At 30.0% G+C, this 288,358-nt stretch overlaps 26 protein-coding genes, 1 long non-coding RNA gene and 2 pseudogenes across 35 annotated transcripts; 14 read left to right on the forward strand and 15 right to left on the reverse strand.

Moving 5' to 3' along the window:
* The first annotated feature begins 1,163 nt into the window (after positions 1-1,163).
* Positions 1,164-7,209, forward strand: LOC124930955 (uncharacterized metal-dependent hydrolase YabD). 3 transcript variants are annotated; one of them, XM_047471334.1, is made up of 3 exons: positions 1,164-1,232; positions 1,500-1,514; positions 6,229-7,209. In XM_047471334.1, exon 3 carries the CDS (start codon positions 6,287-6,289, stop codon positions 7,148-7,150), a length of 864 nt encoding a protein of 287 aa, XP_047327290.1. In that variant the 5' UTR covers positions 1,164-1,232; positions 1,500-1,514; positions 6,229-6,286; the 3' UTR covers positions 7,151-7,209. The 3 variants fall into 3 exon arrangements, with proteins under 3 accessions (XP_047327290.1, XP_047327289.1, XP_047327288.1); XM_047471333.1 differs by lacking the exon at positions 1,164-1,232 and adding an exon at positions 1,250-1,366; XM_047471332.1 differs by lacking the exon at positions 1,164-1,232 and adding an exon at positions 1,256-1,371.
* Positions 7,210-7,279: 70 nt separating this feature from the next.
* LOC124930954 (quinone oxidoreductase PIG3-like) lies at positions 7,280-8,791 on the reverse strand. The gene is made up of 3 exons (XM_047471331.1): positions 8,261-8,791; positions 8,009-8,198; positions 7,280-7,918 (listed from the first exon to the last, which is right to left on the reverse strand). The coding sequence occupies exons 1-3, from the start codon at positions 8,780-8,782 to the stop codon at positions 7,749-7,751; spliced, it is 882 nt and encodes a 293-aa protein (XP_047327287.1). The 5' UTR covers positions 8,783-8,791; the 3' UTR covers positions 7,280-7,748.
* A 5,758-nt stretch (positions 8,792-14,549) lies between these two features.
* On the reverse strand, positions 14,550-18,382 carry LOC124931798. Its single transcript, XM_047472356.1, has 5 exons — positions 18,105-18,382; positions 17,475-17,524; positions 16,937-17,014; positions 15,415-15,955; positions 14,550-15,311 (listed from the first exon to the last, which is right to left on the reverse strand). Exons 1-5 carry the CDS (start codon positions 18,261-18,263, stop codon positions 14,754-14,756), a joined length of 1,386 nt encoding a protein of 461 aa, XP_047328312.1. The 5' UTR covers positions 18,264-18,382; the 3' UTR covers positions 14,550-14,753.
* A 2,416-nt stretch (positions 18,383-20,798) lies between these two features.
* On the reverse strand, positions 20,799-27,206 carry LOC124931948 (katanin p80 WD40 repeat-containing subunit B1 homolog KTN80.4-like). 2 transcript variants are annotated; one of them, XM_047472536.1, is made up of 17 exons: positions 26,888-27,206; positions 26,478-26,608; positions 25,775-25,892; positions 25,274-25,500; positions 25,094-25,196; positions 24,881-24,951; positions 24,697-24,771; positions 24,469-24,612; positions 24,194-24,371; positions 23,430-23,942; positions 23,097-23,221; positions 22,698-23,009; positions 22,021-22,095; positions 21,826-21,938; positions 21,514-21,630; positions 21,295-21,363; positions 20,799-21,204 (listed from the first exon to the last, which is right to left on the reverse strand). In XM_047472536.1, exons 1-17 carry the CDS (start codon positions 26,922-26,924, stop codon positions 21,144-21,146), a joined length of 2,469 nt encoding a protein of 822 aa, XP_047328492.1. In that variant the 5' UTR covers positions 26,925-27,206; the 3' UTR covers positions 20,799-21,143. The 2 variants fall into 2 exon arrangements, with proteins under 2 accessions (XP_047328492.1, XP_047328491.1); XM_047472535.1 differs by having other exon boundaries at positions 26,478-26,611.
* A 12,030-nt stretch (positions 27,207-39,236) lies between these two features.
* LOC124932016 (serine/arginine repetitive matrix protein 1-like) lies at positions 39,237-40,366 on the forward strand. Its single transcript, XM_047472612.1, has 2 exons — positions 39,237-39,902; positions 39,986-40,366. Exons 1-2 carry the CDS (start codon positions 39,455-39,457, stop codon positions 40,357-40,359), a joined length of 822 nt encoding a protein of 273 aa, XP_047328568.1. The 5' UTR covers positions 39,237-39,454; the 3' UTR covers positions 40,360-40,366.
* Positions 40,367-50,603: 10,237 nt separating this feature from the next.
* LOC124930686 (protein GID8 homolog) lies at positions 50,604-55,009 on the reverse strand. Of its 2 annotated transcripts, none has more exons than XM_047471022.1 (6): positions 54,873-55,009; positions 53,759-53,918; positions 53,512-53,618; positions 52,484-52,615; positions 51,862-52,018; positions 50,604-50,925 (listed from the first exon to the last, which is right to left on the reverse strand). In XM_047471022.1, exons 1-6 carry the CDS (start codon positions 54,921-54,923, stop codon positions 50,804-50,806), a joined length of 729 nt encoding a protein of 242 aa, XP_047326978.1. In that variant the 5' UTR covers positions 54,924-55,009; the 3' UTR covers positions 50,604-50,803. The 2 variants fall into 2 exon arrangements, with proteins under 2 accessions (XP_047326978.1, XP_047326977.1); XM_047471021.1 differs by having other exon boundaries at positions 53,759-53,921.
* A 2,243-nt stretch (positions 55,010-57,252) lies between these two features.
* LOC124932001 lies at positions 57,253-60,924 on the forward strand. 2 transcript variants are annotated; one of them, XR_007098724.1, is made up of 7 exons: positions 57,253-57,457; positions 58,200-58,290; positions 58,412-59,226; positions 59,579-59,717; positions 59,846-59,929; positions 60,048-60,720; positions 60,808-60,924. XR_007098724.1 is itself a non-coding variant. In XM_047472595.1 (6 exons), exons 1-6 carry the CDS (start codon positions 57,323-57,325, stop codon positions 60,620-60,622), a joined length of 1,839 nt encoding a protein of 612 aa, XP_047328551.1. In that variant the 5' UTR covers positions 57,253-57,322; the 3' UTR covers positions 60,623-60,781. The 2 variants fall into 2 exon arrangements, 1 of the variants encoding a protein (XP_047328551.1); XM_047472595.1 differs by lacking the exon at positions 60,808-60,924 and having other exon boundaries at positions 60,048-60,781.
* A 3,511-nt stretch (positions 60,925-64,435) lies between these two features.
* LOC124929879 lies at positions 64,436-65,134 on the forward strand. The gene is made up of 3 exons (XM_047470262.1): positions 64,436-64,618; positions 64,702-64,903; positions 65,100-65,134. The coding sequence occupies exons 1-3, from the start codon at positions 64,502-64,504 to the stop codon at positions 65,132-65,134; spliced, it is 354 nt and encodes a 117-aa protein (XP_047326218.1). The 5' UTR covers positions 64,436-64,501.
* Positions 65,135-76,072: 10,938 nt separating this feature from the next.
* LOC124932002 lies at positions 76,073-77,060 on the forward strand. The gene is made up of 3 exons (XR_007098725.1): positions 76,073-76,306; positions 76,389-76,894; positions 76,999-77,060. It is a non-coding gene; the product is annotated as an uncharacterized LOC124932002 (long non-coding RNA).
* Positions 77,061-88,850: 11,790 nt separating this feature from the next.
* Positions 88,851-97,411, forward strand: LOC124932000 (helicase-like transcription factor CHR28). Its single transcript, XM_047472594.1, has 12 exons — positions 88,851-88,944; positions 89,066-89,173; positions 89,510-89,713; positions 89,807-90,750; positions 91,604-91,675; positions 91,781-91,858; positions 92,553-93,426; positions 94,110-94,240; positions 94,343-94,564; positions 95,972-96,517; positions 96,604-96,813; positions 97,024-97,411. Exons 1-12 carry the CDS (start codon positions 88,881-88,883, stop codon positions 97,126-97,128), a joined length of 3,558 nt encoding a protein of 1,185 aa, XP_047328550.1. The 5' UTR covers positions 88,851-88,880; the 3' UTR covers positions 97,129-97,411.
* An 8,130-nt stretch (positions 97,412-105,541) lies between these two features.
* On the reverse strand, positions 105,542-106,407 carry LOC124929880 (annotated as a pseudogene).
* A 5,814-nt stretch (positions 106,408-112,221) lies between these two features.
* On the reverse strand, positions 112,222-122,896 carry LOC124929882 (TIR-only protein-like). Its single transcript, XM_047470263.1, has 3 exons — positions 122,731-122,896; positions 122,162-122,529; positions 112,222-112,443 (listed from the first exon to the last, which is right to left on the reverse strand). The coding sequence occupies exons 1-3, from the start codon at positions 122,894-122,896 to the stop codon at positions 112,222-112,224; spliced, it is 756 nt and encodes a 251-aa protein (XP_047326219.1).
* A 4,896-nt stretch (positions 122,897-127,792) lies between these two features.
* On the reverse strand, positions 127,793-128,476 carry LOC124929883 (ABC transporter G family member 34-like). Its single transcript, XM_047470264.1, has 3 exons — positions 128,358-128,476; positions 128,119-128,290; positions 127,793-128,035 (listed from the first exon to the last, which is right to left on the reverse strand). The coding sequence occupies exons 1-3, from the start codon at positions 128,474-128,476 to the stop codon at positions 127,793-127,795; spliced, it is 534 nt and encodes a 177-aa protein (XP_047326220.1).
* Positions 128,477-147,478: 19,002 nt separating this feature from the next.
* Positions 147,479-148,398, reverse strand: LOC124929884 (TIR-only protein-like). The gene is made up of 3 exons (XM_047470265.1): positions 148,266-148,398; positions 147,697-148,060; positions 147,479-147,605 (listed from the first exon to the last, which is right to left on the reverse strand). The coding sequence occupies exons 1-3, from the start codon at positions 148,396-148,398 to the stop codon at positions 147,479-147,481; spliced, it is 624 nt and encodes a 207-aa protein (XP_047326221.1).
* Positions 148,399-157,496: 9,098 nt separating this feature from the next.
* On the forward strand, positions 157,497-159,495 carry LOC124930972. The gene is made up of 4 exons (XM_047471349.1): positions 157,497-157,600; positions 157,680-157,782; positions 158,807-159,027; positions 159,104-159,495. The coding sequence occupies exons 2-4, from the start codon at positions 157,693-157,695 to the stop codon at positions 159,351-159,353; spliced, it is 561 nt and encodes a 186-aa protein (XP_047327305.1). The 5' UTR covers positions 157,497-157,600; positions 157,680-157,692; the 3' UTR covers positions 159,354-159,495.
* A 2,182-nt stretch (positions 159,496-161,677) lies between these two features.
* Positions 161,678-162,983, forward strand: LOC124930973 (annotated as a pseudogene).
* A 294-nt stretch (positions 162,984-163,277) lies between these two features.
* Positions 163,278-167,328, reverse strand: LOC124932619 (protein RTE1-HOMOLOG-like). Of its 2 annotated transcripts, none has more exons than XM_047473278.1 (3): positions 167,158-167,328; positions 164,110-164,389; positions 163,278-163,835 (listed from the first exon to the last, which is right to left on the reverse strand). In XM_047473278.1, exons 2-3 carry the CDS (start codon positions 164,377-164,379, stop codon positions 163,410-163,412), a joined length of 696 nt encoding a protein of 231 aa, XP_047329234.1. In that variant the 5' UTR covers positions 164,380-164,389; positions 167,158-167,328; the 3' UTR covers positions 163,278-163,409. The 2 variants fall into 2 exon arrangements, with proteins under 2 accessions (XP_047329234.1, XP_047329233.1); XM_047473277.1 differs by having other exon boundaries at positions 164,110-164,381; positions 167,158-167,327.
* Positions 167,329-169,664: 2,336 nt separating this feature from the next.
* Positions 169,665-170,843, reverse strand: LOC124929885. Its single transcript, XM_047470267.1, has one exon. It carries the CDS (start codon positions 170,841-170,843, stop codon positions 169,665-169,667), a length of 1,179 nt encoding a protein of 392 aa, XP_047326223.1.
* A 4,823-nt stretch (positions 170,844-175,666) lies between these two features.
* LOC124929886 (B3 domain-containing protein REM20-like) lies at positions 175,667-176,619 on the forward strand. The gene is made up of 3 exons (XM_047470268.1): positions 175,667-175,753; positions 175,836-176,225; positions 176,323-176,619. The coding sequence occupies exons 1-3, from the start codon at positions 175,667-175,669 to the stop codon at positions 176,617-176,619; spliced, it is 774 nt and encodes a 257-aa protein (XP_047326224.1).
* Positions 176,620-192,491: 15,872 nt separating this feature from the next.
* Positions 192,492-194,410, forward strand: LOC124931967 (probable polyol transporter 4). Its single transcript, XM_047472559.1, has 2 exons — positions 192,492-192,828; positions 192,908-194,410. The coding sequence occupies exons 1-2, from the start codon at positions 192,654-192,656 to the stop codon at positions 194,242-194,244; spliced, it is 1,512 nt and encodes a 503-aa protein (XP_047328515.1). The 5' UTR covers positions 192,492-192,653; the 3' UTR covers positions 194,245-194,410.
* LOC124931966 (wings apart-like protein 2) lies at positions 194,267-198,099 on the reverse strand. The gene is made up of 13 exons (XM_047472558.1): positions 197,494-198,099; positions 197,313-197,412; positions 196,918-197,221; positions 196,725-196,837; positions 196,518-196,646; positions 196,309-196,402; positions 196,131-196,229; positions 195,623-196,047; positions 195,256-195,524; positions 195,022-195,184; positions 194,851-194,948; positions 194,683-194,764; positions 194,267-194,600 (listed from the first exon to the last, which is right to left on the reverse strand). Exons 1-13 carry the CDS (start codon positions 197,832-197,834, stop codon positions 194,520-194,522), a joined length of 2,298 nt encoding a protein of 765 aa, XP_047328514.1. The 5' UTR covers positions 197,835-198,099; the 3' UTR covers positions 194,267-194,519.
* A 5,518-nt stretch (positions 198,100-203,617) lies between these two features.
* LOC124931969 (CBS domain-containing protein CBSX5-like) lies at positions 203,618-205,552 on the forward strand. Its single transcript, XM_047472560.1, has 3 exons — positions 203,618-203,726; positions 203,804-204,161; positions 204,544-205,552. The coding sequence occupies exons 2-3, from the start codon at positions 203,821-203,823 to the stop codon at positions 205,358-205,360; spliced, it is 1,158 nt and encodes a 385-aa protein (XP_047328516.1). The 5' UTR covers positions 203,618-203,726; positions 203,804-203,820; the 3' UTR covers positions 205,361-205,552.
* A 1,512-nt stretch (positions 205,553-207,064) lies between these two features.
* LOC124933032 lies at positions 207,065-209,322 on the forward strand. Its single transcript, XM_047473754.1, has 8 exons — positions 207,065-207,197; positions 207,324-207,413; positions 208,221-208,280; positions 208,364-208,403; positions 208,494-208,587; positions 208,743-208,802; positions 208,910-209,001; positions 209,107-209,322. The coding sequence occupies exons 1-8, from the start codon at positions 207,076-207,078 to the stop codon at positions 209,191-209,193; spliced, it is 645 nt and encodes a 214-aa protein (XP_047329710.1). The 5' UTR covers positions 207,065-207,075; the 3' UTR covers positions 209,194-209,322.
* Positions 209,323-210,109: 787 nt separating this feature from the next.
* LOC124932823 (DNA-directed RNA polymerase II subunit RPB2) lies at positions 210,110-217,817 on the reverse strand. Its single transcript, XM_047473502.1, has 25 exons — positions 217,485-217,817; positions 216,596-216,817; positions 216,216-216,506; positions 215,889-216,086; positions 215,716-215,780; positions 215,545-215,631; positions 215,070-215,190; positions 214,941-214,985; positions 214,714-214,851; positions 214,509-214,581; positions 214,082-214,158; positions 213,891-213,998; positions 213,692-213,808; positions 213,448-213,603; positions 213,251-213,355; positions 213,048-213,173; positions 212,704-212,781; positions 212,528-212,623; positions 212,328-212,443; positions 212,186-212,255; positions 212,056-212,109; positions 211,711-211,854; positions 211,326-211,625; positions 210,838-211,260; positions 210,110-210,748 (listed from the first exon to the last, which is right to left on the reverse strand). Exons 1-25 carry the CDS (start codon positions 217,728-217,730, stop codon positions 210,626-210,628), a joined length of 3,579 nt encoding a protein of 1,192 aa, XP_047329458.1. The 5' UTR covers positions 217,731-217,817; the 3' UTR covers positions 210,110-210,625.
* Positions 217,818-223,209: 5,392 nt separating this feature from the next.
* On the reverse strand, positions 223,210-226,082 carry LOC124931135. The gene has a single exon (XM_047471529.1). It carries the CDS (start codon positions 225,872-225,874, stop codon positions 223,292-223,294), a length of 2,583 nt encoding a protein of 860 aa, XP_047327485.1. The 5' UTR covers positions 225,875-226,082; the 3' UTR covers positions 223,210-223,291.
* A 216-nt stretch (positions 226,083-226,298) lies between these two features.
* LOC124929361 (probable ubiquitin-conjugating enzyme E2 24) lies at positions 226,299-231,446 on the reverse strand. Its single transcript, XM_047469705.1, has 8 exons — positions 231,187-231,446; positions 229,466-231,116; positions 229,248-229,385; positions 228,296-228,628; positions 228,139-228,202; positions 227,349-227,488; positions 226,945-227,256; positions 226,299-226,832 (listed from the first exon to the last, which is right to left on the reverse strand). The coding sequence occupies exons 2-8, from the start codon at positions 230,702-230,704 to the stop codon at positions 226,614-226,616; spliced, it is 2,445 nt and encodes an 814-aa protein (XP_047325661.1). The 5' UTR covers positions 230,705-231,116; positions 231,187-231,446; the 3' UTR covers positions 226,299-226,613.
* A 5,354-nt stretch (positions 231,447-236,800) lies between these two features.
* Positions 236,801-239,567, reverse strand: LOC124930927 (50S ribosomal protein L21, mitochondrial). Its single transcript, XM_047471302.1, has 5 exons — positions 239,001-239,567; positions 238,818-238,898; positions 238,398-238,499; positions 237,303-237,377; positions 236,801-237,183 (listed from the first exon to the last, which is right to left on the reverse strand). The coding sequence occupies exons 1-5, from the start codon at positions 239,469-239,471 to the stop codon at positions 237,064-237,066; spliced, it is 849 nt and encodes a 282-aa protein (XP_047327258.1). The 5' UTR covers positions 239,472-239,567; the 3' UTR covers positions 236,801-237,063.
* Positions 239,568-263,540: 23,973 nt separating this feature from the next.
* Positions 263,541-265,779, forward strand: LOC124930688 (serine/threonine/tyrosine-protein kinase HT1-like). Of its 3 annotated transcripts, none has more exons than XM_047471023.1 (3): positions 263,541-263,721; positions 263,816-264,647; positions 264,867-265,779. In XM_047471023.1, the coding sequence occupies exons 2-3, from the start codon at positions 263,922-263,924 to the stop codon at positions 265,590-265,592; spliced, it is 1,452 nt and encodes a 483-aa protein (XP_047326979.1). In that variant the 5' UTR covers positions 263,541-263,721; positions 263,816-263,921; the 3' UTR covers positions 265,593-265,779. The 3 variants fall into 3 exon arrangements, with proteins under 3 accessions (XP_047326979.1, XP_047326980.1, XP_047326981.1); XM_047471024.1 differs by having other exon boundaries at positions 263,918-264,647; XM_047471025.1 differs by lacking the exon at positions 263,541-263,721 and having other exon boundaries at positions 263,737-264,647.
* A 12,446-nt stretch (positions 265,780-278,225) lies between these two features.
* LOC124930930 (VQ motif-containing protein 4-like) lies at positions 278,226-279,309 on the forward strand. Its single transcript, XM_047471306.1, has one exon. It carries the CDS (start codon positions 278,321-278,323, stop codon positions 279,014-279,016), a length of 696 nt encoding a protein of 231 aa, XP_047327262.1. The 5' UTR covers positions 278,226-278,320; the 3' UTR covers positions 279,017-279,309.
* The last annotated feature ends 9,049 nt before the right edge of the window (positions 279,310-288,358 follow it).

Genomic DNA, 288,358 nt, shown 5'->3' on the forward strand with positions numbered 1-288,358 from the left:
TGATGAATGCTCGTATATATAAAATAAAATTAAAATAATTATTCATAAATACTCATATAAAAATAATAAAAAATTATAAAAAAGATAAAAATAGAGGGTAATAAATGAAATAATAAATGAAAAAGAAAAAGAGAAAATATATTAATATTTAATTAATAAATATATAAATTTAAAAATAAAAGTTAACTATGGTTACTAAAATAAGCTAAATGAGCCAATTTTTGATAGTACGTTTAAATGACTTTTTATTAGTACATACGTTTAAGTAAACTAACTGTACAAGTACATACGTCTAAGTAATGATAGGGGAGCGAAATATTTGCAGCAAATGTGCATTAAACCTATGTGGAAGGCTGATTAGGCATGATGATTCAACATTTCAAATTTTATTTACCTCTTTTCGGGTCATTAATAATTTCTCTATCTTTTCTTTATTAATATAATATATTCGATAGAGAAAATATAAATTTATATATTTAAATTAATATAAATTATTTATTTTATTTAAGATTATGACTTATTATATATTTATAAACTTTATTTGTAAATAAAGAAAAATATAACATATGAATATTAAATGAATAATAAGAGAGGTCATAAATATAATATGAATGAATATATAAAAGAGAAGAGATAGAATAATAAAAAAGAAAAAGATAATAATATATATATATATAAATAAAAAAAATAAATGAATAAAAAAATATTTATTATTTTTTTAACTAGATAAAATAAATAAATAAATATAATATAATAAAATAAGAAGAAGAGGGAGAATTTTTGTCTATACTAAATTATGATTTATAAAAATTTTTATATTTATTTTAAATTTATAAGATTTATATTTTTTTATTTTTTATTTAATGAACATTTAGCTTATTAGATTACTAAAAATTGTTAATTTAAAATTTAAAAATTATTTGTTTAAATTTTTTATTTTTTATATGAAAATATAAATAATAATTTAAAATAAATAATTTAAATTATAAAAAAAAGTAAAAAACATCTTCTAATATTATTAAATTTAAAACTTTTATAAAACAAATATCAAATTTCAATACTTAAATTTATTATTTTTAATCTTATATTTTTTATTCTCATGAAACTGGATTATTTGAAAAAATAATACAAACCCATATTATGATCTTCTTCCAACTGTGTGACCCGAATAAAAGGATAATATGAAGTAGACAAACCTCCTTCCATGGCTACTCCTTATCCCACAAATAAAGGTAGACTCTTTTTCTCTCTCTCTCTCTATATATATCAATCTGTGGTAAAGCTTACGGGGATCAGAAAAGAAAATTAGGGCAGGAGTTAGATTTCAACGCTCAAACCGCCCTTTATAATGCCCGAGGCGTTTCTAGTTAGGTTTATACCACTTCTCTAGGGTAGACCGAATAAAATGCTCTATTCGTTGGAAAAATCCTGTCTTTTCAATTCACATATCTGTCATATGAAGTTTATTCATGAACTTACTTTCTGGGTGTTATTTATAGGTAGATCTATCAGAGATGTTGTTAGAATCTAAACCACAATAAACAAGGATAAAAACTGATAAAGAAGAACGAACACCAAGATTACGTGGAAAACCCTTTACGGGTGAAAAACCACGGGCAGAAGAGAAGATTTCACTATAACGAAGATTGTACAGAATTTTGGTGGACAACGTAAAAACTGTTCGAAAGAGAAAAGACGGCCGCAATCTCTATATATTGTCTAACCCTAGAATATGATATAAATTAAAAGGGGGCAAACCCATTAAGACTACAGGTCCATATAGTGCGGGCAAAGCCCGCTGACCCAACAAGAATTCGGGCCACAAACTCTAACAATCTCCACCTTGAAACGAATTCCAATCTTTGATAGCATAACCACAAAATCAAACCTCTTCCACCAAAGCCCCTAAGGGCATAACTCAGCAATGAAGACCAACCAGGTTCAAGCAATGCTCAAACTTGGTAATAGGAAGTGACTTGGTCATCATATCTGCAGGATTATTGTGTGTACTCACCTTGCTCACAACAATATCACCACGAGCAATCACATCACGCACAAAATGATACCGTACATCAATGTGCTTAGTCCTCTCGTGAAACATCTGATCCTTTGTCAGAAAAATAGCACTCTGGCTATCACAAAATATTGTAGAAATCTGCAAATCATTACTAAGTTCGCCAAACAAGCCTTTCATCCAAATTGCTTCTTTGCAAGCTTCTGTAATCGCCATGTACTCTGCCTCTGTAGTAGACAAAGCAACTGTAGCCTGCAACATAGCCTTCCAACTAATAGCGCAACCACCAACACAAAAAATATAACCAGACAATGATCTTCTCTTATCAAGATCTCCAGCGTAATCTGAATCAACGTAACCGACAACTCCATCTCTACTTTTCCCAAACTGTAAACAAACATCAGTAGAACCACATAAGTATCTGAGAATCCACTGAACTGCTTTCCAATGTTCCTTACCAGGGTTTGCCATATATCTACTAACAACACTAACTGCATATGCTAAGTCAGGTCGTGAACAAACCATAGCATACATAAGGGAGCCAACAGCACTAGAGTATGGCACTCGCGACATATAATCATCATCACTATCTGACTGTGGTGACAAAGAAGACGAAAGTCTAAAATGAGCAGCTAATGGAGTACTTACCGGCTTGGCACTTTGCATGTTAAACCTACTAAGGACTTTCTCGATGTACCTCTTTTGACTTATGTACAATTTACCAGCCGGTCGATCTCTAAGAATCTCCATTCCAAGCATCTTCTTTGCTGCACCTAAATCTTTCATCTCAAACTCGCTACTCAACTGTGCTTTCACCTTTCTGACCTCTCTCTGATCTTTAGCGGCAATTAGCATATCGTCAACATACAACAACAGGTAAACGAACGACCCATCATCACATACTTTAAAGTAGACACAACTATCGTAATTGCTCCTCCTGAAATCATGAGTGGTCATAAATGTATCAAATCTCTTGTACCATTGCCTCGGTGACTGTTTCAAACCATAAAGAGACTTTTTCAGCTGACATACATAGTCCTCCTTTCCTAAGGCTACGAATCCTTCTGGTTGCTGCATGTAGATGTCTTCCTCAAGTTCTCCGTGTAAGAATGCAGTTTTTACATCTAACTGCTCAAGCTCAAGATCGTGGAATGCCACAATACCTAGTAAAGCCCGAATAGAACTATGTTTCACAACTGGAGAAAATACATCAGTAAAATCAACACCTGGAGTTTGACTATATCCTTTTGCAACAAGTCTGGCTTTATACCTGGCTTCTTCAACTCCCAGTGTACCTTCCTTTCTCTTATACACCCATTTGCAGCGAACAGCCTTCTTGCTCTTTGGTAACTTCACTAGATCCCATGTAGCGTTCTTGTGAAGCGATTCTATCTCTTCCTGCATAGCGATCATCCACATACCAGAGTTTTCGCAGGTAATCGCCTCTGAATATGTCGCAGGTTCTTCTTCTGAATCAATCTCTTCAGCCACATTTAATGCATACGCAACTAAATCAGCCTCTGCATATCTCTGAGGGCGTCTAATTTCTCTACGAGGCCTATTTTTAGCAATTGAATATTGTGGAGGTGCTTCTGAGGAGCTAGCATCATCCATTAAAACTGGAATAGGCTCTAGAGTTTGCTCTGGTGTAGGTTTCAACCCAATCTCAAGCTCCACCTCAATACTTGACTTCTGTTGATTTCCATTGGAGGGAGTTGAAGATGGAGACCCCTGAAGCATGCTAGTCTCATCAAAAACAACATCTCTACTGATGACGACTTTACTAGTCTCAGGACACCATAACTTGTATCCCTTCACACCTTGCTTGAACCCTATGAACACACACTTCACCGAACGAGGCTCTAACTTCCCATTATCCACATGAGCATACGCAGGACATCCGAAAATTTTTAAATCAGAATAACTAGCAGGAGAACCAGTCCATACCTCTTGTGGAGTTTTCTTATCAATAGCAGTCGAAGGAGAGCGATTAACGAGATGACATGCATACGCAGCGGTCTCAGCCCAAAACGACATCGGTAGCCCAGCATTAAGGCGCATACAACGCACCTTCTCCATCAAAGTCCTATTCATCCTCTCTGCAACTCCATTCTGTTGAGGATTATGTCGAACTGTATGATGCCTCACAATACCTTCAGTTCTACATAAAGTATTAAACTCATTAGAACAAAACTCCAAACCGTTATCAGTTCGGAGATGCTTCACTTGCCTCCCTGTCTGCTTCTCAATCATTAACTTCCACTCTTTAAAGGTAGAAAACACGTCACTCTTTTGTTTCAAAAAGAATGTCCAAACCTTCCTGGAGAAATCATCTATAATAGTCAACATATAGAACGCACCACCTTTAGATGGTACTCTAGAAGGCCCCCACAAATCAGAATGAATGTAGTCTAGTGTCCCCTTCGTATTATGAATACCTGCCGAGAACCTAACTCTTTTCTGCTTACCAAAAACGCAGTGTTCACAAAACTTCAGCTTCGTAATACCCTGCACATCAAGAAGCCCTCTCTTGTTCAATTCGACCATGCCATTCTCACTCATGTGACCTAGACGCATGTGCCATAATCTTGTTGCATCAGAATCAGACAAAGACGAACTAGCAACAGCAACATCACCTGTAATCGTAGAGCCTTGCAGAACATATAAATTGGCAGTTTTCTTGAGTCCCTTCATCACAACAAGAGACCCCTTACTGACCTTCACAACTCCACCTTCACCAGTGTATTTGTACCCTTTAGAATCAAGAATACTCAATGAGATCAGATTTCTCTTCATGTCAGGAACGTGCCTTACATCACCAAGTGTTCGAATAGTGCCATCAAACATCTTAACTCTAACCGTACCAATACCAGCAATTCTGCAAGATGCATTATTACCCATCACAACGATACCTCTAGAGACCACTTCATATGTAGAGAACCAGTCCCGATTAGGACACATATGAAACGTGCATCCAGAATCAAGAATCCATTCGTCGCTCTGTTTCGAATCAATATCAGACGTAACAAGAAGTTCTCCATCATTGTACTTTTCAGCAACATCAGCTTCGCCATATTTCTCTGGTTGATTGCTCTTATGATCCTCACCAGCCCTCTTATTTTTATTCTGTAACTTATAACACTCAACAACAATATGACCTTTCTTCTTGCAGTACCTACACGTCTTATCTCTGTTCTTGGATTTTGACCTGCCACGGTTATTGCTGCTAGAATACCTCTCCTGCTGTCTGCCTCGTGCAACAAGGCCTTCAGCCATATTATCTGAACCAACAAGTTTATGCATCTTCTCTTTCGAGAAGAGTGCATCATAAACCTCATCCAGAGTCAAAGTCTCACGACTATAGAGAATGGTATCTCTAAAATTAGCATACGAAGGAGGTAGTGAACACAATAATATGAGCCCTAAATCTTCTTCATCGTACTTAACCTCCATAGATTCCAAATCAGAGACTATTTCTTTAAAAACAGTTAAGTGATTTTCTAAAGACGTACCGTCAGACATACGTTGGGAATACAAGCGTTGCTTCAAGTGTAGCTTGTTAGTCAGCGTTTTCGTCATGCATAATTGCTCCAATCTTAGCCAGAGTGCAGCAGCTGTTTTTTCCTTCAAACAGTCTTGAAGAATTTGATTCGACAGATGCAGATAAATCTGCGATAGAGCCTTACGATCTGCTCGTTGCTTCTCTTCATCAGTCCACGAAGACGGCATCTTGTCAGCGCCATATAGCGCATCTTCCAGATCCATCTGTGCCAAAATAGCTCGCATCTTCACTTGCCATAACGCAAATCTGGTGTTACGATCCAGCAGCGGAATGTCGTATTTCATCGTGGTCATGACCAAAAAATAAAACAAACAAATTTGGCTCTGATACCAATTTGTTAGAATCTAAACCACAATAAACAAGGATAAAAACTGATAAAGAAGAACGAACACCAAGATTACGTGGAAAACCCTTTACGGGTGAAAAACCACGGGCAGAAGAGAAGATTTCACTATAACGAAGATTGTACAGAATTTTGGTGGACAACGTAAAAACTGTTCGAAAGAGAAAAGACGGCCGCAATCTCTATATATTGTCTAACCCTAGAATATGATATAAATTAAAAGGGGGCAAACCCATTAAGACTACAGGTCCATATAGTGCGGGCAAAGCCCGCTGACCCAACAAGAATTCGGGCCACAAACTCTAACAGATGTTGAATTGTGATTTCTAGAAGAAGGCGAAAGAAAAACCATTCAGAATCAACAACCATGATGAAGCTATTTGATGCTCACTGTCACCTTCAAGACCCAATGATACTAACCAAAGCTCCCCAGCTTATAAGAACTGCTCTTGACAATGGCGTCCTTCATTTTGCAGTCAATGGAACATGTGAAAACGACTGGCACTTAGTAAAGCAGTTAAGTGACAACAATCCCAGTATAATTCCTTGCTTTGGTATCCACCCTTGGTTCATCCTAGATCGAACTCCTAATTGGATGAATACATTAAAGGAATTTTTGGATAGAAATCCTTGTGCTGCAATTGGAGAGATTGGAATTGATAAAGGCTCACAGGGAAAGAAGATAGATTTCAGTCAACAGATTGAAGTTTGCACTAAACAGCTTGAGTTAGCTAAAGAGCTTAAGAAACCAGCGTCCATTCACTGCGTTCGAGCGTTTAACGATCTTCTTCAGATAATGAAATCCGTTGGACCTTTTCCAAATGGGGTTATCCTTCATTCCTATTTGGGTTCGGCTGAAATGGTTCCTATGTTTGCTGAATTGGGTGGTTACTTTTCATTTTCTGGATTTCTGATGTCTCTTAAAGAAAGCAAGGCAAGAAGAATTGTGAAGTCTGTTCCTGCTGAGAGGTTATTACTGGAAACTGATGCACCTGATGCTTTACCAAAAATGTCGGATAAGTCTTTTCCTTTGTTTATGGTTGAAACAGATCATGTGGGCGATAATGAAACGCTGAATCATCCTGCTAATATAGTTACTGTGCTGGATTATGTTGCTTCCCTTCTTGATATGAGTAGAGAAGAAATCGCGGATTTGAGTTATAGAAACGCTGTGCGTTTGTTCTCTTATGAAGGTTCTAAAGTGTTGTTGGAACAAGGTAATACCTGTTGAGCTTTCTTTGTTCTATGAGAATGTATGACTTTTCTTTGTTTATTAAGGGAATTACATAAGCTAGCTGAATGTAGTGCATTTGTCACGAAATGGGCTTCTAATAATAAGAACACAAGTTCATTCATAAAGTCAACCACGCATATATATTGGATGAAAAAAGAGAATTACATGCTATATATAATACAAGTAGATGGATGTTCGAAAACAAGAATATCACATGAAATTCGATATTGTTGAGACCAGATACAAACTTTCTATGCAAAAAAAATGACAAAATCTTCCTTTATTGTGTCCAAACCCCAAAAGTTTACACTTGCATATGACAATTGGTCTATGGAAAAAGGAGAATTTTACCCATATGTTTGCTGCTTTCCATGACCTTATGAGCCTCCGAAGCTTCAGATAATGGAAAAGATTTGTACACAATTGGCTTCACCTTACCAGCACAAATTGCTGGCCACACGTTTTTCTCCACTTCCCTTATTATTTCACGTTTGTTTTCTTTGCTTCTACTGCGCAATCCACCCGCTGCATTTCACCAAAATACCCCCATAAATTTTGTTGAGAAGTCGACCAAATACACAGACAAACAAAAAAGTTACAACTTACATTGTACGGTGAGGCGTTTAGCGAACAAACTAGTTATATTGAGTTCTGTCACTGTCCCACCCATAAAGCCAATGATAAAGAGTCTTCCATTGAAGTTTAAACAATTAATGTTTTGCTGGAAGTATGCTGCACCAATGTTATCTAGTATAACATCAACACCTATTGATGTTATGTGATAATCGGTTATTAGTGTACAAATTTGACGAATTCTCAAAATGGGTGAGATATCATACATCGAATAAAGAATACCTTTCCCTTGTGTTTCTTCCTTCACACGAGCAACGAAATCTTCAGTCTTGTAGTTGATGCATATGTCAGCACCGATGCCCTTACAGAAAGCCAGTTTTTCCTCGCTCCCTGCAGTCACAAAGACCTTGATTCCATAATACTTGGCTATTTGGATGGCAAATGTACCAATTCCACTGGACCCTCCATGGATCTACACAAAAGAACAAACCAAATAAGAAGAAACTCGGATGAGTGTCACGGATGATGATTTACCAGAAATGTTTCCCCAGCCGATAATTTGCTTGTCATAAAGACAGTAGACCAGACAGTACAAGCAACCTCAGGGAAACAAGATGCATCTTTAACTGAAATATTAGCTGGAATTGGGAGAACTTGTCCAGCAGGTACAACCACTTTCTCAGCATAACCTCCCCCACTAAGAAGAGCACATACCTGAAACAACAACATAAACTCCAACATTGATTCCAACAAATAACAAATGGAAACCCACAGACAAAATGAGAATTTGAATGTGATCACCTGATCGCCAATTCTCCACCTGGAAACATTCTTACCAACGGCTTGAATTGTTCCAGAACATTCGAGACCAAGGTAAGGACTTGCGCCATTAGGAGCAGGGTAAATACCTTTGCGCTGTTCAGTATCAGCTCCATTGAGGGCAGTGGCCTCGACCTTGATCAATACTTCGTCGTCTTGAATTAGAAGAAGATCATCTACATCTTGCAGCTGCAATACCTCAGGGCCGCCATGGGATGTAATAACCACCGCCTTCATATCTTCTACTTCCTGGAAATGGAAAGGCTTAGGCACCAATAATAGATTATTATTATAGATCAGAGACAAGTATTCAGCAAGAGTGTGCTATCATCCGAATTATTAAGAGAGAGAAAAATTGATTTCTTGGCTCAAAAGTCAAAACTAGACAACTACAATGGCAATGATCATAGGATAAAAATGTTGGTTATTTGTGATTTTTGAAAGATGATTTAGTTAAAAACTCGTTAATGTAATAAAAGTTTTTTTGAAAAATATTTAAGAAGCAAACAAAAATCCAAGATCAAACTTAACTCTAGTTGATTTAGAAGCTTACTTATCGATTCTAAAAGCTGTTTATCATGAAAATGTTGATAAATTAGTTTAAACAACTAATGAGTTATTCAAAGGTGTTATCTAATTGCAAGAGTGTTTATTTACTTTTATTGGCTAAATTAATTTGAGGTCTAATCAAAGACCTGCTGTAGAGTTGAAAATGTAAGTTCTTCTCTTGTAGCAACGATTATTTTAATTATTGAGATATAATTTATTATATAATCATGTTTCACTATTTAGATTTTATTTGAAAGAAGAGTTATTGGTTAGGTTTTCTCCTATAATTTATTTTTATTATATATAAAATTAAAAAGTCATTTTTTATTTCTCTTAAATACCTTTTTTAGCATTTGAAGATTGTCTATTTTTTTTTCATCACTCAGATTTGAGTTAATGTTATTTTGAGTTAATGTTATGTTTTGTTCGGTGTGTCATCTTGTTTAGTCGAATCAAACTTTCATCTTTAATTTTTATAGGTAGGTCGTTTATTGTTCATACTCTCATTTATCGAGTCTATATTCGCCCATTTCTTAATAGCAAGAGAGATGAAATTATCGAATTTAGAATTGTTTTTATTTTTTCAAACAACAGTAGTTAAAATCAATTTTTTAGTTGGAGGTTCCCTTACCGTTATCCTTCAATTTTTTATGGGCTTAACAATTTTTATGTTTCGTGCTTGCTTAACAAGTTTTGGACAATGGCAATTTTAGTGCAGTCAACCTAAAGAAATTACAATTGGCTTAAATTTTTTTATTTAAAATTTTAATTATTGTAAATTTGTCATATTATTTTTTATTTTGTTTATGTTATTTTGTATTTTAATTTTGTATATGTAACTTATTATTTTAATTAGTGATAATTTTTTTAAAAATAATAAGAAGATTTGTTTGAATTTAACTCTTTATACAATCATTAATTAAAATAATTATCTTACTTTATTTTATATAAAATTAAAATAAGAAAGTTGTTTCATTTAAATAAAAAAAATTTTATCAAGTATTGTTCAATATTAATTATTTAGATAACTAATAAGCTAGTACAAAATAATTTAGTGTTATATATATATATATATATTCATTAAGCTCCTTGTCCGGTTTGAGGTATTTAAATAACTCAAACAAATCAAATATCATTTCATTCTCTTTTAAACATCACGTTACTCAATTTATTAACTAAAATATTAAAATACTTTATATTTTAAAATATTCTTTTAATTTTATTTATATATATCAATCCTATTTTAAATTCTTTTACCAAAAAAAAATCATTACATACTTAAAATCATCCCATTATTAAATTTTCTTTCTCTAACAAGTCTTACCGTAATAGTTTGAAGCAATTAGTATGAACGTTTAATAAACTACATAAAATAGTATAACATAAAAATCTCAAATTATATACACTAAAATTAATGTTGATCTATCTAGAGTTGACGATGACTATAATGACATAATCTTAATTAGCTAATAAAATCCTTAGCAATATTAATACCTGAAAATAGAAGGGATGGTGTTTGAAAGACAAATATCTTAATTGGCGATGACTACTTGTTTTTAATAATCATTTATTCACACTCTCGTTGTAATAAGCCAAATTGTTTTATTCGATTCACTAAAATATTAAAATACTCTCATTTAAATTTCAATAACGGGATATGGATGCACCGATTCAACTAAAGTTGGAACATTTCAAATAAACGGTTAATTAAAATGAGAATAACTTCTGTTTGGAGGAGAAGATCGAGGCCAAAGAATGAGCTACGCCGGAGATTATCGCCGCCTTCACTTGTCCTCTTCTCGGTAATGCCCGGCCAGAAGTACGCCGGAGATTATCGCCCTTCGTTTCTCTTTTTACTCCTGCCATTGACCGATGTCTCCTTTTTCTTCTTCTTCTACTAGTTAGTATTGATAATGAAATTTCATAGAAACATCCTTAATTATATATAGAGAGAATCTTACCAAATTTACCCTCGGTTTTATTCTTTTAACAATAATAATAATAATATTTATAAAAGAAAAAGAAATTCAATGCTCATAGTTTGACTGTCTGTTGACTCTTTACTGACATTTCCGTGTTCACACTTGGATTCTTTTATAGTGGTAGATTATCGAGTAGTACTACCTTCACCATATTTATTGTGTTATCCAACCTTGTTCAAATTAATATTCTTTTTTCTTAGATAAAACAAATTAATTTCATTCATCCATTAATAATTGGGAAGTTCAAAATCATTAATATAGTGAAAACTCATATCAAAACAATTTAGTATAAGTTACCAAAGTTATTTAGATTAATATTACAAAAATTTAAGTTAAAAAACGACAATATTTTGATTAGAAAAATAGACAAGTGATTTCTAGAAATATGTAGATTAATTAAAGACAATCTAAATATGCAGAGTTAATTTGATTCAAACTTATTTTTACTAATTAATCATTTAAATACGTTTTTTTCATTAATTATTTAAAATATATCGAATATGAACTATTAGATGTATAAGTCTGGACATGTATATAGTTATGACACTCACTAGATATTTGATGTATATAATTTGTCTAATGTATAGTATAGTCGAATACATGGTCTTGAATCTTGATTAACCGATATAGCAATATAATATAATCTAATTTAAATTGATCAAAATCTTATACTATTCACTTCAATCTTTTTATGTATACAAAAATAATATTAAAATAAAAGTTAGTATCATTTTTATTAAAAGAAACAAAAGGAAAATAGTTAGTGGGAGATCATAATTAAAAAAGCAAAACAAGAAAAATAGCTTTATCATGATTCACATGAGACAGTTTGTTTTCCAGTTTTAAAGCTGATTGTTTTCTTCTTAAAAAGTGGAAATTGATTCTGTTAATATATATATAAATATATTATAGTTATTTGTTAGATAGGTTAAGATTATTATCATTTATAAGATTAGTAAGAAGATTAAATATTGTGATAATATTATAATTACCTTATTATTATTATTAGTCACTTTTTATATATATACATAATTTAATGTTGATTGAGGAGACAAAACTTATGTAATAGAGGGACACTCAATTTAATATTTTATTCACAATATTGTGTTTGTCATGGTAGGAGTTTTAATAATCTAATAAATTTTGTTATCTTTTATTCATAAAATAAATTATAGTCATTTTATTGCACATTATGTTGCAAATTATGTTTGATCTTTTTCTTTTTAATTTATTATAGTATCAAATTTTTATTTGAGTTATTGTCTTTTTTTTCTTGTTAGTTACTCATGTACCTTATTTAGTCAAAAAAAATAATTATTTTTTCATTTGATTAAAAAATATCGATATATTATCTTATAAATTTCAATTGTCAAATTATTTACCATCATGAGATTTAGGGATTTAATATATATAGCTATTTATTATTTAGGGATTTAATATGTATAGTATTATTATAAATGATAAATATTGTGATATTATAATAGTTATAATCTATAAAAAAAAAGGCATAAATTATAAATGAAATATAGGACACTGAATACACTATATCTTTTTCTTTTTTGTAATTTTAATTGAAAAATAAATAATTAATAGATAAATTTGTTATGAAAATAAAATAATTTAATAAAAAAATAGAAAATCATATAATAAAGCTAGTGTGAATGAGAATCACGTGCTATTTTAAAGGGAAGAATTCAAACTTTCTCTCTTCAAAAAGAAAAATAAAAAATAAAAGAAGAAAGAAAGGGGGGATTCAATGGATCTTAGGAGGAGCTTCCTTCATGTTTAAGAGTTAAACCTTGTTATTAAGCAAATTTAAATGTTAATTCAATCATTACTTCTTCTTTTTAATATTTATTATTTATTATTTAGCCCTAGTGGGTAATTAATTATAAAGTTCATTATTAGCTAGCAAGTGGCATATATATTTAATGAATCACATGAGGGTCACACTAAGTTAAAAAAAAAAAATTAAAACATTATTAGACTTAAAATCGACCCCTCTTAGATTCTCCTTGTCTCATAATCTCTCTTTTACTTTTCTCTTCCTTTTTTATTTTCTAGAACGATGCGCAATTAAAAAAAAAAAGGGGTTCATTTTCACTTTTGAAGTAAGAATCCAAACGATTTGATTTAGCTTATTTACTATAGTATTTTTTAAGTTAGAATATACAATATAATATCAGTCATAAATCAAACATTCTATCTATCTATGTATGTATATTTGATAGTACCAAACTTGTTCACTTATTGTTCTCCTCTTATAGAGAAAAAGAAGGAAATGAGAAAAATTGTGAGGGTTGTATGACTATGATTAACCTTAATTGCAATGGATTATTCCATGACCTATTGATTTTGCTCTTTCATACATAGTTTCATTTTCTTTTGGTCCTATACATGTTAGCCCGGGTGGCCAAACCTATCTATCCGATTCGGTATTTCAGATCGGATATCCGCCTCTATTTTTTTTAAATTGCGATACGTATCCGACCCGGTATCCGACCACTATCCGATCCGAAAACACCAGATCGGATCGACCAGTCGAATATCCGCCGATCCGATTTTTTTAATATTTCTAATTGTTTTGATATGCTTCGACCTCCAAAACTCCAATGATTAATGACTATTTAAGTTCTAAAATTAGGTCTCCATTTAAAGAGAACATATTCACAAACAAATCTAAAGGAAAACAGAAAAAAAAAAAAATAGATATTTTTGTTTGGATTTTTAAAGGAAAATCGAAGAAAACAAAGTGAATAGATAGATTTTTCTTTGGGTTTGTAATTATTTAATAATATTTTTGTTTGAGTTTGTAAAGGGAAACGGGAAAGAAATCAAAAGAAGAGGGAAATTTTTATTTGGGTTTGTAATTATTATAAATATGTTATTTTATTTTTAAATTTTAAAAATCATCGGATCGATTTCGGATATTTAAATATTTTTTGCCCGATCTGTATCCGATCCGAATATCCGGTAAAAATATCGGATCGGATCGATATCCGAATCCAATCCATCATTTCAAATTTTTTGCATCGTGTATACTGTATTCTAAAAAAACAAATATATATAGTTCATTTTTATTAGTGTTTGTCTTGGAGTGGGTGACACAAATATCATCCCGCTCCCATTCTGAATCAACTATCGATACCAAAAAATTTCATCCCCATATAATTTAGATCGGTAACCGCATGGGTACTCTTGTAAAGGATTTTTTAATCATATTCTTCCACATACACAATTACCTTATTCATAAGTAGTTAATGTAGAGATTTGTCCCCATAAAAACTATTTTCTAAGTTGAACTATTATTGACAGGAGATGCAGCATGAATGACATTTACATATCAAAACTCTAAAGCATATATCAGTCTAACTTATATTGTTATATTTTAATAAATTTATTATAGTTGAATATTTCATTTATTAGATTATATATATTCTAAATTATTTTAGCTAAAACAGTTTTTGTAATAATAAAAAGCAAACACCTTGCATTTCTATTTTAATCAATGTGAAGCTTTACTCACCTTCACAAGAGCATATTTGGTTCTTATGTCAACCCACCAAAAGATGGAAAGCTTATCTACAACCCTAATTATTTGTCAATACATGTAATTAACTAACAAAACTGGACACAAAATTAATATAAGACAAAAACGAAAACCTGCCTCGTAGTCGTCACATTTTCCGAACCCTCTTTTTCCCCTTCATAGGGTTTGTGACTTGACGCCTTTCATCAGATCTCGGGCCATCCTGCTTCTTCGTCGAAACTCGATTAGCATGGTTAACCTTTCTACAGTTTTGGCCAACAATCTTTCTTTTAGGATTTTTCTCAACAATCTCAGTATTATTACCCTTTTCCTGTTCTTGAGATGCCAACCCTAATAAATTATGGAAATTCGACGGTTGGTTGAGCGACCTTGGATTACGCGGACGAGAACTGCGAGGTTTCACGGGCGGGTTGTATATTGGTGACAGAAGGAAATCGAATGAGGATAAAATGTTGCTTGTTTTATTGAAATGCTGTTCGTAAGCTTCGGCTAGCATTTTTCTTAGCAATACTGCACTAGTGTATTCAGGCATCTTTCCTGAATAGAAAGACAAGGCATTGGTTGTTACCAATAGCATGTCCCTGAAGAGTTTTCGCATTGATCGGATTGATGAGCTGGTGATTCTCGATTTTATCGTGTCGAAATCCATGTGCTGACTTATAACCCTTCTGTATTTCGCTGTTTTCTGTCAAAATGATGATTTAATTCTGCTGGTTAGACTTTCGTGTAAAAGCAAATTGATGCAAATTGATGAAGCAATATGTAATAAATGTTCTACTACCACATACTTGGTTGTCGAGACGGTGCTGGAAGACGAGGGCGTGTTTGTTTTGGGCAATGGAGTCGAAAAGTGCTAGTAAGTCGTTGTTTCGTGTAGTCTGATCGCAGTCACTGATTGAGGACGATGCAACTGTGGTTGAGCCCAAATTTTCACTCTCTGTATTTTCACTTTTTACTGGCCTTTCTTTACAGTTGGGATTCTTACTATTTTTACTTTGAGAAATTTGTTGGATGTTCCCCTTGCTGTCTTTCCTTTTCCTCTTTTGGACAGTTTTATCTTTTTCGACCAATTTCTCAACTGTAGGAGATGCTTTTTGCTCGGAAGATTTCGAAACATGCTTTATCTCTGGCTCTGCAGCTGTCTTTATGACCTGACTGATACTGCTAGCCGATATCACTTCATTAGATGCCTCTTTGCAAGATGATTCCATGTGCTCTGGTTTCAGTAAAGGTGCGGGTGAATTAGTTTCACAAGAACCGTGGTGAACTTGGCTATGGTTGGAATCTCCTTTCTCAGATTTCAGACTTTTAAGCTTCAATTCAAGGGATCTGACATGATGAAATACAGGCAAACTAGTTATAAAGAGGGACTCAGCTGATAGATTATAGACAATAAGGCTCCAACTACCTAATTGTCTCACAAAACACAATTGAAGAAAAATAATTGAGAACCGTGAGTATATTGCAGAGTGAAATATTCAACCAGTATGATTATATAACAAAAAAAGTAGAGCAGCATATTATTCCTTTGTTCAATTCTCGTGCAAGAAATGTAATGTGACCATGTAACAAGTAGAAGGAGATGGGATAACAGATACAAGAAGAGATGAGAATAGAATGGTCTAATCCCTTAGATGAGAAGTTTGGAAACTTCCATAGCTGATATGAAATTAGATGAGAGATAAGTTTTGCTTTTCAGCTACAATTTCAATGTGATAATCTAACACTACTCTTTACTCCTTATACTGCTCTCATATCTAAGTGGGCATAAACTAACATGAAATGGCCCATGCCCTTCGGGAATATAAATAACCCGTGACAGATCATCAAGGTTTAGTGTTAGTTAACAACTTATCACTTAATCTAAATGATAAGTGATTATCTGAATTCAAAACTATTATTTAAAATCAATTCATTATATAGATTCAGCTCAAATTAAGCTTAAAAATCAGGCTTAAATTGGTCATATAATGAGAGAGTTCAAATTATACTATTAAAAGGGCAAAATAATAGCTATTAAGTATGTCTTAACATTAGTAACACATTTCATCAAAATGACTTACATATATCAAGTACTTAAAATTTAGAAATTTTCATTAGGTTTATTCAACATTTATTTTTATAGACTTAACTAATTCGACACTAAAAATTTAGTCTTCAGCATAGGGCACTTGATTTTCAGTCTAATGCACCCTAATTCATACATCTACTAATTTATCTAGCACTCAATTTTCATATAAGAGATCTTCAAGGAAAGGCTTTATGGCATGCAACACTAATTTGAATAGTGTAAAGTAATGATTAACTTACCCAATATTGTTATCTGCTTTCTCCAATTCTTCCTTCAACTGTTCCACTCTTCTCTTTCTTAGTTCTTCAAACAAAGCTCTGCAATATGAAAATAAAGTCAATGAGAACAGACATATAAATAAGGACATGCCCGGACAATATTTAAGTTGCTAATAAGAAACTCAATTCATATCAAATCTTTTGTCTTTAGGATTTTGTTTGGATGACATAAAATCTGGTAGAGCGGACATAAGGCATTTTTCTAAGCCAAGCTTATCAAAGCTTTAAGATAGCAAATAGTTTTGAAAGATCACAGCTAATTATGAGTTCTCAAGTTTATTAAACACCAAATAAACTATAGCTTTTTGAGATCAAAATTGCTGCTTCCTCATTCAACCAGCTCGCAATCATGGCATGTTTTCTTTAATAATGTGAAGAATAAAGCTAAGCCTTGTCAAATAGAATAAAGAATGGAGACTTTGAACAATTTAAAGGCTGTGGATGCAACCAATTTTTCCTTCCAAAATGACCAATACAATGATCGATTAAGCATACTCACGTGCATCCAGTGTACTGTTTTTGCAAGTCGTCGTACTTGTCCTTACAAGCCTGCAATCATACAAATATAAGATTTATATCGAAACTCAATGACGCGAAAAGGAGAAACCCTAAGCTAATTCAAATAAGTTTTTACATCAATCATTAATTATACTTCAAGATCTAAAAGGAACTATTTACTGAAAAAATTGCTGCTGATGCCAAATCAAAACAGTAACATTATTATAGTGATGATTGATGGAAGTAAATTGAAATCAATATCTCATACATAAGAAAAGATAATTCTACAAAAATGCTGAATAGACAAGAAAATTCCCTCCATTCAAGTAAGAGCTATATTCAGCAAGTCAAATTAATGATCAACATCCTAAGTAGGAACAACCGTCTTCTTGCCTTAAAAAACTCAAGTTTATATGCAAGAATAATACACATGAAATTGAACTGTAACTGAAGCTAGTGCACTAGTTCATTGATTTTACTAACTAATGCAATAAACAAGTTTACTTAATAAGAAGAACATTAGATTAACCTAACGGCCTTAAATTCAGCATGAAGTGTGATAGTGTTACTCCAAAATACAATGGACAATGTTTTCAACTAAGTGATGAAGATACACATTAAGCTTACTGACCTCAGGAGTAAAGCTACAGGGAGAAACGGTTCGCGCCCGGAGCTCGGCTGAAACGACATCCCAGGCTTGAGGGCCGTAGCGAAGAACAGCGCCTCCAAGGACAAGCTCTTCCCATGTGCCCCAAACATTCCTAACAGCGACTATTGTTGTCGTCGCCATGATAATCTCCGCCTTCGCCGGAGAGGATAGATAGATAGATAAGTGAGGAAAAATAGGCGGTATTCAGAGCGGTTTGGGAATTAGGTATTTAGGTCGTATGGGATTTCGCCATTTTTGTTGCAACTTATTTTCTTATAATCTTCTTTACAACGTTTACTTCTCGCCTTTTATTTCCATTTATTTGTATCCATTTTACAAAAATATATATATTTCATGTATAGTAATAATAAAAAGTTTTAATTAATATTATTGTTTTATTCTATTTTTTTCCTCTAATTTTTGAAAGCAAATATTTACTAAATTGGTTGACATTATAAAATTTACTTTAAAAATATTACGCTTAATTTCTCTCTCTTCACAATTTTTTTTTTAAATTTCTTTCCTTAATTTTAAAATATATATAAATATAAATGTATTTTATATTATTATTTTTAAAATTAATAATAATAAAGAAAAATAATCAAATTAACTAATTTTTAATTACAAATATATAGATATATATATTTAAATATAGGGCACAAATGAGTTTATATTATAAAATTTAATTTATAAAGATTACGCTTTTACATTTTCTCTATTTATAGATATATATTTTTTTTACGGTTTTACCTTCATCTCTCTTTTTAATTTTTTTTATTAATTTTAATATATATAAATATAAATGTATTTTGTATTATATTTAATTTATTTATCTATTATATGAATAATAATAGAGAAAATTAATAAAATTAACAATTTTTAATTATATATATATATTTATATTTGATAAATGTACATATATATATATATATATATATATATATATATATATATATATATATATATATATATATATATATATCAAATTATAAATTATAAAAAAATAGTTGCAAATATATTTCAGGAATTATTGTTTATTATTAAATTATATTATTTTTATTTTAAGTTAAATTTTGAATGGTAATGTATGACTATAAAAATTAATATAAAAAATGATTAAATGATGATTAAGAGCAACTTACAATGATATTGTTTGATTATGTAAGATGATATGTTTAGATAATTATAAATTTATACATTTTGAACCACGCTTTGATATATATATATATATATATATATATATATATATATATATATATATATATATATATATATATATATATATATTAACAAAATATATTAAGTCAATAAGTTATTATATTTTTTTATTAAAAAAATTAGTTTAAGATAGTAATAATTTTGTCTTTAATTTAAAACATTTTAAATAAGAATTGAAGTAATCAAATTTTTATCTTTTAGTCAAGTGGTATATTTTACTAAAAATATAACATAATTAATTACTTTTTATTTTAACCTGAATTATTAAAAGTCACAATTTTTATATTAGAATACATTATAGAATAAGTTAGTACAGAGAAATATAGAAAAAAACAATTAATAATTTATATGTATATATAAATAATCTTTAAAATTAATTATAAAAAGTTATATATAATATTTAAAATATATTTAAGTTGGTTATATATATATATATTATATTGAATTGAATTATATATATTTATAATTAAAAGATTAAAATATTTTAATAATAATCAATTGAATAGAGAATAAAAGTTTGTAATTTTTAATTAAAATATTTTAAAAAATAATAATAAAAATTATTATCCGCAATTCACATGCATATTTCTCTTTTTATATCATTATTCGTTTTTTTCATATGCTCAAAATAATTTAGTCAATTATATTATATTTAACATAAATTCTCACATATATATTATTAATATTCAATCTTAAATTGCATTAAGAATTAAAGTTTTAATTGTCACTTTCAAATACTTAAAAAAACCTCCATTTTACTATAAATCAAAAAGAAAAAATAACTTTGATTCAACTAGATAATGTCAAGATTAGACATGGAATTTGGAATCAATGGATAATTAGTTGGAGGGTAAAAACAGCCAAAATTAAAAATGACTTTTTTTTTCTTTCGGACCCAGTGATGTCTAATCATGCCGTTTTGAATAGCATCAAAGCTAAGCTTATAATTTTTTATTAAAAAAATATTGATTTGAGTTATAAAAGAAAACTCTTTATAGATTTTCATGTTATTTTGTATTTGTTCAAAGAGATTTATTTGTAAATAAATAATGTTGTAGGCAGTACACATGTTTCATGTTTCTGACTTTGGACGTTTTCGAGACATTTGAATATTCTATCAATGAGTTAAACTAATATAATATATGACTAAAGGTCATAAGGATAACATGGATTTTTTAAATATACAATAAAATATTTATTAAGCATCATATCAATAAATAATCTATTTGAACATTAAACAGCAAACAAATATTAATATTTAGTTAGGACTATTTCCAAAAGTTGTCAACAAAATATTTAGATAAGTAATGTTATTGAACTAATTTTGAAGCAAAATAACACATAATTTAATAAATTTGAGAATAAAAAGTATAAGTAAGTAAGAAGAAGAAGAAGAGAGCATAAGAAGAAAACAAAATATTCATCAATATTGTTTCAAGATGAAAAATAAACTCAAAATGACTGATTAATTCACAATCTATACTGAATTCAATTTGTTGATAATGTTAACTAAAATTGAACAAAATGGATTCACCATGTTATCATGCTATCACTATAATAATAATAATAATAACAACAAACATTAAGTTATATGGTACCTGAAGAAGAACAGCTAGAACAACATGACCCATGTCTGGTCAACAGCAACGCAATTTGTAGTTATATATCTTAGTATTATCACCCATTAAGCATTCAAACTATTCATCTGTAGTAATTCACCAACCAAAATCGACCGGTTTTGTTATGGTTATATGTCAATTGTCTTTTTTACCAGCTTTCTCCAAGGCTAAAGACCAGAAATCGTTAGCTTTGTTGCATAACTAGACTAAGTTCCATAGCACCTTTACCCAACAAACCACCTCTCCTAAAACATAGATAGATAGATCCCAAAATCAGAAAACAAATTTCAGATATTACACAATTCATGTTCATACAATACAATTCATGTTCATACCTGATAAAATCTGGAAGAACTTTTTGGATTTTCTGAAGCTGGACATTGCACTGCTTGCAGCATTCAATTCTGTGTTTGAACAAGCATATTATTTGTTAGAACTAGTCCAAGGGACTTGTTTGATGTGATTTTATTTGGATCATCAATCATTTAATTGGTTTATTATCCTTACTTTCAAAAAATAAAAACACTAGATCAAACAAGCATCAACGACAATACCTTTCCTCTGCGTGAAGATTAACTCCAACAGCTGGACGTGTAGAAATAGCTGTTCTGACTACTGGCCCAAACACAGCAACAAGCTTCAACAACATCTCAAGGGAAATAATGACATGCCTGTGTATAATCAAAGTACCCTTTATAAATAAATATACAATAATGCTTCAACCTTTAAAGTTCTAATACAGATTTCCCACACATTGAAGCATTCCAAATCAGTTATCAGCCAAAATAAATAAATATTGGTTCTCTTAAGGGAACTATATTAACAATCTGATTACTCGTATATACAATACTTATTGGAAAGTTTACCTTTCTGTTTTGCTGTCCAGCAAACCTAAAAGCAATGGTAACAAGGATTGAAATGTATCCAATGTTAGAATGTTCATCTTCTCCACAAGGACACTCAACACGTCTGCTAGTACCTGCATTGTTATGGAGGATACAGAACTATTTATAAGAACCAAAAATCCATTCCATAAATAAAATTCAATTATCGGTACTCACAGAATGATCAGGCAACTTCCTCATGGCATCTATTGTACCCTTGATGTCATTTCGCTCCCAAAAATGCCTAAGCACCTGCAAATTCATGTTCTTTAACTCTCAGCTCCTTAAAGAAACAGTACAATGGGATATAGTATTGAAGAGGTTAGAATAATAATTTTATTTATTTTTTGTGTGTAGATCTGTTTCCAAATACAGAAAATAATCAAATCTATCTCTACTAAATTTAGTTTCCAAATGCTTTTGTATTTTGGAAGCGTGTTCATATGCATAAACATAAACAATTAGTGTTTCGAAATATGGCCACATTTGGAATCACTTATAATTTATGCTTTTGTTGTGGATCTGGGTCCAAATGAGAAACAACCAAATTTATAAATCTGTCTAGCTAAGTTTAGTTCACAAACAGATTTGATCCAGATACAAAACATAAGAAAAAAAAAAAAAAAAAAAGAAGAAGAAAATCTGTGTTTTCAAATATTCTGGACAATTTAAATATTCTGAAAACATTTAACAGAAGTCTGAACAGGGAGCATGCACCTGTACTAACTTATCCCTTTATTCATTTAATATTAAAAGAATGCATGTAAATACGAAAGAATGAATCTCGTTAGTCAAAAAGGAAGGTAGCATCCAATCTGCAAAAAAAATCCCTTAAAAAAACCTTCCAAACCAACCTGCAGTTTGGTCAGGCGACCACGTAGGGTGCTTAAGAACATATCATGATTCTGCATCAATTCTTCAGTACTATTATCCACACTGGCAAATTTAGGTTCATTCTTGGTAATTTGTGGCTGCTTGCTTAAGAACATGTCATGATTCTGCATCAATTCTTCGGTACTATTATCCACACTGGCAAATTTAGGTTCATTCTTGGTAATTTGTGGCTGCTTGCTTAAGAACATATCATGATTCTGCATCAATTCTTCGGTACTATTATCCACACTGGCAAATTTAGGTTCATTCTTGGTAATTTGTGGCTGCTTACCCTGTAGTTTCCAATTACTGATAAGAATATCTGGGGAAATACAAGAAAACATCTGAGAAACCTCATAAGTGAAATCGGTCTTAATTACCAGCATGAAGGTTGATTGAGTTGTCTTAGGAGATACAACAGACACGGGGATTTTATCAGACTTTAATGTGTCACTTCTTTCAAACCTTTCAACCAGATTGCGTGTACGCCCTCGTATAACAGCCACTGTACAAAAAGAGTATAATATTGAATCAAGTTCAGCTGAATTTAACCACCTAAGCAAATGAGTACCATTGATGTCAAACCTCCATTTACATATCTAAATGTGTACAACAGCCACTGTACAAAATGAGTAAAAATCATTCTCAGTGAAAAATAAGTGGCGTTGGACACACCAGTTATGAGGTATAAACTTAAGAAACTGGGAACGCACCAGTTTCATGATGAGATGGCGTTGGATGTAATGATGTATTTTGTAACTTGTCTAACACATTCTTGACATCCAAATGCTTTTCTCCAATGGTTTCTTTAGCTTCATCATTTGTCAGAGATCTTCCACTGAAAGTTGAATTCACTGCCCTTTTATAATGACTTACTTTCTCCATAGCTTCAGATTCAACAACCACTGACGGTGTCTCTGTGTCAAATATTGTAGTTGAAAATGAGCGCTCATAGAGAGATTTAGCTGGTCCAGTAGGTCCATTCCTAGTATTTGAGATAAATTCTTTTCTTGGTGTGGTTTTGACTCTTCCATTAGGACTGTCCCTAGGCACAATGGTTGGTACAATAAAAGATTTGGTATTTGTTTGCACAAATGTTTTCTGTGCACCAGCTGTAGGACCTTGCCTAGGTTTTGAAATATTACTGCTTTCCTTTGAATCAGATGAAACTGAACTCTTAGTAGAGTTTATCCGACCAATTCTTTTCGAAGAGATTGGCTTTTCACCTGTAGAGTTGTAAGGTGGAAACTGCAGCAGGTTAGACAGCGGTTCAACTTGCATTCCATAAAATTCCAGCATGGACTATATACATAAAAATAGAATAAAAGGTTTCCAAATTTGAACAGCCAACACCAGTAGTTTTATATAAAGTCTTTGCACTAAATTGTAGTAAGAAATACTATATCAAACTTTTGTCCACATACCTATATAACATTTACATTTGTAAGTTCTAAGCATCATCTAAAACAACACTTACAGTCTACATAGATGGTTTTTATTTCTTTTGACTCATAATCCGGGGAGGTGCTTCGCAGTGTTGAGCCTACTCTCCTCTCATTTCCAGCATTTTCTTTTGAACTTTGTTGGACATCATGCTTTTGTTCACTGCAATTATTCTCCTCACTCATAACACCAACTGTGTATGGTTCAATTAACTGAAAAAATAAGTTGGATGGGCAATTATTAGAAATACAAGGTTCAAAAATGATGTTTGAAAAATGAGTTAGGGAAAACAACTTCAAGAATAAGTACCGAAATATCTGATGCCCACACACCAACTGAATTCTGAAAGAACGAGCAACCCAAGAGCTTTCCATCATGGATGCTGAGATCACTAAGCTTTGACCACCCAATATCCAATGCATCGTGACATATTACAGGTTCCCATGAATAAATCTGCAATTAATCAAGAAAATGAAAACTTGTTATTTTGTCCTCCAGACCACATCATTAGAAAGACCAAATGTAAAAGAATATAACCTTTAGGCTCTCCTCTAACCCACAGAAGAGAGTTCGGCCATCTGGGTGAAAGGCTATGTTGCACACACTGCTAACCTGGAATACAAAGAAAATGAAACAAATAAAAATAGTAAAGGTTACAATAAGTTGCAATTTCAGAATTACAAATATTGTTCAATATACTTGAATCACTCAATTTAGGTACCTCTGGTCTTGTAGAACCAATAAGTTCAAAACTTTCCAAATCCCAAAATTTTACTGTTTTGTCTGCTGAACCTGGGAAATATAACATATTAATTAAACATAGTCCTGCTAGTATCCAAAAACTGAGAGCATAAATAAATGAAAAGACAAGAAAAAGACAAATATTTTTTGAAGAAATGTCATAAAGAGAACTCCTTAATGATCCAAAACCAACCTGTTGCCAACAAGAACTCCAGTGGATGAAAATCTATGGAGCTTATATGTCCTTCATGGTACTTGAAGTCTTGGATAAGTTTTCCCGCAGTAAGGTCCCATATCTTTCCAAATGAATAATTATAAATCAAGTACAAATGTATTAGTTCAAAATGTGTTGATGATAGTTAAAGTGACTCACCTTCACGATGTTGTCAAAACCTCCAGAAACTACCCAACGACCATCAGGACTAAACTTAATTGTGCTAATTCCCCGACTATGGCCTGTATATGTGTGAATGCATTCTTTCTTTCTAATATCCCATATCTTCAGATTAGCATCCAGAGCACCGGATGCAAAAAAATCACCAAAAGGATGGAATTCAACAGTTGAGCAATTGGATTTGTGTCCAGTTAGAGTGCGAACCACTATACTTCAAGAGCAATTAGAGTAGCATATTAGGGCTTGTTATAAAAATTCAGTATAATATTATGCCTACAATTTCAATATTATTCATTAAATGCCAGGCAATCAATAAGTCCTCAATTAATCATGTTCAACTCGTGATCCATAAACGACAAAAATGATGAATTTATGTCATAAAAGGTGTTTAAGAAACCATTTAATGTTTTAGCTATTCTGCATCTTGGAAGGAATAAAAGGCCCATGTAATTGGACTCAACCCAAAGCAAAGCAACCTACTTTTTGTTTCTTCCAAATCCCAGAGTTTAATTGAGCCTGCGGATGCTCCAGCAAGCACTAACACCTCAGACGAGTTAAATGCAACAGATTCAACTGGGCTTGTATGACCACTCAGGCTCTGCATAAAGTAAGAAGGAATTCAAACCAACGATAAGTTTGATGCAATTGGCAATCTATCCATACATTTAAATCCAAATCACAACATCATCTATCAATATGAACAAACATTAGGAAGAATGAAGTAATGCTAATAACGGTAACTGTTTGCGCTAATTCCACTCGTGTTTCAACTGTTCGCGCTAATTCTACTCGTGTTTCAACTGTTCGCGCTAATTCTACTATTATGTTTCAACTGTTCACGCTAATTCTACTATTGTGTTTCAGCTGTTCACGCTAATTCTACTATTGTGTTTCAGATGTTCACGCTAATTCTACTATTGTGTTTCAGCTGTTCGCGCTAATTCTACTATTGTGTTTCAGCTGTTCGCGCGTTAATTCTACTATTGTGTTTCAGCTGTTCGCGCTAATTCTATTATTGTGTTTCAGCTGTTCGCGCGTTAATTCTACTATTGTGTTTCAGCTCTCAGTGCTATTAGAATACCTATGTTTGTCTAACAGACTGTGAACATTAACCTTATTTTAATATTGAATGTAAATATGATCTTTTCCCAATGTGCACCCCTGAAACCAAAATTCAACTTACCATTAAAGCTGTGGGCTTTCCTGTTGACCAAAGATTCACTTTGTGATCATCCCCCCCTGTAAGAAAGAGCCGACAATTCTTCTTCCCAATAGTCAAACAATTTACATTCCCAGAATGAGCTGGAAACTCCTCTAGTTTCAATTCAAGTCAAGAAAGCAAACAGATCAAGTATAAACTCGAATTCAACTAGATCAAGTATATCCTTATTCATTTTCAGTAGTTATAAATTATAATCAACTTATCTCCATAAATCAGCTAAACACAACAAATACTCATATCTCTAAACTAAAATTTCTTAGCAAACGATATGTATAGTATCCAACATTGCAATCAGAAACAAGCTGAGATCAACTATAAGGCACAAAAATGTCAGAAATGAACGCGGAATTCGAGTAAATCGTAAAGGATACGCAATTTATATACGCGCTTCGTCATTCTTTCTTCCATCCTTCCTTCCGATAAGCTTGTAATGCCTGAGTTTACTCGATGAACTCGACGATTAACGCCGATGATTGTTCAGGATGACGATAAGTTGATTGTTGAACACACCGAGAAAACCGCAAACACTCAATGACATGTATGCATTAACAAACACAGAAGCGGAAATCCAGATAGAAAGATGAAGAATTAGATTCACTGGTACTGAAATTCAGAAATCAAAAGGGAAAGAAGCAATCAACTTTTCACTTTTCTTTCTTTTGAGAAGAGCGCCCACTCGGTTCCTTCCCTTCTGCTGTTCTTCTTCTATCATATACACGGAAGAGAGAATAATATAATTTCCCGTTCTCTCCCAATTGACCAATTTACCCTTGATTAACTGTCTCATCCATTATCAGTCGGCGATTGCTCAAATTACCAAATTACCAAATTGCCCCCCATTTTTTCAAATTTTGTATATATGTATATATATATTAAAGTTAAATTATAGGTACTAAATTAGTCCAAAAACTGTTGTTAATATTTTTTACTTTAAATAGTAAATTATAATGATATACCTATTCTCATTATTAACTATTATAAATATTACTATTTTAGTTTGTGATATAATTAATTGTAAGGGAAGTTAAAATATTAATAATAAATATATATATATTTATTTCATATCAACAATTGTTATCTTTTATTATTATTAAAATTATATTGTATTAAATTATTATGATATTAGTATCGTGTTTACTTTAAATAGATAAGGATGTATTTATTATCATTATAAATATTACCATTTATATTGTTATACAATTAATTGTAGTATAACTATTACATGCCAATTTATAAAAACATTAAGAAATTACTGGTTAAGAAAATTATAATTATATTTCTAATTAATATATATATATATATATTAATTCTATTTTTAAAACAACCAGGAAATATATAAAATAGTAATATTATATAAATTTTATTAACAAATGTTATATTTTTATGATTAGTTAAATTATTTTATGTAACATAATTTTATTTTAATTCATAATTAATATTATATTAGTATTGTGTTATTACTATAGTGGTTTTTTTTTAACTTTAAATAGTATAATATATAATGATATATTTATTCATTACAAATATTACTGTTTTTTGTTATGTACTTAATTATAATATATTATTACATACTGATTTATAAAACATTAAGAACATATATAATAGTTAATCAAATAATGTTAAATTAGTAATCTCATATATAATTAAAAGGATATTAAAATTTTAATAAATATATTAATTTCATATTTCAAAAAATAATCAAAATGCGTATACTAAATATATGTTTATCAACAAATGTATCCGATTGAGGTTTGATGGGTTGTTTGGTCATTAAACATTAACTAATTCAAACTTTACAAGCTAAGATAATTTTTATTAGAATTCAAACCTAAAATAATTTATATTGTTAGACAATATCAGTAATTATTTTTATAAATCCTTAAAAAAAAAAGTCCTGGAAGAATTAAAGAAATCAGTTTTATTTTTTATTTTATTTTGTACTCGTTATTGATTATGAAAATTATTAGCAGGTTATTTAATTGTGTGACATTAACTCATGGTACTTACCCGATTTAATAGAATTGCCCAAATTTAGTTTTGGATTAGAACCTCTTAAATTCAATATATATCTAATTAATTCTTGAGTTATGAAAAAACAATGGGTTATAATTATTATTATTTTTATTTTAGAAAGGACCATGTAATCATATCTAATTTCAATTTAAAGTGTTATTATTAAGAATCAACATTAGAAATTTGTTTTTTTAAAACCAAAATTTGGTAATTAAGCTATTTGGTGAAATTTAAAACATAATTACAAAATGTGATAATTAATTTCTCTCTTTTTCTTAATATATGTTAAATTATATATTTATTTATTCTATTTTGTTATAAATATTAATGTTATCAATTTATTTTTTATTTTTTTATACTCGAGTTTATTAGATGCTTAGCATGACCCAAGTCATAATTCTATTTAAATTATAGGTTGTTTTTTAAGAATTGAAAAAATGTAACTCTTAATTTTTTAGTTTTTAGTTTAAATATATGAAATTAGCCCTCACCATTCATATTAATAACTTTCAATTCAATTATATGAGAATTCAAATCATAACTTTTGCTTTCTTCATCATTCTTACCACTTGAATTAAAACTCTTCCCATTTGTTATTATATTAAATTTTAAATAGTTAATAAAAATATCAATTTACTAATTATTCATCGTAGGAACAAAAATAGATAAATAGGTCACACAACAAATTATTATTAATAGATTCTCGAGAACGGCGATTAACTTTTCGACCGATTTTATCGACTTTCCTCAATAAATTTAAAAAAACGTCGTAATAATAATAATATTATGAATAATATACTTTTTGAACAAATTGATTCATAATGTCCACTAATTTCTTTTCCATGTTCATCATATAATAAGTCATCTCAATATAAACTACTTAATAATTAAAACATCCCTCATCTTAGTCATATTTCAAAATAGACTTCAAATATAAAATATACATTTATATATTAACTATTTAAAAATAACATTTTATCATAATCATACTAAAAAGTAGAATTATAAAATTATGATTGAAATTTTGTAGGTAAAATGTACAAATTTATAAAAAGAATTATAACACTAATGTATTTTGATTTTTTTTTTTAAATTTATATTATATTTTACATATAAATAGTAAGTGTCGGTGATGTTTCTTTATACCCGCAAGAAATTACCAAAAAGGACAAAGGTATCCAATGTGTTGCAACTTCAAATTTGTAGGATTTCAAAAAAGAAAAAAAAAAAACACATTTCGTTTAAATATTTTTATATTTAATTTGATCCTTAATTTATATGGTACTATTTCAGATAGAAAATTGTTAGGCATACCTATGTACCCTGTTTAAATCATATATTAAATTATTAACTATTTGTTCAAACTATTAAAAATTTATTCAAATAATTTATAAACAAAACCATAACATATTTTTATTCAAATAAAACTGGTATCCCTGAATCCCCTCCCAAAATCTGAACTGGTGAAACAGTATTACTGTTACTGATTTGACTAGGCATGCATGCATTTCCCAGTTTTTCAATCATTTGTAATTAACACATGAAGATTATAAAAAATAAAACACTATGCTAGTTTAGTATTTAATTAAATAATTTACACTTGTTGGGTAGGAAATCATTTAAATAGTTTATTATTCTTTTACCTAAACATTCGTTAATCAAATCAATACATTTATCAATTAAAATAGTTTTTTTAATTATTAAATGTTAGTATTTTTTACATTTTTCGCTAAATAATATATTTTTTCATAATCTAAAACCAAACAAGAATATTTTATTTAAATAAGTATTTTTTTTAAAATAATTTTCAGATTGTCGACAGAAAAGTGAAATATAATGTTTTATCATTATTCAAAGAGGAGCGACAGAAAAGTGAAATTTGGGAGAGAATGAGGAGTAAATAACGTGTAATTACATTATTGACTGAAAAACGGAAAAAAAAATATAAAGAAAGAGTATAAACAAGTTTTTTAATCATTCCATCACCTATTTTCTCTTTCAAATTATCTCTCCCAATCATTTCTTTTATTCATATTTGACATATTTTAAATTAATTTTAAATATCAATATAATAATAATTTTAAACAAAATTCCTTATAATTAAACAAAATCGTAAAAATGAAGTAATATATTTGTTAAATTTATTCGTTAATATTAATTAATATATTTTAAATTCTTTGATTCAAATTTGGTTGGGTGTAACAGACTAACAGTTGAACTATAATCACATAAAGGATTTTTTGGCATCATTTTATTGTTCATAGAGAACTTTATCCCTCATTATTTTTTATTGGGGATAAATCCTTTAGTCATTGTTGGTGCATAGAGTCTTACATCACTGAACCTAATTTTAATTTTGTTTCATCTCCTCCTTTAGTCAAGCAGCAAAAACATGTAAATATCATAGTCCGTCTCCTTGATGTCCTAAATTCTAGATTCGAGCGTGTTATGCGGTAAGTCTGGTTGAAGTGGTTGAGTGCATTTGCAGACTATATAGGGATTAGCCGCACTTAAACAAAGTCAAGCTCTTTTGTTTTAAACCCGCGACTAATCCGAATAATGATCATAACTAGCGTTCTCAATAAAAAAAATAACAAAAAAAAATCTAATTTGGTTTATATAATGATCCTATTAATTCAAGCTCATTTTTTAATGTAAGTTTTTTTTTGTTGTTGTAAACCAAGACTTTGTATATTGACTATTATTGTATCCATTGTTTTATCAATAAAATTCCTAACTTTATAAAAGAAAATGTTTATATCATTTTGTTATGCGGTTCTCATGGAACAAAATAAGCTACCAAAGGTCCAAAACCAACTCATTAAAAGGGCTATATGTATTAGGCCCAATGTTTAAAATCCACATAAGTTTTTATAATAAAAAAAATAATATTTTTGACACATAGAATTACAATAGAAATAATGAGGGTGAAATAGAAAAATGATAATTAACCTGATAATTTAAACTACATGCATGCGTCGGGTATAATTCTTACAAACACCTTAATTGAATTATGATAATAATTCTCTTTTTACCTAGTGCCAATAAAAATTGAATATTTTTCATTTTTCTTAAGGTTTTATGTTCAAGTCTGTTAAGTGCGTGTTTGTGAATTATGTGCTTAGTTCAATGAATAAACTGGCACAAAACTAATTATTAAACAAGAAAATGAATAAGTTAAATGCTATAAAATATATTATACATATTAATTATTAGAAATAAGGAAACTGATCCTAAAAAGTATTGCAAGTATATGATTGTGTGATTTTTATTATCCAATAATTTTTCGTTTCATTATTAGGCTAGTACTGCAACCCGGCTACTATCTTAAATTGACGTAACATGGGACCCATAAGAAATAAAAAAAAAAAGACAGAATAGCCGTTGGATCGAGTCAAGGCAATCATGAGTTGGCGCGAGATATCAGTGGATGATACCGGGCATAATCTCACATGTGTTCGGCCCATTTCCGTGTCCATGGGGTTTGTTTGGATTCAAAACTTATTTAACAAATATATATATTTTTTTAATTTAAAGCGAACATTTTGTTTTACATATCTTTTGTTTGGATTCGAAAGTTTTAAAGCATTATAGTGAGATCAAATATTTTAACGAATTTTTTTTCTAATAATTATATCCTCATTTTAGTCTTACATGTAGATGATTCATCATCTAGCTTGACATGGATATTTTTTAAACATTTCATCTTCTTTGTTGTGAATAAGGGGAAACATATTATAGACTTGATCAGCCTAATAATTGTGTTGCTCCAAATATATTAACTTTTTTTTTTATCTAATTTAATAAATGTTTTATATCAATAAATTGGTTTCCACTTCACTTAATAGATATAAATTGTTTTTTATTTGTAAATAATTGAATTCTTATAAATCACAACTTTTAATTTTTTTTTTCTATTTTGTTGACTTTGAACCCCATACAACTAAAATGTCGTGCACCAAACAAAACGCAATTATAGTGTTAGGACTTAAATTTGTAATTGGGGTTAAGAGTTCTTAATCTCAAGAACCAAGACTAAATCTATTATTTAAAGGGCGTGAGAAGAGAATAATGTTAGTATGCCTAACAGTCCGAAAATTGAAAACGACAAGGAAAATCAAAATACAGTAAGCTAAAATTTTCGCAATCTTATTCATATATGCAATTAGAGTGAATTCAACTTATATATAAGCCAAACCCACAAAAATATTCAGTTACAATTGTTCAAAGAGAGAAAGAGATTTAACGAGATATGATTTGCAAATAACAGAAATTGAAACAGACATAACAAATTCTAACTGTCCAGAATTGTAGCATTTCTCCCCCTTCAAATATTTGTCGTCGAGGACGAAGAGACCTTGGCCTGGTTAGCCTCTAATGTCATTCCTCCAATCTTAAAGATAACTCTTTTCTCTTGTTGTTCTGCAACTATTTATTGCGGTTCTGAGATATTTTCAGAAAGGCCATAAGGGGCCGGGCTATGGAACCGCAATTCTTGATAAACATTCGATAACATCCTTTCAGTTGTTTTACTAATTATAAAACTGACCATTTCCTCATTGTTTTTAGCTTTTCTGGGTCAGTAGCCACTCCATTTTCATTCAATATATGGCCAAGGAAAAAAGTTCATTTAAACGTATATCTTTGTACAACTAACTCACTTAGATGTATGTACTAATAAAAAATTATTTAAATTTTATTTATATATTTATTAATTAATATATTAATATATTTTCTCGCTCATTCTTTTTCATTAATTAAACCAATTAAATTAAATTTATTTTATTTTTAATTTATTATTATTTTTATATTAGTTTCTCTTTTTTATTTTATATTTATTTATTTTATCATAATTCTTAAATTTTCATTTTTTTTTAAATAATAATTTATTTATGAATTTTATGTTTTACTGTAATATTCTTTTTAAGAATTTTTATCATATTTAATTTAATATAAATAAAAATATAATTAATAATTTTTTATTTATTTTTGATTAATGACTTATAGTAGTAAAGAACATTGTTTTATCTAATATTTGATTATTATTCTTTTGTTGTTTGATGAATGAGTTGCTATTATTATATAATTTTTTATTATTAATTAATTTATTTTTGTGTTGAAAATGTTTTATTGTTGAAAGAATAAATCATTGTTATATCTAACATTTATACTAAATAATTTTAAAATAATTAACAATCAATATTAATATAAGAAGAAAATATAAAAAAAAAAGAAGAAATATAAAGTTAAAATAATGAAGTATGAATGCTCGTGTATATATATATATATAATTAAATTAAAATAATTAATAATAAATACTTATATAAAAATAATAATTTTTTATGAAAAAATAAAATAAAAAATTCATTAATTAATGAAAAAGAAGGAGAGAGAAAATATATTAATATTTAATTAATAAATATAAAAATTAAAAAAATAAAATTAACTATAGTTTATTAAAATAGGCTAAATGAGCCAATTTTTGATAATACGTATGTTTAAATGAACTTTTATTGGTACATACATCTGAATGAGCTAATTGTACAATTACATACGTTTAAGTGAGATGCATAAAATTTGTTTGCACCCTAAGCTACATTTTCTTTTGTTGAAGAATAACATTTGTTGTTGCAATGTTGTTACGACTTGGTATAAATATAAAAAAACTTCTTCTAGCTCTGATTATACACTAGGTGCCATCTAAAATCCAGGACATGAAGTCCTTCCGGACTAGTACCACAGGGGAAACAAAAGAGCCATGGATTCTAATTACTCCCCTATCCACTCAATTTTTGTCTTTCGCAGGGTATGATACCAGTATGAGCACATGCACACAACTTGCATGTCTTCTTTTAATGAGATACAGTGATGTTGTTCCCTGACTGGTGATAGGTCTTCAGGTTTTTGTAATAGAGTGTTGAAGTCTTCGAGCAGTCGATAGAGATCCTCAGGAATCTCTTTTAATGTAATTGTGATAAGTGAAACAAATTGGCATTCACGCTTACTCCTTATTTTCACCATAGCAACAACACTACATTTCTTTAATGACTTCTCCAGTTTGATTTGTGCATGAGATATACCCTGCAAGATAGTGGTTCTGCATTGTTTTTTCATAAGAGGGGGTAACTTTTCAAAATTCCAAGATGAAGGGCCTAAAGTAATCAGTCACTCAATACTTAGCACAATATCGTACCCTACCATAGTAAGCATCTTCATATCTGTTTGGTAATCATTTCCATCCATTGATCATCTCAAGTCTTAGAAAATGTTGGAGCATAATATATTGGATCCATCTGCCACTCAAACTGACAACACTTGGGTGGGCATGGTATCGTGGCTTATTTTTTTTCATAATCTTGTTATTTATGAAATTATGGGTATTGCTTGTATCAATCAGGATCACCACCGACAATTTTCCAATCTTGCCGAGAATCTAGAGTGTTTGGAAGTTATTAAAATCGGTCCATGCATGCAAGAAAATGGCAGGCTCTTCCACTACATCAGGCTGCAAATGAGGATCATAAAAAACCGGCTCTAGAGTGGGTTTTTAGAAATATAGTAAGTATTTTTGGTCATTAGCCGAGATTATGAATAACTTTGATTTACACCCATGGTTGGGTTCCCACTTTTTATTGCAAGTGTAACATATGCATTTCCTCCTCTTTTCATTCATTACAGTCGGGTTTATTTGCTTCATGTAGCACTGGTTTATGCTAGAAGAAGATGCACGAGAAGAATGCTTGAGGTCGGTAGTCTAGTTGGTGCTTGGCCATGCCGTGTTAAGATTGAATGGCTTGGGCAGCATCAGTAATTCAACGTTATACAAGTGACTGTTGCTCAACAGGGACATGTATGTCACTTCTTGGACCTTGGCCATCGACATGACTTCATTTAAGGATCCGAGAAATCGTAGCTGGATACAATTTACGATTTCCTCCCTCAACCCAAACATGTAGTAATCTATAACATACTCCCTCGAGATACTATATAGTTTTGGGGAAATTGACATGTATTGGATATTATATATTCTTGAACAGAACTGATCTATTTCAGGTTCATCAATTGTCTCATGGGATATAATGTGTGGAAGGCCCGAACTATAGTAAGAAGTCTCTCTTGAACACCTCCCACGTTATGGATTCTCTATCAATGCGTTGATGAAGATATGACCCATACCACATTCTTGCTTCACCAATAAAGTGAATGGAAGCAATGTCAAGTTTAGTTACATCATTAGTCATGTTCACCCTAAAAAACTACTCAACATATATAAGACAACCCTCCACATCGGTCCTATCGAACCGAGGGAAATCAACTTTGGTGAGTTGGGTTGGAGAACATATTGTTGGTTAGGATGGAAGAGCCTATTTGGGGGAGAGCCATGATAAGAAACATCATCATAAGCCCTGGAGCGGGGTTCTTGACCAAGAACAGACCCTCCTTCTATGGATGTCAATCTGTCTTCTATGGCATTGAACCTTTTGTCCATATTATTATTACTCAATTCAGTCATGTTCTGATGTAAGGCAGTTTTCATAGAAACTAATTGGTGGGTCAGACCTTCGATTAGGGCTTTAAGAGCATCCATCTCATCTTATTGTAGGGTTTCTATCATCCCAAAACTGTCTGGCTTTGATACCAAGTTGTTACGACTTAAATCTATAACTAAGATTAAGAGTTCCATATCTCAAGAACCAAGACTAAATATCTTATTAAAATGGCAGTAAAAGAGTTAGGAGAACAAGAGATTAAGTGGTCTAGAAAAAAAAGATGAAACAGTAATGAGAAGAGAATAATGTTAGTATGCCTAATAGTCCGAGAATTGAAGACGACGAGGGAAATTTCAGTTACTACTCAAAGATGATTTTTTTTAACAAAATGTGGTTTGCAAATAACAGAAAATGAAGCAGATATATAACAAACCTATCAGTCCAGAATTGTAGCACATAGCCTATCAATTTTTATCTTGAATCACTATGTACAACATTTTATGTTTAAAAAACAATACATTTTTAATTAAATATCTTAATTTTTTAGTAAATTGGCTGCCCTGGAGAGTGAGTTGCCTTAGCTTGAGGCTTACTAGGTTTACTCAGGATCGACCCTATAGAGGGCAAACAAAAGATTGTGTTGATTTCTCAATGATATTGCTGGTTAGTTCGATGCTACATGTACGGGTAGTGTAGGTATCCATTAAGAAAGTGTCACATGTACAAAGAGAAAAAAAATTAACAAATGAGAGAGGTGATACTTACTTTTGTGTATATGTGTCACTTTATGAGTGAGATACAGGTAGTGCATGTACATGTAGCATCGAATTAACCGATATTGCTAGAGTTGATCTTCGACTAAGGCCTTGTTCTCTATAGGTTATTTTAAAACCTAAATAAAATCAATTTTCCAATCAATCACTTCTCACCAATCACATCATTCAGTTCATTAACCAAAATACAAAAATACCATCTATTTTAAATTATTATTTTTTATTTTATTTATATATATCAATACCCTTTAAGTTTTTTTAACCAAAAATAATCATTATTTTCTCAAAATCATCACCCATCATGTAAGTTTCTCTCTCTTAAATTAAAAATAAAAAAACTACAACCGAAGAAGGCCTAACCCATTAGGATATACATAATTTATCAACTAACCACTAAATCATTAATAAAACAATTATTACTATTTTTAAAAGATAAAAACACATACAAGTTTGGTAAGAAGTAATATTTTGTTTTGGGCTTATGCCCAATATATCCCCTATATAAATTTGTCTATGGTCTCCACAGCTACATTATCAATGGTGTTGCAATGAAATTTCTTAAAGTCTGAAAGAAGCTAAAAAAAAAAGGGTTACTACTTACTACACATAAAACTGTGAGAGGAGACAAAATACCAAAGTATTATTGGATAAGAATAAAAACTTAAAAAGGACCCTAAGAAGGTGTTTGATAAATTGATTATAAATACTCATCTATTAATATTAATACTTTTTTTCTATTTAGTTAAAAGAAAAATTAGAATGACACCACATAATTATGATCCCGTTTAAACTCAAAGTACATATATTAATCCTAATCCTAATACATAAATTAAATTAATTGCTTACAAAAATTTCTTTCAGGACTAGGTAAACAATAAAATAACTTTATTGCAGCGGGAGTTATACACTTTTATTTATTTATTTATTTCCCAAGTCAGTAATATTTCAAATTATTATATAATTTCTTTTGATGATAGAACTCAACTCACAAATATTGAAGTGTTTGGTTGCACTCCAAATATGTGCAAAAAAGTTAAGTTGATGGAGATATTCTACTTAACTTAACATAATCTCAAGTATATATATATTGATAAATAAATTTAAATATATTAAAGTCTAATTCAAATTAATTATATTTCTATAAATTGTGACTAAAGAGCAAGTTGGATGAGGTTAGGTTGAACAGTTGAATTCCCTCCTTGCTTTGGACCCTTATTAAATCTCTAAATCGGTTAAGTTTGATTAAGCTTAATTATATGTTCAACTTAAATATTATTCTTTATATTTGTAATAATATTTAATAATTAATATTATATATAATAATTTTTTTATTAACTTAATTTTAAATATTAATAAATTACTTAAATTAAAAAATATTTTATTTTAAAATAAACTATATGAATATATTATTTTGTTAATATATCATTTTAAAACTTAAATAAAATAAGTAAATAAAAAAATTCTTATTAAAGAAAAATTACATCTAAAAGTTTGCAGTATTTTTGTTTGAAATTTTATTTAATAATATGAACATGTTATTTATATTTATATTTGGTTTTATTATTAAAATAATTTTTATTATTTAAAATTTAAATTTAATAAATTAATATTTAATTTGATAAATTAAATAATTTAATGGTTAAAATTATAATAATATTAAATTTTTTTTTTTAAAAAAAATCATTCCCATATGAATCATTTTTAAACATTATAAACTATAAAAAAAATGTATAATATTATTAATCCCTTTATTCTCAATAAAATTAAGGTTGTAAAATCTTTAATACATACATTTTATTTTGTTAATGATGTGTTTTTTAATTTTTTTTTTATAATTAATCATTTTTAAAAATAATATAATATTATTTTAATTAATAAATAAAATAAGATAAAAAGATATATACATTTAAATTTATCCTATGATCATTCATATCTTTATATATAAAAAAAGAAAAAGACATATATATTCAAATTTAAATTTTTGTTATTATTATAATTTTATATATAATTAATTTAATAAATATATAAAATTATTTGATGATTGAATAAAATTATATAAAGAAATTAAAAAGATAAAGAAATAATAGAAAGAGAAAAAGATAAGATCAAAATTTGAGAAAAAATGAGTTTAAATGTAAAATATATTTATTTTTAATTTTTTTTAATTAATTTATTAATTAAAATTATTATGATAGATTATTAAGTGCCTAACAACCCAAAAAAAAAAAAGTAAGTTTACATTAGTGATTCATTTTATATGACTTTCAAATATTCATTATGATTTTGTGAATTTTACAATTATATATATACATATATAATTCTTGAAAAAATATTATTTTATATTATTTATAAATTAATTTTTATTTAAATTAAAGTGAATTACAAAAATATTTATAATTATAAATAGTATATAAATAATTTAAAGAAGCAAACCAAACCAAACTTTCTTGCTCTCTCTCTCTAGCCCAAATTCCCAATGAATACAAGACTACGCATTCCCCACCCGTCCCTCTAACCCTCCTTTATTTCCATCTCTATCAAATTTATTTCATCAATAAATTCGCCGGAAACCACCACTCACCGCCGTTACCGCCGCCAATGTAAAAAAAACAAAAAAAACTTTATATATACTTCATTCCTATTCCATTACAATTATCCTCAAATGGGTTCTTGTTTTAGCACCGAAGCTAACTCATCTCTCAAGAATCACAAAAAACTCCGTTCCAATTTGCTCGTCCCGCCGCCGCCAACGCCGCCGCCGCCAGAGGAAGAGACCGTTAAAGAAGTTCTATCCGAGACTCCCAAATCGAAGCCTCAAATCCCGAAGCTTGAACGCGAATGGAGCAAACGGGTAACCCGACCCGATATGGTTAAGACCCGAGAACAGCCAATCGCAGAGGACGAAGTTTCTGACATGTCCGGTATCAGCCAGGTCTCTTCCACTGTAACGGCGGCCACAACTGAAAAAGGCGGCGAGGTCCTTCGCAGGTCGACGTCGTCAAAGTCGCGAAGAAGTGAATTTAACGGCGAGATTAAGTCGCCGCCGCCGCCCCAGCAGAAGTTCAGAAACAATTCATTTTCCGACGTCGTAAAAGATAGGAACATGACTGGTTAGTATGATTCTTATCAAAACAATTTTAATTTACTAATTTAAACAGTTGTTAAAAGAAAGTTTTCATTTTTATCAAAATAGTTCATAAATCTCCGAGTCGGAGATACGACCCATCGCCGCCGGTGAGGAGATCCGATCCATCACCTGGTCGAGTCAGGCAGAATCTTGGACAGAGGAAAGACCCAGGAGAAATATCTGGTGGTCGGAGATCAAATTCTCCGGCGATGGTGGTCGAGAACGGGTGCGGGAGGACGGTTTTGGGTCGAAGTCTTTCGGGTAGAAAAACCGGACCTTCACCTGGTCGGGTCAGATCCGAACAATCTGGTAGATTCAGAAAAATGGGTGGTGATGTTACAGATAGGGAAGAGAAGTGGCCGGCGGCAATGCAGCCGCCGCCGGCGAAGGAGTCGCTGGAGAATCCGTTAGTGTCCCTTGAATGTTTCATTTTCCTCTAATTTGAAGATTGGGCAATACTTTGAGGGTCCTTTTTTGTTTTTCTAATATTGTAATAATGAATTTTACCATTCTAGAATTGGATGATCATGTTTGACTATTTGGAAGTTTCTTCCCATTCTAATCTATTTCAAGTTTATTTTATCATAATAATTAATATGCTTTATTTATATAAATGTATATTTAACTGTTGTTTTGTTGCAAAATAAATAATGTTCATTTGTGGTTTGTATTAGCTTACTATATAAAAAATAAATAAATGGTGGTCCTGAATCTTGATTATGTTTTGTAAATTTGGTAACATGGATGGATAGATATGCAACAATAAAAGCCCATAACTATTTTTCGGCATTTCCTTCTAATCAGACAAAAATGTGAAACATAACAATCTTCAGATTTTCAACCTATTCAATAAATGTATTTATCCTCTATTTTCTTGACAAAATTTCTAGCCATGTTTGTTTGTGGTTTGGTTTTTAATTTTCAAATTTGTATTTTTTAATTCTACGTGAGCAACGGTAATAATTTGAAAAATAATCAACGGTAATATTTTTTTATTTCAAACTAAAAGATAAACCAACGATCATATTTTCATTTACTTTTAGGTTGAAAAGTTATCTTGCATTTTAAATTTTATTTGACGTTTTATGTTTGATTTTTATTATTTGATTAAAATTATCATAATACTTTTTAGTTGTTTTTCTTTTCATTTTAAAATGTTCAAATTAAAATACAAAGGATGTTTATTAAAAATAATACGTTGAATAATTTAGTGGATAATTGAAATAATAAAATTTATATCATTAGAATAGTCAAAACTTATCTTACACATTAGATGTGTAACAATTATATTTAAAAAAAATTATCAACTGTTATAACCTTTTATTTTTAAACTACAAGATAAGATAACGGTCATATTTATTTTGCTTTTATGTTAAAATGTGATCATGCATTTCAAAAATTTTGACATATTATATTCAATCGCTCTTTACTTTTATAATAAAACATGATCTCTAAGTAAAATAATTTTAATAAAATAATAAAAGATCATTATCAAAAAAGTTATAAAATTTATTTTAGAATAAATTATTTAGAAGTAATTAGTTTTTTTAAAAGGTAATAATGTTTGGTAAATATTATATTATTTTATTTGAATAATGTTGTTTGAAGAAAATTACTTGTTTGTTTATTTTTAAAATGTTTTAAAATTAAAATATAAGAATATTTTGAAAATAACATACTTTGAATGATTCGGTGGAAATTGAAATAATAAAATTTATATAATTAGAATAGTCAAAACTTCTCTATGTATTATATGAACAACAACCACATTTCAAAAAAATATCAAAGTATCATATGTTTTTTCTTTTCAAACTAAAAAATGAGACAACAGTCATATGTTTTTTTACTTTTATGTTAAAATGTGATTATTCATTTCAAAAAATTTGATGTTTTATGTTCAATTTTATTTTTTTTTATGTTAAAAATGATCCATAAACAAAATAATTTGAGTAAAATTAAGGTCATTATCAAGAAAGTGAAAAAAATTATTTTAGGATAAATTATTTGGAAATAATTAGATTTTTAAAGGGTAATAATGTTTGGTAAGTATTATATTATTTTATATGATATTATTGTTTGATGGAATTATCAAACTACTCTTTATTTGTTTATTCTTAAAATGGTGTAAAATTAAACTTTACAAATATTTTAAAAATAATATTTTCAATGATTTAGTGGATAATTGAAATAATAATATTTATATTATTATAATAGTAAAAACTTCTCATTTCATATTTTAAAATTTTATCAACGGTCATAATTTTTTTATTTTCAAACTAGAAGATAATGTAACAGTCATATTTTTTTCTTTTTATGTTAAGATGTGATTATGCATTTTAAGATTTTGACGTATTATATTCAATTCTCTTTATTTTTATATTAAAATATGATCTCTAAACAAAATAATTTGAGTAAAATAATAGAAGATCATTATCAAGAAAGTTACCAAATTTATTTTAGAATAAGTTATTTGTAAATAATTAATTAGATTTTTTAAAAGGTAATAATGTTTGGTAATATTATATTATTTTATTTGAATAATGTTGATCGATAAAAATTGCCAAAATATTCTTTTATTTGTTTATTTTTACAATGTTATAAAAAAATAATATAAGGATATTTTGAAAATAATACTTTGAATGATTTCGTGGATAATTGAAATAATAAAATTTATATAATTAGAATAATCAAAACTTCTCCAATGTATTAGAAGAGCAACAATCATATTTCAAAAAATAAAATTCTTTTCAAACTAAAAGATGAAACAACAATCATATTTTTATTGTATTTTTTATGTTAAAATGTGATGATGCATTTCAAAAAATTTGACTTTTTATGTTCTTTTTTATGTTCTTTTTAAGAAATGATCCATAAACAAAATAATTTGAATAAATTAGAAAAAGGTAATTATCAAGAAAGTTATCAAATTTATTTTAGGATAAATTATTTGGAAATAATTAGATTTTTTTTAAGGTTAATAATGTTTGGTAAGTATTATATTATTTTATTTGAATAATGTTGTTGGATGAAATTACCAAAATTTATTTATTTATTTTTTGTTTATTTCTAAAATGGTGTAAAATTAAAATATAAGGAATATTTTGAAAATAATAATTTGGTGGATAATTGAAATTATGATTAAAATAGTCAAAACTTCTCATATGTATTAGATGAGCAACAATCATTTTTTTTTTTAAATCAAACGATAATGTATTTTTTCTTTTCAAACTAAAAAAATGTAATGGTAATATTTTTTTTTACTTTTATGTTAAAATGTGATCATGTATTTCATTTTTTGGATGTTTTATGTTCAATTTTATTTATTTTTATGTTAGAAAATGATCCATAAACAAAATAATTTGAGTAAAATAGTAAAATAACATTATCAAGAAAGTTATAAAATTTGTTTTATGATAAATTATTTGGAAATAATTAGATTTTTAAAAAGGTAATAATGTTTGGTAAATATTATATTATTTGAATAATGTTTTTTTTTGATAAAAATTACTAAAATACTCTTTATTTGTTTGTTTTTATTTATTTTAAAATGTTGTAAAATTAAAATACAAGGATATTTTGAAAATAATATGGTTGATAATTGAAATAATAAAATTTATAGCATTAGAATAGTTAAAACTTCTTTAGACGAAGCAACAATCATATTTAAAAAAAAAAATTAAACGATCATATATATATATATATATTCAAACTAAAAGATGAGCCAATAGTAAATTTTTTTCTTTCTTTTTTTGTCGGTTAAGAAATGATATTTCATTTCAAAATTTGTTGACGTTTTATATTCAATTTTATTTATTTTATGCTAAAAAAATATCCACAAACAAAATAATTTGAATAAAATAAGAAAAAGGTCATTATCAAGAAAGTTACATTTTATTTGTTTTTTATTTATTTTAAAATTTTGTAAGATTAAAATACAAAAGATTTTTGAAAATAATACATTGAATGATTTAGTGAATAATTGAAATAATAAAATTTATATCAATAGAATTGTCAAAACTTTTAATCCACATTAGAAGTGTAATAATCATATTTAAAAAAAAATTATCAATTGGTTATAACATTTTATTTTCAAACTAAAAAGACAACGGTCATATTTTTTTCTTACTTATGTTAAATTGTGATTAGGCAATTCAGATTTTTTTTTTCCTATTATATTCAATTTTTCTTTACTTCTATATTAGAAAATGATCTCTAAACAAAATAATTTGAATAAAATGATAAAAGATCATTATCAAAGGTAATAATGTTGGGTAAGTATTATATTATTTTATTTGAATAATGCAGTTTGATGAAAATTGCCAAAATACTTGTTATTTGTTTGTTTTTGTGTATTTTTAAATTGTTGTAAAATAAAAATATAAGGATATTTTAAAAATAATACTTTGAATGATTTGGTGGATAATTGAAATAATAAAATTTATATCATTAGAAAATTAAAAAAAAAAAATTCCAAAATATTAAATTAGTGACAATCATATTTACAAAATTATCACATGGTCATGCATACTTTGTTTCTTTTAAACTAAAAGATGAGCCATAGTTAATATATATATATATATATATATATATATTATTTTTATTTTTAAATTGTGATAAATGCATTTCAATTGTTTTTGACTTTTTAGGTTCAATTTTATTTATTTTTATATTAAAAAATGACCATAAACAAAATAATTTGAGTAAAATAGTAAAGGTCATTATCAAGACAGTTACAAAATTTGTTTTATGATAAATTATTTGGAAATAATTAGATTTTTGAAAAGGTAATAATGTTTGGTAAGTATTATATATATTATTTTAGTTGAATAATGTTATTTGATGAAAATTACTAAAATACTGTTTGTTTCTAAAATTTTGTAAAATTAATATATAATGATATTTTGAAAATAATATTTTGAATGATTTGTTAGATAATTGAAATAATAAATTTTATATCATTATAATAGTCAAAACTTCTAATCTGCAGGTTAGAACAACAATTATATTTAAAAAAATAATCAATCGATTATATTTCTTATTTCAAACTAAAAGACGAACAAATAGTCTAATATTTTCTTTTATGTTAAAAAGTGACCATGCGCGCATTTCAAATTTTTTAACGTTTATGTTTATTTTTTCTTTACTTTTATGTTAAGAAATATCTCTAAACAAAAGAAAAAAATAGTAAAAAGTAATTATCAAGAAAATTACAAAATTGTTTGATGATGAATTATTTGGAAATAATTAGATTTGCTTAAATGTAATAATGTTTGGGAAGTATTATATTATTTTATTTGAATAATGTTGTTTGATGAAAATTACCAAAAATAAAATAAAACTTGTTTGTTTTGTGTATTTTTAAAATATTGTAAAATTAAAATATAAGAATATTTTGAATGAACATCCTATATTTTAGATAAGTAACAATCATGTAAAAAAAAAAATAAAAAAAAAATCAGTTGTCATATTTTTTTCTTTCAAATTAGAAGATGAGTAGACGGTCATATTTGTAAGTGATCATGCATTTCAAATATTTTTTTGACGTTTATGTTCAAATTTTCTTTACTTTTATGTTGAAAAATAATTCATAAACAAAATAATTGCGGTAAATTGGTTAAATGAAGTTTTTACTTCTCTCTTTCAACATGGCTAACAATAAGTATATATATATATATATATATTTTGAGAAGTTTGGAAATAATTATATATTTTTAAAGTTATAATGTTGTTTGGTAAGTGTTAGATTATTTTATTTGAAGTATGTTGTTGGATTAAAATTACCAAAACTACCTTTTTATTTGTTTGTCTGGTTTATTTCAAAATTTTGTTGAAATTAAACATTATATACTTCTATAAAAAAAATAAAAAAATCATAATTACTCGTATAAATTACACATAGTGAGATACTACTGTAATTACCTTATATATATAGTTACATTTATAAAGATGACAAATATTTACAAATACTGTAATACTAAATATCAGTTTTTCTAAAATGATGTAGGATAAAACTTAAAACGAATCAAATATATAAACTAAGTTTTATTTTAAGTATATAAAGAAATACTTAAAAAACATATTTGCTGGATGATGTGAAGAGTTTTAACGTAAATAAAAAATTATTATTCTTCAGATTCGTCCTCAGATTAGATTTTAAAAAATTCATTTCGTTTACCGTTATTGTATCTATGTTCGATTTAGGATTGATCTTAAGATTTATTTTATGATATATTACTCTTAGATTTGCATATTAGGTTGAAGAAGAAGAAATTGATAAAAGTTGAAAGATAAAAAAAATGAGAAACGGAAGGATTTATTGAGAAAAAAATATTTATATCTAAGATTAAATATGAAAAAAAAAAATTATACGTAACTACTCATATTAGTTATAATTTATACAGCATTTGAGGTATAATTTATATTTATTATAAATACTCTATATATAAAATTTTGTAACCAGATTAACTCATTAATTTTATTATAATAATAGTTCGAATAATTTGATGGATAGCTGAAATAATAAAATCTTAAATCTGTGCCCATAAAACTTGTTAGATAAACACAGAAATATTTTGAAAATGATATACGGGCATATTTTTTTTCTTTCAAATAAAAAATGAATAAACGGTCATATATTTGTTTTATTTTAATTTTTTTTATTTTTGTTAAAAAGTGATATTTTATTTCAAATTTTTTTATTCTTTATATTTAATTTTCATTACTTTTATGTTAAAAAATAACCCCTAAACATGGCAGGGATGCAATGGGATGATAAATACATTTTTCGTCCGAAACACCCCATTGTCCTTCCTAATTATTGTCCAGAATTATAATAAGAAAGCTACTAAGTTGTATGATAATAAAATATTTAGAAATAATTGGTTTTTTAAAAGGTAATCCATCTTGTTTGGTATGTTATATATATACTTATATTATATTAGATTGTCTTGTTTATTTCTAAAATGTTGAAAAAATTAAAGAATATAGATAATTTACTAATAATACTTTTGATGATTTGATGGATAATTGAAATAATAAAATTTATAAACCAATAGAATTGACAAAAATAGAACTTCTAATATGGAAAAGAAATGTATATATCATCAAGTCTTGATTAACATAAATATTGTTTAGTTAACAACTCTACCATTAATATTTCAAATAAATGACCAAGTTTTCTTAATTGGGGATAGACAATAGTAAATGAAGGACGACTTAAGAAAGATATGACATCAAAGAAACCATGTCCCCCACCCCCTCAATTTCCAGCTATGTCCATTGCTGGACATCATAAATATAGGCATTGATGGGCCAAAATTGGGTAAGCAACCATAATCGTGAGGCTAAAATTGGAAACACAACAAAATAATAGAACCATGTACACATGTTCAAGCACATGACTTTGTTTATATATCCTTTTCTTAAAAATAGACATTGATTATGGTTCATATTATAGTCACAATTAAAGAAACAACTCAATTCATTTGTTTTTGTTTTAAGGGATCCAGTTAACAAAAATAAGTTAGGCTATTCGAGATGATGCGGTTATAAAGATGAAGTATGTGATTTTAGTGATGACGGTTCTTAGAGAACGAATGATTAAGTTATTTATAAGGTAATGAAACATGTAATTAGAAACTCAATATCATATTAGGTAACGCGGTTGTATTATATTATTATTCTTTTTTTTCTCATTGTCGTTGTACGCATAGATGAATTTAGGATTCAGAGTTGGGGCAGGCTTAAAAAAATAACGAGAAAAATTTGAATAAAACGAGTAAATAAATGTCAGTTTTACCATTTTTTAATAATTAGATAAACACACCGTGAATTATATTGAAATTTATATATAAAAAAATATAGAAGGGTAATGTCACAATTTTACCTTAATTTTTTTTTTCGGGGTGGGCATCATCCTATCCGAACCCTTACATAGATCTGTCCTTAGTTGTACGAAAATGATTAATACACATTAACATGTATATATAGACATAAAGTCATTTTTTTCGAATTGTTACATAAATAAAAATATGTTTTTATAAAGGTTTGGACCTTCATCTATAGTACTATTAAATTTATAAGACAAGAATTTAACCAACTAACACAAATTATTTTGATTAATTTTGATGTTAAATATTATATACCTTTATATTACTTAAAGAAATGTAAGAAATAATTTAAAAAAAAAGTTGTACAACTTTCCAACTATACCCAATCCTCATAGCCGGGCTAAAGCTACATTCTCATCTCGATAAGTTATGTAATTAGAGTGATATTTTCATTTTTGAATAGTTAAATGTTGTATTATTTAAGTGTTTCATCGCTATTGTTAAATAATATAGATCAAATATTTATAAATTGTTTCTTTTACATTCAATTCGGTTGAGAAACACAAACCAAACAAGCAAAGCTTAGAATATATAGGATGTGAAGAATGAAATGACTAATAATGCTATGATGAAGACTGATTAGTCAATCAAGAAAACATTTGTGATAGAGACTAATAATAGTGACCAGTTTCATTTTTAAAGAACCCATTTATCCTTTTATTTTTTTTTATCCTTATCAAAATAAATGGTTTAAAGTATTATTTTATTAAAATAATAATTCCTACTATTACATTAATATGGTTATTTGTAGATAATCATATCAAGGTAGTATCCATCTGGTATAGTTCCACCCTCTTCTCAATTTTCATTAATATAAGCTTGAATCATTTATTTGCAAAATTATAGTACATTAATATGTGTCACTTTTAATATTTTTTCAAATATGTACCCTATACAAATATTTATTTAGATAATTCCGTCGCCAAACAGTTTTTTATTAACTTTCATAGCTATAATACTATATATTAATCAAAATTTTCTTCAAAAATATAAAATATATTTAATTTTTTAAAAATAAAGACGTTTAAAGTATCTCAACCGTCGAATCAATAAATATATTAGATAATGTTATGGTTGTAACTCATAAAATTTATTTAGGTTTTCTTGCTTAAACGATTCAAATTTAATTCCAAAATTTATTTTAAAATGAATCATACTTGTATTTTGTTATGTCAAAATATTTGATTATTTCTATCATTTCAAAATATTTATAAAAAAAAACAACCCTTTTAATGGTAAAGGAAAAGATCAAAAACTTTTTTTGAATTTAGTAAGTGTTTAATCTTTTAATTTGATGTTTTCAATATAGAGATGTGTATACTTTATACACAACATATTGACCTCGATCAATACCTCGATAGGTTTAAGATCGGGTATGTTAAAACGGTTTCATAAGCGTGGATAAAGAGTGAACAAAATCTTTGGTTATATCAAAAACCGCATTTAATTAGTTAACAAAAATTCATAACAATAATTTAAACATAGTATGAAAAATAAATTGTATCAGGCATAAGTTTAGGAGCCAAAACGAAAATTTAATAAATTTGAGTGTTAAAATGAGTTTGACATATATATTCTTATTTGGAACTCCTAGTTTGAATAATTTATAAAGCTAAAAATGACTAAAAATGTTAAAGTTGAAGTCTAAAATGAGAGGAATGAAAGTTTGAAACTGATATGACAAAAACATTTAAAGTTGGAGCCTAAAATAAATAAATGTATACTTTAAAGAATATAGTAATGAGTAGATTGAATGATTATTTTGGAGTAAATGGACAATGTTACTTTCTTTGTTTATATGATTGTATTGGCTAAAAGTGACAGGTTGTTGGAAAGACTGTAAACAGTAAAAAAAATCAAGAGCTTCATTGAGATACCAAAAAGATTTGCATCTCTCATTTCCCCCTACTCTATAAAATTAAGATAAACACTTGTAACATTATCATTTCAAGATCATTCTAATTTATGAGAGATGGGTTTTCTGAAAAAGCTAGAGATGGTGAATAGCTACAACAAGAGACAATGTTTGATGATATTCAGAAGGATGAAAGCTGCATTGAAGAAGAAGAAGAATGGTGTTAACAATGGTGGAAGGAACAAAAGGCAAGTGAAATTCCAGTATGATCCATCAAGCTATGCCCTTAACTTCGACGATGGATGCTGCAATTTTGTGAGAGAATCCAATACCTTGTTTCATAATTCAACTCAAATGGTTTATGTTATCTGGGTTGAATCTCCTTTCTGAAAATTACAATTATATGTTTTGGATTGTACAGTATGAATTGATGAATCTATATTTGTAGTAGAGATTGAGTCTTATGATTGATTAATCAGATCTGAGGTTCTCTGTCTTTCTAGGTTTAAGGAGTGGTTGTTATTTAAAGGAAAGAAGCTCATTTCGTTTCCTAAATTTGCATTACTCTTGTTTTCAGAACTTATTTCCCAAATTTATGAAATGGCTCAATTCTGATTTAGATGTGAAAATGGTATGTAATAAATTTAACTTTCAAATTCAACTCCATGCATTTTCACACCTAAATAAGTTTCAATAGCATAAAAAAATGTGCATTTTCTGGTAACAAGTTTTGGGAAAGTGACAAAAAAATAAAGACATTTACATTTGGCAGAAAATGACTATATGTTTTCAATGTTACTGTTATTTATTTGATATTTTTCAAATATAACTGTGACAAATACCATGTTTTTAAAAGTTAGATAATCAAATTGAAGATCAAATGAGCCCTAAGTCGTATTGAAGCATTTGGCGATCCGATTTCATAACCAAAAGTAATCGATTCAATGCGAATACTTGCTAATTTCTTGAAATTGAAATACTAGAACCATAATAATAGTCTAAACGCTGTACAAAGAATTTTAGAACAAGATAACATAAATAGATGAAACAACTTTGAAAAGGCCTTATCCGTTCAAGAATCCGAACTACTTACAGCCTTGTTTATAAAGAAAAAGAGTACAAGAGGTTTTTCTGTTGCCTTCAAATAGAAGGACCTTCGAGTTTGGCTGTCGAGAGATCTTTAATGCGAGGATAAGCAGCTTTCTCGTCCAGCTGATTCTGTGCCCATATTAACATCTTTAGCAAGCTTGGGAGCTTTGGATCTGCGTTTTTAGATCACAAGGATTTTAACATTACAATGCAAGAACATACAAACAGGGTAAAATATAATTCAAATTGATCTCAATGATACTTTTTTTTATCATCAATAATGGAATGTTTGGTAAATGGGTACTAATGCAAGATTACATGCTATAAATTCGGTAAATAGCTTCTCTTAATCGAAGAACATCATTGACCTCGATCACGTCAGATCCATTTGGAAACACTTAAAAAGACATAAAAAGTGTTTCTCATCTAGATACGGATCTAGACCCAAATCCAGAAAGTGTTTTCAGATGAGCTATCCTGATTGAAGATCTAACAAGAATGCAAATAGGTCCAGCTCAGAACAACGAAATATCCTTATGGGTTTCCTTCTTTTGGCCCTTGTTTGATGATGCGGGTTATTTGAGATTAATTTCAGATAACCCCGTTATCCAATTAACAATACACTCTTCGTTCAAATCATCAACCAAATAGATTTATTGATGGTTTCTCGTAGTCTAAATACGAATCTAAACCCAAATCCAGAAAGTGTTTCCAAATGGGATCCGATTGAAGATCTAACAAGAATACAAATCGAAATATCCTTATGGGTTTCCTTCTTCTGGGTCTTCATTGATGTGGATATTTGAGATTAATTTCGGATAACTCATATTCTAATCAACAATTTACTCATCATTCAAATCAACAACCAAAATACCTTCTATTTAAAATTAAAATAAAATTATATATATATATATATACACCCTAATGTCTTTTTACCAAAATAATATGATTTTCAATAACTTACATCAAACAAGGTTATTTGAAAATAACCACTTTGTTATTCAAATAACCCTATATCAAACAAGGTCTTGGATTAAGTTGGTCTTTTGGCCAAGCACACAACATTATGTCAATAAAGAAGATGACTAAAGTAGAAATTATATACCAACCTTTTTCATGACTCTGGCTCGTAAGGATGGCTGCATTGACCTCACTGGCAGTCTTCAAGCGCTGAGATATGTCTAGAAGATCTTTAACAGGACAGTTGGCGACATCTTCAAATGCCAGCAATGCGACTGTCCTTTCTAACTCTTCCAAAAAGCTTGGCTGGAATGTCAAGAAAATTCTTATGTTAAGAGTAGTGCTTTAACTTAAAACCAAGATAACAGCCACTAAGACTTAAACCATTCTAAGCAACCTAAGAAGAGGACAAGATGAAACCAGAAAAAATAAAATCTGTTTGGAAGCAAGACAATTTCATTGCTCTAGTTGAGTTTAAGCAGAAAAAGCTTTTCCCCATCTTTAGCTGCTACAGTGGAGGCATTCTTTGTAATATTTTTAAAGATTACATATTAAAGACATTTTGGTAATTTAACCCAAATAATCAACTTTAATCATATTTTTTTTTTGCAAAACAAAAACTACATCAAACAAGCCTTAAGGAATCTTAGAAGCAGGTTGTCTTGCGAAACAGATTTTAGACTAGAAGCTGATTTTCAAATAATCCAAAACTAATTTTAAAAAACAATGCATTACAGCCTATAGAAGAAAAGGGTAGATTGAGAAAATCACATTTTCTTCTCCTCTAGGTGCAAGCTCCTCCTGAGCAAACTCCAAAGCTTCTTCCACCTTTCCATTTCGAATTAATTCTATCAGCCTCTGTTGTTGAAGATGAAAAAACAGCTGCGGATTTGTATCCAATATCTGCGGATGCATGTAAAAGCCTTTTGATCAGGAACAACTACTATAGAGTCGTTTCCTTCACAACAAAAGTTCTTCTCAAAGAACCTATTGCTCAGTCTCGAAAAACAACTGAATTGTAGAAATTCAATGCATTGAAATTTCTGTGTTTTTAGCTACTCATCAGTTCACGTGAAGTGATTTATGTTATGGAAATTAGTGCACTACAAAAACAATGACTTATGAGGCTTAGTAGACAGCAAAAAGAATAGTCCACTCAATGGCCCCATTTGGAAACAATTTGGTTTTTGAATCTAGATATGGTAATCGCACTAAGTTCTTGTTTCCAAATATGATTCCATATGGATGGGAAATCTAACAGACTGTTTCTAAATGAACCCAATAATATTGAGCTGTTTTGTTATAATTGTTATGTTTCTCAAAAATCACAATGATTTAGAAAATAATTTGATCAAGATTAAAAAAAAAAAACTTAATACCAAATGAAGCAACAAATTACACTATAACTTGAATCATGATCCAAAAAATAATTTGGATCATAATCTAGAAAAATCTTGTAAAAACGTAAAAAGATCACTTCAATTTTAACTTTGGGAATTTTTCAATTGATCATGATTGTAAATGAGATTGTGAAAAAAATAAACATCAGTTTTCAAATAGGCTCTATGTATAGATAATTTAATGGTGTGAGGCTCCACTCTAGAAAATAATTTGTATACAAAATGAAGCAACAAAAATCACTGGAACATAATGGAGAAAATAATTGGATCATGATCTGGAAAAAATCTTATACTAAACAAAAACAGATCACTTCTATTTGAACTTTGTCGATTTTCCAATGCAATCGTGATTGTGACAGATACCAGTTTCAAATATGCTCAATATATAGATAATCGTACCTCAGGGTTCAAATCATTAACTTTCTCAATTGCATCCTCAACATTTCCACATTGTACCGCTTTCTTAACTGCCATCCGATCTGTTATTGTTGCAAGATCTATATCTGCTAATTATCCATAAGGTAGAACATAATACAAAGAAAAAATAACCAGTTTGATATGCTTATAGAGTGGATAATGCTTCCATACCAATAAATTATGAACAAAAAAGCACAATACAATTATTATGAAGAAAAGAAAAGGATACGTTCAGTTCCAGACTCAAATCGGAACTTTTCAGCAGCATCAACATAACCTTCAGTAACAAGAAAATTCATAACTAACTTATTCATATCTTCTTTCTTAATTTTAACATCATTAAGCTTTTTCTCCCATTCCTCCTTTGTGATAACTTTCTTTGAAGTAGCCTGCTAGATGCAAACAATTGGTTAGAATAAACCACAATATGTTCCATAAGTAAGATCATGTGGTTAAAGATTGATAAAACAACAAATAGTATATTCATAGACGATTTCAGTAAAAGTTGAGTGAAGTGAACAAGGATGCAAGCACAAAGAACAGACAAGAAGAAAAAGGACACAAATCCAAATGAAAAATAAGTTCTGGTTTGTAACATTCAAACAAGGCCTAAATATCAAGTCCAAACAGGCCCTTTGAGCCACCTGAATCGCTTCTTTCCATTTCATCCTTTTCTTTTGAAACTTCCATGGCTTCCCAATGAACAAGTTTTTGAATCTTAAGTAATTAATAAAGAAACCCACAAAACAGCTTTTCCAAAGTTCAATACAATTAGCAAGTAGCTAGAGTTCGATGAACACCATCATGTAAAACTCGCTCTGCTATTTACTTCCAAAGCCTTTTATCGAAACTTTGTGGTTTCCAAGTATTCATAAGCATGGAATTCCATCTTCTATTCCATAAGCATTCAATTATTCTATCGAAACAAGGTTCAATTCGTATTGAACAACAAAAATAAGTTCAGTTCATGCCTGTAACTATCAAATTTGAGGTATCAATTCCCTTCTTCTTCCTACAAATCAGTAAACTGGCAATCAATGTAGAAAAACAATACCAGTTTTGGATAGTTATTACTACTTCAAATACAGTCAATTTAGAAAACCCTTGTTCAAACACTTAAAATTTAGCCATCAAAACTTGACAATGACACCTGTAAAGGCAATTTATAAAGATCGACTATTTCAGGAACATAGAACCTAAATCTACAAGTTTGCTAAAACCAACACCGACCCACTTCAACCAGATCCGTAAACTACAATAAGCGATCGTCGAAACGTAAAATTAGACTTATTTGAGCAAAATCGAACAAGGGAGGAGGCCTGGAGATTATTGGCGGTGCTTACCATAGCTTCAATCTCTGCAAGCTGACGGATGACGATCCAGAACAATGACATCAGTGCGCCGCCGTCAAACCCATCTAAAATTTCTACACCCTTCTCAAATCTACTCTCTTTAACGAATGGAATCTCGATTGAGTCCTATTATTAAAAAGTTTTGATCTGAATTTATAAATTAAATAAATACATTTTAAATAAGAAAAATCATATTTATATATATATATATTACACTATTATAAGAGCTTCTTGTTGATGTTGGGTTTTGTTGAGATTATGTAAAAAAAACTTGTTTTAATGAAAAGTAATTAGTTTGAACAATAATATTAATGTCTTTTTCTATTTAAAATTAATTTTTATAAAAATAGACTAAATTATTTTAATTGATCAAATGAGTAATTGGATAATTATATTTAAAACTTAATAGGTATGATATATCTATTTTTTTTTTATCTATAGTATAGTATACCGTATAGAAAGTTTCCATATTACCATTACCATACTTTTATTTCAATACCGTTATTTCGGTATAAAGAAATCTCGTTATGATTCCTACTGAATATTATATTGATTTGACGCGATTTCGATAACGAATAATATTAAGATTTAATTATATTTTTTAAAATTAAAAATTTATATTTAAATTTACATTAAATATATTTAAAGAAGGAAGTAAATTTTGGTAGGAGAGAAAAATAAATACTTGAAAAAATAAAATAAATTTAATAATGATAAATGAATTTAATTATTAAAATAATAAATAACTTAATAATAAAAATCACATCTATTTACCATACTCATTTTTTTTTTAATATTTGTATCATACCTTATTATTCTTCTTCTTATTTTGTTTGTATATCAAAATAATTATTTTTAATATTTTGTAATATATAATTTTTTATGTACCAAAAATATATATATATTCTCACCCAGTTGTAATAATATAATAATAATGTGATAGGAAATTAATTTATAAAAAGATTGATAAAATCTCAACAAAATAAAATGTTGTAGGTCATCTTAATTTTTCATAACTTTTTTTTATTAAATGATGAGTACCTTATTAGAAAAAGAAAAAAAAATGAAGCAAATATTATGAATATATAAATTCAACTATTATTACAAATATTTTCTAAAACAAAAGTTAAACTATTATTACTAATTAAGTACCACTTCTTCATTAAATACACAATTAATATATTTGTTATAGCAATTTTTGATTTTGATAAAAAATAAACTGATAAAAGAGTATTTTTTTATATAATTTTTAAATTTGTAAAAAAAACATTTTTTCATTCATTTAAAATATTTCCATCTATTTTGGTTAATAGTTTTTTCATATTAAATATAAATAAAAGTACTTTACATTTTACTTTATTAATTTTTAAAAAATAATTATGATTATGACATAAATATCAAGCTCATTATAAAAACATATATATGATGGCTTGTTTCATATTTTATTTGAGTTAATAGTATATTTTTAAATCTCTTAAACTATTAGCTACATTTGAAATTAAACATGTGTAATTTTTTAATTCCAAACACATAATAATATATTCCTAAATCCCTAGTTATTTATATGGATATACCTAGTTTGATTCAGCTCATTGACGTGAGATTATTTAACGGGAAGAATGTCAATTTTACACACCAAGTTGTAGGAAGGTGTCAAATTTACTTATTAAGTATCAAAATTCTATTGATATGTATGAACTTGTCAAAAAGTGTCAAATATATTTAAAATAACAGAATTGTTAAACTGGTATTCTTCCAGTAAATTTTGAATAATATATTCCTAAATCCCTAGTTATTTATATGGATATACCTAGTTTGATTCAGCTCATTGATGTGAGATTATTTAACTTATTGTTGCAGGTATTTGACATAATTTAAACTTATTTAATAATTAAGTTTGATTATATTTCATTCAGCTTGTTTATTTTTTATATTTATAATATTATTTAATAATTAATATTATATATATTTATTAATTTAATTTTAAATATTAATAAATAATTTAAATTAAAAAATAATATATTTGAAAATAAATTATATTAATATATTAATTTTTAAATTTTTTATTAATATATAATTTTAAATATTAATAAATAACTTAAATTAAAAAATAATATACTTTAAAAATAAATGATATAAATATATTAATTTTTATAAATATATAATTTTAAATATATTTAATATAAATATGATATAAAAATATTTTAAAATTTTCCAGTCTTGTTTCTAATTTAAAAACCACCTTTTTATTTCTATTTTTTTAAACATCTAGATGATTCATTAATAAAAAAATTATTATTATTATTATTATTATTATATAACTTTTTATCTTTCCAAATCTCCTCTTTTACCTAATATTTCATTTGTCTAATTCCTTTTCCGACTATCTCAAATGACCAAAGTTATTCTTCTGTCCTGTGCGATTTGATTTGATTTTCACGATGTTGGCGGATGACAACTCGATGATTTGGTCCTTTGATGGATCAGAATTAGCGTATGACTTTGATGATGCAAATATGTCCATGGATCTTCAGTCACTCTGGAATATTATGGATGCCAGTCCCAATCCCGAGCAGGTTGGCTCTCCTATCGTTTTTCTACTGTTAGGTTTAAAATTGTCAATCTTCATCATGTTTGAGGTTGGACTGCAATTCGTTTTTTCTCTATTTTTTGATCCTCTTAGGTTAGGTAACAAGTAACCTTGTTTGATGAAGACTGACTTAAGACCTATTTGCTAATCTAGGGCTATTTGAATAACCAAGTGATTATTTTGCAAATAACTTTGTTTGATGAAGTTTATTGAAAATTAGGGTTTAGGGTTTAAGGTATTGATGAGTAGATTGTGGATTGGATAGTGAGTTTATTCAGAATTAGTACAAAATAAAATGTCTAAGTAATAGTGTTTTCTGACTATAAATTTCATAATGGATCATATTAGTGATTAAAATGATATATTTTTGTAGACTAAATACAAACAATGCCTCGTAAGTTATGGACTCTACTTCCTTCATTATATGGTTGCCCATGCATTTCACCATTTTTTGAGGCCCTTCAGGATTTAGTTTATTGTTATTGGGAAAACGGCGAGAACCATTTTATTAAAAAAGATAAACCCAAGCGTCTTTACATCACTTTTGTAAGGAAGGTGAAAATACAGTTCATTTCGCACAAACAAGAATGAACAACTCAAACTGAAACATTTTGAACAAAAAGAAACTACAAAACAAAAGTCTTCAATCATCTTCTCACATGATTTTCGTTCTTCATGGATTTAGTTTATGATTGAACTCAAGTAAAGTTGTATGTTGTGCCTAGCAGAGCAGCCCAGAAGATCATTCTCTAGAAATGGTGCAACGAGATGACTCAGCCCCTTACACCTTGAACAATGGATGCTCCCAAAATCAGACAGGTATAGGTTTTGAGATTATTTTTTTGTAGCAATTTTCTTCCCTTGTTCATTTTAAAGAGCATAGAGGCGGATAAAACTACGAAATGCCTTTCACTTCAATTTATTTTCTGGAGATTTCCAGATTTGCCAGATTTGTCAGATTTGTTTTGGGTTGAGCCGACACAATCTGTTCCATTCTCACCAAAGATTTCACGGGAAGAAGTCAGTAAAGGAGTATTTCAGGTTCCTATGGCGAGTTCTGCCGATGCAAACATAACTGATGCACAACTGAAGTATGAGGAATTTAGGCATTCAGTACCAACATTTAATGATAGATTCCTAAATGCACCTTTTCAAACATTTCCTTCTACTTTTCCAAACATGTCTAATGAGGCTCAAGCTAGATGTATGAAGGTTGAAAGAAAGGATGAAATGGATGGACACCATTTTTATGTTTCTGAGAGTGTGTCTGGTTTTGGCAACAAGTATATATCAAGTCCGATGTTTCCTAGTGATTTTTCATGCAATTCAAGTGAGAAGCAAGATACAAAATTGTTCTCCAAAAGTGCTAGCCATTCTGTTGATATTAACTTAAGTCATACAATTCCCAGTTTAAGTACTGATGATTGTTCACTTGATGCAATGATCCTAGAGAAGTCCTCCATGTTGCCTTCTATCTTAAGAATGAAGCATACAAGGCACATAAAGGATGTAAATGGCAGTACTAATAGCTCTCACTTTGAAAAACTGAATAGTAGCTCTCACTTTGTCAATGATTCTGACTTGTGTATTATTGAAGATGAGGAAGTTTCATGTTCAGCTACATCTTCAGCGAATAAGAAATCCATCATTGTTCCCCAAAATTCTACATCTATTGAGCCTTTAAACCACTCGGGGATTGCAAGTGCAAGGGTTAAGCCAAATGATGAACGCTTGGTATTTCGTGCTGCATTACAGGTAAATTGTTTTCTGTTATTACTGATTTCATGTGTATTTAAGAAAAAAATGTACATTCAAGGTGTAGAATGTAGTTCTAATGTTCTATTTAGATTGCATGGAATTATTGTTTTGCATTCTATGCTATTGTTTTGCAGTTTAGTATAAATAGGCTGAGTATCAAAGTGGACCACTTACCTGGCAACAAAATGCATTTAAAGCAATTTCAGTAAATACTACTGCTCTTGTAACTAAAATAAATTTGACACACTTTATGAAAGTTTTGGTAATTGAAAGGGACTTCATCATAAATATTTGTTTTACAGTTGTTCTTATTTAGTTTATCTTACTCATAAAATGCTCGTGAATACAGAGGATAACTTCGCAGAGCAGCCCAGGGGTTGTATGTTGTGACTCGCAGAGCAGCCCAGAAGATCATTCTCTAGAAATGGTGCAACAAGATGACTCAGCCCCTGACACCTTGAACAATGGATGCTCCCAAAATCAGACAGGTATAGGTTTTGAGTTTATTTTTTTGTAGCATTTTTCTTCCGCTCTGTTCATTTTAAAGAGCATAGATTGTTGGCGGATAAAACAACGAAATGCCTTTCACTTCAATTTATTTTCTGGAGATTTCCAGATTTGGTGATGCAAGCTTCGTTTGTTCCATTCTCTCCGTTACGAAATTCGGAAGCTTTGCATGCCCATAAACAGGTTTCAAAAGGTGCTTTTGAGTTTTCTTCTTTTTCTTTGGAAGCTGGAATCTTCAGTTAATTGTAGTTATTTGGAGAACCTTAACTAGCCATTGTTTGATGTGGGATTATTTGGGATTAATGTGACAGCGCCTAAGAAGGCATCGCCTAAGAAGGCATCGCCTAAGAAGGCATCGCCTAAGAAGGCAGCGCCTAAGAAGACATCGCATAATATTGTAGAGGATGAGGTTGAGCTAGGGCAGGTTGTCAGTGATGCATTCGCTCTCATTGCTACCTCTACACAGAATCTTTCAAAAGCCACACAAATGTTGACAGATGTAAGAGAGTCAGCAAAACAAAAAAAATGGGACATATGGCCAATGTATGAGACCTCCATCCAAGTACTATATGATGCTATGCGCAAAGATGAAAATCTTAGGGTTGCCCTTCAAAAGTTCTTCACAGAGACACTCTCAGCAGAAGACGCAGTGGTGGTACAAACACCCAAAGTGGTGATACAAGAACTTCAAGTTGGAAAAACATCTGAAGTGGTGGTTCCACCCATAGTGGAGGTTGAAGCAGAAAATCTTTTACAAAGGGTGATGAGCGGTGAAAAAACACCCGCAGTGGTGGTCGGAGAACAACAAGCCAGAGGTCCAATAAGAAAAAAATCTAAGAGGAAGACGAAACCTTCACGGGCCTTTCAATCTACATACATGATATGACAACCACTACTAAAATAATATGGTAATTACTTTGATATGGTCAAAGTAGATGAATAAGATAAACTGGCAGCGGTGATTTATGTAAAAGAAGCGAACATGTATATCTAGAACTCTTTATCTTTATTATAATGTTTTACTCTTATTAGAATGTTTTTTTTAACTCTTCATTTTTTTTTTCTTTTCAGCAATGAAGTGTTATTCTACAACGATTACAACACACTCAAAAGATGTTATATGCTTTCATTGAAAAGTAAATGCTATGTGAATTCCGGTGTTGTTGATGTCATGCACACTTTATCAACCATTGGAATAAGAAAACGACAAAATTCAAAAGAATTTGCTTTACTACATATTCTTTTGTAAAATTGTTTTTTATATCTGATCGTTTTTTAATCTATGGTCTGATCTTATTGTAATGTTAATTTTTATTGTGATGTTAATTTGTAAAGTGTTGGTACGTTCGAGAATGTTGCACTTCAAGATGAAATGAATTTTGTTTAAATAGAACCCAAAGTCTTAAAAAACTCCTTTGTAAGTAACATGTATATACCATATTTTAATATATATTTGAATATCGAAGGAGACTTTACAAATTTTGTTCTATATTAACCATTTTTATGTTCTCTGCATGATGAGAGAATTCCAATTTATCGATAACCTTTCATTGGAAGGAGCACAAATAGAAGATAAATATCTCTCCGCTCATTACATGGTAATAAGCCGAATTTTCTTTAAAATAGTTTATAAATTTTATTTCATTGGTAAACAAAAAAACTACAATCGTAGACTTCATTATGACTATCAACTTACAAATTGTCGATTTAATAGCTCAATTCTCGTTTAGCGTTTTGAATTTTCCTTGACAAGACCCGACTAATAAAATTGATTGTGCAATATATTGTATGAGTGACTTGATAACTTATACAAGATATGAAGTAACGTGGGATTCTTCTTTAAGAAAGAAAAGGTAAGTTACAGATTTAACATTTTTATTGTTTTAGAAAAGGTAAGTTACAGATTCTTCCTTTGCTAAGACTTTTTTTTGTTAAGGCGAAACGAATGCAGCTTTGAGAATAAAAATCTCTGCGACGATCCTAAGGTCACGCCTGAACAAGAATTTTCTGCAGCTACGTAAGAAATATATAGTCAATATTTTTTTAGAGAAGAGCAGCTATAAAAGAATCAAGATGATGAGCGAGCATTTTAAATAATGAATGTTGTCGATGAATTATAACATTGTAAATAATTTTAAATTTTATAGATGAACATTTTACACCATTTGAGTTTTTTTTTTATAATGTATAAGTGTTTACTTAAAAAAATATAATATTATAAACGACCACCAAAATAAAATAAGTATGTTTGGTAACCTTAAAATTGACATTGAAATTTGAATTGGGGATCCAATTTCAATTCTTAAGTTTGGTAGATCTTTTAATATTAAAAATTAAAGCTGTAATTATAATAGAATTCAATTTAGTGTAATCTTACAATTCTCAATTTCACTCTTTTTAGCTCGAAATTGAAATTACAATTTTTTTTAATGTTTTTTAAACAAAATAATTTATTATTTGATCATTTAAAACATAATTAAAGTTTTCAATAAATAATTTTTTTTTGAAATTTAAAATTTTAAAATATCAAGTGATGATTTTTTTCTTTTTTAATTTAGTATATTAACATTTTTAATTTAATAAGTTAAATGTTGAACCGATATTTTATTTTTTAATTTAGAAAATTAAAATGTCATATATTTTCTTTTTAAATCTATGAACTTAACATGTTAAATTCATATTTTTTAATAAAAATTAAAACTTAATTTTTTTTTTAACATTTAATTAAGTTATCATAATTGGTTATTACAAAATCAATATTTTAATAAAATAGATAATATATATTAAAATTATTTTTATTATATTATTTTTTCTAACATAGGAATTGTAATTAATTAGAATTCTATAGTTTTTAAACCTAGAAATCTCATTGAATTGGAATTAGAATTTCAATATAAATTCCAACTCTAATTCCAATTCCATCTATCCAAACATACTTTAAGTGTTTACTTCATTTCTCGGAATAAAACGTACTGAAAATGAACAATTTCAGGAAAAATGTCTCAAAAGTGAACAATTTCGGGAGAACAACGTCCCTAAATTAATAACTGAAAAATAAATAAGTGTTATTTCATTTTTTGGGACAAAACCTCCCAAAAATATCGTGAAAGTTTTTATTTTCGGGACAAAACATCCCAAAAGTGTCTATTTTCAGGACGTTTTCTCTCAAACTTTCACCATTTCAGAAAGTTTTCTCCTGAACTTTCAGTACTTTTGTATTTACACATTTTTGGTTCATTTATATGTTAATAATCAAATTTATAAAATTAACTATATTAATAATCAAGTTACTAACATGTTTACAAAATTAACCTAATTAACTATATTAATAAATAAGTTATAACATGTTTATGAGTAACAAAATTGGGAAATTTGAGGAAATGACCCCAAAGTAGGGCCAAATAGCCGATGGTGCGGGCCACTAATTTTTATAGCGCTGGTGACCCCCAAATTTTTTAATGACCATTTTACCCATGCGTCACGCACCCTCCAGGTGCGTGACGCACCCTGAACCCTATAAAGACTTAATTTTTTTTCATTTTCGTTTCAGTTTCTCTCTCATCCAGCCCCTTTCTTCTCGTCTTCTCCGCCGTGAACCCTAATAGCGGCGAAGAAGACTTTCTCTTCTTTTTCATCGCCGAAGAACCAATCGAAGAGGCATCGTCGACCATTCCACCATATTCAATGGTCTATAGCTGCGAAGAACTTCCAAACGCGAACTGCGGCTCCAACGGCGAACGACGACGGCCGAAACAAAAATTTCCACTATATTCGTTTATATTTTGTGTTTATTTCGTTTACATATGATTGTTTGTGTTGATTTCCTATACATATGATTGTTTGTGTGGATTTCCTTTACAGAACGTCATTGATTCGCCCTGATTCGTTGAATGCAAGTTGATTGGTTGGTTGCGTCACGCAGGGTGCGTCACGCAGGGTGCGTCACGCAGGGTGCGTCACGCAGGGTGCGTCACGCAGGGTGCGTCACGCAGGATTACAAATGAAAGTTGACGAAGAATCAATTGGAGGTTTATTCGTGGCGTTTCTTCATCAATGGAGGTATATTACCTTACATTTGCTGACTTCAAATTCTGTATTATTGGTGCTTTCATGTTAATGATGTTTTTTAACTAATATGTCCCGTTTACAGTGTGCTAGGCAAGGTTTTGCATTGGGTTTATCTGTCCTAGTTAGTTCTATCCCAAGCATCAAAATTGATGCATTGCTGAATCTCATAGTAGATACCCTGCCGGCCACTTCTTCAATGAAAGGACAGGTTACAAATGAAAGCCTCAATTTTTTTATATTTTTTTGCCAAATGGAATAATGTTCATTTTCATTAAATATTTAACTAGATGATGGTGGCCAATATAGGACATGCGAGATAATCTTTTGGGTCGATTATTTGCTTATGGTGCTATTGCACGATCCAAAAAGTTATCTGAAGATTGGAGAACTGACCAGAACTCAACGCAAATTGTTGAATTCATTGGTTCTCTAGTTGGCCTTGCATCCAAGAAGAGGTACCTTCAAGAGCCTGCTGTCTCAATAATTCTGGAACTAATTAACAAGGTAAATTTCTTCGACATGAGTACACTTATTTATCTGAGGTGTTCACTCATTTATATGATATGTTAATTGGGTGGTGTTTACAGGTATCTGCAGAGTCTGTCTTGAATGAGATTTTGAAGCACCAGGTCTTGGTGATTGGTTTAATGGTGCAATTGAAGTTGGAAATCCCGATGCATTGCTTCTAGCTCTTAAAATGAGAGAGAAAATATCTGTTGAAAGCAATGTCTTTGGGAAACTTCTTCCTCATCCATATATAGCTGGAAGCTTTTTTACAGTTGAACACTTGTCCTCTATTTCTAACTGCTTGAAGGTGATTCTCGTAATTGAATTTCTCTTGATTCTTCCTTTTATGCAAAACTAGTCTTAATCTTCTTTGTATGGCCTAACTTGCAGAAGTCTACTTTCTGTCAGCCTCGTGTTCATAGTATATGGCCTGTCTTAGTGAATATTATCCTACCAGATGTGGTCTTGGAAGTAGACTCAACTCAAAGCTCGCATTCTGGAAAAAAACACAAAAGAAACCGCAAAGCTAGTTTGTTGGAAGAAGAGGTTGAGAAAAATCTGAAGTGCTTCTGCGAAGTTGTGTTGGAAGGATGTCTTTTTTTGTGCCAATTTGAGTTTTGCTGTAAACTCTGTACTGTGTATATATACAACACCTTTGTTATAGATTATTCTTCATTTAAGTTGGTTCAAACATTTAATTTATTTATCTTTTTTTATTTGTTATTTGATAAGAGAAGTGTGATTGAGGTAAATCTTTGAATTTTGAACGAAATGATTCAATGGTTTAGTTTCAAGTTATAGAGGGTTAAACAAATCTAGATAGTTACAAATAAATTGTGATTTGTGAACCAGAAGTTGTGATTTGAGGTAATGTAATGCTTTACAATTATTGAGTAATGTGTGATTTACAAACCAATAATGTAATTACATATAAAGTTCCCAACATATTTGATTTACAAACAAATAAGAAACGATTTATAAAAGACAGTATAAAGACACATATCATCTGATCTTTGTTGATCATAAAAGAGATCGATCAGATCCAAAAATTAGGGTTCTTCGTCGTCATTATCCTGCACCAAGATGATTAACATGTCACATGTCGATCTGGCTCTGCAATCTCACGTTCTCTCTTTCTACATGAGACATTTTATTTCTCTCCTCCAACAGATGAACTTGCAGGTGTTCAACACATTTTGCATCTTCTTCCAATTGCTCATTTAACTCATCAATCTCTCTATCCTGAGTTTTCAACAGACAATGGAGAAATATGTGACAAACTATGTCATCAAATTAAAAATAGAAGCTAATCAATCTACTACAATCCTAAACTACAAAATTTGGCTTTTATGGGCCACACAGCTTGGATTGACACCAGATAGCTATATAGATCCAATTTGAGAAAGATTTCATAATCAAGAATAAACTAACATGCTTCAAGCCTTCAACACTCTAAAATCAGTTGTCAGTTACCCTCATTTCTTCAAAGAATAAATTGGGTATTTCAACAGGGCATTTCATCAACCTAATATATTTGAACTGTTAACACAAAAAAGAAATAACATATTCAGATGGTTGCTACTATCAATCGAGAGACACCGTAACAATGAAATGCAAATACTAACTATAAATGGTTTGGGGTGCGTCACGCAGGTGCGTAACGCACCTGCGTTACGCACCTGCGTTACGCACCTGCGTTACGCACCTGCGTTACGCACCTGCGTTACGCACCTGCGTTACGCACCTGCGTTACGCACCTGCGTTACGCACCTGCGTGACGCACCCGGATTTCGCCGCCGGTGACATTTACCTAATCAATCCCTAATCCCTAAACCCTAACAAACAATGCGTTCAAATAAAGGAAAAAGTAAGCATACCAGTAGCAGAAAGAGACATCTCCTTCGTTGGGATCCCGCCGTCTTCGTTGGGATTCCTTCGTCGGTGGTTGTCCTTTTTAGAGAGAAGGAGGAGAAAAGGAAGTGAAGAAAGAGAAGAAGAAAGAAAGAAATGAAAAGAAAGAGAAAAACTGTAATTTTTTTTATTATATAGTAAGGGCATTGTGGACTTTTCACAATGCCCTCAGGTGCGTCACGCAACCGGAGGGTGCGTGACGCAACGGGGGTATTTTCGGCAGAAAATTATTTGGGGGTCACCAGCGCTATAAAAATTAGTGGCCCGCACCAAACATAATTAGCCCCCTTTTTGGGGTCATTTCCTCAAATTTCCCACAAAATTAACATAACTAGCCTATATCTTGTGCGGATAATAGTTTTGTAAATATTTGGCTTTAAGAAAATACTCATTTATTATATTTATATAAATTAATTAGGAAATAAAATTAATATAAATTAGGAGAGAGAATTATATATATATATATTTATATTTTTATAGAGTTAATAATTAAAGAGATTAATTTTTATTTATTTTTATCTCATCTTCATTTATCTTTTCAATAAATATATATATATATATATATATATATATATATATATATATATATATATAATTAAAATATATAAATGGAATAAAATATATTTTTTTTTGTATATATTAGAAATAAAATAAAATTATATATGATAATTATATAATACAGTAAATATAAAATTATATTAATGAACAATAATTAATATATATATATATATATATTATTTAAAAGATATATAATTTATTTTATCTTTTAAAAAAACTAATATCTATCTATATATATATATATATAATTTATTTTATTTTTTAGAAAACTCATTTTATTAAATTTATATAGATTAATTAGGAAGGAGAATCTATATATATAATGATGTTTAATTTTCAAAGTATCCGGATCGCGGGTCGAGAGCTGTGGTTAATTTGGATATATATGAGAGAGTAATGGATACGTGGGTCGAATTGTGGGCTGACCCGCCCATAAACTTAAAACTGTTAAAAAAAATAAAAAATGTTATAGCTATAGTTCAAACTTGCAACTTAACCAAATAAGTACAACCATTTAACCAACTAGGCTAATAAGACTTTATATTTTCATTTCAACACCAAATTTGATGAACGCAGTGGTTCATCAATAGTTTTTAATCAATCATAATTCTCTTTTTACTCTGCGCTATAGATTTCACTATTATTAATGAGCAATAATGGAATAATTTCGTCATATTTATAGAGATAGTGGACATAGTTCATATGGATATAGTAAGTCTCGTCTGTGCTATTTTAATGATAGTCTTTACATTTTCCCTTTCACTCGTAGTATGGGGAAGAAGTGGACTCTAAAGGTCAAACTAATTGAATTGAGGAATCAAACTGTATTAATTGTTTTAGAGATCGTTCTGCAATGTGAGAGTAAATGTATATTTGAGTCTGATTGTGGGTTGACCCACCCATAAACTTAAAACGGTTAAAAATAAAATTAAAAATGCTATCACATTTTTACCGTAATATTTTTCACGATTTTTTATATTATTACTTGTGCAAATGCACGGGATACATGCTAGTTAATATAAATTATAGAAAAGAGAAACCTTGATATATAGAGGGATTATTTTTATAAAATAAATGATTAAAGAGATTATTTTTTATTTTTTCTCTTATCTTCATTTATCATTTTAATATATATTGAAATATAACATATAAACAGAGTAAAATATAATGAAAATATTAATTTGTATATATTAGAAATAAAATAAAATGATTATATATAATAATTATATAATAAAGTAAATAAAAAATTATATAATGAGAGTTAATATATATATATATAGTTAGAAGATATATTTTATTTTATATTTTAAAAAAAAAATCGTTTATTATATTTATATCGATTAATTAGGAAATAGAATTAATATAGATTATAGGAGAGAAACCTTGATTGAGAAGGTAGAGCGCCATTAATTTAAAAACATTATTATATATAGATTATTCTTTTGTGGGGTAGTAGGCATTTACGTCTATAGTCGATCCTACCTACGAAAGTTGGGACGACTAGAGAAACGTGAATGAAGGGCTGGACATCTCAAATTTGGAGTTGTTGTTGGAGTTAAGTTGTAAGCTGAAACAAAAAACAATTACAAACTTAGTAAATAATTATGATAATGAATAATGCAGTCAGTCAAACCTTCTTTCGTGATCTCGAGAACGACTTTTTCGAGATTTTCTCAATTAAAGATTGTTTCATCTTCGTTGGTACTCGTCATCGAGCTCTAACTTTGACAAGAGAGTGTATCAAAATTCTTGCTGATGGAGATACATATGTGTCTTTGTGGAGATACTTTTGTGCTTTTGTCCCCATGGTTATCATCCATAGTCAAAAGATGTCCATGAAGACTTTTATGTCGTTGAGGAAATAAGAACATTTTTCTTTAGATATTATTCTAAGGTGTTGAAGCTCTTACATTGATGGGGTTAAACTGTTGTAACGTATTTTTATTTCTCCAAAGATATCTGATAGTTTGATACTCACGCTTAAAATTTTTACGTCATCGGTCCTTGATATAACACATTGGTACATTATTCACCCTAATTTTTTTCAACACAACCATGATATGCCTACACAAAATACATCTAAACTCAAACATTCAACATTGACATTTAATATTGCAGTCTAATTGGGTATAGTGCACTTTGTAAGAAAAATATCTCTTAAATGTTCTCCATTAACTCCAAAATGTGTTCTCAACTTGAAATATAAAAGTTGTTCTTTCATCTTCTAATACTGAGATGTCGTAGAACAACATTACTCTATAATAAAACTTGATGAATAATATTGATTTGATTAATCAAGATCAAGAATGATAAAATATAGTTATAGAGAAAATCATCTGATAGGTTATTAGAAAAGCTAGCAGTGATTAACACCAATGTATTTACATAGCAACGGTCATTTGCCCCGATTATTGTTTCAATTACAACAAGTAATAAAATAGTCCTCAAAATATTACTTTATATTTAATAATGTATTGAAATTATTATACTAACTAATTATCTTTAAACATTATAATCTGCACAAATTAACTCACAAATTAGTTAATATAAAATTATAAATAACAAAGTAATATTATTTATCTCAATACTCTCCCTTCAAGATGAGCTTGGATCAAAGATAATTAAACATCGGAAAATCCAAAACATATGTCAGTTTGATAAAACCAGCCAAATAATGATTCCTAACAATATGACAGTCAATGTCAAGATGTTTTGTACATTCATGAAATACTGAATTTTCAAAAATATGAATTGCAGCCTGATTATCCCAATATAATGTAACTGGAATTGACATTTTAATTTGAAAAATTTGTAAACAGATATGAAATCGATTTAATTTCACAAGACGTAGTCGCCAAACAACGATACTCAGACTCAACTGATGATCTAGAAATTGTTAATTGTTTCTTGATTTTCCAAGAGATAATAGAATTCCCAAGATAAATGCAATAACATGTGAGTGATTTTCTAGTAAGAGGGCAAGATCTCCAATCTGAATCTGCATAAGCCTGTAATTTAATTTCATTATCAAATGGATAGAATGTCCCAACATAAGTAGTGCATTTTAAGTATCTTACCACATGAAGAACATTTTCCCAATGACAAATAGATGGTTCATTCATTAACTGAGATAGTTGTTGAATAACATATGCTATATCAGGTCGAGTATAATTTAAGTAGAGTAATCTTCCGACTAGTCTTCTGAACCTACTTGGTTTATGTATAGATTTATGCAATTCTTCATGTAGTTTGATACCCCTAATCATAGGGGTTTTAGCTGGTTTGCAACCAATTAGACCAACATTATTTAGTAGAGCTAATATTTACTTTCTTTGATTCACATGAATGCCATTGACAACATGTATGATATTTAGACCAATATTTTTTTTTTGCAATTCCAAGATCTTTAATTTTGAATTTTGAATCAATTATTTTTTTAAGCATAGAAATTTGATCAATATCATTTCCAGATATTAATATATCGTCGACATAGATAAAGTAGGACAATAATAGACTGATCACAATGTTTAATATATAAGCAATGATCATATTCTGATTTTCGAAAACCCATTTGATTCAAAATAGATGATATTTCTAAATGCCATGTCTAGAAGCTTGTTTGAGTCCATAAAGACTCTTATTTAGCTTACAAATAAATGAACAATGTTTTAAGAGTCAGATTGAAAACCATCTGTAATTTTCATATAATTTTTTTCTTCAAATGATCTATGAAGAAAAGCATTATCTATATCAATTTGGTGTAAAAACCATCTTTTAGAAGCTGCCAAGGCAATAATGAGTCTAACAGTAACATTTTTGGCAACCGGCGCAAAACATTGATTAAAATCAATTCCACTCTTTTTATTGTAGACTTTAACTACAAGTCTTGTTTTACACTTGTTTAATGTTCCATTGGCATTCAATTTAATTTTAAAAACTCACCTACATCCAATCTTTTTTCCTTTAGGTAATTCTGTTAATTCTCAAGTTCTATTAACTCTTAAAGCTTTTAATTCATTATACATAGCTTTCACCCAATCTGAATTTTGTGAGGCTTCTAAATAAGTTTGAGGTATTGAAATATGAATGTATTCCTCATCTTTTAAAAAAGAATGAAATGGTAAGTGTTTGGTGTATATTTATTAGATTGTTTGTGTGAAGTCTCAGCTTATTAACCTCAAAATCATTCATCCAAGTTGGATTGTGTTTGTGTCGATGACTTCTTCTACAATTTAGTTTAGAAACATTCTGATTTTGTGTAGTTTGTTTGAAAAATATTATGATTTACTTTAGTGATGTGTTCATTTGAAGGTAATTTAAATTTATTTTCATTGACTTGTGTTTGATTTTGTTTTTCAAATTAATCTTCTGATGAGGAGATAGACATTTGATCATTATTTAGAGGCATATTATTTGAAATTATTGGTTTCCTTTTAAAAGAAAAAAATCTCTTCATGAAAAATAACATCTCGAGATGTAGTGATTTCTCCCCAATCAAGTTGATAAACAAGATATTTTTTCTAGTTAGAAGGATATCCAATAAAAACACACTTTATGCCTCTTTCTTGAAATTTTGACATGATTGGTAGATGATTTACTATATAACAAAGACTACCAAAAACTTTTAAATTGTTATAGTAAAATTCAGTTTGAGTGAGCATATAAAGAGGTGTTTTCCATTTTAAAACATATGTAGCCATTCTGTTTATCAAATATGTAGAAGTAAGTAGAGATAATGACCAAAAACTAATTGGCACACTAGAATTTTTCAATAAAGATCTTGTAACTTGTGTTAAATGTATGTGTTTACGCTCCACAACTCCATTTTGTTATGGAGTATAAACACAAGTCTTTTGATGAATTATTCTCATACTATTAAAAAGTTCATAACATTTAGCAATAACAAATTTTGTTCCATTGTCACTTTTGATTTTTTTAACACTATTATTAAAATGATTTTTAATCACGAGAAGAAAATGTTTAATCTTATCAAATACAAGTGTTTTTCTTTAAGAAGAAAAGTTCATGTACATCTTGAAAAATCATCTACTATTGTAAACATATAGTTGTGTTGGTCAAAGACTCTTCTTTATAAGGATCCCATATATCAATGTGTATAAGGTCAAACCTGTCTTTTGAAAAAGACAAACTGTTTTGAAAAAGCATTCTATGAAACTTTATAATCGGACAAGTTGAACAATGAGACATTTCATTTCCTAAAAAAGGAAATATTATATCAAGACTTTATTAGATGGATGCCCACATCTTTGGTGCACCATCGCAAACTCACTAACATTGAAGAAATTTTTAGAAACAATATCTACTTTTTCTTTATCGAAATCATTTAAGGAAGAAAAGAAAAAAAATTTTCCAACTCTCTTTCCAATTTCATAGATTGCATTTTGATCATGGCCCTACAACACACAATTATTTTCAGAAAAAAATGCAGATTATCTTATTATCTCATATTAGTTTTGCTACTGAAATAAGATTGTATTTAAAATATGGTACAATAAGTACTTTTTTCAAGTTAAAATTCTCATTTGTCCTTAAATATCCATTTTCACTAATAGATTTGGAAGATCCATCTGCAAAGTATAAAGATTTGTTTTGTTCCAACTTATGTATTTGTGTAAAAAGATTCATATTATTACATATGTGACTGCTAGCACCTCAACCACATATTCTTTTCTTGATCTAAATGATTTAGGCTCATGCTTAATTCAATAGTTGTAAAACATTTGGTAGAGGATCATGGCGAAGTCTTTGTATACATTTGGTAGAGGATCCATCATGAGTATAGAATCCTTGTTGTTCTCAAAAGAGTCACCAAGGACTAATAAAACAAGTTTAAATTGCTCTTTCCATAATTCATTATCACTTGTTTTTCAAGTTTACATCCAATGCATGTTTCTATATCACTTCTATCACAAGTGAAGTTTTTGTGTGGTTGTAAATGCAGAAGTTAATCCCAATAAATCCTAGTTCTCGAATAATACTCTTCTAGGTCTAAATTACCTTGTTGAATTGTATAGATATTCTTCCTCAATTGATACTGTGTTGGCCCATTGTTTCCTTCATAGCGTGCTTTGATTTCGTCCCATAAATGTTGTGAAGTAAGAGTGCTCTGAAAATGGACCTTATTCTTTTTATCAATAGTATTCATAATCCAAGTTCTTATAGTTGCGTCGACCATCCTCCAAAGTATAACTTCTTTGTTATCACTCGACATCTTACAAGAACCATCTATAAAACTTGTCTTCATCTTGGCAAGAAGTCCTAATTGAACATTCATGCTCCACTCAAAGTAGTTAAGCCTCGTAAGAACTATCAATGTAAGAACGGTTGAAGAAGATTCTCCTCCATGTAGATATAAAGGATCAGTACGATCACACTTTTGTCTACCATTTGAAAGCAAGAGAAGATGAATCTTGAACAATTTCTTCTACAGTTGTGTTAGGGTTTTGATCTTCCACTGGTTGTTCGTCGACACCTGAATCTTGATGAAGTCTTGAATTTGGTGCTCTAGTAGTTGAATGTTGTACCTTATAATTAGGGCTTAGATCTTCTTATGCTTCGTCTAGAAGATCGTTGTTATCATAATTGAACGAATCGTATATCGATAAATCTTTTCTATATTGTTTCTCTTTGTGCTTTGATACCATAATAAAACTTGATGAATTAACATTGATTTGATGAATTAAGATCAAGAATGATAGAAGATAGTTGAAGATAGAATCATCTGATATGTTATTAGAAAAACAAGCGGTGATTAATACCAATTTATTTAGCAAGGGTCATTTGCCCAGATTATTGTTTCAGTTACAACAAGTAATAAAATAGTCCTCAAAATATTATTTTATATTTAGTTAAGGTATTGAACTTATTATACTAACTAATTATTTTTAAACTTTATAATCTGCAAAGATTAACTCGCAAATTACTTAGTATATAAATTATAAATAATAAAGTAATATTACTTATCTCATTACTCTAACTTGTTCTTGTACCAATCTAAATATTCGTTGAGTGTAGATGTTTGAAATTATCTTTGAAAGGCATAACCACTAATAGTTGGTATGATAGAATTAATCGATTGAAAATCCAGTTTTTTTTATTTCTCAATAATTCTCAATAGAGATTGTTCAACAAATTGTATGAAGGATGTTTTGGACTGCATGTAGTCATCAAAGAAGGCGCTCATACTTTCACTTTGTTGAGAGGTGGACATTCCTGTCCAAAACTGCTATTTCACATAAACAAGTATCAATTTAGATTTTCCTAAAAATAAAGAATTCAACTAGTCATTATTTTCCAACTGATAATCTTCTATTAGTCTCATCCAATCGTCTTAGCATTGTTGAATAGTAATTGAGTTATAATGTTTTTTAGCCTTATCTTTATTATATAGTATTCAGCGTGACTTCCAAGTTTTGTAGAAATTTCTTCATGATATGCCACAAACAAAAACGATGATGAAACTTTAGGAAATACCTTATCAATTGCAATTGGCATGTATCGACATTGGTCTGTGATTATTTCATTTGGAGGTCGATCAAATATACATTCCAACAAAGTTGTGAACAATCAAGTGAAAGACTGTGAATCTTCACTTGACAATAAACCACACCCAAGTAGAATAAATTGACCATGATGATTGACCCCGACAAATGGAGCAAAGGGCATGTCATAGCGATTTGTCAAATAGATTGTATCGAAAGTAATAAAATTAGAGAAATACTGATAGGCAGCTATGCACCTTCCATCTGCCCAAAACGCGTTTCTAGTTTGGGATTTCTCGTCCAAATCATTCAAGTAGAAAAAGTTAGAGCTTCTGGTTTGCATTATTAAGAAATATATAATGAGTGTTTTAGCATCTCCACTCCTTAATCTCAACATTTGTGCTTCTGTAATGTAATTTTTACATGTTATCATATACTCCAATTTCCACTACAAATGATTGATATGTTTTAGACACAATTATTCCAGCTTCATCGTTTGTATTCAATCTCATCTTTGAATTTCCGTCTATTATTTTGTAGCATCTAATATGACGTATCTTTTCGGGTTTAATGTATGGTTGTGATCAAGACATATATATACTTGTTATATATAGCATATTCCTCTTCATTCTGAACAACTGCATTACTCTTAACTTTATAGTTTGTCTAGGTTGAAACTTATTTTTTGCCTAGACTCTTTCATAGAACTCTTGTCACAACCAATGCTGAAATATTCCTGCTTACCACCTATATTTTTTGTCCTTAACTTGGTAACGCCGAATCCAGTTGAGTAGACATATGACGTGTAGAAATCAAGAACTTCTTTTTCGGAGGAAAATTTCATTCCAACATTGGGAATTTTGGGAATTTGCCTGCGAAAAGGTCCTTCCAAATTGATAATTTTGAATTGAAAAGTCTTTATTTTCGAGATATTTTCTAAAAAAAAAATTAAGATTTTTGTAAACATTTTGGGATTGTCTCGAAAGTTTTCATTTAACTATTGTGGACTTGATAATAAGGCCTTGTTTGAATGTTACAAAACAGGATAGTATATTCATAGATGATTTCAGTACAAGTTGAGTGAAGTGAACGAGGATGCAAGCACAAAGAACATAAAAGAATAAAAAGGGCACACATCCAAATGATAAATAAGTTCTGGTTTGTAACATTCAAACAAAGCCTAAATATCAAGTCCAAACAGGCCCTTTGAGCCACCTGAACGGGAAATTGGATCAAATGACCCTCAAAACAGGGTCATCTCAAAACTAATCCTTTTAAAATTTATTTACAAATATATTTTTTTTTTAAATTCTGACCATTTTACCTTTACTAATATTTTTTTTATTCCCATTTTTTTTCTCTTCTCTCTCATCTTCTCTCCTCTTTTTTCTCTCTTCTCATCTAGCGGGGGAGGACGGGACTCCTCCCCTCATTTCTCTTCTTTTCATCCTACCTTCTTCATCTTCTTTCACTCTTCTTCTTCCCCGACTTTGATCTTGACCAGTGACCAGCACCGTCCCGACTCTCCAAGCGCAGCAACTCCCAGCGACTCCTAACTACGCCGCCCCGACCAGGTTAGCTTTTGTGTTTCGTTCGTTTTGTTTTCCGTCGTCATCAACATTTGAATGCATGAAATGGTTTTAGGGTTGTTTTGTGTAAATGTTGAATGGTTTGGTTTGAATGTTGAATGTTTGGTTTGAATCTGTACATGACCGGCTCAATCTGAGTGGCATCCCACCACGCACCACGCACCACGCACCACGACCCACGCACGATTGCGTCCCACGCAATCTGAGTGGCGTCCCACGCACCACGATCACGACCTTGGATAACAAGAATCAAATTTCAGAAGTACTTGCATCCAATGATCTTGAATGTGACGATCTTGGTTTGATCTGCCATGCAGATGCTCTAATCCTCGAGAATTATATTGAAGAGATAGTGATTTCAGCCGTATCTTACCATTTAATGAATAACAAGAATTCTGAATATAGAAATGGAAAGCTGGTAATATCATCAGCCAGGTAGAACCAGTTTTCTTTTGTTGGTTTTTTTTGGCTTATAATCGGTCGGTTCGATATAATTTGCTACTGGCCATTGGAACAGTTTATCCCATGGATTTAGCATCTTCCAGGATGAAAAAGGATGTGGAAGAGATACTTTTAAGCTGGAGGAAAATGCTGAATCATTAAAGGTTTCTTCTTCTTCATTTCCTTCCAGATTTTCATGAACGTCTCACTTGTTTCTATTGTTTCAGTAAACCGAAGTGGAAGCTGCAACAAAGCCTGAGGCGAAACCCGTTTTATTAGTGGGGCTCCTTCATTTGTCCTATATCACTCACCACTATCTTCTCAACAGGGAAGACACTGTTTTTGAGCCATCTATAATTACAGTCTATTACCTCAAAGCAATTGATCCAAAAATATCAATCTGATCTCTCTTTCTCTCTCTGTCTGCAACTCTGGTGGAGGGAGGAGAATGTTGAGAAAATGGAGATCACGAACAGGGTTTGGTTGGTTATGGTAGCAGTAGTGAGTCTCATATTCTCAATGGTTTCTTCTCAGTCGGCAATGGCTCAATCACCTGCACCTGCCCTCTTCCCGCCAATGATGGTATGATATGTTCTTGAATCATTAATTAATTAATTAGCAGATAGATAGAGCTTAGATCTCTCTCTGTTTTAGATAATGATGATATCGATTTGATTGTTTGGAAGGGACGACAATTGATCAAGGAGTAGCATGTTCTAATGCTATTGGCATTGGTGCTAACCTACATGTTAGATCAACAAATATTTCATTATTTTCTTCATGAATTATGTATAAAAAATATCTTATTACTTTGCACTTCTTACTCATGGTAAGTAATTCGAGTAGTAATTTAGAATCTTATTAATCTTCAGCTTGAAAATAGGAGTTCATTATCTTATTCTTCTAAGAAATCAGTAAATGTTTTTTTTTAACAAATTGGTCCCGCTCTATATTTAAAAAAAAATTGTTACCAAACAATCCAAATCTCCTTGATTGGGTATGACCCACAAAATCCCGACAACCTTACAACATTAATTGATTTATAAACCTACAAAATGAGATTTTAACGTTTTTTTAGTAGTTTGGTTACTCTAGATTTTTGTTTAGTCTATAATTGATTGTATTTATTATCATAGATTTGAATTGTGATATATAGTTTTGAATGAAATTGTTTCTTAAAAGAAATATCACAATATTGTACAGAATTATGCCAGAAAACACTAATTGCATATATATATATATATATATATATATATATATATATATTTGTATTCAAAACAATTTAATTTCAACTTCATTTTGTTGCCAAAAAAGTAGATGTACATATTCAACCCAGTGCAAACAGAAGACATAAGCCTAAGAAATAACATGTCAAAATAACAAATGGCATAACAAGGAAAAAACATATATATGAAAGGTTAGTTGGAGTTGAATATTCAAACCCTTAACCCCGAACAAACCCTCCATGTTCATAGAATGGCTAAAAGCCAAGAATATTTAAAACTGTTTATTGAGACATGACAAAAACTGTAAACTGAGTTATAGCTACCGAGAGACCATACAACAAATAACCAAGCAAAAAAACAAACTCTTTGTACTAGTCAGAAACAACCTAAGGAGCAACAACTCCCATCTTCTATGTCTCAGAACATATAAGGACGTGTTTTTCCCAAACTGTAGAGCATCTACATGCTAGCAAAATTGCTCTCCATTTTTTTTGTCTGCCGCATTACATATATCAACTATACCATCTTTCTTTAAAATATTAAAATAATAAAAATAATAATAACATTGACTTTTCCTGTCAAGTCAGCTATATACTAACTTTCCTCCAGAAGAAGAAGGTTGAAGTGTTGTCTTGTGTCAGTTATTGTCTTCTATTTTCGTCATCAAGATGAAGAAGAAGAATTTGCATAGGGATTGTGTAGACAGTATTTCACTACTTCATAAAATGAAACCACAATCCCAACAAAAGGTATTGCACGAGCAACACGAGACCCTGCCCCTGTAAACAGTCCCTTCAACCCTCCATCCCTGCACACAACACAATATCACATTTCATTCTTTACCCAATTTTAATTCAAATGATCACTTTCTACTACTTGGTCCTCGATAATAAATTTAAATGGAATAGCAGATAAAAACACAATCTCTTGATGATCTCCTAAAATCAGCAACTGAACGACCTTGTTTGATGTCGATTATTTCAGATTAATTCCAAATAACTCAATCCAACAACATTCTACTTGTTGGGCCTTTGGGTCCAGCCCAATTAGGCATTTAATAAAACAAGCAAAATCCTAAGAATACTGCTTATTCTATCACTTCTAGAGAGAGAAGCCATTCTGCAAAGAAGAGAAGAAACAGAGAAGAAGAAACAGAGGAAGAAGAAGAGAAGGAGGCAGTAGATCTCTTACATTTTCACCTTCAGGTTTCAATCTCTTGTTATCTTATATCTATACTAGCTTAAGTCTGAATGAATCTGGTTTTCTCTGTTTGTATGTCTCAACTTTGGGTTTAAAGTTGAGAAGAACATTTGTATCTGTTTCTTGCTTATAGTGAAATTTGCTGGTTGGCCCCGTGATTTTTTACCTTCCAGGTTGAGAGGGTTTTCCACGTAAATCTGGTGTTGTTTTGTTCTGTGTTTGATCTTCTGTTTTAGACTTGGATAACCTGTGCATTTACCCATCTCACATTGCTAAATTACAGTATAAAAGTAATCTTCATTTTAAAATTCCCAACAAGTGGTATCAGAGCTGTTAGGTTTATTTTGAAGAGTGCTTTTGTAGGTTGAGATGGAAGGCAATAGCACAATGATCAGGTTGACAAATAATAACTGGCAGATTTGGAACAAGATGGAGGATATCCTTTACTGTAAAGACTTGTATGAGCCGGTTGAAGGAGATAGTGCGAAGCCAAAAGATATGTCTGACAGTGATTGGACAAAATTTAACAGGAAAGCAGCTGGCACAATCAGACAGTGGCTTGATGATAGCGTGTACCACCATGTACCAAGTGAAAAGAGTGCACATGAGTTGTGGAAGAAGCTGGAGTCATTGTATGAGCAGAAAATAGCAGGTAACAAAGCGTTTCTGATTCGAAAGTTAGTAAATCTGAAATTCAGAGAAGGTGCAGGTGTTGCTGAGCATTTAAATGATTTCCAAAGCTTGATTAATCAATTGTCAGTGATGGAGATGACCTTAGAAGATGAGTTGCAAGCTTTATTGCTCTTGGGATCATTGCCCGACAGTTGGGAGACATTGGTTGTGACAGTCAGTAATGCAGCTCCGAATGGTGTTCTTACTATGAGTATAGTTACTAGCAGCTTGTTCAATGAGGAGACAAGAAGGAAGTCAACTAATACAAATAGTGCACAGGCCCTAGTCACAGAGAACAGGGGAAGAGCTGAACACCGACAACAATCAAGAGGCCATAGCAAGTCAAGAGGCAGATCAAAATCTAAGGGAATAGAATGTTATCACTGTGGTAAAGAAGGCCACATGAAGAAAAATTATAGAGCCTGGAAAAAACTACAGAATGAAGGCAAAAATCAGAAGAAAGATGATGAAAACAGAAATACCACAGCCACAGTAACTGCAGAGAATGTAGTTATTCTTTCTTGTGAAAAGGAACAATATCTACATATAGAAGATCACCAAGGAGTTTAGTGGATAGTTGATATAGGTGCTTGCTATCATGCTACACCGAATAAAGAGTTCTTCACCACGTACAAGGCTGGAGATCTTGGTACAGTGAAGATGGGTAATACTAGTCACTCAAGCATTGTGGGTATTGGTGACATTTATTTGTAGACAGAACAGAGGCATCGGTTAACACTGAAAGATGTGCGGCATATTCCTGATTTGCGTCTAAATTTGATATCAGGTGATGCATTGGACAAAGATGGATTCAAGCATTATCTTGGTGGTGGTGAATGGAAACTCAGCAAAGGATCAATGATTGTAGCAAAAGGGAAGTCGTGGCACTCATTGTACAGAACACATGTGAAGGTACTCAAAGATGATCTGAATGCAGTACAAGCTGAAAGCTCTCTAAATCTGTGGCATCAACGCCTTGGACACATGAGTGAGAAAGGGCTGCGAATTCTGGTGAGGAAGTTGCACATCCCCTCAACCAAAGATGAGGTTCTGGATCTATGCGATTACTGCCCATTTGCTAAGCAACATCGAGTCTCTTTTAGTCAGACATCAGAAAGAAAACATAATGTGTTAGACTTGATTTATTCTGATGTGTGTGGTCCTTTTGAAGTGGAGTCATTGGGTGGCAATCGATATTTTTTAACATTTATTGATGATGCGTCTAGAAAGGTGTGAGTTTATTTTATGAGAACAAAAGACCAGGTATTCAATTACTTTCAAGAGTTTCATGTCATGGTAGAAAGAGAGACAGACAGTAAGCTGAAATGTCTTCGCTCTGATAACGGGGGAGAGTATACCTCCAAGGAATTTAAAGCATACTGTACCAAATATGGTATTCGACATGAGAAGATAGTGCCTGGAACTCCGCAACACAATGGTGTGACTGAGAGAATGAATCGCACCATTGTAGAAAAGGTGAGATGCATGCTGAAGATGACAAAGTTGCCAAAACAGCTTTGGGGAGAAGCAGTTCGCACAGCCTGCTATCTCATAAACATGTCACCCTCTGTTCCTTTGAAGTTTGAAATACCAGAAAGTGTATGGTCTAAGAAAAATATTTCATACTCGCATCTAAGGGTGTTTGGATGCAAAGCATATGTGCATATTTCAAAGGAGCAAAGATCCAAGTTGGATGATAAAGCAATTCCATGTATTTTCCTTGGGTATGGAAATGAGGAATTTGGGTATAGATTATGGGACCCAGAAAAGAAGAAAATTGTTAGATGCAGAGATGTTGTGTTCTTCGAGGGTCGGAATGGGATAAATCCAGAAATCATTGAGAAGTCAGAGAGGGTTGATGAGTCCATAGAACTCATACCAATTCCTTCACATGTACAGTTAACAGTAACAGATGAAGATGAACAAAATGAAGAAGCCACTGAGGAACTTCTGACATGAATGGTAGTAATGATGATGAGACTGTTTATGGTGTTCCTGAGCAGGTCTGAAAAGCCAGAAGAGCCCCCATTAAGAATGTCTGAGAGAGAGCACCAACCTTCTAAAAGGTACCCTTCTTTAGAGTATATATTATTGACAGAAGAAGGAGAGCCAAAAAGTTTTCAGGAGGCACAAGTTCATAAAGACAAAGCTAAGTGGCAGAATGCAATGAAATATGAGATAAATTCATTGAAAGAGATGGGCACATATGAGCTGGTGGAACTTCCTAAGGGCCGAAAGGCATTGAGAAACAAATGGGTGTTCAAGCTAAAGAGAGATGAAAATGGAGAAATTATGAAGTACAAAGTTCGACTTGTTGTAAAGGGTTTTGGACAGAAACAGGGCATCGACTTTGAGGAGATTTTCTCACCAGTGGTAAAGATGACTTCCATTCGTACAGTGTTAGGTCTAGTAGCTAACTTAGACCTTGAGCTTGAGCAACTTGATGTAAAAACTGCATTTCTTCATGGTAACTTGGAAGAAGAGATCTATCTACATGGTGCAACTAGAGGGTTTTGAAGTGAAAGAAAAGGAGAACATGGTTTGCAAATTGAAGAAGAATCTATACGGGTTGAAACAAGCTCCGAGACAGTGGTACAAGAAATTTGACTTTTTTATGATGAGTCATGGGTACCAGAGAACCAAGGCAGATCCGTGTGTTTACTTCAAAAGATTTTCTAATGGAAAGTTTCTGATCCTTTTACTTTATGTTGATGATATGTTGATTATAGGACATGATGCTGAGAAAATAGCAATGTTGAAGAAGGAGATGTCCAAGACATTTGACATGAAGGACATGGGCCAAGCACGTCAGATATTGGGAATGCAGATTACTCGTGACAGAAAAACTAAGAGACTTTGGTTGTCACAAAGAAGTACATTGAAAGGGTGCTTGAAAGATTCAACATGCAAGGAGAAAAGGAAGTAAGTTGTCCACTTCCTAGCCATTTTAAATTTAGCAAGAAGATGTGTCCATCAACAGAGAAAGAAAATGATGAAATGTCAAGTGTTCCATACTCCTCAACTGTAGGGAGTTTGATGTATGCAATGGTTTGCACTAGGCCAGATATAGCGCATGCAGTCGGTGTGGTAAGTAGGTTCCTCTCTAATCCAGGAAAACAACATTGGGACGCAGTGAAGTGGATTCTTAGATATCTAAGAGGCACTTCCAATTTGTGTTTGAGTTTTGGAAATGGTGAAGCTGTGTTAGAAGGTTACACAGATGCTGATATGGCTGGAGATCTAGATCACAGAAAATCCACTTCGGGTTATGTGTTTACTTTTGCGGGGAGAGCCGTGTCATGACAATCCAAATTGCAGAAATGTGTGGTTTATCAACAACAGAAGCAGAATACATTGCAGCAACTGAAGCTGGTAAGGAGTTATTGTGGATAATTAGATTTCTCCTAGAGCTTGGTATGCAACAAGAAGATGTAATTGTTTTCTGTGATAGCCAGAGTGCCATAGATTTGAGCAAGAATGCTACATATCATTCCAGAACTAAGCATATTGATGTGATGTTTCATTGGTTAAGAGATGTAATAGAAAACCAGCAAATGAAGTTGAAGAAAATCCACACGGATAAGAACCCGTCAGACATGTTTACGAAGATTGTTCCAAAAGACAAGCTCGAGCTCTGTTGTCGGCTTGTCGGCATGAATACCAAGTGATGACTTGAAGATTGGTGTACCTCTCTCCGTGGGCTGGAGGGGGAGATTGTTGGGCCTTTGGGTCCAGCCCAATTAGGCATTTAATAAAACAAGGAAAACCCTAAGAATACTGCTTATTCTATCACTTCTAGAGAGAGAAGCCATTCTGCAAAGAAGAGAAGAAACAGAGAAGAAGAAACAGAGGAAGAAGAAGAGAAGGAGGCAGTAGATCTCTTACATTTTCACCTTCAGGTTTCAATCTCTTGTTATCTTATATCTATACTAGCTTAAGTCTGAATGAATCTGGTTTTCTCTGTTTGTATGTCTCAACTTTGGGTTTAAAGTTGAGAAGAACATTTGTATCTGTTTCTTGCTTATAGTGAAATTTGTTGGTTGGCCCCGTGGTTTTTTACCCTCCAGGTTGAGAGGGTTTTCCACGTAAATCTGGTGTTGTTTTGTTCTGTGTTTGATCTTCTGTTTTAGACTTGGATAACCTATGCATTTACCCATCTCACATTGCTAAATTACAGTATAAAAGTAATCTTCTTTTCAAAATTCTCAATACTACTATCAATCACATCATCAACCAAAATAATCTGATTTACAATAATCTGCATCAAACAATATTATTTGGAAATAACCACTAGGTTATTCAATTAACCACTAGTTTGATCTTAACTCTCGAACTATTCTCCCACGAGATCGTTTACATGTATAGAAACACCTAGAACTGAGTGTCTGGTGGTCATCAAACTTTACTCCAATAAATTAATCAACAAAAAAATGTTGAATGTTGCATTAGGGTAACCCTAGGTTAGCATCTCTAGTTCATTGATAAACAACAATACACATAAGAGAGAAGAAATGCATACCTCCAAACCTCCTCGCTAGTGTTCGCCATGTAGTCATCCTTAATGCCAGGATCTTTCTGGAAAATAATAAAAATAAAATAACATTAACATGACCCAGAAGAAAGATGAAGTTAAATACAGTCGATGCATATAAATTTCTAGCCTTTCACACGTGAAGAGAAAAAAAGTAAAATTTTATTCCAAGGGTAACAATTACAAACCTCTATTTGCCGTCTCCTTTTAACAACATCCAACGGGCATGTAGCAGCAGCAGCGAGGCTTCCTGCAACAAAACCAGCAGAGAAGTTTGCCCCAAGGACTGTAGCAACATTGACATCATTTTCACGACCCAGACCCACGATCCATGACTCACGACCCACGCACCACGAACCACGCATCCCACACAATCTGAGTGGCGTCCCACGCACCACGACCCACGACCCACGCACGATTGCGTCCCACGCAATCTGAGTGGCGTCCCACGCACCACGACCCCAACCCACACACCACGACCCTCTTTTAAGAACGACCCACGCCCTCTAAGAAATAAGTGTTCTTGCCGAGCGGTTGACGAGGGTTTTGGATATCGGGCCAATCCCTGTTAGATCGATCTAGTTATCTATCACTCGTATCCTTGATAGCAATGGACGATCACGTCGAAGAGCGCGAATCAATTTTTGAGAAGATCGTAGAGAAGATTCACGACCACGATTCGTCCTCGTCTTCTAACTCCGACGACGACAAGAAGCCTTCCAAACATTCTTCTTTCGAGGCCAAGGTGTTTCGTCTCTTTGGAATAGAGAAACCTGTGTACAAGGTTTTGGGCTGCGGAAAAGAGAGAAAATGGGTTGGTGAATGGTTTGGGAACTTTGAAATGAGAGGGAAAAGGATTAAAAAAAATAATAGAAGGGTAAAGTTGTCTAATTTTATTAAAAAAAGTTATATTTCAAAATTGAAATTATTAAGGTCAGTTTTGAGAATGACCCCTTAAGAGTCATTTGATCAAATTTCCCACATGAACAACTTCTTTCCATGTTATCCTCCTCTTTTGAAACTTCCATGGCTTCCTAAAGAACAAGTTTTTTGAATCTTAAGTAATTATTAAAGAAACCCATAAAACAGCTTTTCCAAAGTTCAATACAACTAGCAAGTACCTAGAGTTGGATGAACACTATCATGTAAAACTCACACTGCTATTTACTTTCAAAGCATATTTGAAACTTTGTGGTTTCCAATTATTCATAAGCATGAAATTCCATCTCCTATTCCATAAGCATTCAATTCTTAAAACACCTTTATTCTATGGCAATCTATGTAGAAAAATAGATAAACCACATTTGAATAGTTATTACTCCTTCAAATGCAGGTATTAGAAATCCTACCTTACTATTTTTTTGGATAAAGTGTTTTCGATATACTAAAAATATCGATGATTTTCTCACTCTAATTACAATAACAATAATGTGATAAAAATTTAATTTATAAAAACATACTTAAGGAACTTCAAATATATTGTTAGTACAATAATTGCATGTCAAAATCTTAAATTTTCTTAACCTTTTACATAGGCATGGCAAATTTCCGGGTTTCGGGGGACCCGAACCGAACCGGACCTGATTTTGCCCCGAAAAAAAGGGTATTTAAATTACCCGAAATATCGGTTCGGAACCGATGGGTACCCGGACCCGAACCGGACCCGAACTAGACCCAATTTTTTAAAATAATTTCTTTTTTACAAGTTATTATATTTTTAGTTTTTATTTATAAGTTATTATAGATTTAGTTTTTATTTATGTTTAAACATAATTTGAATGAAATGGAATAAAAATTTAATATTTTAAAATATTAGTTGAAACATTCAAAATAAAATTAATATATTTTAAGTTTTAAAAAATTATTTAATAAAAATAATTTAAAAATTATATTAAATAAAATAAAATAAACGGTTTATAAATAAATAATATTTAAAAAAAATTCAATTTTTCTTACCTACAGTACCTAACATTCATCTTCTTCCCCCCATCTCTTACTCTCTCATTTTCAGTTTTTTCTACTCTCTCATTCTCAGTATTTTCTGCTATATAACTTATCTATGAAATAGAATTATGGAAGTATGGAATCATCATCTTCTTCTCGGCAACATAAATGTAAAAAAGAAGAGAATTTGAACGGAAAAGTGAGAACCAGAAAAAAAAAGTAATTATCAAAATTTTGTTCGGGTATCCGGAACCGAACTGGACCCGAACCGGAACCGATTAGTCCCGACCCGAAATTACCCGGAACCGAAAAACAAGAAAATTACCCGAACCGATCGGTTCGGTTCCTTCGAGTACCCGACCCGTCAGGGCTAAAATGCCATGCCTACTTTTACAAAATGATAGCCCTTTATTAGAGAAAGATAAAAAAAATGAAGCAAATAGTATGAATATATAAATTAATCTATTATTACTATTTCCTAAACTATTATTATTTATTAAGTATCACTTTTTCATTACATACACATTAAATTAGTATATTTGCTATATCAATTTTTTATGTTGCTAATTAGAAAAAAAAACTATTTGATAAAAGATTTAAAAATTGTCCAAAAAAATTATTTATTTATTTAAAACATTTCCATCTAATTTGGTTTGTAGTTTTTTCATATTAAATATAAATAAAAGTACTTTACATTTTACTTTATTAATTTTTTAAAAATAATTATGATTATGATATCAAGCTCATTATAATAACATGATGATTTTTGTTTCAGATTTTATATATTTTTAAATCTCTTCTACATTTGAAATCATTTTATTTCTTAAAATTAATGATAAATATTAAAAATAATGAAGCTAAGAGGCCATATTTTATTTCTAAAGTAAACCTATTTATATTCTAAAATTGCTGCTGGGTCAAAAATATTAATGAGGCGCAAATTAGCAAGAAGGGTGTAGGATAAAAAGGCCCAATTTCCTAAACCTAGAGGCAAGTCATATATCTTTTAAACGTGCGCCACCTCATTCTCATCGCCCTCCTCGTAGCTTTAGATTATCTTTATCTTTTACTTTTCTTGATTGATTGAATGAATGAATATTGTAAATTGTTTTTGGAAGAAGAACAACAAAGCCGCGTCAAACAAACCGCTGAGGAAACTTCTCACCCAATTTACCCGTGAAGACGACGAAAGGAGTTTCTTTCTCTCTCTAGACTTATGGCCGTCTGTCTTGGTTGAATGAACTCAAATTGGGTGTGATTTGATTTACGGCGCAGCTAATTTGGCTTCTGGGTATTTGCTAATTCGACGATTGAGACAGTGAATAAAGGGTTTTCTTTCGTTCTTTAGTGTGTGTGCGTGAATTGGGTTGGAGGGTTTCGACTTTTCAAGGATTTAGTTATTCTTCTGTGCGATTTGATTTGATTTGACTTGATTTTCACGATGTTGGCGGATGACAACTCGATGATTTGGTCCTTTGATGGATCAGAATTAGCGTATGACTATGATGATGCAAATATGTCCATGGATCTTCAGTCACTCTGGAATATTATGGATGAGAATCCCGATCCCCAGCAGGTTGGCTCTTCTCTATCGTTTTTCTACTGTTAGGTTTAGAATTGTCCATCTTCATCATGTTTGAGGTTGGACTGCAATTCGGATTTTCTCTATTTTTTGTTCCTTCTTAGGTTAGGTAACAATGAAATGATTTTTCAGGATGCATAGGTAACATGCAATTGATATTTTTATATTGTATGTAAAATCTGAGAATCTGAGACTTATGATCTGTTTATCCCTTGGTGGTACAAAGTATTTTGGAGCATCATGTTTTAGCTCATATTCTCATTGTGCTGATCATAGTGCTGAGGATAGTCACACTTGTGTATAGGTTGAGTAATCACATATTACCTTTTCCCATTGTAAAAGGAAAAGCCCTTTTATTGAAAACTTAATGCTCAAAAGATTTCACCCCTTTTTTTTTGGACTGAGTGTAATTACCCTCATAAGGCTGGTAACATGGCTTTATGGAAAATTAATACTCCAAAGATTTGACGATTCTTGATTAGTGTAATCACCCACATAAGGTGGAAAAACAAGGTTCTTTTTTGTAGGTGTATGATCCCCAATAATTCCTTTCTAAGGAATTGAATATGAGAACTACTACTAGTCATACTGAAAGGCATATCTAAGTTATCTAATGCATATATTCATGAGCTGATTTGATTTATACGAATGTTACTTCTTGAATCCAGAGATTTAGGATTGCAGTTAATGGCCTGATTCCCAACTGAATGATCAATTACTCAAGACTGACTTAAGACCTATTTGCTAATCTAGGGCTATTTGAATAACCAAGTGATTATTTTGCAAATAACCTTGTTTGATGAAGTTTATTAAAAATTAGGTTTTTTGGGTAAAAAGACAATAGGGGTATACATATATAATGATTTAAAAAAACAAAATAGAGGCTATTTTGGTATTGATGAGTAGATTGTGGATTGGATAGTGAGTTTATTCAGAATTAGTACAAAATAAAATGTCTAAGTAATAGTGTTTTCTGACTATAAATTTCATAATGGGTCATATTAGTGATTAAAATGATATATTTTTGTAGACTAAAAACAAACAATGCCTGGTAAGTTCTGGACTCTACTTCCTTCATTATATGGTTGCCCATGCATTTCACCATTTTTTGAGGCCCTTCAGGATTTAGTTTATTGTTATTGGGAAAACGGTCGAGAACCATTTTATTAAAAAAGATAAACCCAAGCGTCTTTACATCACTTTTGTAAGGAAGGTGAAAATACATTTCATTTCGCACAAACAAGAATGAACAACTCAAACTGAAACATTTTGAACTAAAAGAAACTACAAAACAAAAGTCTTCAATCATCTTCTCACATGATTTTCGTTCTTCATGGATTTAGTTTATGATTGAACTCAAGTAAAGTTGTATGTTGTGCCTAGCAGAGCAGCCCAGAAGATCATTCACCAGAAATGGTGCAACGAGATGACTCAGCCCCTTACACCTTGAACAATGGATGCTCCCAAAATCAGACAGGTATAGGTTTTGAGATTATTTTTTTGTAGCATTTTTCTTCCCTTGTTCATTTTAAAGAGCATAGAGGCGGATAAAACCACGAAATGCCTTTCACTTCAATTTATTTTCTGGAGATTTCCAGATTTGCCAGATTTGTCAGATTTGTTTTGGGTTGAGCCGACACAATCTGTTCCATTCTCACCGTTACGAAATTCTGAAGCTTTCCATGCCCAGAAGCAAGTTTCAAAAGGTGCTTTTGAGTTTTTCTTATTCTTTTTCTTTGGAAGCTGGAATCTTCAGTTAATTGTAGTTATTTGGAGCACCTTAACTAGCCATTGTTTGATGTAGGATTATTTGGGATTAATGTCAAATAACCCAAATATCCCATCAACAATTTACTCATCAATCACATCATCAAATCTTCAACCAGAAGACCTTAATTTTTCTCATTATATATTTACATTCTCAATGCCTTTTTACCCAAATATCCTAATTTTCAATAACCTACATCAAACAAAGATTTTTGAAAATAACCCTAGATCAAACAAGACCTATTGTCTAACAGACCAGCTACTATTGGTCTCAGGTTATAGCTCTACAGTTACACCGCTGACCAGCAATGGCAGTGAAGGGAGTCATAATGAGTTCTCTAATGGTTATGCCATACGTAGCTTTGCCCGTGAAAACAATGATTATGCTTCAGCATCCCGAGTCAATATGCAACATAATCATTTGAAGGATGATACCATATATCACGGCAGGCACTTGGAAGGGGAAGGTGGTTCTCAGTGTATGTTTCTTATAAAGCTTTAAGTGTTTGTTCATCTCATGCATAGTTTGCTTATTTAGAATGGAAGAACTGACTCATTTGCTCACTTTTTAGATAAGTCCCAGAATACATATGAGATGGAGATTTCTGCTGAAGTGAAAGACTCGGTACCGACAGAAAATTTCGCCCCCTTGGATGAATATGACAGTTTCAAACTTCATGCTGGTGAAACATGGCCCATTATTAATGATGTGATGGAGGGGTTCCTAATGGATAATCAGTTTTCAAATGACGCTATTCTACCAAAGATTTCACGGGAAGAAGTCAGTAAAGGAGTCTTTCAGGTTCCTATGGCGAGTTCTGCTGATGCAAACATAACTGATGCACAACTGAAGTATGAGGAATTTAGGCATTCAGTACCAACATTTAATGATAGATTCCTAAATGCACCTTTTCAAACATTTCCTTCTACTTTTCCAAACATGTCTAATGAGGCTCAAGCTAGATGTATGAAGGTTGAAAGAAAGGATGAAATGGATGGACACCATTTTTATGTTTCTGAGAGTGTGTCTGGTTTTGGCAACAAGTATATATCAAGTCCGATGTTTCCTAGTGATTTTTCATGCAATTCAAGTGAGAAGCAAGATACAAAATTGTTCTCCAAAAGTGCTAGCCATTCTGTTGATATTAACTTAAGTCATACAATTCCCAGTTTAAGTACTGATGGTTGTTCACTTGATGCAATGACCCTAGAGAAGTCCTCCATGTTGCCTTCTATCTTAAGAATGAAGCATACAAGGCACATAAAGGATGTAAATGGCAGTACTAATAGCTCTCACTTTGAAAAACTGAATAGTAGCTCTCACTTTGTCAATGATTCTGACTTGTGTATTATTGAAGATGAGGAAGTTTCATGTTCAGCTACATCTTCAGCGAATAAGAAATCCATCATTGTTCCCCCAAATTCTACATCTATTGAGCCTTTAAACCACTCGGGGATTGCAAGTGCAAGGGTTAAGCCAAATGATGAACGCTTGGTATTTCGTGCTGCATTACAGGTAAATTGTTTTCTGTTATTACTGATCTCATGTGTATTTAAGAAAAAAAATGTACATTCAAGGTGTAGAATGTAGTTCTATTTAGATTGCATGGAATTATTGTTTTGCATTCTATGCTATTGTTTTGCAGTTTAGTATAAATAGGTTGAGTATCAAAGTGGACTACTTTCCTGGCAACAAAATGCATTTAAAGCAATTTCAGTAAATACTACTGCTCCTGTAACTAAAATAAATTTGACACACTTTATGAAAGTTTTGGTAATTGAAAGGGACTTCATCATAAATATTTGTTTTACAGTTGTTCTTATTTAGTTTATCTTACTCATAAAATGCTCGTGAATACAGAGGATAACTTCGTAACGTTATTCTTATTTATGTACACAAATGTATGAATTATAAATTTCCTTGTAATGCTCTTGAAGATTCACTGTATATATGCTGAACAAAACAATCTCCAGCAATACAAGCTTATTTTGTTATCCTTTCAGAATATGCACCACTCAATTTCTATTTCCTTCTTTTTTGAATTTAGGAAGCTAGCACGATCTCCATAGGCATGACCTACATTTCAACTTAAGGGGTTCTGGGAATCGACCCCGTGACTTTTTGTCTTTTAGGCACAACTCTTTCCACTTGAATTACCCTAGTGGGTTAACTCAATTTCTATTTCCTGTATCTAAAAACTTTGTGAAAATGTTGCATGGAAAATGTGTAATTTTAGGCCATATAAGCAATATACAAGGCTTCTTGAGAGGTTTATTATTGTGTTTGTAACTCCCATAAACAAAGAGGCTTAGTATTGTGCTTATAACTCCCATAAATTATTGTGGGTTTAATTCTGTTGTTATTGCAGGATCTTTTTCAGCCAAAATCAGAAGCTAATCCACCAGCCGATCTTTTAGCAGTTCCTCTTCTTAGACATCAGGTTAGATGCCTTAGCAAATCTTTTGAATTCCGTGGACCATTAAGAAAATACAACTGGTTACCACCATGTGCAATATCACCTAACAATCTTATTTTTTCTATTTAGCGAATTGCCTTATCTTGGATGGTCCAAAAAGAGACAGCGAGTCCACATTGCTCTGGGGGAATTCTTGCTGATGACCAGGTTAACATTCTGTGTGGTTTTAGTAATAGTTTTTCCATTTTAGTTCCTAGAAATTTCGAGGGTCAAGGTCATCTTCAACCACAATCTCTATTTTTCATACTCTTTAGAGTACAACAATCTCTATTTCAAAATCTTCTCTAACTCATATACTTTATTTTCAAAAATCTTCTCCAACTCATATACTCTATTGTTTTTTTACCAAATTCTTTATTTATTCTATTTTTCAACTCAATCATTATATATATATATATATATATATATATATATATTATAATAAAATTTATTCAAGGATGGCATTTTCGTAATTATTGCATACTTTATTTCAATCCTTCACATAAACAAATGATACTCTAAATCAATGTAGCAATCTCTAAAATAGAGTATCCATATAAAGCACGGTTGGAGAAGATAACATACTCTACTTTGAAGATATTCTCTATAATGAAGACCGGTTGGAGATGCCCTTAGAGCTTGTTTGATGTAGGGTTATTTGAAAAATATTGTTTCACGAAAAAGTGGATTATTTATTTAGGGTTTTGTGAGTTATATGACTTAACGTATCATTGTATTTAATATTTAAATGTTAAAAAAATATAGTAATTGTGATTTGGTATTTTGGTTGATTATTTGAATGATTTATTTAAATAACCTTTCATCAAACAAGGCCTTAATGTGTACAATCCTTCTAAAACAGGGTCTGGGGAAAACAGTGTCAACTATCGCGCTCATACTTAAAGAGAGGGCTCCACCTTCCAGTTTTCAAACTAATGACTTGAAGCACGGGCAAGTTGAAACCCTAAATCTTGACGATGATGACTCTGTCGCTGAGGTTCATGGTCCAAAACAGGATATCCAGTCATCTCAAGTGCGTCCAAATGGAAATGATAGTTCAAGAAGAAACACATGCACATCTAAGAGAATAATTGGTAGGCCAACTGTTGGAACCCTAATAGTTTGTCCTACTAGTGTCCTAAGACAATGGGCTGAGGAACTGAATACTAAGGTGACTAGCAAGGCTAAACTCTCTGTTTTGGTTTATCATGGAAGCAATCGAACTAAAGATCCTCTTGAGTTGGCCAAGTACGATGTTGTTCTTACAACATATTCAATTGTGAGTATGGAAGTTCCTAAGCAGCCTATTGCTGATGAAGATAATGATGATTCTGGAAAACGTGACAGCTATTCATCTGGTATGAAGAGAAAATATCCTCTTAAGCATAAAAAGGAAATAAAAACTGCATTGATGGAATCTGAAGCCCGTCCTTTGGCTCGTGTTGGTTGGTTCAGAGTTGTATTGGACGAGGCTCAAAGTATAAAAAATCATAAAACTCAAGTTGCTCGAGCTTGTTGGGGTCTTCGTGCTAAACGTAGGTGGTGTTTATCAGGGACCCCTATCCAGAATTCAATTGATGATCTTTACAGCTATTTCAGATTTCTCAGATATGATCCATATGCTGGGTATAAATCTTTTTGTTCAGCTATAAAGGTGCCAATTACAAAAAATCCTAAAAAAGGATATAAAAAGCTTCAAGCTGTTTTGAAAACTGTAATGCTGCGGCGCACAAAAGGTAACATATTGGACTTTGTGTTCTTAAGCCTATGTTTTTTCCTTATTCAGTACTTATTAACATGCTAGTTACTCGCTCAGTGTGGTAAGAGTCTAGAACTAAGAGGTTATGGTAAGAGTCTAGAACTAAGAGGTTACAATCTTGACTAAAGTGGGAAGTCTTGGCGGTGGGATGTTGTGCTGGCCTCTTCAAGGAAAAGAAACCCACATTATATTAAACCTAAGATTATTTTAAAAAATTATAAAAAATAAGTGAACTAAGATTTTTTTGTTTCCACGTTTATAACTAGTCTTGTTATTGAAAATGATAATTGGTTTTAAATTAAATTCTTTAGGAATCTTGGAGGCACATTTGAGGATGTTTAGAATTTTCATTCAATGTCTGTCTTATTATGGTCTTTGGTTTACACGATTTTTATTTGTTGCATTCCTCCTTTTTTTTGAGGTAGGAGGGAAAGTGGGTATATTAGTGGCTCCATTTGAAAATACTTATTGATGGAGAATTACCAGATACGTTTATTAGAAACAATCAATAAATTTAGGAATCTGTTTATGACTAAGTCATAAGTTATGTTTTTGTAGGCCTTTTCAATTGGCATATTTAGTCTCTCAAGAATTACAACCTTTTACACTATTTTAATGCTAACATCTGGTTGGAACTTATTGGTACACATTCTTTTATAGGCACACTTCTTGATGGAGAACCAATCATCAACTTACCACCTAAATCAGTGCAATTGACAAAAGTGGATTTCACGAAAGAGGAGCGTGGGTTCTATCACATACTAGAAGCTGAATCACGAGCTCAATTTGCAGTACGTGTTTAGTTTCAAAACGGCAGCATTTCTTTCTAATTGGTTCGAGATAAGTTGTCTTATGTTTCTCTTGCATGACTCTCTTGTTCTTGTTTTTCTCAGGAATATGCGGCTGCTGGAACTGTAAAGAAAAACTATATTAACATATTATTGATGTTGTTAAGACTCAGACAAGCTTGTAATCACCCTCTGCTTGTCAAGGATAATTTTAAAGCTTCCTCTCTCTGGAAATCATATATTGAGATGGCCAAGAAACTTCCTCATGAGAAGCAGATCAGTCTTCTGGATTCATTTGAAGCTTCAGCAATTTGTGGCTTATGTAACGTATGTGTTTCTTTCTCATTGGATATTCTAGTATTTATTTTGTTTTCAGTCCAAATGCATTTTTGGTAGTTTCTAGCACCTACTTTTTGTACCAGGGATCAGTACTGTCTGGAGAAATGAATCTTAGGCCTTGTTTGATGAAGGGTTATTTGGATTTAATTCAAATACTCCCTGGTTAAATGAATAAAATATCTTTTGTACTTTAGAATCTTATAAAAGTAAGGGTATTTTTAGTGTTTTAACTCCAAATAATCCACTTTACATCAAACACGATATTTCCCCCCATAAAATCGGATTATTTCAAAGAACTCTATCAAATAAGCTCATAATCTTTTTTTCCCCTCATTAGATGAGATCTTTTATCTTCGATTTTCCACTTCTTATAAAACAAGCCACTGCCTTTTCTCACGTCTTTTTTTTTGGCAAAAAGGAAAAGATTATTGTACTAATAATGAAATGGATTTACAAAATTTTAATGAGTTGCTGAGTATGATCAGTTCTCATTTTCAAGAACAAAAATATACATCATAAATTCATCCATCGAAATAGACTAATCAGCTACATTGCCAACAAGCGTCGTGGATAACGTCCAATTTTGTGAGGTTGTTCGGATTGCTTTCACTCTACATTGAATCACCACATTTGAGTAGAGTTTTTTCCATACTTCATCATCTCTCCTTTTTGTCTTGTTGAAATGTCTAGCATTTTTTCATGTCCTTGATTGCAACTTAAAATCTGAAATCAGTCGTGGGTTTGCTTGGGTAATTGAGAGTACCACTTTTTATTCATTAATTTAGGCTCAATCCACTAGAAGTTGTCTCCACTTGAAGAGAGCAGGATTGCTCATCTTATAGGTTTTCTTTGTTGAACATACATGGAGTTGTTTGATGTCATTATTTGAAATTACTTCCAAATAATTCAACGTCTAATCATGAATCAACAATCTACTCATCAAACACATCATTCAAATCACCCACCAAAATACCCTCTAGTTAAAAAAATTATATATCTTTCCATCATATATTTTTACCCTTAATATCTTTTTTACCCAAATAATCCTAAATTACCTACATCAGACAGACAAGGTTATTTGAAATAATCACTTATTTATTCAATTAACTCTATAGATCAAACAAGGCCATGAAGTTCCTTGAATTTATCCCACAGAAGTTAAGATGGAGCAATCAATCACCTTGCCTCTAATGTTGTGAATTTCAAATTGTTATTTGTAATCCTGTTAGATTATCAATGTAAGCCTGCTAGATTTACTTTAATAACTTTGATAGATTAGCATTGTTTGGCTATGAAGGAGTGTACAGTAGCATTTTCTTAAATAACCTCAAAAATCTCTCAATTCTATTTTTAGTAGGCTGTAACATAAAAAAGCATTTCTGTTCCATTTTCTAGGATGCACCTGAAGATGCTGTCGTTACAACCTGTGGGCATGTTTTTTGCAATCAATGCATCTCTGGACATCTCATGGACGATATTACCCAATGCCCAAATACTAACTGTAAAGGTAAAGTAAGTTCATCTTCAATATTTCCCAGAGCTGCACTCGAAAGTTGTATCTCAGAGAATTCCCATCAAGACACCACACTCGATATTATTAACTGTTCAAAAAATTCTGAGGAGCTTGGGCCAAGCTCCTGGTGTGGATTGTCTGGATCCTCTAAGATTAGGGCTGCTCTTGAGGTCTTGGAATCACTTTCTAAACCGTCAAATGATATAACCGAAACTGGCTTATTGGAAACTATTGACCAAGAAAGTGGTTTGAAGGGGGATTCTAGAAAGCCGGGTGAAAAGGCGATTGTTTTCTCCCAGTGGACAAGAATGCTAGATTTGCTTGAAACTTCTCTGAAGAATTCTTCAATTAAATACAGAAGACTTGACGGAACAATGTCTGTTCAATCAAGGGATAGAGCCGTAAAAGATTTCAATACTCTGCCAGAGGTTTGTGTTGTAAATATTTGTTTTTCATCGAATTATGTTTATAAATGAATCCAAGCATGACTTTTAGTTCAATCCTGGTTAAACAGGTGACAGTGATAATTATGTCTTTGAAGGCAGCTAGTCTAGGATTAAACATGGTTGCAGCCTGCCATGTTCTTCTTTTGGATCTATGGTGGAACCCTACAACTGAGGATCAAGCAATTGATAGAGCTCATCGGATTGGTCAGACCCGACCTGTTAAAGTATTGCGGTTGACTGTCAAAGATACAGTTGAAGACCGCATTTTGGCCTTGCAGGTATGATTCCGCCCATTTATTCAATAGAGGTTCTAAAATATTGCAATCCATGAAAATGGAAGGTTATAGATATTGGTTTGATTTCATTTGGAAACTAAAACTTACTCAAACACAGATTCACATAATTATTGGTATTTCTCATTCGGATCCAGTATAGAAACAAGAAGTGTTTCCAAATGTATCTGAATGAAGTTTGCCATGTTTTTGCAGCAAAGGAAGCGGAAGATGGTGGCATCTGCTTTTGGGGAGGATGAGAAGGGTTCGCGTCAAACTCGTCTAACTGAAGAAGACTTGAAATACCTATTTATGGCTTGACTCGATCCATGATGGGCTAGATAGACACACTACAGGTTGGGGGTCCTTTTTTTTTATTTCTCTTCATTATTATGATTATTATTCTTCAGGTTAGAGAGCCAGCCACCAGCAAACAGGAATATTTTTTTTTTATTATTAGCAAATAGAAAGCCACATATCCTTATTTTAGGAGGCAGTTGAGACTATTTTTATCATATCCTTGTATTATAGAGAAGTTGTGAAGAAAAGAAACAAAACAAACAAAGAAATAAATATATATATGAGATTCTTTTGCTCCCTCCTCCATCCCCGATTATCTTCATCTTCTCCTTTTTGTATGTATAAACTACAAATCGATGTTATGATTTTTGTTTGTTCGTTCGACCGAGTTTGAATGAGAAAATGTCAATAGCTTTGTAAATTTGTGAGGTCGTCTTATATTTAAGTCATCAAACTGGTTTAATCCCAAATCAATCAAGCACTTATGTTAATATTCATTATGCCTAGTATTCAGACAAAATGAACATCTATGAGATATCACAATTGTAGTTATATAACATAGTTGTGAAACAAAATCAATTACAAAATCAATAAATTAACTGGGATTACAAGAAAATTAAATTTGCATTATAATAATAAAAGTCAACTTGAGTGGAATCTATAGTATTGGGTGTTTAAAGAGAAGGAAGTCAATAAGACCATATCCAATATCCAACCCACAAGCCCATTCTCAAACCCAAAATGGAGTAAACGTCACATCAAACAATAATTCATCTCTAACCCAAAAACCTATTTTCAAGAATATTATTAGAATATTCTTTTTTTACACTAACTTTTTAACCTTATTAATATTATCTATAAATTTATCAATTTTACATATTTAACCTCAATTTTTTTCATTCATTTAATAATATTAAAATAAAATTAAATATATATATCAATAATTTATAAACAACAAAATAATTCAATAATACAAATAAATAAACAAACATATTATATTAAAACAAACCTATTAAGTAATTTTTATGTTTATTTGTATAATTTATAATTAGAAATTTATAATTTATAAAATTTAAGTTATCAAATATAACGTAAAAATATAAAATAAATTAGATAAAATTTCAAGTATAATAAATTTAATAATTTAATTATACATTTAAAAAATATTATAATTTTCTATCTTAAAAATAAAAAAAATTAAGTTTAAGAATTAATTTATATGAATAGAAATTAAAAGTTATTAAAAAAAATAAGTCTAAGAGTATTTTTTAAAAATGACAAAAAAAATGGTGTAAATGAATAGTAATTCTGCATATATGTTTTTTTTGGAGAGTGTGAATTCTCATTATGGGATTGCATTTGGCGTCCGGTTAGAGCAAAATTTGCGTTTAAGTTTGCGTTTGACGTCCGGTTGGAGATGCCCTAAGAACGGAAATTATTTACAACCTATTCACACTTCAATTAAAAACAAAAAGTAACATATTTAAATTTATTTTATTTTACTTTATTATCTTCTTATATATATTATTTTAGTTGAAATTATTTCAATTAGTGATGTAAATTTTGTATTTATTTGTAAATATCATAATAATTTATAATTTAATAATTAATAATAATATATTTTAATTAGTATATTAGAAAATAAAATTATTATTTATATATTTTTATTTCAAATATATATATATATATATAATTAAAAAACAAAAATTAACATAATACTAACAGTAAATGTAACAAAATAAACACTTTTTATAATGGATTATTCTAGATGAACTAATGATAGTTTAGTGAACTAGTCTAAATAAACTTATTTCTTTTATTAAAAATTTAATTGTATAAAAAAAGAGTGATAGAGAGAGGGAATTTGGTGAGGGAATGACTTGTCATCACCTTCATTGGTTGAAAAATGTAAAAATGAGAGAAAAAAGAGAAAACAGAGAAAATAGATAAATTATTTGATTTTTTCAGCGAATAAGATTATGTCAAATCATTCCCTTACCAAATTCCCTCGCCTAATCATTTCTCTAAAAAAAATGCGATTTTTTTTTTCTTTTATATCCTATTCATTTTCAATCAACCAACTAAAACGAATATAAAGAGACACGAATTTTAGCATATAAAACTCTTCAACAAGAGTAAAAACCATGAGACTTATCACTTATAATGATTTACACAATGTTATTACAAATTAAGATTTATAAAATAACAAATTTCTTAAACTTTTAAAACAACACTATCATTAAAAATGAAATCTATCTTTAACATGGTGAAAAAATTAAACTTTTTTTTATTCTTAACATCTGCCTTCATCAAGGTGAAGTCAGGATTTAAAATCTACTCCGAAATCTATCCAGACTATTTTGATAATAATATCAAATAAATAAACAAAATAAACCAAGTGTCACTATCACTGGTACCTTTTAGCGACATAAAATAATCAATAGTGATCGTAATTTACCGTCATTGTTGTCAAATACATACCAAATATTTTGAACTATCCGGTCGGGCAGCCTTCTATTTGGATCCGCCCCGGGCCTTCATCTTCTTGTTCTTATATCTTTTTGGTTTATTGTCTCTGTGCCTCTAGAAAACCAATGTTTTGCTGTCAATTATATAATATGTAGTATAATATAGTTCATGAGCTAGACACCCAACAATAATATCAAATTAAGTAATTAAATTCAAATTCAAATCTTATTATTATGAATCAAAATATCCGTCCATAAATAAATGTGGCCATAACTCATAATCACCATAGCCTTAATTTGTGACTATTAGAAATTTGCAACAATGAAAATATTATTCCCTTAGAAATTTGTGTTCATAATTTAGCCACAATGTTAGTCACTAAATAAAATTATAATCTAACTTAACTAAATTATAATTTAATCCAAATTACCTACATGACCTATTGTTGTTTGGGTGGTACATTTTTTAATATATTTTCAATATATAAATATATAATATAAAAAAGGGTGAAACTTGCCAAAATGATCTGCACTCCATTTAAAATTCAATATCAATATCATATATACTACATTTTTTATTATTAAGAATTATATATTTATTGAAATCTAATTTATAGAATCATCACATCACTCCATTTAAAATATCATATCACTCCATTTAAAATTCAATTCTACAATTTTTTAATAAATAAAAATATGCATTAAGCTCGCTTAGTTAATTTGTTAGGTATGATTGCGTTGAGAGATGAAACTGTTTGTTACACATTTATTCTCGTCATTCCAATTTCTATTTTTAAGGATATTTGTTTAAACCATATAGATTAGTAGCACTTCGAGAGAGAAATGAAACTCAACGGACCAAGTCTCGATCCTATTGATAATGTGGGCCAACATAATTTTAAAAGTCAGCCTGGCCCGTTAAGTCGTTGGTCCGTCGGGTACAATGGACTCATATTTAGTATCAACAGAAGTTAAGATCTCGGTCCATCAGGCAACGTTGGGCCATACAACCAGGCTTACGACATTTCATAAATTTTAAATTTAAATATAAGTAGCTTATTTGAAATGATTAAATTAAGTAGTTTACACTTGCACAAAACTCTATGTTAAATTTTTTTAAATTTCTCGAGTGAGAACTCCTTTCCCTAATTTTTGTAGGTCAGGCTCCTTTTCTTCCTTTATCAAGGTCTCCTTTTTGTAATTCTTTTTTTGAAACATTAATATCATTGCAGATCGGATTTATACGCTCACGGGACTTGAGTTATTCCTAAAGATTGTTCGTTATTGTTTTGTGGACTTAGGCGGAGTCACTTCTTCCAGTTTCGTCCAAAGTGAAGCGAAATCATGCCCACAATAATTTCATTTCTAAATCTAATCCGAGTGGTGGCAAATTTATGAAAATATTTAAAATAGTATTTATTTGTGTAGTTAGTGGGATGAACTAAAAGTATGGTTGATACTCATTTCATTTCTTTTCTTTCTTTCTTTTTTAATTTTATAAATATAATGTATTTTATTAGTTGATAGATCAATAAGAAAAGAGTATTTTATCTTCATCATTCTCTAAAAACTCACATTATTGTTTGTTTAGATTGTCATGCGGCTCTAATTTGTTTGATGATTACATATCGATGTTCAACGTTTGATTCTTCGAATATACCGTTTTTGTTATTTGCGACATCTATATAACAATTGTACGTGTCTAGCGTTGTATATATATTTTTTAACATTTATCTTATAATGTTTTAGCCCATGTTGTATTAGTGTTTATATTATTTGCTTTCAATAAGTTCTAGATTAATATATATATATATTAATATTAAAAAAATCTTTTTCATATTTGAATTAACCAAATTTGTTTAATTTGAATTAGTCTAAGGTTTGTCCATTAAGTTGCGGATAGCCGGGCATACTTAGTAAGATAAGGCATTTTATTGTATCCATGCTCTTGCTCTTTATCTTGGTTTAAGAGATGATTTGTTTATAAAAAACAAACTATTAAGTTACACTATTATATTAGTTTAAGTGTGATAAAACTTATATTGGATCTTCCTAAAACAAATATTATTATATAGAGTTAAACCCTCTTAAAACAAGTATTATTTTTCTTGAATAATATAACTAATTGAATGTATCAATATATTAATATCACCTAATAAATATAAATAGGAAAAATATTTATTTCAATTGAGTCAATAATCTAGGAATACAATAGGAATATATCATAGAGTAAACCCACGAGCTAAGGCATCCCACCTCAAGACAACCCATTTAATACATAAAATGTGTAACATAATGGTTTAGGATTGAAAATAATTTTTTTTATTTAGTTATTGATTCAAATCTCACCAAAAATAGTTTTTAAATAATTTTTTTAAAAATAAAAATAGGACTGCTAAATTATTTTCATGTATTTCTACATTTTTAAATCGGGTTCGGGGCCAACGAAGAAAGTACTCGATAAGATCGAAAACGGGGAGGATACGAAACTCAAATTAACCTGGGTACCGATTATAATGATATTAAAATTTATTTCATTTATTTTACTCTTATTTATATTTCTCCCTTAGATACATTTCACACCAACTTTTTTTTTAATACCAAATTTTTATTAATTGTTCAAGAATAAAAAAGAATAAAATGATACTCAAATTGGTACACTATATACATATATGATAAAAAAAAATATTGAAGGTGACATTGATTCTATCCATTTTTTAATGTTATAAATTTTCGATTAAAAACAAAAAAGATAAAGAATCTTTTTGAGCAAGTAAATATAAAATTTTCAAATGGAGTTTTAAAAGTTTATAATTACTCTATAAACTTTTTATATATAATCTACAAAAATATATATTATGATATACATTAATGAATTCGATATTTTTTCTAACTTTTAAAGTATTAAAAGTTACTATGAAGGAACATGTATTCTGAATGAATGATGCGCTATTTACCCTAAGCATAGGGCAGTTTATCTTCTTCTATTTTTCTAGACAAACTAACGTCTATTTGCTATCTTGTCAGAACCATTTCATTCCTTATTGATTGATTCGACGACTTGCCACTCCATGCGCTAAGCTGGAAAGAATGCTTTTAGAAGGAGGACTTTCCCAACTAGAGAGTTGCTTTTTTATCCTTAAATCGTTGGTCAACTCTCGGGACAGGGAATAAAGCTCGTCTCTATTTGACTGGCGAGGTTTGAGTAAAAGACTTGACTTGCAAAGGCTAGGGATTCAATTAAGTAGGCAGTTAGTTAGCAGCATACTTCCTCGTTTTCCCACATGCTTTGTTAAGCATAACGCTGAATTAACATGATTTAAGCTTTTTAGCATTTATGTTACTACCTATAAGCTTTATTTAACTTAGATGGAGAAGCTAATCCCAACTTGAATGAACGAATCAACATCTTCACCCACGAAGCGGTTACCACTCAATACCTCAGTTTCTTTTTCAAAAATATTATTATAAACTTTTAACTAACAAAATATTATTTTTCTCTCATCAATATTCATCTTCGATCTATACTCCTTAATTTTTCTTGATCGATCCGTTACTCAATATTTTCTTCTTCAATTATAATAATAATAAAGTTGCTATATGTATAAGTAAGTAATACTTCAATTTTATTTTATTTTAATTTTCATATTATTAGTTTTATAGTTATTTGTTAATTAGTTATTCTTCTGTATTTACTTACTAATTTATTTTTAATCAAATATATAAATTTACACTTTAATCAAATAAATGACTACGTCGAAGATCGTGCATCTAGCGAATCGGAGACGGGAATTAAATAGAAATACCCGTATCGAGTGCAGGATATGATTTATATCAGAGAGTAAAAAAAAAATTGAATCCAAGGACAATAACTTTACTTTGGGGCGGGTAGGGCTGAAAACGAGTCGAGTCGAGCTCGAAAAAATTTCAACGGCTCGAACTCGAGCTCGAGCTCGATCGAGTATCAAAATTAAAGCTCGAGCTCGAACTCGAACTCAAAACAAGTACTCGAGCTCGACTCGAACTCGACTCGATTAGCTTGAATTTTACCGAGCTCAAGAGCTCGGCTCAAGCTCGACTCGATTAGTTCGATTTATAGCTCGAGCTCAAGCTCGAACTCGATTCGAAACATACAAAATTAAAACATATCAACTAAATAGTTTCACACTTTCAATATATCAAAAGATCACAACAAAATGAATAAACATATAGAATTATACATATATTAAATTGAAGAGAATCTAGTTTTTTGTTGACAGATCGGAAGTATAACATATCGAATCTATGCAAGATCGAAAAAGAATAAAGAAGAAATTGAAATGAAAATAAAAAGGGGAAAAACAATGAAAATCTTTCGGTGCTTTGCATTGAGCTCCTTGGTGACGTTTGCTTTCTCGTTTGATGAAAACCTAGTTCTTTGTTGGCGGCTGTCCGAATGAACTATGGAGGAGAAGAGGTTAGGGATTTTGGAGGAGAAAGATTAGGGTTAGGGATTTTGGACTTTGGAGGAGAACTGGAGAAGAATGAAGAGGGAGGGTGCCCGCTAGGGATTTAGCCATTTAGGGTATAAATTTATATTTTATATTTTAATACTCATATTTTATATTTAATTAAAGTATTACAATTTTTTATATTATAAAATATAAAATATAAAATATAAAATATAAAATATAAAATATAAAATATAAAATATAAAATATAAAATATAAATTAAAAAATATATATAAAATATAAAATATAAATTAAATATAAAATATATTAATATAAATTATATATATTCGAGTAGCTCGTCGAGTACTCGAGCCGAGTATATAACTACTCGAACTCGGCTCGATTATATAACGAGTCGAGCTCGAGCATGCTCAAGCTCGAATTTGACCGAGCTACTCGCGAGCAGTTCACGAGCAGCTCGTCTCATTTTCAGCCCTAGGGGCGGGTATATATATATATAGTATCTGTTGTCATCCTAATAAGATTACATCAAATTAACTAGTTAAGTCAGACAAACTTAAATGTGTTATTTTGAAATATTGATTTGCCATAAAAACGTCAACAATATCAATATTGACTGAACCATGACTTAGAAAGTTGACCAAAAAGAAAACCTGAAATAATTAATTATAAACGACAACCTTACATATTAAATCATAAAGTGTAAAGAACTAAAATTACTATATATAAATTTGAGGTAAAAATAAAAATGTTAGAATAGTAAGCCAATACTAAAGTTTTTAACTCACGGTTACATTTAAATTTAAAATTTCAGTTTGAAACTAAAATTTTAAATATATTTTTTACATGATGACACCATATATTGGTTAAAATTTTAAATGTATTAAAATCATCTAAATAGATCCCAAATTAAATTTCATCATATTATTAACTAAATTGCCTAAATTCCACAGTAACATAATATGACAATTCACACCACTAAATGATGGATGAGATTGGGACAATACAATACAACACAAGACATTGTAGTTAATTAAATTTATCCTATGTGTTTTCTTTATTGTTTCTATTTTTGGTTCTTTATGTTTATGCTTATTTGTTACTTAAAAAATATATATTTATTTTATTTAAAATCAAACATGTTTCTTAGAAAAACTTAATCAAAAAAATAAATATAAAAAATTATTAAAAAATCACTTCTTTTCATGATCAACTTACTTATTATAATTTAATCATATCCTCGTATCAAACTAAAATAAAATTATTTTTTCTTTTTTACTTTAATAATTTTCAAAAGTGAGGGTATGGATTTGATCACTTTATATATAATATATCAAACTAAATAATATTGTAAATAACAAACAAATTAAGATTGTACATACAAATTAAATAATATATATAATAATGCTAGCTTTACATGACAAATAAAATAACATTTAAATTAATAAATGAATTATATAATAGTGGTTTAAGGTTAATATATATTAATAGTTATATATAGCTTACTCCTGACCTCAAACTTTTTTTTCTTCTTCAACTTCATGCAGGTTTCTCATCACAGCTTCTGTTGCCTTTGATAATAACTCTGACCAATCTCTGCATCATATATATATATAATATGTTATATAATTAGATGAATAATATTATATAATATAGAAACATACAAACATATATATTTATATATTACCCTTTAGTTGAATCAAATGTTAAACCAACAGTTGATCGAGCTTCTTCAAGAGCCCATCTGAATCTGTGAAGCTCATTTGGATCATACTTTTTGATGTTGGTAACCTTAAGTCCAGAAGGTTGAATGTTCCAAAATATTGGAACCAACCTCTTTTTACTCTCCATTATATATAAGAGCCAATTCGTGGAGACAATAATACGATTTGCAATAGTTTGGAGAAAACACCGCCACCACAACTTTACAGTTTCTTATCGCCCCGTCTATCTCCGACAACATCTTATCCCCGGGATCCATGCTTTTTTTGTCCAAAAACGGGTGGAGACCTATCATCTTCGAAAGACGCTCATACAACAAACCCGAAATGTTCCCTTTTATTATATATATTAAGGGAAGAATAACTATTAGTATTGCTCAACATGTCAAATATTTTGTTTAATTAAATTACAAACTTAATGAAAATATGTTAAATTTATGACAATATATATAATAATAATGGTGTTTTATATAATTCATTAGAAACTGCACCACGGAAAACATTTTTCTAATGAATATATACGTACCTTTTGTATCTTCCCCACGGTGGTTGATGAAAATGTCGCACGCCCAATCTGAAGGCTTTGCGACGCCAAGATTGCGAAGAATCTGGACAGAGGAGTTGCTGGCCACAGCGGCTAGTGATGTGCGTACTTGCATGGCGGTGGCTCGTGCTTATAAATTAATTAAGTTTGAAAAAGCTATAAATTAATGAAGAAAAAAGGTAAATGGGTTGGTGGATTATGTATGACTGTGATCAATGTTGAAATTTATAAGGTCACTAGTATAATAAATAATGGTACAAATGTCATATTTAATATAAGCCAAAAAAATGTGATCTAATGTGAAATTAAGTTTATGGTTTATAGTTGTATTTGTCATGAATATAAAGTGAGAATACCTAAATGGGATTTCTAATTTTATGAAGGGACTAAATTAGAAATTACCTAACTATAATAACTAACTTAATGTTGGTTATATGTAACGGTAATGGTCCCCATTTGAAGGAAGGTCAATTCTTCTTTGCGTCCCCATCAACAGAGAGAGAAAATTATTGACTTACTCATCAAATGAAAGAATCATTCCACATAAAAAAAGTCTAAAGATAGAGAGATTAAAGACTTTTTTCTATTACAAGGAAAGAGAAGATTCATGCGATTAATTAAGGTACACTTCCGCCGCCGCATTTAGATTTTAATTTTTCACACATTAAATTAGAATCTAATTAAGATAATTCTAACCCTCAGACATTTATTTATAGAACTAACTATAGAAATGAACTGGTATTGAATTAAGGAAATTAGGTCAAATTTAAGAGCAGTTGGGCGTTTTTGGAATGAAATTTTGAATGTTTCCAAGAAACTGTTTTGGAATTTTGCTGATGAGTAAAAGTTTTGACTATTTGATGTATAATAATGATTATTTTATTTTAAATGTAAATTTCTTGATGTGATGCTGATTATGTTTAAACTATTTAAATGAGGGCTAGTTTGATTGATTATCTTATTTGATCTAGATTCAATTTAATTAGTTTATTTGATTTGTTCTAAGTGAGAATGCTTTCTATAGATTTAATTTAATTTATTCAGTTAGAAAATGTAAAAAAAAATTACGCTTAATCGTAAAATATATTTAATACATAAACACTGAAACAATTAATCAAAAGCAATCATGATGTTGCTACTAATTAATATTGACCGCATGCTTCCAATTATCACATTGAAAAAAGTAGATTCGAAATTCCACCAGACTTAAAGTTGATGGAATCAATCTAAGGCCAATTAATTGATTAATAAAATAATTAAGACTACGGTCCCAAATCCCAACTAATCAAGGCTCCCTAAAACCAACACCATGCCCCTACTTACTTAGAGTAGCGCACAAGACCTCTGGCCTCTTATTTTGTGAAATCAATATTCCACATCAGCAGAAAGCAGGCACACATTGTAATTGGTCAAAACACTTCAATGCTTCCGCCCGCCATCTTATCTAAATAATATATAATTAATAAAAAATATATTAATTTATTTAAAAAATATATTTATTAATTAAATATATAAGTAATATTCCTGTATTATATATATTATAGGAGAATTTAAAATTTCACCTTTAAAACATATTAATATAATTAATAGAAAATATAAAATATTTTTATAATTTAAAATATATTATAATATTAAAAAAAATTACAAATAAATTTGAGTATATTGTAGGAAAAGTTGAGAATATATAATTAATATTTTTATATTATAATAAAATATTATAATATTTTTATAATTAAATATATAATTAATATTATTATAATTTAATATATAATTAATATTACTATCTTATAGTAAAACTTTAAAATATATATTTATTTAATCTTATTATAATGTTACTTAAAAATAGTAGAAAAAAATATTATAATTAAATATATAACTAATATTCTTATATTATATAATATATTATATTATATAATGATGAAAAAGTCAGGAGGACATGACTGGCATAGAGGGCACTGCCCTCTTTTTGCTTTTATCTACAATGCAAAAAATGAAAAAAATCAATGACCTGCCATTTTCTACGTTGTCCCATGCGGGCACAGATCATGCGCTGAAGATGCTCTTAAACCCAACCCCATAATACAATTATTTATTAAGATGCTTTATTTTGTGCAACAGTAAAAATACATTTTGCACAATATTTATATAACAAAGTTTTAACCTAAATTAATTTGTATATGAAAATGTTGACCTTCTTATACCACTAGTAAAAAAAAGGGTCTTTATCGACGGGTTTTCCCGAAGGTTTTGTAAACCTCTCCTAAATACTCCCGAGAGGAACAAATCTTTCGGGATTAAAAATAGATTCCGAGTGGGGTATAAACCCTTCGGGTTTATTCATTATTACCGAAAGTTCTACAAAGAACTTTCGGTTTTTACCTTCCCAAAAAACCCAAAAAAATTCTAAGTGTTGGGTGTGGGTTATTTGCGAAGGTTTTAGGAAAAACCTTCGGTTTTGAAATCCCTTGGTTTTTGAATTGCGAAGGTTTGTCAAAGAACCTTCGGTTTTGCCTTTTTTGAAAATTTCATTTCCGCAAGTTTTACAAAGAACCTTCGGTTTTGCTCATTAAAAAAAATTCAAATTTTTGAAATTGGTTTTTCCGAAGGTTTTTTAATAAACCCTCAGTTTTGACTAATATCAAAACCGAAAGTTTTATGAAAACCTTCGGCCTCAACCTCTATAAATACAAACCCTAACCCTTCTCTTTTTCATTCCGCTTCTCTCCTTTCTCTCTCTTCCGCCTCCGCCGCCGCCTGCCTCCTCCAAGCCGCGGGTTCTTCTCCTTTCTTCAGGTAATTAATTATTTTTTTGATTTGGTTTTTTTTGTTTTGTTTATTGTAAAATTTAGATTTCTTAAGTTTATATATATATTATAGATCTAGATTTATGTTAGTTTACGTTCTTTTTTGTTTGATTAATATATATATATATATATACATATATCTGAAATGCATTTAGGATATGGGTGATGATTCGACATGGAAGAGACTTCGGCGTACACCGGAGAAACTGCATCCGTGTTACCAGAATCTGATAACACAATCAGAAATTGCGGCACGTGAGGAAGAGGTCAGAAAGATGACGCTGGAAATGGAACAAATCCGATTAAGGGATGCCGAAAGAGGTCGTTTGCTCAGTGAAATCAAAGCGGACCGGGCCGAAATGTCTCAGAGATTAGAGAATCTCGAACAGGAACTTTTCTTGTTGAGGAGTCGACTAAATCAACCACCCCCTCCTTCCACCCCATCTAATAATTAATTTCTAAATTTATTATGGATTTATTATGGGTTTATGACAATTAATATTTAATTTTATGCGTTATGTTTTAATATTTATGAATTATTGTTATTATGTTTTTTTGGTTTGGTTTAATTAATATGTTTTAAATAATTATGTTTTGTTGACTTTTCACCTTTTTTTAAAAAAAAACCGCATCGCCAAAACCGAGGGTTTATTTGGAAACCTTCGGTTTTGACGAAATTTTTTTTAAAATATTGAGGTAAAAACCGAAGGTTTTCAAATAAACCTTCGGTTTTGACCTTACATTAAAAAAATCAGATTTTTTTCTAAGTATGGGGAAGGGTAAAAACCGAAGGTTTTCAAATAAACCTTCGGTTTTGACCTTACATTAAAAAAATCGGATTTTTTTCTAAGTATGGGGAAGGGTAAAAACCGAAGGTTTTCAAATAAACCTTCGGTTTTGACCTTACATTAAAAAAATCGGATTTTTTTCTAAGTATGGGGAAGGGTAAAAACCGAAGGTTTTCAAATAAACCTTCGGTTTTGACCTTACATTAAAAAAATCAGATTTTTTTCTAAGTATGGGGAAGGGTAAAAACCGAAGGTTTTCAAATAAACCTTCGGTTTTGACCTTACATTAAAAAAATCAGATTTTTTTCTAAGAATGGGGAAGGGTAAAAACCGAAGGTTTTCAAATAAACCTTCGGTTTTGACCTTACATTAAAAAAATCGGATTTTTTTCTAAGTATGGGGAAGGGTAAAAACCGAAGGTTTTCAAATAAACCTTCGGTTTTGACCTTACATAAAAAAAATCGGATTTTTTTTTAAGTATGGGGAAGGGTAAAAACCGAAGGTTTTCAAATAAACCTTCGGTTTTGACCTTACATTAAAAAAATCGGATTTTTTTCTAAGTATGGGGAAGGGTAAAAACCGAAGGTTTTCAAATAAACCTTCGGTTTTGACCTTACATTAAAAAAATCGGATTTTTTTCTAAGTATGGGGAAGGGTAAAAACCGAAGGTTTTCAAATAAACCTTCGGTTTTGACCTTACATTAAAAAAATCGGATTTTTTTCTAAGTATGGGGAAGGGTAAAAACCGAAGGTTTTCAAATAAACCTTCGGTTTTGACCTTACATTAAAAAAATCAGATTTTTTTCTAAGTATGGGGAAGGGTAAAAACCGAAGGTTTTCAAATAAACCTTCGGTTTTGACCTTACATTAAAAAAATCGGATTTTTTTCTAAGTATGGGGAAGGGTAAAAACCGAAGGTTTTCAAATAAACCTTCGGTTTTAACAATTTCCCAAAAACTTCTGATCAAGGTCAAGACCGAGAGATATATATAAAACCTTCGCAAATACACATCAAAACCGAAAGTTTATTTTATAACTTTCGGTTTTAACACTACCTAGTTTGTTCAATTATTTTGTTTTTAACCCACTAATCTTAACTTCTAACTAATATAATCATTTTCGTGTTCTATTTTAAAAATTAATATTGTGTTTCATGTTCAAATATTTATGATTGTGTTTGATTATTATAGAGAAGTCTATATGAATGTTCATGCATGTTTGATTATCTTATGAATGTAGGTAATGTTTGATCATATGGATTGTGCAATATTTTAAAGACATCAAATGTGGTAAATTAATATTGTTATAGGTCATTAGAAGGTGAAAAACCAAAGAATTTAACAATTTTTCAAGTGCTAATTCCGAAAGTTAATTACATAACTTTCGGAAATAACCATCAAAACCGAAAGTTTTCTATAAACTTTCGGATTTTACATTTCTTAAGAACGAGGGTTTTATATAAACCCTTCGGTTTTGATGGATATTTCCGAAAGTTAATTATATAACTTTCGGAATTAGCACTTGAAAAATTGTTAAATTCTTTGGTTTTCTACCTTCCAATCTAGACTCCTAAGTAATATAATCAAGTGTGTGTTTTTATTTTAAAAATTTAGATTGTCTTTAATGTTAAAATGTTTATGAATGTGTTTGATTATATATAGAAGTGTATATGAATGTTTATGTTTGATTATCCTATGTATTTGTGTAATGTTTGATAATATGAATTGGGAAATGTTTTAAGGATATCAAATGTGTTAAATCAATGTTGTTCAACGTTATTAGAAAGTGAGAAACCAAATAATTTAATAATTTGTGATGTTGTAAAACCGAAAGTTAAATATATAACTTTCGGAAATATGCCTAAAAAACGACAGATTTACCAAAGCCTCTCGGTTTTTATAAATTATAAAAATATAAAAACCGAGAGTTTAATATACAACTCTCGGTTTTGGGCAATTAAATTTAATTTTAAAAAATATAAAAAAAACCGAGAGTTTAATATACAACTCTCGGTTTTGGGCATTTAAATTTAATTGTAAAAAATATAAAAAATAAAAACCGAGAGTTTAATATGATTAACTCTCGGAAATTAATCAAATGATCAAAACCGAGAGGTAATAATATATCTCTCGGAAATTAATCAAAAGATCAAAACCGAGAGGTAATCATATAACTCTCGGAAATTAATAGTCAAAAACCGAGAGTTATATGATTAACTCTCGGAAATGACCTTTAAAAAAACCATAACCCCGCTTTTTTTCCTTTCTTTCTTTTTCCCCCTTTTTTTTTCTCCCCGATTTCTCTCTCCCGTTCGCTCTTCTTCCGCGCCGCCTCTGCTCAGCCGCGTCCTCCAGCCTTCAATCGAAGACGAAGCAGCGCAGCTCTCATCCCATTGACGCCGCCGCAGGTTGAAGATCCCTTTCCGCCGCCAAGTCGCTGCCTCCGCTCGGATCGAAGACGCTGTTCGCTGCCCACGCTTGGATCGACGACGCCGGTGATTGAAGACTGCCCCCGTCGATTGAAGACAGTCGCCGCCTGCTGCCGCCGCCTGCTGCCGCCCTACAAAAGGTTAGTTTAATTTTTAGGTTTAAGTTATATTTGCTTAATTTTAGGTTAAATTTGATTCATTTGAGGTTATATTAGGTTGATTTTGGTTAGTTTAGGTTATATTAGTTTGATTTTAGTTAGAAATTATGTTGATTTTGTTTGATTTTGTAGTTTGATTTTAGTTTGATATTGGTTGATTTTGTTTGATATTAGGTTATTTGTTTGATATATTTATGATTGGGATTAGTTTAGGTTTTTTAATTTGATATATGTATGATTGGGATTTAGTTTTTGGATTGTTGAATTTTGTTTTTGGATTAATTATATTGAATTGGTTGTTGGATATGGTTTTAGGTAATATTGAGTTTGGTTGTATGATTTTGTTAGATAATGTTAGATTAGGTTGAAAGTATGTTTGATTTTGGTTAGTTTAGGTTTTGGATTGACTATTTTCTTGGATTGATTTTATATATGTTATGTTGAATGTTTGTTGGTTTGATTGTTGTTTAATTGATGTTTGATTTAGGTTAGATATGATTGAAGTTTAGGTTAGAATTTTAGGTTAAAATTTTGGTCAGATTAAAGTTTGATTGGAGTTTGATTTGGTTAGATTTATTGGTTTGAATATTTGGTTATATTAATGTTGGTTATTGTTGAAATTTCAGCCGCACGCTGCCCGCCCGTCGATCTACATCCGCTGCTCTTCTTCGTCGCTCTGTTTGTGCAAGGTTAGTTCTTGTTGGTTTATTATATGGTTAGGTTAGTTTCATGTTAGATTTATGTTAGATTTTCATGTTAGATTTAAGTCGAGATTTATGTTTGATTTGAAGTATGTTAGATTAGGTAATATGTTTGATTTATGTTAGATTTTCATGTTAGATTTATGTTAGATTTTCATGTTAGATTTAAGTCGAGATTTATGTTTGATTTGAAGTATGTTAGACTAGGTAATATGTTTGATTTATGTTAGATTAGGTTAGATGAGGTTTGAAATGTGTATCAAATTAACGTGTTAAATTATAATTTATTGTTTTGAAATGTGTATGAATGAAATAATGTTAGAATATATGTATGTTAGATTTAAGTTAGATTTATGTTATTTTTATTATTGTTGGTTTATGTGGAATTTTGGTTTGATAATGAAAGATAAGTTAGAAATTATGTTAACATTATGTAAGCCTAATTAATTTAGACAAATATAAGTAATTAATAATGCGGGTTGTTTTCCATTTTATTAGAAATATGGAAGTACCCGATAAAAGCTGGATGACCTTACGTCGAGATCATCCAGATTACGAGGAAGGTGTTGACAAATTCCTCGAGTATGCTGTTAGGAATACATCCCGACAAACCGTGAAATGTCCATGCGTGAAATGCTTGAACACGCCGTTTATGGAAATAGACGAAGTGAAGACTCACCTCATCGTTTATGGAATAAATATTCATTATGAGTATTGGTATTTTCATGGAGAAAAGAGACGTACTACTCAAGTGGTTAAATATGGCTTCGTAAGTGTAAATGTAAACCGAATTTTGAAAACCCAAAGTCAAGACCCGTATATATTGGCGAGTCAAGCAAAACAAGTATTCTACGCCCCTGATATGTCAGCCCGACCCGGTTGGAAGATTGTGACAAAAATAAAACCGCGGTTTACAAACATATAGTTCGGATTAATTAATTAGGTAGATTTAATTATGTTTTTAACTTTATATTCATTTTTATTACTACTTTATTTCAATTATTCACTCATTTTTATTAATGGTGTGAATTAAGAATGTCTGAAGCTCCTAAAACAGCTTGGAAGAGTATGAGGAAGACACCCAAGAAATTGGATAAGAGTTACCAAAACCTACTTGCCCAATCCGAGTCGTTAAAGCAACCAGGATCGTCTTCGAGAGACCAACCACCGATTCCTGTGGTCCCGATAGCTACTGCGCCTCCCCGAACATACGAGACTAAAGACGATGATGACCTCGCAGAGTTTATAGAGAGCACATTCGCTGATAACCTGCCTAGTGATGAGGCTGAAGACGAGGGTCTTGAGGAGCCTATCGAGGAGCAGGATGACGAGGAGGAGCACGGGACCACTCCCGACCCATCATCGACAGGTATTTCGTTTACAAATTAGTTAGTGTTTCAATTGATTGACATATTTAATTAAGATTTTGATAATTTTGAAGAATCTTCTGCCCGCAAGAGACGGGGGAAGAACAAGAATATTGCGCTGTCTAAGAGGCTAGCGGGGACGAGGATCCCTCTAACGTTTAGAGAGAAGGATGGGAGGCCAGGCGGTACAGACGTGGGAAGGACACGGTGGTCTAGACATGTGGGGTCGGTTATCCGGAGCCCCGCAGCCGTCTCACACCGTCTTCTCAAGTGGAAGGCTTTAAGTGCAGACCAATTGGATTCACTGTGGACTGCTATCAAGGTTAATAATTATTACTTGATTATACATTACGTCATTAAATAATTATTTTTCACATTTGGATGTTATTTTTTCAGGATCCGTTCGAAGCGACTAATGGTGACATTGAGTCTTTTCGAACGACGGGGTTGGGACACGCCAATCAGATATGGGATAGATGGCGGTCGGATTTGAACAAGAATTATATCCGCGTCCACAAAGGAGACGAGGCGGCGGTACTGGCTAATCCTCCACCGGACTACGATCGAGATGATTGGGAGTTTGTGTGTCGCAACCATTTCTTCACAGAAACGTTTAAGGTACGGTTTCATAATTCAAATAAGAGTTCATATTAATTAATCTAACTTCATTTGTTATTTCAAATACAGAGACACAGTACTACAAATATGAAGAATCGGAAGAATCTGAAATTCCCGCATCGAACGGGAAGTAGACCGTTTGCACAAATTGAAGACGAGTTGGTAAGTACATTATTTGTAATAACTTAATATAAAGATTGTTATTAATTATATAAATCATTTATTTCAACAGGCGATTGAAATGGGACGGCCACCGTCTGTAATTGAAGTATTCAAGAGGACCCGTACACCAAAACCGACACAAGAAAACCCAACACCCGTCCCGGACGAACACGTGCAAGAGAAAATTGTAAGTGAATTGAATATGCCTAGTTTTTTTATTATAGAAATGATATTTTATTTGAATTGTGCAGGCTGAGATGGAAGAGGTTGTTAGTAACGAACCGGGAATATCTGATTTTGAATTGACGGAGAGGGTGTTCGGACAACAAAAACACGGGGTCGTCTTCGGAATGGGATCAGGCGTCCGGCCCACACACTTTCGTGAGGATCGTCGTAGTGGAAACAGTTCACAGCGAAACAATGAGCGATTGTTAGAAGAGAATCAAATGATGAAGCTCAAGCTGGAGGAACTGGAGAAGAGGGATGAAGAAAGAAGGCGCAGAATGGATGAAATGAAAGCGGAAAATGAAGAAATTGTGGAAAGAATGGAGAGGGAGAAGTCAGAGATGAACGCAAGAATGGAGAGAATAGAATTGTATATGAGGCAAGGACCACCTCCTCCCCCTACAAGCTAAGGTTGTTTCGATTCAAAACATTTTTTCATTAGTGGTTGGATTTAGAACAGATTGTTCGGAATATTAGTTTGGTGTCGAATTTTATAATGTTCATGATCAATTAATGTGATCGTTTAATGTATGTTGAATTTCATTTATCATTGATATATTGGTTTGGTGGCTGAACAGGTTTTGGTTGCGAACAAAATAATCCGCACATTTTTAAAAATTTACATGAAAAAACCGAAAGTAAAAATGAAATCTCTCGGGTTTTCTCTTTGTGGAAAAACCGAGAGATATTAGAAAACTCTCGGTTTTTAGCCGAAGAGAAAACCGAGAGTTATTAGAAAACTCTCGGTTTTCATATAACTCTCGGTTTTTTAGTTTGTGGGAAAACCGAAAGTTTTGTAATATCTCTCGGTTTTTCCACATAGAGAAAAACCGAAAGTTATTTGTAAAACCCTCGGTTTTTCCACACAGAAAAACCGAAAGTTATTTGTAAAACCCTCGGTTTTTCCACAAAGAGAAAAACCGAAAGTTCTTTATAAAACCCTCGGTTTTTCCACACAGAGAAAAACCGAAAGTTATATGAAAACTCTCGGTTTTTCCACAAAGAGAAAACCCGAAAGTTCTTTGTAAAACCCTCGGTTTTTCTCTGTGTGTAAAAACCGAAAGTTATATGAAAACTCTCGGTTTTTCCACAATGAGAAAAACCGAAAGTTGTTTGCAAAACCCTCGGTTTTTCCAAAAGAGAAAAATCCGAAAGTTTTCATATAACTCTCGGTTTTTCTCTTTGTGGAAATCCCGAGAGAGTCATTACCGAGGGATGGCGAGAGTTACTAAAACCTTCAATAAGGTCTCTTTACCGAGAGTTATATGGTCAAAACCGAGAGTTTTAACTCTCGATTTTGACCACTTTTTCACCAGTGTACCATATAACTTGGATCACATTTTAGTTGGATCAATCAATTTGTGGTTGGATAATAGAACAATAGAGACATTTTCCAATCAATATTTAATTGTTAATTAATTATTGTCTAGGATAGAAAGCCAAAGTTAATTAGTATTTCAAATGCAAGATCACAAAAATCTTATTTCTCTTTGTGCTAAAAATTGTGTTTCTGTTCTATGGTTTTCTCTTTGCCTTTTCAGTTTTTATTTTATTGAATTTGTGACCACTCAATCATGGCATGTTAATTCTAACATATAATTAATGTGTAATTCATGAATGAGAATGAAATGACTAATTCAAATGTGTATATTATTATTTTATTCTTAAAAGAAGATTAATTACAAGCAGTAGAAAATAATCAAATCAAAGTTAATTACACATTAATCATGTTCTAATCGCTGCGATAGATCAACAAAAAGAAATATAATATGTGGTGGTTTGATTATTTATGGAGAAAGAGATTAAACTTAAAAATTCTCTACTAAAGCTATCATTCTTAATGGCATCGAGCTTTTTTATTTCAAATAACACAAGATTAATAATATGGTGCAGCAAGTAAAAAAAATGGTATAACATAAACGCGACTAAGTAAGTCTAAAAATATTAAAATTTTAAAATACAAATATATTTTAAACACGAATAAAATATTATGAGATTTATTTCGACCCCTATCAATCCGTTTATTATATCTAACAATCTATATATTTTCTGGTCATATTGAATTGATATAGAATTTGATAGATTATCCATCCCCTATATTAATTGATCGATTTGTTTGAATGCTCACAATCTTCATTCTTATTAAATATTATTAAATTACAAAATGAAATTAACCAAAAAAAAATCTCTGTTCTTCTTTTAATTATATTATTTTTATACAAATAAAATAGATAAAAATAAATAACAAATAAACTGATAAGTGAATAAACAAAGTTCATTAATATTTATTTTTAAAAATGCGAAACTCTTTTAATCCAAATTTTAATATTTAATAAAAAAAGGTCTGGAATATTTAATAAAGAGAGGGAGGGGGTCCCATTGGCTGATGGAGTGATAGCCGCCGTCTCTGCGGGGCCTATCTTGTGTTTTTAGTGAGTTTCTATCTAAATATTTTTATTATTATATATGAAACTCAAAAAAATTATTATTATAATTATGAGGACTATTTATAATTAACATTTATAACTGTTATTGAGTTATTTGAATTTTTCAATATTTGTTTTTAAAAAATTTAAAGGTGAATATCTTTATAGATATTGTTTTGGGTTGTTATCCAAAACATGATGATAAAAATTACAAGAGAAGACAAAATCACATTGGAGAGAAAGATAAATTTCATTGTGAATATATTTATATTGTAAAACAAAGTAACTACGGATAAATTCATTAGAAATTGTTGTAATATTAATGATATTACATTAACAACTTTATATATTAAAACAGTTCATTTGGAATGGACTTCTTTTTTTAATTAAAAAAAATTAGTATAACACTTCATAACCATGAAAAAATTAATAGAGAAGACAAAATCAAATTGGGAGGAGAGGAGGGATTTCATTATGACTATATTTATTTTATACATCAAAGTAGCTATGAAAAAATTAATTAAAAATTGTTGTTATATTAACGATATTGCATTAAAATCTATATATTAAAACAATTTATTTGGAATGGACTTTTTTTTATCTAACAAAAATAATAGGAGAATGGCAATTTGGGGAGAAAGAAGGATTTCATTATGAATATATTTATTTTGTACATCAAAGTATTAATTAGAAATTGTTGTAATATTAATGATATTGTATTAAAATTTATATATTAAAACAATTTATTTGGAATAGACTATTTTTTTAATTAAGAAAAACTAATATAACAATTCAAAACCATGAAAAAATTAAAAAAGAAAAAAAATTATAATAACATTATAATTTAATATAAAATAAATATTTAAAAAAAACAATTGTTTGCCCATTGCTAACGTCACGTGATTTGAAAAGGAATCAAGTCAAATAGAAAGAAGATCTCTCTTATGTCTTTTTATATGACAGCCGACCGATGAAATCTACAGTCACAGCTTTTTCCTGCCAGTCAAAGTTCAAAAAAAATCAATATACTAATATTCTAATTAGCGACTTTATTTAACAAAAGTTTTGATTTATTATCATAACAAAACTGATTTAATAAAAAAATGTTTTCATTTTAATATTAAGAAAAATAGTAATAATCCATTAACAATTCAAAAACATTTATAAAATTAATTGACTCTACTATCTCTAAATATCATTAAAATTTAAAATAATTAACTATTATGAAAATAATTTACAAAAATAATATAAATCAAAATTAATAATTGACAATCTATATATTAAATTGCATAAACAATTTACAAAAATAAAACTCCCGTTAAAATGATAGCCCCTTATTTTAATAACTTAGAAGAAGAAAATAAATAATGATAGGTGATGATTTTGAGGAAGGAATAATATTTTTGGTAAAATGACTTAAATGATATTAATATATAATAATAATTTAAATTAGAGAGTATTTTAGTATTTTAAATAATTAATTAAGTAATGTGATTGATTAGAGTTGATTGAAAATTTTTAAAACATTAATATCTTTGCAGATCAGATATATACGCGTGAGGCGGACTTGAGCTCATTAATAATAGCTAGTGATTGATACTCATTTTTTTTTATTTTATAAATATTAATGTATTTTTATTAGTTGATAGTAAATGAGAAGAGATTATTTTATCTTCATCACTCTCTCAAAACTCACATTATTGTTCGTTTAGATTGTCATGCGGCTCTAATTTGTTTGATGATTACATATGGATGTCTTGAGTCTTGACGGTTGATCTGATCCTTCGACTAGGTCGTTAGTGTTATTTGCGACGATTGTGTCCTAGTGTTATTTTTTTTTAAACATTTATCTCATAATGTTTTAGCCCATATAGTATTAGTGTTATATATATATATATATATATATATATATATATATATATTAAAAAATCTTTTCTTTTTTGAATTAACCAAATTTGTTTAATTTGAATTAGTCAAAGGTTTGTCCATTAGGTTGCGGATAGATGGGGCATGCTTAGTAAGATGAGGCATTTTATTGTATTTATGCTCATGCTCTTTATCTTGGTTTTAGGATATTATTTGCTTATAAAAAATAAACTATTAAGTTAGTTTAAATGATAAAAAAAAATATTGGATCTTCTTAAGAGAAATATTATAAGGAGTTGAAGCCTCCTATTAATGTATCAATATATTAATATCAAGTTATAAATATAAATAAAAGTTATAAATATAAATAAGAGAAATATTTATTTATGAGTATTCGATGGTCGAGTTTGGGTATCTTAAATCGGGTTTAAGGTCAGGATGAGCTAGTAAAGAAAGTACCCAAAAAGATCTATAAACGAAAAATATGTGAAACCCAAACCTTCAATACCCGATCATACTAATTAAAATTTATTTATTATTGTTAAGTATTAACTTGATAATTCATAGTATATCACATCATTATATCAATCATAATAATTATATTATATTTATATTTTACTCTTACACATTTCACACCAAAATTTTCTTTTAATACTAACAAAAATTATTTATAATAAACATAATTTTACTATGTTTCTACACTTATATAAGTAAGTGATACTTCAATTTTTTTTTTATATTATTAGTTTTAAAGTCACTTATTAATTAGTTATTTTTTCATCTTTACTTTATAATTTAATTTTAATAAAATATATAAATTCACACTTTAATCGGATAATGGATTACCCGGCCCATCAAAGATCGTGCATTTAGCGAATCGGAGACGGAGATAAAAATAGAGATACACGTTGGGTGTGGAATCGATAAATATCTGACAATAAAATAAAATTTGAATCCGAGAACAATATCTTTACTATCGGCGGATATAGTATCAGTTGTAGTCCTAATATTATCACACATATCAAATTAACTAATTAAGTCACACAAAATGTGTTATTTTGAAATATTGATTTGATCATATAAACTTCAACAATATCAATATTGACTTGAACCATGGCTTAGAAAGTTGAAAAAAACCCTGAAATAATTAATAAATAGCGACAGCCTTACATATTAAATCATAAATGTGAAGTAGAACTAAATTTACTATATATAAATTTGAGTAAAAAAAATGGTAAGTAAAATTAAAATTTTAAATATATTAAAATTATCTAAATAAATCTCAAATTAAATTTTATCATTTTATTAACTAAATTGCCTAAATTCCACAAACATATTACACGGCAATTCACACCAATCATGTCCGATCGGTGCATAATTAAGGAAAATCTTTCTTAGAAAAAGTTAATTAAAAAAATAAATATAAAAATTTATTTAAAAATCACTTCTTTTCATCAACTTAGTTATTATAAATTAATCACATCGTCGCACCAAATTAAAACAAAATTACCTTCTCATTTTTACTTTATTAATTAATTTTAAAAAATGATGTATAGGTGCCGTAACAAAATATTAATTTCCAAACAATTACATTTTCCAAATCTTAATTCATCTTTTTATATAAAGAGAAAGTGTCATAAAAATTATAATATATATGATAAATTGCATAAAAAAAATTTACATATCAAACTAAACAATATTGTAAATAACAAATTAAATAATGCTAGCTTTACATATTGTAATTAATCTTTAATATTAAATATTAATAATACAAATTATTCTTACCCGCCTATAGCTATCCTTTACCTGCACAAATGTATGTGTCCGTATAATTTGTTTTCAACTCCACTAATTTAAGTGCTAGAACTTTATATTTTGTGCTGGTAATAAAAGTTATTTTGTTTTATTGACTATGACTCTATTCATTAAATATTATAATAATGCTAGCTTTAAATATTATAATATTGCATAAAATAAAATAGCATTTAAATTAATAAATGAATTATATAATAGTGGTTTAAGGTTAATATATATTAAAAAAAACATAAACACAACCATTTATAAAATTTAAACACTTTCAAATGGTGAACTAGTTATAGCTTGCTTACTCCTGACCTCAGACTTTTTTTTCTTCTTCAACTTCATGCAGGTTTCTCATCACTGCTTCAGTTACCTTTGATAATAACTCTGACCAATCTCTGCATATCATATATATATATATATATATATATATATATATATATATATATATATAATATGTTAATTATATTTGAAGAATAATGTTATATAATATAAAAACATGCAAATATGTATATTTATATATTACGTACCCTTTAGCTGAATCAAATGTTAGACCAACAGTTGATCTAGCTTCTTCAAGAGCCCATCTGAATCTGTGAAGCTCATTTGGATCATACTTTTTGATGTTCTTTACCTTAAGTCTAGAAGGTTGAATGTTCCAAAATATTGGAACCAACCTCTTTTTACTCTCCATTATAAGAGCCAATTCGTAGAGACAATAATACGATTTGCAATACTTTGGAGAAAACACCGCCACCGCAACTTTACAGTTTCTTATCGCCGCGTCTATCTCCGACAACAACTTATCCCCGGGATACAGGCTTTTTTTGTCCAAAAACGTGTGGAGACCTATCATCTTCGAAAGACGCTCATACAACAAACCCGAAATGTTCCCTTTTATTTATGTAGTGAAAATATTAGCTAGTATTGCTCAATACGTCAAATTTAATTATTTATGTAGTAAAAATATTCAAACTTAAACGAAAATATGTTAAACTTATGAACAATATAATAATATTGGTGTTTTTTATATTCTTAGAAACTGCATCACGGAGAACATTTAAATAATTAGTTTCTAATTAATATTATATATACCTTTTGTATCCGCCCCACGGTGGTTGATGAAAACGTCGTACGCCCGATCTGAAGGCTTCGCGACGACACCAAAATTGCGATGAATATGGATGGAGGAGTTGCAGTTGCTAGTGACAGCGGCTAGTGATGTGCGTACTTGCATGGCGGTGGCCTGGCTGAGCTTCATTAATTAAGTTAGAAAAGGCTATAAATTAATGAACAATTAGTCAAGACGTTTATTTATAGAACTAGCTAGAGAAATGAACCTAATTCCTTTGAATCTCATATGCCCACAATGCCAATGGTAAAGGAGTTATCTGGGATCAGTATTGTTTGATTTATTAAAGACTCTCGAAATCAAATGAAATGTATGCTCAACTTTCAGTAAAGTTAAGGATCTCCGCTCAATCACAGCTCAATCACAGGGAGCGGAGAGACATCCAACAGCCCTATAGGTAGCTGTGACTCTGAAAGGAGCACAAAGAAAAGTGAAGAAGCACAGATAAACTGATTCCACTTAGGTTAATTATCTTATTCAAAAAAAATATTTAGGTTAAATTATAGTGCACGTGCACGTGCTTGCTTTTTTTAATAAACAAATATATATGCAAATTGGTTGGTCTTATTTATCACTGTTTGGAATTATTAGGACTATTTATAATTAACATCTCAATTGTTATATATATATTTATTTATATATAATATAATATAATAAAATAAACTAAACTAAACTACTTGAGTCAATAAAAATAAAAGAAACAAATATACAGGGGAGGTCATTTTCTCACGTACCACTCGATCAATAACGTCCGATTGTGATTGTTTTTATTTTCTTCGGAAAGATAACTTGATTGGTTTTCAAATGACCTAAGCAATTGGCCAAACAAAAAAAATAGTTTATATTTATTTTATAATAGTTTTATATATATATATATATATATATATTAATATTATACTTAGTTAAAAAGTTCAACTAAAATTATTAAAACTAAAATTATTAAAATGTCTTACGTTAATCAAATTTTATGTTAAATTTAAAATATAAAGTCTTATTAGCCTAGTTGGTTAAAAGATTTTACTTGTTTTATTAGGTTTTTAAAGTTCGAAACATAACTATAGCATTTATAAAAACATATATATATATATATATATATATATATATATATATATATATATATATTTATTGAGAGGTCCTGAGTTCAAGTCAGTTTCTGTGCCCGATTAAATGTTTAAGTGTTTAATCTTGTAGGCACATTTTATTTTAAATATTAAAGGTCACAATATTTTTTTATACATTATTTTGTGTTGCTACATAAACCTAAGTCCATTAATTATTTAAATCATTCAAATGATCATTAATGTTAGGGGCTTTAAATTAAAGTCAAATACAAATATTTTGATTTTGATGAATGGTGTTTGCTATCCATCAAGAAAGGGAAATAAGGGCAATAAGCTTTTAATTAATGTCGAATACAATTATTTTGATTTTGATGAATGGTGTTTGTTTTACTATATAAAAAATATTAGTCCCTCCCTACAATTAATAGTTTATTTCTATCCATCAAGAAAAGAAAGGGAAATAAGGGCAATAAGCTTTTAGGCTTCTGGTAAAGAAAGAAGGAGAGAATGTGAATTTCGGACTAATAACATAAAGATCCGCACATCTATGAATTCTGATATGTATTACTGCTTTATGATCAATGAAATCATATAGTTCAAAATCAATGTTTTCAAACTTAAGTTTATGTTTACTAACCTGTGGTATCAGATAGCTTAGTTTAACAACATATGCTTTTCTAAATTATGATTTCATATCTATATATGAATTAAGGTTTTATATATACGTGTAAGGAATATGATTTTAATAATAATTAAATAATGTATATTACTATTGCACAAAAAGACTCTATTACAACATTTAATTTGGAATGTGTTATTCATTGCGCATTTTGCATTGATCATATTGGTAATGATGTTTATTTGGTGATTGAAATTTCTCTAAAGAAGAATATATTTTTTATCTGTGAATTTGGTTAAAAGTACTGTTAAATTTATTTATGCACTGAAAATATTATATTAATTTATGTATATTAACTTGTCAAAATTATTTATGTTAAATTTATAATATATATATTTTATACTTTTATTTAATGATTTTATTAAAATAATAAATAATAAAATATTTTATTTTTTTTAATAAAATTAACAATAATATTTTTAAACATTAATTTTACTTTTTAATAAAATTAAAAATATATTACTTTATTCAGAACAGCTACTTAAATATTTATTCAATCATATCACGTAAATAATAATATTTTATAATAAAATATTTTAAAACAAATTTTACTTTGAAATTGTTTAATTTAATAAGATCAATAATTTTAATTCATGTATAATTTTATGTATAATACATTATTAAATAGTATAAAATAAATTATTTAAGATTATAATTTTAACTATATTATATATAAGTAATCTTATTAAAATAAAATTTGGTTAATAAATATTTTAAAAACTAAGAGATATGGTTTTGGGTTAATGTATTAATTAAGTTGTTTAAAATAATAATAATAATAATTTATTGTATATTGTTTAAGTTGTTGATTTTGTAATGACATTGTTATTTAATATATAAGGAATAGTACAAATTATAAAATAAATATAAACTATTTTTTTGCTTGACCAATTGCTTAGGTCATTTGAAAACAAATCAAGTTATCTTTCCCACCAAAAAAACAATCACAATCTGAGTGGTGGTCCCAAGAAGGGAAATTTGATCAAATGACCCTTTTTAGGTGATTCCCAAAACTAACTTTAAAAATTTTCATTTTTATTTTTAACCTCTTTTTTACATTTCTTCCTTCCTTTCCCTCTCATAGTTCCCAAACTCTAACCCCACTTTCTCTTCTTCCTCTTTTCCTTTCCACGCCCCACGCCCTATTATTTGTTAGCTGTTTCGGGATAACCAAGCTGAGTAATCCAGGTTCCTTTAGAAGGAAGAAGTTATTACACAGGCGGTGGCGGCAACAAGTGTTGCCTGATGGGCGATTTGATTCAGTAGTTGACTCTGATTGATGTGGTATAAAACCGTAAAATAATATTGTCGTTGTACTATTCCTAAAAGTTTGGTGATTCGTCATATTTGAGATGACAAGAGTTAAAATGGAGATTGGAGAAAGAAAAAGGACAGCCAAACGGGTTCTTTGAGACGCCAATACTTCAGTACATGTTGGTTTAGTTAGGGCTTTGATTGGGTTTTTTATTAAAAATTTAGATAGAAAAAATAATAATAATTGGTGATGATTTTGAGAAAGTAATGATTATTTTTAGTAAAATGACTTAAAATGGTATTGATATATATATATATATAAATAAAATAAAAAATAATAATTTAAAATAGAGAGTATTTTAGTATTTTGGTTAATAAAATTAGTGATTTGATTATTTAGAAGTGATTAATTGGAAAATTGATTTTGTTTGGGTTTTTCAAATAACCAAAAGAGATCCAGGCCTTATATGTCTTAGATGACAGTAAAAGTTTTTGCTCTCAAGGAATGTAACTGATCACAAATTGTAGTTAATCTTGCTCTGCGGCAGTCGGTTCTTAAAACGGTTTGTTCACTACTGCTTTGACTGTGATTCTAGATTAGTTACGATCACAGCCTCACAGGTATTATCAACTATGAAAAGTTATTGGATGCTCTTTCTGCATTAACTCTGCTTGGTTTGTTCCACTCTTCTTTTTCTACATCTGCAAATGCCGACACTTGGAGCTTGTTTTTGATGTAGTTTTTTTTCTCCAAATTATTTAATTAGAAAAAACTTTATTCAATGAAAAATTTGATTATTTTGGTTAAATGACTAAAATATTATCAATACTATGATTTGTTTGTTTGATAACGAGAATTTTGTTATCTAGATTAAATCCGTATAACTCTTCATCAAATAAGTACTTATTCTCCTTAGTAATACATTGTACACTCACAAAAAAAAAAAAAAAAAAAAAAAAAAAATTCTCCTTTCAGCGAGTCGAAGGAGTTCATGGACATGAAACAGCTGGCAACCCATGCATTTACATCTGACGAGGTTGGATTGAGAGCACAACATCTGGGTCTTCACAAAGCGATTTGTGTTCTGTTGGGCTGGCAGAGTGTGGTGGCTTCCAGAGAAGATTCCACCTGTTGCCTGCCCTTAACAGTTTGACCAAATATTCAAATTAGGTTTGTCTTTGGTATCCAAGAGAAGATATTTTTATGAGAAATACTCTCTTTTTGTGGTTGTGGAGGTTGAATTTGGAGATACTTTTGCATGATTTAGTGAATATAATACATTATCCATATTTGGAAATATTTGTGTTTCTTCATTTGGATTTCGCATTGAAACCTAAATGAATTTGAATGGAGTTAATAGATTTGAAAAGTACATGATGTCTTATGTAGAACATTCTTACTTTCGTTGTTGATGATTAGAAATCTATCCCTCTTACCGTTTTGTGGACGATTTGATAAGTAAAAATTTCCGACATTGAAAGATCCTTAAGTTGCTTTATTTACACTTTTAATAGTGTACTTAATTTCTTTTTTAACAGGGCACTCAATTTCTTTTAAATTTCTTATACAAAAAATAACTCACTATCTAAATAATATTTTTTCCTTTTCAACTTTACTCTCTTAAACTATGATTTGTTCATTTTCATTCCGCTTCACTCCTTTCAGACCAATTTGATCTCTTAAGTCTTAACCAACCACACTTTACTTTTTTAAATTAAACTATGATTTGTTTATTTTATTCAGCTTTACTCTTATGGGGCTGATCAAACCAAATCTATCAAATTTGGTTGTGCATTTCTATAGACAAACTAACCCGAAATCGTTTATCCCTTAAATTATACTAGTTTTTATCCCTCAACAAAATTCGAGTACCCAAAAGTTAGTCTTAAATTTCATACAATTTAAAATTTCAATATATATTTGGTTTGATTAATACAAACATAATACAAAAAAAAAATATGATATGGAACAATTCATATTACACACCAATAAACACACTAACTTCCTCTATTCAAAAGCTTGAATCTAGATTATCTCCTTTGGAAGTTGAGGAACTTAATTCCATACACAAAGACAAATAAGAACATTAACACCCAACCGACATGGACCACATGGCCCATTGCAACCGGCACAAGGAAGTCGGACATGAACACGAAGTAGTAGAACCACAAGAACAAGAACTTGGTCGCACTCAATGGGAATCCAATCATCGTGTACAAGATCAAACTATATAAGAACGTTTGTATCATCACATAAATCGTCTCAATAGCCACCTACATAAAACAAAACACATATTCATGATCAATTAAGACCCGTCTTTCACATTAAATGAGAGCTTTTTTGAGTTTATTTTTACCTGAGCAAATGCATAGGGTAGTGCAGAGTACATCCCAGCTGCTTTCTCGCGATAGAAAACAGTTCTTTCTATCGCGACAATTGGTTGAACGGTGCAAGTGTTGGTTGCTCCCAAGAAGAAGATTGCTGCATACATTGCACCTAACAAGTTCCTTAAATCTTGTTGTTGTTTCCTATATGTGAAAAAAAACTAGTATTAGCTATTAAACTCGAAGCTTATGTTTGTAAACTTTTACTTACAGATTATCTCCTTCCCCCCAAAAAATGATTCCAAAGAGAATCGCGATTCCAATTGTGACAACGAATCTAATGGCGTTGTATTGTGGATTTCTCCAAGAGGTTGAACTCACTTCTAGCATCTATGTCGCAGGATTATAACCATCTTTGATCATAGGTATCCCCGGAATAGACTGCAAATATGATTCTATAAGTATGAAATCATAAGCTAAAGAAAGGGTACACGATTCAATAAATCGGAAATCAATTCAGTCAAATAGTTGAACCATTTCTTGTCCTACCCATACCCATGTTTCAAACAATTTATCCTAAAACTACCCACATTTTCATTCACATTTCTAAAATACTCACCTTTCTCTCTATAAATCATTAATTAATCATTAATTATCCATCTTCCACCCTAAACTTAATCATTATTTGATTTTATAAATATAAATATATAACTAAAATTAATAATAAAATATATTATATAAATAATATATATATTTTATTTTTATTTAATTTTATAAATATAATATATATAATTAAAATTAAACATTTTAAATTTAATAGGCTTAGTTTTAATTATATATATTATATTTTTACTTAGTTTTAAAAATATAATATATATAATTAAAATTAAACATACTAAACTAAATAATATTATAAATTAAAATAAAATATCTAACATTAACTTTAAATAAAATAAAATAAATCTTAAAATAAATTTCATAAATCTTAAAATATTTATAAAAGTGTTACAAATATAATATATATAATTAAAATTAAACATACTAAACTAAATAATATTATAAATTAAAATAAAATATCTAACATTAACTTTAAATAAAATAAAATAAATCTTAAAATAAATTTCATAAATCTTAAAATATTTATAAAAGTGTTAAAAATATAATATATAATTAAAATTAAACATACTAAACTAAATAATATTATAAATTAAAATAAAATATCTAACATTAACTTTAAATAAAATAAAATAAATCTTAAAATAAATTTCATAAATCTTAAAATATTTATAAAAGTGTTAAAAATATAATATATATAATTAAAATTAAACATACTAAACTAAATAATATTATAAATTAAAATAAAATATCTAACATTAACTTTAAATAAAATAAAATAAACCTTAAAATAAATTTCATAAATCTTAAAATATTTATAAAAGTGTTAATTAAAAAACTTTAAAATAAAATAAATTACATAAACTTTAAAACGTTTTATGTAGAACATATGTGTTATTTTAATATTATGTAATATATGTATTATTTTAATACTTATATAATTTAATAAATTTTATTTTAACATATAATATTAAAGTTTTATGTAATATATTTTATTTTAGTGTATAATATTTTATTTAAATTATTTTATTTAAAATGTTTAATTTTAATTATATATATTATATTTATAAAATTAAGTAAAAATAAACACTAGTAAAAATAGGACCTTTAGCGACGGTTTTTCTCGAAGGTTTTGTAAACCCCTCCTAAATACTCCCGAGAGGAACAAATCCTTCGGGATTAAAAATGGATTCCGAGTGGGGTGTAAAACCTTCGGGTTTATTCATTATTACCGAAAGTTCTACAAAGAACTTTCGGTTTTAACCTTCCCAAAAAACCCAAAAAAATTCTAAGTGTTGGATGTGGGTTAATTGCGAAGGTTTTTGTGAAAACCTTCGGTTTTGAAATCCCTTGGTTTTTTAATTCCGAAAGTTTTACAAAGAACCTTCGGTTTTGAAATCCCTTGGTTTTTTAATTCCGAAAGTTTTACAAAGAACCTTCGGTTTTGCTCATTAAAAAAAATTCAAATTTTTGAAATTGTTTTTTCCGAAGGTTTTTTAATAAACCCTCGGTTTTGACTAATATCAAAACCGAAAGTTTTATGAAAACCTTCGGCCTCAACCTCTATAAATACAAACCCTAACCCTTCTCTTTTTCATTCCGCTTCTCTCTTTTCTCTCTCTTCCGCCGCCGCCGCCGCCTGCCTCCTCCAAGCCGCGGGTTCTTCTCCTCTCTTCAGGTAATTTGTTTGATTTGGTTTTTTTGTTTTGTTTATTGTAAGATTTAGATTTTTCTTAAGTTTGTATATATATATATATTATAGATCTAGATTTATGTTAGTTTACGTTATTTTGTTTGATGAATATATATATATACATATATCTGAAATGTATTTAGGATATGGGTGATGATTCGACATGGAAGAGACTTCGGCGTACACCGGAGAAACTTCATCCGTGTTACTAGAATCTGATAACACAATCAGAAATTGCGGCACGTGAGGAAGAGGTCAGAAAGATGACGCTGGAAATGGAACAAATCCGACTAAAGGATGCCGAAAGAGGTCGTTTGCTTAGTGAAATCAAAGCGGACCGGGCCGAAATGTCTCAGAGATTAGAGAATCTCGAACAGGAACTTGTCTTGTTGAGGAGTCGACTGAATCAACCACCCCCTCCTTCCACCCCATCTAATAATTAATTTGTAGATTTATTATGGATTTATTATGGGTTTATGACAGTTATGTTTTTAATATTTATGAATTATTGTTATTATGTTTGTTTGGTTTGGTTTAATATGTTTTATTAAATAATTATGTTTTGTTGACTTTTCACAATTTTTAAAAAAAAAACCGCATCGCCAAAACCGAGGGTTTATTTGAAAACCTTCGGTTTTGACCAATTTTTTGGGGTAAAAACCGAAGGTTTTCAAATAAACCTTCGGTTTTGTCCTTACATTAAAAAAATCAGATTTTTTTCTAAGTATGGGGAAGGGTAAAAACCGAAGGTTTTCAAATAAACCTTCGGTTTTGACCTCACATTAAAAAAATCAGATTTTTTTCTAAGTATGGGGAAGGGTAAAAACCGAAGGTTTTCAAATAAACCTTCGGTTTTGTCCTTACATTAAAAAAATCAGATTTTTTTCTAAGTATGGGGAAGGGTAAAAACCGAAGGTTTTCAAATAAACCTTCGGTTTTGTCCTTACATTAAAAAAATCAGATTTTTTTCTAAGTATGGGAAAGGGTAAAAACCGAAGGTTTTCAAATAAACCTTCAGTTTTGTCCTTACATTAAAAAATCAGATTTTTTTCTAAGTATGGTGAAGGGTAAAAACCGAAGGTTTTCAAATAAACCTTCGGTTTTGTCCTCACATTAAAAAAATCTGTTTTTTTTCTAAGTATGGGGAAGGGTAAAAACCGAAGGTTTTCAAATAAACCTTCGGTTTTGTCCTTACATTAAAAAAATCAGATTTTTTTCTAAGTATGGGGAAGGGTAAAAACCGAAGGTTTTCAAATAAACCTTCGGTTTTGTCCTTACATTAAAAAAATCAGATTTTTTTCTAAGTATGGGGAAGGGTAAAAACCGAAGGTTTTCAAATAAACCTTCGGTTTTGTCCTTACATTAAAAAAATCAGATTTTTTTCTAAGTATGGGGAAGGGTAAAAACCGAAGGTTTTCAAATAAACCTTCGGTTTTGTCCTTACATTAAAAAAATTAGATTTTTTTCTAAGTATGGGGAAGGGTAAAAACCGAAGGTTTTCAAATAAACCTTCGGTTTTGTCCTTACATTAAAAAAATCAGATTTTTTTCTAAGTATGGGGAAGGGTAAAAACCGAAGGTTTTCAAATAAACCTTCGGTTTTGTCCTTACATTAAAAAAATCTGTTTTTTTTTCTAAGTATGGGGAAGGGTAAAAACCGAAGGTTTTCAAATAAACCTTCGGTTTTGTCCTTACATTAAAAAAATCAGATTTTTTTTCTAAGTATGGGGAAGGGTAAAAACCGAAGGTTTTCAAATAAACTTTCGGTTTTGTCCTTACATTAAAAAAATCAGATTTTTTTCTAAGTATGGGGAAGGGTAAAAACCGAAGGTTTTCAAATAAACCTTCGGTTTTGTCCTTACATTAAAAAAATTAGATTTTTTTCTAAGTATGGGGAAGGGTAAAAACCGAAGGTTTTCAAATAAACCTTCGGTTTTGTCCTTACATTAAAAAAATCAGATTTTTTTCTAAGTATGGGGAAGGGTAAAAACCGAAGGTTTTCAAATAAACCTTCGGTTTTGTCCTTACATTAAAAAAATCAGATTTTTTTTTAAGTATGGGGAAGGGTAAAAACCGAAGGTTTTCAAATAAACCTTCGGTTTTGTCCTTACATTAAAAAAATCAGATTTTTTTCTAAGTATGGGGAAGGGTAAAAACCGAAGGTTTTCAAATAAACCTTCGGTTTTGTCCTTACATTAAAAAAATCAGATTTTTTTCTAAGTATGGGGAAGGGTAAAAACCGAAGGTTTTCAAATAAACCTTCGGTTTTGTCCTTACATTAAAAAAATCAGATTTTTTCTAAGTATGGGGAAGGGTCAAAACCGAGAGATATATTTAAAACCTTCGCAAATACACATCAAAACCGAAAGTTAATTTTATAACTTTCGGTTTTAACACTACCTAGTTTGTTCAATTATTTTGTTTTTAACCCACTAATCTTAACTTCTAACTAATATAATCATTTTCGTGTTCTATTTTAAAAATTAATATTGTGTTTCATGTTCAAATATTTATGATTGTGTTTGATTATTATAGAGAAGTCTATATGAATGTTCATGTTTGATTATCTTATGAATGTAGGTAATGTTTGATCATATGGATTGTGCAACATTTTAAAGACATCAAATGTGGTAAATTAATATTGTTGTAGGTCATTAGAAGGTGAAAAACCAAAGAATTTAACAATTTGTCAAGTGCTAATTCCGAAAGTTATATAATTAACTTTCGGAAATAGCCATCAAAACCGAAAGTTTTCTAAAAACTTTCGGATTTTACATTTCTCAAGAACGAGGGTTTTATATAAACCCTTCGGTTTTGATGGATATTTCCGAAAGTTAATTATATAACTTTCGGAATTAGCACTTGACAAATTATTAAATTCTTTGGTTTTCTACCTTCCAATCTAGACTACTAAGTAATATAATCAAGTGTGTGTTTTTATTTTAAAAATTTAAATTGTCTTTAATGTTAAAATTTTTTATGAATGTGTTTGATTATGTATAGAAGTGTATATGAATGTTTATGTTTGATTATCCTATGGATTTGTGTAATGTTTGATCATATGGATTGGGAAATGTTTTAAGGATATCAAATGTGTTAAATTAATGTTGTTCAACGTTATTAGAAAGTGAGAATCCAAATAATTTAACAAGTTCTCATGTTGTAAAACCGAAAGTTAAATATACAACTTTCGGAAATATGCATAAAAAACGACAGATTTACCAAAACCTCTCGTTTTTGTGTATTTAAATTTAATTGTAAAAATGTATTAAAAAATCAAAAACCGAGAGTTATATGAAAACTCTCGGAATTTAAACATCAAAAACCGAGAGTTTTCATATAACTCTCGGTTTTTTATTATAATAAAAACCGAGAGTTTTGATATAACTCTCGGTTTTTATTATAATCAAAAACCGAGAGTTTTACTATAACTCTCGGTAACCATTTATTTAATTAAAAAAAAAACCTCTCTTTCTCTTTTCCCCCGCCCGTTTCTTCTCCGCTTTCTCCCTCTCCAGCCGCTCCTCTTCTCCAGCGCCGCCAACAGATCCGATCGACGCTCCCTCCGGTTGAAGAAGACGACGCCGCCCGTAGAAGACAACGCCGCCAAGACGCCGCCCATGTTGAAGCCGCGAAGACGTCTCTCCGCCTCTCCGGTTGAAGATCTGCCACGGCTCCTGTTGAAGATCTGCCGCCGCGCCTCCGCCGCTTTCAGCCGCGCCTCAGCCGTGCCTCCGCCGACGATTGAAGGTCAGTTTTAGGATTTGAGGTTTATTTATATATATTAGTGTTATATATGTTAGATTTTAGGGTTAGTTTTTAGGATTTGTTAGATTTAGGAATTATTAATGTTATTATTGAATCTAATTGAATCTGTTTGAATGATAGATTTTAGGGTTAGTGTTTGAATTTGTTAGTATTAGATTGATGTTATATATGTTTGATTTGGTTTGGAATTGTTGGATTAAAGTTGATTTATGTTAGAATCTGTTTAATTTAGGATTATGGTTTGATTTTTGTTTGATTTAGTTTAGATTGGTTTGATTTTGGTTTGATTGAGGTGTGATTTTGGTTTGATTTATGTTTGATTTTGGTTTGGTTTATGTTTGATTTTGGTTTGGTTAATTGGTTTCGTTAAAAATTGGTTTATATTGAGTTTGATTTAGGTTTGGTTAATGGGTTTGATTGATGGTTATTGATTTTGATTTAGGTTTGGTTATTAGGTTTGATTAATGTCAAAAATTGGTTTATATTGAGTTTGGTTTAGGTGTGGTTATTTGGTTTGATTGATAGTTATTGAGATTGTTTGGATTAGATTTCATTTTGGTTATTAGATTTGGTTTGAAATTGTTTGATTAATGTTAGATTTAGGTTATATGTTCAATATTTTGGTTAGATTTGGTTTTTATGTTGATTTGTTAGATTAGGTATGTTAGATTATATTTTGTTTGGATTTATGTCAAATTTAAGTTAGATAATATGGTTTGATTTTGTCTGATTTTGGATTAGGACCGTCCGTCTCTTGAAGATCGCCGAGGTTATTCCACCTTCAGCTGCCTCCTCCACCGTCGCCGCCACAACTTGTGAAAAAGGTTAGTTTTTAAGGATTTTTATGTTGTTAGGATTATATTTGATTTTAGGTATGAATTGAATTATTTGAATTATATATGATTGAAATAGTCTTTGACTAGGTTTGATTAGTTTAAAAAATGGGTTAGATTAATGATGATTGGTTATTTGAATTAGGCAAGATTGAAGACTGCCGTGCTAGATTGGTTAAATTAGGTTAGATTAGATTTGAAATGTTTAGGATGAAATATTGTTTGTTTAGGTGGAATTTGGCTTGGATAATGTTAGATTAGGTTTGAAATGTATATGAATGACATATTAATGTTTGTTTAGGTGAAATTTGGCTTAGATAATGTTAGATATTGTTGAAATGTATATGAATGAAATATTGTTTGTTTAGGTGAAATTTGGCTTCGATAATGTTAGATGAAATTGATTATTGGTTGGATAATGATAGATTAGATATAAATTATGTTAGCATTATGTAAGCCTAATTAATTTAGTGAAATATAAGTAAATAATAATGCGGGTTGTGTTCCATTTTATTAGAAATATGGAAGTACCCGATAAAAGCTGGATGACCTTACGTCGAGATCATCCAGATTACGAGGAAGGCGTTGACAAATTCCTCGAGTATGCTGTTAGGAATACATCCCGACAAACCGTGAAATGTCCCTGCGTGAAATGTTTGAACACGCCGTTTATGGAAATAGACGAAGTGAAGACTCACCTCATTGTTTATGGAATAAATGTGCATTATCAGTATTGGTATTTTCATGGAGAAAAAAGACGTACTACTCAAGTGGTGAATGACGATGTCGATGAAGATGCCGATGACTTCGATGATGATGATGATGATGATGATGACGATGATCAGTCGGAGGATGCCGTGCCGGAATTCAACGATGCGAGACCGGAGATGAATAATACAGTTAATGAAGAGGTCAACGAAGAACGTTATATGCACGAATTTATAAACGATATGTTCCCCAACGTTAATGACGTCCCGGATAACGATGAACCAGTCGAAGATGCGCATAGATTTTATAAATTGCTTGATGATTGCAAACGACCATTGTATGAAGGTGCTCGAATAACGAAATCATCGGCACTACTGAAACTACTTCACATAAAAAATGTATGTCAATGGACGAATTCTTCGTTCGATATGTTGCTGCGTCTGCTTAAAGACTACATATTACCGATTGACGCTCAATTGCCAAACTCATACTACGAAAGTAAAAAATTCATTACTGATATCGGGCTTAAATATGACAAGATAGACGCATGTAAGAACAACTGTATGCTATTTTGGAAGGACGACAGAAATGAAGATTCGTGCAGAGTTTGCGGTCTTTCAAGATGGAAAGTCGACCAAACAAGTGGGACAGTTCGGGAGAAGCAAAACGGGAAATTCATTCCAAAAAAGGTGTTGAGATATTTCCCTTTAATACCAAGACTGCAAAGACTATACATGTCCTCAAAGACGGCTCCAATGATGAGATGGCATAAAGAAGGAAGAGTTGATAGTGATACGTTGAGACACCCCGCTGATTCCTTAACTTGGAAGACGTTTGATGAAAATTATACAGATTTTGCTTCAGAATCTCGAAACGTAAGACTTGGTTTATCAAGCGATGGGTTTCAACCATTTGCAAATGGAAAAAAATCATACAGTGTTTGGCCGGTAATTCTCGTCCCTTATAATGTGTCACCCACGACTTGCATGGATTCTAGCAATTTCATTTTATCTATGTTAATTCCGGGTCCAAAGAGTCCGGGAGATGCAATTGACATATTTCTCCAGCCATTGATCGAAGAGTTGCATGAACTGTGGCAAACAGGAGTGAGAACGTTTGATGCACACACCTCACAATACTTTAACATGCGAGCTGCGTTGTTGTGGACCATTAACGACTTTCCCGCATACGCGAATTTATCAGGCTGGAGTACGAAAGGTAAATTTGCTTGTCCTTGTTGTAACAACGACACGGTATCCCTTCGATTGGTTCATGGTTCCAAACAATGTTACTTGGGTCACAGACGTTTCCTTCCACCGAAGCACAAATACAGAAGGGATAAAGAGTCGTTTGATGGTCGAACTGATTATAGAGATCCCCCTAGATTGTTAACGGGGCAAGAAAGTTATGAGCAAGCACGAGACCTAGAAGACATTATTCTCAGTGCGGATATGAGCAAGAGAACCAAGATATATCATGAAACGCGGGGAGACAATTGGAACAAACTTAGCATTTTCTTCCGTCTACCTTATTGGAAATCGCTATTATTGAGACATAATTTGGATGTGATGCATATTGAGAAAAATATCTGTGATAGCGTGTTGGGAACAATAATGAATGTGAAAGAGAAGACTAAGGATGGTCCTAAAGCTCGTAAAGATTTAGAACTCTTAGGCATAAAATCATGGTTACATCCTATAAATGATGAAGGAGTTGTTCATTATCCAGAAGCGCCTTTCACTTTGACATCCGAAAATAAAATACGTCTTTGTAACTTCTTGAAAGATCTCAAGTTGCCTGATGGGTTTTGCTCAAATATCGGGGGTTGTGTAAATTTGGAAGAGAAAAAACTTTCGGGATTAAAGAGTCACGATTGTCACATTTTGTTGGAATATCTAATTCCTTTAGCAACTCGTGGATTGCTTCCAGAGTATGTGTATGATGCGTTAGTAAATTTGTCTCGTTTCTTTTGGTTGTTGTGCTTCAAAGAGTTGATTCAAGAGGACCTGGAACAATTGTACATGGATATTACATTGACACTTTGCAAATTTGAAATGATTTTTCCGCCGTCAATCTTCGACATCATGATGCATCTCCCGGTTCACTTGTCATTTGAGGCTTTGCTTGGAGGACCTGTTCAGTATCGATGGATGTATCCCTTTGAACATTACATGGGTACAATGAAAAGATATTTGCGGAATAATAACCACCCCGAAGCCTCTATAAGCGAGAGCTATCTTGTTAACGAAAGTATTAGCTTATGTGCCAGGTATATGGAGGAACAAGATCAAGAAAATGCACAACCTGAAATCTCGGGGATTTCAATATTTGCATCATTGGAAGACCTATCCAACGGAAAAGTATACAACTTGGATTATATAGATCGAGTGACAGCTCATTCTTACATTTTGAAAAATTGTCCCGAAGCAGAACCTTTTTACATGTAAGTTTCAAAGTTGCTGTTACTAATTAGCATTAAAGAGTGTTACTAATTAGCATTCGATCTATTTGCAGAGATTATAACAACGAGTCAAGTGGAGAAACGTTTGCCGCATATTTCAAACATCGAGTGAGTAAATTACAAATCATATATCCTAACTCTTCTTATTCATATTAACAACTACATTTCGGATACATATATAGGTCGCCCATTTAGCAGAAATTAACGACATATCAAGAGACCTCAAGATCTTAGGAGAAGGTCCAAGTATGTACTCGTCTATGTATGTTTGGTGTAAAGTAAACGGATTCAAATTCTGTACAGAAAAACACGACGAAGGTTTGACAACTCAAAATAGTGGGGTGGTTGTTGAGGGATTCAACGGATCTGAAACTATGTCATACTACGGAGTTTTGACGGATATAATCGAATTACAATACTATTCTCATAAACGAGTTGTTTTATTCAAGTGTAAGTGGTTTGATACACATTCGGGGGAACTAGGAGTGAAAGTGGATAAATATGGCTTCGTAAGTGTAAATGTAAACCGAATATTGAAAACGCAAAGTCAAGACCCGTATATATTGGCGAGTCAAGCAAAACAAGTATTCTACGCCCCTGATATGTCAGCCCGACCCGGTTGGAAGATTGTGACAAAAATAAAACCGCGGTTTACAAACATATAGTTCAGATTAATTAATTAGGTAGATTTAATTATGTTTTTAACTTTATATTCATTTTTATTACTACTTTATTTCAAGTATTCTCTCATTTTTATTAATGGTGTGAATTAAGAATGTCTGAAGCTCCTAAAACAACTTGGAAAAGTATGAGGCAGACACCCAAGAAATTGGATAAGAGTTACCAAAACCTACTTGCCCAATCGGAGTCGTTAAAGCAACGAGGATCGTCTTCGAGAGACCAACCACCGATTCCTGTGGTCCCGATAGCTACTGCGCCTCCCCGAACATACGAGACTGAAGACGATATTGATGACCTCGCAGAGTATATAGAGAGCACATTCGCTGATAACCTGCCTAGCGATGAGGCTGAAGACGAGGGTCTTGAGGAGCCTATCGAGGAGTAGGATGACGAGGAGGAGCACGGGACCACTCCCGACCCATCATCGACAGGTATTTCGTTTACAAATTAGTTAGTGTTTCAATTGATTGACATATTTAATTAAGATTTTGATAATTTTGAAGAATCTTCTGCCCGCAAGAGACGGGGGAAGAACAAGAATATTGCGCTGTCTAAGAGGCTAGCGGGGACGAGGATCCCTCTAACGTTTAGAGAGAAGGATGGGAGGCCAGGCGGTACAGATGTGGGAAGAACACGGTGGTCTAGACATGTGGGGTCGATTATCCGGGACCCCGCAGCCGTCTCACACCGTCTTCTCAAGTGGAAGGCTTTAAGTGCAGAACAATTGGATTCACTGTGGATTGCTATCAAGGTACTACTTATAACTTGATTATACATTACGTCATTAAATAATTATTTGTAACATTTGGATGTTATTTATTTCAGGATCCGTTCGAAGCGACTAATGGTGACATTGAGTCTTTTCGAAAGACGGGGTTGGGACACGCCAATCAGATATGGGATAGATGGCGGTCGGATTTGAATAAGAATTATATCCGCGTCCACAACGGAGACGAGGTGGCGGTACTGGCTAATCCTCCACCGGACTACAATCGAGATGATTGGGAGTTTGTGTGTCGCAACCATTTCTTCACAGAAACGTTTAAGGTACGGTTTCATAATTCAAATAAAAGTTGATATTAATTAATCTAACTTCATTTGTTATTTCAAATACAGAGACACAGTTCTACCAATATGAAGAACCGGAAGAATCTGAAATTCCCTCATCGAACAGGAAGTAGACCGTTTGCACAAATTGAAGACGAGTTGGTAAGTTCATTATTTGTAATAACTTAATATAAAAATTGTTATTAATTATATAAATCATTTATTTCAACAGGCGATTGAAATGGGACGGCCACCGTCTGTAATTGAAGTATTCAAGAGGACCCGTACACCAAAACCGACACAAGAAAACCCAACACCCGTCCCGGACGAACACGTGCAAGAGAAAATTGTAAGTGAATTGAATATGCCTAGTTTTTTATTATATAAATGATATTTTATTTGAATTGTGCAGGCTGAGATGGAAGAGGTTGTTAGTAACGAACCGGGAATATCGGATTTTGAATTGACGGAGAGGGTGTTCGGACAACAAAAACACGGGGTAGTGTTCGGAATGGGATCAGGCGTCCGGCCCACACACTTTCGTGAGGATCGTCGTAGTGGAAACAGTTCACAGCGAAACAATGAGCGATTGTTAGAAGAGAATCAAATAATGAAGCTCAAGCTGGAGGAACTGGAGAAGAGAGATGAAGAAAGAAGGCGGAAAATGGAAGAATTGCAATCGGAAAAGCAAGAAATTGTGGAAAGAATGGAGAGGGAGAAGTTAGAGATTACCGAAAAAATGGAGAGGGAGAAGTCAGAGATGAACGCGAGAATGGAGAGGATCGAATTATATATGAGGCAACAACCACCTCCTCCCCCCACAAGCTAAGGTTGTTTCGATTATGAACATGTTTTCATTATAGTAGTTGAATTTATAACAGATTGTTCGGAATATTTGTTTGGTTTCGAATTTTGTAATGTTCACGATCAATTAATGTGATCGTTTAATGTATGCTGCATTTCTTTTATCATTAATATATTGGTTTGGCTGAACAGGTTTTGGTTAGGTTTTGGTTGCGAGCAAAATAATCCGCACATTTTTAAAAATTTAGGGGAAAAAACCGAAAGTAATATTGAAATCTCTCGGTTTTTCTCTTTTTGGAAAAAACGAGAGATATTAGAAAACTCTCGGTTTTTAGCCAAAGAGAAAACCGAGAGTTATATGACAAACCCTCGGTTTTTATCCTAAAGAGGAAAACCGAGAGTTATTTACAAAACTTTCGGTTTTCCTCTTCGGGTAAAAACCGAGAGTTTTAATATAACTTTCGGTTTTCCTGAAAAGGAGAAAACCGAGAGTTAGTGGAAAACTCTCGGTTTTACCCGAAGAGGAAAACCGAGAGTTATTTACAAAACTTTCGGTTTTAACCGAAGAGGAAAACCGAAAGTTTTGTAAATAACTCTCGGTTTTCTTCTTCGGGTAAAACCGAAAGTTGTTTGCAAAACCCTCGGTTTTTCCACACAGAGAAAAACCGAAAGTTATTTGTAAAAAGAGGAAAACCGAAAGCTCTTTATAAAACCCTCGGTTTTTCCACAAAAGAGGAAAACCGAAAGGTCTTTGTAAAACCCTCGGTTTTTCCAAAGAGAGAAAAACCGAAAGTTCTTGTAAAACACTCGGTTTTTCCACAAAGAGAAAAACCCGAAAGTTTTCATATAACTCTCGGTTTTTCTCTTTATGGAAGTCCCGAGAGTGTCAATACCGAGGGATGGCGAGGGTTACTAAAACCTTCGGTAAGGTGTCTTCACCGAAAGTTATAGGGTCAAAACCGAGAGTTTTAACTCTCGGTTTTGACCCCTTTTTCACCGGTGAAAATATATATGTTATTTATATAATATATTTTATTAATAATTTTAGTTATATATTTATATTTATAAAATTAAATAATGATTAAGTTTAGGGTGGAAGGTGGGTAATTAATGGTTAATTAATTATTTAGAAAGAGAAATGTGGGTATTTTGATAATAAAAATGAAAAGGTGGGTAATTTGGTTGAAATATGGGTAGAATAAGAAATGGTTCCAAATAGTTATTCATTTGTTGAGAAAACAACAACAGGGATAGATTCTATGGTCGATGAATCAAATCCTATCAAATCAAATCAAATACCAGACTAGAGTCAACTACTGAATCAAATCGCCGTTCAGGCAACACTTGTTGCCGCCACCGCCTGCGTAACAACTTCTTCCTTCTAAAAATAGGTGGTGCGTGGTGCGTGTGCGTGGGTGGTGCGTGGTGCGTTGGACGTATATAGTAACATACCCATTTTTACAGCATTTCAAACGTACCCATTTTGACACAGCATTTCAAACGGGAATGAAAGAAATGAACGTACTCATTTTGATGCTGGTGGTTGGTCTCGTCGCAGGGTCTCAGCTAGGTCTCAGCGTCCTCCGGCGTTGCAAGTTGGGCGTTGCTTGACTTGGTGAGTATAGGAGATGAGAGGTGGCCGGTGGCTGACAGTTGAGGAAAAGGGAAGTGGTGGAGTCGTGGTGGAAAAGTAAAGAGGAAGAAGAGAAAGTGGGGTTAGGGTTTGGGAACTATGAGAGGGACCTGCCGTGAAATGAGAGAGAAAGGAAGGAAGAAAAGAAAAAAATAAAAAATAAAAAATAAAAGTTAGTAAGTGTAAAAGTGTTCAAAATGTGAAAAAATGGTTAAAAATAAAAATTTAAATTTTTAGGTTAGTTTTGGAAATAAACATCGAGGGTCATTTGATCAAATTCCCCCAAGAAGCGGTTTTGTCTCATCATACAATAGACAGCGAACCTAGTTGGTTAAAGGAAAATTTGGGATTTATTTGGATTGGGGTTTTTGAAAAACCTAGAGAAGGAAAAAAAAAAGTAATGATTGGTGATGATTTTGAGGAATTGATGATTATTTTTGGTAAAAAGACCTAAAAGGTATTGATATATATGAATAAAATAAAAATTAATAATTTAAAATTAAGGGTATTTTAATATTTTGGTTAATGAAATGAGTGATGTGATTGTTGAAAAGTGATTGATTGGAAAATTAATTTTGGATGAATTTTTTTAAAAAAATAAAAAAAACAAGGCCTTGGACATCCGATGAAATCTACGAAATCTACTGTCTAGAATGACAATTTTATATCGCTATCAAATAAGCTCTTATATTTTTCCTGAGATGAAATCTTTTATCTTCGCATTTTTCCACTTTTTATAAAACAAGCCACTGCCTTTTTCTTACATTTTTTTTTTGCAGAAAGAAAAATATTATTTTACTAATAACGAATGGATTTACAAAATTTTAATGAGTTGCTGATCAGTATGATAAGTATGATCAGGGGCGGAGCCACCCAGGGCTAGGGTGGGCTCCAGCCCCACCTAAATTAAAATGCTAAAAGAAATTTCTTTATATATATTTGATATGTGAGTCTTAGCCCAGTTGGCTAGATTATTGAAATGTGAATATGAGGTCAGGTGATCAAACCTTGGCCTCATAAAATTTTGTAAATCATATAATACAAATTATTTATAAGGGTAAAATATAAAAATAATAATAATAGTGTTTTATATTTCTTAATTTTAAATTTTTTCAAAAATTTATAAGAAAAATATAAATTAATATTAATAAACAAGTTAAAATAAAGAATTTGATATCCCTACTCAAGAACTTAACAAATCTCCTAGAATTGATGTTGATGTAAGTTCTTTTAAACTTGATCCAACATTACGTATTCTGATATGGAAATATCCTTTTAATCAAATGGATGAAATTAGACGAGCTTACATCAAGATGAGGTCATATCAACCTATTAAGGATGAGTACCCGCCGACCAAATTTGGAAATCAAAATCGACGGTTCCAAAGTCATTGGTTTAAGAAATTTACTTGGTTAGAATACTCTCCTTTGAAAGATGCTGCTTTTTGTTTCCCATGTTTCTTGTTTTAACATAAGCAACCCCAAAACCTACATTTACAATAGATGGATTCAAATATTGAAAACGAGTTAATGATGAGGATAGATGTTCTTTTGTTATGCATATAAGATATAATATTTCACCACATAATAGGGCAATTGAATATCTTGATAATCTAATGAATATCCTTGTCATATTGACAAAGTACTAAATGCAGTCTTCAAATGAAAAACAAAATAACAGATTACGGCTTACAACAACTATTGAAAGCACTCGGTGGCTCACTTTGCAAACGTGTGCATTGAGAGGGCATGACGAGTTTTCATCTTCTAATAATCGTGAAAATTTTATTGAAAAAAAAAGCGGAACATAGAAAGTTAAATCTGAGATACAAGTTGGAGTCAGCCCCAGGTAATTTTTCATCCTGGCTCCGCCCCTGAGTATGATCAGTTCTCATTTTCAAAAAACAAAAATATACATCCATTGAGATAGACTAATCAGCTACATTGCCAACAAGCGTCGTGGATAACGTCCAATTTGTGAGGTTGTTCGGATTGCTTTCACACTCTACATTGAATCACCACATTATATATAGTAGAGTTTTTTCCATACTTGACCATCTCGCCTTTTTTGTCTTGTTGAATTGTCTAGCATTTTTCCATGTCCTTGATTGCAACTTAAAATCTGAAATCAGTCATGGGTTTGCTTGGATAATTGAGAGTACCTCTTTTTTTTATTCATTATTTAAGGCTCAAATCCACTAGAAGTTGTCTCCACTTGAATTGCTCATCTTATAGGTTTTCTTTGTTGAACTTACATGGAGTTGTTTATTGTCATTATTTGAAATTACTTCTAAATAATTCAACGTCTAATCATGAATCAACAATCTACTCATCAAACACATCATTCAAATCACCCACCAAAATACCCTCTAGTTAAAAAAATTATATATCTTTCCATCATATATTTTTACCCAAATAATCCTAAATTACCTACATCAGACAGACAAGGTTATTTGAAATAATCACTTATTTATTCAATTAACTCTAGATCAAACAAGGCCATGAAGTTCCTTGAATTTATCCCACAGAAGCTAAGATAGAGCAATCAATCACCTTGCCTCTAATGTTGTGAATTTCAAATTGTTATCTGTAATCCTGTTAGATTATCAATGTAAAGCCTGCTAGATTTACTTTAATAACTTTGATAGAATATTCATTGTTTGGCTATTAAGGAGTGTACGTACAGTAGCATTTTCTTAAATAACCTCAAAAATCTCCCATTCTATTTTTAGTAGGCTGTAACATAAAAAAGCATTTCTGTTCCATGCATTTTCTAGGATGCACCTGAAGATGCTGTTGTTACAACCTGTGGGCATGTTTTTTGCAATCAATGCATCTCTGGACATCTCATGGACGATATTACCCAATCGATGTTATGGTTTTTGTTTGTTCGTTCGTTCGTTCGACTGAGTTTGAATGAGGAAATGTCAATAGCTTTGTAAATTTATGAGGTCGTCTTATATTTTCAAGTCACCAAACTGGTTTAATCCCAAATCAATCAAGCACTTATCTTAATATTCATTATGCTTAGTATTCAATTTTTAATTTTATAATTAAAATACTTATACAATTGAAGTAAAGAGATTTTGATATCTGAAATCAATCCACATGTTCAAAAGAAGTATAACAAACAAAATAAACACAACTGTCTATTAAGATATCACAATTGTAGTTATGTAAGATAGTTGATTTCATCTGAATAAGATTGGGTGAAACAAAATCAATTCCAAATTGATTGACCCTATCAATAAATTTAAATTTGCATGATAATAATAAAAGTTAACTTGAGTGGAATCTATAATATTGGGTGTCTAAAGAGAAGGAAGTCAATCAAAATGGAAATTATTTACAACGTATTTTATTTTAATATCATTTATCTATATTTTACTATTACACAATTCACACCAACTTTCTCTTTTAATACTAACAAAATTATTTCTCTTTCATTATGTACTCTAAATCTTTAACTAACACTCTCTCTTTGATTTTTACTTCTTAATTTTTCTTGACCGATTACTATATTTTTTTTCTTCAATTATAGTAAACATAATTTTGCTATGTTTCTACACTTATATAAGTAAGTAATACTTCAAATTTTTTTTATATTATTAGTTTTAAAGTTACTTATTAATTAGTTATTTTTTCATCTTTACTTTATAACTTAATTTTAATAAAAATATATAAATTCACACTTTAATCGGATAATTAATGAATTGCCCGTCAAAGATCGTGCATTTAGTGAATCGGAGACGGAGTTAAAAATAGAGATACAGGTTGAGTGTGGAATCGATAAGTATCTGACAATAAAATAAAAATTGAATCCCAGAACAATAATTTTACTATGGAGGCGGGTATAGTATTAGTTGTCATCCTAATATTATCACACAATGATCAAATTAACTAATTAAGTCACACAAACTTGAATGTGTTATTTTAAAATATTGATTTGATCCATATAAACTTCAACAATATCAATATTGACTTGAACCATGACTTAGAAAGTTGAAAAAAAAAAACCTGAAATAATGAATAAATAACTACAGCCTTACATATTAAATCATAAAATGTGAATTAGAACTAAAATTACTATATAAATTACTATATATAAATTTGAGTAAAAATAAAAATGGTAGAATAGGTAGTCAATAATCCGAATTCTAACTAATAATTATATATATATATATATTTAAATTAAGAAAAACTAACCTTACATCTTACAAATAAAGTTAAAATTTTAAATATATTAAAATTATCTAAATAAATCTCAAATTAAATTTTATCATTTTATTAACTAAATTGCCTAAATTCCACAAACATATTACGGCAATTCACACCAATCATGTCTGATCGGTACATAATTAAGGAAAATCTTTCTTAGAAAAAGTTAATTGAAAAAATAAATATAAAAATTTATTTAAAAATCACTTCTTTTCATCAACTTAGTTATTATAATTTAATCACATCGTTATACCAAATTAAAATAAAATTACCTTCTCATTCTTACTTTATTAATTTTAAAAAATGATATAGAGGTGCCGTAACAAAATATTAATTTCCAAACAATTACATTTTCTGAATCTTAATTCATCTTTTTATATAAAGATAAATGTCAAAATAATTTGGTGATAGCCTAAGACATCAAACCAAATGATTTGGCACAAAATGATTGAGTCCTTCTAGACAAACAAAAAAAAACAACCCCAAATTTGGGATGCCTTGTACAAAAGAAAAAATTATTGTTTTTTATATTTTATGTTATATTAAAAATATATAATAATTTTGTATTATAATTAATAAAAATATTATAATTTAATTATTAAATGTTATATTAATGTATATTATAGCCTCAACTTCAAACCTTAACTCTAGTGTGCAATCTTTTTTCAGAATTAGATTTAGGTTTGGTATGGATTGATAGCAATAAATTTCTAATATATATGATAAATTGCATAAAACAAATGTTACATATAATATATCAAATTAAATAATGTTGTAAATAATAAATTAAGATTGTACATACAAATTAAATAATATAATAATGCTAGCTTTACATGACAAATAAAATAACATTTAAATTAATAAATGAATTATATAATAGTGGTTTAAGGTTAATATATATTAAAAAAAAAAAAACACATCCATTTTTAAAATTTAAACACTTCCAAATGGTGAACTAGTTATAGCTTCTTCCTCCTTACCTCTTTTTTTTTCTTCTTCAACTTCATGTAGGTTTCTCAGCACTGCTTCTGTTGCCTTTGATAATAACTCTGACCAATCTCTGCATCATATATATATAATATGTTATATAATTAGATGAATAATATTATATAATATAAAAACATACAAACATATATATATTTATATGTTACCCTTTAGTTGAATCAAATGTTAAACCAACAGTTGATCGAGCTTCTTCAAGAGCCCATCTAAATCTGTGAAGCTCATTTGGATCATACTTTTTGATGTTCTTTACCATAAGTCCAGAAGGTTGAATGTTCCAAAATATTGGGACCAACCTCTTTTTACTCTCCATTATAAGAGCCAATTCGTGGAGACAATAATACGATTTGCAATAGTTTGGAGAAAACACCGCCACCGCAACTTTACAGTTTCTTATCGCCGCGTCTATCTCCGACAACATCTTATCCCCGGGATCCATGCTTTTTTTGTCCAAAAATGTGTGGAGACTTATCATCTTCGAAAGACGCTCATACAACAAACCCGAAATGTTCCCTTTTATTATATATATATATATTAAGGGAAGAATAACTATTAGTATTGCTCAACATGTCAAATATTTTGTTTAAATTACAAACTTAATGAAAATATGTTAAATTTATGAACAATATAAAATAATGGTGTTTTATATAATTCATTAGAAACTGCACCACGGAAAACATTTAAATAATTAATTAGTTTCTAATGAATATATACGTACCTTTTGTATCCGCCCCACGGTGGTTGATGAAAATGTCGCACGCCCGATCTGAAGGCTTTGCGACGACAAGATTGCGAAGAATCTGGACGGAGGAGTTGCTGGCGAGAGCGGCTAGTGATGTGCGTACTTGCATGGCGGTGGCTGGAGCTTATAAATTAATTAAGTTCGAAAAAGCTATAAATTAATGAACAAAAAGGCAAATGGGTCGGTGGATTATGTATGACTGTGATCAAGACGTTTATTTATAGAACTAGCTTGAGAAATGAACGTGGTATTGAATTCAAGGAAATTAGGTCAAATTTAAGAGCAGTTGTGCGTTTTTGGAATGATATTTTGAATGTTTCCAAGAAACTGTTTTGTAATTTTGCTGATGAGTAAAAGTTTTGACTATTTGATATATAATAATGATTATTTTATTTTAAATGTAAATTTCTTGATGTGATGCTTAGTGATTATGTTTAAACTATTTCAATTAGGGCTAGTTTGATTGATTATCTTATTTGATCTAGATTCAATTTAATTAGTTTGTTTGATTTGTTATAAGTGAGAATGCTTTCTATTCTCCTAATCTATTTTAGTGAGTTTCTATCTAAATATTTTTATTATTATATATGAAACTCAAAAAATTTATTATTATAATTATGAGGACTATTTATAATTAACAACTCAATTGTTATTGAGTTATTTGAATTTTCCAATATTGGTTTTTATAAATTTTAAAGGTGACAATATTTTTTTAGATATTGTTGAGTTATTACCCAAATTAACATGATGTATAAAAATTAAAAGAGAAAACAAAATCACATTGGGGAGAAAGATAAATTTCATTGTGAATATATTTATTTTGTACATCAAAGTAACTACGGATAAATTTATTAGAAATTGTTGTAATATTAATGATATTGCATTAAAATTTATATATTAAAACAATTTATTTGGAATAGACTATTTTTTTAATTAAAAAAAACTAATATAACAACTCAAAACCATGAAAAAAGAAAAAAAGAAAAAAAAATTGGGAAGAATGCTAATTTTACACAGCAAGTTGTAAGAAGGTGTCAAATTTATTTATTAGGTATCAAAATTCCATTTATATGTATGAACTTGTCAAAAAGTGTCAAATATATTTAAAATAACAGAAATGTTAAACGGTGTTAAAAATTTTGTCACATGTAATATCCACATATTTTTTATTTTTTAAAATTGACATTATTTTAATTATTTTTTATTCAAACAAAACATTAAAATCTTTTCTTATTTATTTTCTCTTTCTTTACCCTCACAACTTACCATTTTCTTTAAATATTTCTCCCTTCATTTCTCCATCTATGAGTAATTTTATTATTAATAATAATATTTAATTGATTAATTATAAAAATTGTTCTAAAAAGTAACTAGTTATTAAGACTTCGCCACAACACTGACAATTTAGGATTCGGCAATAAAGACTTCACCACAACATTGACAATTTAGGATTCGATCAATGAATGTTTCAACCAATTATGATGATAGTGTAAGGTTTAACTGAGAAAGACTTGGATTTGGAGGTTACGTCTGGGAGCTGATAAAATTTAACAGGGTGAGTATTATGAAAACTAAAATTAAAACAAGTCGGTTAAGGAGATTTTACCTTGATTCGGCATTGTCCGCTAATGGCGACAATGATTTAGGGTTCGACTAATGAAGATTTTGGCCACAACGTCTATGATTTAGGAATCGGCCAACAAAAACTTCCACCAACGATGATGACTATTTAAAGTTCAATTAGGGAGCACTTGGAGGTTAGAAGAAGGTAAAAATTCAAAAGAACTTGAGTTAATCAAAGTGAGAAAAGTTAGAAGAAAATGGAGAGTTGTGGAGAGATGAGAGAGAAAGTAAAAATAAGTTTTGTTTAAATGGAAAAATAATGGAAAAATAATTAAAGTAACGTCAATTTAAAAAAATAAAAAATATGTGGATATTACATGTGGCAAAAATTTTAACACTGTTTAACATTTCTATTATTTTAAATATATTTGACACTTTTTGACAAGTTTATACATATAAATATAAATTTGATATCTTCTTACAACTTAACTTGGTGTGTAAAATTGACATTCTTCCCTAAAAAAAATTATAATCACATTATAATTTAATATAAAATAAATATTTTTAAAAAACATTTGTTTGCCCGAATGCTAACGTCATTTGAAAACGAATAAGTCAAATAATATTCCCGACCAAAATAGAAAGAAGATCTCTCTTATATATGCCTTTCTATCGACGGTAAAAGACGGTGAAAGGGAAAACTCGGACGGCCGACCGATGAAATCTACAGTCACTGTTTTTTCTGCCAGCTGTCAGGAGGTCGGTCAAAGTTCTAAAAAAAAAAAAATATACTAATATTCTAATTAACGACTTTTTAGAACGAATCTAGAAATTCATATTAAATGAACTTAAATTTTGTGTAATAAATTATATATCTGAAGACGTTATATTATAATAATTAAATAAGTTAAACGCTACAAGATTTAAAAACATTAATTCATCTATATTAAAATATATATTATATCATTAGATAAATCTCGTTTAATATATATAGTGTCCAATAATGGATAAAAAAATTATGCTATAATTTAATGTGAAGTTCCATCTTCGCATTTTTATTGTTGAAAATGTTTACTCCATAGTATTAAAAATTATAAATTAAAGTTAAATAAATATTTCATTAAACATTTATAATGAAATTATAAAAAAATGAAAAAATTAGATAATATTAATTTTGTAATATTATTCTAATATAATAAAATTAAATAATTATAAATATAATAAAATTAACCTATATAAATTAAGAAAATAAATATTAGGAAAAGAGAATTAAAAGAAAAAAATAGTGAAATTCTATCTTTTTTAAATTAAAAAAATAAATATAAAAATATAAATGAAAATAATTAGATAATAAAGAATTAATAATATATTAATTTAGTGAAATAAAATTTAAGTAAATAAAAAATGGAAAGATAATTAATGATAAAGCTGTGGTAGAATTAGACTATATTTGTTCATATATATATATATATATATAATATAATATTTTTTTAAAAAAAATTAAGGGTGGGCCTAAGCACACTAGTGTGGGTACGTCCCTGGCGACTTTATTTAACAAAAGTTTTGATTTATTATCATAACAAAACTGATTTAATAAAAAAGTTTTAATTTTAATATTAAGAAAAACAGTAATAACCCATTAACAATTCGAAAACATTTATAAAATTAATTGGCTCTACTATCTCTAAATATCATTCAAATTTAAAATAATTAACTATGAAAATAATTTTATATAATTAACATTTAATTACAATTCAATTTTTTAAAAATTCGATTAAAAAATTAAAAAAAGTGAATTAAAAATTATAAAATTATACTATATTAAATCTAATTAAAATTCTAATTCTAATTCGATTTTTCAAAGCTACCAAACACATTATTAGACTTATTGATCATTAATATATATCGATTTTTTTAAAAAAAAATAGAAATATAAAATATTTTAATATATATATATAATGATGCTTAATTTTCAAAATTTCGGGTCGTGAACAGTGGTTAATTTAGATATATATATGTGAGAATAAATGAATATTTGGGTCGGATTGTGGGTTACCCGCCAAAAACTTAAAACGGTTAAAAATAAAATTAAAATGTTATAGGTATGTTTTGAACTTACAACATCAAAATAAGTACACCCTTTTAACCAATTAGACTAATAAACTTTATATAATGATGTTTAATTTTTAAGTATCCGGATTGTTAGATCGAGAATTGTGGTTAATTTTAATATGATTAATGACAGGGAACGCAAATCCGATGCCGCGAAAGTCCGCGAAAATATAATATTCCCATAAAACACCGAATATTCTATCTTCTTTTATTAATTAATTTTTCTCTCTTCTTAATAATTAATTTTTCTTTCTTCTTATTAATTAATTTCTCTTTCTTTCTTTACGAATTAATTAATTTATCTCTATTTTTCTTTCACTAATCAATTAATTTATCTCTTTATTTAAACCATAAACTCTAAACTCTAAATTTTAAACCATAAATCTTAAACCCTAATTAATATCTCTTATTTTTATTTAGTTGAATTATGAATTTATCAAAAGAAATGAGTGAAAAAAATTCGAGAGAATAGAAATATTAGATAAATATTTATAAGTAATAAAACTAAAAAATATGAAAAAATAATAAGAAAAGAAAAAAAAGAGTTTAGAGTTTATGATTTAAGATTTATAATTTAGGGTTTAGAGTTTAGGGTTTAGAATTTAGGTTTAAGGTTTAGATGTTAGGGTTTAGCTAAAAAAGAAATTAATAAATATAACATTATGTTTTATTTAAACATATTATTAAAATATTTAATGTGAGAGTTTGTTGTAAAGTGTTGAGTTATTTTAAAAAATATTTTTAATATTTATTAATAAAAAAACTTAATATCTACTCTCTTTAAAAATTTAAAAAGCTTGAGAAAATAGATTAATAAATCGGAAAAAGAAAATGATAAATTAATTAATAGAGGAGATAAATTAATTAGTAAGAGAAAAGAGAGAAAATAATTAATGAAAGAGATGAGAGATAAATATATTAATTAACTAGGAGAGTGAGAGAAATAAATTAACAAGAGAGAGGAGAGAATATTCTGTGATTAAACAGAATATCCAATATTCGCGGACTTTCGCAGCTGCTTCCCTTATATTACTCTTTTGATATATATGAGAATAAATTAAAAATGCTATCACATTTTCACTGTAATTTTTTTTCTCAATTTTTATATCATTATGCTAATACACATAATTAATATTTAATATACTTTGTTTGATTAATTGGTTTGGGAGATATGTAAAACTTTAATGAATTATTTAAAAGTTATTTAAATAACTTAATCAAATTGTGATTGCTGTTTTTATTATAAAAAATAATTTTCTATGATTTTTTAAAGATTAAATATGTATAAAAGTATACGTGAATTTGAAATTGTGTTTAAGTTTGAGTGAGAAATAAAAATAAAAAATTAAAGTGATTTATGGTTACATTTATAATGAAAAAGTGTAATTTGATGAGATATAGATGTATTTGAAATAATTTTTTAATTTTTAATTTTATATGTTTGAAATAAATTATTATTTAATTATATTTATTTTTTTATTTATATATATTACTTTTACATTTATTCTCTTATTTTTATTTATTATTCAACTGGTCAATCGTTATTTTAAAGATAATTAATTTCTCATTATATAATATTTTAATGCATCAAGAACAAAATTCATTCTATTAATATTAACAAATGTTTGAAAACACAACAAACTTGAATGAAGTTGAGTTTTAACAAATACATATATATTAAATTTATTAATATATACATAATTATATATTATATAAAATTATTAATTTAATCAATACATAAATAATATATTAAATAAATTTATTTAAATAAAATTGTAAATATTCATTTTTGCCAAACTCAAATATCCGGTTCAAAAGAGGTCCCTGCCTTTTTTGAGAGGTTATGGGTTCGAGTCCGTCAGATGACAAGTTATGCGTTTGATTATATAATTAAGTTGTTTGCGGGCTATCTGATTTGGAAGCGCTTTAAATTTAAGCGCGTCACTATCACAGTGGAATATCCTGTTAATTCTTCTTTAATACTAAAATAAACCTTACTTTTCCCAATTATCTTTAAAAAAAGTTTTAAAATAATAAATTATTTTTTTTACAAATTTTGTTATTTGAGCAAAACTTAGACCCTAACAAAATTTTAAATACTTTCATTTTCTTTGTATATATAAAATTAATTTTGTAAAATCTTTGTTGTCATCATTATTTTTTTTTTTTAAATGGCTAACTTATCTTTTAAAGTTGTTATAACAATTTATTAGCGCAATTATATCAGCTACTCTAAATCTGAGTATCTAAAATACATTAGAACAACATAAACCTACTTTAGCATCTCAAATTTTAACTAGTCAATACATTAGTTACTCTAAATTTTACAATTCTATCCTATAAAATTATAAAATATTTATTCCTTACAAAATATATTATTATAATAAGAGTGAAAGAGGAGAGAGAAATAATGGTAAAGAAGAGAGAGGAGAGAGAAATAATTATTAAAAAATTATAGAAGAAAGAGGAGAGAGATAAAATTATTAAAAAATTATAAAATTTGTACTTGGTATGTTAAATTTAAACTAAGAGAGTCAAAATTTTAGAATTTTCTATTTTAGAATTAATATTTGGATTAACTGATATATGGTCTTTTTTGAAGATTTTTTTGTTAAAAAATCTAATATAACATAGATGGTTGTGTTTAGAGTAAACACTTTCTCTTAGATAGATACAGTTCTATATAAACTAGCACAAAATTGATAATTTCTTATAATTTATAACATAATTTCACTTTAAAATAATTTATAATTATGATAAAGTTATAATTTATTTAAAAAAAAATAGAGTATTCACTTAATATAATTAGCTATTCAGATAAAAAAAAACTTGTTTGAAAAATTACCTCAATCATTTTAAATTAATAAATAAATAAAAATTAACACTAATGAATTTTAAAATGAGACAAAACATCTATAAATTAGTAATTCATCTTTTTTAATTTGTAATAAATCTAAATCAATTATTGCTCATTTTTTTTAAAGTGAGAAGATCTAACTATTAACTAAAAAGAAAGATTGAGGGTGATTACTATTTCTACCTATTTTGAACTTATTCCATACGGGGTTATACACGGATTTTATCTTATAATTAAATTTCACGTCTATTTTTTTATCAATTAAATAATTATATTTATTAAACAAAATACTAAATTACTTATTTTTTAAATAATTTTATTATTTATTAAAAATAAGAATAAATTATATATTGTATACTTTAAAACTCAATTTAAAAAAATCAAATCAAACTGAATTTTCTTTAAAAAAATCAGTTTTTAGTCCCAGAAAAAAACAAATCAAACGAGCTCTTGAGTATTTTATTTTAGCATTTATGTCTGATTTTGCCAATATTATTTAAACTATAACATAGTTAACAAATAAGTTATCGAAAATTAAATTAAACACATTTGAATGTTGAACAAATAAGCTGAATAATACAGAAAAAACGTGAAGGATAAATTAGAAGATCAAATTTATTAGAGATTGATTAATTATAATAAGAACTATTTATTTATATGTAAATTGAGTAACATCTCATCTATTAAATTGAATTGAGGTGAGCGCGGCAACTTAACGATGAAATTAAAGGTGATATATATATATATATATATATATATATATATATATATATATTTGATTTTTTTTCTATAATTATGATATCTATATATATATATAATGATGCTTAATTTTTAAAGTGTCCGGATTGCCGGGTCGAGAGCTGTGGTCAATTTGGATACTTGGGTGCGGATTGTGAGTTGACCCGCCTTTAAATTTAAAACGGTTAAAAATAAAATTAAAAGGGTCGAGAGCTGTGGTCAATTTGGATACTTGGGTCGGATTGTGGGTTGACCCGCCTTTAAATTTAAAACGGTTAAAAATAAAATTAAAAATGTTAGAGGTATGTTTCGAACTTACAACCTAATAAAACAAATACAACTCTTTAACTAACTAGCTACAAGGACTTTATATTTTAAATTCAACACTAAATTTGATAAACGCGGGACGTTTTAATATTAATATAAGTTCAACTTTTTAACTAACTAATCTATATATATATATAATGATGCTTAATTTTTAAAGTGTCCGGATTGTCGGGTCGAGAGCTGTGATTAATTTGGATACTTGGGTCGGATTGTGGGTTGACCCGTCTTTAAATTTAAAACGATTAAAAATAAAATTAAGAGTCTCATTCTCTCGCATTCGTCCTTACCTCTGTTCTATTCTATTGATCCAGTTTAGGCAGCTTTCAGTCTCTATAAACTTGATGAAATATCTATTACACAAGGAAAAAGACTTGCATCAATCAATGACATGAGCTAGAGGTATGTTTCGAACTTGCAACCTAACAAAACAAGTATAACTCTTTTACCAACTAGGCTACTAAGACTTTATATTTTAAATTCAACACCAAATTTGATAAATACGGGACGTTTTAACATTAATATAAGTTTAATTTTTTAACTAAAATATATATATATATATATATATATATATAAAATGATGTTGAGTAAATGAATATTTGGGTCGGATTGTGGGTTGACCCACCCATAAACTTAAATCGATTAAAAATAAAATTAAAAATATTATCCGTAATTTTTTTTCACGGTTTTTTATATTATTAATCGTGCAAATACACGACTAAATACTAGTTATTTTAAAATGGTTAAAACTAAAACTGAGCTGTGTTACTGTTGGGTATAATTATGATTAATGCTTTTTATATTTTTTAATTTGTTATGTATGAAAACTATTTTCAAATTCATAATTTATATAAAATTTAAATATTGTATTTAAAAAAAATTAGAATAAATATAATATATTTTATATCAAATTTCACGTTTATATGTCTTATTATTATTATTATTATTATTATTATTATTATTATTATTATTATTATAATAATAGATAAACAAGAGGAACTTTTTTATCTAAAAAATGAGAGGGAATCTTTATACTTTAATAATGATGCTTAAATAGCTCTTTTGTTTGTTAGTTTTTTATACTAAAAATTTACTTAACATATTTTTAAATTAAAATAAAATTATAATAATTAAAAAACTCAAATAACTTATTTTTAATTAAATATTTTTTTTAAAAAAATACCAATAAAAATTATAAATAACCTAACATCAAACCAGTTCTAAAAAGTTAATGAAACATTCTTTTTCAGTAATGTTTAAATTTTAATAAAGCAAAAAAAGTAATTATTCGACTACTTTTTCTTACTAAAAGTAAAATATAGTATATCAATAATATAAACTTTAATTTGTTCCTATATGTCCCTTCTTTATTAATAATAATGCGTATTATAATGATAACAAACAAATTCACTTGTAAAAATTAATTATATAAATTTAAAAATAATTAGCAAAAAAAAATATTATTAAAAATAAATGATCATTTGAAATATATTTGTAAGAGAAGAGTGAGATGATTTTGGTGTGTTGTTGAAGCTGAGAGAAAATGTGGTCCACCGGAATCTACAGACTATAAATAGGCCCGTTCTCAAAAGTTCACTTTTCTCTTGCTTAGCCAAATATTGCAACTGTATGCGCATATCACTTTCAGAGCGATATATGGACGACGGTGCTAGGGATTTCCATGGCGAACATATCTTAGAATCACTTGTGATTTCAGGTGAACCTTTATATTCTTTCGCACTTCAAATTTCCTTTTCTTGTTTTCTCGTAACCTTCCGTTTTCTCTCGGTTTCCAGAATACTGCAAGATATGGCGTCAAGGATCGTTTTACTAATGGTGTTTGTCTTTGATGCAATTGCTTTTGCGCTTGCAGTTGTTGCCGAACAGCGGAGGACTAAAGTGAGTTTATATCTTGTTTGATCCTCTCTTGCTATTTCATGAGAATTTTATGGAATCTGATCTTAAATTCTTATAGTTGATCTGCTTCATGTGGTTTTCAAGCTTCGTTACTAGTATTATACAGAGACTTCGAGTTGTTTATGCTGTAGCGTTGTAGATCGAACATTTGTGACAATCTGATCTTAAATTCTTATAGTTCATGATCTGCTTCATGCTGTTCTCAAGCTTCGTTACTAGTTTATACAGAGCCTTCGAGTTGTTTATGCTGTAGCATTGTAGATCGAACATTTGTGACAATCGGAGGGATGAAATCGTACGGTTTTCAGATTAGGTTAATGTTACTCTTGTAAGAGACGTGGAACTGAAGTAGAGGTAGCCTGAAACGTGCTTTTAGATTCACTAAATATTCGTATGATGTGCATTCATTGCTAGTAATTGAAGTAGAAGTAGACTGAAATGTGCTTTTAGATTCACTAAACATTCTTATGATGTGCATTCATTGCTAGTAACTGAAGTAGAAGTGGTCTGAATTGTGCTTTTAGATTCACTAAACATTCATATGATGTGCATTCATTGCTAGTAATTGAAGTAGAAGTAGCCTGAAATGTGCTTTTAGATTCACTAAACATTCGTATGATGTGCATTCATTGCTAGTAATTGAAGTAGAATTAGCCTGAAATGTGCTTTTAGATTCACTAAACATTCGTATGATGTGCATTCATTGCTAGTAACTGAAGTAGAAGTAGCCTGAAATGTGCTTTTAGATTCACTAAACATTCATATGATGTGCATTCATTGCTGTTTAAGATCTATACCTAATTTATTGCTTAAACTCAAAACCTAAATGCAGTTTATATGAATAGAGCAAAGTCCTCTTCCATCATCATTAGCAAAAGAAACAACATTACTGTTATTGCTGGATCCATGAGTTTACTGTTGGAGTTTAGCCAACTTAAGCTTGTTTATGGCTTAGTTCTTTGCACCATAAGCTTTTTTTTCTCATTATCTATTAATTTTCTAACAGGCGACAATCCAAACCGTCGATGAATTTGCCAGCAATGATTATAGTTTTAGCTATTGTAAGTATGGTTCAGACATTGCAACTGGCTTGGGCGTGGCATCTTTTGTGTTCCTTTTTGCCAGTCAAGTTATTGTAATGGCCGCAAGTCGATGTTTATGCTTTGGGAGAGGTTTGAGGCCAGGAAGTTCGAGAACATGGGCAATCGCGTTATTCATTGTTTGCTGGTATATATGTCTCTGTTAAATGAAATCAAGTTTTGCATAAGAATTACGAATTGAAATCAATTTTTGTATTTTGTAGGGTGACATTCTTAGTTGCAGAGATTTGCCTTTTGGCTGGCTCGATAAGGAATGCATATCACACCAAGTATAGGAAGATGATAGCGAGCGATCTTTCGTGCGAGACATTGAGACAGGGAGTGTTTGGAGCCGGGGCTGGTTTCATTGTCATGACCGGAATAGTATCTGAAGTCTATTACGTTAACTATGCCAAGTCGCACATTTGTTCGACGCTGCCTCTGGAAACCGGTATAAGAATGGGGTCATTTTAGTGGATTCTTTCTTTTGAGTGTTGAATCATTAACAAGATTGCGTTCTTAACTATTTGATCTATGACTTATTATAGATTAGTTTATGATGATATATGTATGTGTGCTTATTATGAATTTATGGTAGTAATGTACTTGTGTAAATTAAATTTGCTTCAAAAGATTTTTTTATTTTTTTTTAAATGTCAACTTTTATTAAGAAGAGTGTAGGATGACAATTGGGAAATTTGATGAAATAACCCTCATAAGAGGGTTATTACCATTTATAGCATGCATTTACTAATTTTTTCATTTTTAACCTTTTGCCAAGGTAAAATGTCACTTTTACCCTTTATTTAAAAAAAAAAAATGATTTTATTTTTCTTTTCCCTTTCCTTCTCCTTTCCCTCCTTCTCTCTCTTTTCAACTTCCCCTACCCCGACCGATGACGACGAAGCTGAAGGAACCAACGCCACCGTCATCTTCTTCTTCTTCTTCTCCTCTCCCCCGACGACGAAGCCGAAAGAATCAACGAAGCAACTCAGAACGAAGCCACCATCATCATCTTCTTCTTCTTCTCCTCTCCCCCGACGACTATCCGGCCCCCGACGACGGAAAAAAGCAGAACGAACGAAGGTTGAGATTGAAGGTGAGTTTTCTCCGAAGCAACGAACGAACGAAGGTTGAAAATGCATATGTCGAATGTTGTTGTAGGCTGTCGCAGACGAATGCGCATCTGTCGCAGACGAATGCGCATCTGTCGCAGACGACAGATGCGCATTCGTCTACGACAGTCTGCAATAGCCTTCGACATATGTATTTTCAACCCAAAACGATTCAGTTAGCCAATAAACCTAAACCTAAACAATAAACACTAAAACTCTAAACCTAAAACGGGAAAACTCGGATAGAAACGGGAAAACATGAAAGATAAACTCATTTTCGTCGTTCTGGAGTTCTGATTCTCGTCGGAGGCTCTTATTTGTCGTCGGAGGCTCGTCGGGGTTCGGAGGAGAGGACGTCGTCAATGTTTCAGCTTGATCGTCTTCGGGGGGAAGGAAAGGAGAAGAAAGAGAAAAGAGAGAGAGGGAGGGAAAGAGAAAAGAGATAGCGGGAGGGAAATGAGAAGGAAAGAGAAAAGAAAAAGAAAATTAATTTTTTTTTTTAAAATAAAGGGTAAAGGTGACATTTTACCTTGGCAAAAGGTTAAAAATGAAAAAATTAGTAAAGGCATGCTATATATGGTAATAACCCTCTTACGAGGGTTATTTCATCAAATTTCCCTGACAATTGGATGGTTCGGAACGGGGAATACATTTATCACTTCCGTCCCGGTTTTACTCTCTAAATTTTTTTACTATTCGGTTTTGGAGAATTCTCGAGGACATCGTTTATACCATCTCCTCAAAAACATATAAATTTTTTATATAATCAAATTATATAACCGATTTTTGAATATAATATATACTATATAATATCTTAAAAAATAATATTATTATAAATAAATAAACTTAAAACTCTTATAAAATATAATTAATAAATAATTTTATTGGTAATTTTATATATTTAATTATATTTTTAGTATTCGTGTGAAAAATCGAGACAATTTAATTCGATTATCGCGAGACGGTTTTAAAATGTCATCTTACTATTACTATTTACGGTTATATATCAAATTTTTAATAAATAATTCAATTTAAAATATCCTAAAAAAAGTTAAAATAAAATAAGAATAAGAAAAACTGAATTTAAATTATAAATTAAATTACTTTAAAAAAAAAACAATTGATTTAAGAAATTAAACTTGGAAGGAGATCACTTTGGAAAAGTCATATATGGTCTACTTGTAAATTGTAACAAATTAAATTAAGGTTTTATTTAAAAAAAAAATAATATTTAAATTGAGTTATTTAATTAAATAAACCGTATCACCGATTGAAAATAATTTAATGAATTTATAGAAATGTTTGAGATATGAAATTTTTTTTGACAAAAATAAAATAAAATTTCTCTTACACTTTTTACTTTTTGATGCAACTTTTCCATCGCTCCCGGTGAATTTATGGATTAAATTCAAAATTTTGAAATTTAGAAGTTTAGAGAGAGAATAAGCGGTGAACCAAAATCCAGTACAACTGTAAAGTCTTCTTTAACTCTTGAACCGTTCCCAGCAGTTTTCTTCTTATACTTTTGCTTAGCCTTTAACAGTTCAACTGTGCATTCTTCTATTTCTTCAGAGCGATAAGAACGACGGATTCTCAAGGCCATCATCAGATCTCATCATCTCTCGTGATTCCGGTGAAACCTTCACTGTTCTTACTTCATCTATATTGCTTTCTCAGTTTGATTTGTTTCCTCTTTTCTTCTCCTAACCCTACGTATTCTTTCTATATGCAGAATACCGCAACAACACATGGCTTCAAAGATCGTCTTACTCTTGGTGCTTGTCTTTGATCTAATTGCGTTTGCGCTTGCGGTTGCCGCCGAACAGAGGAGAACTAAAGTAAGTACTTCTTCTCTTCCTTTATTTTCTTATGCTTTCATGTTTTCCTCTCGATTTTACGGAATTTGATCTCGATCAATCTTCCTTATCATGAATATTGTTTACTCTGTGCAAAATTGGTACATAGCTTTCGAGTTTTCTATGTTGTAGTCGAGTGTTCGTAGTTGGATTCCAATTCTATTTGAAACGAATCGTCGGAGAGATGCATGCAATCAAGAGATTTGCATCGTTTACTAGTTTGAAATTTAAGATTTATGCCTAATTTGTTGCAAAGATATTCATTATTAACCTAAACCTAAACCTAAATGAAGTTTCTATGAATACATCATCTGTTGAGATTCATCAGATCACAATAGCCAAGTCTTATGTAGTCCTTTACACTATTAAGTTTGTTTTCATCATTTCTATTATCAAGATTCAAGCAATATACTTATTTCCTTACAGGCAACAATAAGGCAAATGACTGATGGCAGTAACTATTGTTCGTATACTTCCGACATTTCAACTGGCTTGGGCGTGACATCTTTGCTATTCCTTTTAGCAAGTCAGATTATCATAATGGCTGCTAGCCGATGTTTATGCTTTGGAAGGGGTCTCAGGCCTGGATCTTCGAGAAATTTGGCAATAGATTCATCACTTGCTGGTATGGTACATATCATGTATAGATTATTGTTTTGATGAAATTCCATTTTTGCAATAATAGAACAAAGATTTTGAAATGAAATGTAGGGTAGCGTTTATAATTGCGGAGATTTGCCTTTTGGCTGGATCGGTAAGGAATGCATATCACACCAAGTACAGGACTAAGATAGCGACTGATCTTTCTTGCGAGAGATTGAGAAGGGGAGTGTTTGGAGCTGCGGCTGCTTTCATTGTATTAACCGGAATATTATCTGAAGTCTATTATGTTAACTATGCCAAGTCACACGACAGTTCTCTACCGCCTCCTAGGGACACTGGTATAAGAATGGGATCTTATTAGGGTTGCATAATTCTTGTGGGTAATCGCTAATTTGTTAACGGTGTTTTTCTTCTCGGATTCGGTTTGGTTTGTAGTTTTTATTGTTGTTGTTATTGTTGTATGTAGGAGTTAATGAATGATTGTTAGATGCATTGACATATATAAAGGTTGCTTGTTTGGTTATTTTCCATCTGTTCTCAAAATATTTTGACTTGAATTTAGTTTAATAAAACTTTAGTTAATTTTTCTAAAATAATCAATCAAATAAAGGATAGGAGAAATCAGAATCATTGTATTTTTTTTTGTATTGGATTAAAGTTCTTAATTATAACCTTTATCTGTTTGTAATATTATATATATTATGTAAATAACCTTAATCACAATTTAATTATATGTAATATAAGAGATTGCATATTATAAAAATTAGATGATTAGATTTGTATTATTTCTAAGATTACCAATCAAATAAGAACAAAACAAACCATAATTTTAAATTTATTTATTTTTTGTTGTACTATCTAACTTTTTTTTGTCTGGAAAACTTGGAGATACTTTCATTGGACAAAAAGAAATGTTGTAGAGATCCATTAAGCCAACAATAAGAGGAAAATAAAAGCTACAACTGAATTATGTTCCGAAGACAGTAACTGCCGAGAAGAAACCAACCAACAAGGATGAATGCGAAGGCGGACAAGAAGGTGAAGAAAGCCCATCCACCGAAGGTGATACCCAAAATAAACACTATGAAAAATGGGAGATAGGATCGCACCATAGAAGCCGTATCTACCCATTGCCCCTTCAAGAAAAGGATAATCGCCACATTCACAACGTTCCACCCACCAGCGTGAAACCCTAGTCTGTTCAAGTTGTTGGCCACAAAGGAATGACAGTTGCATGTTAAAAGATTGTAAGCTCGATGTTGGAATTCTTGCGTGCTCTTTCTCAAGGCATCGTCCCAGATTAATATGCCACTTCCAGACTCTTCTCGTTCGTACACATCATCTTCGTTTACGCGCAAATCTGTACGAGGCAAATTGCAACACTGGAACCAGTACTGAATATTACTAATTTTGTTGAGAGAATCAAGTACCATAAAAGGCTCGGTATTTTGGTATTTCTCATATGCAAGGGCCTACCAAATGGTAAAACATATAATGCAAGTAAAATTGCTAATGGAAACTATAGAGTTGGACTAATTAGAAACCACAATCATTAGTTATGCAACGAAAAAAATATCTATAGTTTGGAAATTCATCTTGTCCTCCTGTTCAATATCTAACCTACTTTGATCAAGAGCAAGAACTAAGAAGACTTACCTTGTCTTTACTTATTTGGACATAGCGAGCAACTGCGCCGAATGTAAAGTTATCTACACAAACGAAATTTGGCCCAGCAAAGTCTAGAATAACTCCATCTTCTCTGCATATACCAACATGACCAATAAAAGGAACCAGCCAAGACAAGACAGGGAGTGGTGTCCACACGAGGCAGCATGGAAAACGAGCTTTTTTGGGATCAATCTGTGCAATAAGTGGTGTACCATCCGCAATCATCATTGTGTGCTCAGAGCTTTCATTTGATTCCATTGCTGCAGAGCTCGAAAGCAGACAAAACAAGTGCAAGCATGGAAGAATCAATTTCAAACGCAATAAAAAACAACATATATATGCTTCACCATGAGCCCATTTTCAACTCCAAACTTAATTAATCAGATCTAATACCACACAACAATATTGCTGAAAAAAAGGAAAATTTTAGTTCTTCATGTCAATCTCCCAATTATGTCAAGACTCGTCACTAGAAAGCACTCCAGTATACAGAAGGAATAAGAAACAACAATGATATGATTACATCTTATATGCTGGTATCTAATTGAATAGTTTTCTAGACAATTTCCAAAAGGTGTCCCAAAAAGAGTTGAATCTGCAGCTCAGACGGACTGCAGAAAAAAACTTCCTATTGCTCCCTTTCTATATGTGTGAAAAAAACGTGAAATGCCTTTATACAACCCATCCTCCAAACTCAAAAGAATGCGGAAATTAGAAATCGCAAATCAAGAGGAAGAAAGGAAACGTCGATTAGACAGCTTATTTTTAGAGTCACCGCCACAGTTTTTTCCTTGAGAAACCGGGAAAGAAAGGGAAAGCACAAGTCCTGCGAACCTCATATTAAGGGTACTGTATTTGATTACCAGTAGGAAATTATTTATCCTATGTGCCCATCCAAAGACAAGACACTTCTTCGAATATTTGGTTAATTTAAATTATTTAATTGTTTTGCTTTTATTTATCTATTTTTATGGGGTTTTGTATTTAAGAGAAAGTAGGATTGAAGAAAATAATGGATTTGAATTCTTCTAGCTCCTTTGAACAACTACCTGAGCTTTAAGAAAGTGCTAGTCTGCTAGACTTAAGGATTTATCCTAAATGATCTAGACATAAGACCATAAATGCATTATTCATTTGTTTTCATTCCTAAATCTAGTTCATCTATCAATAGTTCAAAGCAATGATAATCAATAATAAGCAAGCAAGAGTATTCAACAGATCAAGCATGTGAATCAATCATCAAGTAATCAATTTCATCAAACCAATAATCAAAAACAGATAATTATTTAAGCATATCAAGTTCTACTTTTCATGCAATCATATCTTAGACTAAGCATACATGAACATCATTTCTAAGCATGCAATTCAAATTCAAGTTCAAAGCAATTCAAAGCACGTTTACATGATGTCATGTTCTACTATCAACCAAGGCATGGAAGTATTTCATCATTCAACATTCAAGCATGAGCATTATTCCAATCAAATCACATATTCAAGTCATCATTACCAATTCATATCATCATTCGAAATATGAATTCTCTTCATACACATTGCTATTTTAGAAATAAGTTTGAAACTCAAATCAAATTCATTTCAAGAGAAGGAAAGTTGAGGAAATCAAGTATGATCAAATGATTTAATTATATTTACTTTGTTTTGATTTTTAGGCAATCAACTTGTTAAGGCTTCATTTTGAATTCAATAAGAAACAAAAAGCAATTTTCTGAAAACCTGAAATTTCCGACAACTTTGAAATTGTTTTCTTTCATTTGGCTCTAACATGTGACCCTAAGAAAATTCTCTAACCTTCATTAATGTCTTACTGTCATATGATAGGTTTTTAGCTTCAAATGACAAAGGCTAGTTTGATTTTCATTTTTTTGCAAATGTAACCGAGACACAGGACAGTCTACTGTTTTCACTTATTTTAAATGTAATTTTCATTTCAAATGTAAACGAGGCCGACCATTTGAATCTAGACTCATTAACCTAGTTTAACATCAAATAAAATGCATACCATTAAGTTCAACATCATTGTCAAAATCAATTTCGGAACAATGAGTTCATAATTGATTTTCCAACTCTGCAGCATTTCTGAATACTTGTGATTTTAGTTTCAAAATGATTTCAAATGTAAAGTTCTGAAACACAAGATGTTCAGAACAGATTTTCCTAGAAGACTAAACTCAAGGACAACATATTTTCAGATCATTTGAGAAAAAAAAAATCAAATTACAGTAGATTTAATAATCTGAAATCCTAAACTGTCATGCTTTCGGTTTTCATCAAATTGGTTTTCAATTTGACTATGTTTTGTGCAATTAAATTCACATCATCATGTTGAACTACAACTTGGCAAAATTCTAGCTCATTTCGTAAAGAAAAGAATAGCTTTTAAATCATTTAAAAGATAAGTGGACAGATACTGAAAATTGTGACACTTGACATTTTCTTCAAAACAACTCTCAATTTGTCCAAATCAACTTGATGAGATTTTAGACAAGATATAGAATTGTGACTTAACAAATTTCCAAAGCATTTGAATAATTGGATAATTGACAAATTACAAATTCTCAAGCAATTTTGAATAGAAAGTTTTAGAAATTAAGCTTTGACATTTCTTGCCAAATTAATTAACTATCAACAACACCTTGGAAACTCGATTAAGACATGAATATAGATATTCAAAGAAAATTCAATCTCAAGTAAAGATCGAAATCACAAAATCCCATTATATCACCTCATCCACAAACTTCTTTTAGAACTTTGAGACCACAAAATCAACCATATTTGATTCAATCTACATACACTTTCAGCTAGAGTTCATCTCAAGCATTTACACAAACACTTTGCATGAAATTCAACGAAGATCAAAGCTGGAAGAATAAGCATAACATTAAACCTCTATTTCATTTCACCCAAGAATCATACTCAAATATATTTGCAATCTACTTATCATTCCGTACTTGCAAAAGATTAAATTTTCACTTCTAAATCATCTAACAATCCATTAAAGTCTCTAGATTAGGGTTGTACCTTAAAAGAATACTAGGCCAAATCAAATGAAGAAGAACCGGTTGCTCACATCGGCCCAAAGAAGCTCCAGTCCTCCTCTAGATTCTAGGATCTTCAATGGAGACCTATCACAGATCGGCAATACTCAAGAGATCACAATGGAGTTTTTTTTTTTTTGCGATATTTTGACCTCTCTTGAATATGCAGATGGTGAAAGAATTATGTTGTAAGATAAATTAAATACTATTTTTTTCTTAAATATATTTTAAATAATTATAAATTTTAATATTAATTATTTTATCTATTTAAAATATTATTTTATTAAAATTTATATTGTAATTAATAGTTTTAGTGAATTATTTAAAATAATTTAAAATTTCAATTAAATTATTCATATATTAATAAATCATAATCTTTTTTTATTATTATTATTTATTTTTATTTAATAAATATAATATAATATTAAATTTTAATTATTCATATATATATATATATATATATATATTAATAAGTCTAATTTAAATTTATAAAAAATTCAGTAATTTAATAAATTATATTATAATAAATTCAAATATTTTATTATTGATATTATTTGTTTATAATTAATATATATAATTTCAAATATTAATAAAAAAATTTATATAAATATATATGACTATTATTTTATTTGAGATTTATTAAATTATATATATATATATATACAAATATATATAATCATAAATATAAGAAAAATATATCAAGATAATATCTAAGTATAAATATTTTTTAAGAGTAATTAAACACTCTTTTTTTTTCTTAAATATATTATAAATTTTAATATTAATTATTTAACCAATTTAAATATATATATATATATAATTATGTATTAATAAATCTAATTTAAATTCCAAAGAATTCAGTACTTTAATAATAAATTATCTCTTATTTTATTTGATATTTATTAAATTATATATATCAATATTACAATAAATATAATCGTAAATAGAGTAAAATATATCAAGATAATATAATACTCTTTTTTTCATAAATATATTTTAAAGAAATATAAATATAAATATAAATATTAATTATTTAATCTATTTAAAATATAATTTTATTAAAATTATATTGTAATTAATAATTTTTTCAATATTAATTGTTTAATCTATTAAAAATATAATTTTATTAAAATTTAGATTGTAATTAATAATTTTAGTCAATTAATTTAATTATTAAAACCAATTTAAAATTTCAATTAAATTATTCTATGTATTAATAAATCATAGTCTACATTAAATGTATTTTTAATTTTATAAACAATTAAACATATATTATAATAAATCCAAATATTTATAATTAATATTATTGATTTTTATTAAATAAAATAATATTAAATTATAATTAAATATTCATATATATATATATAATATATAATTATGTATTAATAATTTATTAATATATATTAATATAAGTGTATTACTTTTATCAAATTTGATATTGAATTAAAAATATAAAATTTTATTAATTTGTTTAAACAATCCAAATTGTATTTTTATTTATTATTTTATTTTTTTTAAGTTATAAATTCAAAAATATACTTAAAAACATTTTTCTTATTTTATTTTTAACTGTTTTAAGTTTATAAACAAATCAATGCACATATATATTCAAATTAATTACCGTTCTCACAATTTAGACATTTTAATAATTAAGAATAATTATATATATATATATATATATAACAAAAATAAATAAAACTCTTTAATTCATTTTTTTTTTTTAAATATAATTTTATATAAAAATTTTAACTAATTTTAATTGGTTTGAATATAGGATGCTATGTTGCTATCACCACTTCAACTATCCGTTATAAATCAATTTAATTTAATTTTAATATATATAAAACATTAAATAACTCTAATTTTAATATTTAATTTTATTATAACTGCCCATGAAAATTGGGAAATTAAACTTTCTTTCAAATATATTTTTTATTAATATTTTATTTAATTAATTAGTTGTAAACAATCATTTCAAGTATATTTTTAGTTTATAGTTATAAAGTTTTAATGAAAATAATTATTTATTCCTAACCTCAATTTTTTTAAACAAATTCCACATTTAAAGTTGCTAATTTGTTGAATAATTGAATATTATTTTTATTATTTTTTTTATTAATGTTTGTAAATTATTTTTACATCTTTACCTGGAATGTGGTTACATCAAATTTAATTTAAATATATATATTTTTTGCAATATGATATTCTGATAAATCCAAATCTTTTAAAGATTTTATTTACAAATAATTTAAAGAAAACTAAATTGTCCCTAGATTTAGGAAGAAGTTTATTTCTTTATTTATTTTTTCTTACTTTTAAATTTTTTAACTCTAATATTATTGGACACGAAACTCAAAATATTTATAAAAAACTAACAAAAAATAATATTCTAATATAAACAAAAATAAATTTATTATTAATAAAACTCATTATACCAAAACAAACTTTTAAAGTAAATCAAACCAAAACATTAACATCTAAAAATATAGTTCAAAACATAACACTATTTTGCAATGGTCTTAGAGTATTAGAATATGAATACATTACCATTCTATAGGACTCATCTTCCAACATGCATATTTTTTTAGCCTTTTCATCATCCATATTCAAACAATAGCTATATATCTGTTTGTTAAACGCTATAAGTAGTGTGTTTCCATTGATCACCCTAAAATCTGAAACCTTTGAACCAAACTCCGTTAAACCGATATCCATAGCCCTCTTCTTCAATATATGTGTCCATGAGCTATTTTCATAGTTTTTTGTCACCCATACGTTGATCATGTCTTTTCTAATTTTAACTAGACATAACCGACAATTTTGTCCTTCCTCCTTATTATTTCCCCATTGAAAGATACCCATTTGACATGTGAAATGGTTCCGACCCTTCCTTGCACGTTTGGGAAGATTTAGGAACGTGGTCGTGCTGTTCATTATATTGTACGCTACAATATAGGGGAAATAGAAAGACCTGTTTGATTGTAAGTAAGAACAATTGAAATCCGATAAATAATGAACCACTCCCTTATCGTAGTAAACATTGTTCTTGTTTATTAAGTTTCTGCTTCCTAAGTTAATGTCTCTACCAACGAATTTCCACTCTCTTGTTTCATGATTGTATATCATAGATTTGAAAGTAGTTGGCCAATCTCCATCCTCGTCTATAATGATCATTAGAAGAAAATCATCACCACCAAGTTTAGAATCACATTCAAATATTACCTTATAGAGCATATTATTCTCCCATATCAAAGAGCTATCTGGGGCAGGAATTGTCATCATGGTTTGAGTGGCTGGATTGCAAATCAAGAAAGCCTCGTTTGAAACGTAGTTTCCCGCCTTTTTTTTACAAAATAGAAGTCCACCGCTGGAGGCGAGAATACTTGTATTCTCGCTCAAGTACTTGAGTGAATTGTTTGGAATTCCCACGTCGTTGTCGTATTCAGGTAACAAAGTATGGTGGGAGAAAAAGTGTGGTTCTTGTTGGACTATAAAACTCATATCATTCAATTTATTCATGGTGAGCGCCTGTTGTTTGGCGAACCAATCATCGAACAAAAAGCTTAAGATGGGATCTGAGAATGATCTAATCCTTAGAATAGCTTTAGCGGGTAACTTAGAAAAGATTTCGTTAGAAAATAAATAAAAAACCTGATCAGCCGCCGCCATGAAATTAAGAAAGATAAACTTAATAGTAAGATCTAACTAAACTCAGATATTCTTATATCTCTAGATTGATTCTTCTTTCTCTCTTGATTCTAGGATGACCCGATCTTTTTCTCTGTTTTTTTCTATATTACCTCTCTTTACAGAATGCCTCTTTAGGTTAGGATTTTATATTTATAGGAGATTATGAATACATCTTATTTTATTTCAAATTAATATTAAAAATATTTATAACCATAAATACAGGAAAATATACCAACATATTTAACTATATATATTATATTATAAGTATCTAATATCCAAATATTTATTATTTATTTTATTGATTTGTATTTAATTAAAATATTCTTAATAATATATATATATATATATATATATATATATATATATATATATATATATATATATATTCATAAATCATAATTTAATTTTAAAAATGTGGCATATTCTTATAAATTTAAACCATTTATTATTAATATTATTGTTTTGTAATAAATACAACTAATTTTAAATTTTAATTAAATTGTTATATATATTTTCCTTGTATTACTAACTATTCATTGGGTTGTAAAAATTAATTTATTTTATAATTTGATAAGATATATTTTTAATTTAAAATTAATATCAAAAAAGTTTATATTTAAAAAGTTATTTAATAAATATTCATTTAAATTAATAAATATTGTATGGTCAAATAAATTAATAAAAAAAAATTAATTATAAATAATATATGTATAGAGAACATATAAAAATTATATTAATTTTATTAAATGTTTTATACATTTAATTATTTATATTTTTATATATTTAAATTATTATTTTTATATAATAATATAATAAATATTATTATCAATTACTATTTTTACAAATATTACTCCATACTAATTAATTTAAAATATTTTAAAATTTATAATACAATATTAAGTGCTTATAATATCTACCAACACTTATCTTCACTTTAAAGACTGTATCCTCACTTTAAACACTATGCACTAACCCACTCATATTTATTTTGCTAATTTTGATCACATTTGAAATCTGATCATTCACTTAATTCATCATATCACACTACACCCTTATTTTGGGTATTTTGATCACATTTAAAATCTGATCATTCCTTGATTCAAAATATCACATTACACCCTCAATTTGATCACATTTAAAATCTCACCATTCCTTTAATTTATCATCGCACCCCGCATATACTATTATCATTTTAATCTTATAATACCCCTTATAAAATAAATTTTGTATTAATTGAGACTTGAATCCTAATTTTAAATTTGAAATTTGAACATTTTAACCAATACAACACTTGTGATTGTTAAATTTATTTTATAATTTTATATATGTATATATATATTTTTGTATATAAACTCATTAAAATGAGACAATTAATAATAATAAAAATAATAATTATTTTTATTTAAATATATAACGAATTAATAAATAGGTCTTACAAAATTGATAAAAATTTAATACAAAATTTTAAAATTATATAAATTGCAATCGTCCATTTATCAAACTTTAAATTGAATTTAAATATAAATCATTATTAACTTATTTAGTTACATTTATCAAATTTTACATTAAATTTTAATATAAATAATTTATTAGTTTAGTTAATTAAAAAGTTGAACATCATATTTTGTATAAAATTTAAAATATAAAGTCTTATTAGCGTAATTGATTAAATGATTATATATGTTGCAAGTTGAAAACATACTGATAACATTTTTAATTTTATTTTTAAGTTTATTGACGGGTCAACCGACACAAATATTTATTTACTCTCACATATATCTAAATTAAGTAAACTTTCTACCTGATAATACTGACACTTTGAAATTAAACTTTTATATATATATTAATATTAGTTTAAATGTAAAAACTATTAATATTAAAAAATTTCTAGAAGTAATCTATATCTATTAAAATGATTAAGGTGTTAACTTTTTTTTATTATATAAGGTGATAAAAATTATCAATATTATAAGTATATTAAAAATACCTACCTCAATATTATTTAATTTAAAATTATAAATATTTTAATAAATTATTAATAACTACTCATTAACCGTGACACCTTGTTTATTAAATTAAAATTTTTTTTAATCAATTATATTTTTCTTAATTAATTTTTCAATAATATAAATTATTTAAAATTATAATTATTACACCTAACTTATTAATATATATATAACTTATATAATATATTATTTCACAAATTTAAATATATAGATTAAAATAAATTGGGTGTAAATTATACAATTTTAATATATAGATGACATAATATAAAATAAATTGTGGGTAAATTATACAATTTTAAAATGTAGATAAATTGTGTGTATATATATATAAATAAATAATTTAAATTTAGTTGCTAAAAATAAAATAAAAACCCAACCCGTTTTTAACCATAGGTATAATATATATATATAGATGATTGACGATTTCTAACCCTATTTCACGATTCTTTGTCCGACTCAAGTTCCCTAGTTTGTGAAATTATTTTTTATGGAAACAAGTTTTGTAACTCAAAAAAATGGTACACTTTGAACACTATATGTGTAAAACTAAACTCAAATGATGATACATACAACAAGCTCCGTAGCTCTGTGCAATTTTTGAAAGTCATTTAACTCTCCATACAATAATGATTTAAGACTTTCAGTAGCTTATAAATCGATTATATGCTCATTCTTGATCATCTCCCTTCAAGTATCCACAATTTTTAGAATAAGTTCAAACTTAGGCGAATCCTAATTAATGATATTTTTAGGATTCACTAGAAAACTTCTATGTCATTCATAGTTCATGGTAGAGTCTAAAAACCAGGCAGTTATGAACTCAAAAGCTTAAGATCATAAAATTCAAACGGTGACTTCAATTATAAGTAGAATTACAACTTACAAATGGTGTAGACAAACTCCTATGTGCTTTAGGATGTCATCCACTAAGTTATTTCGAAGCTTTAAGCTCTCTTCTAAAGTTTGACGATTTTCCGGTGAAGTCTCAATCAAATTTCTCTCAACTTCTATTCTAACTCTTCTTTCTCTAATCTCTGCCATTATAAATGACATGGACTAGCTATATATACGAATCCTAGCTTATAATTTGATCTAATCGACTCTAGAATTGAAATCTCTAATTTAACCTTTGTTTGTTGTAGCTTAAAATTAGCCGAACTTGGGAGTCAATGTTGGATTCGAGTATTCTATTTGATGTCTTTTTAGATCGCGGTCAACCCAAAATTGTCTCTTGGCGAATGGTAGCTTGTGGAGAGAGCTGCAATTTCGGACATGAGGTTGTTCGTCGTGTTCTTAAAGGATGCAGCTAAATAAGATGAAGACTCGCCTTTTCCAAAAGACTAACAGATTTATTTGGGTTTCACTCTTTATTACTGTTTATAATATCTTTCAAAATAGTAAATATCATTCATTATCCAATAATATCAGAATTAGTAATTCACTTAAAGTTGTTTTTTAAGATTAGTGTGTATTACATTATATCTCAAATAAATATTTAAATACTTGCAATTTAACTAATATATCAAAATAAACTCCAACCATTAAGCTTAATGTTCCTTATTGAAAAAATTATGTTAAAAATATAGTAACAAAATGCTCTTATTTTATTTATTTATTTTAGATTGTGAAATATTAAGAACAGAGACATTGATGAAGAATTGGATTGAAGTAGTTGAAGAAAGAAAGATAAGAAGAACCCTTGATAATCTTTATTTATGTATACTATATTATTTGTAAGTATTGAAATCAATTTTCTCCATTCAAATATATATAAGAGCTAACACACTAAGGTATTTAAGTGGTAATAGTGGTTCTTAAGCCTTAAATTGAAGAGAATGATTGTTGGGTTAAAATGTGGTCTCTATTGATTTCATCTCTTAATTTATTAACCTAAAATTGTGACCATTCTGCAATTTCATCTTCAAAGATTTTTACTTTAATTCTAGTGTCAAATTTGTATATCATTTTGATCAACTATTGAGCTTCACATCATAAATAAAGATTATCAATGGTTCAAATGAAGACCATTTCAGCTTCTTCAAGGTCATTATAACTAGCCAAACAAAGTTTGAGACAATGGTAGCCCTTGAGAAACTAGAATTGTGTGTCAATTGAGGGGATAAAACATTAATATGTGTTCTTATTAATCTAAAACTATTTGTTAGTAGTTAATAGGATTGAAGTCATTGATTATGACATATAACTATGCCAAACATTAATAGGGAGGGTTCTAATCATTTGTCACATCAAATTTCCATCAATTTCTATTAATAGAAGATTCTTTTTCAGGGTTACTAATGTGTGAGATGTTTAAATAGCATTTTAAATAATTTAAAAAAACAACCATTATTATTTCATCAATCTTTCTATTATAATCTCTAATCAAATAACCCTATACCTAACATTTCTTAATTTTAATTTTGCTAAGTTCATTTGTTAACAAAAACAAAATCATCTGTTTTTTTTTTTCTGTATTCAAAGGGTTGGTTTAAAAACCTATATTGTTGCGCGACAAAACGAAATCCAACTCCTACAAAATGGCGATGAGAGAAGAATTATATAAAGGCCAAACAAACATGGCTTAACTTTGTAGCATTTTTATTCACAAAATAAGCACTGCCTAATACTTATTTAGCTGTAGGGGAATCTGCCTTAATTTGGAAATTAAGGCAGCTGGAGCCAGGAGGCTTTCTCTTGTAAATAAATATCCCATTGGTTAGGCCTCAATTTTTTTGTATAAACAAATCAGTATTTCGAAACGTGGGATGACAGTTCTTGTTAACTAAGGAAGCAAAAATGAATCTCACGAGACAACTCGAGTACACTCCGGCATTTTCATCCTTCTTCAAGTTCTATTTGGGATATATGAGCACTAATACTTTGGTAAGCCTATGTATGTTAATAACAAAATTTATTGATTTCTATTCTCGGGTATGCGTGATTTATTCGATTTTTCCTTCGCCAGCAAATTCCCACAGGTTTTGTTGCACAAATGAGAGGACTCGTACCGAAAAAATGTATCTTGAGAAATGATAAAGGAAAATGTTGGAGGATCAATGTTGAAATGGTGGGACAAGACATGTTTTTCACAAAGGGGTGGTCAGTATTTGTCTTAGAGAACTCACTTGACGATGGTCATTTACTAGTTTTTTACTATGATGGGGAAATGACTTTCAACTTTACGCACTATGATCATTCGGCATGTGAGGTCGAAGAAGAAGAAGAAAAGTCGACTAAGAGGAAGAAGTGGCATACTTGTTTTTCTTCTTCTTCAATCTTCAAATACGGGCTTGTTAAGACTCCGGAAAACCCTTTTTTCGTGACGAAACTTCAAAGAAAGAAACCAAATGGACTGGTATTAATATTGAAGCCTCCATCTATTAATTTTACATTTTTTAATTCTAAATTAAAATCATTGTTTTTGTTTTTGTTTTTGTTTAATATTGTTGAAGCATGTTCCTGCTGATATAATGAGAAACTATGGCATTAAGCTTCCTTCAACAGTTTTGATGATCGATCAAGAAGGGAGGCAAATCTATACGGAGGTGGTGACGTGGACAGATGGGAGGACGAGGATTGTGGAGGGATGGAAGTTATTTGTGAGGAACAACAACCTTAACGAAGAAGACAGGTGCATTTGTGAGATCGTGGTCAACGATGATCAACCACCGCAAGTACTCTTCTTGAAGATGACGGTTCTTCGAGCTGGTTCATGGCTTCCCAAATTAATAGGCCGTCATAATAATTAATTAGTATTGATATGTTATTTATATGTTTGTAATTTGAACTTTCCTTAGTCTGTGTTCTGTTCTTGTTTTTTTCTTTAATTATCGAAGTCTGAGTTTGAGTGTGTAATCAATTACTATTATTATCTAATATATATATATATAAGTCTTTATTTTATTATAAATAAATTATGCTCCATCAATTTCGGACATGAGGTAGTTCGTCGTGTTCATATGAAGACTCACCTTTTTCAAAAGGCTAACAGATCTTGGCGTTCCGTTAGGTAGGCAGGCATTGGAGCGGTCTGTTACAATTAGTTATTCGGTTAAGTGCGCTCTAGTGTGGCACGTTTTTGTCCCTTGGATCAATCTCGGCATCCTAACAACCGTCGGATGACCCTGTTGTAGGCTTGTAGCAATTCATTCGTTCTATACGGACTATTTTCTTATAAGAAATCAAACACAATATTAAATTTCAATTATATTTTTTTATTAATAAATTATTTATTTTTCTTATGTATTTTAATTTTTTATTATTATCATTTATTTATTTATTTAGTAGCACTTTATTTTATTATATATTAGTTACATTGTCTTAATTATTTTATTTATTGATCACATTATTTAATTTTTCTGGTGTTAAAAATTAGTGTTTACACTAACCAGTGGTATAAATTCGGACCATTTTGATCCAAATTTAATTGACGGTAACATCAAATATATTCACTAACAATTTTTCATCATGAAAAAAAAACAAAATGTTGATAAACATGTGAATAAAACGAAGATTAATGTGAAGTGAATGTGTTCGTGTGAAGAGTTAGTTCACTTTTATCATGAAATTAAGTCTTCTAAAATGAAAATTAAAACTTAATTATTATATTTATATATTGTTATTTTAAAATTATTAATTATAATAATGATATATTTTGAATATTATGTTATTCTTGTTTAATAAAAATAATAATTAATAAATAAAAAATTCATAGAGCCATATGAAGAGCTTCACTTGTAGTTGATGTACACTCTTATGTGAATTGTGAAGCACACTCTTCATATAAATAGAGTACATAACTCTATTGTTTGTGACGAATTTAGGAAATTGAATTAAAGTGGAATTGAAAATAAAAATGAGATAAACTAAAAAAAATAACATAAAATTTATGTATAATCATAAATTTTGCACATTTTTCTATGAATAAAAAAATTAAATAATTATTTAAATTAAAAAAAAAAGAAATTAAAGCATCTTATCACATTTTTACCGTAATATAAATATATATTTTCGGAATGGCTCTCTAAAATAGATCCGTCCCTTATTAAATATTTAAAAATAATTATTATTTATTGGAAAATATTATTTGAACGTAAATAAAAAAAAAATTGGGAAATAAAAAATTGAAAAAACACTCGCATAAGCATATCAAACAAACTTTACAAAATAATTATTCAAACTCATCAAACCTCTTTAATCAATAATCAAACAAATCTATATAAATCTCTATCATCTCTCTAAGGCTAACGGCCTAACCTCAAACGGGCAAGTTAGGATTGGCCTTAAGCGCAGTCTAGCCCTCGAATGGTTCTGTCCCTACCTGTTGAACGGCCTAAATGAAAACTAATATATTTAACATATTTTGTTTTTATTTTATTTATATTAATAAAATACGCTCTCCTACCTTCCCCAAATATACTGTTGTTTGGATACAGCCTACAGTGAATCAGTGACCATGTGAATTTTATCTCACATATCTCATCACATTTTTTTCCTAATGAATCTCTTATCTTGTGACTTTATATTTTCATTTTGGTTTATCAAATATATGATTCATATTTTTTAATACAAGCATTGTGACCTCACATTGTTAATCAAATATTTGAATTATATTTTTTAACCACTTTCAATTGTTATCGTCTATTATCCATCGGCAAACCAATCCCAATCACCCTTGGTTACAGAGTTGTACTTATTTTGTTAGGTTGCAAATTCGAAACATACATAAGTGTATTAAGTATCCATTTACTCTCACATATATATTCAAATCAACCATAGTTTTCGACCCGGTAATTCGAATACTTTGAAAATTAAGCATTATTTTATTTATATATCAGTTAGTTAAAAAATTGAACTTATATTATTAAGAATGTCTCGCGTTCATTAAATTTGGTGTTGAATTTAAAATATAAAATATTTTTAGCCTAGTTGGTTAAAAAGTTATATTTGTTTTTGTTAGGTTGCAAGTTAGAAACATACATATAACATTTTTAATTTTATTTTTATCGTTTTAATTTTATGGGCGGGTCAACCCACAATCCGACCCAAGTATTCATTTACTCTCACATATACAGTATATCCAAATTAATTACAGCTCTCGACCCAACAATGTCAAATTCACAATACAATTCAAGTAGCCAAAATGTTTTAATTTTGCCAATCTTTGCTTGGGTTTGGTCTAGACATAATTGGACATTTGAAGTTGTAAACATAAAATTTTATCATCCCAATTTATTAATTTTAAATAACTATTTTCAATAAATAAATTCAAAATAGAGGCCAACACAAAATTAAATAATTATTTAAGATAATTATTGTATTAATTAATCCCGGATTAATTAAAATAAATGTCAAAATAAATCAAATAAAATGATTTGAGATAAATGTTATACTTGTTTTATCCTAAATTAATTTTGAAGGGATTCATATAAATTAAATAAATAAATTAGAATAAATGTTGTATCCATTTAATCATAAATTCATTATTTATATGACCTTAAAGTATAAAAAATAAAAATAGACAAAATATATTTTATATTTATTAAATAATTTTATATATTTTATAAGATAAAATAAAAAACAAAAGAGAGAAAGAAAAACAAATTTCAAAGAAGCTCAAATGGTGAAAAAAAATAAATGTGTGACCGAAAACACGAGCGAACGTTGTAGTGGGCCAAGCAACCATCGGATGCAGCGATGACTATCATCCCACGGATGTTGACCCATCGCGTCGCCCTCTATAATGAAAGCAAAGCGCTTCCGTGTAGCAGCGGATCAAGGAATTACATACTAATGCCCGCACCAACGAAACACTAGCCACTAGCGTAGGATGACAATGAGTACTCTACCCGTCGGGTAATAAAGTACTCATTCTCGAACTTGATTTTCATTTTACTACACATCCCCGAGCTTAAACCCGACAAATATTTTTATTTGTATTATCATCCCCAATTTATCGAGTATTCAATCTCCGACGGGTACCCTATTACTCAATTAAATGTATAATATTTTTTATATTGAAAAATAATAAATATAATTTTATTGTATAAATAATTTTAAAACTAAAGATATAAAAAAAAATAGAAATATTACTTTAAAAAAAAAAACTATATACTTAGGTGAGCGGTTGTTATTAGAATTTAAAAAAAAAGAGACAATATTGGAAAAAATAGAGAATATAATGTTGAAAATAAAAAATGATGAGAGAAATTATATTTTTTTTTTTTTAAATGTAATGATAAAAAGACATTAGAGAGAATTTTTTTTGGGTTGACGTGAAACATGGGTAATAGTATAATAAATGATGTATATCTATTAAAATAATTGTAATGATTATAAATTTGAAAAGACACTTCATTAACAAATATATATTAATGTTAACCTATTATATCGAGTTTGGGTTTGACACATTCCTTGTCTCGATCGCGGTTGGATAACTTTCTCTCTTTTTCATCCCTGGCCTCGAACCCATTTAAAATATCTGACCCCAATCATCGAATAATCATGGTAACAGATATATGGGTACCCATTTTCATCTATACGCTAACGGCCCTGGACGGAACGCTTGGAAACTGCGCATTCGCTGTCCAGGTCGTCATCTTCTTCGCGACAACCGTATAAACATAAGTCGAAATCTTTAATTTTTTAAAGATGAAACTTTGCGAATACTTTACCAAACTACATGATTCAAAGGCTGAAATGATCACCAAGTAATCACCCTAACTTGGTGATTATTTCTCCTATAATCATAGGTCGAATCATAGGTCGAATGATGGCATAAATGGATGAGGATCAATCGAACAGGACAAAAGAAATCAATGAAGGCTATAAATGGCTTCTCCCAGCCAAAACGAAGCAATAGAACCAGTCTCAAGGTATCAATCAAGCCTTAACAAAATCCACCGTTAAATTTTTCTTAACCTTGTAAGTTTTTTTAAAAAAATTGTTCTAAGCTTCTAAACTCGGTTTCAGATTATCCCAAAGTTTTGTATAGAGTTTAGGAGTGTTCTCCAACTCGTTGTAAGTTATCATTCATGTTATAATTCAAATTGTAAAATATAATTGAGATTTTTATATTTAGTTCATTTGATCTTCAATAGTGTTTAGTTATTTAATTTCTTGATTCAAATTTAATCCTATAATCATTTCAAAACTTTCTATCGAAATCAATTTGAACAAATCAAGATAAATAATACCCAAAATTAATTTTAAATGTTTAAAATTGGGTTTTTTTTCTTGAGTTTTAGTTCAAGACCATCCACCTTAAAAGCCTTCTAACAAATTCTAATTGATGTTTGGAGCATTTTCGAATTGATCCTAATAAATTTGAAGCAAGTTTGTCCAATAATCAAAATTTCAAAAACTAAAAATTTCAGTTCTTAATAACTTCCAGAAGTGATTGATAAACTCCAAATTCAAATCAAAACCTTAAATCTCATTTTTATCCCAAAAACTGTCGGAGCTCAGTCAACCCTTTGTTGGTTGAATTACAACTCTAGACAATGGTAAACAAGTCTTAAATGGGGAGACAAAGCTCCCCATATCCTTGGATTTGTGTTTAGAGCTTCCTAGCAAACTCACAAAACCTACCCAAGCTCCCTGTCCAACGAAGAAGAAGACCAATCGTCTTGCATCTGACCGAGAAAATTCAACCTAGCATGATTTTCGACCTAGAAAACCAGCCAGGCATTGCATACGACTACTGAAGAATTTAACCTGGCATGATTTTTGACCAAGAAATCAGCCAAGCCTTGCATCCACCGAAGAATTCAACTTGGCATGGTTTTCGATTGATAAAACCAATCAAACATCCTTCCTGACCGAGGAATTTTGCGTGCGACCGAAAACCACCTCTGTGTTGACTAGGTGCCTGTATGTGTTGACTCCGAGCCAAATCAAACCCAAATGAGCGCGTCCGACCCACCTCGCGACCCGGACACTTGACTAGTGGCATGTTAATTTGTTTGGAGTTTTTAATTTTAATTGTTTTTTTAAGAATTAGAAGATCTAAACTATTTTTAAACAATCGGAAAAGAAAAGCGATTTAAAATATTTTCATAAAAAAATTATTTTAATAAAGGCCCTTTTGAATTTAATTTTAAATTATAACATCTTAAACTGATATTTTTCAATTACTTTTCTCCATAGTTCTCGACATCAATCGCAGATTAAATAATTTGTAAAATTTTATGAAACATAGACCGTTTTTTAACGGGCACTGAGAACATAGTGCGATAGCTCTTTCCCGAGTATAATTAAACATCGAACTCAAAAGTATTTCTAAAAAAATATGTTCATACACTTGTAAATATTTTCTTGATTTAATTTTAAATCAAGTGGAACCCTATTATCAAACGACCAGCCATATCAATTTGTTGATTATTTTTTATAAAAAAATCAAATTTTAATAAAATTTGGTTATTTGAATGCAGCTTGAGATTAATTATGAAGTTTTAATACGGTAAAACGATAAAGTTAAAATACATTTTTACAAATCTTTCTAAAACAAAATTTTAAAATAAAACAAAAGAAATCAAAAACTAGATCTGAATTGATTTAGACAGTGGAACAAATATACAAACTCAACCACTCATTTAAGATTAATGGTTTTAATCAAGGCTCAAGATTTAACAGTTTAAAGTTTATTTAAGATATTATTTATGAAAGACAATAATTCTTAGAGCTATATTATAGCTAGGTAATCTAGCTTTTAATTATAAAAGAAATAAATTATAATAACTACATAATAATCTTGTTTTTATATATTAATTAAATCATACAAATTCATATAGAATAATAAATATTGTAATAGATATGAATTCTCATATATTTATTAGAATAAAAATAATATATGACTTTATAGTGGTTAATTTAACTTATTAAAACGCTCTCAGTTAAATGGATCATTATGTATTCAATATTAAAATACATATATAAAAACATTTTTTCCTTCAATTCATATTAGTTGAATATAATTTTGTATAAAGATTTTAATTAATTTTAATATATATAAAAACAGAAATTTTAATCTTTAGTTTATATTATAAAGAACATTAAAATTGGGAAATTAAATCTTTCTTAAATTATATTTTTATGAATATTTTATTTAATTAATATGTGTAATTTATAGTTATAAAGTTGCTAAATTAAATTTGTTGTAAAATAAAAAATAAATTATTTTTATTAATATTTGTAAATTATTTTACAAATAATCTTTTTCTTCTTTTTCTTCTTTTTTTCTCTTTTCTTACTTTTAACTTTAATAAATAAATACATATTTATTTATATATTATATATATTTATATTATTTTGATATATATGTTACTATTATTATATATATTTAATAAATAAAATCACCTTAATAATTTTGATATATGTTTATTTAATTAAATTATTAAAGTAAGTTATTTATATTTAAAAATGAAATTATATATATTAACTATTTATATATTTAAAATATATTAACTATATTTATAATAAATTATTTTTTTAATAAAATTAAATTAATTTCCTAATTAAATTATTCATATATTAAATAATATTTTCTTATGTAATATTATTATTAAAAAGAAAAAATATAAATATATATATATAATTCATTTTAAAATTTGAAAAAGGAATTATAAATTTGAAATTTATGAGTTGGAAATTAAAGTTTTGTATTAATATATTATATATACAATATTAATTTATTATATTTATAAAATATTAATTTATTATTTAATATTATATATATTTATTTATTATTTAATATTATATATAATATTTATATATATATATATATATTTATATATGTTACTATTATTATATATCATTAATAAATAAATAAAATCACATTAATAATTTTGATATATGTTTATTTAATTAAATTATTAAAATAAGTTATTTATATTTAAAAATTAAATTATATATATATATATATTAACTATTTATAATTTTTAATATATATTAACTATATTTATAATAAATTGTTTTTTTAATAAAAATTATTTTAATTCTTAATTATATTATTCATATATTTATATATTAAATAATTCTTTTTGTGTAAATATATAAATCAAAACATGGATTTAAAATGGTAATCTTGTCTTATTATTAAATTATTAATATTAAAGAACAAATATATATATATATATATATATATATATATATATATATATATATATATATATATACTAAATTTTAAAAAAAGAAATTATAAATATTAAATATTAATTTATTATATTATATATATTTATATTTTAATATTATATATAATATTTATATATATATATTTATTAAGTATTTATTATTTATTATTATATATATTATATTTATGTTATTTTGATATATCATTAATAAATAAATAAAATTACTATTTTAAATAATTTGATTATTTAAAAAAGTATATATAATATAATTTAAAAAGATATAACAAATTAATTTTAGTTATATATAATATTATATTATATATATATATATACTATATTTATGTTATTTTGATATATCATTAATAAATAAATAAAATTACTATGTTAATTCATCTAAATAATTTAATTATTTAAAAAGATATATAATATAATTTAAAAAGATATAAAAAATTATTTTAGTTAATAAAAAAAATAATTAAATTGTTTATTATATTTATATATTAAATATATATATATATATATTTGTTTTATTTCTTTTTAAATATTTTCATATTCTCTTGTATTTTTACATTTTTTAACAAATATTTGTATAAATAAATAAATTTATTCAATATTTATTAAATAAATACATTTATATTTATATATATATATATATATAATTTCAAATATTAATTTCAACTTTCACATATATATATATATTAATAAATCATAACTTAATTTAAAAAATGTAATATATTCTTATAAATTTAAATCATTTATTATTAATATTAATGTTTTTAATAAATAAAAATAATTTTAAATAAATTATTATATATATGGAGATTATATGTAATATTGAAGTTTTTTCAAATTAAATATTACTAATTAAATTACTAACTCATATATTAATTTAAACAAAAGCTAAAGATAGTAATATTCAAAATTAATTTTAACTTAAAAACTATTCATATTCAAAAAAATAAATTTTATATTTTTTTATAATATTATTAGTTATTTATTAATTATTTCACACATTAACATATTTTAAAATTATTATAAATTGCTTTACTGAATTTATTTTATTTTATTATAAATTATTAATTCTATCACATATGAATTTACTTGTTTACATTTAAATACTCTCCATTATTCAATATTATCTTATATATTTTATCATTTTATTTATAATACAAGACTATCTATAAAAAAAATATTTTTTAAATTTAAATCAATTTAAATATTATTTAATCTAAAATTATAGAATATTTTAATAAATTATTATTAACTAATCATTAACCGTGACACATAAATTTAATGTTTTTTATATATTTTTTTTCTTAATCAATTATATTTTTTTTAATTAATTTTTTTATTAGTTAATTTTTCAATAATATAAATTAATTATAATTATAATTATTACACCTAAACTATTAATATATATATAACTTATATAATATATTATTATTTCACAAATTTAAATATATAAATTAAATTGTGTGTATATTATACAATTTAAATATATATGTGGCAAAATATAAAATAAATTGTGTGTAAATTATATTATTTAAATATATGGATTAAAATAAATTATGTTTATAAATATAAATAAAATTTTAAAAGTTGTTAAAAAAATATAAAAATCCTACATTTTTAACCCACTCTATGTCACTTCAACTAACCATAATTCTTGATTCAAATTAGTCCGGATCTCTTCCAATTTCACTATTTGATTAGAGAGACAATTCACAATTTCTAATTCACTATTTGATTAGAGAGACAATTCACAATTTCTAACCCTATTTCATTTTTTTTTGGTCGAAAACAAGCTCCGTAACTCATGAAAGTTCACAATTTTTTGTTGGAACAAGTTTTGTAGCTTGCAAAATTTCACGATTTTTTTTACCGAAAACATACTCGCAGTTCACAAAAATGGTACGCTGTGAACATTATTTGTACGAAACAAAACCTGGATGATAATGATATACAACAAGCTCCGTAGCCCTGTGCATTTTTCAACAGTCATTCAACTCTCCATATAATAATTATTTAAGACTTCTGATATCTTATAAATTGATGATCATATAATCATTCTCTCCTTCAAGTTTGTGCTTAAAGGAAACTCTCCACAATTTTTGGAATATGTTTAAAATTATGTTAGGATTTACTAGAAAACTTCTATATCATTCATAATTCATAGGTCAGAACAAACAAATCAAGAAATTATCTAAAAACTAGGCTATTATGAACACCAAAACCTTTTATAAAGTCAATATGAATCTTCTAGAGAGAAATCATAATCAAATACTGAAATTGAAATTGGAAGAGATTTATTTGGACTCATGTAAAACAAGGATTATGATAGTTTAAGTAATAGATGGAGAAAACATTTGAGTTAAAAATGGGTCGAGTTTTTATTCTGCTTTTTTTAAACAACTCAAATCAAATTAAGCAAAACGGCGTCATTTTAATCTCCGCAACAAGGAACAGAGGATTTCGCCGTAGAAGATCTAAATTGACATATGAGCATTGGAGTTTCCGACTCAAATTTATACCTCCACTCTTTCGAGACTTTAAATAACAAATGTGAAAAATGTAAATGTTACCGTTCAAATTGTCAAATACGAATATATACCCAACTCTATGGCCCTTTCACTAGTATTACTAATCACTTGTACAAAATCTATTTACTCTATTTTGACATAATTTTATTTTTTCTGGAAAAAAAACTAACTCTATAAAAGTGGTTCTTTTTTTTCTACCTCTTTAATTCACTTGTTCCTTCTCAAATGCTTTAAATTGGTAGAATTTGAGAGCACAATATTTGGTGCTATATTAACTCAATAAAATCTTAACATTTAATGTTATTAATTTAAAAAAAAATTACCAATTAAATGTACCATCTAGTTAAATAGTACAATATTAATTCATTCAAACATAATAGTAATTAGAAAAACTGTCAAATCACAGCAATTCAAGTTGCAAAAATGATTTAATTTGCTAAGATTTTTGAAAAAAGACAATCATTGCTTGGCCAATTTATGAATTTTAAATAAATATTTTAAATAAATAAATTCATAATAAAGGTCAACACAAAATTAAATAATTATTTAAGATAATTATTGTATTTGTTAAATGCAAATTAATTAAAATAAATGCTAAATAAATAAAATAAAATAAATTGATATAAAGGTTGTACTTGTTAAATAAATTTGAATGATGTATCCATTTGATCATAAATTAATGAGTAATTATAGAGAACAGAAAAAAAAATAACAAAAAATGTAAGGGAATGATGTGTTATTTTCTGAATGGTTTGAAAATTTAATAAGAAATAGAATTTTCAGATTTTTAATCTACTCAAAGAATGACACATCATCTCCCTACATTTTCTTGTCATTTTTTTTCGCTTTTTATCATTACTTAATAAACTCTAAATTAATTATTTATATGACCTTAAAATATAAAAAAAAATAGACAAAATATATTTCATGTCTATTAAATAATTTTGTATATTTTATAGGATAAAATAAAAGTATTATCATCCCCGATTTGTCGGATATGTATAATATTTTTTATATTAAAAAATAATAAATATAGTTGTATTGCATTTATTTTACCTGCACATTTATGTTCTACTTGTTGGACATTGCAAGTTGTTATTATTAAAATTAATAAAAAAAATATATAATTAAAAAAATGTAATGTTATATAATTGTGAGACCCGGGGATTTCTTCTTCCCAAAAAAGTTGCAAGGAGAAAAATCTTTTGTTTTTGTTTTAAAAATATTTGTAAAAAAATGTATTTTATCTTTATTGTTTTAAAAATTAATAATTAATCTAAAAAATTGGATCTTAAAATAACAAAAACTATAATTTTACTAAGAAAATCACTATTTAAAAATAATTAAATTATTTATAAGACTGACTTTTGATAATAGAATCAATTAGAAACTTAATGAAGTTTGAAAAATTTTAATGGCGATTTGGTAGAGTTTGTTTCTCTTTAATGGCGAATTTGGTAGAGTTTGTTTCGTGGGTTGAGATGTGGTTCTTTACCTTCGTCTTGGCTAGGGAAAACTATTTATAACTGAGGTAAGTCGGTTGGGCTCTAAGTGGATTGAATTTGATACAAATGTCATTAATGATTTTTTTATAGATCTCTTATCCCTTTATGTCATTAATAGGCGAAATGATCATTAAGTTAGTGTGATCATTTCAACATTTGAATCATCCAACTAGGTTGAGTATTCGCGAAGTTTCACTTTTGAAAAACAAAGGTTTCGATTAATGTCCATCTGTTTGTCGCAAGGAAGAAGACGACGTGGGGACGCGGATGCGGGTCTGACGCGACGTTGGACGTTTTGTTCGCTTTTAGTGTCTTGTGTGATGTTTGTTGCCTTGGGCGTTTCGTTCGCGTTTAGTGTCTTGTGTGATCCACTAAGACGTGAAAGTATTTGGTTTCCGTTGTAGTGGGCGATGCGATGGGTCAGCATCCGTTGGATGATGGTCAACGCTATATCCAACCGTTGGATGATGGTCAACTCTAGAGTTTGTCGACATTTCAAGTCAAATACCTGTTGTTCAAAACTTAATCGATGCACACGCACTTTGATTTTCTAGTCTCAAACACCTTTTGAAATAGAGATTGAACTGGAAATAAGTTATCAAAATTAGAGGAAGAACCTAATCTTCTCTCCCTGTTGTATCAATAGAGGGTCATAATCTCGTGCGGATAATAATTTTTATATAATATCGGTAAGGTTATACAAATAACCGTTATTAATATCTTATTATATTTGTAACGTTTTTTTTATAAACATTATATATACTTTATTTAAAAAATAAAAAGAAAAGTGCGATATTTGTAAGTAACGGTATTATACATCTATGAATATATCTTTTCTATTGGTGTCTATTTTTATTTTATTTTTTAAAAAAAATATTGTACGGCTTGAAATAATATAAATAATTAATTAATTTTTTTATTTTTAAAATTTTTTTAATTAATATATGTTCATTTTTTTTTAATGATTTAAACTATAAATATTATTTTTAAATAATTATATTAAAAAACTCATGAGTTTTAAAAGTCATAAATATTAAAAACATATTTAACTTAAAAAACATAATTTCTTAATAGGTAAATATTAAGAAACATATGTAATGTAAATATTAAAAAACATATGTAACTTAATATCTATACCTTCAAATCAAAAATAAAAAAACCTAACATGAAAATTGAAAACTAAATTTATCTTAAAATATATATTTTTTTTTGAATATTTTATTTAATTAATATTTATAAGTTATAGTTATAAAGTTTTAATTAAAATAATTCCTTACCTCAATCTGTTTTTACGAAAAAATATATTTGTGATGTTTTATACAACACTCAAATACAAAATTTAAAATTATAAAGTTAAACATTTTACAAACATTTAAAATTTCTAAATTAAATTTGTTGTAAAATCAAATATATATCATTTTTATTTGTAAATTGTTAGTAAATTTTATATATATATGTTACTATTATTATATATCTTTAATATATATATTATAATTATCATATATCACTTTAATTATTTTGATATATATTTATTTAATTAAATTCTTACAGTTTAAAAATTAAATTTTATAAATATATATATATATAGAATATTAACTATTCATATTTTAATATATATTAACTATATTTAAACTAAATTGTATTTTTTAATAAAAATAATTTTAATTCTTAATTACATTATTTATTATATTTATATATTAAATAATATATATTTTTTTTGTGTAATTAAAACATAATTAAGAATTGTAATATTATTAAAAAGAGACAAAAATAAATATATTAAATATATAATAAATAAATATATTTATTTATATATATATATATATTTATAATATATATATATATATATATATTATTTAATATTATACCAGAATTATTAGTATTATATATATATATATATTATTTATGTTATTTTGATATATCTTTAATAAATAAATAAATAAAATTACTATTTTAATTCATTTATTAAATAATTTGATTATTTAAAAAATATAATATATATAATTTAAAAAGATATAACAAATTATTTTTAGTTAATAAAATAAATATTTTTTTATTATATTTATATATTAAATATATATATATATATATATATATATATATTAATATTTCATATTCTTGTTTTTAGGGAAAAATTAAATTGAAAAATGAATGAAACATTTATTAATCTGTTAAAAATATATATTTTTGTTCAAATTTATGTTATCATTCATAAATTTAATATATATATTAACTTTATTTATACCAAAAAAAAATAACTAATAATAATTTTATATTAAATTATTCATATATATATTTATTATAATTTTATAATATCTTAATACATAATAATTGAATTTGAATTATAATTATAATTAAAATTAGAGATATAATTTTAATTTTAAAATTTGATAAATTATTTAATATTATGAATTCAAAATAAAATTTCAATATAATTGAATCAATATAATTTTATAATTCTAAATTTTACTTTTTTTTTGGACCAATTTTTTTAAACAAAAATTTTTGAAAATGAACAATTCTGATGAACGATATGAAATCAATATTTTAATAATACAGATAATATATATTAAAATTATTTTTTAAACATACATAATAATAATATATATATATATAATGTTTAATTTTGAAAGTGTCTGAATTATCGGTTTGAGAGTTGTGATTAATTTAGATATATGTAATATGTGAGAATAAATGGATACGTGGGTCGGTTAACCCGCCAATAGACTTAAAACGGCTAAAAATAAAATTAAAAATGATATAAGTATGTTTTGAATTCATAACCTAACTAAACAAGTACAACTCTTTAACCAACTAGATTAATAACACTTTATATTTTTAATTGAACACAAAATTTGATAAACGCGGGACGTTGTAAAAATATAAGTTCAATTTTTTAACTAACTAATTTATATATACAATGATGTTTAATTTTGAAAAGTGTTCAGATTGTCAGGTCGAGAGTTGTGATTAGTTTGAATATATATGTGAGAGTAATGGATATTTGGGTTAGATTCTAGGTTGATCCATTCATAAATTTAAAACGGTTAAAAATAAAATTAAAAATACTATAGGTATGTTTCGAACTCGCAACCTAACAAAATAAAACAAGTTCAACTCTTAAACCAACTAGGCTAATAACACTTTATATTTTTAATGGGAAGAATGCCAATTTTACACACCAAGTTGTAAGAAGGTGTCAAATTTACTTATTAAGTATCAAAATTTCATTTATATGTATGAACTTGTCAAAAAGTGTTAAATATATTTAAAATAACAGAAATGTTAAACGGCGTTAAATTTTTTGCCACAGGTAATATGACATATTATTTATTGTTTTAAATTGACATTACTTTAATTAATTTTTATTCAAACAAAACATTAAAATCTTTTCTTATTTATTTTCTCTCTTTATCCTCACATCTTACCATTTTCTTTAAATATTTCTCTCTTCATTTCTCCATCTATGAGTAATTTTATTATTAATAATAATATTTAATTGATTAATTATAAAAATTGTTCTAAAAAGTAACGAGTTATTAGGACTTCGCCACAGCGCTGACAATTTAGGATTCGGCCAACAAATATTTCACCACAACATTGACAATTTAGGATTCGATCAATGAATGTTTCAACCAATGACGATGATAGTGTAAGGTTTAACTGAGAAAGACTTGGATTTGGGAGTTACGTTTAGGAGCTGATAAAGTTTAACAGAGTGAGTATTATGAAAACTAAAATTAAAACAAGTCGGTTAAGGAAGATTTTACCTTGATCCGGCATTGTCCGCTAATGACGACAATGATTTAGGGTTCGACTAATGAAGATTTTGGCCACAACGTCTATGATTTAGGAATCGGCCAACAAAAACTTCCACCAACGACGATGACTGTTTAAAGTTCAGTTAGGGAGCACTTAGAGGTTAGAAGAAGGTAAAAATTCGAAATAACTTAGGTTAATCAAAGAGAGAAAAGTTAGAAAAAAATAGAGAGTTGTGGAGGGATGAGAGAGAAAGTAAAAATAAGTTTTGTTTGAATGGAAAAATAATTAAAAGTAATGTTAATTTAAAAAATAAAATAGGTGGATATTAAATGTGGTCAAATTTTTGAAGCCATTTAATATTTCTGTTATTTTAAACATATTTGACATTTTTTTACAAGTTCATACATATAAATAGAATTTTGATACTTAATAAGTAAATTTGACACATTGTTACAACTTGGTGTGTAAAATTAACATTTTTCCCTATTTTTAATTCAACACCAAATTTGATGAACGCGAAAAGTTTTTAACAATATATTTTTATCCGTTTGCATCGGGGATCCTAGTTGAAATTAGATTTCAAACAAGTCTTTGAACTCTCTTTTTATTACTTTTTACTTTCATTTTATTAAAGTATGCCTTATGAGTCATGTCTAATTCAATGTTAGGTCCAAATGATCTAATGGCAATTCTTCTTCTTCATCATTTTCCTCAGATCTGAATCTACCAGAGATTCTTCTATTTCTCTCTCTAGTTGCAGTTTTGACCGGAGGAGAGAACAGCCGCCGCAAAAGCGGTCTGGTGTGTACGTACAGATACTAATTACAAAGAAGTAAGGCAATTCAGAATGGATCTCCATGAAAATAGGGAAGCTAGCAATAAATACACAAGAATGGATGCAATAATAGTAGAAGAAGAAGAAGATAATCCCCTTTCTTTGCACAATAGATCAATCGACATCAAGAAATACGTAATGGCCTGTGCCGTTTTCGCTTCTCTCAACTCTGTTCTCCTTGGATATGGTTAATTTCTTTCTCTCTTTCACGTTTTCTTCTTTTCATGGATCATATAAAAACAAACAAAAAAACTTTGAATTCACAGATGTGGGTGTTATGAGTGGAGCAATTCTATTCATTCGCGACGATTTAAAGATAACAGAGGTACAAGAAGAAGTTCTCGTCGGAATCCTCAGTGTAGTTTCCCTTATTGGGAGTTTAGCAGGTGGAAAAACATCTGATTCAATTGGCAGAAAATGGACCATGGCTTTTGCCGCCATTGTTTTCCAAGCAGGCGCCTCTGTTATGGCTCTCGCCCCTTCTTTCTCTATTCTACTTTCCGGCAGAATTCTCGCCGGAATCGGTATCGGATTTGGTATCATGATCGCCCCCGTTTACATCGCCGAGATTTCCCCTTCTGTCGCCAGAGGATCACTCACATCATTCCCGGAAATTTTCATAAACCTCGGCATCCTTCTCGGATACGTCTCCAATTACACTTTTTCAGGACTCTCGGTCCATTTAAGCTGGAGAATCATGCTCGGAGTCGGAATCGTTCCGTCAATTTTCATCGGTTTTGCGCTTTTTGTGATTCCTGAATCTCCTAGATGGTTGGTGATGCAAAACCGTGTTGACGAAGCTAGAATCGTGTTGTTGAAAACGATTGAGACGGAAAAAGAAGTAGACGAAAGGCTAGACGAGATACGTTTGGCTGCTGAAAAGCACGAAGCGAAACCAGTTTGGAATGAGTTGATAAATCCTTCAACCGGCGTTCGGAAAATGTTAATCGCCGGCTGTGGAATACAGTTGTTTCAACAGATAACCGGGATCGATGCAACGGTCTATTACAGTCCCACGATCTTCAAGAACGCCGGTATCGAGAGCGAATCGGAGCTTCTCGCAGTGACGGTTGCTGTCGGGTTTACGAAAACAGTCTTCATTTTGGTGGCAATAATCTTAATCGATAGAGTTGGAAGGAAGCCTTTGCTCTACGTGAGTACGATCGGCATGACCAGTTGTTTGTTTGCCCTAGGTTTAACCCTATCCTTCCTAGAAAACAGCACTGCAGGCGTTGTTTTGGCGATTATATTCGTTTGCGGGAATGTCGCGTTTTTCTCAGTTGGGATCGGGCCTATATGTTGGGTCTTGTCGTCTGAAGTATTTCCTCTGAGGCTAAGGGCTCAGGCGTCGGCTCTTGGGGCCATTGGGGGTAGGGTCGGGAGTGGGATAGTCGCGATGTCGTTCCTTTCAATATCGAATACAATTACAGTTGGGGGAACGTTTCTTCTATTTGGGGTGATTTCTTGTGTTGCTGTTGCCTTTGTGTATAAGTGCGTTCCCGAGACCAAAGGGAAGTCCTTGGAGGAAATTGAGATGATGTTTTGTAATGAAGTGGAACCCGAGTTAGAGCTCGAAGATTTAGAACAGCTAGTACGAAAGTAACAATATCGACACGCTGAAAGCCTAACAAAAATAAACTGTTGTGTAATTTGGTCCGGCGGGGATTAAGAAAATCCCAAATGTGTAATTCGAAAATGTAACAGTTGTACTATTTTAAAAAAGAAAAATAGGAAGCTAGGGCAGAACACGACTATACATTGGACATGTGGTTCTTTTTCCTATTGGCATAATAGGCTAAAAGCTAAGTATTATATCTAAAACACAACTGTGACGATAAAACCGAGTCGATTCTTTACACAGACAGACACTCACAGTCATCATTTTCGACACGATTCAATTACTTCAAGAACAGCAGCGTGAGTCTCCGCCGAGATTACGTTCAACATCATATGGAACTCCTGCGGAAAACATTAAAACATTTCCATGAAGGGAGTAAATCTATCATTTTCAAATAATCAAAACAATGTACTACATACATACCACAAATCTCTCTAAAACCGGGACAAGAACAGCCAAGTTGTTATCTGGAAGACATTTGACGATAGAATTCCGTATCTCCTTGCTGACGACACACACACAAAAACAGACAGAGAGTTAAGACATAACTAATTGATTTGATTTACGAGAAAGAGAAGTTAAAAAGCCAACCTTTGAGTAGAAAGAAAAGCAAGAAGAAGAGCAGCATAAGCTTCTACAATCATCATCTCAGCTTCTTTCTCTCCTTGCAAGAAAGCTTCTTCATCATCCTGCATAATTCAAGAAGAATGAAACAAAGCTACAAACAAACCAAAAAAAAAACCATTAATGGTTACTAATTACCCAATTGATAGCAGCAGCCTTTCCTTCTTCAGCTGCCTCACCCGCCCCCTGGTTTTCCAAGAAGACGGAGCATAGTAATGGAACTACATTCCCATGCGTTTTCTTCTTTCCCACTCTTTTCAATCTAGAGGGCAATGGAATTACAGCCGCAGCCAGTCTCATTCTGCATCAATTATTAGTAATATATAAAAGTCCTACCAATTATTTTTAATGAATCCGCGTTTGGAATTATACCTGTTGTGGCCATCTTTTTCTACTAGATTAACAAGCAGCCCCAGAATTGCCACAAGAAGATTCAACTCTTGTTCAGATAGGTGCTTGTCGATCTTCGAGCCATCCTCCACAGTCAACGATGTGTTCTCACTAGTGTCCGCAAATAAATGTGCAGAAGATGTAAACAATGGAAAATGTCCAGCAAGCAACAATGCTAGGATCTCCAGTCCACCGTTTGCAGCAATTTGACTACATCCTAGGGGGTTCTCGTTTGTCACATTCATCAATGCCTGCCATCAATAATCGAAACCCAAATAATCTTTTATACATCTTTCATCAATCAATATAGGCTGTCCAAATATTTGGAAGAACATATCATTTGAAGTACCTTGACAGCATCAAGGAGGCAATCGGCTAAAAGGTTTTGAGTTTCCTCATCAAAAGCAGATGAACTTGATACATCAGGATGACCATTTCCCTGGTTACCTAATTTCGGTTGGGCAGATGAACTTGACACATCAGGATGATCGTTTCCATGGTTATCTAGTTTCACTTGGTTATGTCCATTTCTGCTGCGCCTTTTTGTGCCGTTTTGATTTTTTTTAACTACCTGCCCTCGGGATTCTCCTTCCCATTTGGATGGTTTAAATTCAAGATCATCAAAAGCAAAAGGATCCTGGGAGCCTTCTACAAGTTCGGACTTTTCATATTCAGAAGAATTAGAAGTTGATTTAGTCTTCCCTGAGCACCGAGCTGGTAACCATCGAGTACTTTCAGGTATTCCAAATTTCTTCCTTGATATTGCTGTGCAGTCTGTAAATATAATAAAATGAAACAAAACCATGTCTATAACAAATGAATCAAGGAACCAATCGTACCTATAATTTGTTTATTACCTCGGTTATCTGTTGTAGAAGGAACATCGTCAGTTTGAATCCAAGCAAAAGGAGCATTCAGGCTCTCAGAATCCATGGAATTCTTCAACAAAGAGAGACCTTAATAATAATGGTCAGTGGACAAACTAAATTAACAATGGTTGATAGCTGATCTTTTAAAAAAATCTCTGCGACTCACCTGAGAGAATCCCGATAGCACTTATAATGAGCTTTATGAAAGATTCAGGAGACTTTGGATGGGTAAAGCTCCCTCTCAATCCAAGCAGATGATCCTATCACCATAACAACAATAAGAAATCAATGTAGAGGTTTGCTTGTTTGAAAAAATCAGATTAAAAGTTGATTATTTGGGTTAATTTTAGTTGATGAAGTGATTGATGTTCTTACCTGATTGTTCTTACTAAAGATAGTAGCATTTTCAACAACTTTAAGACATTGCAATAGAAGAAGAAGACTTTCAGGATCAGCATTTTCTTTTAATTCTTGATTCTTGGAAGAAGCTTGCTTTAACCACCTCTGCAAATGCATTAAATAAACAATGGAAAACTGTTCCTCCAAAATCAGGATGTTTTTGATGATGAAATAAATAAAAACCTCCAAAATGGAATGACAATCTCGAGTGATCTCAAATACTGCGTCAAGTCCACCAAACTCGCGTAACTTTTCCTTGAAGTTGCCTCCAGACTTCCTCCCAGAGATGGTGGCATCTGAAAAGAAACAATATTTTAATGAAAGAGAAACAAAGCTTCTCGAAATGTTCTTCAAATGTCCAGATAAAAATTGGAACCTTCTGTAGAAATTGTCGATAAGCATGCTTTCTCCATTGTCAACAAAGCTATCCATTTTGCTCTCTGTTCGAGTTTTCTAATCGCGTGCACATTTCCATTGCTTGAATTTATTGCATCAAGAATCTCCTCAACCTTTTGCACAATTGCACTGGAAGTAGAATCATCTCCTTTACTCCCAACTGCTAGAATTCTATTTCCTATACTCAATGATTGGCTTTTACCAGGACCGGAGGAATGTTGTTTCAACAATTTTATCAGAAAACGGATAGAACTTGGTGAGTCCAAAATTCGATCGTTCTTGTCCTGTTTTGTAGTTCAAATTTGAATGTTTATGAAATCCAGCTATACAAGAAATTACCTAAACTGATAAAAACATAAACGTTAAGAAGCTTACATCACTAGTCAAGACATGGAACAGAGCTGCTGCTGCCAGATTACAGTGAGGATCATCAAGGTTGATTCCTAAAATGGAATCAATCATTGTTTTCGCCATCCTAAAAGAACAGAAACTCATTAAAACCTTGAAATTGAGAAAACTTGAAGGATCTGTCTATAGGGTTTGATTTTTAACATACCCATGTGATCTTAGCGACCGTCGCTGCTGAATTGTGCTACAAATAGATAACAATGACAGTAAACTTGTCCTGCGAATTCGAAGAGACTGGCCTGACCTTAATCCATCTATAGCAAAATTAATCTCATCAACTGTACTAAGATTTGCACCATTGGGTTTCACATTTTTCGCCTGCTTCAATTTCTTGAAATTCCCATGACCACTCTCGAGATCGCCGCTAATGTTTCGGGACGAACTCGCTTCAAAACCTAGGGATTTTAATGGGTCGAAAGTGAACATGTCTTGAGAGCTCCCATGGGATAAAGAATCCTCGTCGGAGTCTGAGTAGCCACTATCTTTCATGACTTGGCTCCGGCGTCCGTACTTCCTCTACAATCATCACATGGAAAAACTCAAAACTTTCACTTGAGAAACGACGACGACTCGACGAGAGTCTTTTGGGTGCGATTGAATCGTTGGGGATAGAGACGGAAATTGGGTGAACAGTTCTGGTTTTGATTAAGAGAAGTAAGGAACGAAAATGGAGATCTTGAGCTGAGGATCAAGAACTAGAGAGAGAGAGGGAGATGTTTTGCTGCTAGCCGCCGTTAGCCGTCGTAGATTCAACAAGGAAAGAATCATGACGAGGCGACACATGTTTTTTATCTAACGGGCATTCACGTTTTTTCCGTCACCTACCTGTACCTTTACACTTGGGCATTGTAGATTTGTAGGGGTCGAATATTTAATTAAGAACCCTAACGTTACGTAACATATACAAATTGATTCTCAATCTTTCTGATTCAGAGAAAGCTGAAGATTCAGATTTTAAATAAACTATTATTATTTATGATAATAAAATTTTAAGATTTTATAAATAATTTTGATTTATATATATATATATATATTTATAGTTAAAAAAAATTATTATTTTATTTAAAATAATATAATTAATTTTTAAAATATAAATTTTTTTTTTATAACGTCATCTACTTATGATTATTTTTATATTTATATATATATATATATATATATATATTTAAATTAAAAACATAACTTACACCTTCTGATTAAAATTTGGATTTTAAAGTGTTAAAAGGTTTTAATGTAAACTCTTTTTTTCGATGATGAAAAGGATCTTAAAGAATTTTAAAAGAAAAGAAAAGGCCCAAACTTTTGGAAGGCAAAGCCCATTGTTTTTAAAATAGTCTTGGCATTGCAATTTGCATCCTTGCTTTTAAATAAGGGCCCAACAATATAGTGAAAGTCGAATATGGAAAATTTTATTTTCTCTTTATGAATGATAAAATTGTCCCTAAAAATAAAATTATATTTTCATGCAAATTCATTTCAGATACAAAAATGTTTTTTTTAATAAATGCAGAGCATGACCACTCTTTCTGGGCCGATTATAAAAAAGAGCTTATAACCAAACAACACATAGGGGTTAGGAACAATAAACTAAAATAACATACATATTTATTGTATAAAAATTGATATAAAAAGAAGGGTAATTGGAATGATTTGGATAATAAAAGGATTAAAATAGTTTAATATTTTAAAATATTATAAAGTTAAAGTAAGGGTTATTATGAAATACTTGTTTGATGCGAGGTTATTTAGATAAACACTGTTTAATCAATTTATTGCATTAGTTTATTCTTTCAATAATCGATTTATTAATTAAATTATCTTTAATTAAAAAAAATTATTTAAAAATTTTAATATATTATAATATTTAAGAGTTTAATTTAAATAATCTAATTTTACACAAACACAAAAAAATTTGAATTAAACTTTATTAAAATAAATCTCAGGCTGGTTGAAGTGTTCAAATAAACAATTATTCTTTAATTAAATATCATAGCAATTAGCAAATAGACTTAAAAAGTACGTACTTGTAACCCTTCTTTGGGTAATTGGTGACTGGTCCTTTTATTTATTTATATTTATGGTTTTAAATATACAAAAGAAGAAGTTGCCAAAAAGCACACTTCACCACAATAATAATATATATAGTATTATTTATTTAAACACCACCGTGCATCAACGTTGCGCCGCCGAATCAGACTTTTCTTATAATAAACTTGTTTTTAACGTGTTATATAACCTTTAAGGATTAAATATTAATGAATGTTACCACAATTAAACAATATATCAATCAATGTCTACATCAAAATTGACTCGATCAAAATTGACACTTAAAAATAATATAGTTGAATTTTTAACAAAAATATAAATATAAATGTTATATTAATGTTTAGGTGAACGGGACATTGAGAAAAATATATTTTTATTTTTGCTAAGTGTTTGGAAGGGTGGTTCAATGGTCATGCATATATTGTATTAACTTGAAGTTGTCACATCTTCATCATTTAAAAAAAAATTCTGCAATATCAAAGGGAATTTAGCAACAAAACATTTAAACTAGGTATAGAATTAAATAAAGCTTTTGGAAAATAAATACCTACAGCTGTGATCAACTAACTATGTCAAAACACAACACATGGGCCATCATCTTTTAATCACAAAATAAAATATGATGCTAATAATAATGAGTCATAATTTACAAGGACCGCTTTAAAAAATATGTTACTATCATTATAAATGTTACTTACTTAAATTTGACCCTTAAACTATAACTATTTTTTTTATGTCATAGTACAGTACTTGAAATATTAAATCAAATTATAAATAAAATAATAATAAATTACACTTTGGCTGATAAACTAGTAATTTTATGTACACGTGTTCTTAAAATGTCGAAAAACGTGATGGAAAAGGTGTGAGTCACTCTATTAATCACATGAATCCAAAACTTAGACACCTTTTTCAGACCAACTTTACAGCAATATATGGGCTCCTTTTACATATTTTAAAAACAAAAAAGAAAAAAAATAATGATAGTAGTTGATTTTGAAGAGATAATAATTATTTTTGATAAAAAAAATTTAAAATATATTAATATATATAAATAAAATAAAAATAATAATTTAAAATAAAGGGTATTTTAGCTAATGAAATGAGTGAGGGAATTGTTGTGAAGTGTTAATTGAAATTTTTTTATTTTGTTTGAGTTATTTTAAAAACGAGGCATTAGTTAATTAAATATTATGGTTTGAAAAAATAAGTTATTTAATGAAAAATGTAAAGAGAATTAATATATAATATATTTTTTAATATTTTAATTTATATAATCGATTGTAAAATAAATAAAAATATAAAGAATTATTTGATGATTAACTAAATCTATTTATATTAGAAAGTGTTTATTAAGTAATAGTAGGTGAGATATTGTTTATATTTCTTATTAACTTTAATCCATTATGATAGTTCCTGTAATAATCGTGCCTAAGATACCTGATCTTACATGTTCAAAAATTTTACTAAAAATACTTTATGTTGAAACGAGCATAATAACTTAGGTTGAAGACTTATAAAATAATAGTTTCCAAAATAATACATTCTTAGAATTCGATTCGATTATATGGGAGGGAATTAAATATAGAGTTCTTGTAAGTGTTAAATTGTATGGAGTTGAAATTTGGGCTTGTTTGGTAGAGTTATTTGAATAACTTTGAGGGAGAGAAAAATGACAATGGGTGATAATTTTAAGGATGTAAGAATGTTTCTTTTTTTTTTTGATAATTTTTTTTTTTTAAAAGGTATTGATATATATAAATAAAATAAATAATAATAATTTTAAATAAAAAGTATTTTAATATTTTAATTAATAAATTAAGTGATTTGATAAATAAAAAGGGGTGAAATGATGTTTAATTTTTTTTTATTTAATTAAATAACTTAAAAACCGAACAAGTCCTACCTACATACAAACTTGCGAAAAAAGATTGAAGTATTTAAGATTGTGTAAAGTATCCTATCCAAATTGTCTTGATTGGAACTTTTTTTTTTTCGTTAATGGGATGTTATTTATATGTATGCAAAACAAAATATCTTGAAGTTATATTTACAATATCAACAATATGTATACTTATATTTTATTGCATATAGATATTATGAACCAAGATAAATATTTAGCATATTAAATTATTTACATTGTAAATTATTTTAGTTAAACTACTTTTTTTTATAAATAAAATATTATTTTTATTGTCTATAAAATAAAATAAATGATGCCTAGATGAATTGTGTGAACTCAATAACTCATTTAAACCATAAGGAGCGAAAATAATAAATTCATTCACTACATAGTCTCATCCATATAATAAATACTGATTGATTTAGAAAAAATGAATGATAAAGAAAGAAATTTGAGAATAGAATAACGTATCATCACTTAAAAAAATAAAAGGTAAAAAATGAAAAATAGAAAATTTAAACCAATCAAATTTAGTCATTTCATCGAACAAATTTCCTCCTAGTCATTGCTTTTAAAATATTCAAATGTATTAACAATATTTATAATAAACTTATGATTAGTTATATTTGTGAATTCCTTATTTCTTATATCCCGTGAGAACTTGTTTGATTTTTATTTTTTGAGTTTTATCTAAAAAAAATACAATTGGATAGAAATATTAGGTTATTTGATTTTAATTGATTTAATTATTAAAATGTTCTTTATTTAAAATTTAATAAAAAATAAAATAATAATATTTAATTGATGAAATGAATTATTTTGGTGGTTAGAAATATTAATTTAAAAAAATTATATAGAAAACTAACATAACCTTTATAATCATGATTTTCACTACAACTTAAAACATTAAAAGACAATTTTTTTAATACACTTTTATAATCCCACTAAATTAATGATAATGATATGAAATTGGTAATAAAAAATATAAAATCAACTCATTAATGTTGATAGATCAAAGTTAAGTTAAATAAATATAAAGTAAAACTTCTCATAGTTTCATAAGCAAAAGTTGTATTGGAGAATAATTAATTTGGTTTAGAAATTCAATTTTATCTAAAATTTATAATTATGAATTTATTAAAAAAATATGCAAATTAAAATTAAAAGTTTATTTATTTTCGTATCTTATAAATCTATTTTTGTATTGAGATTTATTTATTTGGACCATTAAATATAATCTTTGATTTTATTTTGTATGAAGATTATTTTGAATATGGTTGGAATTATATGTTTTTATTTTGTTTTTCTTCATTGATATGATTATTTTTCCTTGACATTAGGTGCTCTACAGTGCAGACAAGTCCTATGTGATAATTTGGAATTATTCTCTGAATTAATGAAGAAAACCAAATTTATTCTTTGAATTGTTTTCTAAATTAGTATAATTCAATATATTCAGAATAAATTAGAAAAAGTAGATAGTGAGAGTGACCAAAACAAGCAAGTTCTTTTCCCTATAAACAAAATGTTAGGTATACAATAATTAATGTTCAATTTTTTTAATTTATATTTATAAATTGTAAATATTTTATTCTTCTCTTTATTTGAAATAAATTTTTGTTAAAAAATAAAATGAACATATATAATTTTTTATATTTTAAAAGTAGTAGTACAAACTTATTTAGTAATTCCAAGCTCAATTTAAAATATTTTTAATTAAATGATTACCAAAAAAAATGTTAATATATATATATATATATATATATATATATATATATATATGAAAATTCAGTATTATATCATTAATTTTTTTAATAAATTTATGGTACAAATCAGATTGATTCATTTTTATCAAATTAAAACTTAATTTTTTTTTAATCGAACAAAATCGAATAATAAAGCAATCAGCCAGATTAAATCAACTTAATGATCATTCATAAATGTAACGTCACATGTTAATATCTCGTCGCTTCAATTTAAAACGTATACATTTATATAAAACTAAATTAACTTAAAAAATTACTTTAATTTATCCCAAATAATATAAAGAAATAAATTACTCAAAATAATGACAATCTAAAGTTAAAAACTAACTATTTTTTTTGATATAAATATTAATAATAAAAGAAATACCAATTTTACCCCATTAAAAATATTATTAAAATTTTTGTAATACATTTAATGCTTAATAATTGATACTTTTTTTAAGATGTTTAAAAAAAAGATTTCAAACAAATATTATAATACTTTTAGATTATAAAGAAATAAAAGAAAAAGGAAAGGAACGGACAACATCAACACGCGTCATACCGGTCTATAAAACAAAAGTTTTGATCCAGCGTCTACTCCTTGTCAAAAGAAGAAGAACTCGAATTCCCTCAAAGGAAATATCTCTCATCAGCTATCTTTCTTTCTTGCGGCCATTTCTTCCTGTAAGAATCTTTCTGTATTTCATATTTCAGCTCTTAATTTGTATATCTTCATCTGAAATTCTTCTTCTCTGTTTCAGATTTCATTCATTCTTGTATGGCAGTTAGATTCCTGGCTCGCGAGGTATCAGATCTGTGTCTAGGGAAGCCGGCGCTAAGGCCGCTGCCAATATCCGCAACCGTCGCCGACGCATTGTCTGCACTAAGGAGCTCCGGTGATAACTGTGTCAGTGTATGGAAATGTAATCATTCATCTCCGAAGAAGAACGCCAGGTCTGATCATTGTCTATGCGTCGGCAAGGTTTGTATGGTAGATATCATCTGTTTTCTCAGCCGAGAAGAGAATCTTTCTTGTCCTTCAACTGCGATTCAGACACCTATTTCTGAACTTATCGGAGAAAGCTCTGGCGTCGTCAAGCATCTTGAGCCACATTCTAGGTTAGTATACAATGTCATTAATCATGTAATCCATACCGTTGATTGATTTTTTCTACCTGATTTGACTGTTTATCGTTCTTGACCGTAACTTGTCCATGGATTATTTCATAATTTATGAGTTATGACGGTATCCGCTTCTTTTTAGATCTTACACAGCTGGATTTATATTGTGTAGCAGGTCAATCTTCTACGCTTGATTGATAAATTGACTAATTACTTCAAAGAGACGGTTAAGTGTTTTTGCAGATCTTGTAATATGATTGATGTTTCTTGATGGATGATGATTGCAGATTGTTCAATTTTGACTAGAGAAATAGTATAAACTCATTGTTTGAGATGAATTAGGGAAGTTGAATGTTGATTTTGTTTTATAATTTCTCAGGCTATCGGATGCAATAGATTACATATTGGATGGAGCTCAGAACCTTGTTATTCCAATTGAGAACAAATCAAGCAGGTTGAGAAAGAAACAGTTGAGTAGTTTAAGCTCTACTCTGCACAATGGCCAAGAATACTGCTGGCTAACCCTAGAAGATGTAGTTCGTTTCCTACTAAATTCCATTGGTGTTTTCTCTCCAATCCCAGCATTAACTATCGAATCCCTAAACATAATCGATTCTGATGTCATGACTATCTACTACTACGAGCCTGCCTCCTCAGCTATGGAATTCATTTCGCGTGCTCTCAATGAGCAGAAATCAGTTGCAGTTCTGGATGGAGGAAAAAGAATTTTAGGTGATATATCTCCTAATACCCTAGCTTGTTGTGACGAAACTGTTGCAGCTGCAATTTCAACTCTCTCGGCTGGTGATTTGATGGCTTACATTGATTATGGCGGTCCTCCAGAGGATTTGATTCAGTTAGTGAAGACAAGATTGTTGGAGAAGAAATTCAAGGCAATGTCTGAGCTGATGGAGGAAATTTCTATTAATTCATTATCATCTTCGTCGAGTGGTTCTTCTGATGAAGAGTTTGGATTAGTTAGGAGTGGGGGTTCGGGTCGTTATGCTCAAACTCGAAGATCTTCTGAGGCTATTGTATGTCATCCTTGGAGTTCATTGGTGGCTGTGATGATTCAGGCACTTGCTCATCGAATGAGCTATGTTTGGGTTGTTAAAGAAGATCATTCTTTGTTGGGTATTGTGACGTTTTCTGGGATTTTGCAAATTTTTCAGAATATTGCTGCTGGAGGCTCTTGACAGAAACATTAAGGAGAAGATTTGTTGTAAGAAATGACATCAGTTTTCGCGGTTTGTGTGTGTTTAATTTCATTGTTTATTTAGTTATCCATGAACCATGGATAAAAGTGTTTTGAAAATGCAACTAAGGTTATTGAGAATTTTTCAGAGACTAATTTCTTAATGTTGTCATTTCTAGGATTGATTTTATTGTGGTTGGTATTGTGTTACATTGGTATATAAAAAATATATGATTGAATTAGATAAATATATATAAAATTTTAAATCCTTACTAAATTTTGAGTGTAACACAAATTTTTCAAAATTATTTTTTTTTTAATTTACTTTTAGTTTTTGATAAAACAAATTTTTTTGGGTCAAAATAGTTACATCTTTATCTTTAAGTTTTAATTTACTTTTCACTCTTTTATAAAAATAAAAATAAATTTATTTTTTGATAAAACAAAATTTGTTTTTGGTCAAAATAGTTTTATTATCTTTATTTTTTATTTTTTAATTTACTTTTTATTTTTTTATCAAATAAAAATAAATATACTTTTTAGTTTATGTTAAAACAAATTTTTTTTAGTCAAAATAGTTTTATCTTTATCTTTGATTTAATTTATTTTTTACTTTGTTATAAAATAAAAATTGATAAAACAATTTTTTTTTGTTCAAAATAATTTTATTATCTTTTATCTTTATCTTTGATTTCTTAATTTATTTTTTACTTTTTTATAAAATAAAAATAAATATACTTTCTAGTTTTTGATAAAACAATTTTTTTTTGGGTTAAAATAGTTTTATCTTTATCTTTATCTTTGATTTTTTAGTTTGTTTTTTACTTTTTTATAAAATAAAAATAGATTGTCAAAATACCTTTATCTTGGATTTATATTTAGTTTTTAAATTTTATTAGTTCTCTCTTGTTATTTTAAATTTATAGTGATTTTATAATTCTTCATAAAAAAATTATATTCACAATTTTTTTTTATCAATTCGATTTTATTTATTATTATTTTTTAAATTAATTTTAGACTTAATTATATATAATTAATAAATTTTGATTTTACCAACTTAAAATATCTAATAATTTTAAGTAAACTCTATTTTAACTTGTTTGATAACAACAATAATAAAATTTATTATATTTATTTATCAAATAAAAACTAACATTATTTAAATACAAGGTAAGTAGCCCTTCAAGAGGAAGAAGTCAAGAGCCATTTGTGATTTCAATTATAGGAGGAAGAACTCAAGAGCCAATTGTGATTTCAACTACATAATTAATCATATTTTAATTAGAGTTGTTTTTGCACAATTTTGTTAATGCATATTTTAAATACTTAATTTTTTTTACATAAATAATTTTGCAGAGAATAAATCTAACTGCAAGATTATTAAAAATGTTTAAAAAAATACTTGTTTATTTAAAAAAAAAATCTGAATGAATATGAACACTTTTTTCTCATACAGTCAAGGTTCCTAGAGGCTATAAATGTAGATTCTATTTTAAAACAATTATTAATTTTCAAATAATAATAATATATATACAGTCTACATAATAATTGAACGTATAACAAATTATTCAAAAAAAACTACCAAGCTCCTAAATGGTGGTTATATAACTGCATTTATATTATACCTCCCGCCACTTTCTCGTTTGAAATTTCGAAGAGGAGTGAGAAACAGAAGAAGAAATCGAGCGAAGGGGAGAAAATATCAGATCACGATCCATGTCGACGAAGAAAGCCAGCTCAAAGAAACGATCGTCTGAGACGGCATCAGAGGCTTTGAAAACTGACAAGCGGAAGAGAGGAATCTTCGTCGAAGATGACATCGATTTGGATGTCTCCAAGTTCGTGTTCTATACTCTCCTCCTCTCTATCTCCATTACAACTGTATTCATATCTCTCAGTTTTGGTTTAGTAGATGAAATCGTATCTTATTTTCTTCATTTGAATGAAATGCACATTGATTACAGTGATATCAAAGGAATTATGTCCGCACTGCAGCAAATCAGAGATAAAGCACAGAAGGATGGACAGAAGAAGAATGAAGAGACTATTTCAAGGTACTCATCCGGAAATTCTTTAGTTTATTTAATATTAATTTTGCTGGTGAACGTTCTACTTGTTTCCGTAGCTTGCTTTTGAAAAACAAATGTGATAGATCATGTGTCTGAATGCATGATGCTTGCTGATCGATTGTGAGATTTGATGATTAATCTCTTTTCTGTTGGTAAGGCTGCCTAGTTTGCTTTAAAATAAGTAGTTCTAGCTAGAAGCTTAGCTTTCTCATGTTAATTACGGCTCATATGTTGTTTGATTTGTGATGATACGGAAGCTGAGAATCCATTATTTCCACTAGCTAAGCTGTCTGAAACGTTTTGAATCGGATGTGCATTCCTTGAGGCATTTGAATATCTATGCTAATATTATGACCTAACAGAGATTAGATTTCTTGAGGATGACATACTTAGGGTTCAGGTTTAGCCACATCGCCATCTCTGATGTTAGCTTGATAATGGAATTCTTACTGTGTATACTCGTGAGCTTCTTTTGGATTTAACCTTCCTGTCTGTACATTCTTGTTGAACTTGGAATATTATTGATTCTTATTTAGTCAATATAAGTCCTCATTCACTCCCTCTGTGATGAAAAGACATTGTCACGTCTGCAATTTGTTGAAAATAATACAGGTGAAAGCATTTAAGTCAAAACTGGATAATCCAATAGCTATGCTAGTTAGGAATTTTATCTGCATTTAACCTTAAACAGTTCAAAGTGGCAATTCTAGATCTTCGGTAGTCTCACTGTTGTCTCTTCCACCATTTCGGTAGCTTGTCCTGAAACTAATAATGATCGTGGGTTGATGACAGTGTGGCTTCAGAGGTGAAAAGTAAACTCGATGAATTGAAAACCAAAATTGAAAAAGAAAGGTAAGAAGAAATGCTAAAGTGTAAGAGATTTATTTCTGTTCTGTTTTCCCCTTGAACTCTGGTATATGTTGTTTGATTCTCAGGCAAGGTTTTGTCAAGGCGCTATTGAAGAGCTCAAAAGAGGTCTTATAGATAAAAATTGGTTTCATTAATGAGAATCATATGCATTTACTAGTTTGAGTTAATATGAATTTATTGTGGTTGAATGTGCAGTGTGAAAACTTGTTGAAAAGTGAGAGCACCAAGTTCCAAAATGTTTATGAGAACTTTAACAGGGAAAGAGCCACTCATTTGCAGACTTTGAAAGGTAAAACACATCTTCTGTAGCCTGGAAACTGTTAATTTTCTTCCGACTGAACTCTTAGAAGTTAGAACGTCTTAAGTTGAAGTATATGTATTGTTTATGTCGATAAAATGGTAAAGAAAGACTGAGATCTCTTGTGTGTTTTAACTTTGTTGTAGAGACCATTTCAAAATGTGAACAGGAGAAGGAAAAACTTTTCCAGCGATATGAACAACAGAGTAAGCAAATATTAGACTTTGCTTTGTCCAAGTGAATAAAGAAAAAAAAAGGATTTCTTAATTTTCATGTTCTATTATTATTATTATTATTATTATTATCACTACAGAGAAGAAAGAAAAGATTCTCATATCTGAACATGAGAAGGCTTGTTTGGATAAAATTGCTCAATTGGAAGAGTCGATGAAGAAGAAGAAGGAGGTAGGGTATTTAAATAAGTCATTATTGTCCTTTCTTCTTCTTCCTCATCATCATCTTATAGCTGATAATGAATGTCATTTGATATCATCATCATCATCATCTCAGAATGGCAAAACTTTCAGCATTTTAAGGAAGACATTAGGGTCGTTTCTTGGTAACGCTTCAGACGAGGATTTTCCCACAGATGATTAACATGCTTCTCATAATAAACAGGCATGTCTAAATCCTTATGTTATGTTTTCAACCTTATTTGTTTTTCTCTTTTAAGGCCACTTTTGGTAGTTTCCTCTACAAGACTTATGACACAAAGAACCTTTAATTCTCTCCATATTTCGTTTCTTTTATCTTTGGGTTCTTCTAAATTTTAGGCTTGATTAACATTTAAAGACTTTCTTTCAAATTTAAATGGAAATAGTTTTTAGCGTTACATTCCCACTAACAAATGGTAGGTTAACCCCTTTGGGTTTATTTGATACAATATAAAACTATCATTTATATCATATTAAATGTACCCTTTTAAAAATATATATATTTAAAGTTTAAACCTATGATTTAAAACTCTATTTTAAAAGAGTAAACTATTAACTATTTTACAATCCTGATGTGAAGGGTGATATAATACTCTGAATAAATAAAAAATAGAAAAGGACTTCCGTTATTAGGAGGTGTTTGGGTGTATTTCTATTATAAATGCAACTCATTATTCTATTTATTCATTCATAACCTAAACAATCTCTCGATCCCAAACAAGTTCACGTTAAAATTTTAATAAAATTAAAGCAAAGTCCTTTTAAAATAGCAATTTCAATATTCAAATAGACTAATTGAATATTTGTTAAGCAAATCATAAATGAAAAAAATGGGAGTTTATTATGTCCACATTAAAAAAATGATTCCTTAACAAGAAATTAGAATTAGAAATGAAAAAAATTCAAAAAAAATTAATACACATAAATATACCTTAAAAACTACACTTATACACTAATCTATTAAAATTTTAAAATTTTTTAATACGTATAAATTAAATTAAATGGACATAATAATACAGCCCTTGCACCAAATGATGTAAGGTTAAGGTGGACAAGAGATTAGATTGTTATTTTGTCAAAAAAAAGCATATGCATATTTCATTCAATAACATATTCTAATCTAAGCATATAAAAATACAGGGATTATCAAACCAAACATTACAAATTACATTGAACAATCTAAACAATAATTGAACTATAAAATAAACAAAGACTTTATCATCCTTGGACCATCAATCGCTCAGTCACATTGCCAAAAAGGTGGTTAACTGAAACCATACTAAAAACGTTATCAAAGGGTTGGACTAAAAGACAAATGGCATTCCATGGACTAGGGAAACAATGAACATGGAGATTGAGATTAAACTACTTTTTTCTTGTCCAGGTTTTTTATGATTCATGATTTCGTCCACAACACATCAAATACTCTTCATCCTACAACCATTGAAGTGCTCTGAACCATCCGTCCATCCAAGTGTATGAGCATAAATTCAAACACTGCCTAATCCGAACTTATCAAGTATTTTAGTCTGTCATGTTGCAATCCCACTCCTGTCGACAAAAAACTGTTTGTTTATTGTTTAAACTATTTCTCATTAGGCCCCCCCTTTGTTCTTTTGATCTTTGGAGGATTTAATATCCTTTGTCAGCATTCTCGGAGCTATAGCCATGGCCATCAGTTCTTGGAACAGCAACTTGCAAGCATAAGGTATGTAAACCTAACAAAACTCACTCACTCGTTAATGATTCTGTCATAAAGTGAAACAATTGCAATCAATATAAATAGAAAAAATAAAAAGATGCTTGCCTGAACTATGTCGGTTTTGTTCTTACACCCCCTACACTCGAAAGAGTTTTTCTTGAGATTCGCTATAGCGACCAAACCACACAGCTCACAGACATGAACTCTATACGCATCGCTTTGATCAAACAACCTTTCTTTAAGGAAATGAGCAGCACCGTGTGCAATCATACAATCTCTCTCCATCTCACCAAACCGAAGACCACCATCACGTGATCGTCCCTCAGCAGGCTGTCTAGTTAATATCTGTACCGGCCCTCTTCCACGAGAATGAATCTTATCATCAACCATATGCTTCAATCTCTGATAATACGTCGGACCAAGGAATATCATCGCAGGTAGCCTTCTTCCTGTATGACCATTGTACATCGTCTCGAATCCCCTCATTTGATATCCACACTTATGAAGAGCTTTGCTAATATTATCCACCTAACCCCAACAAAAAATATCATTTTAGCGAATATCGATTTTAGAAAACAAATAAAAAGACTTACAGTGACATCGGTAAAAGGAGTTGCATCTCCTTCCTTGCCGACATGAGCTGCCACTTTCCCCATAATACACTCGATAAGTTGACCAATGGTCATTCGAGAAGGAATAGCATGAGGATTGACTATGATATCAGGGTTGACTCCTTCAACTGTCCACGGCATGTCTTCTTGAGTGTAGGTCATACCAACGGTTCCTTTCTGACCATGCCTACTGCTGAACTTATCTCCGATCTGCGGTATCCTAACCGACCTCACTCTGACTTTGACGAATCTCAACCCATCAGCATTCGTCGTTAACAAAACCTGCATAAAAATAATAATTATCGTAAATATAAATTCCGAGAAGGAAGATTGATGTGGATTGGAGAAAATGTTTTTGTTTATTTACTTGATCCACCATTCCGGTTTCACTGTGACGCAAACTTGTGCTATGATCACGCTTTGAATATCGAGCTGCCGGTCCTTGAGCATCATCCTGAGCTATTGGACTAGTTTTCCCAATTATGACATCCTCCCCAGAACATCGTGTTCCCTATATACATAAAGAAAACTTAAGAGCTTGTTTGGGGTAGCTTATTTGGCAATAATCTGGATTATTTGAAAAAATACTTTTTGATGTAAGCAGGTGGGTTAATTTGGGTAAAATGACCAAAATGTCCTAATTATTCAATATTTTGTAAAACTAAAATAAAAATGTATGCATGGGAAATTGCAAAACGAATAAAATACTCACAGGAGGAGCAAGTCCATCGTCGTCCAATTTATCATAAGAACCGTGACGCATACCCTGCAACAAGTCCAAGTCAGTTACCATCTCCCAAAAAAATATAGCTGCAAATCTTAATTGCTTGTTGGCATTGTACCATGGTATTAGTTCTATCTGGACGGCCAAATTCTTCTTTAACTAGTGTCCCCATTTTCTTCTCCTCGTCCCTAATCCAGAATTTTCAAATAAAAAAGGTATGAGAAACATTCATGCACAGGTGAATCGAATTTTTTTCTTACCTATAGGAACGGAAGAAAAGTGATCTGAAAAATCCACGATCAATTGATGACTGATTCATAATGACGGAATCTTCTTGGTTATATCCCGAATAGCAAGCAATGGCAACAATAGCATTCTAGAGTATAACAGCAGAAAAGATTATGGCAAGACACTAATAGTAGAGAAATTAGCTAAAAGTTAAAAGTGATCATTTGCTCACAATGCCAGCAGGAAGTTGCCTGAAATGCAAATGCTCCATGGCACGAGTTGTAACAAGAGGCTTTTGAGGATAGTAAAGCACATATGCTAATGTATCCTGAAAAAAGAAAAGAAGAAAGAGTTATCATAAGAACAAGAGGATAACTGGTCAAACGATGAAAAACCTAAATTCCATACCATTCGGAACTGGTAATTGGTAACGTAAATTCCCATCGCTTGCTTGCCCATAGCAGACTGATACGTATTACGTGGGGACTGGAAATTATAATAGAAATGAGTCAGAAGAGAGGAAATGATTTATTTCTCATCTTGTGGTTTTTTATAACACAAATTATTTTAACTTCATCTTATAATTGTTAGTTAAAATCACTATCTGGCACTATAAGGAAAAAATAAACCCCTTGAAATTAACCAAATTACGTCACTATAAGGATAAAATCAACTTTAACGGACTTTCCGCTCATTTGTTCAACATTTCATTCAGCATTCAACACATAATTAAGTCTATCATTAAAGCTTACTTGGTTATGGTCAGGAAACGGAATGATTGAAGCGCAGACACCGAGTATTAATGACGGATGAATTTCGCAGTGTGTATAGCAACTGGAATACGGGTCATTGGTATTGAGTCTTGCAGACACAAGATCCTAACACAAACAGGAAGTTTTATCGTGAATAAAACAATCAATCATTAGCAAGCGCGAAAACGTTACTAAATTCTCACATTTATAGTCATGGAAATCATAGTAGTCTCTTCTTCTTCAGTGTCAATATATTCGATGAAACCTTTCGACACAAGGTCATGCCAGCCACCTTCTTCGGGAGTTTCCTGTTGATATTTGTAGAAAATACATTCTTCAAATCATGAAATAGTACAAAATTAAAAAAATTAAAAAATTATAGAAAGATTAATCTATTTACCCGCTGCTGCAATAAATTAATATCTTTCTTCTTGATAAGCAGCCTCTGCCTCTCTACGATGAATAAGGGACGACTACAACGGCCGTAATCTGTATATATCCTCAACTCTTTCAAACGGACATCTCTAACAACCCCCACTTCGGTGTTAACATCAACCTAATCAAAATTTCAGAGCAGAAATTGGTATTTGAAGGATGAACAAATAAATTCAGACAATTTCAGAAAATTTATGATTACAACTGACCCGTCTCCTCAATCGTCTTAATGTCATAACCAACATATCGGGATTACGATGAATACCGACCCAACAACCATTGACAAAGATTTTTGTTGCTTGGGGGATCACAGCAGGAGATATTTCCTAAAATTAAGAATATAATAGATGTTCAGAAAGAAGGGAACGGACAAAATGTGATGCATTCAAAAACTACAGAAAAGCCCACCTCAAAATTTTCAGAGCCCCATTCTTCCAAAAATTCAAGAATGGGATATGCTGCTGAACCAACAGTGACATATACCATTAAAGCAAGATTCTTCACCAGCCCACAAGCCTAATGAAACATGCAAAAGAAAAAGAAACAAACAATAAGTAAACCATATTAGCTCAAGCAGTACACTTCCCACATCATCTCACCTGTCCTTCAGGTGTTTCTGCAGGACACATCATTCCCCACTGTGAATTATGCAATTGCCTAGGCTTTGCTAATTTCCCTGGTAAATAGAGACAACAACAAGAATCAATATGCAAGAAGTTTCTCTTGAATGGAAACCATAACTAGGGTTTTATATGAGCTATTTTTTCTTGAATAGTCTGCTTTATGTTAAATCTTCTTACATCCAATGTGCCTACTTTAAAAAACCAATGAAGAATCACCAAAGGGAAATTGAAAGATATTTTTTGGTATAAGATTGTTTTTTGTTTCATGAATCCAGATAATTGTGAGAACATTTATCAATAGAAATGAAATAATTAAATTTTAAGTATATGGAAACTATGAAGATGTCCATATATGGAGTAGCAAAAACTTATCAGAATTTTTAAGACAATAAAGACACTTTACCTTCACGACCAATAGGAGAGTTCAATCTCCGCAAGTGTGATAAAGTAGAGGCATATGTTAGCCGATTAAGCACCTAAAATAAAAGTTAAAATGAAAATCACCTAATCAATTCACTCAATGCAAGGAATAAAAAATATCTAAAAATAAAGGCTAGTCATCTAAAAGATTAGGATGTAAAGGAATAGGTTAAAATAAACAACAATACCTGTGACACCCCGGCTCTAGTACCAGCTGCATTCGCCTGACCCCAATTTCCAGTGGCAAGAGAGTATTTAAGGCCACTGGTTATTGTTTTCGCTTTAATTGCGAATTGAAGATTGACATCTTTACCATTGTCAACACACTGATGGAATATCAAAAAATTTACCTACCTAAGTCTCAACGACATTTAATGGAAAATAGAAAATACATGAAAAGGATGATTAGAAGAACCTTTTGGACATATCCTCTGACATCCCTAGTAAGTTTCCTGAAAAGCTACATGACAAAAAAAAATATTGAGTATTGCCGTGTACTTAATCCAAAACTAGTACGATATGAACTATACAGAAAAATTCCCACCGAACGGAAAAGACCACCAAGCAGGGGACCAGCCAGATCTAGTCTTTTATTACCATAATGATCTCTATCATCCTCTGCCCTTCGGCCAAGTGCGCATAGGAGAAGCCGGTGGATGATGTACCTGGTATGAGAAGCACAATTTTCTTATCTAGATTAGCCTATAAAACTAATACTTTATAATATTCAAAGGCATTTGGAAACTAGTATGTTGTCACAATCATCATTTCATTGAAAAATCACCAAACTTCAATTTAAAAATGATATTTTTTTTTAGTTTGGTACAAGATTTCTTTTGGATTATGATCAAATTATTTTTTGAAAGTTAAAAGTGTAATTTTTTTGCTTCATTTTGTATATAGAATTTTTTTTTCAACCATGTTTAGATTATTGTAATTTGGGAAAATATACAAATGTAGATTTTTCAGATCATGATCATCATAAAAAAAACTTTGGTAATAAAACAGCCTGTACAGACCCGAAATAGTATGCCTTCTTAGTCTCGCAAAACTCTCCAACCCCGACGTGTGGAAGCATCTCCTTTTGAAGGATATCTTTGGCATATCTTCAAGGAAGAAAAAACATTGATATGATGCAGAGAAATATAACCCATAATAGCAAAAGATGTAAAGGAAACAATCTCACTTACTTAATCCTCTTTTCTCTCGTCACTCCCACTGTCGATCCTCTTTTGCCGATGTAATCTAACGCAACCTGATTAGAGGATTAAAACCCATAAAGTTCAACTGAGAATAACATGAAAATAGCCGATTAAAAAATATTTTCAATATTGTTTACAAACATCCCATAATTTGGGTATACCTGTTGATTTTGTATGACAAATGCTTCTTCAAGAGACGGCCTTAGCAGCTCCATCATTTGGGTATCAGTGAAGTCATAGCAGATATGTTCTAATATATCTTTATCAGCAACAAACCCTAACGCCCGAAAAATAATGATAATAGGAATATCTGCCCGGATATATGGTAAAGTAGCATGAATATACTGGCCAGAGGAACCCTACAATTAAAGATTTTTCTTGAACAGTGAGAAAATAAACTTTTACCCAGCCAGCAGCCACAAAAAGGAGACAGAAAAAATGAATTTTAGTGAATGTCTACTTAAAGGACATCACTAAATGGTATTTACCCCTTTGGCACTAGTTCTTGAAAGCATGCGCACAAACATGGTGCTGGGCGGCCTGTTTTGGGACTCTGCCATAGAACGGACTTCACCCACATAGGCATACTTATTTGGCTGCCTCTTCTTAAATACATACACATGATTGGTGCTCATCTTTTCTTGAGCAATTAGAACCTTTTCACTCCCATTAATGATGAAGTACCCACCTTGATCCAAAGGACATTCCCCGAGTTCCGTTAAATCCTTCTCTGAATTCTGATATAAGGTACAGTAACTTGATCGGAGCATTATAGGAACCTAGATAATTAAATAAAACAGAAGTAGATGAGTGAGCATTCTGGACCCAGTTAACAGTTAGAAGAAAGAATTTGTTCACTTTCATGTACCTTGCCAACAAAGACTTTGGTGAAATCTTGTGTTTCGGTTACTTCTTCGCCATCATGTCCTTTCTTTACAGCTCTTTTTTGAACATCAACATACAAGGGAGCTGAATAAGTTAAATTTCTCAATCTTGCTGCCTTTGGAAACAGAGTTGCAGTTTCTCCATCTGATTCGGTCATCATTGGCTTGCTTAGGTATATCTGACCAAAGCTAATCTTGTAGATTGTCTGCACATATTCACAGTTACAACATGCTAAATATCGATAAGATACTACACAAGTTCCAAAACAAATACATCGTAAATTCTAAGTTCCTTTCTTTATATATGGTAAAATAAGAAAGTGAAATGAGACAGCGACTCCAATTCCAGGTTAAGTTTCAGATTGCAGTAAATGTTTGGGAATTCATTAGCAACAACAATTGAGGTTAAACCTAGTCCGCAGCAAATACCAACCATTCCATTATTATTTGGTGCACGAAACCAATAATCCAACACATTCTACACCCCATTTAGAAGCTTCTCACATTTGAATGCACTAAGACGATGAAGAAGTCTTAGGGTTTAACTCTCACCACAAAACTCCAATTGCTAGGTTAACACACATCCTAAGAAAATAAAAAATGTAAATTCTATTGAAAATCCACTTCAGTACAACCTCACCACATCAAAGTGCAAATATATTGGATCTCTTCAAGCTATAATCAATACATGAACTAAGTTTGTTACTCTCTGAAACCACTGACATGAACTAGAGCCCGAAACTCAAATCATTCATTCTGTTTAGTTAGATACTGATCATTCATATCTTCTAAACTTGATGAGAAAAAGAGAATTCTTAAACCCATTAAAACCCTAGAAATTGAAGAAATGAAACTGTTTGAAGAGAGTTCAACCTCGGCAAAATCGGACTGGTGTCCAGGGTTGTGCTGAGACTCGGGACGAATCTCAATTTCCGACGACTCGTCTACAATTTCTTGCATAGTGTTCTGTATGAACTCGTCGAAGGAATCGAGTTGCTGTCTGACCAAACCCTTGTCTTCGAAGTAAGCACTAATAACAGCCCAAGCATCCTCCTGAGTGATCTCCTCTTCCTCGTCTCCATCTTCATAGGAGGGACCATATTCCTCCTCTAAGTCCATAGTTGAAACGGAGATGAATCGAGAAACCTAGAGAGTAAGAAAACTAAGTTACGGCAGAAAGTAAGTTCGTCGGAGGGTCGAACAAGGTCAAGGGCAACCAAATGACATATTGTTAGAGAGCGGCTTACCTATTTATATACACAATATATTTATTTATTTTCTTTATTTTATTTCATTTTATTTTTCTCCCTAACAATATTTTTTTTTATGACATTTTTATAAATAGTTATTTATTTGAGAAATATTGCTTAAAATGAAATAGGAGAATCTATACTATTATTTTTAGGTCTACTAACACAACAACCGATCTACGAAAAACATTTAACCCACACAACAACTGATTTACGAAAAACATTTAACCCGTGAGCGGGTGAGGCCAACTATGTGGCCGTTTAGGACTACCCCTCCGAGTTGTATAAAAAATATATTTTTTAAACTTACTTACCAAATTTGAACATTAAAGTTAATAAACATTTTAATAATATTTAACCAAATAGACTAAATTATTTTAATTAATTATAATACAAAATTATTATATGTTTTTAATATAATATAAAATATAGTAAGTTAAAAAATATATTATAACGTATAATTTTTTATGTAGGAAGATATCGTGATTCATGACCTTCAATGTTATTACTTTTTTATTTTTGTGAAAACGACTTACGTTATTTTATTAAAAAAACCCAAAGATAAAAAAAACTTATATGAGTTTAGTATAGAAGTAAAACAAACATTTTGCCTTAACAAAAGAATTGACAAAAATGAAAATTTCACACACGGAATAAAAGAAGATGAGTACAACAATAAAAAACCAACCAAGCAACCATGAGTTTTTATCTCACCTTGAAATCACAAAGATGGGTGATTTCATTATAATCGATGCTCCAATTTTGACATCAACTCCAATTTTGCTCGATCTTGGGTATTCACACTCCAATTTTGCTCATTCTTTGATATTCGCCTCCAAGTACGAATAAGGGAATTGCAATAAAAATTAATATTTCTCTAAACTTTATCAACATCACATCTTACCCTAGAAAACGCCCTTGGGTTTCGTTTCGCCCCAAATGGTAAACAATAGACGCAAAGCAACATTAAACACATTTGTATAGAATTGATTACCTTTCATTTTTATAATATCAACTTCCTTCATATCCATCCACTCCTTAGGGAAGTTGGGGAGAGTCATGGACTTAGCAAATATACCCACACAAATCCAAGAAAAAAGGGCAGCACCCAAGTAAATGATTCAAAGTTTCCTTATTGCCATCACATAAAAGGCATTTTGATTTTGGGATGGTCATGAAACGTTTAAGCCTATCACGAGTAGAAAGTATTTCTTGGGAAATGCCAGCCACAAAATGAATTGATGCCTCAAAATGATTTTGGGAGACTAAACAACATGAGACCATCGAACAATGTCTCATTTGTTTCAAATAGTACCCAAGCCAAACTTGGAACTAACTTTCCATCATGTTCAACCGTCCAACAATGAGAATTCCTACGATCAATAATTTGTGAAGCTTGAATAGATTTAAGGATTCTCATACCTTTTGAAATTCGCCTCAGAAAGGTATTTCATTTAACATCTTTGATTTCACGTACCGTAGCAACTTGACATTCCTACTTATCCGAGTTCTTTCAAACTTCTCTTTAAGAACAATTAGTTTATGCTCAAACCAAGGTTTGAAACCTACCCGAGCTAATTTTTTAACAAAAAAATCTACCCGGGCTAGTTTTATAATAATATCAAGCAAACAATCAATAACGACAGGAAACAATCAATAACGACGGTAAATTACTGTCGTTATTGATGAATGCATACATAATATTTAAGGCTACCCGGGCTACAGCCCGGGCCGGCTTGTACTTGGCTCCGCCCATGATCGTGGGAGAATAAAGTTCAATGACCATCTCTCATTTGTATTTTGAACATCATCCTAGCACTTTCCTTGAACTTTAGAATTTTCTTGGGTGACTAGGCCATATCAATTTTAATCTCACAGGTCCATATGCTTGTTTCTTTCCTCATTAATCTCGAGTGAACTCAACGAACCTAAAGTAAATCATGCTTTTTTCAATAGCCCAAAAGTGTCTTATTCCATTCTACACAATTTTTTAGTCCAATACCGCATTCTTCTTCCGGCTTACATACATCAAGTCATTTCACATTTTTGCCTCCACGTCCTTGACTCCCCAATGAAATTCATCATCAACTAAATAAACTCTTTCATGATTTTTTTTTTGAAAAACCATTTGTTGCGCCAAAAACCAATCAATACGACCCGCGTAGGATAATCTCTTTGTGGCCCATCCCATAATGGAGTTTTTCACCTTTTCGATTAACGGCTTACAATGAGAAATTTGAAGTTGCTTAAACGAGAGCGGAATTACAAGGTAATTGACCGATAATTTGCCTTCCATGATACCCATGATGCCAAAGATATTTGTTTTAGTTTTCTCCTTCACACCACCGTATAAAACCAAACTTCGTTGATAAATAAACCTGTAACACTAGAGAAAAAAGTTAATACTTCTTATTGATATTAATGAAATTAACATCCGCATTAGTCACAATAAAAAGATTGTCCGCAAAATAAATGTGAGTAATGTTCTCCTCCCTTCAATATGGGTGTTAAATAAATATCAAATTTTCTTTGAATTATTATCAAATTAATTTACATATCAATTACCTACAAATAAAGTATTTTTTTTTTATCAAGAATATTAAATGGGAGGTGCTTTTCTCACCCATATAGTTCCACTCCTCACTCATCTCCAAAATTATTTATTTATCAATACCACCTTTATATATTTACTTTTCTTATTTTATTTATTTTACTTATTTTATTTTATTTAATTATTAAGTTTTTTTATCATTAAATATAATTAATTAGTTTTTAATATAATTTTTTATATTTTATTTATTTAATTAAAAATATAAAATAGTATTATTTTTATATTATAATTATTAAAAATATAAATATTTAATATTTTATTATATTAATTATATATATATATATATATATATTAAAATACTTATAAAAAATAGTTGAATGATTCAATTTTTTATTTATAAATAAAATTATTTATCAAAAGATATATTAATAATTAATCAAATTAAATATAATATTTTACTTAATAATATATACAATTTCATAATAAGATTTAATGTAAAATGAATGAATTCATATTTTTTTTAAATAAAAAAGAATTTTTAACCGAAATAAAAAAATAAAAATAAATATTTGAAAAACGTTATAAAGAATATTAAATAAAAAAAATAAAAAATATATATTAGAAAATAATTAAATAAATTTAATAAATAAAAAAAATATAATAATTAAATTAAATAATTAAAATAAGAAATATAAATATATAAAAATGATAAGGATAAATAGGTAATTTTGGGATGAGTTAGGAGTGGGCCGGAAATATAATGGGGAAGAAAAGCAATTTGCATATTAAATTGTTTTACCTAGCTTCCATTGTACATAAAAGCAAATGTTATTTCTTGATGTGATTATATAAAAATCAACTAACAATTACACTTAAAATTGATATATTAACTCATTATCATAAATATAGTGCTAAAATTTTAGGGGTGCGTCATTACGGTATACTTTCATATTTTATTCATACCTTAGACTATCCACAATAGGGTATCAAATTTTTTCATTTAATATCCTGCCACCAGCTTAACACCTATTCAAGGTATCAAAATTATTCAAGGTATCAAAATTATTTTTTCATTTTCTCTCACTTCCACATCATTTATACATAATTTCATTTTTTTTACAACAAAAAATATTATTCATCACTTAGTAAATCAAACATACAAATATTATTTAAAACGAAGAAGAAAACAAACACTCTAAACATTGGTAATTTGTTAAGTAGTGTTTTTAAAACTCTAATCGAGAGTTATTCCAAATTTATTCCAAATGTGCATGACAAGATCTTTCTTCAATTGAATATGTTGTGCTTTGTCTCGTAGATCGGCCCTAGTATGAATATTTGATTCAGATCGGCCTTGAACATGCACTTGAAATTGAGGTAGCACTTCTCTTTGGACATTAACTGAGGAACTAGACCCAAAATTATTCGAACGTTCGAAGTCGATATTCCCCTAGAGATATTTGTGTAGAAAATTCGGGAATATTAGTTGAACCACTACTGAAACGTAGTGTGTTTAGATTATTTGGTTGTTCACTGTTTGGATAGTTGGTATGAGCGACATGAAAGTTATTTCAGAGATAAGTGGATAGCCATAAGGCATATAAGGATGATTATATGGGTATTGCATGCCAAAGTTGGGTGGCATCATATATTGTTGTGGAAAATTAGGATGGATTCCGGTATTCATGGGATCTTCCGAACGTTCAATGTTTTGGTTCGAAGGTTGTATATTTGGGTTTTGAGCTTGATTTGGGAAGTAATTTAGAAAGAAGTTGTAGTTTTGTGAAGGATTCATGAAAGAGTTTGAAGATTTCAAAAGAAAGGTGATACAAACAAGGATGATAATATGGTGGAAAATTTCAGAAATTTTTTGGTGTTCAAATGACACAAACCAAGTCTCTATTTATAGATCTCGAAAAATAAAAAATAATGATATGTATATATATATTTTTTTGATCAATTATTATGCAAAAGTGTATTTAAAAAAAAAACAAAAACAAAAAGTAACCACCAGCACTGCCACTTGGCACATTGTGATTGGGCCACATCAAATTTGGTCCCGTATCAAAATTTGATACCCATATTTTAACACTTAATTTTGATATTCTGCTGCAACATTTGATATTATTTTAACATCCATTTGATACCTTATTTGACACCCAGTTGTGGGTGGTCTTATACCTTACCTAAAATTTCAGTATGAAAAAAATGCATATCTTTACCTTACCTTGATTTCGGTATATCTTGTTACGATATACCTTAATTTCGGTATACAAAAAATTCATATCTTTATCCTACCTTAATTTCGTTATACCTTATTTTTGGTACGGTATCAATATTATACCTTTGATACCTAAAAAATATACTAATTTAAAAAAAAAATCAATTTCATAAGGCAGAGATTACATATATTAAATAATATTTTAGTATAATTATATTTTGATATTATTCAAAAATTATATTTCTATAATTAAATTAATTTCAAATCTATTTAATTATTTCCTTATAAGTATTATATATATATTTATATATATATTAACTTATAAATACTATTTCGGTATATCTCGATATACCAAAATTTTAAAAATTTCATACATTTATCGTACCAATAATTACGGTATCGGTATCCTACCTTACATTTTAAAAATCGATATTTTCAATATATCTTTAATATCGATAATTTTTCACACGCCTAACTTTATAAGAGAAAATAATAATAATAATAATATATTAATAAAAAGATCCATACAAAGTAGGTCACAAAAATTGCATCCAATACCTTAATTGCAGGAGTCTTAAATTAAAAGGACAAAAATAAATTTTATATCTCAACAAGTGAACTGGTGTAGTAAAATGGTAAAAAATTGAAGTTTTTCCTATCAAGACAATTCCACACTAACAGTAGAAACTTTCACATATTCAGAAACCACTCTAAATCTCCTAGGAATAACACATCTTCCCCCAAAACGCTGCTGTAAATAAATAACAACTACGAAAATCAAACCGAATACAGTTATAACAATATCCCACATTGTCGAAAAATAATCCGATCCCCTACTAGCAAACAATTCACTAGAATACCATGCAGAATAAACTCGCGATCTGCAAAGATCATACACGTGAGGAAGCAACCGAGCGATAGTAGTCCCCACATAGAACGAAATCGCGAGTGCAGCCTCCTCTCGAGAAGAATCCGAAAACAAATTGAAAACTATTTGAGGAAGAAGAAAACCGTCCAACACCAAACCAGATTGCGTTTGGCCTAACTTTTTCAACCATGCAAGTAATCCAAAACCGATATATAAAGGCATAAAGAATAAAAACACCTTCAGATCCGAAATCCATAGGCTTTTACGGTTTTCGTCTTTCACCCTACCAGACCATGCTAATTGGAGAAGACGAAACTGAAGTAGAAACGCAACCATAGTTATGAACCGCACCAATACTTCGTTTACTTCAACCCACTTCCCGTTATCCAGGAAAACATTCTGACGGTTACGATTTTCCAAGAACAAGGCCTCGAAGTTGAGCACCAACGGAATCATATGAGCTAACGTGAGGATTATAAGCATCACGATGGAAATACGAGGAAGCGAATCCTTATTCTTTTTCGCGTAACTTAGCTGAAAAACAACGAAAACGCATGCCAGCGTGTTCGAGGCTAGAACCATTGTGATCTCGAGATCCATTCTCCAAATACTATCTCTCGCTTGACTTTCGTATATCGAATTCGATACGATCTCAAGTTTATCGAAGTAAAACGTGTCCGAATTGAGCCTTGTGCTTTCGATAGTCCCTTTAACGTGACTCCCGCCTTTCGAATTCAAAGGAGGATATTGTAGATTGACGATTATTTCGCAATCTAACGCGTTTAAACAGCCCATCAGACAGAGGAATCCTGTTTTGGTATCGTATATGCCTTCGGCCGAGATTTGTATCGGAAATGTGGTTTTAATGAGAAAACCGGGAGGGGGCGTGAAAGTCATTTCGTAGCTGATGTTCAGTAATTTCTCGTTATCGGATATTGACGATGAAGTCCCATCTGGTTTGTAGAACTTTCGGCCGACGTAAAACGGAGATGTATATCCCCATGCAAGTTTCCCGTTTCGATCCTTAACCGTCATGTCGAAGCTCATGTCCGGCGAATATCCGTTTGGATAATTACCTATTTGTCTTTTATTATCGAGTCTTCTGTTACAAGAAGAGATGGCACGGTCGATAACAGTGTATTGATAACTCAATCCTTTGAGTTTCTTCTTCACATTTGCGGTGCTTCTGAATGAAACTCGTCTGAAATCATTTCTATTGCTCCACAATTGGCCAACAATGGAGCTTCTGTTTCTCAACGATAAAGTTGATGGCAAACTGAAACTCAGCCTGATAGAGCAGTCATCGAGGGAACCATTCATGGCTGATTTAATTCGACAAGCAACCAATGCTAGTCGTTTCTTTTCCCGATCCCAAGCTCCTTCAGCGACTAAAGTTAAGCTAGGATCAAATGGCAATCGAATACCATTAAAGCTGGAGTTTGAGAATTCTAACAGATATCTCACTTTACCATCACTAGAAGAGCATTTGATCTCATTGACAGACATGAATCGAGGTAAAGATCTGTTATCGTTCCTTCCAAGAGGATTACAGTTAGTTGCATTACAGGCATCTAGGTATTCCAGTTCATATCTACCGGGAGATCTGAAAAAGGAACAAACGGATCGAGTGGAGTCAAGACTGAGAGAAGAGTCTTGCAGGTAATCATATGAATTAAATCCACCATTCTCAATCTCTCTATAGATCAATGTGTATTCATAGTTCATCACTGATACGCCTAAGATTGAAATGGATTGAAAATAGTATGGATCATTCTGTGGATTAAGGCTTTGTAAAGATCCGTGTACTAAGCTAGTGAAAATAGTTGATGAATTCGGATAATGAAGCTTAAGAACGACATTAATAGGGCTTTCCTTAGACTTACCAACCATACAGAGATTTCCAGAATACGATGACCAAAATCCACGCAGATTAAACGAAGTTCGACCTAACAGTGATGGAATCTTCGGCGGCCTGATATGAATCTTCCGCAACCTCCGACTAGTTGAATTCCTTAGAAAATCGGAATTTCTCAAGCCTTGGAATGTAACCATGCCTGTCAGCTCTAATACGCCTACGGATTCCGTCTCGCGAACGCCATGTGAAACAAAGGAAATTGATCTGAGTGACAGTCCTCCAAACTGACGGCCGTTTTGATCCTGGATTCGACTTGTGCCGGAGTAGTAGACGCTATAAACCTGGAGAAATTTGTTCCCGACGCTGCTGGATCTAGTCACCGGCGATTCAGGAACAACGTGGTTGCAGTGCTCGGCGTAGGGAATCGCACGTTCTTCTTTCATCGAGATGGAAGTGCAGATATTCAACGTGGAAAGAGATATGATTATGAATAAACAAATGAATGTGAATTGATCCATTTTTGAATGGATTTGCAAGTTCTAATCGGAGGATGAAGCATACATTACAAATCCTCGTTTAAATTCATAGCTCTTCTCCTCTTGGATCTTCCCTACCTCTCTCTCTCTTACGTCGATTAATTTCTCACCCTCCCTCTCTCTCTGTCGATTCATGTGGATCCAGCAGCGACGCACCTTCATTCGTCTGATCGGATTCGTCCCCACTAAGAAGAAGCTCATCTCATGTAGGGTTGGTTATTTCGAAATAATAGGTCGTCGGTAATTTGATCAAATAAAATTATTTTTATTAATTTTTTTCTAAATTTATTTTATATTATATAAAAAAAAATTACACTAAAAAACTACTTTAATATTTATTTAATCATTTATGTATTTAAATAATTACAAAAATAATGAGAATGCATTATTTGAGTTCCAACAAAATAAAAATAAAAATTATGACCAGAATGAACTTATTATTATCATTGTCGAATAATCAAATACCATTTCTGATCAACTATCGGCCAATTCGAGAAAATACACACCAAACCAAACCAAACCGGAGAATTTGGAAAAACAGTTATTACACCTATTAGGTTACAAACAAAGTGAGTTAGGCAAATAAAACTCATTATTTTAAACTAAACCAAAGATACATCTTGTAACCATGCACTAGCCAAAGATTATGCTAAAACCTTTATTCCCAACCACACTATAATATTCACAAACAAGCATAGCTAGTGTAAACTTGGCCTCCATTTTACACCCCTTCTTCTCCACCAAACTCTCCCGCGAGTAGTGGTATGAGTTTGGAGAGCATTATCTTGAAACCCGTCGAGCTACCCTTTATATATTCAGATTTGTCTTCTTTGATTGTGAAATCGCAGCCAATAGGAGCTCCTTTCATGTATGTCTCGCAAGCCGATAGGATGTGTCTGCCTCGAGTTTTGAAATGTTCATTCACGAGATCCTCGAAATGCTGGTTCAACACATATACACAGTTTTACAATTCTGTTTCTAAACTATGATCTTATTTAGCAAGAAAAAATGTGTTTCCAAATCAGGATTCAGGTAAAAGCATGTAAATATACCTTTGGTGGCTTGCGATGGAGGTAAATCATTGATTTGCAGCTAACTAGGAAAGCATTTTCATTATAACTTATTGAGTTCTTTTCACCCTCGGCTCTTCCCAAATGTTTATCATATCCGGCTTCATTATAATAGGGTTTTTCGTTTAGAACGAGGGCCTGGAGAGACAAGAGAACTTGGAGAATCGTTGAGCTATCTGGGTTCCATACTTCAGTTCCTGAACCAGCCCAAGTGTTCAGAAGACTGAGGCAGACTTTTCCTGACTCGTATAAATTCGGGTTCAAGCGTAGACCCCCCGAATTATAGTGAACCATCTACAGAAAAATGATAAATAATCCATAAATTTTGACTTTCGCAACTGGAAAATTGCAAAAACAATTAATGAAAAATTAAGCAGCATGCTTACAGGTGGTTCCCGAGGATAATCAGGGGGAAGGAAAATGTCAAAGAAGAAGAGTCCGTCGTGATAAGGAGTTCCGGGAGCACCAACTATAGCTGCTCGCAATAAATCCATTCTTTCCTCATAAATGCGGACAAAGATTGTCTCTACAAAATGGATATTGGTAGCTCGATAAGTTACTAGGCCTTATTTTCATGGTCATTTGAAGTTTAAGAGCACATTGTAGACAATCAAATTGCATAGTTTCTCGCACATTCGTGAATTTTTATAGATATTCACAGGCTCAAAGGGTACTACAGCATATGTGAACAGGTAAGGTAATAATCTAATGAGGTTTTGAAGCAGGGCCACAAGATTAGTTCAACATGATTTTTAACCAAATAACTTTTGTTAAATTGTAACAAAAAAAATATTATCTCTCCAATTTTGCATAATAATATTTTTCCGCATAGGTTACCCCGATTCCTCGAGGCCGCTACTGGAATATTCATCTTTTGAGGGTTAATGCTCGCAATGGTGAACCTGTCAGTAAATGGAGAGGATTGTGCTAAAAAGACTAGGATTTGATCAATCACTTTATTAATCAAATCATTTACATATTATCAACTAAAATACTAAAATACCTTTTTTATTTTTAAATTTATTATTTTTCTATAAAAGATAAAACAACCTAAAATCAACCATTCAAACAGCATATTAGAAAAGAACACATGGGGTTTAGTAAAACTAAAAAAATGTATTTTTTTTAAAAAAAACGTCCTCAAACATGCTCTAGATTAGTGCGATGAAATCTTACCAGGGATATCTTTCTCCAGTATTTTCCACTCTTGCTGAATCTTTTTTAACCAACCTCTTCTCACCTATTGAGTAAAGAAAATTGGAAAAAAAAAATCATTCTCATTGTTCATATCCAAAAATATAATAGAGATAGCAGAATAGAAAGCAATTTTAACCTGAGATGATGGAAATTCCTTGCCAGCACAATCAAAGAAGTGATGGTCAGAGCAACCGGTCACCATATCAAATGACTTAAAAGCTTGCAAGTTGTCACTACTGGAGGATACCAAAAACGCTTTTTCATCATACACAACATCTTCAACTTGCTGCAAGTTTTCCAACTCGATGAAAGATTCTGGTGCAGCCTGCTCACGCAAATCTTCTGAATGATGTTCAGATGAATCCGATAATGGTGTGAACTGTGAGGAGCCAAACAGACCCCCAAGAATACTTGTAAATATGCCAAGAGCAGCTCGAGGAAGTGAACAGGCCACCGAGTCAGTTGAGCTCTATAGAAGTAAAAGAGAACCAGTTTCTGTTAGGTCAAAATATCGCAGCCTATTTCTCTATGGTTTTCATCTGAATTAGTTCAAGCCAGTAATATTACACTAGATGCGACTTTTGTATTACTGTAGCTTTAATGAAAATATTCTTTTAAAAAATAGTTGCATAACATCCCAATTCTATTTCTGGATTTGAATTCGAAGCAGAAAAACCGTCAATAATTTCTGAATCTGTGTCTCAGTACGTACTGTTACCAAATGTGATCTCAACTGGATCGACGTCTATATAGCAATCTTAACAGAAAAATGTTTCCAAATGGGGATGAATCCCGTGTCTCCTTTTCAGCTTGATGCTGAAACCATTTCTTCTATATGCCTAATAACATCACTTCATAAGCTGTCATAAAATGGTGTTTATATAAAATCAAATCCTCCACTCACAGCTTAAATGTAAAACCATAATCTTGACAGCTAATTGTTAGTCCAAGAGCTAGAGAATTAACCTCTTCCTATAGTTTTCACCTAGTTCAAAAATATTGTAACATAGGTAACACCAATATAGAATAGCCACTTGGATCAAAATACTCGATATCACTATCAAGAATGAAAAGATAAAAGAGCTTACATTTTCTATTGGATGAAATGATTCATTTTCTTGATTATTGCTCTCTTGAATGACTTTCTCAACATTTTCCCCTTGGACAATTTGACTAAGAAATGGAACTTCATATTTGTCCATTCTAAAGATTTGATTTGGAGTCACCTGGAGATTCAGTCGAACAGTTAAGAAAATAGTTCGCATTATATATGTACACACAATGATACATGAAGAAAATAAATTACCTCAGTTGTAAGTCCACTTGCCCATTTCACTTGAACATTGCCATCTTTGAACCCCATTACAGTTCCAACAGAGGAAACACAATCACCATCTGTAGTTTTTTCTCGTTTTACGTCAATTTGGAACACAACATCACCGTAAGAAAATGAAAACTCCGGATGTTCAACAAGTTCATAAGCACTGATAGTTTCCTCCATTAACTCCTCCTTTCCTTTCCATTTCACACTCAAAATCCTTTCCTTCGCATCCACAGCTCTCACAACTCCCCATCTTCGATTATCACCAATATCTAAATCGTCAGAAGTCCCCTTTTCCAAAATGAACTGATCTGGCCAAAAATCGTGGGCATCAATAACATTTACATGCATCAAATTCAAACCGTTGTTTTCTAACCCCCTGGTGACACTTCCGTCTTGCCAAAGTACATCAACTTTGGTTTTCATCCTCGATATGACAAAAAGTTCACGAATATTCTCTTCCTTTCTTCTATCGAATATACACCAGTCACCGGGCTGCCAATTCGTGTGAGAAAAGCAAGATAAGAGGGTCAAACAATTTAAATCCTCCACAATTCGAGAAGGGGGTATCTTCTCACCCTCGAAAACTGCACAAGAAATCCAATCGACATAAACAATTCCCGCCTCAACAGAACAAACATGCCCTTCGTTACATTTCTCCGTCCACGAACTGCCACATAACCATTTAGCAGGTTTAGGAAAAGAAGAAGACAGTTCTACCCTCAATCTCTGACCAGGATAATAAGGATATTGAGAATCTTCAAGCAAATTGGGAGAAATAGGCACAAGCTTTTCAGGACCAATTGCAACAAAAGACGATTTAGTACCATCATCAAACAGTATATTAACGCGATCAACTATTTTATCAACTTTTCCAACCCAGGGTCCTTGAACAACAAAATCACCAGGAGAAATAGACCGGATCTTGGTAATTCGTTTGGAGTTCACATCTCTTAACATTCTTCCTCGAGGATTTTCCAAGTCCAGAGATATATCAACATCAATCACTCTTCCCATCTGGGCAGATGGATCGTGGCTAGAACAAACAATGTCTCCGTAAAGGAATCCTCTATCGAAGGAGAGCAAATCATCGATCTTCCCTATACTTTTCTCGAGGCTGGAGAGAATATTGCATGCTTGACCATCATAGAGAAGCTCAATCTCATCTTGGTCATCGCTGCAACTACTCTCGGTTACACTATCACAGTCGCTGAAGAAATCCATAGCAACGATAGATGAGATGTTGTGGTGTTGGGGATAGTTTTAGAAAGAAGATAGGTTGTCCAGAAAGCTGGAGAGACCTAATGCCAAAGGAGATTTGCCCAAAAGAGCAAACTTTGTAATTGCCAAAGGAGATTTGCCCACAAAATGGACAGGAATGAATCAGAGAATTGGATGATATTATAGTGGTTGGACTTTCAGAAGATAACATAGACAGCAATCCATTTAGAGAAAGCTTACTTTTACTACTAAAAGAAGTGAGATTGAAAACATGAAAATGTTAATAGTTTTCCCCTAAAAAGGAGATTGCCAAAGGAGATTTGCTTCCTAGAAATGAATGAGGTGTAATAACAAAATAGGCATTTGTATCTCCACCAATTGGGAACCCTAAATTGGATCAAGAGTACCATAAAACCTGTAAAGGAGGATCCGATTAAGGAATGAATTTCATACTGCTGAGATTAGATTGGTTAGAAGAAACATACCTTCAGCCACTGCGCAAGAGAAATTGAATCAATCATACATACGATCGTCTCAGCAAGTGTAAGAACATTTACAGAGTTGGATGGATGAGAGAAAGAGAGAATGATTTGTTCATATAGAATTGGTATAATGGCTGCCACTTAGATATAGCAAACAGTTGATTCCCGTCGGACCAGAATATACCAACAGTATCAACCTTCAAATACTTTCTCTCTCTACCATAATCTGACATCTATCACATAATCTCCGCCTCTTCCCCTACAAAGAAAGGTCACAGATTTTAATATTCAGATCACTTTTATCATATTTTTTTTCTTTCTTTTATAATTCATATTTTTTATGTCGTCATAAATTTTAATGATTATTTATTAATCTCAACCAGTTATTATATATACGGATGAATGAATCAATGTCAATTATAATTCTGAAATTGCATGAATTAGCATAAGGTTTTTTTCTTTTTGCATTTCTAGCTATTTTAGCATAGGAGTGAGTCTGTTTTATTAGTTGTATAGAATTTTTTGAATTTTTATTATTTGAATAATATTTTTAATGGTTGATGGGTTGTTTGTTGTTCATACTCTCTGATTGTCTTGATAATTATTTCTCAATTCCATCTCCGTTTCTTCTTAGCAGTAAAAGAGATGGAGTTATCGGGATCTATAATCTTTTTTATATTTCTAATAAAGAGTCATTGATCATTATTTATACCTTTCATTATTTACGATGATGTTTATTAACCCTCGGTTAAAGATAATTTTCATTATCGTTCAGAATGTTTGATAGAAATTTTCCAACACCGCTTGATTGGTTTTGTTCGTTTCGCTCTATTTCATCACTCATCATTGCGGATCATTGTAGTCCTGAAAATATTCTTCTATTTTTTTCATTAGATATGTCACATTATTTAACACATACATTTTTATTTAGTTATTTTGATTTTATTGACATTATTTTATAATTTAATTTTTGACATTTAACTTTTTATTTGACAATCAATTTATTATTTGTAATTTTAATTTCGGCTACTAACCCTTGGATTAGATCATGAATACAAATTTTATAAACTAATATTTTTTTTTGAAAAATATTAGTATATATATATATACTAAAAATGAAAAAGAAAAAAATCATTTAAACACAACGATAAATCATAACATGAAAATAACAAATAAAAAAAAAAATAATACTTAATAAGTTATCAAGCTCGTAAATCCTTGAGAATAACGATTAATTCCTTAGATGGTAACCCAAATACGTAGGTCTGGCATATCAAATGCATCATTCCAAACTTCTTAGCAACTATCTATAAACTCGGACATCACCCAATGAATCCTAGTAATACTCCACAAAAGACTCCAAATACTAGTCACATTTCGACAATGCAAAAGTAAGTGAGTTGTCGCTTCAACCTCTTCTTGACACATACAACGACTAACCATAATACAACAATTTTCATGCACATATCATTTGTTAAAATTTTACCATTAATAACGCTCTATCCAAAAAACAACATGTTTGATGAAATTTTTAACTCCCAAAGTTTTTCCCAATAAAAATTATGTGAAATCATTTTAGAGAACAACTTATAGCAATGCCCCACATGGAAACTATTCATATATTGTCAATGCGTAATGTTTTGTTTAGACAGTGACACTTGTTTGCGTCATACGAAAAGTAAAACTCTAATATGGGACGAAGTCTCCATAATGTTTAATCTTTTTCTATATCAAATTCGGTTAACGAAACCACTAGATTGATTGATTAAACATGTCCTTACTTGTGACATTTCTACCTATAGCAATGAAATTAAACTCATGATAATATGATATGTCGTCGCTAGACTTTTGACACTATACCAAATGTCGTCCCAAAATTTAATCGAAGAACCATCTCTCACAATGAATTTAGACTATTCACGAAAACTTTTCTATATATATATATATATGATAAATTCCCTTCAAATGTTATACCCGCTGGATAATTAAACATTTTGTTGAACCAAACAGACTAATCATTATCATACTTACATCTGATTATTGATATTAAAAAACTATTCGATTTCATTGTAAAATCTACTACCTATTTTGATAAAAAAAACTTTATTAAAATATATAAGATTTTAAATATCTAGACCTATATAAAAATAATAATAATATTAAATTAGTATATTCATAAAATTCATTATACATCATAATTTTTGTTAATATATTTTTAATGAATTATTTCAATTATTTGAATAAATTATATATTCAATATTAATATATTAAAATTATATATATTAAAATTCTTTTTATGAGTTATTTTAATGAGTTAAATTAAATATATATTTATATATATATTTTTATAAAATATTTAATTTATTAGAATATTTGTATTTTATATTAAATTTGTTTAAAATACTTCATACTATTATGTATTTTTCTGTATTGAGCTGGACTATCTCCATATTTTTATGACAGGGATAGTAAAAAGGGACATATATAATTTTCAATAATAATATTTTCTATATGATTTTTTTTCTTTTAAATATTATAAATAAATTGTGTATGGGTCAAATCCAATGCGACCAAAAGGAGAATTAAGTGGGAATTTTGGAGTTAGTGGGTCATTGCAAATAAATAAATAAATAAATAAAAGTTGGGAGCATATTGCTATTGGTATCCACATGTTGGTTACCTCTGAAAAACATTATTAGTTAGGTTGCACTATAATCAATTAATTCTATTTTTTTTTTTCATTTTTAAATTAGATTTTGGTGAAGCTTACATACACCGTTACAATATAATAAGTTTTTTTTTTTGCTATCTTGCCACTTAAGCTGAATTATATCATCTCCTTAAAAAAAAGTAAATATATAAATCAAAACATAACCCTCAAGAATGTTATTATCCAAAAAGTTAAAAACAATTTAGATGGATAATTTGATAAGAATGAAATAAAGTTTTACCTAAGAGACAAGATCTTTCATGATTTAAATGAGTTATACTAGCTACTTCAAAAAATAAACCCGAGTAAAAATTTGTATGATCACGATTCCACCAAAAACAAACAAACCAAAGTAAATTACCGTGTTCTACAACTCGCTAGGATGAATTAAATAGAAAAAAGTAATGTTTAAGAAATTATTCGACTTTTACTAAATTGTCTTAATAACTTTAGATAATAGTAAACAAAATATAGTTTTTATATGTAGTGGAAGAAGCAAATTAATAAGTAAAGAAAAATGGAACTTTTGGTTCACTTTTCAAGCAATATTGTAATAATGCATTTGAATAAGCACCAAAAGAACAATCTTTGGTTAAAAAAGTTTGCTCACAAATGCCACTATGAAAATGACAACTTCCTAACCATCGTCCTCTTCCACTACCACATTTATTTTAAACTAATGTTCTAAAATCCTATCATACTTCCAAGTGCTTTCATTCTCTTTCTCTGCCTGGTCACATTGCAAAAACCAAAATTCCAGTTTCTCTTTATCTGCATAAAGAATCTACCTTTATGGATCATGAGGTCGATCACCATCCATCAATATTTATTTGCCGAAAAAAATGCAGCCATCCGGTTTTTCCTAAGGTCAATAGAAACTAAAGTTGACCCACATCATATGAGATCCTCTCTTTAAGCCTTAACCGTCGAATGTGGGTCAAGAATAATTCAAACTCACACTGCACTTATAGCCCCATTTGAAAACACTTTTCTTGAGTTAACTGAATTTGTTTACATTTTTTTCGTCCAAACCTAGACTCAGCTCCAGAATAGCGTTTCCAAATAGAAATAAATTGTCAAATACACAATTTCTCATCTGAATTTCACCCCATACTGTGTTTTCCCAAGATCAAGTAGATACTTGGCACACGTGATATGAACATGGCACAATTTGTAAACACATTGTTTTATAGATCAATACCAGACATAACTTTTCTTAATGGATCCACATCTAGATAAGAAATCTGGCAACAAAAAATAAAAGAAGGTGCGCATCAAAGTACCGATAACTATGAAGATAAGTTTCCCATATACTTGGGGGTCCCAACCCCTCTATGTGCAAACCATCAGCAAACAAAATGATTAGAAGACCACACAAGTGACATTAACCTGAGAAAGCACATGGGCACACAAAGAAGACAACAAATTGAACCAAAGTTAAAGGCAAGTCAACTTCTAAGTTCTAACCACATCATGGCCACAAATCCTTCCTTAAGGCCTATAATATACAAGGATTGCTAGTAAATATCTTTTTTCACAATGATAATAGGCATAGAAAATATGAGAAGAACAAATCAGTAATAGATTTTGATGCAATAATACTCCATCACCTTTTTCTGTGTACAATAACTTATTCAATGCCAGAGACAAGAGTACAAAAAACTTAATTGGTGATAGAGGGACAATATGTTAGCTAGACGCTAGTAGAGTAAGTTATATAGATAACAGTATAAAATTTTGAGGACATGTTTATATAGATTAACAGTAAAAAGTTTTGACGAGTCTACATACTCCAGCACTGAACATGAAGTGAATTGCGTATGAAACTTGGTAACCCTAGTTATTATTTGGTCCTGGAAGGAGGATTAGTAGTGGCCACTTAAGTTGTATATAGAAGTGGAGGGACTGTTTTAACCAGGAATTCAATTAACAAAATCAAACTAAAAATGAAAGCAAGAGCACTAAAACAAAGCTTTTAAGAAGCTTTCGTGTATGGTTAGGAACTGATGGACAAAAGGAACCCTGCTAGGTAGGACATATAGTGTGAAAAGGGTATAGTCCCTTTGATTGATTACATATAAAATCCATTATAGCAGATGAAAATATGAAAACAGTTTCAGATTCCAATATAGAATGCATACTAAGAAGAAAATAACTACAAGTTTCAACTTGCACAACTCTATTTAGTAAAAACTACAAGAGAACATAATCATAAGATATATCACGGGGATAAAAGACTAAGGGTATGTAGAAACTAGAAAGCTCAATACCTGTAAGAAGAAAGGGAGTTTTTCTTTTTTCTTTTCTGGACCAAATAGCACAGAATCCCACCGCCATAACCTCTCATTTTAATCATGGTATTAGAATCGAATCTAAGACTTCTGCCTCTTAGTTCAAGACTGTTACCACTAAAGATACCATAAGAATTATTATTCCTAAACAAGTTGGAGTTCTATCATAGAAAAGAACACAATCAAAATGATTATCATTTGTTGTAAAATGAAAAGGGAATACCTCATAGTCATCCATGTGTTGATGATATCAACTCAACCAATATGTTCCAAATGACCTACAATTTCATTTGGTTTTCTGTTCTTAAATTCATCCAACCCTTTTAAGCTGTGAGAAGTTTGACAAACTTATCTATCATCCATGATAGCTCAATAAGAGTTTTGAACTCAGAGGTTAGGTCGTCAAAAATTCGATTCTCACTGAATAAGGCGGGGTTATGGCGGTAAGATATTGTACTAGTCTCTTCCAAGGGAAAAAATACAGGTCTAAAAAAAAGTTTGACAAACTTGTTCCAAACTGGAACAAATGCCTGTCATGTTCATACCATATTTCCAACTGGAGTTAAACAAACACATCATATTAGTTTTGGGTAATTAAAGGAACACATAAAGTCTTGGGAAAGCATATGTAAATCAAGAATATTTAGAAAGATGAAGATGGCGTATTCAGCGATTCATAACTAAGGGTTGAACATTGGCACATCTCTTAAAAATATTCAACCCTACAACATGACAGGGAAGAGCCACCTATTATGACATCCACAATGCACAAATAGGTGACAAATTAGAAAACAAAAAAACATGCTCCTTGGAGTAGTAGCATCAAAGTGAATCTTTATGCTATAAATAGAAGCACCACTAGCAATATAAAATTAAAAACTAGGCAGCAACTGCCACCTTTTCTGTCTTCGTCTTCTTAGCCCTTTCTGGCTTCGGAACTGTTACTACCTCTGGCTTTTCAATTCCTTGAATATCCATAATCCTCAGCCTCGTTAGCTCCTGTAATGAAAGATGGTCATTAATGAATATGGTCTATTTCCTTATTCCACCTCCAAGATGTGATGAGTGAAACATACATAACTAGTAGAACTCTTAAGCATGTAATTTTCTTGACTAACCTGTCTATGACCCTTGGTTCGACGGTAGTTCTTTCTTCTCTTTTTCTTGAATATAATTACTTTAGCATCAAGAGCCTGGATTAAAAGAGATAAAGGCAAACAATGATGAACACATATCACATGTACAAGGAGGATGGTGAATTTTTTAATTTCCATTTTACTTGGAAAAGAAAACATCTGAGATAAAAACCATTATTTGAGCAATTTAAGGGAGAATTAAAAATTCTACATGGATGATAATCTGAAACACATAGAGACTATTTGTTATCATATATTATAATCCAGATCATGATACATTTGTTATGTTTTTCAAGAATGACAATGATCGAGAAAATAATTTAGATTGTGATCCACAAAAATTATCTCTATACCAAATGAAGAAAAAAATCACAATATAATCTGGATCAGAATCTAAACAATAACCTTTATATACCAAATTAAACAAAAATAAAATACACTATAATGTAGACGATGATAGAAGAAAAATCATGTACCAAAAAATAAAAGCACTTTGCCTTTTAACTTTAGTGGTTTTTTAATGGGATTGTGATTATGACAAAATACCATTTTTCAAATAGGCCCATAGTATCTCCATCTATTTTTAATTCATTAGTTTCTTCATATATTAGAAAATGCAGGTTATGATTTTGGGTCAGCCTAGAGTCTTGAACATGAATAAGCAAAAGCAATAAATATCAGAGACAAAAACAATAAACTTCTAAGAAGCATATCAATGTATTCAATGAAAGACAAATCAAAGTGATAATCATCATCTAAAAACCATGACTGATTAACATGACCTGCTCATGACACATCCTATTGCATTGTTAACGATCTATAAATGCCTCAAGTAAATTTCATTGCAGGACAAACTTTCAAGTCACATCTCCTAAAGTTTTCATCTTGGCCACAATAAATCATTCAATCCCTTTGAAGTTTAGCAGAAAGGGGGAAAAGATAAGGTTTTCAAAATGGGTAAAGGGTCTTATATGATTTGTCTTCCAGAATAATTTTCAAAACTATGTATTTAGCTCTAACATAGACTAAGACCGAATTTTACACAGATTATCTCTCATAACGCCAATGGATACTCACATGTTCCTCCACAACAGCATGCACTTCTGCATTAGGCAATATTGGCCTACCAATCATGGTCTGTGTTTGTGATCCCAGCATGAGAACCCTATTCAGTATGAGCTGCAGAAATACACAAAGAAACATAACCTTTATTTAGATAACAAAACAATGCCCATATCACAATAAGCTAAATTAAAGGCACAAAATAGAAGAATAAATACAATAAGAGCTTCCCTTCACATTAAAAACAAAAAAAATATATTGAAATGGATTCCTCTAAATTTCTCAAGAGTATACCTTACCTCTAGCATAAGATAGCTTCAATTCAAGGTGCAAATTTTAACTAGATGAACATAACAATATAAGAACACAAACAATGACAACATCACACATTCAAGTTTCTAGCCAATATGAAAACAGGGAACGACTGAAACTTACTTTATCATTCACTTCACAGAACTTTAGTCTTTCAACGTATATGTAGTCATCATTGCTCACTTTAAACTGGTGCGAGCCAATCTATCAATAAGAAGATTATACATGTTAATAATGCCCAAACTCAAAAACTCTTTCTTTCTAACTTTTTGGCTTGAATAAGAATTCAAAATCTGTTAAATCAACCTGAATAACAGCATAAACTGGCTCATATTTCTTATAGACTTTTTCAGAAGGCTGTAGTGGACCAATAACTTTGTACCCAATTTCAGCCGATTCCTTCTCCTTCTCCTCCAACGAATACACCCTCTCTACGCCCCCACCTGCATTTGCTGTTGCGGTTGCTTGACTCTCATCATCAGAAACATCATCAATACCATCCTCATCATCATCATCAGAAACATCATCGTCGTCGTCGTCGTCGTCGTCGTCGTCCTCACTTACGTCGCTTCTCTTCGAACTGAAATGGCGACAAAGCGGAGTAGAAATGGGTCTGAAATGAGATAGCGAATGAGAAGATTGTGTAGAGAGAGATTGAGGATAGAAAGAAGTATGGAGATGTTTAGCGAATTGGAGAGAGGATTTTGAAGGATCTGTAAAGAACTTGTATTGTCGGCTGAATGAATGAACACAGCGTCTGCTGAATCTGCTCAACATTATAGTTCTTAGCAGGTTCTCCTCGGACGGTTGGGTCGGAGATTGAATGATCGGACAGGGGAGAGTAGGGTTTATGACGCCGGCGGTTGTGATCTCATTTTCTATGTTGAAAATAGGGTTAATCCATAAATCAGCCCTTATAATATAAACGAATTTTTATTACGCCCTTCAAGTATCATATCATTTTGAAATTTGCCTTTTTGAAAAGAAAAATATATCTGGCATCTTACGTGGCAAAATGGAAACGGAAACATGGCTGTTAGTTTTTTCCGTTTCGAAAAAGCGGTTCCAGACTTTCATACTTTAACGACGTGCGATAAAATCCTTGTAGAAAATAAATTCTTAAAAGTTATAGATTTTGTTGTCACCTCAAATGACTTCTAGTATCGTAAGAGGAGGGTACCTTATTTTTCTATTCATCACTCAGTTTTAAGTTTATGTTATGTTTTGTTCGATCAGACATTCTATTTTGATGGATTGATTTTTTATCTCGGATTTTTATAGTTCGAATAATACTCTTAATCGTCAAGGGTTGTTTGTTGCTAATATCCTTGAGTGTGTTGGCTTTTCTCGAGTTCACGCATGTCCCCTTTTTAGCAGAAAGAGACGAAATAATCAGATCTAGACTTATTTTTTATTTTTTCAATAAAAAGTTATTTAATTTGATCTTTCATATAAAGGACCTCTTACAAGTATCATCCCATGATTTGTACGATTTCTCACTATTTCGGCCATATATGTAGATGGTCCATTTTCATTTGGCACGACATTTTTCAGCGTTGCTTATCAATACTCGTTTAAGGATAATATCAATAGTCGCTTAGAATCTTTTGTAGAGATACTTCTGACGTTGTTTCAATTTCCAACAACGTTCTTGAATTAGTCCAAATGAATATTCAGTGTTCATGTTTTGGTATCAATCAAGTATATGAAATATAAAAAAACTATTAGCAAATTCCTTATACTTTAAAACCAAAAACCCAATTTTTAGTCATAAACTGTTTTGAATGAATTGATTATCACCCATGTCGACTGATACCTTGAGATAATGTTATAAATGTTCTTGGGAGCTTTGTGAAGCTACTCAAACCCTTGGATCAAAGAATCCAAGCCCCATCGAAATTGTAAAATATGCAATTTTGATGTTTTTGAGGACCGAGAGTCCGACCAATAAATATTGGTCAAGACCGATAGGTTCGACTGATGTTTTTCATCTAAGACCGAGAAGTTTGACCGATTTTCTTCATCCAAGACCGAGAGGTCCGACCGAGGATTTTTACATTCGACCGATAAGTCGAACCTAGGACCGATGAGTCTCACACATAACCAAAAATTCCTGAACCCATGACCGATGACTTCCACCCAGGGCTGAGGCGTCCCCGAGAATTCTAGCACCCGACCGAGAGTTCTAGCCTAGGACCAAGAGACCTTAGCACCTCGACCGAGGGACTTCCGAATCCCGACCGAGAATCTTGAACTCAAACCGAGGGTTCTCGACTAGTATCTAAGGCTTTTTAGCCCCGACCGATAAAACGAACCCAAGACCTAGGACACCGATCCTAAGGCCTGTTTGATTCCAATTTTCAATTTTCATTTTTTTTTAATTCTGGAATCCCGAACCATTTTCTAAAAATCCTGAAAAAAAATTAGAAAATGATTTCAAAATATTTTATGAATGTTTCAAAAAAATATATTGATAAATGCTCGTTTGAGATTTATGTTTAAACCTTAATGTCTTTAAAAACCGATGTTCTTCAGATATTTTCCTTCCTAGACAACGTCGTCCGCAACATGTACCATCATTTAAATAATTGATGTTATAATTCTTTAAATACGCACAAACCTATGCATGTCTAGGATTGGAAGAATAATCGCTTAAAATAAAACTTTATACAACCAAATTTTAAAAACTAAATTTTAAAAACCAAATTTATAAGTAGAGACTATTTTAAAAACGGGTACGGAGGATGAAACACGAAAGCTCTTTCTCTAGTATCACAAAACTACGAACTAAAAAAAACTCTAGCTAAAAATACGTTTGTATACGTATGCCTTTTTATTGATTTTCAAAAATCAATTGGCGATTCTATTTCTAACCAATAATCTTTTAAATTAAATATTTTTAATTAATTTAAACAACGGATTTCTAAAAAATTAAATTGTAATTTGATTACTGCAAATCCCTAGATGATTTAAATTTGAACTCAAATGAATTATTTTTAATTAATTTAAAAAATCTGTCAGAAATTATTTAAAATATTTTAAAAGAATGTTTTATTTTAAAAGAATTTCTAACACGCAAACCGATGTTGAAATTTTTGAACCTCGAACTTTTTACGAAACCAAAGGTTTTTCGGGAGTTACAGTGTCTACACTATTAAATCCTATAATTTAGACATTAAAATTTTTGAAATTAATATTTATACATTAAATTACTTAAACCATTGCTTGGAGGAGCATTGACAATTCCATTACAAGCTATAGTATTGCATCTTTTTTTGTTATGCCCCTTTTTTCACAATTAGTGTAATGCATTTTTCTTCCTCTTCTTGACCTTTTCCATGAAATTTTGGTTCTTCAGGAGTTCTCCTTCTATTTTTCTTTGGCCTACTAAGTGTTCTCCCCTGTTTTGGTGGTAAAATTTTCTCTTTAATATTATTCTTCCAAAATTTTGGTGCTCTCAAAGTTTGTATATCAACCATGTATGCTTTGAGATAAGTATCATTCTTATACCAATGAGAAATGTAATCTTCAATATTACCACTTGAATGATAAATTGCAAAAACAACATATGTATAAGGAATATATCTTATATTCTAAAGTCTACAAGAGTATTTTTTATTGATAAGGTCTACTGTGTCTATGATCACCCTGAGTTATTTCATAACATGTACTACCATTGACATTCAAGTGGCATTCCTGATATCTAGATTTACTCAACTCGAGTAGTTTTTAGTCTTAGGCGATATATTTTGATGTCATTTCTGAATTGATCTTCTCTTTCTTGAAATCCTTTTTGTGGCCATTAACCTAGTCATTTCCAACATATTAACAATGAACTTTTTCCTTGGAACTAGAATTGATGCATTAAAACCATCATACCTTTTGCTTTCAATTACATCACATTTGGGTTTCTCTCGGATAAAGGCTTTAGTCCATGTTTTTTCTAAAGCAAAAACAACTCTTCTTGCAACACCCTTCATTAGCTTATCCAACTTTAGAATATTGACATCTAGTTGTTCTGGATATGTTGATTTTGCACAAGCCCAAAACTGCAATTTAAGATTAGTGCCTTTGCATTTCTTTGACCAGATAACATACCGGTGCCTCGCGCAAAACCTATTCTCAACTTTGGGGAAAAACATGTTTAACAACTGTGATTAGTCCCTACATTACAAGAAAGTAATAAGTAGTCAATAAGTAGCCAAAATATAATAAAATGATATAATGATAAGAAGTAAAAACAAGAAGAAATATTATCTTTTGCATGTTTGAGATAATTGTCAAACCAACACCATCCAAGAAACCATCATCAATGTCTTTCATTAATAGTTTAAAAAACCATCTCCATGAATCCGTGCTCTCAAATTCTACCATAGCCCAGGCAATCAGGTACATCTAGTTGTTCCATCTCGACCAATGGCAAATAACAATTCTCCCTTACAAATGGATTTTAGAAAACACTCGTCAACTCCAATAATTGGTCTACATCCAGACAACCAACCCTGCTTGCAAACATCAAAACAAACATAAAATATTTTGAAAGTTAATTCATTAGTCTCTTCATCTCTTTTTACCTTCAACTCAACTGATGATCCCGTATTACTCAATTTAATTTATTTGGCATATCTCCACAAAGAATTGTAATGAAGTAATGGTCTCCTTTATTTTTTTCAACAATTAATTATTTTGCTCTCCTAACCATTGATTGAGTAACATCAACATGCAATTATGTCTTGCATAATTCTTTGAGCACTTTAAGTTTAATAGTAGGTTCTATCATAATTCTATTTTCGAATTTTTGGGCAAGAAACTTAGTTCTTATTAGTCCATTCTTGTTATCTATATTACAAGTATGCTCTAGTTGATACTTCTTGATGATCTATTTTTCATCATTTTTTTCTACACTAACCCACAAGACCAAAGGACAAGCACCGTTATTACATGCAACTCTAATTCGGGTGTTGTCAGTAATATTTAATCTCAATGACACACAGTTTTCACAATCATATTCAGTTATGACAAATTTCACATCTTCTTTAAAGTTAAAGGATATGCCAATCATAAGCCGTGTAGTACTTGTAACATTGAGATTATATGCATATCTTTTACTCGATTTTCTAACCGGTTCAATGATCAATTTCTTAATATTAAATTCTTCTTCACCATCGTCATCTTGTTTAGCTCCTTCATTCTCATAACTTCCCACATCAGATGAATCATACTCAATTGTATCTTGACTATCTTCATCACTATTTATATCAATATCTAAATCATTTTCATTCTCATCTTCATCAAAAGGTGTTGGTTTATATGTAAAATCATCTTCATCGCCACTATCTACTTTTACTTTTTTTTCAAAATAATTTTCAACATGTATTTCATTTGTGCGTTGACTTGGACCCACATTAAAATATAAATAGAAATCTTTGTCAAAAGTCAAAATTTTTGTTATCTCATCCACAATGTAGATATATATCTTTTTTATTTTTGTAAGTATGACGACGTAACTAAGATGTCTTTGTCACAAGTTAGATCCATAATTTCTATGGTTAATTAAAGAATTCTGTGACAACCCGATTCATATATCCTAGCTTCTAGGCTATATCCATTATATCTTAGTAACTTAATTTGTCCAAATCTTCTATAAAAAAATGAATTTAGACCCATTCACACACCTCGTTTCTTCATGGCATATAGTCAATTTACCTCCATGATATATAATTAACTTATAATCATTCCATCTGAAAAAGTTATGAATGAAAGAAGTATGTATACAAATCTAAAATAGGGAAACATCAAAATAAATGTTCTTCAAGATATGTTCATTTTAACGAAATAATCTTTCATTTTTAGAAGAAAAAAAAGAGATTCTAACAATTGTGGTTCATTCACCAATAGGACCTATGAAGTTCAAATTTATTTAGTGTTTGACCATGGTTTATAAGTGGCAAAGTGTAGGCCATACACAATATCTTGATCAAATTGAAGTTCTAAATCTAATATCATCTTTGGCCGATAATAAAATGTGACTAGTTCAAACTACAGGTAGCTAAAAAGAAAAAGGCAAAAAAGTTCAAACAAATCTACAAGTTCACAACAAACTTTCATTCTGTAGTTTAAATATCTATCATATTTAGGCATCATTTGAAACTTAACAAGCGTAAAAGATTGGATTTCTTTCCACATGTGATTGATACGCCTTTTCTAATATGAATATAAAGATTATTATCTATTAGAGTTTCATATTTCATGGAAGACATTAAATTACGAAGAAAGATATGAAAAAAATAGATGTAGGTCAATTAGGAAGGTCAGACGATCTCCAACAAGTTCTGAGAACCAGAACCTACTCCATTTGTCTCACTTTATGTGATTCCTTTGGCTAAGATATATGGTATTTTTATCAAACTTATTCACTTAAAGTGGGATAAGGAAATATTTGGGAAGAGAGCAAGAACAATAATCCAGAAATAAGCCTTCAACATAGACTCTTCAAAACTTAACCATTTGATTGTAATTTCTCTTCCAAAGGGAAAATGTCATCACAGTTATAAAACAAAAGAAGAAGAAGATTTGTATACTTCATTACATGTCATCACCATTCATTGTGAATTTTGTTTAAGACTGGTCGAAGTAGGAAGGTAGAGTTGAGGTCTTGAGGCTCGGCTAAACGTCAATGTTCGTCGTGGTAGGGTTTTGAGATTTGACGCGACAAGACTTCAAGGTAATGCAATGAGAAATATTCAAACATCTCTCGCGAAATACAATCTTGCCAACTCGTACCCGTCTTTCGTCGGTTCCTTTCAACTCGAACTTATCGAACCTGCCGTAAAACCACTACTCCAATTCCTCAAAAATTCCTCAGAGAAACCGAATACTTTAGAGAACAAGAATATTGGGCTTAGTGAATTACGACAACATGTAGAAGAGGGAAATTGTTAATTCCTCTCAAAATGTAAAGGTTTTATTATTTAGAATTGTAAATAAAAATAAATATATAATATATATTAATTTTAAAAAAATGATATGTCAATCACACGTGTCATCTCATTTAATAGAAAACTTAACTAACTTGGATGTATTGTCAAACAATGACATAGATAAATATTAAATTCAATTACAGTGGTATGAACGAATAAAAATTAGTTTAGTGATATATTTTCGTATTTTCAAATGTCTTTTGCCAACGGACACGAATAATTTTTATTATCGTTCAAAATATTTGATAAATTATTTTAACAACATTGGATTGGTTTGTTATCGAATTCTAATGAGTTCTTAGAAAATAGCGTGAAAAAATACATCATTATTGAATCTTTTTTACTATTTTTTTTTTAAATTTGTTATATTATTTAATTTAATTTTTTTTAGTTGTTTTGATTTTATAGATATTATTTATAAATTATTATTTTTATAATAACTATTTATTTAAATTAATGACAACTAATTATTTAATTAAAAATAAATTTGTTAAAAAAATAAAATATATAAGAAATGATATTAATTAAGAACTAGGAAAGATATTGATTAATTAAAAAAAGTCAATAATTAATTAAAATATATGTAAATAAAAGAGTAGGTTTAAAATATGATTAGTAATTGTGATTTACTAGTTATTTTTAAAATATATATATATATATTATAAGCATTATAATTTTACCTATCCAATTTATAAATTTAAAATAATTATTTTAAATTAAATAATTAAAATGAAGACATAATTAAATAATTAATTGAATTAATTATTGTAATAAATAAATTTCAATTAATTAAAATAATTTCCAAGAAAAATAAATAAAATAATTTGAGATAAATATTGTATTCATTTTATCTCAAATAAATTTTTAAGAAATCAAAAGTGAATTAAAATAAATAATTTAGGATAAATATTATATTCATTTTATCTCAAATAAATTATTTATTAAACTCCAAAAAAATATACAAAAATTAAATAAATTAAATAGACAAAATAAATGTCATATTTATTAAAAATATTTTGTAGGTTAAAAATGTAGCCAAAATGATTAAAAAAATAATTTCAAACAAGCTTCAAGGCTGAAAATAGCTAGAATCAACTACAACTGAAATCAAAAGAAATCAGTGTAGCAGAGCTCACAACCATTAGATGAGCGATGGAATGTCATCCAACGCCCAACAGTAAGTTGCATTGACTCGTTGCAACGAAAGAGATGCGCGTTCACGAAGAAACATAACAACTAATGTGTGCCTCAAAGCCGTTTGCCCAAGCGCAAACATAATGTAGACAAAACGCCCAGGAGTCCGCGCTTTGGCTCGAAACGACGTTGTTTTTCTTCTGATTTGTCTTCTTCCTCGTAACAAATGATAATGATGAACAACTGAAATCTTTGATTTCTCAAAGATGGAACTCCGACGTTAGTCCACCAAATCAATTATTTCGAAAGCTGAAATGATCACCTACGATCATAGGCCTCATAATGGCCTGATCGATCAAGTTGGATGAAGAACAGACAAAATGCCATTGATGGATAAATAACCTCCTCTAGGCAAACCAAAGGCAATGAATCCATTCTCAATCCCTCAATCAATCCCGAACGAAATCCGCAACTAAAATTTTCAAGCTTTTCTTGAAAATTTTGAATCTTCTTGTAAGGTTGTAAAGTTTGAATCTAGGCATTCATAAAGCTTCTAAAAGAGTTTAGGAGTTTTCTCCAACTCACAATAAGCTCCCAATCATACTATAATTTGATTTATAAGTTCAGATTGTAAGCTTTACATTTCAGCTCGACCAATCTTATATACTGTATGATTGTTCACTTTCTTAATTGAGAAACGATTTTTATATCATTTATAAGCTTTCTGTTGAAACAAAACTGAATCAATCAACCTAAATTAGAAATACTTAAATTTGATTTTGAAAATTTTCAAAATCGAATTTGTGTTACTCAAGAACAACAACCTAGAAACTTTATAACACGTATCTAAGGATATTAGGAATATATTAAAGCTAATTCCAAGCCATCCCAATCATATTTGATCAAAAACTATTTTTTTTTAAATAAGAATTTTTGTTCTTGAATTGGTTAAAACGAACAACCAGTCTTCATTTTTGGTTTCAATTGATCTTAAAAGGCATAAGGAAGCTATTGACGAACTTCTTACACTTCATAAAATCTTAAAAATCAAAAACTCGTTTTTATCTCAAAAACTGTTTGAGTTGAATGGAACATCATCCCGATCGAATAATGCATAAGGATGATGTTATAAATGATATATGGGATTGGGCAAAGCTCCACATGACATTGGATCAATGGATCATAGCCCTAGTCAAAATCATCAAACCTGTAGTTTGATGTTCTTGATGACCGACCGAAGGTTTGACATGGGTTCAATTTTTGACCAATGAAACTTAACTCAAGAATAACCCAAGACCAAGAAAATCGAACTCTCCCCTACACCCAACCGAGGAAACTTAGCCCAGGACTAACATAGTACCAAGAGCTTCTCGCACCCGATCGAGAATTCATAGCCTAGGATCGAGAGCTCCTCGCACCTCAACCGAGGAATCTCGCACCTCAACCGAGGAATCTCGCACCCGACTGAGAGTCTCCCGCACCTCGACTTAAGAACAAGAGGGTTTTATCCCTAAACCGAGAGGGTTGGTCCTAGGGCCTATTTGGTTGAGATTTTAAATTTTCAAAAATCATTTTTTTTTAATTTGAAGCCCCATATCATTTTTTAAAAATATGAAAAAAATATAAAACAATTTCAAAATACTTTTATAATGTTTTCATAAAAAAATATTTTGATAAGAGCCTGTTTGGAATTATTTTTATATCCTAATATCTTAAATTGGTATTTTTCAGAAATTTTCCTCAATAATTATCGACATCAATCGTAGGTACCAGCATTTAAATATTATTCTATAAATTTAAATGGAAGAAAAATATGTGCATGTCTAGGACTTGAAGAATAATTGGTTAAATAAAACGTAATAAAACCAAAATTTCAAAAACCAAGATTTTATAAAGTAGTGACCGGTCTTTAACGGGTACGGAGGATATAATGCGAAAATCTTTCTCGAGTATCACCAAATATCGAACTTAAAAGAATCTATAATTAAATATATGTTTCTATACGTATATAAAATATATTTATTGATTTTAAATAAAATTAATTGACGATTATTCCATCAAATAAATAATATTTTAAATTAATTGTTTTTTTATTAATTTAAACACAAATTTTCCTTAATCAAATTATCATTTATTATCTTAAATCTAAAAGATTATTTAAAATTTGATCAAAATTAATTATTGTTATAACTAATTTCAAAATATCGGGACATATTTTTATATTTTTTTTAAATAATGTTTTATTAAAAAAAACTAATACGCAAATCGATGTTGAAATTTTTCGAACATCGAGTTTTTCCGGGAGAAATAATTCGAGGTTACAAATTTATATATAAGTATGAAAATTTGACATACCCCAATTTATAAATAATATTATTAGTTTATAATAATATTAAAATAATATTTTATATTTTTAGATTCAAAATAACTAAAAAAGAGATTAAGGAACAAATTAGAATTAATTATTGTAATAATTAAATTCTAATTAAAAAATTTAATAAAAAAATCCAAACATAATTTTTGGTTATAGCACATGCAATTCTTGACCAATTCAAGAACACTCGGTCCCCAATGACCGAGTCATGTAGGACTGGAACCAAGAATTCTCGGTCCTAACCGAAACCAAGGACTGAGAAAATCGACCAGGACTAAGCCATAGGACCAGTGTTCTTGAGCAGGGACCGAGGAATCCGACTGAGGATCCTAACCTAGGACCGAGAGGTCTGACCTATGGTTGAACAACCCAAGTTCTGGGATCGAGTATCCAGAACCGAAGACCGAGCCCTTCGGATCCATGGACTCACGCTCCCAAGCCTTGATCCAGACCACCTCAGTCTAGACCGAGCCCAGATCGGCAAAAACAGACTCAGACCCTAGGACTCTGGTCCTAAGGCGTGTTTGGTTCCACTTTCAAAATCAAAAATTATTTTTGTAATTTTGAAACCTCAATACATTTTCAAATAATTCCAAAAGTTCATAAAATGATATTTAAATATTTTCGAGATATTTCCTAAACCAATATTTTGACCAAGGCCCTGTTTGGAATTTATTTTTAAATTCTAACACTTTTTTAATTTTTTCAGGGTTTTTTCTTAATTTTATATTAACGCAATAACAAGTACGCCATTTAAAATAATTTTGTACAATTATTTACCTAATCTAAACATATCCTTGTTTAGGACCCCCGAACTACTAATTAAAGGAAATAAATGTTATAAGTAAATCTTGTAATAGTTAGACTTTTATTTAAAAAAATAAAATCGTTTTTTGACGGACGCGGAGTACATAACGCTAAAGCTCTTTCCCGAGTGTAACCAAAATTCGAACCCCTTATAGAAACTATGGTATAAAATAAGTTTCTATACGTACCTTTTTTTACGGATTTTTCTAAAATAATTTGGCGACTCTGTTTTCAAATAAATAATCTTTTAAATTAATTATGTTTAATTAATTTAAATCTGGTTTTAATCAAATTATTATTTCGTCCCCAAATTATTAAAATTTAAAAAAAGTTAATTATTTTTATATTATTTTTTAAATCTTTTAAAACATTGTTTTATTTTAAAATGATGATTGACATGCAAACCAATGTTGAAAGCATCGAACCTCAAGCCACCTTGAGTCTACTTCGTATTGCCACATATCGTCCAAACACGTACTAAACTACAAAAGGGAACCATTCCCGGGGGTTACAATATATAATATTTTATTTATATTATATGAATATATGTGATACAATTATAAGTATATAATTATTTTTTTAAGAATTAAAGGAGAACTAGTATGATAACCCACGGTTATGGCCCCGCTTAAACTTAGATTGCTTCCAAATAAGTATATAATTATTATTGTTATCCTCTCTTTTAGTCTAGCGACAACAAGAGATCGATATTCCTAGCCTCCTTGAGAGGTCTTGGGTTCAAGCCCGTCAGAGAGCTATATGTTTAACCCCTTGCGACCACATTATTTTTAATTATTATTGTTTGATATAAAGTATAAAAAAATATAAATTATATATTTTATAAAAAAATATGTAAATGGATAAAATATCATTTTGCTCTTTTATTTTATCCTTGTATATATATATATATATTATAATTTGGCTGGAGGAATCAAGAGATATCGCGATTATAGTTTCTAGATCGGATATTTGGGTAGTTTTCGGCACGATCGACACAAACGACACAGATTCTCGTCGCGACCGCACTTCTACATCGGAAGTCGGCTTCCATCCTCCAACTCCTTCGATCGGTTGTCGTGCGACATCTGTAATGTGTTTTGTTGTGCAAGGAACGATCGCGGTCATCTTCTCTTACCGTTGACCAGAGCATTTCATCAAAACCCCCTCTGTAGAGACCTAGCGTGAATCGGCATTGGTCGCCCTCCTCTTCTCACTTTTCGTCTACAGGTTAGTTCAGACCTCGGTCGGGACATCAAACCACACCGCGAGGCGCGGGTAGGTCTCCATTGAACTTCTTTCTCGCCATTTGAATCAAGTGTTCGGTTTGGAGGAAGCTTTCGTAGCTACATACCGTTTCAAAATTGCTTAAACCCTTTCTTGTTTGAGCAATTATCTTCAAGCCCTTGTTTTGGTGCGATTAGTTTCCAATCGTGATGTTCGCGCCCACCCTTTGCTGCATAATTCTAACCTCTATGGCTCCTTTGAAGATTAGACAGTTTGCGCTTGATCTTTTCAATGACTGGCACGCGCCCGTCTAGTGTAGTTACTCGCGCAAGGGCCATCTTTCAAGTAGCAAGGCTAGGTCTGATAGACGAACTCGCAGGTCTCTTAACAATCCCAGGAAGCAGAAGTCAGAAATCATGGATGAAGTTCTGAATAATGGAGAAGATAAGCCTATTGATTCTATGCCAAATACATCATCGGGTATGAGTTCTTTTCCACATGGTGATGAATTATATGAGAATAGTTCTATTGGGGATTCATACTATAATGATATGCATGTTCATAATATAAATGATAGGATTGAATTGATAGGAAAAGATAGAACTACATATAGAAATGATAGAACTTGTTAGATAAAATTAGACCGGTTAATAGAACTTAACAAAAACAAACTTCATGTACAGGAACGGTTAAAGAATCCAACCGGTCAAGCAACCCAACCGACCAAAAACCGAACCGATCAGGAAGACAAGACCGATCAGAAGAAAAGACCAAAACCGGAAGTCATCCGGTTAACCTAAACAACCGATCGCTGCAAATAGATACTTTGAGTATCTGTTGAAGATGATACCAAAGGACAGACCTTAGTATTGCCATATTCATACAAGTCTGAGGATAATCTGCAGGCTGCAGAAGACCGTCCGACAAGATCTTTCCACTCCGGGATAAATCAGAGGCGCAACCCTCCAAGTGCAGGCAACTGTCCAACCGACAATTGCCATATTAAGTAAAAGACAAACCTAGTCGGTTTGACCTATACACTGGAAGCCTAGACCGCCAAGTCTGAATCACTGAACCTCTACTCAACCAATCAGATTCAAGGTGATGAAATGTGACCGTTGGCACATTTCACCTATAAAAGAAGGAGTTGAGGAGGAGTAAATGTAGTTCGAGCAACAAGTTACAAGAGTTACTAAGTTCCACCAACCACAAACTTTAAGAGTTATTACAAGTTTATATCTCTAAGATCAAAAAGAGCTCAAGTGTTTATTTGAAGTAAGATTACAATTTCGGTTAAAATTGTACGGGTGTTATCGAGCAGAAAATAAGTCTCGATCGGATTGTGTTTGTGTATTCATTAGTGAATATCCTTCTCGCGGTTTCGAGAGGAAGGGGTGACGTAGGAGTTTTATCTCTGAACATCCATAAAAACTTGTCTTGTTAATTACTTTCTGCCGGCCTTACATTCTAACCGATCCTACCTAAACTGACTTACTGAATCCCAAACCGACCCACCAAACTCCAAACCGAGCTTATCCAAATCCGGTTCTATTCATCCTGTATGTGTGCTGCTTCAACCTGAAACAAACCACTTCCGCACTTGAACTCGGTTCAAGGGTTTGTGACAGTTTGTTTAGTATTGAAACCCCGGTGTTAATCTCCAACCGGATTAATCACCAACCTTTGAGTGAAACGCGCTAACCGGCCAGACCACGGTCCGCCAGCCGCAACCTAGATCCTAACAATTGATATCAGAGCAGTTAGTTTCAATACTCAAGCAAGCATGTCTTTCGATAAGCCTTCAATGCTAGCAGGTGACGATTTCGCCAACTAGAAGGTACGCATGCACCTGCACCTAATTACCATGGATGACGAGATGCAGTTCATCCTAACTGAAGGACCGGTAAAGATTGATAAAGCAATGGAAGAATGGACAAAAGATGATAAGAGAAGAAACAATCTAGACAATCATGCTAAAAACCGCATCATCAACGGTTTGGACAGGAATACCTTCTGTAAGGTCAGAGATTGCAAAACCGCTAAGGAAATATGGGATATAGTGATTCAAATTAATGAGGGAAACGAAAGAACCAAGGAAAACAAGTTAATGGTGGCTACCCAGAAGTTCGAAAACATTAAGATGAAACCGGGAGAAACAATGAGGGAGTACAGTGACCGGTTCACAGATGTGATAGACGAGTTATCAACTCTTGGAAAGAAGCATGATAACAAGGAAATCATCATGAAAGCGTTAAGGTCTCTTCCAAGTGCATGGGACATAAAGACGATGGTGATGAGGGAATCAAACTGCCTAAGCAAGATGAAGCTACACGATGTATTCGAAGATCTTAAGACATATGAGTTTGAAATGAGATCTAGGACTGAAGATGAAGTTTCAGCCTCAACCTCCACTAAAGCATTGGTCACATCCATAGAACCGGTTGCTCTTGCACCGATCAGAACCGCTGAACAGTTCACCGAGGATGCCATGGCAATGCTTGTACAAAAGTTTGGCAGATTCATGAAGAGAAGCCAACCGACAAACAACAACAACTATAACTACGGTGATAAATCTAATGTTAGATGTTATAATTGCAATTGTTTGGGACATTTCAGGTGGGAATGCAGAAAACCGAGGCGGGATGACCGGAAACCGAATAATCAGAACCAAAGAAATAACTATCCACAAACTGGTGAAGGAAGTGAAGTTTAGAAAGCACTGATAGCCGATGATGGAGGAAGCCTATGGGCTCACAGTAATAGTGATGACGAACTCACATGTCTCATGGCAAACGAGGAACAAATATTTGACTCTCCTTGTGAAGAATTTACTAAAGATGAGTTATTTAATGCACTAAATGATATGGTAGTAGAGTATATGAACCTATTAACACTAATACCAAACCAACTCAACTTTAGAACCGACCCTATAGAACCAGCCATGTCCGAACCTAACACCAATAGTATTCAACCTAATGAAATCTTAGAAACCAAGGCAGCACCTGAACTATATCCTCTGAGACCAAATAGCTCAAGGAGTCAGTTCAAGAGTTGACCGAAGAGGAGGATGCTCGAACCCAGTATCGAATAGCCGCATGAAAAATATCCAGTGACATCCCAAATGCATGTTTGGTCTTGGATACAAAAACAACACATCCAGCAACCAGAATCATTCCGACAAAATGAGGCTCATAAAGGATAATCTTCCCTTTGTAAGTTTTGTCAAGAGCTCCTTAACCGACGATGAGGAACAAAGTGCCTCATATCCGGAAGACGAACTAATCTATGTAGGTCTAACAGGTTCCGAAAAATAGCTTCATCCTGAGAAAAGGAAAGCCAACCGGCCCAAAGGTAAGCAAGCCGATCCACAACCACATAGGATAAACCAAAAGCCACCTCCGAGTAAGGCACTCTTAGGAAAACAGAAAGACGTCAAACCGAGTGCAGGAAAACTAGTCAGAACCATAACCGAAAAAGTTGTCCGACTTATTAAAGTCTGGATACCTAAGGGACTAATCACTTGTGGACCCAAGTAAATGTGGGTACCAAATAGTTGTAAATATGTATATTTTGCAGGATATGAAGAAACGGCTAGGAAACTCTAAATGGTACCTGGACAGCGGTTGTTCTAGACACATGACTAGAAACAACAACCTTCTAACCGACATCAGAATAAAAACCGGTGCAATGATTGTCTTCAGTGATAACTCAAGAGGTAGAACTATGGGCAATGGTAAGATTTTCCATGGTAATTTAACAATTGATAATGTACTTGTAGTTGAAAATTTACACTTTAACTTGCTAAGCATTAGCTAAATGTGTGATGTTGGATACACTGTAGAATTTCTGAAACATGCATGCTTAGTTAAAAACTCTTAGGGGAACATACTACTAATAGGAAATAGGTTAGGAAACATATACAAGGTAGATTGGAAAAATAAAGTAGAACATCCTATTTGCATGGTAGTTAAAACCGATCAAACCTGGCTATGGCATAAAAGGCTAAATCATTTAAACCTCAAAACCTTAAACTATATCCGTGGTAAAAAGCTGGTTGAAAGAATTTCTGATATAGTATTCAATAAGGATAAGGTTTGCTCAGCATGTCAAATGGGTAAACAAACTAAGTCAGCCTTTAAGAGTAAAGGACACATTCAGTCTAACTAATGCTTAGATCTCCTGCACATGGATTTATTTGGACCGATTAGGGTCGTCAGTCTAAGTGGCATGCTCTACACTATGGTAGTTATTGATGATTATTCTAGGTATACATGGGTAATATTTTTGGCATCCAAACGTGAAACCGCATCAAATTTAATTACATTGCTTAAACGTTTACAAAATGAAAAATCAACACGCATCAACAGCATTAGGAGTGATAGAGGAACCGAATTACAAATAGTACTCTAAATGCATTTCTTGATGAATCTGGCATTAGACACGAGTTGTCTAGTGCTATGACTCCTCAATAGAACGGCCTGGCCGAGAGAAGAAACCGAACTCTCAAGGAAGCCGCAAGGTCCATGATAGCCGATTTGGGTGTTGCTAAAAAATTATGGGCTGAGGCTATCAATACTACATGTTACACGCAAAATCGGTCTTTGATTAACAAGTTTCACAACAAAACACCGTATGAAGTATACCTTGATAGGATTCCCAACATTAGGTACCTTAAAATTTTCGGTTGTAAATGTTACATTCACATAAATGGCAAAAACTACTTATCTGCTTTTGATGCAAAATTCGATATTGGGATCATGCTAGGTTACTCAGCAGTTAGTAAAGCATATAGAGTGTATAACACTAGAACTTTAACCATGGAGGAATCTCTTCATATTGTATTCGATGAATCGTTTGAAAGTAACACTGCATCATCCTTTGATCTACACAACAGACTGGAAAACAACGATATCCACTCTGATAGTAAAGATGAGGTTTCGGTTTTCAGATGGTTTGTCCATGACCAAATGAGTGACAATGAAACCCAGTTGGATCAAGCTGTCACACACCAGGAAGCTGACACCTCGGTTCAAACTGAAGAAATCGGTCGGTCTGACATTATTACTCAACCTACCGATATGTCTAGCCTTGATTAAGTAAACGGTGATTTGGTAGACATCCCTGTACCGAATCTCAAAAGGAACACTAATCATCCTCCTGAGCTAATTATAGGTGACCCTTCGAAACCCGTTCAAACTAGGCGACAAATCCTGGAGGAATACTTTAATTCCGCTTTCATATCCTAGATTGAGCCGAAACGGGTGGATGAAGCATTGTCAGATCTGGATTGGATCTTGGGAATGCAAGAAGAGTTAAATCAGTTTGAGAGTAATAAAGTCTGGTACCTAGTCCCTGGACCGAAAGATCAACCGGTCATAGGAACAAGATGGGTATTCAGAAATAAACTCAATGAAGATAGTTTGGTCACGAGGAACAAAGCCAGATTAGTGGCACAAGGATACAAACAGGAAGAAGGCATTGATTTTGAAGAATCATTTGCCCCTATAGCTAGGATTGAAGCTATTAGGATTTTTCTAGCCTTTGCTACTTTAAATTTTTTTTAAGGTTTTTCAAATGAATGTTAAAAGTGCATTTTTGAATGGTGACCTACGTGAGGAGGTATATGTTGAACAACCACCCGGTTTAAAAAATGCTGACCTATCTAATCATGTATACCGCTTAAACAAAGCACTGTACAGTTTAAAACAAGCTCTTAGAGCTTGGTATGATACACTAACCGCATTTTTTGTTAAAACATGATTTCACCATCGGTTCGGTGGATAAAACACTATTTAAATTTGAGAAAAATGAACATATCCTACTTGTTAAATATATGTGGATGACATCATTTTCGGATCAACCGATCCTAAGTTATGTGATAAATTTTCAACATTGTTGACTAACAAATTTGAAATGAGTATGATGGGAGAATTAAGCTTTTTTCTAAGCCTTCAGGTTAAGCAACTTGAGGGAGGAACCTTCATAAGTCAACCCAAATACACAAAGGAACTTCTAAAGAAATTTGGGATGAACACATGCTCCTCTGCCGCTACTCCAAAGAGCTCATCAATCAAATTGGACAAGGATGATGACGGTCAGGCAATAGACCTAATGGCCTACCGAGGAATCATCGGTTCTCTTCTATACCTAACAGCAACTAGACCGGATATACTATTTGCGGTTGGAGTGTGTGGAAGATTCCAGGCTAATCCAAAACAATCTCACTATACAGTCGCGAAGCAAATATTGAAATACCTAAAAGGAACACCTGAAGTCGGTCTGTGGTATCCAAAGGACTCATCCTTCAACCTCACAAGCTACTCGGATGCAGACTATGTAGGTTGCAAAGTTGACAGAAAAAGTACCAGCGAAACATGTCAATTCCTAGGTGATCGGCTTGTTTCATGGCATAGCAAGAAGCAGACATCGGTTGCCACATCAATTGCAGAAGCTGAATACCTGGCAGCTAGAAGTTGCTGTTCACAACTCTTGTGGATCCAACAACAATTGAAGGATTTCGGTATCACAGCCGAAGAGTCTCCCATATTATGTGATAACACAAGTGCCATAGCAATCACATACAATCTGGTTCTACATTCTAGAACCAAGCACATCGACATAAGGCATCACTTCATCCGAGAGCATGTTATGCTGAAACATATCCGGTTGGAATACGTATCAACAGAACAATAAGTAGCCGATATCTTCACAAAGCCCCTGCAGGAAGCTAAGTTTTCTTACTTCAGAAACATACTCGGTTTAACCGATATTAATCAGTTCATCTATTAAATTCTCTAAAAGGAAAATCGGTTCGAACAGACAAAACCGGTAGTTCTTCCTAAATTGTCGAAAACCGAATTCACCAAGGTACATATTGAAGAACCTCTTTGTCTATCAGTTACAGTAAACCGACCGGTTACTTAGTGCGTACACTAATTAACCGCATCGGGACCAATGACTGAAAACCGACCGGTTTGGAAATAGTATACTCCGGACTATTTGGCTTCCGAACAAAATTGGAACAATTATCTATGTTTAGATGTATCTGTTCTGAAAAGATACATTTTCAAAACAAAATGGTCATACCTCAAAAGACGTGAAGATATGATATCTTTCACCGTCCAGGCCTATGACTCACATCCTAGGTTGTAGACATGCTTATTTCATGCAATATGTTTTATCGTATGGTTAATAGATCAAATCACCTACTATACACTGGATAATACTATCATCCCTCCACTAATATATAAGTTAGGCAAACATCAGACAAAATATTCACAAGCATCAATTTATCATCTCACTAAGACAAAAATGTCTCAATTCCAAAGCATCCTTCAAGTTGATTTCAACTCAGCTCAAAGTATAGAGCATTATGAAATCTTCAAAATGATTAAGTCGCTTGAGGACACCGGTCTAAAATCTTTTCTAGATGACAAACATGTCATCTTTCCCGAAACCGTCCTAGAGTTCTTCTATAACGCCAAGGTTTTCTGGGGTACCCCTCATTTCGACACCCTCATTCAATCTAGGGTCGGAGGGACCGTGTTTGACTTCACGGAGAGTGACTTTGCCAGGTGCTTCGATCTTCCGAAGCAAGGGCTCACCGATTTAAACGTTCCGGCCGAACTAAAGGCCGAAATCTCTATGAACTTCTCTCGGTCGAACCGTCCGGTCAGTGACCACGGTGCTAGGTCATCATTGAGGGCTGAATACCAGCTTCTTAATGATATCATCGGTAGGGGCATCCTGGGTAAGGATGTGACCAACATCTATTGTGCTGCTGTTTGTGACAGTTTGTGTAGTATTGAAACCCCGGTGTTAATCTCTAACCGGATTAATCACCAACCGTTGAGTGAAACGCGCTAACCGGCCAGACCCCGGTCCGTCAGCCGCGACCTAAATCCTAACAGAACTTTAATTCCAGAAAATTGTGTTGTTATTGGACTTGCTGCACAGAATGGACCGTTAAGGTCGCTGGTTGGTACCCTAGACCTAACCGGTCATTCTATTGGAAAATTGGAATTGAAATCTTGTTTTGCTGAAACTGATGACAATCGGATTGCTTGTACTAAAAATTTGGTCACAATACTGGAGATAATCTAGCAAAAGGGCTTTAAGGTAATGAAGGAAAATGACATAAATTGTACAGGTTTATTGGGTCATATTGAAAGCTCAATGTTAGGGTCTTTTTCTACATCGGATGAAAACATTATGCTGAGATCTATGTCTGTTTTGAATGATCCTAATGAAGTAAGTATGACAGAGCTGACGACTGTTGGTCGAGAATTAGTAGGTTCAAAGAACATTACAAGGTCGGGGTTAGTTTCAGAAACAGGAAAACATAGCAGTTTTGGTTATTCATGCGTAGAGAAAGATCAGAAAACAGATTTTATCGGTCCTGCTAGAGAGGATGCTGAACTGGGCAAAATGGGTCATATTGAAATTGCCTCTACAGAGATGGAGATATCGGCTGCTCAGAGTCTATTGGGTTCAAAGAATGACATAATTTCATAATCTTGTTATGCAATGGGAAATCTTGCAAATCTGAAAGTCTCGGGTTCCATTAATGATCAAAATGCTAAGTCTATATGTCCTGCTAAGGATCAGATGGAAAGTCAGACAACCAGACTATGGAGTAGGCTAGAAAAAGGTTGGACAAGAGACACTAAATGCGCCCAGAATTCTAAAATTGAGGTTAAAATTGCAGGATCTTCTAAACAGTCTTCACATATAGCTGAAGTTGTTGATGGACATAGTCTAACAGAATTTGGAAATACTGAAGAAGTTGGATCTGAGTTGGAGCTGGTCATGGAAATAAATTCAATTAAATTAGAAAAGCCTAATAATACAGATCTAAATGATGATGAACTGAACTTGATTGGTATAACCAATGGTGAAAGCTTGGCTGAGAATTATATTGATTCGTTAGTTGATGCACCATGGATGACAATCTGTTTGAAAATCTAGGTGTGGGTATGGTTCTCGTGGAAGCTACAAATAAGTTGGGTTAGAATATAATTCAGGGTATAAGAGGTGAAAAATGTTATCATGACGATCTTTGAGAGCATCTTCGCGATGTTCCGAAAGAATCGTCCATACATCTTTCACCCATTCTGTGAGGTAAAGGAGGTAACTCATTTATGCTTTGCTGACGATTTGTTCATTCTATTGCACACAGACGTTGATTCCATTAAAACTATTAGGGTTGCACTAATGTTTTTTTTCTGAGGTTACAGGTTTAACTATTAATAAAAGCAAAAGTGTGGCATTTTATGGAGGCGTGAAGGATGAAACAAAGCAGGACATCAACATCATAGGCATTAAGGAAGGAAACTTTCTCGTAAGGTACTTAGGAATTCCGTTAATCACGAAGCAGATCGAGATCTCACACTGTAAGTCGCTGATTGAAAAGGTAAAAAACACGATATCTAGCTGGGCAGCGAAAAAACTTTCTTATGTAGGGAGGTTCAAACTTATCAAAAATGTGGTCATGGGCATAGTTGGCTATTGGGCGCAAAAGATGGTCATTCCGAAGAAGGTAATGAAGGAGCTCGACACGCTGATGAGGAACTTTATTTGGGGCAGTAGCGGAAGAGGAGGAAAGAAAGTCAAATAGACTGCTCTCTACAACCAAAGAACGAGGGAGTCATCGGCATGAAGAACTGTATCGAGTGGAACAATGCTCTAACCTTCAAACATCTGTAAGCTTTGGAACGCAATCAGGAGTCACTATGGATCAAATGGGTGCATACAAGATTTATGAAACACGAAACCAGAATCTGAACCTGCAAAATTCAGGAAGGTATGAGTTGGTCTCTAAAAAAAATTCTTAAACTAAGAAGTGATATTGCAGATTTTTACGACATCTGGCTAGGGGAAGGGAAAGACACTCTATTCTGGCACGACCCATGGTTCGAAAATCAGAAGAGACTGTGCAAAAGCAAAAATCAGAGGCATCAAAGACGAGAATTGAAACTCGCTCCTGAGAAAATTCTAGAAGGAAAGAGATTGGGCTCCTCTTGTATGGTCAACGAAGATTATCCCTCGACATTAGTTCATCCTATGACTCGCCTTCTGGGAAAGACTCAGAACTCGTGATCGTATCAGCAAGTATATGAGCATCCCAGACATGAGCTATCTTTTATGCATAGCATAGGAAATGAAGAAAACATATATCACCTATTCGGGAGCTACTGTATTTCTTCGGAGCTTTGGGACAGATTCTATAAAAGCCTAGAGCTTATCATTTTCCCAAGCGAATGGAATGAAATCAAAGAAGCAACACTACTCAAAGTCAAGGGAAATAGATTTGCATCAAGCGTGTTCAAGTGCGGCTTTGAAGTAGTGGTGTATAACATTTGGCAAGAACGGAATGCAAGAGTATATGGCAGAACCCCAGGAGCGTTGAAGAGTTATGGAAAGATATTGTATCGAATTGCAGCGCCCTCACGGGAACGTGGAGAAAAATTCCAAGCACATAGCAGAACTGGAATATCTATAGGAACTAAAATTTACCGTTTTTTGAACTCACTAGAATTGAAATCATTGTAATCAGATAATTCATTTACGTTTTTAGCTTTTTAGCTTTTATTTAGAATGTTACGACTTCAAAATCATTCTAGGTCTTTCTAGAATGACCTCTTAAACTCGTGGTTTTTTTTTCCGTTTTTGGGAATTTTTAATGAAATGACGCTAAGTCGTTTTTTTTTTTAAAAAATAGAGAGTTAATTAATGTTTTTTTATTTTATAAATGAATATTTTTTATTTTATAAATGAATAGTTTTTATTTTATTTTAAACCTATATTTTGTATGTATAAATAAATAATTTAATTATTTCCCATAAAATCAATTCAATAATTAAATTTCAATCCACTTAAGCCTCATCCTAAATAATTGTAATTTAATCATGGAAATTGCAAGAAATAGATCTAAGTAATTATAGAGTTTGATCTAAAAATGATTGTAGTTGACTAATTAATCTTGGTTCTATCCATTAAGAATCACTTTTAAGTGTATGTCGCTCTCTTATCTTCCTAATTTTTTTTTAATAATCATTTCATTAAATAAAATTTTAATACACGAATCTCTCATTTATTTTTTAAATATTTATACTCTTTTTTTTTTGTTGTCACGATATAATTTAAATTTTATGTAATTTTTATCTAGAAACATAATAATATATAAAAAATAAAAAGTAAAGATTAATAAGATAGACAAAAATATAAATAATGAGTGTAAAGCTGAGAAGAAAATAACATTTATAAAAGTATATCCTAAATTTTATTCTTAATATATATATATATATATATATATATATATATATATATATATATATATATATATATATATATATATATATATATATATATATCATTAAAAAATTAAGAAAAATAAAAATTTTTACTTTTTAATTGAAATTTGAAGTGGATTTCAAATAAAAATATAATTAAAATATATGTTTTAAAAAATAAAAATATTTGTATGAGTGGATCTTTTTCTCGATTTTGGCTCGAAAATAACCGTACGACGTTAAGGGATCGTTGACTCGTAGTCAATCAATGTGTTTACTCCAAAATACTATTATTACAAAGATAAAGAAATATTTTATAAAAAAAACGATGGAGGCGTGTGTTGTTAAAATTTAGCTACATCCTCCACCTATAAAAGAGAAACTATTATTGAAAAAATTATTACAAAGATGACAATATAACAAATTAGGGTTATAACACAAATTTTTATAACACCTAGTCTCATGAAACCCTAATACAAAAACTGTAACAAATAAAGAATTGAATCAGCGAATTAAAAAAGGCCAACTATAAGTCTATTTAACATCAACGTGAACTAATAGATATTTTTGAGTATCTCTATACTTATTAAATCTAATTTTATATTATATTTGTAGTTGGTGAGCATTTTTTGTTTATTTTTTTTTAAGATGCTTTCAAATAATTAATCTAGCTGTATTTCATGTATTTTTGACACAATTTGAACACTTTTATTTTATAAACATAACGGTCCATTTACTTTTTATAAAAATATAAAAATAAATAATTAGATTAATTAAGTAACTTAAAGAACTTGTCTTATATAAAAATATAAAAAAAAAAAAGATTAAAAAGGAATATTATGATATTTAATTGATTTGATAGAAACTCTTGTCCTTTTCTCATTCCAATTTGGGTCCCGCCAGCCACTCACCACCGCCCTTGGCCAGTATATCCTATTAAGCTGCAGTTCAATCGGGTCCCATTGATCGAATCCATTGGTCGCCCATTAGCCTACGTATTCTACACAGCACCTAATCTGAGTTCGGTCCAGATTATTATTATTATTATCATGATCACAATCATCTATTCAGTTCCTCTCTTGAGGAGGAGGAGCAGCAGCAGAGAACTCCTCCGTTTTCTTTTCTCTATACCAAATGGATCGCACCGGAAGAGGAAAAACCGGATTTGTTGAATGAATCTGTTCCGATTCATGGCGATTTCAGTCAAACACAAACAGGTCTTCTTCTTCTTTCTTATTTCGAATTTTTCTAATGGTTATTTGAGTACAATGATTGAATTTTCACTATTGTTTAATATTATTATGTTTCTAGAAAGGTAGACTTTGACTTTTGGAAGTTTGAGAAGATGTTTCTTCTTTAGCTAGCCTCGTCCTATTCCATTTAGGACAGTACTGAATTCGATCTCTATTGTAGAGCAATGGAGCAGGAAGCTAATTCTTGGATAAGGAGAACTAAGTTTTCTCATACAATTTACCATCGTTTTGATTCTGCAAAATTAGCCTCTGTTCCTCTTTCTATTGAGTTAGAACAATATGCAGGTCTTAAATCTAGATCTAGAAAGACAGAACAAGTATCATCATCATCTTCTTCTAATGTTCTTAAATCATCCACCACTAGTCTTACAAAGCTTCAACGAAATCCCGTCACTCATAAGCTGAGATCAGTCTCTCCCAACCCTCAAACCATCCTCTCTGATGAATTTAAGGAAGCTCAATCATCTAAGAAGAGGTTCTCAACGCCAGCTCCTCAAAGAAGGAACAACTCTGGGTCTGGGAAAGGAGTTTTGAATAAGAATTACTTGTCTTCATCGATGAAGTTTTATGATAAGATGATGAGTAGGAAGGATTCTTCTTGGATGAAATACTTTGATCATGGAGGTGGAAGAGTTACTTCAGTTGAAACAGCTGATGAATTAATGGTGGATCTTTCTCAGCTCTACTTTGGTCCGAAATTTGCTTTTGGTGCTAACAGTCAGCTTTATCAAGGAATATATAAAGATGAACCTGTTGCAGTGAAAATTATAAAAGTACCAAATGATGTTGATGATGATGATGATAATGGTGCTTTATCGGCTAAGCTAGAGAAACAGTTCAATAGGGAAGTCACGTTTTTATCTCGTCTTCGCCATGAAAACGTCGTGAAGGTGATCACAACTCTCACATCGCATTTAGTACTTTGTTTTTTCATTCTTGAAACTAGTTTTTCACTTTGAACTAATGGGTTATTTGGATAACAGGAGATTGTTAACTTAGTTTGGTATATAGGTTATAGAAAAGTGTGTTATTTGAGTAGAAGACATTAGTGGTATAGATTTATATAAGATTTATCGAAGACTTATATAGATTTTTGTAAAATATGTCAGTTTGTTGCAGCATGGAGGAAAGCGCCAGCTTACTGCATAATCACAGAATATTTATCCGAAGGTTCTTTAAGAGCATACCTTCATAAGCTCGAGCAAGAACACATTCGTCTTCCGCTTAAGAAACTTATCGGAATCGCTCTAGACATTGCCCGTGGGATGGAATACATCCATTCTCGAGGAGTAGTTCATAGAGACCTAAAACCCGAAAACATCCTTATCAACAAAGATTTCCGTATGAAGATTGCTGATTTTGGAATCGCATGCGAGGAATCGTCTTGTGATTTGTTTTCGGATGATCCAGGTACATATAGATGGATGGCTCCGGAGATGATTAAACGTAAAGCTTATGGAAGGAAAGTGGATGTTTACAGCTTTGGATTGATTCTATGGGAAATGGTGGCTGGGAAAATTCCTTATTCGGATATGACACCTATTCAAGCTGCATTTGCGGTTGTGAATAAGAAATTGAGACCGGAGATTCCTGAGAAATGTTGCGGTACTTTGAGAGGTTTGATTGAGCAGTGTTGGTCTTCGAAACCGGAGAAGAGACCCGAGTTTTGGCAGATTGGGAAGGTTTTGGGGAAGTTGGAGTTTGATTGTTCAAATAAAATTGATGATGGTGATGATGATAAGAAGGGAGGACGTCGTGGTTTTTGGATGCAGAAGATTGGTTCTTCTAATGTATATTCTAATAATATGCCTATGCCTAAGCCTAGATTTACATGAAAACTTGCTTCTTTATTTTATGGTCTTGTTTTTTTTTATGTATCATTGAGTAAAGTTACAGCATGTTTTGTTCTTTTTTGTTTTCATTGGCTGAACGAATGGCTTCATTGTGTGATGATAAGAAGAGAATAAAAATGGTGTATATTGGTTTTGATGGAATTAGGAATTTGTTGCATTTTAAATTGTTATCTCCAAATCTCTTTGTAGTTGTTATTTGGAGGTTTGGATTTAAGTGTTAGAAATGAAGGGTTTAAATTAGTTGGGTCACTGTTACTGTTATCTTTCCATCATTTCAAATTCATCTTATTTTAAGAGTATTCATCTTATTTGACTTATATTTATTAGAAAAAACCTTCTTCTATGGTTAAGTTATTTGAGTAAAAAGGTATAAATATTTAATAATATTATTTGTTTATAACTCGAATAAACTACATTACTTAAGCCAATGTACTTAATACTTTTAAAACATAAAATAAAATTATAAAATTTGATATTTTGAATAATGATATACTAAGCCTGGTTAGGATTAGATTATTCTAATAACTTAAAAAATCAAACATTACTTCACTCTTTTCTCATCCATTAAATCACTTAATTCATTCATCAAAATACTAAAATACCTACTATTTTAAATTATTATATTTTATTTTATTTATATATATAAATATTTTTTAAGTCTTTTTATAAAAAAAAAACTATCATCGTCTCTTCAAAATCAACATCAATCATCTTATTTTTCTATATCCAAGTTATATATATATATATATATATATATATATATATATATATATATATATATATATAAAATGATGCTTAATTTTTAAAGTGTTCGGATTGGTGGGTCTAGAGTTGCGGTTAATTTGGATATATGTGAGAGGGTAAATGAATACTTGGGTTGGATAGTGGGTTGACCCGCATATAAACTTAAAACGATTAAAAATAAAATTAAAAATACTATCACATTTTTATCGTAATATTTTTTTCACAATTTTTTATATTATTGCACGGTACAAATGCAGGAGATACATATTAGTTTAAATAATGACTAGACCTAAAAATTAAGAATCAACAATTTATTCCTCTTGTTTTTTTTTTTCTATTTAATTTTTTTTTTTGTTACTAAGCTAATAAGGAGAATTAAATATATAATTTTATTAATATATTTTCCATATTTTATAATTTAAATTTATTTATAATAATATAAATATAAATATATATTAAATGACTAACTATAAAAATTGAGAATTTGGTGTCAACAAATTAAAAAAATAATTATTTCTTGTCATTACTCCAATGTTGGACATTATTTATAGCAGAGCTAAAGACACCAAATTTTTTTCTCAGATTATATAAAATTAATTTTGCTCGAAACTGAACCAAAAATATAGTAAAAAAATATACAAAATAAGAATGTTATAATGCTAATTTCTAAATGGAAAAAAGAGAGAAAATGTTACATTAGTTTAAACAAAATATAAAAATGTGTTTGAGAAGATTGAAATTATTATTAAATAAATATTGAGTTGATAGAGAGTAGGCAATCAAACAAGGACTAAATGAAGCAAGTTAAAACCAACAGCTCATGCTGCGGGTTAAAAGCGGCCAATTGATTTGGTTGTCGTGTTGGCATTTATTTACCAATTTCATCAATTCAGTGGGTAATCAATCCTTGCTATATTAATTGAATGAACCCTAACCCATTCTCATTTCATCTCACATCTAAAATTGATCTCTTGATATTAAATTATTAATGGCTTCTCTTCTTCTCATTCTCTTCGAGCTTCTCCGCCACCAAGATGCCGACCAGCTTCTCGCATCATATCCTTCTTCTTCTGCAGCTGCATCGCCGCCGTCTGTAAGCTACAGGATTCCAGATCCAGCCCCCTGCAATAGTAGAGTACGAGGTGACAGATTCAACGGAGGCCGTCAGATCATCGACGACAGCAATGATCTCTTCGAGTTTAAGGTCTGTCTAGATCTTGTTTGATTCGTAGATTGTCCATTTCAAGAAGAAAATCCATGGAATTTTGCCCACACCACAACTCCATCACCACTTTGCTTGTTTTATTTATTTCTGTTTAGTTTTTTCTTTTTGTGTATGTATGTTGTTGTTCACTCGTAAATAAAGTAAAACAAATTTAGTTGGGATCACCGTACTTTTACATGTAGTTTTAAAATACATTTACCATTCAACTTGTAAGTCGATAATTTTGTGGAAGTATTTATTGTTAATATTATTTTTTAAAATATTTAAAAGGTATTGATAAATATAAATAAAATAAAAATGATTTAAATAATATAATGTTTGAAAATGAGAATGATGTTTATAGATTTGAACAATTTATTTAAACATGACTTAATGTTTACAAATAAGTTTTTTTTTAAGATTTTAAAAAGAATCGTGTGATATAATATATATTTTTTTTTAAGTTTTTCAAGATTTTATCTTAAAACTCAACTATCATTTCAACTATTTAGTAACTCAATTTACATATTTAAATATCAAAATTATTTTTTATTTAATTATATAAAGTTAAATCATAAAAAAATGATTTAAAAAAAAAATCAAACATGATCTTTTAGAAAAAAAAAAAACAAGAAAAATCTCAATAATCACTACATCAAATGAGCTCTTACATTTAAACTCTTAGTTATTAACCTTATTTTTAAATTCTTAGCAAAAATAATAATGATATTGTTACATATGCCTTCAGCCTTTTTATATAAATTTTAGGTCCCAATATAATTGGGTAAAACATGTGGTTGAATCGAAATTATAAAAGTGTTGATAATTTTAGACCATTGTTTTATTAGAGATTTATATATATATAATAATTACCCTTTCTATTATAGTTTGGTGGTATCTGAAAAAAAGGTTATATATAAACTTTCATATTAATTTTTAAAATTAATATATATTAATATATTTATTTATTTTATTTTATTTAAAACTTAGGTAGCTAGTATAATACTCAATCATAACCGGTGCGCCCACAACATTGGGCTTCCTAGATCACCATTTTTTAACTCATAAATAATCATTATTATTTAAACCATATATATTTTATTTATTTATAAAGAAAAAAAAAACAAATAATTTCTTGTAATATATATATATATATATATATATATTTATATTTAGTATTCAAATTTAATATATATATATATATATTTATATTTAGTATTCAAATTTAACCTATCATAAAGTAAACTATAACAAAAAAAAATATTAAATTCCAATTTAATTAAAATACAATTTATAATATCGATTATAATGTTTATTCTACTTAACACTAACTTATACAAATAATCATTTTCCATTGATATCATAGTCAATCCATTTAGTTTATTTTGTGACATCATACTTCATAACATAGATAATTCTTAAATTAATATTTTTATTAAGTAACAAAATCTAACATATTATTATACTAACAAGTATTAACAATAATATATTCACTATTTTTTAGTAACATACTAACATATTAATATTTAACTTAAATACTTAATTAAAAAAAAAATTAAAAATCATACATCTATAATAAAAGATTAAAGTATATTTGAAAAAAAATTGCTTAGTAAATTTGAGAACTAATTAGAATTTTTTTTTTAATAAAGTTAAAATAGGCTTTATAGAATTTTAAGTAAATATAAAAATATTATAAAATTTATAAATAAATATATTAAATTAGGAAAGAAATTAAAAAAAAAAAAAATAGACCTGCAAATATATAAGAGTTTAAAATGAATGGTTAAAAATATGAATAAGATCATAGAGAGAACAAATAAAAGGAGAGGTAAGCTATAAAAGTTTATTTTAAATAATTATTGGGCTGCCGGATGGGTCTGTGAGCTCATACCTGCTGGGCTTACCCCTAGGACGTCCATGGTCATAGCCTCCCTTACTTAAAGCTTAAATCCGAACCATTCTTAGTCATATATTACTATGTATATAAAAATATATAAAAAAATGGATATACACAACAACAAAATATAATTTATATTAACGGGATAATTGAGTTCATTTATATAAAATATGATAATAAAGTTAAATTTAATTATATTTATTATTATATTTAAAGTATGTGTAACATATATGTAATTTGTTTTTACAAGATAATATTTATTATTTATAAATAAACATATGGTAAATTAAGAATTTATAAAATAAAATTGCAATTTGAATTTGATACATAATAAATATTTTTATTTTTTAAAATTAATATATTTTTTAGAAAGGAAAATATAATTTGACTATATTAGAAGAAAAAAAAATAATATAACTTATTTTACATACTGAAAAGCTAGGATATAATTATGAACATATCATACAAGCTAATACTATTAACCCAACTTTCACATAATAATAATAATAAATATATTATTATTTTTTTAAATTTAAAAAAATAAACTATTATTTATGTGTATTTAACTGAAAATGGAAAAGAGGGGTTATGTTTTGAAATTATAATTAATATATGGCAACCCAAAAAGTAAAGTTGGTCTCAAATTAATATGAGACTCTCAATCCAACTTATACCTCCTATCTATAATATAAGACTTTTCTTATTTAATTTTTAAATATTGTTTATATATTATATTATTATTATTATATATATTAAACATATATTTTATTTAATTTTAATATTATTACATGTATATAATATTATAATTTAATTATTGAAAAGGTACTACTAATTTTGATATAATTTAATTATTACATAGATCATTTAAAAAAATTATTAAAAAGTTATACTTATTTTTATAATGTTAATTTTATAAATTATTAATAATTATTTTTCTATAATTTAATTAAATTATAAATAATATTATTTATTATAGATATTTATTTTGTTTTATATTTGTTTTGTTAGAATCAATTATTATATTTAAATTAAGTAAATATAATTTATAATTTATATTGTATATTTATATTTTAATTAAAAAGCTAATAATTATTAAATATAATAATTAAAATATTAAATAATAATGGTAGAATAATTTGTAATACTAAATAAACTAAATGACTAATAATTAAATATTAATAATAAAAATAAATTTAAATTCATATTTTAATTAATTAAAAAAATCATAATATATACTAAATTCTTATATTATATATAAATACAAAATTATAAAATTATAAATATATATTATTTATTATAATTCAAACCAAATATCAATAATATATAAATATTATTATATATTTATAAACATTAAAATTTTACATTCCCAATTATAAATATTAAATAATTATTTTGAATAGACAAATTTAAATAATTAAAATAATCACTATGATAATTAATTCTAATTAATAAAAATGATGATAAAACCAAAATTTATAATTTCAAATAAATATTGTATTCATTTGAATCTCAAAATAACTATTTTTAAATTCTCAAAATATAAAAAGTAAAATAAAATAAATAGACAAAATAAATATTTATGTCTATTTAAATATTTTGTATATTTTATAGGTGGTGAAAAGAAGTGAATACAAATCAACCTTCAAGGCTGAATAAGGGTCGTGATCTAGTGCAGTCGAAAATAGAATAAATGGATACAGCAGACCACACAACCATCGAATGAACGCCTAAGCCTCATCTAGTGGACAACAACAAGTCGGTCGCCCGTTACAATCGAAGTTAAGCGCTTCCGTGCAACACCGAATTAACTAACGCGCGCCTCAATGTCGTTATCCCTAACGCGAACGGAATGTCAGCCACTAACAAAATAAAGACAGGACGTTGTGGGTTCGCGCTTTAGCTCAAAATGAAGACGTTTTAACTCGAGTTTGTCTTCTTCCTCGCGACGAACTGGATGAACATCGGCAAGAACTTTTAATTTTTCAAAAGTGTAACTCGGTCGATACTCAACCAAATCAAGTGATTCAAAGGTTGGATTATCCTAACATGGTTTGATCATTTCGCCTACAATCATAGGACAATCATGACATAACTGGATGAGAATGATTGAATACAGATAAACATTTAATGACCTTTTGTCTTGAATTCAATCTACTCGATCATCCAACCGATCTTGACTACCGATCTTGACTGACTATAAATAGCCCTCATTAACCAAGACAAATTTAAGGATCGGAATTTCAAGCCTTCAATCCAAACTTCATAGAATCTGCCATTAAATTTTTTCAAACTTTTGGAAATTTTAGAAATTTTGTAAGTTCATTTATGAATTATCACAAAACTTCATAAAGAGTTGATGAGTGTTCTCCAACTCATAGTAAGCTTTAATTCATATTGTAATTCAAGTTATAAATTCAAATTAAATTTTTTATATTTTAGTTTGACTTGTCTTGAATATTGCTCGATTGTTATATTTTCTTGATTTGAATTTGATCCTAAAATCATTTCAAATCTCTTTACCGCAATCAATTTGAACAAATTAAGCTAAATTAAAAACACCTAAATTTGATTTTGAAAATGTTCAAAATCAGGTTTTTGTTCTCTAGCTCAAGAAAAACGGTTTGAAAAGCTTCCTAACATCTTTTAGAAAATGTTAGGAATAATTTTGGATCAATTCCAATCGGTTTGAGGTATGTTAATAAAAAACCAAAGTTTTCAAAGCTATGAGAAAATATAATTCTTGAATGGATTAAAATGGATAGCTAGGGTTAATGTTTTAGTTTTATATGATCATATTATTGATCAAGTACCCAAACCCGTTGACCCCGATTCAAATCCAACGCAAACCCGCGCGACCGACCCGATTCGCGACCCACACACCTGTCTTAGGGCCTGTTTGTTTGGGACTTTTAATTTTAGTTCTATTTAATAATTAGAAGTTCTAAACTATTTTTAAAAAATTTGAAAAAAACAAAAAATATATTTTGAAATATTTTTAGTATATTTTCACAAAAATATTTTAATAAAGATCTGTTTGAATTTATTTTTAAATTCTAACACTCTAAACTGATATATTTAATGTACTTTTCTCAATAATTATCAACATCAATCACAATCACAATACCATCATTTAGATATAAATAATCTAAACTTGAAAATTAATTGGTTAAATAAACTGTATTAAAACCAAACTTTTAAACAAATAGTCAAAATTTTATGAATTAGAGACCGTTTTAACGGGTATGAATGATATAGTGTGAAGCCCTTTCCCGAGTATCACAAAACATCGAACTGAACTAAATCTCTGATAAAATTACGTTTATACACATATACAAATAATTATATTGATTTAAATTAAAAATCAATTGACTAAATAAATAATTTTTTTTAAATTAATTAATTGAAATAATGACTTTTTTCCATCAAAATTGTAATTGAATTACTTTAAATCTAAAAGATTATTTAGATTTGATCAAAAATTAATTTTAAAATGTTAGAAATATATTTTTATAAATATTTTAAATAAAAAAATTTCGACAATCAAATCGAGTCAAAATAAATTTCAAAATAAAGTCTTTTATAAAAAATTTCGACAATCAAATCGAGTCAACTGGATGTTATAAGCTTACAATTTTAATTCTTAATTATATTAACTAATTTAACTTATATGTTATATAAAACTAAGTTGTGTACAAATAAAATTGGTTATAACAATTCTAAAACTATTTTTCAATGAAATGCACAACTGATGGTTTTGTCATTTGTTTTGTAGTATATAAAACTAATTTAAGACTTTTTACGTGAGAATTTATTTTTTAAAAATCGATTCTTATCATTTAAGTTATTTTAACACCAGGTGAAATATAAAAATAAATTAGTTAAAAAACTGTAATATAAAAATAATTAATAAAAAAACTGTGGTCGTGAATTTTAACAACTTTTCAATTGTTATTGTTATCTTATATTCTAATAGTTATTAAGATAAAATTAACGAAAGGTTAGTTGTTGTTACTTGTAACATCTCAAAGGTCATTTACCAATTGCCATGGTAGATGTACAACCGGCCGTTTTTTAATTAATGAAAAAATCATATAATATTAATCTATCCTAATTGAAGCAGTATTATTGGTCAAAGTGATTTTAATAAATAAATAAATGAAGGATAAGCTTTGACCATACAAAAATGTGACAACCTGTTTTACCTTTAATTTAATTTAATTTAATTTATGATTATACATGGGCGCAGGTTCAATGTATGTTCTTCTTCCAGCCGCAATTTCTTGTTTCACCCAGTCAATTACTAATTAATTTACTACTACAATATTATAATATCCATTTATTATAATTAAGACTTTTTTTTTCTTTGAATATTATAACATGGACTTCTTAAAATGTCATAAGCACTCCAATTATTTTAAATAAGTTACAATAATTTAATTTAAGAAATAAAAAGAGAAATTTTAATTTCTTGATACACTCATAAAATTAAAATAAATAAAATTGAGTGGTGTAATTTTTTTTATATTTGTGGTTGGAGATACATGTTAATATCATTTAGAAAAAACACATATTCCTAATTTATGATTAGTTTGACTGAAATTGTGTTATAAATTATTAAAATAATTGAATAAATGAGATATGGCAAAAAAATTAAAATAATAAATTGAATATTATCAAGAACTTGCAACGTTTAACCATTAATTTATTACATAAGAATAAGATGAATCAAACTAGTCTTAAATATCATATTCATATTTAATTTTTAATATGTTTTTGTATTTGAATTCAAAACCAAATAAAAAAACATGAAATAATATCTTAAGTAATTTAGTTTGAAAAAGTTTTTATTTCTCTTTCCAGAAACAAATAAATATTTTTGTAAATAGTCCGATGGAGTATTTCAAAAGGATCCATTACTATATATCTTTATTTCTAAAATATACCAGGAATTTTTTAATGCAACTAATGTATGAATTTTGTTAACAAATTTTTAAAAATTGAAATACAAAATTAATCACACTTAAAATATATAAAAATATATATTTTTTCCAATGGAGGCATTTATTTTTAAAATATAATATCTAAATTGGACCAATAACGTCGAAAAGTAATCAATCACAAGTTTAAGGTCAAAACTCAATTTAATGAGTGTTTTTGACCATCTCCACTCAAAAAGCTAGTTTGATAAAGGTTTTTATAATTCTTTTAATTTTTAATTTTATCATTTTAATAATCAAATTATTTATTTTATCCCTTAAAATACTAACATACCCCTCATTGTTTTTATTAAACTAAAATTTTAAATATAAAAGACATTTTAATAGTTAAACTAATTAAAAATTAAATTTTTTTATTTTAATTGTATAGAACAACAAATTTTAGACCAATCCCAAAACAATCCTTAAATAATTAAGATCAAACATATTTTAGTTGGTATATATATAATACTCGACTTTTATTATTTACTTATTGTGAGATTTTTACTTAACAAATGGATTTTATCACCCAAATTAAAAGACTGAATACTTACCGAAATAGTTTTAGTTAATTTATAAATTTGTCTGAAAAAATATAAAATATTGTTAGCATGTTTAATTCAGTTTTTTATTTTATAGAGTACAAGGAATTTGATTGATTTTATTATTTATAACTTATTTATATGATGCTTAATTTTTAAAATATTCGTATTGTCGGGGCGAGTAGTTAATTTGAATATATATGTGAGAATAAATGAATATTTGAGTCGGATTGTGGGTTGACCCGTCTATAAACTTAAAACGGTTAAAAGTAATAAAAAATCTTATAGGTATGTTTTAAACTTGCAACATAACCAAACATGTACCACACTTTAACCAAATAAGCTAATAAGATTTTATATTTTTAATTCAACACCAAATTTGATGAACGCGGAACATTTTAACAATTTATTCAACTTTTTAACTAACTAATATATATATATATATAATTAATTAATGATGCTTAATTTTCAAAGTGTACGAATTGCTGGATCGATAACTGTGGTTAATTTGGATATATATGAGAGTAAATAGATATTTTGGTCGGATCGTGGGTTGACCCGCCCATAAAACTTAAAACAGTTAAAAATAAAATTAAAAATGCTATCACATTTTTATCGTAATTTTTTTTCACAATTTTTTATCATTAGTCGTGCAAATGCACGAGTTTATATAATAATATAAGTTTTTTACTTAAAATTTTTTAAATGTAAGTGAAAGTTCTAATTGTGAGTTTAATTTTAGTTTTGTAACGCTTTAAATGAAAGGACATGTTCATGGTCTATTATTTTAGTTATTTTTAATTTAAAAATAATATAAAATATTTTTTTTAATAATTAATTTTTAATTTATATATCTAATTTTGAATTAGTTAATAAATATATTTATATTTAAATATTAATTAGCCCAATAATATTTTAATTCTTATATTAGACCATTTAGTATAAGAAAAATTAAAATACATGTAAATGTATCTATCAAAGAGGTCTTAAGTTTTCTTCTTTATTATTGTTTTGACAAAATAACTTAATATTCAAAGACTTTGGGGGTCTGAGATTCCAAAGCAGCACAATTTATTCCTTTTATTTTTATTTTTTTAATCTAATTGGACACTTTCTCCCCAACTCAACCAATAGCGATTGAAAATAACATTTGGGTCCCACTCCTGGCCCCACATTACTCTGCTTGGACTAGTTTTTTTTTTTTTTTTTTAAAAAAATTAACCAGCCGGACTTCTTCACTTTTTGATCCGTGGGCTTGTTTCTTGTTTATTTTTTATTTATTAAAGATTTGATTTATTTGAGCAATTGATCTCTGATCTGAATATATTTTAAAATTAAAATAAATATATTCTACAAATTTATTTTTTTTATTTTAAAAAATTAATACGACGTTATGTCTCCAATTTTAACTTTAAATGTTTTTAATAGAATATAATTTTAATTTATGAAGTTATATTTTAGTAGGAGATGATAAATGAGAAATACGAATTTAATTAAATAGTCCGAGATTCAAAACAAAATTAAATTTTTTTGATAAAATTAATATAAGTAACCAATAAAGAAATAAATTAAAAAAATACCTATATAATTGAAATATTAAAATTTTATGGTACATTTTTTATTTCTTTAGGTAAAAGATGGTAATATTCTTATTTAGGTACATTTTTTACTTTCCATTTTTATTGATATACATAAATGACAAATAGGTGGTGAATTAACATTTGGGGTGTAAAAATTACTAGAATTCAATATAGATCAAGAAATTGTCAAAATTTTATATAGATTGAATCAAAATTAGTAATTTATTAAAACTATATTTATGACAAATTCCATAGACCAAGTAAACAGATTCTCTACTATAATTCTTTTATTTTATAGAAAATTCAAGACTACAAGTCAACAAGAAAGAATAAATTATCAAATGATCCACTACTTTCATAAAATGTTCAAAATTAGTCACTTAACTTTCAATTGATTCTAATAACCCCTTAACAAACTCAAATATTATCATTCAACCCCATAATTTTGTATGTATAAAACAATTTTGAATTTAATTATTATAACTTTTCACAAGTTAAATATCACAAATAATAGTAAAAACTAAAATAATCACAGGACTTGTATTTCAAATTTAAAATTCTCATTAACTAATATGCACGAAAACTTTCTAAAGTTCAAATATATTCATAACGCTTACTTAAAAGCGAAAAATTTAAAATTCAAGTTCCGTAATTTTCTTTCTTACGTGTAAAAGAATTTTATTTTTTATTTATTTATTTATTATAAGTTATCACAAGTTAAATATCACAAATAATACTTAAAATAAAAAATCACGGACTTACCTTTTAAATTCTCCGCCAAAAGTAATAAAAAATATTTCCGTCGGACAAAAACTTGAATAAATTAATATATTCACAATGACTACTCAAGATCATAAAATATATATAATTTAAAATACAAGTCCGTCTTTTCTTTCTTACGTGTAAAAGAATTTTAATTTATTTATTTATTATAAGTTATCGCGAATTAAATATCACAAAAAATACTAAAATAAAATAAAATCACGGGACTTGTATTTTAAATTTTCCGTCAAAAGTAATAAAAAATATTATTTGGTGATTCGGACGAAAAATTGAAGTAATTAATATGCACGACGACTTCTCAACGGTAAAATATATTTATGACGGTTATCGTGTCTCGATCTTGGCTAAAAATAAAAATTTAAAATATAAGTCTCGTGATTTTCTTTCTTACGTGTAAAAGAATTTTGATTTATTTATTTTAATTTATTTATTATAAGTTATCATGGGTTAAACATCACAAATAATATTAAAAAATAAAATATCACGAAACTTGTATTTTAAATTCTCCGCCAAAAGTAATAAAAAATATTCCTTGATGAATCGACAACAAACTTGAACTAATTAATATGCATGACTTTTCAACGTTAAAGTAAAATATGCACAACTTCTCAACGGTAAAATATATTTATGACGGTCATCGTTCTCGATTTCTCGATTGAGAAATCAACCATATTTACCCTAAAATCTTTTACTTTCCTATCCTTGAAAAGAACTCCATAATTATTATATTGAAAAGACAATTGTAGTGTTTTTTAACAAATTAAATTTGCTTATTTGAACTCATCTAAAATGAAGTGACCTTTATTTGAACTTGAATACAAGTTGAGGGATTCATTTAAATTAATTTCAACAAAGAATTTCTTACAAATCCAATCAAGCCTGCAGAGGTAAAGAGCCAAGAGGAATCATTTGTTGTTGTTCTTCACCATCTCTCTCTAATTTCTTTTTCTCTCTCTCTCTCTTGTTAGAACAGAGCTATCAATGGAAAGCTCCATCCAATTCCAAGAAAACCAATACCGATCCATGATTCCATCTCAAAACAGTCGAACCAGTGAAACATCAAACAGTAGCAGCATCAGCAACACCTCCAACAATGGTTTCCACCAACAGCCGGCGACGGCGAATCCTTCAACTCCGACGACGCCAAAACCCATAACGAGGTCAACCGAACCCAACAATCCATACCCGACTACTTTCGTTCAGGCAGACACAGCCTCTTTCAAACAAGTAGTTCAGATGCTAACCGGATCAACCGGTCAAACCAAACCCGATCCACCTAAGAACCCAATTCCTGTCATCAAAACAGGACAGAAGAAAAACCCTTCTTCCAAACTGTACGAGAGAAGAAACAGTATGAAGAATTTTAAGATCAACCCATTACCACCCGGATTCACTCATGGATCTATGTTCTCGCCCCGAAACCCAATCACGCCGGAGATTCTTTCACCTAGTATACTGAATTTCCCGTCGTTGGTTCTCAGTCCGGTCACCCCTCTCTTGTCTGATCCATTCAACCGGTCCCCTGTAAACGAGGTTGAAAAAACAGAGGATCAAGCCATTGCTGACAAAGAATTCTTCTTTCACCCTTCGCCGGCGAATACTCCGAGGGAAGTGGAGCCCCGACTGTTGCCCCTGTTTCCGGTCACATCTCCTCGAGTCGCCGGTTCATCCAATTGACGTAAGATCTTACAATACTCCTCCTCCATTTTCGTACACATCTATCATAAAGAAAGAGAAAGAGTTTGTCTTTCTTCATCAATTTTGTGGGTGTTCTTCTTTGTTTTTTTCCTTTGATCTTTAGCTTCTTCAATCAAGGTATAATTCAGTATTAGTGGATCAAGATTCATGGCTTCTAATTCAAAATCTCATTTCAATTCAATCATATTTGAAGCTATGCTCATGTAACAAACAAGACTAATTCACTGCCTTTGATTATTCTCTTTTTCAATTGAATATAAATTTTGATTTTTAATATGCATTTTTATTTCTTTATGTTTAAGAATTCAGTTTGATTAGTCTACTAATGCTAATTAATCTTGATAAAAGCTTATTTTTATCATTATATTATGGGTTTTGTTAATATTAAGTCATCTTAGTTAATTGTTGCTTTAACTTATATAGTTGGCTTGTCATGAATTCTAGTCTTTCAATCATTAAAATAAAAACTAGTTTTCAATTTCAATTATATATATAAAGGTTTATCCCCATAAATTAATTTTGTAATATATTTAATTTCAAAATTAGTGTCTAATTATCATGATAATGATAATGAATGATTTAATAAAAAAAAATTTGAGGATACAAGTGGGGAACTCGAGTTGGTGGATGATGATGATTTAGTGGAGAGTGGGTATTGGAGACTTTTTTTTGAGGTGCAATCTTTGACTATTCTTTTTATCCCTTTAAAGTGGTCCATCCAATTACCCAAGTAGGATTATTATTTGAAAAAAAGTGAAAAGAAAATAATAATAATAATAATATCTAAAATATCTATTTTCAAATAATTTAATATTTGTTAAATTTAAACTAGAGCATATATTATAGAATTCTTTTTAATTAGTAGACATGGAAAAGTCTACTGCATATTGTAGAAAGGACTTACATGTGATGGAGTTGGGTGGATTTTTCTTTAGAATATATTCTTGTAGGGTGCAATGATTATTCTTTTGTTACTACATATATACATTGGATCTTTAATTCTAACTTTAAAAAGAATGAATGATAACAATTGTAAAGGGAAAAAAATAAGTTTGCTAGTTATATATTCAAAAGTAAAACAAATAAATCATAAATTTTAAAAAGACATGAATATTGCCCTTTAGAAAAGTAAGCATCTTTAAAAAAAGCTATGAGAGTTTATTTTATTTTATTTTAAATTGAGAGTTTATTATTTTTTAAATAATAACGATGACATCCTAATATATAATTATGATTTTTCATTTCAAATTATAATGTTCTTAATGAAAATTAAATTTGAGAGATTTTTAAAAATAGAAGATAATCCTAATAAACCTCTTGGTTTAAATGAAAGTGAAGAATTATAACGTTGGGGGTATATGCTAGTCTTTCTTATTTAAAAAAAGAAAAAAAATAATCCTAAAAAGAAATTTACTTTCTTTATATATTTAAGTTCTAAATGATGTGAGTACAAAATCTCTTATCATGTTGAGGTGGAGATAGATCAATAAAGCATTGAAAAAAAGGTTTGAGATTTATTAGATATATGTCACCACTTTTAATAATGTTCTTTATCACACTATATATATATATATACTTTTTCTTATTGTCATACATATATATATAGTACAAAATATATGGTTTAAAATATACTCGTTATATAAATTGTGTTCACTTTTCAAACAATGAACGGAATAAATAAAGTTGTGTCGAACAAATAAATCATTACCGTAACATGAAAAAGAAAAAAAAGGTCAGATTAGTGTCTAGGCATACTTTTTTTGTTTTTTGTTTTTTTGGTATTATATATATTTTCTTTCTCTCTTCTTCTCACCGATCACCATGCAAGCCCATGCACACACGTCTGATTCATCGATCATTTAATCTTAGTCGGTGTAGCGTTTGCAATGGGTAATGTAACTGCATCCCCGTTGGTAAGGATTAGCCCTTCCACGACGATTGCAATTGTAGTAAGATTGTCCTCTTTTGCTGCATGGCACATTGTTTTTCTTCATTGCACCATAGCTTATGTACCTAATTTGTATATAAGATTACAACATTAAGCAATAGAAATGTTTTTATTTTAAGAGAATGTATCGAGTTAGTTAATATATATATATATATACCTATCTCTCCGAGCGGCGGCCAAGCCCCTACGAGCAACCTCATTCTCCATCATCATCTCTTGTACTTCGACACCGTCGCATTGGCCTACCTCTCCGTTGCAGGCAGCTCCCGCGTTTGTCATCATGGAGTCGAGGTCAAAATGAGCGACGGTATTCAGACTGACATCGTAGGCGGTGGAAATAACGGACAAGAAGAAGAGGAGGAGAAGGAGGAACGCGCCAATGCGAACGACACCCATTGGAGCAAAAGCAAACCTTCGAGAGATCTAGAGAGAAAGGATGGGGGTGTTTATTGTGCTAATATTCTTTCCCTAAGCGTTTAGAGATGGGTGACAATCAGAATGGATGTATAGAACAAAGAGAGAGAATCAATGAACGTGTCGCAATGATTTTCGGGTTTATCATTCTTTTCAATGCTATTTTTGGTGCATCTTTTCTTATAAGGTTTTTGTCATTTTCTATTTTTCAACATTAAATTCAATATTATTAGTTGCAAAGTTGAGGATACCCATAAAAATACCATATTTACCTCATTTACTTATTCAAATACATGTTTCAAAAAAAAAAAAAATTTAGTTTATAAATAAATTGAACACATCTTTCAAAATTCACAAGTATATACGAATTAGTGTCTAAATTAATTAAGTTAAAACAGTATGATTTTATCCTTTGGAACACAATGGTAAAATAGAAAACCCAAGCCTGTTTTCTTCTTCTTATTTCTTCTCTAGATAGTATCAACAGTCAGGAGCAAAACACAGATATAGCTTTATTTGGAATCTGCTGAGAAAAAGCGCCAAATGATCGCGAGGATCACAATGCCCCCAAAGTGCAGAACCTCCCATCAATTCAACGTTACAGCGAAAGAAGATAATGGTGCGCTCGAAACCCAAAAATGCTTGACAGGCCTAGACTGTCTTGAAAAGCTGGATCGAAGAGGCCATTTGAGGACAGATGAAAAAAGGATAGAGGGAAGAGAAGAGGGAAGAAAAGACATTCACCATTATTGAGATTTCAGAGTTTTGGTGTTTGAAGATAGAGACATTTATTAATTGTATTGGGATCGTTGGAGCTTCTTCCTAGATCTATTACAAGCTGCGTGAAAAAAAAGGAGCAAGTCCAAGGGATTGAACAAAAGGATAAAATAAAATATATCTCATTCTGTAAATACATGGTAAGTAAAGAATTACGTGTGACTTAATTCTTTCCTAATGGAGATACATATGTAGCCTATTCGTAGGTTTAGTTATAATAATAATAAAAATTCATTTCTTTTAAATTGGGAGAAGGATAGGAACCATTAGACGTCAAGTCGAGTAAAGAAAGTAATATCGAATAGAGTGTGCTTTAGGCTTTGATACCTATAATTTTTTTTTAAAAATTTGATGGCAATGAACATGAGAAGGATTTTAAGAAATTAGTAAGAGTAAAGTGAGACTACCATTTGGAGGATTGTCTCGAAAGGAAATCGATTTCTTAAAAAAAGATTTGAATGAAAGATATTCGATTTAGCTCGGTCTCGTATTTCTCAGAATACTGAGAAATGTTAACTCTCAAAGAAACTCTCAAAGAAAATTTGCGAAGAGAAAGAAGATGTTGAAGTCAAGATTGAAGACACAAATTGAAATAGGAAGTCTTATCTCCGAAAGCTGCCTAGAAGAGATGTTTAAACTCAATGGCTAAAGAAACAAAAACAAAAGTACCCATTATGGTTGAGATATTGAAATCACCACTTGTCGTTTTACGAGAACAACACAAGTGTATCGATTCAATTAGATATATCTGTGGTACTAAAATACAAAAACTTATGTGCTAGTTGAGGTATTGAAATTAACACTTGTTGTTTTCAAAAAACAAAACTGTACTGATTCTTTTAGATACAACCCCGGTTGTATAATACATGATGACTCACAATTGTTGAGATATTAAAATCACCACTTGTTTGAAATCGAGAGAAGGTTCGAAGCATTGAAACCTCTAAAAGAATTTTTTTTATAACAATGAACATGAGGATTTTAAGAAATTAGTAAGAGTAAAGTGAGACTACCGTCCGTTTGGAGGACTGTCTCAAAAGGAAATCGATTTCTTTTAAAAAAACATTTGAATGAAAGATATCCGATTGAGCTCAATCTCGTATTCTCTTAATACTTAGAAATGTTAACTGCCAAAAAAATTTGCTAAGAGAAAGAAGATGTTGAAGTCAAGACCAAAGCCACAAATTGAAAAGAGAAAGTATTATCTCTATGCGCCGTCTAAAAGAGATGTTTAAACTCATTAGTTAAAAAAAAGAATAAAAATACCCGTTGTGGTTTAGATATTAAAATTCCCATTTTTCGTTTTGTGAGAACACAAGTGTACCGATTCTATTAAATATATTTGTGGTAATATATATATATATATATACCATGGTATTTTGACTTAATAAATTAAAAATGATGCAAATAAATTAAACAAATTAAATGATTTTATTTTTTAAATTAACTATGTTTGTGTATAATTTTGTAAAAAAACAAATGAAGTCCAAGTGCATCACGCAAAGACTTAGACCTTAAAAATATCTCAAATTAAACAAGCTCTAATATGAGAAACATACTAAACGATGTGTCAGCATATCACCTAATCATGTTTTCATTTTCTCTAAATGACAACAGGTAGGAGTAAAACACAATTTGGAATAAGCTGAGACAAAGCGTCAAATGATCATTGCGATGCAAAGATTGGGTCGCAAAGATTACGATACTCCGAGTGCAGAGCCTCGTAGTGACCACGACCCATCCCATCGATTCAACGTTGTAGCGAAAGAGACAAAGGAGCAATTCCAAGGATCAAACAATTAACCCCCTCGTGTCCACCTACCACGTGTGCTCCTAAGGCCACTAAACCACTGCAACTTTTATTAAATAAATAACCTGAGACCTCACACTTTGCCCTTCTTAGAAGTTAAGGTCCCACATGTTTTTAAACCGCTTGCATCTGGATTTACTATCACTTTCATTAGTTAGTTGACTTCAGGACACTAAGTAAAAAATGGGGTTTTATCGAAAGATTTCCTCAACAAATTTATATATCTGTCGGTAGAGGTGTCGAAAGGAAGAAATCTGTTGCAAATGAAAAAAGATGCTGACAGGCTCTACATATCTTTCGGTATTAGAATATAATACCGAAAGATATGACATATATCTTTCGGCTTTGATCCTTTTCAAAAAAATTCAAAAAATGGCTAAGTGTTGGGTTTTCTTTAAAGGATATACCGAAAGATATAGATTATATCTTTCGGTTTTGATTCCTTTCAAAAAAATTCAGAAAACGGCTAAGTGTTGGGTTTTCTTTAATGGATATAACGAAAGATATAGACTATATCTTTTGGCTTTGATACCTACCAAAAAAACGGCTAAGTGTTTGTTTTCTTTAAGGATAAACCGAAAGATTTATCTAAATCTTTCGGTTTTGCCCAATTTCCAGCAGTTTGATTTTTTTAATTATTGAAGGCCAAAGCCGAAAGATATACATATATCTTTTGGGTTTACCCTTGAATACCAAAAGATATAATGTAAATATTTCGGGTTTGGCTTCACAAATTTCTTCACCCTTTTCTAATTGGTGTTTTGGTTTCTAAATACATGAATCTTGTTTAATTGTACAAACATATCAATTGTGAGCCAATATTCCAAGTATAAGGGTTGTGATTGAAGTTACAAGTATAAGTTTGTGTTTGATTATATAAAATATATATAAGGTTTGTGTTTGATTATACTTAGAATAAGTGATTATGTTTTATATTTGTATGTGTAGGGGTTTGTGTTTAATTTATAAGTAAAATTTGTGTTTAAGTTTTAAGAGTAAAATATAATCATGGTTAAATCTAGTGAAAATAATAAAATTTAAAAGGTCAAATACCAAAAGATTTAGAGTAAATCTTTCGGTTTTGCCCAATTTCCAGCAGTTTGATTTTTTTGGTTATTGAAGGCAAAAGCCGAAAGATATACATATATCTTTCGGGTTTATCTTTGAATATCGGAAGATATAGTGTAAATCTTTCAGATTTGGTCACTCTTCATAAATTTCTTCACCCTTTTCCAATTGGTATTTTGATTTCTAAATACATGAATTTTGTTTAATTGTCCAAACATATCAATTGTGAGCCAATATTCCAAGTATAGGGGTTGTAATTGAAGTTACAAGTATATGTTTGTGTTTAATTATATAAAATGTATATAAAGTTTGTGTTTAATTATACTTAAAATACGTGATTATGTTTTATATTTGTATGTGTACGTAGGGGTTTGTGTTTAATTTATAAGTAGGATTTGTGTTTAAGTTTTAAGAGTAAAATATAATCATGGTTAAATCTAGTAAAAATAATAAAATTTAAAAGGTCAAATACCAAAAGATTTAGAGTAAATTTTTCGAGTTTGAAGAGTAAAACCAAAAGATTTATCTAAATCTTTCGATTTTATCCAATTTCCAGCAGTTTGATTTTTTTTGGTTATTGAAGGCCAAAGGCGAAAGACATACATATATCTTTTGGGTTTACCCTCGAATACCGAAAGATATAGTATAAATCTTTCGGGTTTGGTCACTCTTCACAAATTTCTTCACTCTTTTCCAGTTGGTATTTTGGTTTATAAATACATGAATCTTATTTAATTATTCAAACATATCAATTGTGAGCCAATATTCTAAGTATAGGGGTTGTGATTGATGTTACAAGTATATGTTTGTGTTTGAATATATAAAATGTATATAAGATTTGTGTTTGATTATACTTAGAATGAGTGAATATGTTTTATATTTGTATGTGTAGGGGTTTGTGTTTAATTTATAAGTATAAGATTGTGTTTATGTTTGAAGGTTAAAATATAATAATGGTTAAATCTAGTTAAAATAATAAAATTTAAAAGGTCAAATACCGAAAGATTTAAGATAAATCTTTCGGTTTTGAAGGGTAAAACCGAAATATTTGTTTAAATCTTTCGGGTTTGCCAGATTCCCAGAAGTTTGATTTTTTTGGTTATTGAAGGCCAAAGCCGAAAGATTTATGTATATCTTTCGGGTTTGCTATAGAATAATGAAAGATATAGCGTAAATCTTTCGGCTTTGGTCACTCTTCACAAATTTCTTCACCCTTTGCCAATTGGCGTTTTAGTTTCTAAGTACATTAATCTTGTTTAATTGTCCAGACATATCAATTGTGAGCCAGTATTCCAAATATAGGGGTTGTGATTGAAGTTACAAGTATAAGTTTGTATTTGAGTATATAAAATGTATATAAGGTTTGTGTTTGATTACTTAGAAAAAGTGAATATGTTTTATATTTGTATGTGTACGAGTTTGTGTTTAATTTATAAGTATAGGATTATGTTTAGATTTGAAAGATAAAATATAATAATGGTTAAATCTAGTGAAAATAAAAAATTTAAAAGGTCAAATACCAAAAGATTTAAGATAAATCTTTCGGTTTTGAAGGGTAAAACCGAAAATTTTGTCTAAATCTTTCGGGTTTTCCCAACTCCCAGAAGTTTGATTTTTTTTGTTATTTAAGGCCAAAGCTGAAAGATTTAGACAAATCTCTCGGTTTTGCTATAGAATACCGAAAGATATAGCGTAAATCTTTCGGCTTTGGTTACTCTTCACAAATTTCTTCACCCTTTTCCATTTTTTTTGGTTTCTAAGTACATTAATCTTGTTTAATTGTCCAAACATATCAATTGTGAACCAATATTACAAGTAGAGGGATTGTGATTGAATTAGTTACAAGTATAGGTTTGTGTTTGAGTATATAAAGGTTTGTGTTTGATTATATATTTAGAATAAATGAATATGTTTTATATCTGTATGTGTAAGGGTTGTTGAGTTATGGAGCCTACACTTATAATAAACTCTACATTGTTAATTAGAGTTTATTGGGTTTATCTTTTTTTGGTTTTGGGCTTGGGCCTGACCAAAGTTATTTGGGTTTATTACCTGAATGTTTACCCTATAAATATGTAATTATTAAGGGTTTACATTGAATAGACAGAATTCTAGAGAGATAAAGTGTGAGGCAAAAACTCTGTATTCATTCTTCTTCTTCATAGTAAATCTGGTGGTGGCTAAAGTGGATGTAGCTCAATTTGAGTGAACCACTATAAATCTGTGTGTTTTTGTGTTTTTACAGATTGTTTTCAAACATGTCGGATTTGAGAGATACAAATCCTAACAACTGGTATCAGAGCAGCTGGTCTAGATCTGAGCATTGGAAATTATGGCAAGTGAGAACAGTATAGGACATGGGATTGGAAGATTTGATGGGACAGATTATGCCTTCTGGAGAATGCAGATTGAAGATTATTTCTATGGAAAAAAACTTCATGTTCCTTTGAGTGAGAAACCAGAGAAGATGGATGAAGCTGAATGGAAACTCCTTGATAGACAGGTTTTGGGAGTTGTCTGATTGACGCTAGCCAAGACAGTTGCTCACAATGTAGCAAAGGAGAAGACCACCATGGGTCTGATGAAAGCTCTTTCTGATATGTATGAGAAACCATCTGCTAACAACAAGGTACACTTAATGAAAAGACTCTTTTACTTAAGAATGATTGATGGTACTTCTATCACTACTCAGTTGAATGAATTCAATACACTTGTGAATCAATTGCTATCTGTTGAGATTGATTTTGAGGATGAAGTTAGTGCCCTGATTTTGTTAGCATCTCTACCAAATAGCTGAGAACTTATGAGGACAGCAATTAGTAATTCAGTTGGAAATGCTAAACTGAAATTTGTTGAAGTTAGAGATCGTATTCTTGCTAAAGAGGTTCGTAAAATTGATTCTGGTGAAACGTTCAAAGGTTCTGCTCTGAATGTGGAAAACAGGGACAGAGGTAATGATAGAAATTTCAACCGAGGTAAGAGCAGATCTATGTCAAGGAGCAGGAGGAGTCAGTCAAAGTCTGGGAGGACATTTGAGTGCTGGAATTGTGGTAAACAGGGTCATCTGAAGAGGAACTGCAAAGCACCGAAGAAAAACAGTGATGATAAAAATGATGCAGCCAACGTTGTTACAGAATCTGTCATTGATGCGTTACTTCTGTCTGTTGATAGCCCGATAGATTCATGGGTTTTGGACTCAGGAGCGTCTTTCCACACCACTGCTCACAAAGAATTAATGGAGAATTATGTGGCTGGAAACTGTGGGAAAGTTTATCTCGCAGATGGTGAGCCACTGAATATTGTT

This window comes from Impatiens glandulifera, chromosome 3 (assembly GCF_907164915.1).
Source record: "Impatiens glandulifera chromosome 3, dImpGla2.1, whole genome shotgun sequence".
Taxonomy (NCBI): domain Eukaryota; kingdom Viridiplantae; phylum Streptophyta; class Magnoliopsida; order Ericales; family Balsaminaceae; genus Impatiens; species Impatiens glandulifera.

Excerpts from the sequence above, each read along its gene's own strand:
- LOC124930955 (XM_047471334.1), top strand. The coding sequence starts at position 6,287 with ATGATGAAGCTATTTGATGCTCACTGTCACCTTCAAGACCCAATGATA.
- LOC124930954 (XM_047471331.1), bottom strand. The coding sequence starts at position 8,782 with ATGAAGGCGGTGGTTATTACATCCCATGGCGGCCCTGAGGTATTGCAG. Across the intron at positions 8,199-8,260 it reads CGGCTGGGGAAACATTTCTG|ATCCATGGAGGGTCCAGTGG; the intron begins GTAAATCATCAT and ends TCTTTTGTGTAG. Across the intron at positions 7,919-8,008 it reads GGAAGAAACACAAGGGAAAG|GTGTTGATGTTATACTAGAT; the intron begins GTATTCTTTATT and ends TAACATCAATAG.
- LOC124931798 (XM_047472356.1), bottom strand. The coding sequence starts at position 18,263 with ATGGCGACGACAACAATAGTCGCTGTTAGGAATGTTTGGGGCACATGG. Across the intron at positions 15,956-16,936 it reads AAAGCAGATAACAATATTGG|ATCCCTTGAATTGAAGCTTA; the intron begins GTAAGTTAATCA and ends TCATCATGTCAG. Across the intron at positions 15,312-15,414 it reads AGCACCGTCTCGACAACCAA|AAAACAGCGAAATACAGAAG; the intron begins GTATGTGGTAGT and ends TCATTTTGACAG.
- LOC124931948 (XM_047472535.1), bottom strand. The coding sequence starts at position 26,924 with ATGGAAGAAAGAATGACGAAGCGCGTATATAAATTGC. Across the intron at positions 24,613-24,696 it reads GGTTAGAGGAGAGCCTAAAG|ATTTATTCATGGGAACCTGT; the intron begins GTTATATTCTTT and ends GATTAATTGCAG. Across the intron at positions 21,631-21,825 it reads CTGGACAGCAAAACAGAAAG|GCATGTCATTATTTCCCTTG; the intron begins GTAAACTTTCCA and ends GATTATACACAG.
- LOC124932016 (XM_047472612.1), top strand. The coding sequence starts at position 39,455 with ATGGGTTCTTGTTTTAGCACCGAAGCTAACTCATCTCTCAAGAATCAC. Across the intron at positions 39,903-39,985 it reads AAAAGATAGGAACATGACTG|TTCATAAATCTCCGAGTCGG; the intron begins GTTAGTATGATT and ends TTATCAAAATAG.
- LOC124930686 (XM_047471021.1), bottom strand. The coding sequence starts at position 54,923 with ATGTCATTGTTCTGGATCGTCATCCGTCAGCTTGCAGAGATTGAAGCT. Across the intron at positions 52,616-53,511 it reads TTAATGATTTGAACCCTGAG|ATATTGGATACAAATCCGCA; the intron begins GTACGATTATCT and ends ATGCATCCGCAG. Across the intron at positions 50,926-51,861 it reads GAGCCAGAGTCATGAAAAAG|ATCCAAAGCTCCCAAGCTTG; the intron begins GTTGGTATATAA and ends CTAAAAACGCAG.
- LOC124932001 (XM_047472595.1), top strand. The coding sequence starts at position 57,323 with ATGTTGGCGGATGACAACTCGATGATTTGGTCCTTTGATGGATCAGAA. Across the intron at positions 58,291-58,411 it reads ATGCTCCCAAAATCAGACAG|ATTTGCCAGATTTGTCAGAT; the intron begins GTATAGGTTTTG and ends GGAGATTTCCAG. Across the intron at positions 59,718-59,845 it reads ATGCTCCCAAAATCAGACAG|ATTTGGTGATGCAAGCTTCG; the intron begins GTATAGGTTTTG and ends GGAGATTTCCAG.
- LOC124929879 (XM_047470262.1), top strand. The coding sequence starts at position 64,502 with ATGAGAGAGAAAATATCTGTTGAAAGCAATGTCTTTGGGAAACTTCTT. Across the intron at positions 64,619-64,701 it reads CTATTTCTAACTGCTTGAAG|AAGTCTACTTTCTGTCAGCC; the intron begins GTGATTCTCGTA and ends CCTAACTTGCAG. Across the intron at positions 64,904-65,099 it reads CGAAGTTGTGTTGGAAGGAT|TTTCAAGTTATAGAGGGTTA; the intron begins GTCTTTTTTTGT and ends TCAATGGTTTAG.
- LOC124932000 (XM_047472594.1), top strand. The coding sequence starts at position 88,881 with ATGGTGCAACGAGATGACTCAGCCCCTTACACCTTGAACAATGGATGC. Across the intron at positions 89,174-89,509 it reads CCAGAAGCAAGTTTCAAAAG|GTTATAGCTCTACAGTTACA; the intron begins GTGCTTTTGAGT and ends TATTGGTCTCAG. Across the intron at positions 94,241-94,342 it reads AATCACGAGCTCAATTTGCA|GAATATGCGGCTGCTGGAAC; the intron begins GTACGTGTTTAG and ends TGTTTTTCTCAG.
- LOC124929882 (XM_047470263.1), bottom strand. The coding sequence starts at position 122,896 with ATGAAGCTCAGCCAGGCCACCGCCATGCAAGTACGCACATCACTAGCC. Across the intron at positions 122,530-122,730 it reads CCGTGGGGCGGATACAAAAG|GGAACATTTCGGGTTTGTTG; the intron begins GTATATATAATA and ends CATAAATAAAAG. Across the intron at positions 112,444-122,161 it reads TTGATTCAGCTAAAGGGTAC|GGCGGCAGCAGGCGGCGGCA; the intron begins GTAATATATAAA and ends AACCTTTTGTAG.
- LOC124929883 (XM_047470264.1), bottom strand. The coding sequence starts at position 128,476 with ATGCTAGAAGTGAGTTCAACCTCTTGGAGAAATCCACAATACAACGCC. Across the intron at positions 128,291-128,357 it reads TGGGGGGAAGGAGATAATCT|GAAACAACAACAAGATTTAA; the intron begins GTAAGTAAAAGT and ends TTTCACATATAG. Across the intron at positions 128,036-128,118 it reads TACCCTATGCATTTGCTCAG|GTGGCTATTGAGACGATTTA; the intron begins GTAAAAATAAAC and ends TGTTTTATGTAG.
- LOC124929884 (XM_047470265.1), bottom strand. The coding sequence starts at position 148,398 with ATGCAAGTACGCACATCACTAGCCGCTCTCGCCAGCAACTCCTCCGTC. Across the intron at positions 148,061-148,265 it reads CCGTGGGGCGGATACAAAAG|GGAACATTTCGGGTTTGTTG; the intron begins GTACGTATATAT and ends ATATAATAAAAG. Across the intron at positions 147,606-147,696 it reads ACATTTGATTCAACTAAAGG|AGATTGGTCAGAGTTATTAT; the intron begins GTAACATATAAA and ends TATATGATGCAG.
- LOC124930972 (XM_047471349.1), top strand. The coding sequence starts at position 157,693 with ATGGCGTCAAGGATCGTTTTACTAATGGTGTTTGTCTTTGATGCAATT. Across the intron at positions 157,783-158,806 it reads CCGAACAGCGGAGGACTAAA|GCGACAATCCAAACCGTCGA; the intron begins GTGAGTTTATAT and ends ATTTTCTAACAG. Across the intron at positions 159,028-159,103 it reads GCGTTATTCATTGTTTGCTG|GGTGACATTCTTAGTTGCAG; the intron begins GTATATATGTCT and ends TGTATTTTGTAG.
- LOC124932619 (XM_047473278.1), bottom strand. The coding sequence starts at position 164,379 with ATGGAATCAAATGAAAGCTCTGAGCACACAATGATGATTGCGGATGGT. Across the intron at positions 163,836-164,109 it reads TCCAAATAAGTAAAGACAAG|TGTTGCAATTTGCCTCGTAC; the intron begins GTAAGTCTTCTT and ends TACTGGTTCCAG.
- LOC124929885 (XM_047470267.1), bottom strand. The coding sequence starts at position 170,843 with ATGGCGGCGGCTGATCAGGTTTTTTATTTATTTTCTAACGAAATCTTT.
- LOC124929886 (XM_047470268.1), top strand. The coding sequence starts at position 175,667 with ATGAATCTCACGAGACAACTCGAGTACACTCCGGCATTTTCATCCTTC. Across the intron at positions 175,754-175,835 it reads ATATGAGCACTAATACTTTG|CAAATTCCCACAGGTTTTGT; the intron begins GTAAGCCTATGT and ends TTCCTTCGCCAG. Across the intron at positions 176,226-176,322 it reads GAAAGAAACCAAATGGACTG|CATGTTCCTGCTGATATAAT; the intron begins GTATTAATATTG and ends ATATTGTTGAAG.
- LOC124931967 (XM_047472559.1), top strand. The coding sequence starts at position 192,654 with ATGGATCTCCATGAAAATAGGGAAGCTAGCAATAAATACACAAGAATG. Across the intron at positions 192,829-192,907 it reads CTCTGTTCTCCTTGGATATG|ATGTGGGTGTTATGAGTGGA; the intron begins GTTAATTTCTTT and ends TTGAATTCACAG.
- LOC124931966 (XM_047472558.1), bottom strand. The coding sequence starts at position 197,834 with ATGAAAGATAGTGGCTACTCAGACTCCGACGAGGATTCTTTATCCCAT. Across the intron at positions 196,838-196,917 it reads ATCGACAATTTCTACAGAAG|ATGCCACCATCTCTGGGAGG; the intron begins GTTCCAATTTTT and ends GTTTCTTTTCAG. Across the intron at positions 194,601-194,682 it reads CGGTTTTAGAGAGATTTGTG|GAGTTCCATATGATGTTGAA; the intron begins GTATGTATGTAG and ends TGTTTTCCGCAG.
- LOC124931969 (XM_047472560.1), top strand. The coding sequence starts at position 203,821 with ATGGCAGTTAGATTCCTGGCTCGCGAGGTATCAGATCTGTGTCTAGGG. Across the intron at positions 204,162-204,543 it reads CATCTTGAGCCACATTCTAG|GCTATCGGATGCAATAGATT; the intron begins GTTAGTATACAA and ends ATAATTTCTCAG.
- LOC124933032 (XM_047473754.1), top strand. The coding sequence starts at position 207,076 with ATGTCGACGAAGAAAGCCAGCTCAAAGAAACGATCGTCTGAGACGGCA. Across the intron at positions 207,414-208,220 it reads AATGAAGAGACTATTTCAAG|TGTGGCTTCAGAGGTGAAAA; the intron begins GTACTCATCCGG and ends GGTTGATGACAG. Across the intron at positions 208,588-208,742 it reads TCATTTGCAGACTTTGAAAG|AGACCATTTCAAAATGTGAA; the intron begins GTAAAACACATC and ends ACTTTGTTGTAG.
- LOC124932823 (XM_047473502.1), bottom strand. The coding sequence starts at position 217,730 with ATGGACTTAGAGGAGGAATATGGTCCCTCCTATGAAGATGGAGACGAG. Across the intron at positions 215,781-215,888 it reads TTGTCATACAAAATCAACAG|GTTGCGTTAGATTACATCGG; the intron begins GTATACCCAAAT and ends TCCTCTAATCAG. Across the intron at positions 210,749-210,837 it reads ACAAAACCGACATAGTTCAG|GTTTACATACCTTATGCTTG; the intron begins GCAAGCATCTTT and ends GAGTTTTGTTAG.
- LOC124931135 (XM_047471529.1), bottom strand. The coding sequence starts at position 225,874 with ATGGATCAATTCACATTCATTTGTTTATTCATAATCATATCTCTTTCC.
- LOC124929361 (XM_047469705.1), bottom strand. The coding sequence starts at position 230,704 with ATGGATTTCTTCAGCGACTGTGATAGTGTAACCGAGAGTAGTTGCAGC. Across the intron at positions 227,257-227,348 it reads ATTATCCTCGGGAACCACCT|ATGGTTCACTATAATTCGGG; the intron begins GTAAGCATGCTG and ends ATTTTTCTGTAG. Across the intron at positions 226,833-226,944 it reads TCCATCGCAAGCCACCAAAG|CATTTCGAGGATCTCGTGAA; the intron begins GTATATTTACAT and ends GTGTTGAACCAG.
- LOC124930927 (XM_047471302.1), bottom strand. The coding sequence starts at position 239,471 with ATGTTGAGCAGATTCAGCAGACGCTGTGTTCATTCATTCAGCCGACAA. Across the intron at positions 238,500-238,817 it reads TCTGTGAAGTGAATGATAAA|CTCATACTGAATAGGGTTCT; the intron begins GTAAGTTTCAGT and ends GTATTTCTGCAG. Across the intron at positions 237,184-237,302 it reads GAACCAAGGGTCATAGACAG|GAGCTAACGAGGCTGAGGAT; the intron begins GTTAGTCAAGAA and ends CTTTCATTACAG.
- LOC124930688 (XM_047471023.1), top strand. The coding sequence starts at position 263,922 with ATGGAGCAGGAAGCTAATTCTTGGATAAGGAGAACTAAGTTTTCTCAT. Across the intron at positions 264,648-264,866 it reads GCCATGAAAACGTCGTGAAG|TTTGTTGCAGCATGGAGGAA; the intron begins GTGATCACAACT and ends AAAATATGTCAG.
- LOC124930930 (XM_047471306.1), top strand. The coding sequence starts at position 278,321 with ATGGAAAGCTCCATCCAATTCCAAGAAAACCAATACCGATCCATGATT.